The sequence below is a fragment of the Harpia harpyja genome, chromosome 7 (assembly GCF_026419915.1).
Source record: "Harpia harpyja isolate bHarHar1 chromosome 7, bHarHar1 primary haplotype, whole genome shotgun sequence".
Lineage (NCBI taxonomy): Eukaryota > Metazoa > Chordata > Aves > Accipitriformes > Accipitridae > Harpia > Harpia harpyja.
The window spans coordinates 38,837,508-39,076,396 of record NC_068946.1 but is presented as its reverse complement, the minus strand read 5'-3'; the positions used below and the strand labels follow the sequence as shown (position 1 = coordinate 39,076,396).

The window sequence follows — 238,889 nt, the reverse complement described above, 5'->3', positions numbered from 1 at the left end:
TGTCAGTCTAATCCTGTTTGGGCCTTGTTCCTTGGTTGCTGCTTGGGAGCCAGCCAGGTGGAGAAGATTAGTCTAGCAGCCCATCAGCACCCACCCGGAACAGGAGGGGGAGAATGGCTCAAAACTTGTGAGATGTTGGGGAACCCTTGAGGCTGCTGCAAAGCTAGTATGCAAGACCTTACAAAGACATTACAGCAGTGCAAGAGGATGAAACAAGGAAATTGTGACAATTCAATAAATATAAGCTTTTATTACAATAGAAAATAGTAAAACTTATGTTAAAATAGACTCTTGCTTTTGGACTGCTCAGAAAAGCCTAAGCCTCACTTTTACTTACCAGTACCCACCCAGGGTCCTGACCCCTAAGTGATGAACAACACATTTCTGTGCTAAGACCCTCACAGCTCCTCCCTCCCCAGTGACAGTGAAAGACTACAGCAGCAGACTGAGCCATGTCCCGCCAGGCAGGTGGGTAAGGGCTCTCTGTGGGCTTATTAGTACAACATGCCTCATCCCCTTGTGCAATCAGGCTCCTGTTTGAAGCAGGCAGCTTTAGGGAAGCCGTGGACAAGAGGGAGGGGGAGGAAAAGAAAAAAAAGAAATCAGCAGCAGATAATGGCAGCTGTTCTGAGACAGCTATGAAGGCAGCAAATACACCTGCAAGAAAGACCACAGCACCCAACTGCCTCTGGCCTGCTGTTTGCCTAGTACCACTGCATGTCCCACTGAACATGCTCTCGTCTGGTTCCCTTCTTCCTTCAGTGACACTCCATATGACCCTGAAGGATACTAGCAGACACTGCCAAGTTAAAACTCTGTGTAGCTTATGCAGTATTACAGGGAACACCCTCCACCTCCTCCTTCCATGGCCAGCCCAGTGCAAGTGACTGACTGTGCAGTCTGGACCACCGTGTGCTCCCCTCCTCCTCACCAAAAAGGGCCAGGGGCAAGAGTAGAGTAGAAAGCAGAGGCCACAGGACAGCAAGGTCAGATGGGAGTGGGAAACACTTGTGCATCACTGCCAGCACAGCAGCACTCTCGACTCCCAGTTCTGCCTGCCTACAGCCGGCAAGCTCACTCCAGTCCCTCGTACACGGCCTTCCGTAGCTCGATCGAGAACATCTCCTCCCAGGGCCCACGGATCCACTCCACCAGCTCTACCAGGAGCTCAGGGCATTCTGTACGGATGTGCCAAGTGCTCTCCACCTTCAGCACCTGGGAGGGAGGAAAGAGAGGGAGGTGGATGAGCAGAGCCTAGCCCAAAAGGCACTGATCAGCCCTGAGCCGCTATTCCCCAGTGCAGCTGCCAGCTCCTCCCAATTCCTAAGTGCCATCCTCCTCCCTCTCTGCTGCCAGCCGTGGAAGTGTCCCTGCATGACTTTTGTACAGCAGCAATTCACTGTGCTCCCCTGCCTCTGTAGTGCAAGGCCCCAGGTTAGGATGGGAGATGACAGCCCCAAGACACTCTTGGCAGGAACAGGATCTGAGCACAATCCAGCCCCCAGCATCTTGTGTGCCCCATGACCACCTCCTGGTTACCTCATCATAAAGCATCAGCTTGATGTCACAAGGACAGAGGCGATAGGTTATGACATTGCTAATACTGCTGATCGGCTGCTTCTCCTTCAACTGGATGTTGCTCCTAGGAGGCGTTTCTGCCTCATGGTCTGCATCCAAGGAGGGCTGCACCTGCCACTGGTGATTCTCCTCCAGCAGAAACAGCATGCTTCGGGTGCTCAGCAGGGTCACAGGGAAAGCAGATGCCCCTAAAAGGATACGAGGGAATAGGAGAGGCTTTGCTGAGAGCCTGAGTCACCACAGAACCAGCTTTACTTTCCATTCCTCCCCTAGGGAAATCCTTTCCAGCAACAGTAACTGGGTGAACAGCCTTATCCAGCTTCCTGACTGAAGAGGTGGAGCAGGGTAGCTAAATGTGGCTGGGCTTGACCAGTTTATGCAAGTTCACTGCAGGAGCATGCGTATGAAAGACCACCACCCAGCAGGCCTTGTCCAGCCTATGTCCTCATGTGAAGCAGGAAAAGACACTTGAGTCCTTGGACCTCTTAAACAACACTTTACTACTCCTTAGTTAGAAGTCAGCAGCTCCAGCTAAAAGGCTGCCTTTTTTGGCCTCAATTCATCTGGCTGCAGATATCTGATGGTTGGAACAGAGATCACACACATAAAATTTAATACCAAGTTGGGATGTGTCGTAAGTATGGCAGGAAGCAAATTAGGTTTGATAAACTGTAGGGACCATAAATATCATCCAGCTGATTTCAGTGGATGCAAATGAAAAACACTAGAACTTGGGAATAAGTCAGATGCACAGAAATAGGGAACGACTAGCAGAACTGGCTGAGGTCACAGGGGATTGCAAGCTGCTACAGCAACACGTTGCTTTTCTCGTCACATCTCACTCTTGGGAATTAGTAGGAATATCAGAAATGGGATGTTTAATTAGTCCTGTCTACTTGGCAATGAGGCCTCAGCTGGAACTGTGTCCAGTTTTGGGCACCATACTCTAAAAAAGGAGAAAACTGTAGAGTAAGAAAAACTCATCAAAGCTCTCCCTCCCACAGCCTATTTGTTCAGCTCAAGGAGACCAATAAACATACTTCCCACAGATTCCTTCTGATTCTCGTTCTCTCATACCTCCACAATGGCCAGTGGTGAACAAGGGTGCAAAAGCAGTAACAAATTGGTCAGAATTTGATGAACAGCTAGGTTGATTTTTTTCTGTGTCCCAAGCCAAGATGACACTGGAATCATTCACTGAAGACTCAAATCCCAGGTTTAGCACATTTGGCCCTCAGCAAGCCCTGGAACAGAACTTGATGGGCTCCAGCAGGCTGCTCCTGTCCTACTGTCTTGGGTTCCAGACACCTGCTTCTGTTTTCCCAAACCGAGGAGCCTTTCAGCTCCTCACACAAACCAGCTGTGGGTATGACCCCTCAGCTCAGGGCAATGATCCAGCCCTTAGATAATCTCCAGCTTCTCAGAAACTGTTCTGAACTGTCACCAAACTTTGGGTGCAAGACCAACTGCTCCCTAGAGCCTGGACTTCCATGTAGAAAAGAGCTGGGAGACTCACTGGATATACAGGAAGAAGCATGCTGCTATTCTACACATCTCAACGCTAAAAAAAGAGCCCTCACCCATGCCCCTGGATGGACCAATGGCCCAGCTCTTCTCCCACAGACTGTATGCTAAAAACGCCAGCACGTAAGCAGACAGCACAAGGTGTGGGACACCTGGCCACTGAGATCTCCTGTACCTTGGATCAGGTAGGCCAGCAGGTAGAAGAAACAAGTGTCATCTGCAGCTGCAGAATCTGTGGTCTTGGAGTCCAGCAGAGGCCTGGAGGAGATACAACAGTGGGCTGATCAAGGAAGCACTCTGCAGTCTAGGTTTGCTGTGAGCTAGCTACTGTTCACTGTCCTCTTGGGGAAGGGAGGGACCCATCTCTTCCAGATGTTGCAAAATTCCTCTCTCTCCTGTTACTCTACCTACCACCTTGCCAGTTAGGAACCAAATGCTTCTTGCAAGGGAGGAGGCTGCCCTATGCCTCCCCCTTTTCCTCCCTCCATTATACTCTGCTCAGTCTCCTCCAGGAGAGCTGGAGTTGCCCTGCCTGGCTCAGTCCATGACACCCCTTTGCCTGCTCGCCCCCTGTGCACCAGGCACCTGAGCCAGCTGCCTTAAACTTGTAGTGTAGGCCTGGCTGCTGCTCCAATAGTGCCGCCTCTTGTGCTGCCCTGTTTTGAGCACTATGCTTCCCAGGCACTGCTGGACAAGCACACATCCTCTTCTATCTGAAACCCCAACGTCTCAGAAGCTGTTCTTACCATAGCCAATGTTGTGGATTCATTTCCACAGTGGGGATTTCCTTCACCTTACTCCTGTGCTTAGCAGGTAGCTCTTGCATGAGATCTAAAGAGGGGGAGAAGGTAGACATCTTTTATTACAAGCCCAAGGGCAGTACGTTCTCTAGTCTACAGAGAGGCACTGGAAGTTATGATGCCAGTGGGGTTCTACCCCAACTTGTTTCTGAGTGGCAAGAAGAGAATTTCCAACACACATCCAACTACAGCTCTCCTGGTAGCTCTCCAAGAACTAATCTTCCAAAATCCTCTTCCCCCTGGCCCCCGCCACAGCTCTACTCTTACATGTCAGGGTCTGCAGGAACTGGTCACAGCAGCTTTGGTTCCGGATCAGCAGATTGTAGGAGGCTTTTGGGTTCTCAAACTCCATTCGCAAGCTCTGGTGGCAGAGTCCCACTTCCAGATGGGAAATATCAGACAGGTAGTGAGAGTCATTCTTCTTCAGCCAGTCTGCAGGTTGTCCCCTAATCACAGAGCACAGCCCTCAGCTGCAGCAGGCTGCCCCATCTCCTCTCCCACATCAGACTGCAGCAGGGGGGTTTGCCAGAAGAGCCTTTGCATGTCACCACACCTCCAGTGTAAGGCTAGCACAGGCTGGCACTACCCAGCGCTCACAGCCTTGATGCAGGGTCTCACTTGCCACCGTTCTCCTCACCTGATAGCCCCAGTGACTTCCAGCACATAAATCTTGAGATCAGAGGCAACCAGGATTGAGAGGAACTCTCCTTGACGGCCAAACTTCACCATGACCACCTAGAGCACAGAGAGGGTGGGTCATAGCACTGGCCTGCCCCTTGCCAGCCCACCCATGGAAAGGACTGACTCAAACACGCTTCAGCTCCCTTCACACCCCACAGTCTCTGGGATGCCACCCCAGAGCAGAACTTGAAGGGTGGCAAGAAGGATAGTCAAGGAGCTGTAGGAGTGGTGTTGCGGGACCTCACCTTGAGGAAGCACTGGAATTCCTCAGCATTCTCCTCAAAAACCTCCATATCCAGATACAGCTTCAGGCGATGATCCACGGAACGGAAGTCCCTCATGTTCAGGATGCTGTTTACAGCTGAGGGGGGCCAAGGGTGGGATTAGCACTCTGCCCACTGACCAGATGCTGCCTAAGCATGCAGACTGGCACCAGCGCAGCAGTGTCACCCCCTCTGCACACCTGCTTCCATCAAGTCTCTCCTCAAGAAAAAGGGCCAAAGTCAGGGCTTTCCAGGCCACAGGTCAATGTGGAGACTCCATGAGGGGACTCCATCACTCCAACACTTGCTTCTTCAGATATACAAAGCTTTGGTCTAACCCATTTTCAACTTATGCTCAGCTGTTTAGTCACAGGAGGACACTGCTTTGCTGCCAGATTTGGCAGGAGGGCAGTTCTTTATCACAAAGCCAGAAATACATTTCTCATTTCAGCTGGTGTCAGCTCAGGTCAACTTTTTAAACTCTTGACTTCGACTGTGGTGGGGCTAAAGGGGACTGAGGAAGACACCAATAAAACTGCTTAAGAACATAATTAGGTTTGTCATGCAATTATATGACTAAGTAATTTATACAGTAGCCATGATACTGCCCGAGAGTACACACTCCCCAGCGGAGCCTGTTTTCCACCAGAAACACTACACTAGTCAACTTCTTAGCAGGAACTTTTTCATGGGCTCAGTTTTAAATTGGGACCTTGCGATATAACCCAAAAGAACAGATGGCTTTATTTCTCACACTTCAAGTGTACAAGACTGAACATGGCAATCCTAAACACTGGTCCTATACCAACTCCTCTTCAGAGGCACAGCAGTATCAAAAGTCTAGGGGAGATCTCTGTAGATTGAGAAGCTGATGGGTTTGCAAATCAGGACTAGACTGCAGTTGCAGTAGAGTCACTTGGTGGGCTGGACCAGATAACCTCTGTAGCTCCTGTCCAACTTCAGTTATTCTGTAAATCACAAGCTGATGCCCAAGAAAAGGCAGTCTGCTACATCAGAAATCCAAGGCCCTTCACAAAAAGCATTTCTGGACATCCTAGTAACTGCTGTCTTGCACAATAGCCCTCACAGCCAGCACACAGTCTCTTCTTTTGGACTGGCTTTGTCATCTGAAGCTCACAAAGACCACTGAGGAAAGCACAAGTAACTGTAGATCCAATAACCACAGCCTCCTACAAACACACCAGCCTCACACTGCACTTAAGCCAGAGAATAAATACAGAGAAATTGTGCATGCTATTCTCCAAAGGCAACACTCCGGCTGGCAGCTCACTGGTGCCACAGGAACCCAGTGTGCCTGTAACTGAGCAGTGCAGCTCCCAGAACAAGACCCTATTACTCAGAATCTGAGCAATACGAGGCATTAGGAGCTGACTCAGTTTTTCCCTACCTTCAGGCATGAGGACTGAACAGAGAGGGGAATGAAAAAACTCTGCTCACAAGAACAGTGGTCACTGCTGCTCGTGCTTGATGACCCCCTCCCTCCCCATTAAACAGGAGGCAGTGCACCCTGCAAGCACCAGTGATAAAGCCCAACACCAAGCTGTGCAGACCCCTAAACCCTGCACAGCTCCTACATACTCACAGGGACTGAGATTCCATGTTTCCTCAGACTCAGAGTTCAGAGAGAGCTGGGAAGGAGTGGGCCCACGAGAAACACTGTAACGGTAGCTCCCCGTCAAGCTGCCCCCATTGGTGTCTGTGTGGCTGAGGGACAAGTACTGGCTCTTCATGCCCAGCTCCTTCTTCCCGCAGCCCCCATCTGAACTGCGGGAGCTGGAATGGAGAGTGCCGTCGTGCTCGCCACTCAGCTCCGGGGTCCTGGTGCTGTTGCTGGTATCCATCTCCGAGCTGTCCTCCCCGCCAATGTAAAACTTCCCACTCTCACTGGCCAGGGCAGGTGGTTCCTCTGGGCCCTCCTGCTGGCTGCCTCCCTCCAGGACAGAGTCTGACAGGTCCTCACTCGTGCTGTCGGGGCCAGGTGGCAAAGGTGTGCTGGAGCACACCTCTGAAGGCAAGATGACCACGTGGTCACTGGAACAACTGGGACAGGCTATGGGCTCACCATCTGCTGCAGCATCTGTGGAAGATTTCGTTAGGGATAAAGAAAAACTAGAACAGCTCTCCCCCAACAAGATTCTACTTCTGTTTTTTTCCCCCCTCTGCAAACCACAAACCATCCCTTTCAAAGTAGACAATATTTATAGTCCGACTCGAGCAGCTTGCTGAGCAACTCTGTTCAGAATCATATCCTACACACCTCCTCTCACGAATCAATGAGAAATTCTGGATCAGTGCCAACATCCACCCTAAATAGCTCTGCTCAGATTTAGGGTGACCAGTGTGTGCTGTAGTTGCAACCAAAACTACATCAGGGCTTTGGCTCACGACTTCCCTCCACTTTGTGTCCACGAGTGTTCACCTAACCTTTGAAGCCTAAGCTCATGACCTGTCTATCCAACCTTCCTTAGCCACCTCCATCCCCAGCTTGGTTTATCCTCCAGCCAGCCAAACCACAAGCATGCCGTGTTCCTTCTCCAGCTGTCCTCATCCCTCCTGACCCCAATTCCTGATGCTCCACCCACACCACAGCAGACTCCCAGCTGGATCTTGGGACTCCCACTACCCTGGCAGGGGGGAGAAAGTGTCTCGGGGTGGAAAAAAATGCTGCAGCCAGGACAGCACCTCTGCCCTCACTATAGGACTTCAATCCCACTATAGTACTTCATCAAATGAGCAGCATCTTCCGAACTAAGGCTGGGCAGTCCCCACTTCAAATATAAACTGAGCTTTGAAAAACTTAGGAATCATAAGACACCTATTCAGCACTAGCCATGTCTCAGCCAAAATACCACATCTAGTTTCAGACACCCAAAGAAAAATGTGGACAAATGGGAAAGAGTACAAAGGAGACCAGCAAGAATAACTGCATTGTATGAGATATGACTGACAAGCAAATTATCTAGGGAGTTGAGCTTATTTAGTCTAGAGGACAGAAGACAGGACTAGTCATGGGGGGACAACAATGGCCCTCAAGTACAAAGAAAGGAATAAATCATTCCCCAAAAGGGAAGCAAGAGTGGGCTTAAGATGACAGCAAGTGAGACTTAGGTTAGGGTTCTGGTGGTTTTTCTGGTGTCTAACAGCCCAAGTTTTACCTGAAATACTGGAGAAGATTCCCCAGACGCCTCTGTTAGCAAAAGCCCTTTAGAACAAATCAGTCTCTGTGGCAGAACTGACCACAGTTTCAACTACATGACCTTTAATGCCTCTCCCAGACTTCAGATTTCTGTGGACGATCTGCAGTTTTCAACACCCCTATGTTTTCCTAGACCCCAGGCCACCCACAACAGGGGTGCCGTTTGCTTAACCTTGAAACAGTGGCTTATTCCTGCCAGGGAACAAGGCAGGTTCTTCCCAGTCCAAGTGGGCCAAGTGAGAGTACATACCACAACAGGTTTAAATTCCAGTACAGCCAAGGCATCACCCTCTCCTATACATTCCACACTCTGCACCACAGTTGCCATTCTGGCAGTCTGCCTGGGGCATTAGAAAGCATCCTTTTTCTGGGCACTACATCCTACCTTGACTTGAGGCAACCAAGGTCTCCAGGATTTTGGCATCTCCAACCTCTGAAGGATAGGGAACTTGATGCCAGGGAGCCAGGGACTGCAAAAACTCCTGCTTGCATTTCAGGCACTGGAGCTTTGTGGATCCCTTTTCCTGGTGCTGATTTCGCCGATTCTCCTCAACAGCTGGGGACAACACTTCAAGGACACACTAGAAGTAGCAACACAGGGAAAAGAATGCTAGCAGGCAGCTATAACCATCCTAATTAAAAGCAAGCCTCTGACATCAGCAAGTCTCCTCACATGCCTCATTACAGCATTTCAGAGTGCAAGGGGTGCAGGGCCACTTCCCAGCTAACAGAGTACCACAGCCAGTCTGTGCAAGACTTGCCAAGGGCACGGAGCTTCACTGCAGAAGACCAAGAGAACCTGTTTTGGCAGGTTTGTGCCTTGTATCTACATATTGACTGGCTCTCCCTGGAACTCTGGTCTCAAAGGTCCCATCTATATGTGCCTTCTCTGTAACACAACCTGTTTAAATGTACTTAAACAACAGTACCTCAAGAAAAATACTTGGATTTGAGACTAGAGTCACTACAGCAGCTGCGCAGACCAGAGTTGCCATGCTCTCACTGTCCAGAGGCTAAGTACAGGCTAGGGCATCACTCGGCACCCAGGAAACATTATGTTGCACATGCACAACAAGTAAGGATTGCTAACTTGGCTACTAACTTTTCTTCCCAAGAGGGAGAAAACCGCAGGACTTTCTCCTTGAGAGCACCCTTTATGCTCCAGGAGCTTCACTGCCCATGGACATGCTCACAGGGCCCTCCACAGGTCATCTCTGGAGCAGCATAAATCCTGAGCTTACAAGCCAGACATGGGCTGCCACAGAGCAGCAGATGGGCATGTGCTCCCAGAACAGGGGCCCAGTGCCGGCTGGAAGAATTCAATGTCTTCCAGTAACACTGCCCCCCTCCCCAGGCTTCCCCCTCTAGCCTCCCCTACCTGTAGACACTGCTCCGGGCAGTCGTCAAGCACCACATATTTGCGCTTCTGCCGGTCCTTGCGAATGTAGCTGAAGTGCAATGTGAGGACAGGGAAAACTCGCACCAAGTCCTACAGGAGAGAGAAAACACCAGTTCTAGAAAGAAGGTGCAGCATCAGTATACAGACTGCATTTGTTTGCAACTGGCTGAAACATGGACATACAAGCACCTAATTTAGTAAGCCCTGAGTAGCCCTCCATAGCTGATAGCATTTGGGAGCCTGGTAAAATGGGCATAAACAAATAAATAAATAAAAATAAGCTCATAAGTGCTGAGGACAACAGTAAGTTTCGAGGCCCAGAACAAAGCATTTCAAACAAAACACCTTTTCATGAAGGTATTACAGAAGAATATCAAGCCACAAACATTCAAGAGGTACAAGGGCAGGAAGAAAAAAATTAATTGGAGCTTTTGGGGAAAACAGTATTAGAGAAGCCAGTGAACATGTCCATCCACACACTGAATGTTAAAATCCTACCATGAAGAAAAAGAGATTTCCAAACTCCCTTTCTAAAGAACCACAAAAGCAAAATAGGGCTGGGAGTGCTAAAGCATGCACCTAGAGCAGATGGAAAACCACCCACTGAGCTACCAGTAGCTTTCTAAACATCACACTAGGCTCAGTGCTGCACCGCCTAAGAAAAAGTGCAATCCACAAACAGTCCTCCAAGGCCAGGGCAATATCCCAGTAAGGAATGGATGGGAAGGAGGTCTCCGTTTCATTTAGGCTCCTCTTGAGAAGTCTCTCATTTCTGTGCACTGGAACGAGTGCAGTCACTGTCTTTTTTACTCCAGCTTTGGAACAGAATTGGTGCTGGCTTCTGCTGCAGTATCACAGGTACTCTAAGCAATACAGATGCTGTTAGATACACATGCATCGGGTGGAAGAGATGCTCAATCAATCAGGCTTTGCAGGAGGTAGTAAAAGACCTGCAGGGTACTCTGACAGAAGCCCAAATCCAGAATGCTGGCCCACACAGTGAGTAAGATGCCAAAGGCTCACACAGCGGCATAACTCACCATCCTCTTCCAGTTCATCTCGGAGGTCTCCACCTTCTGCAGGCACTTCAGCTCCAGCTTGTGGAGGACTCTGGCAGCCTTCAGTTCCACCTCAATCACATGCTTAGCTGTGACTCGCAGGAAGATCCAGTCTGGCTCTGGGTCCCCTTCATCTTCTATTTGGCTCACCAGCACTGGCTGGCAAAGGTCCACTGCCAAACAAGACACAGTACAGGTCAGTACACACAGCAGGCCTTCAGGCCTGCTTGGCCCAAGTCCTTAGAATTCCCACAATACTGGGCAGCATGATAAAGCTTCAGGGATATCACATTTGATCCACCTATTCTATCATCACCCAAGCCCTCAAACATAACAGTGAAAGGACCTGTTTACCTTCTGGCTTCTCCTCTTCTTCCTCCCCCAGCATTAGCTCATCTGCCTGCTCTTCTCCTCTCTGTTCTCCTTCCACAGGCTCATGCAGCTGCACTTCAGGCTCTTCCTCCTTCTCAGTAGCATCCAAAGGAGGAGAGGACTCCTTCTGGCATACTTGGGGTTTTACTTGCTCTGGGTCAGAGCTCTCACTCTGCAAGTCCATTGCAGCAGGTCTGCCTGCTATGTCATCTGCAGAACGGCTACGGCAGATGACAGGCACTTGGTCATGCTCCTCCAGGTGTCTCTTGTACTGCAGCCAGTCAACACCAAAGCGATCTCTGAAGTTGTCCAAGCGCTTCATCTCCTTCTGATGCTGTAGGACCAGACCTGCAGAGAGAAAACTTGGGAAGTATGAAAATAGTCACCATGCCAGAGCACTCCTCTGACTGTGGGCAGTTCAGCTGCTGTGTTACTGAGGAAGAAGACAAGCCTCACCAGCAGAGAGAGGTAAAGTCTGTGGCTCACGTTCTGTGTCACTGGGCTCTGAAATGCTCGCTCTGCGCACTTTGACTTTTCCCTGGAACAAATATGATAAGAATAGTTGGGAGGCACCAGAACAACCAAAACAGCATCTGATGAGAGGCTCTGCCAAGCTGAAGGGTTCATAGCTGTTACAGCACAGAAGCACGCTATGAAACATTTGTCACCATGTATCAAGACTGACATTAAGCCCAGCTCCTTCCCAACACACAGCAGCATAGAGGCTCACTACCACACAGTCAGTACAAGACCACGTCCCGCTGCACGAGGCTTTCACATCAAGGCAGCCCCTTCACCCAACATGCCAGCTATGTGGTTAAGAAGCTATCTCAGTCGCAGACCTTGCTTTTCTTCCGAGGGAGCCTGACAGCCACGTTCTCCGCTGGTGACTGACTATCGCTGAAGTCTGCAGCACAGGAACTGTCCAGAGCACTGCGGTCCAGTGCAGTCTTCTCTGAGGTAGAAGTGTGGATGGACTGTGACACACTTTGCACAAGTCTTGGCAGGTGCTAAAGCCAGAAGAAGAGAATGCTGCCAGCTGAGTGCAAAGGGGAGACAAGGTAACCAAGCCACAACTCAGGCTGACAACCTCCCTGCCCCTCACCCCAAACTTTCACCATTTCAGTCGAAGTGGTGACAACAAGAACCTGCCTGGTTGACTAGTTTATCATGACCACTCCAATTTAACTCAACCTCTGCCTTTCTTAAAAACAGCTAATGGGAAACTGATAACTGTTTTGCTGAGATGTAATGCAAGCGTCAAATACCAGATAGTACCTGAAGAGGAAACAGGCAAGGCTCCAAGTTCTGCAAGGCTGCACAGGACAGAATAAGTTACACTGGCCAGTCCCAACAATTACTAGGAATCAGCATGGACTGAGCCAAAATGAACTGTATCAAAGAGTCAAGGCAGTCCACACAGATTTAATGGGACACATGACAATGCAAAAACCTGTCATAGTTCCCACTCCCAAAGCCAGTAAGATCAGTTTACAGCAATTGTACTTACCATTAGGTCCGAGGAAGAGAGTGGCTCCCCATCCAAGAGGAACTGTAATTAGAGACCCATTTGCAATCAAACTGCATTTGGCTGGCACATACTCAGGACAATATCTGCTGACTCCTATTCCCCTTCAGGCCACCCTAGGGTTGGGATCCCTGGCACAAAACTGCAAAGACTACCAGAAACAACTCTGTTCCTGCCTATCCATCACTCCTTTAGTTGTAGCTACCTGACCTAATAGCATACAAGGCCAGAAGGGACCATTGTGGTTTTCCTGTTTACAGACTTTATGACTGCCAGAAACGTATCCAAGACAGTTCACGGAAGAGATACAATAGATTATTCTGCAACAACCCATGAATTGTTTTGAGAGGTCCTTACTTTCACCTCAAAGCTTGTACCCTACTTTTAGCTTGAGTCTACCTAGCTTCCAGTAACTTGAGCTCAGTGAAAGCTTGTTCCAAGATGCAGTTTGAAGACAACGAATCTAGCCATTTGCCACTAATACGAAGGGCAGACCAGCTCCGGAACACCTCTGACCCTCAGCAAGCAAATTTACTTTGCTAAATTGCCAGAACGCTGTCTTTGCTGTCTTCTTTATTTAAAATCAGATTACCAAGAATTGACCTAAGAGTGCAAGGAAAACAGTGATGACACCTAGCTGAGAGCAGAGTCATGGGGAGAAAGAGGTGGCCATGGCTGCCAAAGAAGTATGCAATTAGGCAAGGTGGGCCAAGACAGTGAGTTCCTTCTTTGCAAAGTCCAGCTACATAGTCACTATCTAGCAGGAACAAAGTAAGGTTTTGGGACCATCACTGAGCAAAACTGACGAAGTAGACGGTGAAGACATATTAAGATCTGAGGTCTTGCAAACCTGTGACCAGTATTCAACTCTCTCTGCCCTGGCCAGCACACCACATAAAAATTTAAGGATAAACTACTCTACCTGAAAAAAAAAACCAACCCACAAAACAATCACCACTTATACCACTGGAATAAATGTTTAGGCTTATGAAATTCTTTCCCCACATTTGCCCGAGTGTCAGAACACCTTACGCCTTCGACAGCAGGGGCAGAAGGCACATGGCTAATACTCACATTGGAGGAGGCTGCCCTGGGAGACAGATGCACAAGGGTTGCAGATCGGTGGTTTTGGTGGAACCATAATGGGTTTCCCTCTAAATGCAGCTGGGTGGCGGAAATAGAGAAATTGTTATTAGAAGCAATATTCTATACCCCGACCTAATCTGCCTGCAGGCTCAAGGCTTTCTTCTTGCCTCAGGAAATTTCCTTGCAGTGGAACAGTGATCAAGCCAGGAGAGGACTAAGCTTTTACAATGCTTCCTGAAATTTGTTCAGCAAATAGAGAAGGAAATTAAAGTACTTCCTACTCATGCCCCTAAATCATTAGGAGCTTTTTCAGTACTGACTCTGAGAAGTGTTGAGAGAACAGTCCTTTGCAGGCTACCTTCCTTCACAAGCACTATAGTGACTGTGGTTATCCTCCTTCAGACGTCGCTGAACACACAAATCCACAACAGGATCAGGGGAGGATCTTTACTGAACTTGGCAGTGTTAAAATTGGAAAGGGGGAGCAAGGAGGTGGGGATGAATATATGGAACAAGGTTAGCTTGAGCAGGGGTCACTGAAAATGAAGGCTGAAATACAGGTGTCTCTCCAAGGCTCCCCCATCAGCTTCCCGCATTAAAATTAAAGGCTCAAGAGTTGAGCTGATCTTTCAAAACTCTCTTCTTACCACACAGTCTCCACCTTGCACTGCTGACCATGAGATCTCTAACCTACCAACCCATCAGCCTTTGTGCTTACTTTTTTTACACAGTGCAGAGTGGACAATGGTGCCAACTGGGTATGTTCCAGCAGGAGGTTATAGGCCACATCCAGGTGTTGCAGATTCACTAGCTGTTCAACCCCTGCAAACAAAGCAACAAGCCATCAGCACACTAGAAGACATAACTTAGGAACCTCCCACCTACCCCTCTACCCCAAAATTGAACCCTAGTAAAAATAGCTGTGTCCAAGATTTCAAGTTCTGTTCTTCCTTGAGGAAGAGAGAAAGGCCTCAAACTCAGAAACGGTCCTCCCTTGCGGGCTCACCATTAATGCTGTCAAGCTCATTGCTGCGCAGGATCAGAGTCACCAGCTTGGATCGGCTGAAGATGCCAAGGTTTGGCACCTTGGACAGGAAGTTATAAGCCAGATTGAGGTACTCTAGTTCTGTAAGGGTCTGTTCAGAGAGAAGAGCAGCACTGGATCAATTGGGACCTTAGCTCAAACCCTGACCCTGAACTCAAGACAGGGCACTAGCCCCTACCATTTTTTCCAACCCACCAAGGTCAACCAACAAGTGAGTTTAAGACTATTTCTGCAGCAAGACTTTGATGTTCACATTTGGCGTGGTTTGTCTAGGGGCACTCAGCATGACCTAACTGCTTCACAAAATTTGCTAGGAGCAGCTTTCTCCTTCCTCATCAACTTCAACGCAACACAGGAAGGGACTGGATCTCCTGCCTCAGCAAAAGGACTGAATTACCAAAAGAAGCCCTTTCTTACTTTTGCAAAGATGATGGTGAATGATACATTGTGAGCCCCACCAAATCCATGAAAAGCTGTTTCACAGCTTCTCTTAAAAGAAGCAGATCCAGCCCAGCAGAGCATGGATTTTATTGCCATTCCCCAGAGACCCACACGCCACTGTGATGGACTACCACCTTCCTAAAATAACTGGCAGGGGATTTCTAAGAGTGAGAAAGAAATGCTACTGGCAGTCTGAACAAACGGAACAGCAAGTCTCTACAGCCCCATGCCTGGCTACATAATGCCCACCTGTTACACAGATTACAGCGAAGTTTTGGCCACAATGGAATGCATACTGCATGAGCGACTACATGTACAGTGTACACTCTACGTATCACTGTATTTATCACTTGGCCACACTGGAGTGCCATACAGTGCTCTGTGATACATACAGTGACACATACAGCTAACTTTCCTGTCTTAGAGTGGATGAGGAACACTGCCTTCTCTGCCTCAGTGGCACAGGGACTGCACGTACAGGACAACAGTTTCAAGGCTGCAAGCACTAGCTCTAAATCACATGCCTGCTGGGCTATGTCTCCAATTTCTTTTGTTATACTTCATCTAGCAGGCACATGGTCAATGAAAACAGCACTTTAGCAGGGTCCTCTCCATACAAGGAAACTCCGGAGCTCAGCCCAAGATACTCACCGTTAAATAGTGCTCACAATCCTGGATCTTGTTGTGACTCAAATCCAAGATTCTCAGAGCATTCAGTAATTGCTGAAGGACAAAAATATACTAGATCAGGTCCTACAAATGTCTCCACCGCAGCATGGAAACCCTGTCCTGTTGGGAGAGGCCAGCAAAATTAACACTGCCTACTCCCTCCCACCCAGACCTAGCAGCATCAGTAAAGGAGTGCCCAGTTCCTGGCCGTGACCATCTCCTCTCTTCCCCTCAGTCACACAGGAAGGATGCCCAACTCACCAGTGAGTCATCCAAGGCAGTGATCGAGTTATAGCTGAAGTTCACAGTCTGCAATTCCAACCACGGGAGAGCACAGCTCAGATCTCCACCACATGCTGAAATGATTTCCTAGGAAGAAGTGAGGAACCATTCCTTGATGAGTACTAGCTGTTACAGTAACAGCAGATGAACACAGGAGAACAGCTAGTCTAGAACAATGTTGGCATATTGTGCCTTACAGACCCTGCCTTGCCTAGACTGCCAATGACTTTCAGGTCACTGATTCAAGTATTTGGAGGTGGTGGGAATTCCACAGCTAGATATTTAGAAAGAAGGGGAGATGCTTTTGCTTCCTACACTCAAGTGGCAATAGTTAACCTAACATGTTACAATTCGTAGGCTCTGAACACTAAGCACAAAGATTCATGCTAACAAAACCTTTTTCAAACCTCTATCAAACCAGAAGATACACATGCCCTGGCCAAACCACCTGTGCTCTGGCAGACAAAAGCAGCTTCAAAGCACTCCCTACCATCAGCCCATTCCCCAGCAGGCAGTTGCTTCTGTGCCACAGACAAAAGCGCAGAGCCCCATGCCTAGCACAGCCCACGCTACTCAGTTCTCCGCAGCTGGAGCTTGCCTCATGTCTCAGAAACCCGCTGGGCACCAGTGCAGGTAAGACACTGGGGCACAGCATTCCCTCTGACAGTCAGTTCTAATTTAAGGCTGCTGAGGTATGATGAAATAAACCTTGATCAGCTGCAGGTCTTTGAACATGGAAACAGCCAGCCACACAGAACAGTCAGACCTAGCTGGTACAAATATTGGCTGGAGCCAGAATTTCTCAAGCAACTAAAAACGAGACTACAGAGCACATGCGTGTCCAGCCAGGGAATACTTCAACACTGTTTGAGTCAGTAGTAGGATCCCAGAACAGGGAAGGGAGAAAATGCCATATAAAATATGGATTGATAAGATGGTTAATGCTGTCTCCTACATCTTCCCTGTGTGAAGGGCTGTAGTATCAAGACAACCTTTCTCCTGCAATTTTCCCCACAAGCTGTGTAGAGACACTCACCTCCAGTGTACTGATACATTTACAACAGGTTAGAGATTCCAGCTGAGAATAGACAAATCGCAGTCCCCGGAGGCAGTGTGGAGGGACAGACCTCAACTGCAGCAGTGAGGAGAAAGTAAGGACAACATACATCAAAATATTACAGTGTAAGAGCAGCTGCCATCCCAAGCCCATCTCTGCAAGGGATCTCCCATTTCCCTGCTGGAGCCTGCCTCCCTCCCTAACACTCCAGCCTTTGCTCATATCCAAGCTTCACCTCAAGCAAGCGTTGCAGGAGTTTAGACTTAGCATTCTAGGGAAGCCACAAGACCCTACCCAGGTTTTAGGAGAAGAGGCATTCTGCAACCACAAAACTAAGTCAAGAAAAGCCAAACAGCAAGACTCAAAGTCAGTTCTGCCTCCTATACTTACTTCCAGATGCCGGAGGGACTTGAAAGGGAAGATCTTCACAGCAGATTGCAAAACACAGTTTGGAACATGAATGAGCTAGAGAAATCAGAAAAGAAGTCTCACGTCAAGCTCAATTTGTGCTGCAATACTGCCCTCCCGATGCACCAACCGCAGCACCTTGAACAGGCCCGCCCCTCCAGCTTGGGTGTTCACTAACAAGCTCTTCCCTGATGCTGGTATCAGCACCATCTCCTCGCCCCGTAGTTCAATAAAGGTCAAACAGAAAAGCATGTTAGCTAGCACAAGACCACGGTCTGCCAGACCATAGAGCTCCTTTTCTTCTCCCCTGCCGACGTGGCTTCACCACTTTCAGAACCACAGTGAGGTCTGACAGCTGGATTCCTCATCAGCCACCACTAACAAATCTACTAAATAAAGACAAATCTAACTGCTGGAGCTATGTTTATCGAGCAACTGAGCTGAACTAGCACACTGGTGGGAGGTGTGCATGTGCATTTCACTAGAACAGGCCAAATAAGGCAAATCACAAGCAGATACAATGGAAAACAGAGTTGGTCTCCAAGACACTGTCAGCATTAGACTGAGGTACCTGCAAACCTCCTCTTTGCATTCTGTAGTTCAGCCACAGGCTCTTTCGCCACAGGGTAGTTAGGCTGTGTTCATGTACCACAAAGCAGCTTATTAAACCCAGCTTCTTATGCTATGGACAGTGCATAAACAGTATTTCAGCCAAAGTGAGTAATGAAGTAGTTAACGTTTCCACTGCAGACATCGGAGTACAACTGCAGAGACCATCTCTGCCAGCTACATCCACGTTCACGCAGAAGTGACTCATCAGGTGCAGAACAGACATCCCAAGGCCTCATCACCACTACCACTTCCACAGTTACAGCCCTGGCAGTGATGAATCACTGCCCACTGCCTGCCAGCACTAATGCAGCATGTTGAACAGGACCATTTGTAGGGGAAGCTTGCACTGGGAAGCTCTGATGATCAGTTTTAGCAAAGTTTCAGATGCCATCCTTGCTCTGTGCCCTGACTGTCTCCTCTCTCTCCACTGTCTTAAGTATCTCATCGGGCTGATATAAATTATTAGTTTCTCCAAGCAAACCAGTTACCGCACCACAGTGGGTAGCTTCTCCTTCTTTACAGGCTTGTTACAGAAAGAGCCCATTTTTTGGGTAACACAAGCACTCACCACAACATCCTCCTGACAGCGGCATCCCTCCCCAGCTCCTCCTGCCAGGGGACCCATGTTTCTCCACAGGCTCTGGGCCCCACTCCAGTCTCCACCTTCAGCACACTGCTACGAGACCCTCCCAACAACATTCAGATGATCTCTCCAATCAGTCTCATACAGAAAACACTTTATAAGGCATTGCAGGCTGTAGTGCTCAGCCACAACACCTCCTGAGCACCACTGTGGAACCTAAGAACAGCTTGCTAATTCCCCTTCCCCTTTCAGGCCCATTTCACCTCTACCACCCCCCCAGCAGTGCCAAGTATAATCACTTGCAGCCTTGTAACACATGCAACCTTTCAAAAAGCCCTCTGATGAATCCCTAGCTCTGTACTTTATTACAGCCTCCTTGAAATTAACGAGGACATGTTACTAGCAGTATCCCATGCTGTGAAACAGATCAGCCAGAACCACTGCCCAGGCAGGAGCATGTAAAACTCAGAAATAAGAAGCAGAAGGGCTCAGAGTAGTGGGTGTAAATACCCCGGCTCTGCTGCCTTGTGCAGATCAATCATCATTACTCAGGGAGCACTCAGCTGCGCTCAGCTGCCAGATACTGCCTGAATTGCTCAAGCATTTCAGGAAATAATCATTTTCCCAGCAATGTCAACACCTTACCAAGGTCAGAACATAATTAACCCCTGCTGCCCCTGTTTTTAGCTCTGAAAAACTTTCCACTGAGTTGCATGACTGATCCTAGATCAAGTAGCTACACAGTATTGTGCTGAACTACGACTCCATGCGACAGCCCCGTGAGAGCTATCCGACCCACGGAGCATGCACACAAGCCAGGGTCAATGGGCACCACAGGAGGCCACTCTGGAGCAGGGAGCGGCGCCTGCCACCTCCACTGGCCGGCCTTGCAGTACCCCCGGCCTCTCACCCCCCCGGCCACGGCAGGTACGGACCTTCAGGGAGTGTGTCTTCTGCAGGACGTCGAAGAGGAACTGTGCCTGGAGGATAGCGGCGGTCTCGGCGGGGTGCGAGGGCAGGGCCACGAAACCCCGGTTCTGGTTGCGGGAGCCCAGGTGCTGCTCGAAGACCTGCGTGAGGTGCTGCAGGGTGGGGGTGAGCAGCGTCAGCGTGCTGGAGCCGTCCAGGACGAGGTCCCCTGCAGACAAGGGGAAGGACGGGACGGGCCGTGAGCGCTGCTCCCCCCTCCGCCGGAGCCTTCAGCCCGGCCCGGCCCGGCCCGGCCCGGCCCAGCGGGGCCCGCCACTCACCCGCGTCCTGCAGCAGCCGCGCCAGGCCGCGCACCAGCGTCTCCGCCGCCGCCATCTGCAGGGGGGGAAGGCCGAGGCGGCGGAGGCCGAGGTGACCGCGGCCCGGGCCGGCTCGGCTGGTCCGGTCCGGTCCGGTCCGGTCCGGTCCCGTCCCGTCCCGTCCCACACTGCTGCCGGCCCCGCGCACTTCCGCGTTACCACAGAGACGCGCCCTTACGCCGCACCAGCGAGGCGGCCGCCGCGGCTAGAGCGCCACCGCTTACATCCGGTTGCCATGGAGCCCGCCCCAGCGTCCCCCTCCCGCCCGGCGGGGCCCGCGCCCCCTGCCCCGCCGCCGCCCCGCGCCGCCGCCCCGCAGCCCCACCGGTAAGCGGGGGCGGCCCGGGAGGGGCGGCGGGCCCGCGACGCGCCCTGCGCAGGGCCGGCGGGAGGCCGGGCCCGCAGCGCCGCCCGCCGCCGGCGCGACGCGACGCGGCACGGCACGGCACGGCACGTGTCGGGCGGAGCGCGGTGGCGGGGCCGGGGCGCGGCGCGGCGGCGGGCGGCTCTTCTTCTCCGGCGGTGCGAGGTACGGGCCGGGCGGGGGCCGGGCGGGGGCCGGGCGGGGGCCGGGGGCGCGGTGGCGGGTCCCGGTGCTTGCCTCCTCCGCTGCCCCGGCTGCAGCAGCCCGCGGACACGCGTGGCGGGCGCCGCTACCCCGTAGAGCCTGGGCAGCCCGCCTGGCCGCCCTCCCCCGGGCCGCCGTGTGCGGGGCGCGGCGTGCGGAGGGCGCTCCGGTGCTGCGCGGTGCAGGGCGCTGCATGGTGCGTGGCACGGCATGGTGCATGGCACGGCATGGTGCATGCAGGGCGGTGCATGGCACGGGGCACGGGGCACGGCACGGCACGCAGCAGGGTGCCGGGCACGGCGCAGTGCCCGGTGCTGGATGCTGCACGGCGTGGTGTGGTCCCGCGCACCGCACCGTACCGTACCGTACCGTACCGTAGGGGTTGCACGGCACGGCACGGCACGGTAAGGTGGTGCAGCGCATCCCCTGTGCCTGCCTGCGTCCCTTCGCTCCCCCGGCTGTACGTGTGTCTGTCTGTCAGAGCCGTCTGTACGTCCAGTGGGGGGGTGTCTCCTTGTCACTGGTGCTGGTACTTCGTTCTGGAGTGGGTTTTGTTCCCGTGTGTCCGTGTATGTGTCTGTCGGCCGTGGGAGCTCCGTCCCGTCCGGTACCTCCGTGGGGGGCCTGGGAAGGGAGAGTCGGGGAATGGAGCAGGTGCTTCAGAAGTGAATGGCTACGGTGGTTTGTCCAGGCTAGTTCAGCAGGGTGTAGGATTCATTGACATATTTAAGCCTTACCAAATCCTTCTGTCTTCTTAGTTTCAGCATAGCCATGTGGCAGAGAGATCCACAGGTTAAGCCCTTCATGCCTGAAAACTTTGTGTGTTTACTGTCTTGTGTGTTGCCTTTTCATTCTGGCGTGTGTCCCCCTTCCTCCACCGTGGCAGGGCAGAAGTAGGGGCCGCGCAGCCCACTCCCGTTTCATTCGGCTCGGAGGCTGTGACTGTCGCAGCAGCATTCGAGTGCTTTGGTGTACGCAGCAGCACTCCTCCTGCTCCTGTCCTACATGGACAGGCTCATCAGTATGTCTTCCCGGGAAAATCTTCCCAGGCCTCTAATCCTTCTCCTTTTCGAGCTCTTCCCGTCTGTGTCTATCAGCCAGAGTCTCTTCTCCTCCTCTATCCCCAAACCAGCTTTGCCCCTCTGGCTTTATCCCTATCTTAACATCCACTCCTTGTCTAGACACTCCACGGCTAAATTATTCTCAGCCCGATGGCCGGGGGATTAGGGAAGAGCTGAGGAGATGGATGCGGGGCCTGATGGCTGTCTCCATGCAGCCCCTTGCCCACAGAGCTGGGGCAGCCTGCTGTAGCCCTCCCGGCTCATCTTTATGGCAAAGGGGCAGTGTGAACTGCTCGCCTCTGCCCCTCGAAGACAAGCCAGATGCGTTTTTCTCAGCAAAGCAGGAAAGCTCCTGCACTGGCACTGTGAAGCAGCCTTTGGGGGTTGGGGGAAGCCCTGTTAGCAACATGTGGGAGATGCCATAGCTGCCAGCATCGCAGGAGCACACCTGGTCGCTTTCCTTCAGCATTCATTTAGCCTGGGCGGTTGGTACAAGGTACGGTGATTTGGGTGAGCCAGTTCTGTTTACTCATGCGCTTGCGGAGGGAGCAGGGAGGTGTGAGTGCGCACAGGTCGGCAGGCTGTGGATTTTTCTGGCCTCCCTTTGAATCTGGCCTGCTGGCATGATGCTTCTATTACTGAAAATTACTTCTAGTGGGAATGCTGAATCACGTACTCCCGACAACCAGGAGGTACAGTAGGATGAAGGTATAATTCATTCAGTTTTCTATACTGGGCTTTTTTTTTTTTTCTTTCCCCTTTTGTCTTGTGGTCTTCTTACAGCAGCCCAGGCACTGATGCCAGCAGCCTGGGTACTTCAGTCTGATGCTCATTAGCAGAATTCTCCCTGATACTCATTTTAAGTTTCTCTTTTAAATTTTAACCCATTTCTAAGGCCCTTTGTGCAGAGCCACCTGAAAAAAAAATCTTTAATCGTGTTTTACACCCTTGAGATCTTTCCAGACTGCTGGCTTGTCCCCTCCCCATCTTAGTCATCCCATATTGCGCTAGACAAATTTAGCTCCTAACCTTTCCTTATAAATCAATCCCTCTGGCCTAGTGGCAATTTTTTGTTGCTTTTCTCTGAACTCCGTCTGTTGTGGGTACTAGAAAAGCCAGGCCAGATCCAAGTAGGTGTCCATCCAGCCTTTCTCCCAGAGGTTGCACAGACTAAGGGGTAAGTCGCCTCTAGTGGCCAGCCATCAATTAATGCACCGAAAAGGCGCACCAGTGCTCCCAGGCCACTAGCTCTCCCTTCTCGAGAAGGCAGGAGAGCTGGTAGGGTTAGGTTCGGAGAACGTGCCTCCCATCCTCGCTCCTCTCTTGGCCCCAAAGCGGCAGACCCCTGCGGCAGCTCTGCCCCCAAGCCCCACCAGCTCGCAGAGCATCGCATCCTGCTTTCACAGGGTGATGAGCAGGGGATTGACGGAAACCCTGTGGGCACCTTGCAATCCCTCTGAAATTTCAAAGCACGTCCCAAGGGCTTTCTTGCTTTACTGCTAGTACAACTGTCTTGCTTTTAGCTGTTCAGCAGTGTCATTAGAGTGACATATTTTCAGCATATTTCAGAATACGCTGCTTCAGTGGGTAAAGAAAGACTAAGTGCTGGATTTTCCCTCCCTTTTAACTTCATTTAGGCAGTCAGGCTGTAGTTTTAGACTCAGTGTAACATCTTGCAAAGCTGGAGCCAGCAGAGTTCATTTCATCCAGCAGTTCTCCCGGCCCTGGGTTTCCTCCTGCCCGGAGCACGAATGCCCCTGCGAGCCTCTGCCCAGCTCCAGACAAACCTGAGCTTGACCTGCAACAAAGCACATTGTTTCACAACGTTGCTGATAGTTTGCAGTTTCCTCCGGAGGCCCCACAAGGCACATTAGTGGCACAGAGGTGGAGCTGAGCATTGGCTTTTTTTTTTTGTTAAATTACCTTTACCATTTTGCTAGTTTTCAGTGATTCTGCCACTACAGGAGCTGCTGTCCAAAGACCCGTTGTCATTATATTCACTGAAGTAGTAGTGCTTGCAACACATTTTTGCTGGCAGTGTGTATCTGTGGATGTTATGTTCCTTACAAATACCCAATCCTTAACAGTTGTGATGCTGTGGCCCTGCAGGACTGCAGAGCCAGGTTCCCCTGCTCACTTTTCCCGCTGGAATAAAGCATTCCCTGCCTTCAGTTTCAAATGTACTGCAGTTTGCTTTCATGGAATGATATCCATGATATAACTCTTCTCGAGTTAAACGCGAAAGGAAATAAAAGCCGTGTATTACCCTGTTCTCTATCATGTCTCCTACTAAAAAGCAGCTCAGTCTCTGCTTACAGATGATTTCCAGACCTTTCTCCTTTTTTCTGCTTTTTCTCTTAGAACTGTTTTGCTTTATCTTTCTTGGAAAACAGGGTGTCAAGTTGTAGATCTTAAGCTGTAATCTTCAGAGTGGAGTGGGTATTTTCATTCTTTTCTATCCTGTTCGTTATGGCCTGGACTTTGCATTTGCTTATTAGATGTCTGTCTTGGCAGCATATTTCTCTTGAGCTGTTCAGATTTCATCGAGGGATTCAATTACTGAAGAGTCCAATGAGGTGTGTTTGAGGAGTTTCCTCCATTAAGTTTTGCCTTGTTCCTGATAATTAGAAGGGTGGACCAAGGGAGCGTGCTTCATCCATCAGTGGTCAGATTAGCTCCTCAAAAACTTGCCTTATGGATGGCCTTGGGATTTTTGGTTTGAATAAGCTAATTTTTTGGTTTGAATAAGCCCTTCAGGTAGGCAGGGTAAGGAGAGACTGGAGCAGCACTTTTTGGAGATCTTCAAAGATAGAAGAAGGGATGATGAAGTGGCCTTACTGGTGTCACCTTTAGACCATCTGTTTTAGTGGCCTGTCTTGAGCAGTGGCCCATACTAAGTGCTTCAGATGAGATAGTAAGAAACCCCTCAGCAGATCACCAGGGTAGAACCTATAATACTCCTTCCAAAGCTTTCATAGCTGGAGAATAACTTGTTCTGAAAGATGGGCTTAACTTCTTGTAATTTTCTTTGTCACAAATATGACAACTTGTTACCTGGAGAGATGGCCAAGCTATCCTCTGACTTTGCAGTTTTTTCCTCCTCCATGATATCACTGAAAAAAATGTTTTATTTTGCCAGTTTTGAATTAATTTGTATTCTACCCTTGTAGTTTTAACAAATGTCCCTTTTCTTGTGCTGTGAGATGAGAACACTTTGTTTATCCCTGTGTCCAAAGCACTGTGCATGTGCATGTGCTTACACCTTCTCTCCTTCTCTGTATGAGTTCAGATGAGTTTTTGGAGGTCGGTATCTTCCCGGTGCCAGTCTCTGTGCCATCTCCAGTTCTTCCTGGGGTGCAGCCCATGCTGAGATCAGCCTGCGCTGTTGCTGTAGATGATATGACTACAGCTGTTTCTGTGTTAGTCTCCATCCCACTCCTTGTCAACCGTGGCACCTCATTGCCTTCTTCACTTGCAGTCGCATATTGAGCAGAGTGCTCCCTCGGGCTGCCCGCAGGGTCTTCTGCATCCCTCAGCCATGCCGGTGCAGACAGGGCACAGTTCTGCAGTGTGAAGGTTGGCCTCTTTCCCTGTAACGTGTTGTTTTGTGTTTGGTGTTTGAATGCTGAACTGTTTGTCCTTGTGCCATCTCTCTGAGCTGCACAGATCTCTCTGAGGTTCCTTCTGGCCATTTTGGGATCTGCCCAATTAAAGCTAGGTGGCAGAGGACCACTCTGCTGCCTGCTCCTGGCATGCCTTCCCAGCACCCGATCTCTCCAACTTTATCCTTCCCCGGCGGTCAGTCGCGCCCTGGCTTTGCACAGATGTGCTGGTGGAGAGGTGGCTGAGCAGGAAGCCTTTCCTTCTCTCGCACAGCCCGTGCAGGAGCTATGCGTAGCTGCTGTCTCGGTCGGTCCCTGCACCCTCCACGCAGCAGGTCGTTCGGAGGAGGACAGGGTCCCACCTGCCCTTGAATGGTGGGAGCCGGTGCACAAAGCAGCGCAGGCTGGGCCATCCTCTCCCCCTCGCTGCAGTGTGCCAGGGGACAGGCCTGTCCTAGTGATGCTGGGGACATTCCCCGAGGGCTGGTGAGGTGACCTCTCTGGGTTAGGAGCCAGGGGGGTTGAGGGCAGTGGCCAGCAGTCTCCCACGACATTCCCTTGTCCTGCCCTCTCTCCACAGGTTATGCCACTCTCCAGGTTTGCTGGGTGCCTGCCGGTGAAAGAGAAGGGTTGATATTTTGCCCAGGCCCTTAGGTCCTGAACCAAAATGGCAGCTGGAGAGTCCCCTCCCATAGGAGATGTCTTCATCGACCTGCAGCAGGTGAGGTGGGAATCCAGCAGCAGCGGGGCCATCTCTTCCCCGGGGACCGTGCTCCTGCCGGGCTGAGTGCGGGACCCGCGTCCTGGCAGCCTGCTGCAATAGGAGACACAGCCTCCGTTCACTAGGGACAGGTCTGTGCGAAGGGTGCCCCAAGGCTGCCCATGAGCCCACATCCACTCTCTGTGCAGACAGCAAACTGTGGTCCAGAAAAGGCCGAGGTTGCTCTGTGGGGTCCCTGTGCCTTCATGTGCCTTTGGGTGGGGTAGGCAAGCGCAGGAGGAGCTGGGCAGCTTGCAATTAGACTCTCCCCATTTAGACTGGGCTTGGGACACCCATGCTAAGGTGAGAGGAGAAGCGGTCTCACCCACAGATAAAGCCGTTCCCAGGGCATGGCTGGGAACAGCTGGGGGATGCGAGGAGAGGCACAACTCGGCTAAAGGCACCTTGCTCCCTCTTTCCGCCCAGCACAGACAGATTTGTCACAGTTGGGCCTCCTCCTGTTTCCATGGAAACACGGGAGTCCACAACAGCTCCGCACTGGCATTTCGGCTATATTGACGGAAAATTTTACCAGCTGCAGCTGCTTGGAAGGCAGAAAGGACAGGAGTCACCTGGTGATGCTCTTCTCGGAGCGTCTCCACCAGCAAAAGGCAGAGAAGCGCCCATAGCCTGAGACGGGAGGAAAATGGGCAGAAAAGCCTGAAGAAAGCATGCCAAGGGGAACAGGAGGCCCCTAGGGGTGCGGAGGGGAGGTGGGAAGGCACAGGGTGGTCACTGACCCAAGGGCACCTCACCAGAGCAGGGATGCTGTTTCCCAGGGGAAAATACAGAGGAGGTCTAAGAAAGGGAGGGATGGCAGACTGGGCAAAGGAAGGGCCAGAGGGCAGCAGTTAGATGTGAGGAGAGAGAAATTCCAGCTAAACAAAAGCTATGTATCTCCTCTAGTAGGAAAGACAGGCACTGACATAGTCCCTTGATACCTGCCACTCACGGGAGATGTGGAGGACTGCTAAGGTATCTCTGCAGAGTGTGGCTTGGAGGCTTGCTGATCTGTTCTGGCTATTGGTTTTGTGCCTCTAAGTGAGAAACTATGCCCAGCCCTGTTGTGTGGAGCCTGCTGCTCCTCAGCAAGCCCAGCACCGTTTGCAGGGCAGGAAGATCCAGAGGGCTGTAGAGGTCTGCAGTGTTTGATTCTTGTCTGGCGATTTCTGTGCAGGGCAGAGATCGCGCAGAGAAAGCCTCTCCTGGTGCCGAGGACGATGAGGACTTGGATAAGACTTTGTCAATCGAGAGATTTGGGGACCTGATAAGCAAGTCAGCATCAAGCAATCTGGAGAAGCAAAGACGCAGCTACAGTGAGAGAGATTTTGAATGTATGTAGGTTTGAACCGTTGTACCCACTTCCACCCTCGCCGCCAACCCTCGCTCAGCCCCACGTGCTCTGCAGCCTTGTGCCAGGACCCTGCAGATCGTGTTAGCCTACTATTCACTTCCTCCCTTCAGAGCATTCCCAAAGTGCTACGTACACCCAGTTTAGCAGCAATGCCCATGGCCTCTTCCCAGTCTGTTACCTGTTTTCCCTGTCCCCGGAGGCATAGCTACTGCCCAGCCCATGCGGCAGCATAGCTCAGCCCAGGGTGTTCACTCACCTCCTCACCCAGCGTCGGGGACCTCTGCAGCCACTTCCCCCATGTTGAAATTTCCAGTTTGAAACTATTTTTCTTCCATATGGCTGCAAAGAAACATCCAAATATGGACAGAAGCCAGGCTGTCCTCCCCAGTTTGAAAGCAGATGGCTCCAGTCAGACATGCCTGTGTATTTCTAAATAGCAACCACGAAACTATCAGGCCTATCTGCTCAAAGAAAGGACTGCAAAATAAAAATGGGGTGTGAATTTAAAATGCTGTAGCTATATCACCTGAACTCCTCTGATTAGCATATTTATTCCTCTAATTGCCCTTCCATGATGAAGGCAACCAGTCTGCCCAAACTCACTTTGGCTGTAAAATAAGAGTGTGCCCACAAGAGTGGCCATAAGCTATTGCCTGGACTAGGTGGGTCACGTTAGCTTGTAGTAACAACAGCGAAGGGCAGGAAGAAGAGGCCCCCACCCAGCAGCCTGCTTGTGTGGCAGACAAGTAGCAATGGCTGGGAGAGTTTCCCACTCCGTGGCTCTCCACAGTCAGATACTGCTTATTTTCCAGTTTTGCTTTGATGGGATACAACCTCAGGAACATTATGTTCCAAGTACATCACCAGGCTGTTTTCTGCTTGGCCACTCATTTCCAATGGCTGTTGTAAAAGTTTGCTGGTAAAAGTCTATTATTGTAGTGCACCCCAGCTGCTACTTTCTGCTTGTGTCATTTCTCTACAGAGGCTCCATGCAAATAACACTTTCCACCTGAGCACACAGTCACTCGCGCACATGGCTGCAAGGTGCTAATAGCTTTGCTGTGGATTGAATACCTGTCCTGTGCCCGTAGGACTTACCTGCTCAGAAGCTCTGCCTGTGTGCACAGGTGTGCGGGTTGGCTTGGAGGACATGGATAATCTGCTTGAGCATGCATGGCAGAAGCTTCTTTGAAAATTTGACTAGAGATTTGTACTGTTCGGGGGTTTTTTCTTCTTGATAGGAGAGTCCTTCTTTCTTTGTCAGAATCAAGCTTGTTTTCCTCTGACCTCCTGATGTACCCTTGTTATCTAGGACTACATCAACCCTGGTTATCGGAAGTTCTATGCAGTTTGTATTCATAAAGCTGGAAGATCTGGTTAGGTCATTAGACTTTGAAAGATAACGTACCAGCCCATGGAGGTGAATGCTCTCTGGGTTTAGAAAAGTTTCTTGCCCTATTCAAAGCCAGAAATTCCTAATATGTAGGCTCTTCCTTCTGGGCTCCCTATGCAAATTACTTTTTCATATCTCTTGCATCAGGTTCACTGAGAAGTGTAATCAAACATCTAGGACACTGGTTTGGCAATAACTTTCCATACAGGCAGGCAGTGCAAGGAAGGGAGCAGGGAAAGAGGGCAGGGGCTGGACACACAGGATTTGCAGGAGGACAGGGAGGAAGAAGAGGGAGGCATGAAGACTTTTGTGTTTGGGAGAGGTATGTTTTTCCCACCTCCAGGCCACCTCTGTGGAGATGTGATCAGTTGACACGAGGAGGGCTGAGTGCAGGGGTGAAGAGCAGTGCTCCCCTCTTCTGTGCCAGATCAGTCACTTACCATCACTGCCCTTTCCTGCAGCCCAAGGCTTCGGTTTCCTTCTGATCCAAAATGTAAATGTTTCTGTCTTGGGTTGATGTGAACGAGCCAGGAGGGAAAGATGGGCTGTGTCCTCACCAGCAGCTTTGTGCTGTAGAAGGAGCAATGTTGGCCCCAAGGTTGGGGCCTTCCTTGCTTCTTCTTACATTAGAAATTCATGCCTGACCTATCTGTGGCATGCAGAGCAGTCCTACAGGAGTGCAGCAGTGGGACAGGAGGGTCTTTCTGCCAAAACCTGTGAGTGGAATAGGGTACATCTAGTCAAGTCAAAGAAAAGAACACTTTGGAGGAAAAGGTGTTTATAAAGAGCCCAAACTCTTCCCGATTTGCAGATATCTGACCATTTCCAATCTGCTCTAATCTTGCCACAAGCCTCTCCTGCTGAACCGGGGGGTGTGTGAAATATCCCTGCTGTTCCCAAGGGGGGAAACAAGGGAGAAAAGACTTGAGAAACCAAAGGAAAGGAAACATGACAGCAGAACAATGAACCTGCCTGGCTCTCCCAGGGAGAAGGTTACAGCTTCCATTGAAAATGTCCTTTGAAGGTAGTTTTCACTATAAACAGATTTTGCTGCCATGTCACAGGAAAGCTGGGAAGGAACCAAGTCAAAACAGACTGGAAACAATTCCTCAGGAAGGGCTGCTGAGCAAAGCCCCCTTGCGAAGTGGCTGGTGCCCCCGTGATTTCAGCTGCTCCGGGTGCAGCCCCAGGATCTGTGCATCCTGCAGACTGTCTATGAAAGGCTTTGTGCCTGCAGATAGACCTGGCAGAAATGGCTTTCCTCTCTCTCGCAGGGAGATGCTGAACTTACCCCATTCCCTGCCTAGTGCATTATCATTGTTTTTGAGTGAAGGCTCAGAAATGCCATTAATTTCTTCTCACTCTGTAATTCCCACGGCACCCAGGTCAAGCCTGTATGAATTTCTCTTTGTAGATTAGTTTAAAGAAAAGTCCTTCTGCCCTGTTTTTTACCCTGGTTTTTAAAAGACAGCCTCCTAATTGAACCTGCATTTCAGAGGCTGGTAGACACAAGCCCTCACAGTACCTGGGATGTGGACTTAGATTGCATCTGCACTAAAAGGCTTGGTCTGTGGTTTCTGTGGGTATGCAGGAAGGACTTTCTGTCAAAGCCTGGGGGATAAATAAGGTGCATCTATTTAACTCAAAGTATGCAGGAAAGAAAATCATAGAATCATTTACGTTGGAAAAGACCTTTAAGATCATCAAGTCCAACTGTAAACCTAACACTAAGTCCACCATTAAGCCGTGTCTCTAGAACGTTTGTAAAGGGCCCAAATCATGCTTGTTTGAGAATGTGAGGAATGTTTCCCCATGTATAGGAAGGGGATGGTGCCTCTGGCAGGTCACCACAGCTCTGCATAGCCGTGCAAATGGCTTTTGGCGACACTGGGAGAGGAGTCCTGCCTTCCACAGGGCAGTGGAGCTGCGTTGGGGTGGTTTGGCACTGCATGAGGGCTGCCTCCCCAGCCACCCCAGGCTGGACACAGCCTGCCGCATCACTGAAAGAGCTTTGCTATGTCCCTGCGGGCTGGTGGCTCTCCTTGCCCTTCCTGGCCCTTGATCTCCAGACCATGCTGTTTCCTGGAGGGGCGCCTGGCAGGTTCCTCCCAGCCTCTTCCTGCCCCTGACTCTCTTTTTCTCTCTCAGTCCACCGCCAAACCTCGCACCACATCCATCATCCCCTTTCCACTCACCTCCCTTCTGCCCTCAAGTTCCAAAAGAGGCCACCCCGTGCCAGCAGGAGGAAAAAAAGGAGGAGGAAAAAGAAGAAAACCTCGGTACCCCCCCTCGGAGGTCACCCCCACCATCCAGGAAGAGGACGAGGAGGGGGGAGAAGAGGAGGAAGAAGAGGAAGAAGAAGAAGAGGAAGAAGGAGAATCTGAGGCAGAGGAGGCCCAGGAGAAAGAGATCTCTGCAGAGTCTGAGGGTGAAGCTCGTGGGAAGGACACGTCCCCTAAGCTGGAGCCCCCAAGCAAACCAAAGGCAAGGCTAGGGCATCCCTACCTGGATGGGGCTCGGAGGCTGGGGGGAGGTGGAGGGAGGGTCAATGCCGGGAGGGTGCCAGGGTGCATGGTCAAGGGAGTGCGCTGCTCAGGGGGAAGAGGTTGTAGGAAGAGTGGTTTTGTCCCTGCCTAGCAGAGATGGGCGCTAGAGGACAGTGATAGATAAACCATTGCTTGGGGTCGATGCTGGGGAGGGTGTGCATGACCATTTTGGGGGTGTAAGACCCACAGGAGAAGATCAATGTGTCTGTTCTTAGGGTGTAGAGGATATGGGGGGGCTCAATATGGCCAGTCCCAGGATATGGGGCATGTGGGGGAAGTCGGTGTGGCCCATTCTAGGAGATGCGGACATGGGGAGGATCCGCGTGCCAGGGATTGGGGCAAAGGCTGCCTGCCCCGGCTCTTGCTGTCAGGACTGTCATCTCTGCAGTTCACCATCGGCAGTGATGAGGAGGAGTCCAGCAGTGCTCTGGCCCCCGCGCAGTTCCATGTGGAGGAGGAGTGTGGCATCCTGTCCCCCGTGCCACGCTTCGCCGACCTGCTGCAGGACAAGGGCCCTGCCTCCCTCCGCAGGTAGGCGAGCGGTGCCGAGCTGCCTGCCGCTCTCCCTGGCTCGGGGTCGCCGCACAGACCTTGTCCCCAGGGGCAGTGGCTGTGCCCAACCTGAACTTGCCTGCTGAGCCAGAGGGGACATGGGGCCCAGAGGGAGAGCGGCTGTGAGCAACACGGCTGCTCTCCAGTGGGACAGTTGCTCCCTGGGACTCCTGCGACCTCCTTGGGTCTGTGGGATCCCCAGGGTGTGGGTTTGGGGGCACTGGGCTGCACACCTGGAGTACTCTTCCTCCCAGCTAACTTGCGCTGTCGTGCTGACCTACAGGCTGGGAAGCCCCAGGAGGCTTGGCCGAGTCAGGGGACCGTGAGGCCATTGACTCAGAGGTGGGTCCCCAACACTGACCGCAGGCTGATCCCACTCTGTGGTGGGGGAGAGGAGGAGCAGAAGGGGCAACCTTTAGGTTTGGGGATAGGTGACTCCTGGCTCTGCTCCTTCTCAGGGACTTATTGGTCAGGGCTGGGCCGAGGGACCTCAGCCCCTGAGGGGCCAGTGCCCGTCCTCATTCACTCCATTTGCTACCATCAGCCTCTTTGGTTCCTACAGCCTCCCTGCGCCTCGGGAACGTCTGTCTCGCGGGTGGGAGAAGCGCAAGCCCTGGGGCCAGGTGGCGAGCGGACAGCGGGTTACCTATGACTTGAAGGAGAGGATGTGCATCGGCAGCATGACCACGCTGGAGAGCGCGGCGTACCAGCGCGTCCCCACGGACGAGGCTGAGGCCCAGATGCTGGCGTCTGCTGACTTGGATGGCATGAAAAGTGAGGCTTTGCGACACTACCTACGTTACTAGTGCGCGTGTCCCTTGCTTCTCCCTGCTTTGCCCTCTTCCCTAGCAGCTCCAGGCATGGTCTTCAGCCTGCCGCAGGACCTGGTCCTCACCTCCCTGTCCCCCAGCCCCTGCTATTCCAGCCCTGGCTCCTCTCTGTCAGCTTTGCAATGTCCACAGCGCCGGCCCCCATGTTTCCAGCACCTCTACTCACACCCACTCCACGTACGCTTGCTCTTCCACCCGCCCCACTGCCTTGTCTGGTTCAGGGCTTCCTGCATTTCTCTGAGACCCAGCTCTCTCCTTTCCTGACACACTTTCCCAGCGATCAGCCTTCTGTGCGGCACGCCAGCTCTGGCATTGCAGAAAACCTGAGGTGAGGAGCCTCCCCTCTTCTCTGCTCTCCTGGTGGAGAGGCAGCTGCCCCCTCCAGAGCGCCTCGGAGGGGGACTGCCCCTGTGCGTGGCGTGAGGGCAGACAGAAGAGACGTCATGGAAATGCACGCTCTGGGCCCGAGGACATGGAGAATTCAATAGGTTGCTCTGCAGGCTGGAGAGGGAGGGAGACACCAGAGGGGAGCGAGGGAGAGAAGCGGTGCTGCACGCACAGCCTGGCTGTCCCTGGGCCACGGGTGCTGCGTCCCCGGGCATCTGGCACGAGACCCCACGGCAGAGCGAGGACCCTGCTTCTGAGGAGCTGGTGGGGCAGCCCCCCACGAAAACAACCCTGGGTGGAGCCAGCCTTCCCAGGACCTCATCAGTCCCAGGGGCTGCTGCAGCCGGCACCTTCATGCCCCGTGAGGAGGGGAGCGAGTCAACGGGGCTGGCCCCAGGGCTTCGGTGAAGCCCCCCCAGGGGGGTAGCTTGCTTTCCACACATCAGTCTGGCTACCCCAGCCCCTCCTCTGAAGGCGAGTGGCTCATGGCACCTGACCCCTGACCTTCACAAGGACAAAATGACAACCCTTCGAGAGAGAGCAGAGGCAGCGAAGGAATCGGAAGGGGGCAGCAGCCCGGAGGTAGCGATAAGCACCTGTATTCGCAACTCGCTCAGCTATGAAGACTTTGATGAATTTGCCTTCAATTTTGAAGACTATGATTTATGGGAGGCCATCAGAAACCATCTGGGCTACCCAGGCGGGGAGCCCACCTGTAAGTACCGGAGCAGTGACCCCACAGTTGCAGCTGTAGATCAGAGCCCCCAGCTAAAGTGCGTATCCCCCCACCCTGTGTTTGCTGTCTGCCACCCTCTCTGTGTCAGGTTGGTCTCCTGGTTTAGAGGAGGTACGGTGTGCCCCACCGTGTGCCTGGGGACACTGGAGGAGCTTCCTGGTGTCTGTGTGTCCGTCTGAGGTCTTTGTACAGATCTGTGTTGTAGTGCTGAGGTGCTTCCCTGTGTGCGTCCCGCTCGAGCAGCTCCGGAGGCAGCTGCATCTTGCTGTTTGTGCTTATCAGGATGTGGCCCATGCCGTGGCCAGAGAAAAAGCAGCTGCTCCGAGGTGTGTATAAGGACAGAGACATTTCCCCTTCCATCTGTGGCACAAGGTGACAGTGTGCTGCTGCTCTGTTTGCTGGAATTTGAGCCGAGCTGCGGATCCGACAGCAGAGGTGGGTATCAGGTTCTTGGCTCTGCACCGTAGCCTAATGCCCAGAGGAGAAAATAACCTAGTCCCTGTGTCTGCAGGCTTGAGTGTGGCTGTGATAGTAGTTAATGGCAGGCTGGCTGGGATGCCTGGAAGGGGGAAGAGAGGAAGGAAGCAAGAGTGGGAAAAGCAGGGAAGGAGAGAACAGGAATGCCGAGAGCGAAGAACGCCTTTCTGTTCTCCACATCTGTTTCTGTACCCGTGCATCCCTTGCGGAGAGCTGGATCTCTGAGCCGTCCCGGGAACTGCGCAGAAACCGGAGCCTCGCTCCCACCTCGCGCAGGTGGTTCTTCCTGGGCAGATGGTGGTAACTCACAGTTAAAAGGTGGCTTTGCGTGTCACCTTGGGAGTGACACTGTTCATAGCCGTAGCTCTGTGGTGGTTGCCCTCATCCAGATCGTGTGTTAATTTTTCAAGGGATTTTAGGAGTGCACACAGGAGGGTGATGTGGTCCCAGAACTAGCCCGCTTGCTGGCTTTGCATGCAGGAGTGGGGAGGCAGAGTGCTTGCAACAGGGACTCAGGATGCCTTGGTTCAGCTGACGCTGCCATAGCCTCTGTGCAATCTCAGGCAAAACACTTAAATTCCTCTGCCTCCCAGTCCCAGCATCATGTTCTCTTTCTCAGCTGGCCCATCTTTACAAGCATTCGGGGAAGAGATGTCTGCCTATGTGCTTCTGTAGGGACCAGCAAGAGGGGGTTTGCTTCTAGCTGGGTCTGCTACTTGTTACTGTAAATTGGTAGACAGTATAATAACAGCAAAGTTTGAAATAGAATCCTGGAGCAAACTGGCTCCATCAGCTGTCTTGAGCTGAGCAAACTATACATTAAAAGTGTGAGAAATTGCCCCAAGTTCACCCGTGAAAGGATGGCTATTCTTGGGAAGGTAGAAGGGGCAGATCACTTCTGCAAGGTGTGATATCCATCACTTATAAAGTGGGGAAGTTTGACTTGCTAGCAGTTAACTCATTCATTGATTGCTACAGCTAATACTGCAGGTGCTTGAAATAGGATGTGCTGTACAGTCAACTCTTAATTATTTCTGCACAATGAATGCACACTGTGGATTAATCCTGCAGAGAGATACGGTGGAGGCAGAGATGCCAGAGTCAGTTCTGTGCAGAGCCAGCTCATGTCCAGCCAGTGCCACTTGCCCAGCTATTTACTCCATGGCAGTACCTCTTCAGGACCCACTCAGATCCAGGAGGAATTTAATAGCTTTTGAGCAGAGTAGAGTCCTTGTTGGACCCGAGCTGGTCTCCTTGCACTGCTTTTAGTGTTCAGAGCATGGGGAGTGCTGTGCAGGGACACCTGGATGGCAGCAGGGATGAGCTGGGGTCCAGCTGTCCCTATCACATTGAACTCAGCATCAGCCAGGAGAGACTTGGGTTCTGCGCAGGGCAGGGCAGGGCAGTAGCTTTTTCCAGAAGCCAGCATGGGGTTGTGACTTGCTGTATGTTGATTAGCATTTTATTTAGTCTAATTTTAAATATTCCAACAGATGGGGTTTCAATCTCTTTTTTCTTGCTGTAACTTAACCTCTGGGGTACATGGGAAGTGTGCACCATCCCTGTGATGCCAGCCTAGCAAGCTGCTCTCTAGTACTGATAGAAATACTCTGATGCCTCTTTCTGGGCTTTGTGCTTGTGGATAGAGGGTAACAAAAGGAGGGAAGCAGGAGCTAACACACGAAGGCAATTGCCCGCTGAGTTGGACTGACTAGCACAGGCACTCTGGGGGAAGACTTTAACCAGTGCAAAGTCATATTTGTCATCTTCAGATTTAAGCTGGTGGAAGAGGAACTTGGTCATCCCAAGAAATCTGACTGTGGAAGCCAATACAGAAGGTCTTCTGGAGGAGGCTGTAGGAGATGCTGTGTGGGAGGGTGACATCCCAGTTTGTTGTAGTGGAGCCACCATAGGAATCACTCTCTGTCCTCATACATTGTCACTGTCTCATGCTCTGCTCCTGGGGAGCACTGGAGAGAAGGTACAGCAAGAGCTGTCCTTGGCTGCTTCATCTCACCCTGGGGAGTTTGGCTTCAAGCAAGGAGGGCAGAGCTATGCCTTGGGCTCATCACCCTTTGGTCTCAGTCCAAGATCCTGTCCTGAGTAAGGACCCCGGACTTAGGTGCTCATTTGAGCTTGACTTTCATTTGGGGAAGCACCAATCTGATGGGACACAGAAAGGCTCTCTGTAGAGCAGCCTGGAGCACCTCAGCTGGGCTCTGCATGGGACTCCCAAAGCGAGTGGCCTCTTCCTAAATTAAACCCATGTGTCCACCCTGCTCCTATGAGTTGTCTCCCCCATCTGGCATCTCAGTGACCACAAGCACTGCCAGGGGAGAGCAGCAAAGTGGATTGCTCCTTAGTCTTCTGTAGGACTCTGGAGGTGTGCCTTCACCAGCTCGCTCTGAGCCTGCAGCACTCCGGCTCCTGTCCCTGTCAGTGAGCGTGGGAGTCACTGAAGATGCTGGCAGGAAACTTGGCTCCTTTCATTTTATCTGTCCTCCAGCCATTTGGTGGCTGAGACTGAACGCCTGTGTGTGCTTTCTAGGGCTGTTGCTGAAGAGCACTGCGTAGCAGGTTGTCATTGCCATGGGAGAGGCTTGCCGTGCTCTGGGTGAGCGCTCTGTCTTGCTGGGCAGAGCATCCTCCGGCCCTGGTCTTCCAGGGACATAGTGAGAATCAGAAGCTGCAGGGATTGGAGCAAAGCTGCCATATACCAAGATCCTGTGCCTGGTGGACTGTTTGTTTTATGCACGAACACACACTGAGTGCAATGAAGTGGCTGCCATGCACGCAGGAACTGAGAAATCCATGCAAAAGTCCAAGGAAGCCCCACATGTGCCCAGCTCTCAGAAACGTTTGTAGTGGTGGGCAGTTATTGGCTCCTATCAACATTGCAGTGCAGTAAGTGAAGCAGGGAGGAGTCCAGCCATCAGTGGAACATGCATCAGCAGGGCAGCCAATGGGGAAAAATGCCCTGAGGCCCAGTATTGATTCATTTTATATTTAATTTAGCGACCCAGATTTCCAAGGAGCAAGGCCATGGTATGCCTGGCTGGATGCTGGGTGTGTCTTTCCATGCCAGAGATGCACAGATATTTTCCTGCAACATCAAAGAGGCCACTTGGCCTTCAAACCCAGTGCTTTTTGCTATGCCTCATGCACTGAGAGCTGCAGGTCTTGAAGCTAAGTGCAGAAAAGTACATGGAGACTGAACGTTCATCCCAGCCAACCGAGAGCTGCCCTCGGTCCCCCAGGGAGAAGACCTTGACTTTGCCTTACAAGCAGGGTCAGCAAGCCTTGATGGACCAAAGCTGAGCAAAACCCCTGACTCGGTGACCTACCTGGGGGAGCCTGCCCATCCTGGAGCTGGGCTGTGAGGCTTTCCCCATCCCCACGGGTTGTCTGTGCTGAGGATACACTTGCTGTCTCTAGGTAGCGTCCAGGGAAGCTGCCCTCCACGGCAGGCTGTTGTCCAGGTGCTGTTTCTCTAGCATTGCGAAAGGGGCTGGCACGGTTGTGGCCATGTTTTGGTGGGCGCTGGCTAGCCAACAGCACTGGTAGCTTGGTGGTGGGTCTTTATTGCAGCTTCAACAGCCCCTCTGGAGGCTTCAGGAGGCTTTGATTCAGCCAGCCAAACTCTGTAACGCAGACCTTTCAGAGGGCATTACAGAGGCACTGCGGATCATCTAGAAACAGCGATAGCTGGAGTTAACTGCCGAGCCTCCATGCCAGCCCCGGTCTGCACTGTTACCCTACAGTCTCATCGCACAATTAAATAAAACTGTCATTGATATTTCCATGTGTCTCCCAGACCAGCAGCTAAATATTCTTACCCTTCACTGCCCTTTATGCTTGCTGAGCACCAGGCCTTCCTCCAGTGGGAGAAATGAGCCCCAGCCAGGTGCCTGCCTGTGCTATCCGGGTACAGACAAGGCTTCAGGTTGCTTTTCATTGAGGGAGTATGGGAAGGGTTCATGCACCACTTATTCGGGTACCTGGAATAAAAGCTTTTGCAATGGTGCTCCAGCGTCTGCACAGCCTTGGAGGAAGCCACCGCCTTGAAGGAATTCGCATCCTCGCAGATGTCTGGAAGAGCTGAAAGTAGGCAGGTGAGGCAGGAAGGACCTTCAGAGGTCTGGAGGATGGTGGTAAGTGCTCCAGCTGCCAGGGCTTTGCTAGCGTAAGCTAATGAGAGAAGGGTGGGCTTGGATGTGTTTCCCTGCCAGATAGTGTGTTTCCACTAGACAGACTGGTGGTCTTTTTTCCTTTCCCATGTCTTCAGGCCACCGTTTTGAAGATAACCCTGGTGTGAGGAGGCATCTGATGAAAAAACCATCTCGGAGTCAGATCACCAGGACAAGCAAAAAATTAGCATCAACTCCATCTGTCAAGAAAAAGAAGAAGAAGAAGAAGTTGGATAGAAAGCCCCATGAGGTATCTATGTGCTGTCCTCCCTCACTTGTTCAGAAGCCATAAATCAGGACTAGAAACAGGCACTCTATAAAGTGATAAATGTGGTTTCAATATAATTAATTCTTTACATGACCTTGGGGGTGAAATTTCAAGCTCTTATCCATTATCATGAGGGTTGAAAATATACTTTTCTCAATAAAAGCAGAGATTTCTCTGAAATGACAAAGCTTTGACCTTAGGAAAGACGTTAAAGTCATAGAAATGGGAGTGTTGTTGTGGAAGTTGACAGCACAGTAATGTCACCATCTCTGGTAAGTGTGGGCAATTTTGGGGGAAACCAAGAAGCAGGCAGAGGACAAAATTGTCACAGCTTGGTAGAAAGGGATGCAGCATTGCATCATTCTCTCTCCCCTGCCCACGCCATCTGACTTGGAGCTTTCTGGTGCTTCATGTGCTGATGGAAGCTCCTGCCACGCTGCCAGTGATATTTGTCCTGGCTGCTTCTGTTCACTAAACCTCTGGTTAACTAAGGCAGGCTTGCTCAGGCAGCACTTTAGACCAAGCGGTACCTTGAGAACAAACCTGAGGCTTTCCACATACTGCTGATAGAGCTGTATGCATCAGGGGAAGTCTCATGTCCTCGGTCTAATTTGCACTAGGTGTTTGTGGAGCTGAATGAGCTGGTCGTGGATAAGAACCAGGAGATGCACTGGAGGGAGACGGCCCGCTGGATCAAGTTTGAGGAGGATGTAGAGGAGGACACAGCAAGGTGGGGGAAACCCCACGTGGCTTCACTGTCCTTCCGCAGCCTGTTGGAGCTCAGGAAGACGATTGCCCATGGTGAGTCAGGAACTGCAGGCCAGGGCTTGTGTCTTGCTCTGGGAGAGGTTTTGCTGGACAGCTTCTGTTGTGGTTTAGCCCCTCACTGGAGACACGCCAACAGCGTCTGTGTCCAGGCTCCACGTAGGGTCTGTGGAGACAGACCATCCTGCAGCCTGTTTGCCAGGGTTTGCATTAGCCCAAGGGTGTCTGTATTGGTTCCTTGCTCTGTGTTGCTGCTCTCAGGCACGTGGCAACTGCAACACCCACCTGTGCCTGGGCCAGCAGGTCTTGGACCCATCTTTGGTTTGAAAAAGCAAGTTTGGTCAGAGTGGGAGACCAAAATGAGAGGGAGACACCAGAGCTACCAGTGCATCTTGGAGCTTCTGGGTTCTCTTGGGACAAGGGTTTACACAGCGGACATGGGACACCTGGATTTGGGGCATTTCTCAGCTGAGAGTGTCTGTACCCCAACCAAAGCCTGGCTCCTGGTGGGACAGCTATGTCCCCAGAGTATGTGTGTGACAGGGAGCGTTGCACACTAGGAGCAGGGCTCTTCCCCTCCTGCTGGCAGGTGCCGTCCTCCTTGACCTGGAGCAGACCACTCTGCCTGGCATTGCTCACCTCATGGTGGAGACCATGATCATCTCTGACCAGATCAGAGCAGAAGACCGAGCCAACGTGCTGCGTGCCCTGCTGCTGAAGCACAGGTGGGTGGCACGTGGCCGAGGGCTGCCAGGGCTCAGGGGTTATCTGCGAGCCCCAGGTGGCAAGGGAGGCGGGTCCCCTCATGGCCACCACTCTCCCCTTCAGCCACCCCAATGATGAGAAAGAGGGCTTCTTCCCGAGGAACCACTCCAGCTCCAGCATGAACTCCATCGTGGGGAACCACCACCACAACCACACCACTGACACTTGTGTGCCCCTCATGGGGGAAGAGCGCATTGAGATGGCCGACCCCAAGGCCAATGAGACTGACTGCAAGGAGGTGAGGGTGACATGGGGGGTTACTGCTTCTTTTTCCACACCCTGGGGACAACTGTTGGCTGGTGGCAGCCCTTGGCACCAACCTCTGGGCCCCTTCATGGGGGGCCTTGTACTTGCAAGGGCTGAGCTCCCCTGGATCACCTGGAGCACTGGAAATCAGGTCGCTGCATTATGATTTCGGGACCTAATTTTAGCCTCACACTGCATGCAAACGTCTCCTTGAGTGTGCAATGGCAGCAATAGCCGTGGCGCTTGCAGGGTGGCCTTTGCTGTGAGGGTGCCTTGCCTGCGAAGCAGGGTGTCGGGCGTGCAGCTGAGGCAAGCCCAGCTGCAGATATGTCGGTGGCAAGGCTGTGTAGGGAGACCAAGGCATGGGGACTTCGTCCTTACTTGTTTGTATTCTTCCCTGGCAGAAAAACCCTCATCTCCATAACTCTGAGGGCCACCGTAAATACCTGAAGCTGATGGAGAAGATCCCTGAAGACGCAGAGGCCACGGTGGTCCTTGTGGGTAAGAGGCAGCATGTAGAGTCCCCCAGCGCCCAAAGAGACTAGTGCAGATCCTGGTCTGGCCTCAGCAGTCTGTGCCCTCCCTCCTGAGGTGTATTTGGTCATCTTGTACACGTTCCCAAAGTTCAACAGGGAAGGCAGCCTTTGTACGCTCTCTGGTGACGCTGCACATTTTGTTTGTGGTAAACATATGGGGTGCCAGGATAGTTCTTTTCCTAAATTAAGAAAGAGGTTGATAGACACTGCTGCTGGGAGCTGGGGCCCAACTTAGAGGAGAAAGTCCTGCCAGGCTCACCAGAACATCCCATTTTGCAGCTCAGAAGTGGGTAAGTGGTGCCTGAGGTTCTGATGGCCAGGCACTGACTGCTCTTGAGCCTCACGCTGTCCTCTGACCATCGCTGCCCTCCATCTGGCCTCTTCACGCCTTGCCAGCAGCTGGGCCCTGCCCTGGCCAGTGTTGGTTGCTGGTTATATGTGCCAGGGAGCTTTGATTTCATAGAAGCAGGGCCTGGCTGGTGGCAAGGTCTTGGGTATTGGCTGTAGCACTGCCAGGAGATAATTCTCTGTACAAGAGGGCTGTGAGCAGACAGGCTCAAGCATCGGTGGGCTTGGTGCCTTCTGACCACAAGAGTAGTCCTCAGCACTTTGCTGGCATTAACACCTCGGCAAACGTAGCTATGCTACAAGCAAAGTAAATGTCATTGCCTATCCAGTAGATGAAAAGCTCAGGCAAAGAGGCTTGGCAGCTCAACCAAGCTGATACTTCACCACGATGAGGCCAAATCAGCTTCACAAACGCACTTTGAATACTCAGATAACTAAACACTGGCCATTTCTGAGGTAAGGCTATGTCTTGGGATTTGCTTGGACAAAGATGGCCCAGATTTGCCAGTCTAACACACAACACAGCTCTTTGCTGGACGCAGATGGCAGAAGGATCAGTAATAATGCCAGAGAAATACAAGTATCCAATAAACATTTGTGTTCAGTATGGGAAGGAAGCGGCTGGCGTGCCGGAGAACGCAGGAGTACTTCCCAATCTGTTAGGAACCGAGGAGGCTGCCAAGCATTGATGAGATGCGGACATTGTAAAACAAACTGTGCAGTTTGCACCTATGAGTCTTTAGAGAACTGGCTCATTTTCATCTGAAAAAAAAAAGTCTAGGAATACAGGGAACATACAAGAAAAACAAGAAAGCTTATAGCATCAGTGCCTAAGAAGGGAAGGACAGTGATCCAGTACCTATAGGTTGTTTAACCTGACATCCTTCCTGGCCAACATAATGGCAGAACTAATATGGGATTCAATTAATGAAGAGCTAAAGGATAAGAATGTAATTACTGCCAAGCAGTGAAGTTTATGGGAAATAGGTCATGTCCAGCAAACCTGATTTCATTCTTTGATGAGATTAGAATTTTGATAAAAGTAACATGTAAGAGACTTCCTTTCATAAGGCAGTGGCTTAGTGGGAAACAACCTTCTGATTTAAAATTAGACCCTTATAGTGTAAATAGAGCCCGTCTGTAAGAGATTAAGAATGGGCTAACTGGGAAGCTAAAGAAAGTAGCACTGCTTGGGAATGATCAGTGAACAGGGGACTTGGAGCAGTCCTCGGCATGAAGCTCAATGCTGTCTTAGTGGTCTGGAGACCAGTACAGGACTGCAGGGCTCGTGGGAACCCCCAAAGTCTTTGTTTCCACTGTTAAAGGCAGCCCAGTACAGCTTACCCCAATGATTAACTCTGCTCAAAACATTGCCTCCTGGTAGGTTGTGTGCAGTTCCTGGAGCAGCCAACTATGGCCTTTGTCCGACTAAATGAGGCCGTCTTCCTGGAATCTGTCTTGGAGGTCCCGATTCCTGTCAGATTCATCTTTGTGCTCCTGGGACCAAGCCAGGCCAACATGGACTACCATGAAATTGGCCGCTCAATCTCCACCCTCATGTCCGACAAGGTGAGGAGCTGATGAGCGGTGATGCTGGCACACTCAAGGGAGCTTCAGTAGCTCCTCAGAAGTCAGTCCTGGGATGAGAGTGCTGAAAGATGCTGTGCAAAGGCCCAGGTGGGGCAGGCAGGCGTGAGCACCTGGGATTTTTAAGAGCAGCCTGCCCCAACCAAGGTAGGATGCTCCAGTACGGAGGGAAGAATAGGACAGACACTTGGCTGGGACAGAGAGTGCTAGGCTGAGTGAAGAAAGGGGCTGTATGTAAAAGCAGGAGCAAAAGACTGCCCAAGGTTAGAAGAGTTGTGTTCAGTTGATGTCTCACAAACAGAGAGTAGGGGAGGCTGAGCGGCGTTTGTGACCATGACACCTAGCCCAGGCCACACTAGCAAAAAGACCCAGCAATGCCTGGGGACTGTTGTCAGGTGTTTGGATGAAGCTTTCTAGCTGAGCATCCATGCAGAGGAGCACATCCATGCAAGACGAGAGATGAGGAGTCAGGAAGGTTTTTCTGCCAAGCGTGTGCACTGCTAGAAGTCCCCCATCTGGTTAGATGGCAGGAGAGTGAGGTTCATTATCCTGGTAAGGAATTGAAGGCAAAGAAAAGACAATCTGAGCATCTGCCACATACATCCAGGACAGGAGAATCAGAGGTTCACAGTGTCCTCCTGGCTGGTGCCATGTAGCTATAGCCGAGTAACAAACCTGCCCATCCTGCCACCAGTATACAACTCTTCCTGAATTGAGGACTAAAAGGTCAACTCGGAGCAGGTGGGTTGTGGGCAACAATGGCTCCCAGCTGAAAGATCCCTTCCCAGGAGTTGCACGGGGCTCAGCTGAGGCCGTGTTTTTAGCCAGAAGATGTGAGGTGCCATATTCCAGGTTCAGCGCTGTGTTTGTAGGCTGATCTCACTCAATTGAGCCTCTGCTCCTCTGTTGCTGGAAGAGGGGAGCCAGCTCCCTCAGCCAGGGCTGGCCGTAGCAAGGTTACACAGTGGCTGGCGCCATGAAGAGAATACGGTATCATTTACAGTTTGAAGCTGTGGCTCCAGGGAGTCTGTGTGCTGCAGGGACCTTAGCTGTCTCCTACCTGGTTTACAGGCTATTCACTTCTTTGTCTTCCTCCAGCCCTTTCTCTGCAGGCATGTTCCAGAGGCAATGCAGTACTTCTGCCCGTTTGCCAGCACCTCCCTACCTATCTGCAGTTGTGCTGTACCCTCATGGTCTCCTTGGAGTCCTTCCTTGTCATCTTGCCCTTGCTGTCAGGACCATCTTCCTTTTTCTGCCTGGTTTCCCTTGCATGGCTTCCCTCATGCTGTAGACTCCTATTTTCCCTCCCTCTCCCATGTGGAGATTCCCAAGAGTCTCTTATGCTCCCTGCTCAGGTCCTGGTTCTTGTGCTTTATCTATGGTACTTCAGGGCTCCACCAGCTTCTCCCTCAAAACAAACCCAAGACCAGACTAGAAGGACTTCGGTCTATTGCAGAGTCCTAATTTTGAGCTGCAGGGTCTGGGAAAGTCTTTCATCTCTGTGGTGCCCGGCTTCTGGTACATCCCTGAGCTGGGCTCTGAATGAGAGCCCTGCAGGACCGAACAATGTCATGCAGAGCTTGTAAGGAGAAGGATCTTGGCCTGATGCAGCCACAGCGATCTGGTGTGAACAGAGGCATGGGCTGGCCAGGTGTAGCATCTAGCCTAGGGAATGAGAGGCACCAGGCTAGCTGGGAAGCACAGATCTGATTTTGATTTATGGAGAGGTCCCATGAGAGGCACCCTGTGGTCTGGCAGAGCATGCAGCTGGCAGAGATGCTGCATGATCTTGGGCAAGAGCAGTGGGGCTTGGGGGAGTAAAGCAGGAGCAAGGAGGTCACTGGAAAGGATGGATAGGGAAGGGAGGAGAGACATGGGATTATGTGAGGGGCGTTGGGTAGAAGGACAGGGAGGAGGGATTCAGGAGTGTGGGTCATGGAGTGGCAGTAGTGAGACAAGTAGTGGGTCGAGGGAGCAGGATGTTACTGTGTGGTCGCAGCAAGTGTTGTGTTTCCAGGCTATAGGTAGCTGGGTGCAATCTTGGTCTGAGCCTTCTCCCTCTTTCATTTTCCCTGCCCCTCCCAGCACTTCCATGAGGCTGCATACATGGCAGATGACCGTCAAGACCTCCTCAACGCAATCAATGAGTTCTTGGACTGCAGCATTGTCATCCCCCCGTCGGAGGTGGAGGGGAAAGACTTGCTCAAATCCATTGCCACCTTCCAGAAGTTGCTGCTGAGGAAGAGGAAGGAGAGGGAGCAGAAGTCCATGAAGGAGGGGGCTGTCCAGGAAGCCAAAGGTCTCTCCACTCACATTTGGGCAAAAGAGTTTGTGCCTAGTGCCCTGGGTGCCCCAGTGAGCCCTTCCCTCACAGAGCCTGGCAGAGGGGTGAGCGGGGCCTGGCTCCCGCCATGGGCAGCAGGGAGGGTGGCAAGGGGAGGCAGGACAGTGGCTGTGGGCAGCTCCGGCAGCTGGGGGCAGCTGGAGGCAGTGGGATGTGCAGTCGCAGGGGGCCCACCGGGTTAGTGCTGCTGGAGGAAGGTCTTCACGGGGTATGGGGGGGAGGGACAGCCCAAGGGCGGACTTGCATTCCCCTGCTCAAGCCCTGTCCTCCATGTACCTCCAGAGCTGTGTGAAGTGAAAGCTGAGGAAGAAGAGGAGGAAGCTGAGGACGACCCTTTGAAGCGGACCGGGATATTTTTTGGAGGTCTGGTTCGGGACATAAAGCGCAGGTACCCCAAATACCTCAGTGACATCAGAGACGCCTTGCACAGCCAGTGTCTCGCGGCCGTTCTCTTCATCTACTTTGCTGCTCTCTCTCCTGCCATCACCTTCGGGGGACTCCTAGGTAATGGGCCTGCTTTCTGGTCTGCTCTTTGCACGCTGGGACACTGGCTGTGTCTGTGTGATGCTGTGCTGGGGTGGGCTTTGGTGCTGCTCGCTCGGGGAGAGCAGCAGCGCTGCACCTCGGCTGCTGCCTTGTCCCCTCCCTGCCGCTTGGCCTCTCCAGCCTCGGCTCCCTGGGCTCCCTCTGTGCTCCCTGCCCAACGCAGGGAACATCTGGCTGATGGGATGGGGACCTGCCTCCTCCGTCTGGAGCTGTGTCTGCAGCCTGCCTGCCTGTGGTGACAGTGCCTGTGTCTGGGCTATAACACTCACACATTATTCTCTTTCCCAGGCGAGAAAACTGAGGGTCTCATGGGGGTCTCCGAGCTGATAATCTCCACCTCGGTTTTAGGGATCCTCTTCTCCCTGCTCGGAGCCCAGCCGCTCCTGGTCATTGGCTTCTCAGGGCCTCTGCTGGTGTTTGAAGAGGCTTTTTACAAGGTACATGTGAGGCAGTGTCCATGTTTGGCACCTGCTCGCTCTGCCCTTGCGCTGGAGAGGGCAGCTGGCATTTCTCAGCTCTCCAAACGATCTTTGGTAGTGTAGACTCCTTGGGTCTTGCCAGGCTGCCCTCAGCTCGTCTGGGGCTGGCCCTGGCTCTGCTGACCCTTTGCAGGTCACGCCATAGGGACTGCTGCCTCCTGTTGCTGTATCCCATGGGCTGACCCCCTTGAGGTGTGACAGTGGTAACAGCACTCCTCTACCTGCTGACTGCGAGGGGAGCATCGTCCCCCAGCCCTGTGCTGCAGCCCATCCTGGCACAATGAGCATTTGTAGCTGCATCCTAAAATGCTGGTCCATAATACTTTCTTGTTCTTGGGGCTTCCCTTGAAGACCATTTCACAACTTTTACCTGTGGCCAGGTTTCCTTGTATGGGAACCCAACAATGTTCAGTGTACCACCCATTTGGGATGTCTCACGTACATTACTCCCACCTCTCAGGATGAGCCCAAGGGTGTGTGCAGAGATACCCTGGCCAGCCAGGATGGACATGTTTCTTTCTCGAGTAGCATGACCTCTTCACTGTTAAAAGCATCCATGTCACTGTACTCCCAAGCAGTGGGTCTAATCCTTCTCCTTTTTTCTGACTCCTAGCATGTCTGGGCTTTTAAAGCATGGTTTTTCCTACAGCTAGATTTTCACCTTGGTGTGTCAAGAGTTTGGAGCTGGTGATGCCACTGCACAGTGGGAATTTCTCTGCTCTCCTGTGCCCGCACTTCTCACTGACTGCTTTTGCTTTGCCCAGTCATTGTGTACAAAGGTGTACCTCTGCCCTGTGTGAGGGCACTGTCTGTAGTGGTACCGAGGAAGGCTGCAAAGGGAGGGATGTGATTTGTGTGGGAAGTGGTTGGTGGTGCTGTGTGTGGATGAGCAGAGGCAGTGGAGATGGTCTGGTCTGTGGTGACAGCCTGGGGGCTTTTCATCACACCCATACAACTGTGTGGGTATGCAGGGCGCCGTCTGGGATCATGCCCTAGCTAACGTAGCCTTTATGAAGTGGGACATAGCAGGCTGCTCAGGCTCTCCTTGGTGGGGAACAGGCTTGTGCTGTTGAGTGCATGGAGCAGTGGAGAGCTGTGTTTGAGTAGCGGCATCTCCATATGGGTGGGATGGGGAGCATCACGCAGGGGATGGTTTCAGCAGAAAGTGAAGGAGATACTGTTACAAAGACTGGAGCGGTGAACACCTGCTTGGTGTGAGCTGGCTGGTGTTAATGCAAACTCTGCAACTTTACCTGTGACTCCGGTCCTGAATTCACTATCTCTGTGCTGGATGCCCAAGCAGATGTAGATGCTTTTTTCCAGGAGAGTCTTTGATCTTAACGGGGAGCAGATGCAGGAGGCAGCCTGAGGAGCCATGAATAACTCCTGCCCCTTTCCATTTCAGTTCTGCCAGACACAAGGCATTGAATATCTGACAGGCAGAGTGTGGATTGGTTTGTGGCTCATCGTCTTCATCTTCATTATTGTGGCAGCTGAGGGAAGCTTCTTGGTGCGCTACATCTCGCCCTTCACCCAGGAGATCTTTGCTTTCCTCATCTCTCTCATCTTTATCTACGAGACCTTCTACAAACTGTACAAGGTGAACCTTCCCCAGGGAGATGGGCTGCTGCATCTCTCGATCCCCCAGGAACCTGCTACTTTAGCGTACAGGAGGCAGGGGAACAGGGCCAGCTCAGCCACAGCTTTCCTAGGTGTTCTGCAGAGCAGTTCTTTGCTGGCCTCTCATGCCCCAGCCCAGCCGGCCCCTGTGCCACCACAGAGGCTGGCAGGATGAGCCCTAATGTCTGTCTCCCCTTCTCTTCCTGCAGGAGGCATTAAAGAGGGGCCACTTTTCTCTCCCCGGCCCTCTCCAGCTGGGTAGGTTGCGAGGCGAGGTGATGGATGCTGGGGTTGTCCGCGCCCACCATCTACCGCCCTCACCTCTCCACAGAGCAGGACACCTCCGCTTCCCCCTGCCCCCAGTAGTGACAGTGCCCCCTGCCCCTCCTTGTGGTGACAGTGCCCGCTGCTTCTCTCACCTGCCCAGGTGTTTGCAGAACATCCTCTGCTGAAGTTCTACCCACCAGACGTGCAGAGCGGCCTGAATGCCAGCATGCTCCCCGCAGATGCGATGTCGCTGGGAATCAGGATGCAGCCCAACACTGCTCTCCTCTCCCTCATCCTCATGCTAGGCACCTTCTTCATTGCCTTCTTTATGCGCAAGTTCAAGAACAGCCGTTTCTTAGGAGGAAAGGTGAGAAGTTTGTGGGACCCAGATGTTAAGAACAAGAGCTGTGCCAAACAAATAATGCTTCTTGCTTCAGACCTTTGTTCTCCAGAGTATTTGGACCATCCCCCAAAGAAACACCAGCAATCCCTTAAATACCATGCAGAAGGGATGGTAGCCTGGCCTAGGCTGCAGACCAGAGCGGGCTGTTGATGATGGTATATCTGCACTGTCCTGCTCCAGTGAGCTTTGCTGGAAAGAGAGGACCCTCTGGACCAGAGGACTCTCTGAGCCCAGAGGACTCTCTGGACCTTGAGAAAGCTCCTTTGGCTGGATACAAGTCTGTTAAGCTAGAATGTAGGAGGAAGAGCTTACAACTTGTTGCCTTTGGACAGCTCTCTACATGCAGGGCATCTGTGTAATAGCTGGAGCACCATCTGAATAGGCCAGTAGAAGCAATTAGCCAGTCACTTAAGAGTCGCTGGAGGACTGTGTGTTATTTGGACAGTGGGATGCACAGCCCCATGAGTCCAGGCTGGGTTCCCTTGCCCTGCTCATCAACAGTGCTCAGGTTTGCCACGGTGCTTGGCCCCATCTGGGGCTTTGCTTTGCCGCAGGCTCCCTGTAGCAGGGTGGGTGCACAGAGCTGGCCCGTTCCCTTTGCCAGCGAGTGTGTTTGTTCTGCAGGCTCGGCGGATCATTGGAGACTTCGGGATCCCCATCTCCATCCTGGTCATGGTGCTGGTGGATTACACCATCACTGACACATACACACAGGTAGGTGCCAGCGCTGCCCTCAGAGCCCCTCCGGCAGCCCAGCAGCAGTCTCTGTGGCACCGTGGCCTGCTCTTGTGTAATGGGGGATTTGTATTTCCTGCCTCTTTAGTCATAACAGCACAAAGCAAACAGAGACGCTCCCCTCCTCCTTACTCCCACACTGAAGGGAAGCTCCAAGGGTCTTGCTGAGACTGAAACCAGAGCTACAGAGACTTGAGTGCCCTGGTATCCCTCTGGTATTCCAGCTGTTAGTAGGGGAGGCTTTAGGGGAGCAGAGAGATTCGGTGCAGTTAATTCCTTGTTTGTAACTCTAAAAACTTGCAATCAACAAGACATAAACTGGTTATGCACACTGAAGAGGGTGGCATACAGAGTGGTTTCAGTGGGGTAGTTGTCATGGGTTTAGTACTTAACATATTTATACTCTCCTTGATCATAGGCTACTGAATATTTTGATCACTTTATCTCAAACACAATGATCTCTTTCCCAGTTTATGCACAAACTTAAATGTTATCAAACAAACCCATCTCACAGGTTTCCTTTTTTCCCTCCTTTTTTAGTAGATGTGTAGTTATATCATCTTGGTATGGTATTTTTTCCAGCTAACATCGGGGAGAGGGTGAAAAGTAGTTCCTGTTCAGCAAGCTTTTTGTCAAGACAGCCCAAGGCTTAACGGAATCCAAATGCATTTTTATTCATTTAAATTTCAATGAAAAATCTGGTTTTATCAGACGTTAGTAAAATCATGCTCTTTGTTACATTCTTTTCATACCTTCTACAATTAATATCAAAAGCATTATCGTTTCAGTATTAAGTCAGCATATGTACAAAGCTTTCCGAGAAAACGGTAGTTAGTTACACAGCTTAGCTCAAGTACAAGCATTCCAGGAATATTATTCATACTTACGCTGATTAACATAAATGCAAATCATAAACTCTTCCTGCAGTGCTCACACAGGCAGATAGCAAGAACTGCTGTAGAGCAGCGCAGAGCTGAAAGTTCAAATGCGGGTGAACGCAGGGTCAAGGCAATGTACAGCTAGGAGTCTGTGTGGTCTCTGATGGGAGCACAAACATGTATTCCCTCTGAACATGATCAGGGTGAGGTCATTTTGAGAGAATGTGGCCACTTCTGGGGTCCACACTGCAAAAACAATACTGAAAAATGTCTCAGAAAAGGCTTGGAAAGTCTGGAAAGCCACCTCAGAGAAGGGTAGGCAGTTCAGGACACTCGATTTGTCCAAGCAGAGGTCAAGGAGCATTTTAACCATGGTCTGCAAGCACTGACATGGGGGTGAGGTTCCTGAAAGAAGGTATTTCCTTGGTCTCTTGGACAAAAAACAAGGGAATTCCAATAGCTGAAAGGAAATGAGACAGGCCCATGTTAGGGGACATGGGATTTTTTGCACCGAAGGGGACTATCCATGAGAAAGTCCTGCTCGAGTCAGGATGGCTGTCCCATCACCTGAGGCGTTCAGACCAGGGAGACCAGGAGGATCAAGCAAGGCTAGTCCTGTGTGAGGCTGTGGGCACGTGCGTATTGATGAGTAACTGCTGGGTTTTGTGGCTACACCACCAGAAGCTGAATGTCCCCTCTGGCCTGTCGGTCACATCTCCTCACAAGCGTGGCTGGTTCATTCACCCCATGGGCAGCAGTGGGACCTTTCCGATGTGGATGATGTTTGCCTCTGCCATCCCTGCCCTCCTGGTCTTCATTCTTATATTCATGGAGACACAGATCACTACGTGAGTACCTCCCCTGCCAACACCAACCACCACTAACCCCTGGGCAGGCAAGGCTGGGACGGGTGCTGGTGCCATTCATGTGGAGATGCGCCTGGCATCCCAGCGGGACGGCAAGGGCAGGATCCTGGTTATTTCAGACTGTACCTTCTTGGGTTCTCCCATCGTCTCTTGGCTCCCCTCCTGGCATACGGTGTGGTGGAGACCTGCCTCAGCCCAGCACAAGAGGAAACCTCTAGCCTGAGGTTGACAGCCACCGCCCCTCTCTCTCCAGGGAGTGAACGTTGTCTCCAGCCACAGTGCTGTCCCTGGGCACGAGGCTGGGCCTGGCACTGACCTGGACTCTTTTTCCTTCCAGGCTGATTGTGAGCAAGAAGGAGAGGAAGCTGCTGAAAGGCTCCGGCTTCCACCTGGACCTGCTGCTCATTGGCACTATGGGGGGGCTTTGTGCACTCTTTGGGCTGCCCTGGCTGACCGCGGCGACAGTGCGCTCCGTCACCCACGTCAATGCCCTGACGGTCATGAGCAAGGCCATCGCACCAGGAGAGAAGCCCAAGATTGAGGAGGTGAAGGAGCAGCGTGTGACCGGAGTGCTTATTGCTGCCCTCGTTGGTGAGCCTCTGCTCGGGTGAAGGAGTGAGGGGGGAGGTCAGGGCTGACCACTTGAATCTCCTGGCAGTGTCCCTGCCCCACGGCCCAGCCTGCGCTCTGCCTGCTAGCTGCAGGACTGCCCCCACCTACACTCAGCTCTCCTCTGGCAGCCTTCAGTACCCCCCCATGGTCAGTCCATCTTTGCAAACCTTCCAGCTAGACCCCTCTTGAGCTTCCTTTCCCTTGCACCCCAGGACAGACAGAGAGGAGGGGGGAGAGGGACGGAGGCCCGAGGTGCCTTGCAGAGGGGCTGGCATGGGACACACCATGCCCTGAGCTCTGTCTGTGCAGGTCTGTCTATTGTGATGGGGAACATGCTGCGGCAGATCCCGCTGGCTGTGCTCTTCGGCATCTTCCTCTACATGGGGGTTACGTCGCTCACTGGCATCCAGCTCTACGAGCGGCTGCTCCTGATCTTCATGCCATCCAAGCACCACCCTGACCACATCTATGTTGTCAAGGTGAGGAAGGCAGGTTGCGGGGAACCAGGTAATGAGGAGCAGAGGAAGAAGAGGCAGGTGAGGGGAGATGGTGCTTTGCTAGGATGACGCTTGGCTTGGTGACCCGCCCTTGGCTGCAAGTTTGTGCCGAGAAGTAAGTGCAAGCCATGCACAGAGATGATACAACGCTAGGATAGCATGCTGATAGGCTGCATACAGGAGTGAAATGCCAGGATATAGTATGGATGGACTATAGTTGATAGGAGTGATGCATTGCTTGAGTGTGTGTAGGGACACTGCACTGCCAGGTGGGTATGCTGCTAGGTTGCACAGAGGCTGATGGGTTACGGAGTTCTGCCTTGCTGTAGAGTACAGGCAGGTAGAGCATGCAGCAGTGTTGTGTTACTGTATTATGCTATGCAGAAGGATTATGTTTTGCCAGTTGGGTCTTCGTTAATCTGTGTGGAAGGATAATGTGTTCTTAGACTGGATTTACCTCCCTAGGTGAAGACCTGGAGAATGAATCTCTTCACCTGCATTCAACTGGCCTGCATTGTGCTGCTCTGGGTGGTGAAATCTACGGTGGCATCCCTGGCCTTCCCCTTTGTCCTGATCATGACAGTGCCATTGCGACGCTTCGTGCTGCCCCGCTTCTTCCATGACAGGGAGCTCAAAGCGGTAAGCAGATAACTGTCCTCACAGTGTAGCTTGCAACACTGGGGTGAGGTTGAGGAGATTTGGCAGACTGAAAGGCTGGGAGATCCTGGGCTGGCAAAGCCTTGGCTTTCCCTGCTGTTGTCTGGGGATCTTTGTTCAACAGCAGTAGGTGGGTGGATGGCTTCCTCAAAGCTTGTAGCCCTGGGAGTGCAGTATGGGATGGATGGGCACCCTAGGGCAAGGAGACAGAGGATTCTACGACGCAGAGGCCTGGAATAAGGGTTTTCTTTTCCATCCTCCGCCCCATTTGTGGCTCATTCGTCAAGAGACACCCCATTTCCCCACTGAGACAGCAGCAAGGACAGCCCAGCAGCACAGCAGAGCCTGTGGCTGCTTGGCATAGGAGCATTTAACCACAGTGCTAGGGTGCTGGCAGCTCCTCGACTGCTGGCAGCTCCTCTGCTGCTGCCAACATCCTGAGCTCCTGTTGGAAAGCAACCTGGAGCAGCACCCAGAAGTGGGTGCTGCCAGCAGCGGGGGAGGGAGGAACTGCTGTGCTCAACCAAAGCCCCAGTGATGGGGCACTGTCAAACAAGAACACTTACAGGAAAGGGCATCAGACTGGTGACACGTGGATGGGCATGAGGGGCAAAAAAAGGAGCCCATTGGCAGGGGAATGAGCAAGAGCTTTGCTTCCAAGTGCAGCCCAGGTGCCTGGCTTGCTGTGCACTGATCCCTCTATGCCAGGCTTGACCCCGTGCTGGGGGTGGCTGTGGCCTTCAGAGCCCGGTCTCTGCCTCTCCCCAGTTGGACTCGGAGGATGCGGAGCCGAACTTCGACGAGGATGGCCGGGACGAGTACAATGAGCTACACATGCCTGTGTGAGCTGGGAGCTGCCCTCCCCGCTCATGGGACAGGCCGCTTGCACCTGCTCATCCCTCCCAAGGACTAACTGGAGACTTGACGTGAGTCACGCAATCTCTTGCCTGGACCAACGAATGGCTGTTCCATAGCCCCGCAGTAGGCAGCCCCGGCTCCTGCTGCCCCATCGCTCGCTCAGCAGAGGCTGTGAGTCTCTCTCCTCTTGGACCTGGTGGGCTGAGAGATGCCTCTCACATCCTGAAGCTGCGTGGGTCCTGAGTGCCCGTGGGTCAGGGGTCTGCCTTCTCCCTGTTGGAGGAAGCCTGTGCCTGGTCTCCAGGTGGTGAAGGGGAGCCATGCCAGCTGGTGCCACTGTGTCCCCCTCTGCTACCATGAAGCTTGGGTGTCTCAGCACCATGTGCCACTGAGCAGTCACAGGGACGGGCTGTATGCTGCCTGCGGACAGCCAGTGGGCTTCTTCCAGGCCAGCAGCCTCCTTGCTTGGCTGGTGGATGCCTTGCTCCTGCTCCCTCTGGCCCCTTCCAGGAGTGCTCATGCTGGGCCTGTGCCACAGCCCCTGGCCCAAGGGGCTGCTGCAGCCTGGCGGATGGGCCAGAAGGGACCAGCACCCTGACCCTGTCCTCCAGACCATCGTCTGTCCAGTCACCCTCCCACAGGACTGTTTTCAGCTCTTGCTTGGCATAGGGGAGGCTGTTTGCTTTGTCCCAATTTTCCCAACCCTCTTCCAGAAGCAAAACTGCACAGGGAGGGGAGGCTGGGGACAAGCAGGTATCCTGAAGCCTCAAGTGCCTGCCCTCTTGCAGAGACTAAGAGGAGTCCTGTGCCATTCTGCACCTCCACAAAGGTTGCAGGGGTAAAAACTCATCACAGGGCTGTATCCCAGTTCCGGATCCCCAGGGCCCTGTCCCTGAGAACAAACCATATTTAAGAAACTATACAAGAGATGTGGTGCTGGAGCACAAAACAGTCCTTTGGGTCCCCTCCCTTTCCCTGTGCAGTGGTCCACTGGGTCTGGCCCCTGCAGCCCTACAAGGAAGTCACTGAGACTCCCCAGCCCCAATTCTGCCGTACCAGCGTGACCTTTCACGTCCAGGGGTGCCCTCCAAGTGGGAAGGAGCAGCATTCAGCATGCCCAGCACTCAGCCCCCGTCACCTCTGGGCAGCTCCGAACACCTTTCTGCCTGGCAGGGCTGTCCCCTGGGGTATCCCCAGGCTGGCAGCCCCCCATTCAGAGCTGCCTCAGAAACTGCTGACAGTGCCATTGCTGCCCATGGCAGCTCTGAGGGCAGTGCCAGAGGAGACGGGCACCCCAGCCTCTCCCTGATGGTCAGAGCTGGAGCAGCCTTGTGGAGGAGGCTGGGATGCTCGCTTCACCATTGGATTTGGGACAGGCTGCTGCCCCGGTTCCCACTTATCAGCCTGGCTCCTGCGAGAGATGGTGGGTGCTTCATTACTGGGACAGCCCGATGCCTTCCCCGGGAGGCTGCAGAAATATCCCACCAGAGAAAGAAACCTCCCCCCGTGGCAGGTTCCTGCCCCACAGCCTGGCCCCCTCCGCAGGGCCCGGGGTGGAGAGACAAGTGTCTCTGTGTGTCTGTGGCCATGTGTGTCCTGTCCTCCCCATGTAGTGTAGGAGGCCTGTTGTCGCTGTGCATTGTGACTCCTCTGACTGTAGTGGAAACAGCTACACCAATAAACTCTTCACAGGAACCACGTCTGGCTCTCCGCTTTTGTTTATTAATTGGCAATAAATTAGATTAATTTAAATTCCCCAACACAAAACTGTTTCTTGCCCACAGCAGCAGCCAGCAAGGGAGCAAGCCCCAGCTGGAGTGGGGACTGTCACCATGTCACCTACTAGCAGCACAGAGCTGGGCTCTCCACCACCATCACCAAGCAGGCTGGTTACTGTGGGCCCAGCTGAAGCCCCCATGCTGGCTGCTGAAAACAGGAGGCCGAGCCCCATATTTAACCAGAAACACGTACTCATGCCTGCTTGCATCCATACACGTGCGCATGAGTGTGCCTGCGTGCTCAGCAGCACTTGGTGCCCATCTCTTTACCCAGCCTGTAGCCACATGCCAAACAGCAGGGCCATGTGCCAAGCATGGAGGAGACATCTCATTAAACACACGTTCCCTCCATGCTTTCTTCACAGGCAGGAGCCAAGCCAGGTCCCCCTGCGCTGCTGGCTGCCCACAGCCCACATGGTGATGGGTTGGATGTCCTCCAGTCATGCTCTCCTGGGTGCTGCTGCTGGGAGTAGGTGGTGGTCCTACCTCCTGTGGTCAGGGTCGCTGGCTGCTCCTGGGGCTGGCTGCTGCCATGGGGCATGTGGCAGAGGGCTAAGCCTGCCTGGGCGCAGGGGTGGTGGCTGTCTCGCTTGTGAGGTGGGCCCGTTGTGGGGTGGGCAGTGCCTGGCCTCGCAGCATCCTCTCCAGGTGCTGGCAGCGCTGCTGAACCTGTGGGAGAGGAGGTGACGTGGGTGCCCAGTTCCTGAGCATCCGGGTGGGCTGGATGGAAGTATCCACGAATGTTTCCCGCAGGCTGCTCTGCCACATTAGGAAACACTCCCTCTCCCATTCTCCACTCCACGGCTCTCCTTCCTCACACCTGAATGCCCAGGGCTGCCCAGCGGGCCATCAGTTTGGACTGGAGAGGTTATGGCTCTACCCAGTCCCACCTGGATGTCCAACCCTTTCCATGCAGCTCCCCTGCCCACAGCAGTGCCCCCGCTCTCACCCTGGGACGCAAGGCAGGGAGCACAAGCAGAGCCAGCGTGCTCCCCTTACCGCATCGATCCTCCGGATGAGGATGGGTCTGACCTCCAGCTCCAACAGCCAGTCGGCCTCCAGGATGCTGTGGTGGTACTCCTCCAGCTCCAGGCTCTTCTGCAGCTCCTCGGCCAGGGCAGCCTGGCACCAGCGACCTCCCGCACTCGTACCTGGGCTCTGCCGGGGCCCGGCCAGTTCCGTCCCCTCGCCCCACTGCTGCAGGCGCAGGACGCGGATGCGCCGGGCGACGTGACGGACCTGGGCGCGCAGGGCGGCCGCCCGCTCCCCACGGTGCAGCAGGGCCAGCAGCTCCTCCCGGCTCTCCCGCAGCCGGGCTCGCAGCACCCCAACGCTGCCACCTGCGCCCAAGGGCTGCAGTGGGACCAAGAGGTCGGGCAAGCCCAGGTGAGAGCCGGGCTGCTGCAGGGTCCTGCCATGCGGTGGGGGCTGCAGAGTGTTGGGAGCCAGCCCTGCTCCACCCCACACTGGTGGCTGCTGTGGCATTGGTGGTGATGGTGGCAGGGAGAGGCCGTACCTGCTGCGGTGGAGATGGACCCATTGCTGGGCAAGATCTGCTGTGGCCAAGCTCTGGTGAAAGACATCAGGGACCAGACGCAAGACCTTCACAAAGGGCCCCACGTCGGCAAAGCCACGCAGGTCACGCAGGCTCCGGGGGCTGAAGACCCATTCGCTGAGGGGTCCCCCCTGCAGCAGCAGCCCCCAGTTACGCCGGTGGGCGAAAAGCTGTGCGGCCAGGCGTGGGATGGATGTCGGGAGAGACCGCCGGGTGAGGTGGGCAGCCGGCTCCTCGTGCATATACAAGTTCTCGCAGAGTGGGACCACCACCCTGGTGTCGAACCTCTCCTTCAGCATGCTCAGGTGCTGCAGGTAGGAGGCCAGCCAGCCCACGTAGCTGGCCACATCGTGGCTGGCCGAGCCAGGCCAGCGCTGGGCAAGCCTCTGCAGGTGCTGCCAGCTCTCCACCTCCCCCGAGGGGCTCTGCGGCAGCACCAGCAGCAGCACATGGTAGAGGCTGCGCAGGTCGAAGCCCTGCCGGCACTGCTGCACGTGCCTCACGAAGTCGCTGATCTCCCCTTCGAGGGCAGAGTAGAGGGCCTCCATGAGCAGCCACAGTGATGGAGAGGAGGCAGCCAGGATCGCAGCTCACCCACACGGTCCTGGGCCCTGGATGCGCTGGAAAACACACTGCACCAGGATGCAATGCACAGGCCGGTGCAGGCAGGATTACTGCGGGGGCTCTGGTTTGGGTCACGTGCGTAGGCTCATCCAGCAGACGGTGCTACCAAAGGCTGGCATGCTGCTTCAAAGGATGGGACATCTGGCCAGTTTGGATGAGTCGGTCCTGGCTGCTCTGCCGGAGAGGAGACAACGGGTGGGTGGGGAGGAGGGCAACAGGGATGGGCTGGGGTGGGAGGAGTGAGGGAGCTGCAAGGGGTGAGCTCAGTGGGGTACCCCCACTTTTGTGGGACCAGAGGAGAGAGGGGCCGCTGGGTGCTGCCACACTAGGGGCGTGCTGCACCACAAAATGCCGGTCCAGTGCTGGGAGAGGAGCGAAGAGGCTGCCTGCAGCCCCAGGGGATGCTGCTGCGGGTGGGGGGAGAATACCCTGGGTGCTCCCAGCCCTCCAGCTGCCTGGGGGGATGCTTTGGGATGGGGTGAGTGTCCTCCTGCTCCCTGAAATGGGTCTCGGTCGTGCCAGACCAGGACTGCGCTCTGACCAGCAGTTTCTCCCACCTCTTTGCTGGTAGAGAAGAGGTTTAGCTTTACAAAAGTAAGCAGCCACCCTTGCCTGTCTGGACAACTAAAAATAGGAGGTCTGTTGCCAAAACTATCAACTGTATTATTTTAAACCATTGTGTGTTTAGGCAAACTATTTGGGTTTCTGTTTCTGCCACCCGGGTTCAAGTACACTCAAGCTATCTTCTCCAGCTATTTTTGTTCTCTGCAGCCAGGAGGGGCTGGCACATCTCTGTTGTGAGATACCACTGGCACCCATTCACACGGCTGTATGGCTGGGAAGTTACGGAAATTGCTGGCTAAGACCAGTGCCACTGGCAAATTTTCCCCTTTTCCCTGTATATCTGGAAGTCCTTGCCTGGGCTTTGGTGTCTGCTTTTCAGGCACTCAAACTTCATTAAAATAAATTAAAAAATCCTTTTTCCTCTTCCCTGTGAGGAGGGGTTTGTGAGCCTTGCACCTGGGGGTTGGGGCAGGTAAAAATGGCAGGAGGTGGCGGCACGGAGTGTTCCTCACACTGCAGGCTGGCAGGGGTGAGAGCAGCTTCGGTTGCATTCACCTTCCCCAACAAGCATCTGCAAGTGGGTTTGTTTAAATGTGAGTTGCACCAGTTTGGGGAGAGCAGAGCTGATGCTGAGTGGGACGATGCCTGCGTGTGAAGCCTCAGAGACCAGCTAAAGAGCAGCCCCAGCTCATGGGTGCCAGGGTCTGGCTTGCTGTTGCAGATGCTGAGGACTGCCAGCAAGTACTGCCGAGCACTGGTGACCCCGCACATCCCTGCCGTGGCTCCAGCCCCATGCTCTCTGCCCGCTTCTGCCCTCCATCCACCTCCCCTCTGTGTCACTCGAAAGAAGAGACTCACCAGCCCCAGGAGAGGCACCGGGGAGAGGAGAAAGGGCTGAGCTGGGCCCTGCTGCCTGCCAGGGGAGGAACCTGCCCTCCTTGGGCACAGACACAAACCTTCCTCCCCATGGGAACGGCAGGTTCGGACGTGTCCCTCGAGCCGGAGCCAGCTTTTCCCGGAGCCGGTTGCCAGCCCCACGGGCATTGCCATGGAGCTACAGGGCAGAGATGCATCTCCCTCCAGTCCCTCTCCCTCGCACAGGTCTTTGCAAAGGACACTTCTCTCACAAGGATATCTGAATCCTGGGCACGGGCTTGGTTAGCACGTTTCTTCGATACAAGTGAGTACTCCTGGGCATGGCCCTGAATTTGTCCCAAAGGCTTGTCTGGCCTTGGCAAGAGAGAGGCTCCTTAGTTTGGGCAGTTTGCTGCCTGCCTGCTGCCTTGTGCCCCCGGCCTGTCCCTCCTAGTGTATCGTCCTTGCAGGGCTCTTCAGTGCTCCAGCTCTCTGAGGTGCCTGTGCTGGGACTGCTCCCCAAAGGGACTCTTAGGAGAAGTAAATTGTCTCTCGAGGGAGTCAGAAGGGGAAATGGGAGCAAATCCTCTGTTAGAAACCTCTGACAGGGACGGCATCCCTGGAACAGCAGTCTGACCCCAACAGTTCCCCTTCCACCTCCACTTGGCTGCCCATGGGAGCGGGACCCTTGACCACATTGTTTCAGCCTGCTCAGCAAGCAAGTCCTGCCTGCTCAGTGAGCTGGCCGGGGCTGTGCCCAGCCCTCCTGCCTGGTGCCAGGACCCTGTGTGGAGGGAGCCAGGGGCACCCAGCTGGGAGCGATTCAGTGAGGACAGAGCTGGGACACTTCTCCTGTGCCTGCGCAAGGTTCCTCTGTCCGGGTGCACTCTTTTGGCTGGGGTGCACCTACCCACAAGCCGCTGTGTCTTGCTGTGCAGAGATGGCTCACATGAGCTCCCCTGCAGAGAAGGGCCACGCTGCTGTAAGGTCAGGACAGGGAAGGCTCAGCCTGAGCTCTGAAACGTGGCTGCCGAAGCTTCTTCCCTGCAGGGAGCAGTAGGGAGGTGGGCTGGCACCCGTGGGTGTCCTGCCTCACTCAGAGGGGGCCACGCAGGAGCCGGAGCAAGAAGTGTTAAGCACCAGTGCTGCACAGCATCCCCCATCGCTCCTGCCACGTTGCTTTGCGACATCCTGGGCCACGGGCTGCCAGATGTGACCTTGCTGCTGAGCAGGACGGAAGGGTAATCCTCCTCTTGTGCCTTCTGCCGAGAGGGGGGACCTTGTGGTCTCTGCTGCAGGAACCCAGCTGGATGATTGCCTTCATCTATCAGCCCAGTGTCCCTGGAGGCTGTTCCCCCCTCCAGCACACAGGGTACAGCAACGTCACTGGGGGTAGAAAAGGCTGGGGAGCAGACAGCTCCTGCTGTGACAGGCTCTCGTCCTCAGCAAGGACAGATGGCCAGATGCTGGGGCCGGTTCCTGGTGCTCTGAACCGGGGCTGCACTCACTTTTCAGCCCTGAAACAGACCTCGAAACCGGGCGCTCTGGCAGACAGGAGGTGTTAGCACAGCCTCGCCTGCTCCTTGGGTTTGCTAACCCAGTAGCCCAGCACTGCAGGTTGCCTCCTGGGGACTTATAAGGGACACGTGCACCAAAACAGGGTAGGGATTGGCATTGGTTTGGCTGCAGGTGCACAGCGAGGAGAAGAGCTCTCCCTTTAGCACAGAAATGATTTTGCAGGCTGAAGCTGCACAGGCGAGATCAGGAAGAGGAAACGTCCTGGGCTCCGGCTACCAGCACCCGTCAGCAGACCTTGGCCACGGCCAGGGGTAATGATATGACACCATTTAACCTCCCCGCTTGCTTGCCTGGGTTTATTGTGCAGCCGGAGACAAAGACGGAGAGCTACTCATGCCTGGTAAAACAGCCCAGTCTGGGAAATGGCTGCACCACAGCTGGCTGACACACTTTCTACAGCATGAATCCTGCAGTAATGGTATCTGTGAGCAAAGCCCTGCTTATACACTCAGTTGAGCAGAATCCACAAGGCTGTTTGTAACAGAGCCATCCCTGACCTCCACAGCATCACGCCATTAATAGCAAGGCTTGGTCTGGGTCAAACAAAAGCAGGGCAGGCTTAATAGGAGAGGAAATTAGGTGGATGCGCTTGGCTGGCCTCATCCCCACATGTTCCTACTGTAATTATAGCCTTGTGCAGCTCAGCTCTCTTACTCAGCGATCTCGCCGCCGGGACTGCATTTCTCATGACCGAGGTGTAAAAGCCGCACACGGATATGTTTTGGCCCCCAGCAAACCTGCAGCAGCACAAAGGGACCAGTGGCAGAGAAGCTCCGCTTGTCACTGCCAGGAACTGGACTTGTGGCCAGGGATGTGGCAAGGGAAGGGAGGGAAGGGTTGGGCTGGGGGAACAAGACCAGGACCCCTCTCTGCAGAGAAAGCTGGAGATACCTGCTTATGAGTTCGGTCCATCCAGCATGGCCAAGTGCAGATGGGGCTGGTAGAAAGTCACAGCTAGCACTGGCCCCAGTGACCCAGCTCCAGAGGATGCTTCAAAGGCCAAGGGGTGGCACACAGTGACAGTGGGGTGGATGTTCCCAGCATCCACCCTCTGGGCCCATCTGGTCCAGCTCTCTGCTCTTGTGCTCAGGCTGAAAATGAAGAAGACATCCTGTTTTCCTGACCTACAGAGAAAGGGCAGCCCTGGGGGGTGTTCCTGCACCTGGATGGGATAAAAAGCTTTTCCCGCTGCGGTCAGACCAAGCAGGGGTGCAGCCACCCTTGGCCTGGGCTCTGTAGTGTGCAAAGGCAGCGCTCTGTGTTGCAGTGAGATGGGCTCGCTGCTGGTGGTGGCTGAAGTGAGATGGGAGCCAGTGGGGTGCCCAGGACAGATAAACACCCCCCACCCTGCGTAGTCCCCCCTTGCAAGGAGGGCTCCGCCTCACGCTCCCGCTGTCCGGAGGAGCAGGTGCCGCAGTGCTTGGTGTGACCCTGTGAAAGCCTCTCCAGGCGGCCTTAATCACATTCCTCTGGAGCAGGGACACATCTGGTACAAACATGATCCTGTCCCCAAGGAGCCTGGGCTAATTCCTGCCGCAGAGCCCCAAAGCAGCCCCAGGCAGGGAGAGCTTTGGCGTGGCTTTGATTGCCACCATCCTCAACTTGCAGGGGACAGAGCTGGCTTGCGAGCAGCGGAGCAGGAGGAGAGGTCCACAGCTTCGTGCTGAGTACTGGCAGTCCGAGCCTGAGCTGGCCTGGGTGGACCCTGCCTGGGTCTGAGCCGTGGCTGAGCTCCCCACAGGCTGGGAATGGGAGAAGGGAGGAACTGCCCTTTTCAAGAGTGGATTTTTAAGTTGATTTCAAGCAATTGTGAAACTGGAGCAGGGCGGGGGCCAGAGCTGTGGGGTCAGCGCGTGCCCTGCTATGTGTCCCCTTTCCCTTGCATGCGTGCAGCCTGCGTCGGGAGAGCATCTCAGTGTCTGGTGCTCTGCCAGGGTCAGGCCACTCCTGCAAGGGGACACACTTCATTTTTGGCCGCTGCTTCTCTGTAGTTCTCTCCTTTTGGAGAACTGTCTCCTGGCTGCCCTGTGCTTTGGGCAAGGGGGGATTTGGTGGCCCTGGCAAAGCAGCAGGGCCTGGTGGCGGGGGCTGCGATGGTGGCAATGCACAGCAGAGCACGGGTGCCCTCCTCCTGCATCTGTGCCTCCCTGTGCCACTGGCTGGGTCCAAGGTATCCTGCCTCAGCCGCTGGCTTTCCTGAGTGAGATCATCCCAGTGACGACAGCGGAGGAGTCCAGTTCCTCACCCTACGAGCATGGCTCCGATGAGCCATTGGGGAGGTGGCACCGTGGCCGAGGTGTCACAGCTCGTTCCCTCGCAGGCGATGGGAGAGCAAGCCTGGCAGATGCTCGCTGCCCGCGGCGGGGGCATGCTGGCCTGCCCGCCTCCCAGCCGTGTGCCAGACCCGTGGCAGAGGAGGAAATTAGGATATTGCCTGCTGTCCAGGAGGAATTCCTGCCTCGGCTTGTTCCTGCCAGTCTTTCGCAGACCTTCTCTCGGTGTGGAAAGCCCAGCAGGAAGCTGACTCACTGTCTGCTGCCGCCACGGCTGGGTGCGGGGCCCTGCTGCCTGCAGCACCGGAGGGCTGCTCCTTTCATGGATGAAGGAATAGCTCATCGCCCAGACCGCCGTGGCACCCTGGTTTCTGTGCCATCTGCAGCTGGGCTGGCGGGAGGGCTGGGAGCTTGCCGGATTGCCGGCAGCGCTGCTGAACATGTGGGCAGCGCTGCTGCACCAGGCTCAGGGCAGGAGGCAGCCTTGAGGAGGGGAGGGGAGGTGATGGGCTAGAGAGGGGTCCCAGGCTTGTCCTGGGCAGTGGGGTCCATGCCAGCCCCGGTTGCCTGCTTTGTGTTCATCGCATTGCTGATGTGGCAGCCAGCCCCGGAGCTGGTGGGGTGCAGAGGTGAGGAGCCAGACACGTGGTGGTGGCAGTATCCAGGCAGCCAGCGATGGCAAGTCAGCACTCGCCTGCTTACCAAAGCTCTGTGAAGAAGCAGATGGTGGTAGCCACTCCTTCCTGTTGAGCAGCACCTAAATAGATTTAGGTGACAGTTCAGACATCCCTGTTTCCAGCTGGGCTGTATGAATGTGGGACTAGTGATTTAATCCTGTAACAGAAAGGAACAAATACCAGGCATGAGTTTCTTATCAAGATTCTTGCCACCTTTCCTACCAGGCTGATGGGGCACAGGGCTTACAGCATCCGTCACTGCTGCTGCATTTGGGTAATCCAACGTTTACTGCCTGGATAGTTTGGAAAGCTACTTTGTTCTAAGGATGGGGTCAAGCCACCTTCTTCTTCCCTTTTAGAAGGTGTCACTCAACAGTAGTTTAATACTAAAACCCTTGTCTTTTGAAAGGTTGGTTCCTTACCTCGCCCTGGGCTTTCCAAGCCCTGTTAGCCCCCTGGCTCAGAGCTGCGGGGAGGTCTGTCAGGCTGGAGCAGCGACTGCTCACTTACAGCCCAGCAATACATGTGCTGCACCACTGTCACCATGCTGAAAACTGCAGCAGTTATGGGCTTGGAAATTTTTTCCACGGTGTGTGTCTGGGAGCTGATGAATGGGAAAGGGAAAGGGAGCTCACAAGGACCCTGGCCTGGGAAACAAGGGTAGGGCCCCAAATTTATGATAAGTACATTTGGATCACTTGGTGTGTTTGCTGGTAATAGGTTTGCTGCTGGTTTACCACTTAATTGTCAGATCTGCCTTGACATACAGCTGTGAGGGTCATGCCTTGACAAGCCACCCAACCCTGGATGACAGGAACCATGGCCAAAGTTTCTCCACTGGAGAAGTCTGGGAGGGGACATCTGGTGCTGGAGATGCCTGCTGGTGGAGACCGCTGGCAGGCAGGCAGAAGAGGTAAAGGAGAGGTGTGCTCCTCAACTTTCCCATGGCCGTGAGGAGCTCCCTGGCCCCCTGGTGACCACCCAGAAGGGAGAAGCTGAACAGCCAAAATGGTCTGCAGAAGCAGCAATAGCGGAGGAGGAACTGTCCTCCCTCAGGGAGAAGGCTGGCTGTGGCAGAAACAGCCTGATGACAAATGTGTGGCTGCAGGGAGGACTGTCAAGGACACATCGCTGTTGAGTTGATCTAATCCCCTTCACTAACAAGGTAATTGGCCTTGCGGATAGAAGTATTAGATGTGAGATAAGGAGTGTAGTTAGGCTTCTGGCGCTGTCTCGCACGATGTTTTCATAAGACAGGGAAAGTGGTGTAGATTAAGGTAATCCAGCACAAGTACAAAAGAGGCTGGATAGTGATGCCCAGGGTAGCTCTCAGTGACTCGCTATCAAAATGGAAGGACACACTGACAGCGACTCATATATTGGCAAACCTTACCAAAAGGCCCAGATAGTGAAGGCGGCAGGGGCTGGTGGGGGTGGTCATTGCACGTCAGACAGTGGCCTAGGTGTGACTCTGTCTTGTGGCAGAGGTTGGACAAGATACTGCCATCTCCCTCAGAACCTTCTCTGTTTTAAGTAGTTAAAAAAGCACATTACTGACAAAAATAACAAAACCCCAAAACCTGTGTGGTTATCGTCCCACCCCGGTTAGATCTCATATGTTTCAGAGTAACGAAATGATTTCTTACTGCAAGAAACACACAGTGTGGGCACTCGTGGACTATGACCTGGCCACACAATTTTTGACAAACTTCACCCAGCCTCTTGCTCCGCGCCAGCTGTTCCAGATCTGAGAGACGTAACTTTGAAGCTCTATCAGGATTCCTGTTAACGGTCTCTCTCACTGTATCATGCTATGACGACCTGCTGAAGGGACCCCAAACCCGAAATGTTTGCTATTCCAGATGACACCAGTTGTCCTTCCAAAGCCAGCACTTGGCTGCTATGGGTGTATAGAGGCGGTCCCCGCCGCCTGTCTGTGGGTGGCACCGGCGGCTCGGGCTCAGCCGGCGCCTCCCGCACCCCAAACCCTTTCCAGCCCCCCCCCTCCCCGCTCCGAGACGCTGCCTGCTCCCCACCCAGCGTGCCCGGCTCCCCCGCTCCTCAACGCTCAAGCACACGCCGAGCCAGCCAGCCCCGCCGCCGCCGCCGCAGCGGCCGCGCTCCCCGCGCCCCGGGGGCGGGGCGGAGCCGGGCGGGGCGGGGCGGGGCGGGCGCTCCCCGCCGCCGGCGAGGCGGAGCCAGCGCGGCGCGGGGCCGGCGAGTTGCGCCTGCCCGGCCGCGGCGATGCGGCGCTGAGAGCCGGCCGGCAGCGCTCCGTGCGGGGCGAGACCGCCGATGGACGCCTCTCTTCGCCAGGTGGGCAGCGGCGGGGACGGGCGGCGGCGGCGGCGGCGGCGGCGGCGGCGCGCGCGCGCGCGCGCTGCCTGCCCGCCCGCTCGTCCCTTCCCGGCCCGGGGGGGGAGCCGGGCGGAGGGCGGGCGGCAGGGTCAGGTCCCGGGGTGGGACGAGCATCGGGATGCCGTGTCCAGGCTCGGGGCCTCCGGGCGCTGCCCCGGGAGCGGCGGGGCGCTGCGCTCCGCGCGGGGCTCGCCGCGGCCCCGCGGCCCCCGCTGCCCTCTCGCCTGGGCAGTGCCGGCTGCACTTTTTGTCGAGCGCTGAGATGCGGCGCCGGGCATTCCTCGCGAGGAGCGGAACGGGTTACGGGAGCCAGAGCCGGAGCGATGTGCGGTTCCAGCAGTGCAGGTTGAGGGCTGCTTGCGGGAGGAGAGGATTTGTCGCATGATAGTCATGGCTGCCCAGAGACGGCTCGCATGCTGCTTTAATCCCCTGGAGCGACTTAAGGGTCCGGAGCCTGCTCCTGCCTGTGTGTGCATGTCACGGCTCGGCTCGCCGCACGTGGCACCGGGCCAGAGCCGAGCCGGTGAGGAGCCGGGAGGCGTGCAACCGGAGAGAGCGTCCGCCTCGGCCCTCTGCCTCCTCGGTGCCCTGCCCAGTCACCTTCACGCTGGCGGGCAGAACGGGCTCCTCCAGAGCCAGGCTCGTACCTGTTAGACGTGGGTTTACAACAGCCGTGTGGGGCATTGCGCTGCCCGGGGCGGGGAAAGTGATGCGCAGCCTTAACGCGCGTGGCCCGGTGCCGTGCACACGCCAGACCCCCCCAAATTCTCTCTGCCTCGCAGGTTTCCAGCCCGGCCTGATGCTGCCTTTGGTCGTGAGGGGCAGGTGGGCGCAAGGCCGGGGCAGCCCTTGCTGGCCCCATGGGCGACAGTGGGTGCCCGTGGCACTGGCAGTGGGCATGGCAGGTGCTGTGGGGTGACGGGGCCATCCTGAGGTCTGCCGCTGAGCTCTGAAGGCCTCCTGTTCAGGGCCAGGGGCATCAGAAATCCGCCCCCCTCCGACCCCCTGTTGGTTTCCAGGCCATTAAACCCAGTGTCTGGCCCTTGCTGTGTCCTGGGTGCGGCGGGGGAACCGGCACCCCCCCCGGAGCAGCCCATTTTCTGTGCGCTGGAGCAGCTGGTGGGCTCGGGCCTGCCCCCTCCCTGGTGAAGCACTTTCTTTATCAGAACAGATGTTTTCCCAGATCCGGCCCTGGCGAGGAAGGAGTGGCTGTCCCCGGGGCTGTGCGGCTCGGGCTGCCCCGCGGCATGCGCAGCACATCGCCCAGGATCCCTTCAACCATTAACTGATTAACCTGCTGCTCCTGGAAGCCTGGGCCGCCTGTATCTAATCAGATAGAGGGCAGGGTTTCCCAAAGGGCCATTTCACCAGAAGCCTTTATGCCCACGCCTCTGTCACGAGGCACCTCCTGGCCTCTTGCAACAGGAGTAGCCACCAAGGAGCTTGAAGCGCCTGATGGGAATGGGAGGCTGGAGAGGGGATGCCCAGAGGTGCATGTCTCGGCAAGTAGCGCCCAACAGAGAACTGCCTGCTTTGTCCAGCTCCGCTTGTCCAGGCGTGATTCTGCTGTCATATGGGGAAACAAAGATTTCCAGGGAAGGGCTGAGGGGCAGCCCTGAAGCCAGGGGCTCTGTAGGAGTCTTACATCTCTTGTAAATCACAGGCTTAAACCCTGGTGAAGCAAGGTGGCCAAGGCTGGAGAGCTGGGACGAGCACACATGGAAAAGCATCAAGCTTTGCTTTGCAGGAAAGGCAGTGGGGGTGGGAACAGGGGACTTCCCTGGAGCAGGAATGTTTGGCATTTGCTGCACCCTGGCCACTCTTCCTCCTTCTCCATGGGGGGTTCTTGGTGGGAAGGCAATGCCTGAGCAGAAGGGAGTTGCTCCACCTCTTGCTGCTGCAGCAGAAGCCAAGCTCGTCCCAGGGGATGCATGTCATCCCTTACAATGAATAGCTTAAACCCCAGCGTGTTGTTGGTCTTGCCTTAGCTGACTCCAATGCTGCGCTTGCAGAATTCAGATGCTACACTCAGCGATGTGGTCAGTGTCTGGGGTTAGGTGGGGATGCCGTGGGTCTTCTCAGCTTCCCTGGTGCCTCCCTCTGCATGCTGGAGACCAAAGGAATTCCTATTCTTTGAAGTTCATCTATGATAAGTGGCTTAGTGATGGGTTCAACCTACTTATCGCCCTGGCTCTGCCAAGGGGGAACAGTTTTGGCCAGTTGTGTCCGCTTGATGCTGCTGAAGGGCTTCCCATATGCCATGCCCTCCTCTGACTGCTGACCCTGGGGACGGTGAGCTGGCGGGTTGCGTGCTGCCACTGCTCTTCCCCTGCAGCATCCCAAGCAGGCCAGATTAGAAAGCCTTCATCCTCCGCAAGTGGTACAGCACGAAGATGTGTGCCTCTGCCATCTGAGGTCTGGTGTGCAGCATGGCTCAGGGATGTGACGGATGACGCCTTTGCTCCAGCCGGGTATGAGCAGAGGAGCTGAGATGGTGTGTGTGCTCCGCTGTCTCCTTTCTTGGCTGCTGCAGCGAGTCCTGTGCCCAGACAGGGAGGAGGGGCCCTGGAGGCCAGGGCTGTGGTGCCGTGACGGATGATAGTTTCCCTTCGTGTCTGGAGTGTGGGCAGGATGTGGGGTGACACAGAGGATGTGACTCGCTCTCCCAATTCCCCCCGAGGAGCAGGAATGTCATGGCCAGGGTTAAAGGAGACACTTCTCCCATCCCGTCCCTCTCTGTTCTGCAGTTGGAGTGACCAGCCGGCATGGCCCCACGGTCAGCCTGCACTGAGCAGCAGCATCCAGTGGAGTCACAGATGCTGTTCTCCTTCTGCTCGTGTGCCACTGGCCTAGAAATGCTGGCATTTTAAGTGTTAAACAGTTTTTCTCATTGCTCTTTTGGTGAAACGTGATGCTTTTAATCTGTGTGGTAAAATAAATCCCCCAAAGTCCTTAAGCTTTCTGACATAGGAAGAGAAGGGCGGGGGGGTCCTGTGCTCATGTCCTGCATGGCTGTGGTGGTCTGAGCTGTCGTCCTGACAGCTCGGCCTGGTCTTCACTTACTGTCCCCCATCCTCCCCTGGCTACAGCCCATCTCTTCTTTGTGGCCTGGGACATCTGCCATGGAGGTGGGGAGAGGAGCCACTTCCCCCATGGACACGTGCAGACCAGCAGGGAGTCTCAGGGTCAAGTCCATGGAGGAGTACAAGGGCTACCCGAGTTGCCACCATACATGCATCCGAGCTGCTTGCTTGGTCCCGAACTGAGGTGGGGAGCAAGCAGCTCTGCCAGGTCTCTTCTGCTCTGGCAGCTTTGTCCTGGCTGCTGCGCGCGTGTGCTGACTGCTTGGTGCAACTGGGAAGTGTCTGACTACTCCACAAAGCCATCAGCTAGTTTGCAGATTGTGGCCCTTTGCCGGCCACGTGATACTTAGCTGTACATGCTGTCCTCCAGTGTGGCTCCTTAGTCCTGGTGTAAACTTATGTGTGTAAGCATTCGCAGAGTCCATGGGTGAGGAGAAGAGCTCAAGGGACTTGTTTGCGAATGTGTCTTTGCAGTGTGGAGCCTGCTTCCTGCAGCAGATACAGAACTGGTCTGACTTTTGGTTGCACATGCAATTCTCCCCAGCTTTGAGCTCTTGGTTGAAACTGCCTGGCTGCATCATTCCGAAATCAGTGTCCCCGGGGAGCCCAGCTTGTGCTGGGTGGGGAGGGCTCGTACATGGCATCCTGGATTGGATTTCTCAACAGCTTGGTTTGCCCTCCCCACACTCACTGCAGTGGAGAGAAGGTGGAGTTCCTGTGAGAGAGGAGCGTGGCTGGATGTCCTGGAGAATCCTTCCAGAGACTACTGTCTGAGATGAAGGAAATGGTTCAGCTGACTTGGATGACGCTGACCATGAGTGATGTGCTGTCTTTTCAGATAACAGTGAGCTGAGTGCCCGTGTGTTAACAACCCTTGGCTTAGGAAAATGCCGTCTTGGAAAGAAACGGTAGATAGAGCGTCATCTTCAGCAGTGGGGCTGCTCCATGAAGCACCAGGCCTCTCACCTCCCCTGAGGACCATGTGCTTCACTGACTTTCCCTGATGATCTCCTCTCAGTTTACCAAGAATATTGTGACCTCTTAGAAAAGAGGATCTGGAGATATTGGGAAGAGAAAGAGAAATGCTGACTATTACATCCATGCTGCGTATATAATGCTCATTGAGTCAATACCAACCAGAGCAAGCCCTCTCTGTTTAAGTAGTCTGTGTAGTTCAGCTAAAGAGAAGTACCACTGTCCTTGAATGTATGCATGGGGCTGAAGTAGCATGGATGTTCCTACGTGCAGGATCCTCCATCCCAGCTGCATCTCCCCAAAGCCATTCAGAGCAATAGAGAGGCAGATGTAGGGCAAAAGGGCTCGGCTGCCCTGGTCTGGAGCAGCAATTGCAGGGAAGAAAGCTCTTCTGCCAAAGGTGCCATGAAGAAGTGTCTGGTGGAAGAGAGGGAGTCCTGTTAGCTCCCTCCTTAGGGCATTCATCTGGAGCCAGGCTGTGTGAGCTGCGACCTTGTCAGATCCTATCAGGGGAGCGAGGGTGGGCTGGCGCAGGCGCTGGATGGGAGCCCCCACGTGAAGGGGAGCCGGGTCTCCCTGGGCCAGCCTGCAGCTGCCCCATCGCTGCCTCCAAAACCACCTCGTATTGCTCTGGTTTCACTTCTTGCCTCACTTTTTTTAACATAATAATCGCAAATGTTTCGCAATTTCTTATTTCCCATTTTGCTTTAAGGAAAATGTGCGAGCTATTTAAATGTCATCATTAAGACCGAAACTTCTGTGAGTCTGGGTTTCCTGGTTATCCTCCAGTTACCCTAAGCTCTGTGGTTCTGTCTCCGCGTTTCCATCTGAGCTTACACACGGTTCAGCAGTGCTGTAGAGCCGAGTCCCAGGAAAGACACCTACGGAGGGCCTGTCTGCCATGCACCGCTTGGCACAGCGTCCGGGGGACTTTTGGGTCCGGTCATTATAAACACAATAATTATTGTAATAAGTGAACCAGTGGCATGGCCTCTCATAGATAGTGATCCGGGTATTTGATGAGAAGGGAGAAATTCGGGTTAGGACCAGGGCTGTGTATTAGTCCTGTTTATTCCTGCTACCTGCGTCTTGAGCCAATGATTAAGATTTGGCTGAATCACACTTTCTGGAAAAGCTTCTTATTTCTGGAGGATCCCCCGCTTTTTGCAGTTTCTTCAAGTGCTTACACAACCTTGCTTTAAAATAAATCCTGCTTCATTTCTCAAGTGTCTGGCAGCTCCATCCATCTTTGGGTCCTACTTTTCTTCTGCTTCATGAAACTTGTTTCATCCCAAATAACTTCTCTGTCTGCAAGAAACTATTCTCTGGCACTGGGTTTCCTCTGGGTTCCTGACAAAGGTGACACAGCAGGTAGCAGAGCAGTGGTCTTGGTACTGCTGGCAGCGGCGTCCTCACAGCAGGGTGTAGTTAGTTGGGCATGCAGGGACCAAGGCGAGGTTTGCAGCCCATGCTGGGCCACATGCTGCTGTGATCCCCCTGCTATCAGTGTCTAGCCTAGATAGGGCAGCCCTAGCTCTGGCAAATCTACATAATGACATTAACACTTTCACAAGTACTTTTGCATTAAAAGCGATCTTTCTGAATAGCAAAAATGACTGAGTTTTTTCAATTTTCTCTGAAAGGCTTCTTTCTCACACCTCAAAGCATAAGTAGGCAGTAAACTTCCTTACTCTTGTTTATACATCCCAGACATGCATCAGCTTTTGTTGCAACCAAATGTCCTGGGAGTTCCTGTTCAGCGGTTTGCAATCCTCTTTAGGTCTGTGACTTTCCAGAAGACATTCTTCCGTTTGAAGTGCTCCTTGCATTCCTCCTCCCCTGAAGCTGACCTTTCAGTTTGGCTGTATTTTAATCCCATTTTGTTCAAACAAGTGGGCTGTGGAATCCACATTGCTCTGATGGTCTCATCCTTGTGGGTACATACTGATCTACCAGATGTTGGCATCTGCTAGTACTGTCAGCACTACTTTTGATTTTAGGTCCTTGATGAGAATACAAAATAGTACTCACCCTGTCTCTCCAGAGTTTTGTTAGAAACTCCCTCAATTAGTCATGATTTTCCCGATTCATAACAACTATTTTGAGATCCTTTTGCTGCTGTTTGCTCCTCAAGGGCTGACTTTTATCAGAATACTGTGTTCTATATGATCAATGCCATGAGAATCTATTACTGTCCTATTTATCTCTTATGCCTGGATGCAAAGAATGAAGAAGTCTTTTTGACTAGACTTCTTTCCACATGTTGACTGGCACGGGACAATGATTAAAGCTAGAGTATCTTTAAGTTGAAAAGCTGAAGGCAAAAACTCTGTATTTTCCATGGGGTTGTCAGACTAAGCAACCTATGGTTACTTGGGATAATCCTGCTATCACCCTCGTTTAGGCTCTGACCCTTCCAGTCTTTTGGAATTTCCTCAATGTTTCCAGGCTTATTAAAAATGAGTATCAGCTGGTGAGAAACTTTATTGGACAGATCTCTGGGTGGGAACTCTTGGACCTGTTGATTTTTAAAATGTTTTACGTCTTTTCCATTTACTAATATAGGGGAAAGCATTTCAGCATCTCAGTGTAATGCAAGAGGGGTGCTTTCCAGGAATGTTTATTAAAAACTTCTGCATGTCTCCGTTGTTATTCACAATGCTGCTGTCCCCATCTAGAAATTGGATGCTGCTACTAGCGCACGTCTTTGTCCCCAGTGATTTTAGAAAAGAACACAGTGAAACATGGACTCTACCATCTTTACCGTTCCCCAACTTCTTACTTGCGTGGGCTGTTTCCCCCTTTTCTCCACTTTCACTCTTATTTCAGATTGGCTGACAGTGCATCCCAGCTCAGAGGCACTCCACTTGCTTTCTGTGTGGTGTTTGAGGGAAGGACACTGAGGATGATCAAACACCAGGGAAATGTCTCACGTGAGGAGTTTAAAAACCTGAGAATACTTTATTAGTGAAATGACAACTCTGAGAATACTTTATCAGTGAAATGACAAATAGGGGGAGACATGGCAAAAGAGCAGAAAATAATGGATGAGACAGAGAAGGTGGATTGGATTCTGCTGTTCCTCCGCCTCTGACTGTGAGAAAAAGGGATTTTCTGCTTCACAGCCATGGGACAGATTGATTAAAAAGTGTACGTTTCCATATAACGTGTGAGTAGATGGTAGAACTCCACATGGCAGGGAATTATTGAAGTCAAGGATGTGGCAAGATGGCAAGTCCAGGATAAGAAGGGGATCAGGCCCAGTCAGCATGGGTTTACGAAAGGCTGGTCCTGCTTGACCAACCTGATCTCCTTCTATGGCCAGGTGACCCGCCTAGTGGATGAGGGAAAGGCTGTGGATGTTATCTTCCTTGATTTCAGCAAGGCCTTTGACACTGTATCTTGTGGCATACTCCTGGAGAAACTGGCGTCTCGTGGCCTGGATAAGTGCACTATTCACTGGGTGAAAAACTGGCTGGCTGGCCGAGCCCAGAGGGTAGTGGTGAATGGGGTGAAATCCAGTTGGCGGCGGGTCACAAGTGGTGTTCCCCAGGGCTCGGTGTTGGGCCCTGTTCTGTTTAATATCTTTATTGATGATTTGGATGAGGGGATCGAGTGCACCCTCAGCAAGTTTGCAGACGACACCAAGTTGGGAGGCAGGGTCGGTCTGCTTGAGGGTAGGGAGGCTCTACAAAGAGATCTGGACAGGCTGGACCAGTGGGCCAAGGCCAATTGTATGAGGTTCAACAAGGCCAAGTGCCGGGTCCTGCACTTCAGTCACGGCAACCCCATGCAGCGCTACAGGCTTGGGGAAGAGTGGCTGGAAAGCTGCCCGGCAGAGAAAGACCTGGGGGTGCTGGTTGACAGCCGGCTGAATATGAGCCAGCAGTGTGCCCAGGTGGCCAAGAAGGCCAACGGCATCCTGGCCTGTATCAGAAATAGTGTGGCCAGCAGGAACAGGGAAGTGATTGTCCCCCCTGTACTTGGCACTGGTGAGGCCGCACCTCGAGTGCTGTGTTCAGTTTTGGGCCCCTCACTACAGGAAAGACATTGAGTTGCTGGAGCGTGTCCAGAGAAGGGCAACCAAGTTGGTGAGGGGCCTGGAGCACAAGTCTTGTGAGGAGCGGCTGAGGGAGCTGGGGCTGTTTAGTCTGGAGAAAAGGAGGCTGAGGGGAGACCTTATCGCTCTCTACAACTACCTGAAGGGGGGTTGTAGTGAGGTGGGTGCTGGTCTCTTCTGTCAGGTGGCTGGAGATAGGACAAGAGGAAATGGCCTCAAGTTGAGGCAAGGGAGATTTAGGTTAGATATTAGGAAAAATTATTTTACTGAGAGGGTTGTCAGACATTGGAATAGGCTGCCCAGGGAAGTGGTTGAGTCACCATCCCTGGAGGTATTCAAAAAGCGAGTAGACGGGGTGCTTCAGAACATGGTTTAGGGGGCATGGTTGATGGTTGAACTCGATGATCTTGAAGGTCTTTTCCAACCTAAATGATTCTATGATTCTATAATTCTAAAAAGGTATTGGACGTAATCCCAAATTATGCATAATAAACACTGCAAAAGAAATACTGTTTCAGGGCTCTCATCTGAAATTTTTACAAAATGCATGGCATTGTGTCTGCTTGGAGGCAGGATGCTGGAGCTGGCATCTGTGTGATAGACTGCTGTATCCTCGTGGCTTCCTGAGGCCCTGAGCTCTCTTCTGTGGACCTTGAATGCCACTCAGCTGTCCATCAGCCCAGCTTCAGCCTTGAAGCCATCAGCCAAATTTGAGAGAGGGAAGGAGCTGCAAGGAAGCTGCCTCACTGTATATTTGGTGGCAAGAGGGAGAGGAGACCCAAAGCAATAACCAAGTTGAGGGCAGGGCAGGGATAGCTCTTCACTTACTCAGTTTGGAGCTGCTAGCTTGTCAGTGAAAGTTTTGCTAGGGCCAGTCTGGGTTTTTGCACGGGCCATGTTGCCTCCTTCCTTTCAGCTACAGAGAAGATGTGGGAAAGCCAGCGTTGCTGTGATATATCAGGAATGTTAAGAGGCAGGGAACATAGATCTGAAGATATCCATGTGAGTAATGTGCTCTAGGGAATGATTCGTTTTAATTCAAGTTTTAGGTGGGGAAGAGCTTATAGAGAAGGCATGGAAGCGGTGCTGGCTTTTATGAACTGAACTTTAGTATGCATTTTTGGGGCTGGTGAGAAGTTCCCAGGTGGTTGCAAACTCTGTAGGATTGTTGCTTCACCTGAGGGAGGGCAGTGACTCCACTGCCCATGGTGGAATCACAGGGGGCAGCTCATCTTAAACTGAGCCCAGAGAGAGCTTGCAGTGAAGTCTGGAAGGACGCACACTCGCCTCCTCTCTGTGCACCTTGTGCTTATGGCAAAGGGCAGCCTTGAGGCATGGGAAAACAGTTGGGGGTTCACTCCCTCCACTCTCATGGTGAAGAGCTGGTGTGGTTGCTGTAGTGGGCAGTTGCTCCTTTGAGAAAAGCAAGAATTACCTTCAAGGACCAGGCATTTCCTGGGGGATATCTGAAGGTGGGACATGTGCAGGAGAGTGGGGAGAAGAGAAGCTGTACAGCAGCCAAGCTGGGGGAGGAGAGAGGAACAGAGCAGATGGGAGGGGGAGGTGAAAGAGGGGTGGGAAGCAGTGCACCAGTGACCAGAAGTGACAAACTGCTCTTAGATTAGATGATTTAAAATGCACAAACCTTTTCCTGATATTGCTATTCTGCAGAGCTGCTGGCAGACTGAGGGTTCTGCTCCTTAATTAGTAAGGAATGGGGCTGCTAATTGGCAGAACTAGTCTGAGTCATGGGCTCAGCCTGGGCTGCAGCTCTGGAGCAGCAGGACCCACGACTGTAGCTTTGTGTTCAGCTCCGTGAGCTGTGCTGGCTTGCGGAGGCTGCCTAGGCTCAGTGGGCTACTGTTGGGAACCATGGGACCTTCCCAGGTGCAATCCAGTCCCTTTCTGCCCTGCAGTGTGTCATCCTTGTGCCTTACAAGAAGTAGACTTTTGTTTCTGTTATCCCTGCCAGTGCTGTTGCAGGTATTGTCCCTCTTCCCAGCTGCTCCATGTTGGCTGCTGCCAGCTCAGCTGTTGTCTCTCCATTACCTGTGGCCTTCTGGGCTCCCTCCTCCCTTGCAGCAGCTGGTCCAGGTTTTGCTGATCAAATATAACCCAGAGACTGGCTGTATGACTTTATTCCAGCCTGACATCAGAAAAACAGCAAGGTTGCATTCCTTCCCCTATGGGTCTAGGATGTCAGGGACTCCCCCACCCCACCAATCTTGTATCCATTAGCTAAGTCTCTTTATATATGTCCTATCACTTATTCATGATCATCTAGATCAATCTCTTGAAAAGTGCTTTTATCGAAACCCGATCCTGGCTTTGTCTGGGTTGCAAGGGCCTTTCTAGCCCAATCTCTGCTGCATGGTTTACAACCACAAAGCCCATTGAGGCTGGGAAGAGAGCTGTCTTAGCGCAATGCTGCTTCCATGCCTAGGAGCATATGGATCCATCGCCACAAAAAACACGAGGCTTGGATGCCCAATACCCACTGAACAGCCTCAATGTGCCAGGAGGACAAAGGTACGTATATGCACAATACTTGGAGCTGAAAAACTTATAGCACCCACAGAGATTTTTGGCTTGGCCTTAGTGCGTGGGTGTACATTTTTGAGACATCCCTGCCCCTTGCAGAATGACTGCAGCAGTAATGGGGGAGAGTTACCCAAACCAAGGCACTGCCAAAAGCCTTTTGCAATACTGTGTTTGCAGGTAGATCTGGACGCTGAGAGCCATATTCACTCACAAAGAAAACAGTACAAAAACATCCCTTAATGGAACTAGTGGACAATTGTGTGCATGTTTCATACACTGGAAGGTGTCTTCCAACGAAAAGCACTTTTCTCTCTGAATAACTCCTGGAAAATTGATGCACCCATCCTGGTTGTGGCCTCTGCCGAGCGTGTTACTCCTGGGAGTTATGGAGGTTTGTGCACAAGGAGGAATGGGGCATGTGAGTGCTGTTGGAGAGAGGCAGCACTGCTAACTGTCTCCTCAAATCCTGTACAGCTGGGGCAGCTCGTTCTCGCTTGTGCCTGGGAAGAAGCAGTTTCCAGAAGAGAGAGGACATCCTGGGGGAACATGAAGATTCAAGGGCAGTCCAGACTACACAAATAAGAGAACAGGATATGATGACTTGTTTCTGAGTTGTGGTACAGTTGCAGAGCAGTGGCTTGCTCATGTCAGTCCCCAAATGTGTCTCCTGCTGGGCTGGGATGCTCTGGAGAGGCAAAGACACCTGCAGGTACAGAGTTCTCTCTTGTACTCTGGAGCTTACTTTGCCTTCAGTAGCTGGATAGCTGATGAGGAGGGTGCGCCCGCTGGTAGCTACGCGCTCTGCTTTAATGCCTGGGTGCTTGCTTCTGCAGTCAGGGTTGTGCGCTCCTTGTCTGCCTCTACGCCCTTTCCCTGGGGTACAGCGTACAAGATCTCCTTTATCCTTTCCCTGCCGACACAGCATACTGCATCTGCTGAGATGCAGGTACAGGTGTGTGAATGCAAGAGATAACTCCCTGGTAGCAGTCGCTCTAAAAAAGGCACCGAAGGCCAAAGAAATCTGTAGCTTCAATTGATTTCTCGCTATCGTGGATACCAGGAAATGTTATTTTTTTCCAAGTCTAGGACCCCAAAGTGCCAGGTGTTATGTGAACAGAGAAAAATGACATCTTAGAGTTTACTGTCCACAGTGGAAGACATCATGGTGTGGGAGTGAGGCAGTACTGATGAAACACTGCTTTTGGTATGCAAGCAACTTTATTTTCTAAATTATAACCCCATGTCATGGAATCAGTTTTCAGGATTGTGCTTTGCTATGTGCTTTGTGGCAAGGCCAGTTCCTGGACAGATGTCACTGAGGCCATAGGAATGAGGATGCTGGTCTCTCAGAGTTCGTTTAACATCCAAGTGACCTACCCTTGATACAGGAACTCTGGTACATTACTACTTTAGTCTTTCTTTCAGTACCTGCTGTTGCTCCACTTAAAAACAAAATACCCCCTCTAATAAACTCCTAGTTAAAAGAAGAATTGGGAGGGGATGAGCTATTCTCACTATATAAGGGGCTCAAGTTAACTGTATCATCAGTATTCAGCCAGCTTTATTAGGTGGAAAGCAGTTACACAAAGTCATTGTTCTGCTGTCCCTTAGCTGTCTTTTAGGGTGTTCTTTTCAAAGCAGTGATTGCTTGTTGCTTCATTTTGTTAAACGGTTTTGTCTCTGGATGCAGGTGAGCACTTCTATATCCGAGTTTCAAAACTGAGTGGGTTTTTTTACTCTTGTGCTAGGAGAGCAGGGGTTTTTCCATCATCTGTGTGCCTGCGGGAGCTGGGACCCCCCAGAGCTGGCAGGTCGCTGCTCTGCAGCGCTGGGCTGTGCTCTGTTTTGCTGGCCTTGCTTTTCCCATGGAAGTTCAGCCTTGCTGCCTGGCAGTTCTTGGAAGTTTTCTGCTCAATTTAATCCTTTCAACTGATCAATGAAATGCATGGTATTGGGGGAGAGGGGAGTGATGTGAGGGCAGTCTCTCTGGTGTCACCATCTGTTTCTGTATTTAGTCAAGGCTCCTTGGGGAATTTCATGTTTAGAAAAAAGGGCTGATGGAAGGAGATGCACTAAAACAAACTCAGCCTTTCAGGAAATGGGGGCTATGCTGGGCAGAAGTTACAATAATTATTTGCTCTCTGGTTCCTATTCTGGCTGTCTCAGCATGATGTTCTGTTTTGGAAACAACATAAATGGGTGCAGTTATTCTACTGGGCAGAGGCAATTGCTGTTGTAAAAACAGCTACAACATCAAAGTAAACTGAAGTAAGTAGTTCTGTGCAGCTGAAATGCCACAGTGCCTGGGAGTTTTATTGTGTTGCCTTCTACTCCTTAGCAGCACACAGAAGGATCTGCCATAAGTTTGTAGGAAATGGCGCAATATTGTACAAAAGAACTAGGTCTCCTTTTGGAACTATTTGCTACTACTTTTGCATGTGGACTTCTGCTGGGAAAGGGGTCTGGGTCAGTCTGGACTTTCTGATAATTTCTAGGTGTTGAAGATACCAGACGGGTCTTATTGTCCGTCTCCCCTCTTCTTTTCCTTTAAATGGTACCTAATAAATAACAGTGTTCATGCCCATGAGGTGTCTCTTGAGTGTCAGATTATTGACTGTCTCTATCTCCAAACTAATTTCTGAGCTCAGGGAGTGGAAAGTGTGCGTAACCTGGTCCCCACAGACAGACCATGTAGGGTTCTGTGAGCGTGGCACACTGCTAATGCTGGGGTGGGTGTGTGCTTGTGTGCGTGGGAGTGTGCAGGCCTGGCTCCTGATTAAACTGCGCTTGCGTGCAAGCTCTCATCTATGTGCTTCTGGGTTACTGGTGTGTGAATGCATTGAAATGCACTGTTGGGAATGAGTGTTTACAAGTATATTAGAAAAGGCTTTCCTTCAGCCCACTGTTGGGAACTCCAGACACAACTTTGCTGTTTTCTGACTCTTTGCTCTATACCGTGATGGTAGTAGGAGCCTTTGGTGAAAACAGCATAAAGATGATCTACTAACACATGTTGCTGTTCATATGTTTATGCAGAATAGTCAGAATGTGGTCTGGGAAATGGATGGTTTCTCAACAGCAATGTCTTGCCCAGGTGCCTCAGGATACTTTGTCTCAAGCATCAAGAGTTTCAGAAAATGTAAGAGGATGTCATGAAGACCTCTTTATAGTTCCTCAAAATCTGTATTCAATGCATTGCTTACCAGCTCTCTGGGATCTTGAAACTTGAATCTGTAACATAAGAAAACATTTCTTTCTGTTGCTATTGCTCACTGGCCGTGAAGGTGATCTTCACACACCACACTTGGGTTTAGGTACTGATCAGATGCACTGGTGCTTTTCATTCACTCGGTGAGGGGAAATTAATCTGCCTGCTGTGGAAACTCTAGAGCAGAACACAACAGCAAAACTAGAATTATGTAGGCCCTTTTTAATGTCATTAAAACCAGTTCCTTTATTGGAAGGGCTGGAGGTTGGGCCATAGACCTATCTTCTACAAAAAGGAAAATCCAGGGTACTAAAGTGTTTAAAGTGACTAAAGCAGTTTAAAAAACCCCACCTAAACTAAAATAAATCATTAAAAATAGAATTAGTGTTCCACATTCTGTATAATGTAATATAGAAATACTATTGCATCTCTTCAAACATAATAAGCCTATAAGCAAAGAGCTAATGGTGCTGACAGGTTTAAGAGGCTAGGAAGGGCTTTTATAATCAATAATTTAGGGGCAGAAAACAAATTAGGAAGAAAGTAGGTCTGCGAATCGATGAAAAGCAGTATGGCCTTAACGTTACTCAACAGTTCAGCACTTTGGCTTTTTCTCAATACTTATCTAAGCAGAGTTTATGTGATTTCTATGGGAAGACATGGAACAGATTAGTTTGCAATAACTGAAATGCGGCGTGACGTTATGCCTGATTCTGCGTAATTGCAGGTCACGCTCTCCCTGATTTGCCTTTGTGCTCCTGCTCTTTCCCTTGTACCAGGTCCCACAGTCTCAGGCAGGGCGGAAGAGGCCAATCCAGCAAACTGATTTCCCCTGCGCTTTTTTGGTAGGCAAGCTATGAGATCTGCTTGCCCTGCAGATCTCCACATATGTGTTACCAGAAATCTGCCTTTGTGCTCAGGATTGTCCTGAGAGAGACTGAGCAATTTAAAATGTTGTAGTGTGTGTGAAACTATATATACATCAGGGCCATCATATATACATCAGAGAAACACGCAAGTTATGTCATTTACTGAAGGAAACTCTTGCAAGAGAGGCAAACAAAGCTCTGTGAGGTCTACTTAGCTGTTGCTGATAATTTCTGGAAGCATTTTGAATTACAATGATGTGTGGGTGTATGAAATTGTAAACATGCTTTATTTACATTTTCTGTTGTTATTATAGCATGACTTTTAATGACCGGCTATTCTAAGTTTGAAAATATTTAGACAGTCGAACCCACTATTCTGCGTGTTGGTATCTTTCATTAAAAACTGATGTTTCCTTACTTCGGTTTCCACATGAAGCTGATTAAAACTGCTTTTTCTTCCTCTCATGTTACGTTAGAAAAATCAAAACCAGTTTCTCTGAAAATATAAGTAGGACTTGCTTAAAAATTTTAAGCAGCTGTAGCTTGGAAGTAGCCTCTGAATACAGCAGCTTTCCCCAGCTTTCCTTGGGTGTTTGCACCCCATGTGCAGATCTCACAGGCTCCAGTTCTTTCTAATGGGAGGTCTTCTGCTTTTTGCAGGGTGCCAGGGTATGGCTGCGGGAGCAGGACCAGCTGCAGCCATGCACTGTTGGCTCATGTGCCGATGGAAATGTGCTCTTCACCTCAGATTATGGCACGGTAAGTGAAGTTTGAATGAGGCTGTAGCCTATGCCAAGTTGCAAGTTGGACTTCTTGGTCTTGTGTGACCTTCACGTTAAAAGGAAACGTATCAATTGAAATGCTGCAATTCTGTCTGAAAAGTGACCCGGCTCTGTTACAAACCATGCCAAAGGTCTAACAAAGGTTAAAAGGAGAAGATTGTTGTCTGTCTTCTGTTCATTTGTCTGCCCACCTCACTTTGCTTGTTTTTTCTCGTGCCATCTTTGAAGGAATTGCATTAACAACCTAGCACAACCACTATATTGGCAAAATGCACCTAGGAAGGAGGCAGCTTCACCAACTAAGCAGCCCTTTCTGCCAGGATGTGCTTCTTGCAAGCCATGCTGCTGTAAGGGCTGTCGTGCTCACCACTGTCTGCTTCAGCAGCTTTTGCCATCAGCCCTTTGTGCCAGGGGCACGTAGAAGTGAGCTCCCCGTGTCAGTCAGCAGTGTAAGTGCAGCAGCTATGCGTAGGACAGGTCAACAAGTCGGCTGAGTTCCTCTGAGAGCAGAGCCCTCTGCCAGCAATAGGAACAAGCCTCTTTCCTGCCCTATTTCCAGCCCTGTGCTCCTTGTGGTTCTCTGGCATGCCTGCCACAGTGCTCATGGATTAATATTGGTAGGAAGGGACCTCTGGGGATCATCCAAGTCCTCAATGAGTCAGCTCTGCTCCCTAACCCTGGGAAAACTATTCACTGCCTTCACTGAGGTTCTTGGTGACTCAAACTGGTGCCTGCGCTGGGAGGAGGATGGGGAAATGGGCAGGGCTGTGCCCTCCAGCAGTGAGCAGTTAGATCTGCTCAGCCGTTTTGGTGACCGGTGCTCTGCAGGCAGCTTCTTTGTTACAGAAAATTGACAGGTTTTTTCAGCCTCTTACCTGGCAAACAAAGGAGGGCACAAGGGGAAAGGGGATTTAGGACTCCAGCTTGTGGAGTCAGTGGTAGGACTGTCATATTTTTCAGTCTTGCTTTGAAAGGGCTAGATTTCAAACCATCATCCCTTTTCAAAGAGCCTGATTTGTTTCTCAGAGACAGAAACACCTAGCAGACACATAGGTTTTCCATCTGGTTACTCGAGTCTCTCAAATATTTTCTTGAGGAGTTGCCTCCTTGGGGAGTGTTGGATAGTCACTAACTCATTTTAAGAGATCACAGGGGCATTCATCACAAGTAATGCAGCAGCCTGTGGAGGATCAACAAATGGTGAGTACTTCTGTGACTCTCCCAGACTTGCTCCTGTCTCTTCTGATACGCTGCTGTGGCCTTGGAAAATCCTCCAAACCCACCTGGCACCTCTGAAAGGACACCAGAAATCCCACCATAGAGCCAGCCGAGTGGGTGCACCCACTGCCAGCCTGTGTCCATGCTAGAAAAGGTACACAGGATAATGTTGGGTGGAGTCACAGGTCTAAAATAAGCTGAATTTGGGTTTTTTCCTCCATGAAAGAAGAAACTGCTAGGCTGAAGGAGCATGTGCTTTATGGCTTATGCAGAAAAAGCACATGGTGATCATTAAAGGGCTTGCTTTATTCAGTGCCCTCCACAATAGCTGCCCTGTGTGCTTCCCATGCCTGCTGCCTTCATTGCTTCATAACTGTAGGAGGGACTGGCTGTCTTACCCCGGGTGAAAACTTGGATGAGAACATCTTCACTTTACTTTGGGTTGGATGGGCCAGTTGAGCCCTCTGATTTTAGGATCCCTAAATCTAGTGTTCTCATGTTTGCTGTGGCCCAGCATCCCTGCAGCTCTGAGGTAAGAAGTCCAGTCATGCTTCAGAGCTCTCGCCATTTGTTTCCACTTCCTTAAAAACACCTCAAGCAACAAATCCATCAGAAATGTGACTTCCTAGGAGGAAAGGAGGAGCCGACACTTATGAAACACAAGATTGGAAACCACAGTCCAGACAGACCAGCCAAATGCTTTATGGAGAAACATAACTTAGATGCCAGGTGGGAGCTTTGCTCATGTGCTCAGGGTTGTGCTAATGGATGGATTTGTGGTTGAGAAGGAATCATTTCCCCCTTGCTCAGCCTGGTGAGCAGGGTTGGCAATCCTCATCTTGGCCTGTGTGCTGGCCAGGTTTTGGTTTATTCCTGACCATTGCAGGGGCTTGGAGAAAGTCCTGGTCATTTTGTTCTGTCTGTGGGCTAAATCTGAGACAAAATCAGTTTATCACTGGGGAGAAAGTAGAAATCTTTGACTGCCTTGTGAGGTGCCTGTGTGGTATTTGATGGCTTGTTTGTAATTAGACTGAAAGCTGATGGTTTTCCTTCCCAAATAATAAAGATCTGCTTATTAGCACCTGTAACTTTCTGTTTAAGTGTTAACTTGTTGGGAAAGGGATATTCCAGAGGCAGCTCTGCTGAGAGATCAGTTTGTCTGTGTTCTCATTTGCTTCAGGCAAAATCAGCCATCATATTCAGCTCAGTAGTGCAAGCTGCTGAAGCCAGCCTGGCTTACCTTACCTGGAACAGGATGATGGGGAGGATGTTCCTCCAAACTGTTCTCCTGGCAGATTGCTGGAGGGGTCCAGAGGTGGGGAGTGGGGTAACCAGAGCCTTTTTACTGGGGTGGCTGGAGGTGGGAAAGGGTGGAGGGTCATCATGTTTGCGTCATGTTTGTGTCTCAAACCTCAGAGCTCATTGGGGAAAACCCCTCTGATACAATCTTGGGAACAAAAAACCACCACATGTCTGTCTCCAGGACCCCGGATGATCCCTGCAGCCTGTTGGTGATACAAAGACTGGAAACTTGTCTCTACCCTGAAGGGCAGAGGACAGATTAAAAGTCGACTCTCTCCCAGTGCCAGGGAAGGCCTGAAACCTCTCCTGCATGCCACAAGTGCCTTCCAGAGGCACAGAGACCTCACCTCCCAAATCTCAGTGGGGCTGGAGGCCCCAGTCTCTGCCTGAGGAAGGGTGAGCTGCTAGGGGTGCAGTGGTGGGCAAGGGTATTTGGTGAACCCCCCCAGCCTCAGGGACAGACAGGTGACATCTTGGGCTCCCCTAGGGTGTCAGTGTGGCATCAGACCACTCCTCCAGGGAGTATATTTCACCTCTGCAGTGTTTCTGTCCAGAGGGTACCAGAGCCAATGCTCCTAACTGACCTTTGCTGCCGTCCTGCAGGAACACCTGCTTAATTCTTTGAGAAACCTGGATCAGATTTTTTTTGAGAGAGGGATGACTGAATAACCCCAATCAGGCAGCTCAAGACAGGTTTAACAGGTGATGATCTAATCCCTACTAATCATTCACTTGTGTATTTAGGGCCCCTGTTGCTCTTCAGGGTCTTTCTCCTGTGTTGTCTACGAGAGCAAGTAAACAAGCTCTGACCCATCACACAGTTATTTTTCATGCATAGCAGCCTCTTGGCAGAGGTGCTGCCAACCACCCAGTATCTTTTGGGACACTTGTCCACTCAGCTTTTTCCCTAGATGTTTTCTTAATGTTCTGGCCCAAATGGCCACAAGTGCTGACAATGCATTGGTAAATGAGTAAGTGTCAGGCAAATGTAAGGAAAGATCATGTCATACTGTTTTGGTCTTGTCCCCTTCCAAAATTTGTCCAAGTCAGCAGAGAAGAGATAGCCAGGGTGGTTTGCTGCCTCATGGTTTGAAAGTGCTGTAGTGGTTTTGCTCCTGACAGAGGCCAGTTCATATTGTGCATCTGCAGCTTGTACTCTCCCCTGAATTTAGTTGTCGCATTCTCCCATCCTGCTCCCTCAGTTCTTTTGTGGAAGTGCCTGAGGCCTCTGCTCTGAAGAAGAGAAAAAAAAAATTGATGTGTTTTCTTTGGGCCATGCTTGCAGAGTGGGGGTCCTGCTGCTGGCAGAGTCACACCTCTCTGATACCCAGGTGCAGAAGTGGTGCAGAGAAGACCAGAGAGGTCTGGAGAGGGCCTGTATGCTTGAGTGGGCTTTATTCTATGCTGTTCATGAACATGAACTATGTATTTTTGAAAGCCTCCTGGCTGGTGAGAAAATTGGGCTGTGGGGCAGTCTCCTAGTGGAAGAGACCGAGTCCATGTCACATTAGGTGTTACTGGGCAGACCCGGGGTGAATCCATCTGGGGAAGTGAGCCTGCTTCTCCTCCCCAGCTCCCTCCAGGAACAGAGCTGCTGTTTCGATTGTGCAGGCTTTCGCAGGCATTGTGGGGCTCTCATGAAGGGATCCTGTGCCAGGTTATTCCTTCCCTGCACTGGCAAGCGTGCAGGCTTAGAGCTGAGAAGGGATGATCGCCGGGCACCTGCAATGCGCTGCAGCAGCGAGTGCCCTGCAAGGGACTTGCAAGGGTGGATCGCTGGAGGGGGCAGGGTGACCTCATTCTGTCTTCAGCCTGCAGCTGCGTGGCTGGCCTCTCCCTAGCATCTACGGCAGCCCGAGGACTCCAAGAAAGCAGTCAGGAGAAACCAGTTAGATCAACACTATAGATCATGGTTCATTCTCTACGGAGTCCACCAGTTTCTTGCTGGCACCTGGGAGGGCTGACAAGCAGGGTTGGAAATGAGGTAGACGCTAGAGCCCCAGAAGGGAAGGAAAAGCCCAAGTTTGTTTGGAAGGATTACTGTGGGCCAGTTTGGTTCTCCATGCCGCCTGTATGAACTCTCCCATCTGTCTATCTTGGGTCTTACCATCCAGTGCAGCTTGGGATGCTGGGTGGGAGATGGCACATGGTTGAATCCAAGAGTGGGAAGCAACTGAAATAACTTTTGTGAAATGCCAGCATCGTGCTTGAGGAGGAGGAAAGGAAGGCTGGGATGTGGCTGTGGTGGAGGGGAACAGTCACATAATCTCAGCTGTGTTGAAAGGGGGTGAAGAAAATGACCCGATAGCTGAAGAGTGGGTTATTGAGGAGGAGGAAGCTCTAGCAGGAAGAAGGATGCAGCAATTGAGGCAAGAAGAGTGCGATTGCATAGAGAAGAAAGAAGTAGGTACTTCCCAGAGCAGTGATAGAAGTTAATAGCTGTCACTGTACAAACACTTTAAAGCTGCATCATACACATACATGCCAGCATGCACACGGGATGTCACTACTTTATTTGCCTTCTCATCTGCTTTGCTCTCCTTTGCTCTTGACATGACAACCTCTCCCAGACACTCTCTGGCTGCTCCTATGGAGAGTGCAGGGCCAAACATGGAATGTGAATATGCTTTGCCTCAACCTTTCCACAGTCAGAGACATGATCCCACCTGTGTTTTTGTGAAAGACTGTTCCTGGTCTCTTGGGAGCAGCTGCTGTCATTATTCACAGCCATGAGTGCAGTGTGTAATACCTGTCCAGCCTAGCGCAGCTGGAAGCTGGTGCCCTGCTCCTGCTAAGTTGATTTCAGTAAAAATCGAGTAACCTTGCATTGATCTGTCCCTGACAGTAGTGAAGGTGAGGGATTGACTCTGTAGCAAAAGAAGGGAGTGTGCTGTGTGGTTTCTGGCCAGAGACCTCAAATAGGAAGGAACAGGAATGGAATAATGACTATAAAAATAGGGAGCAGATCTGTGCCTTATTAATTTCCTTTTCCAGTGCTGAAGTACAAAGCTGTGGAAGGGGGCATGTTTCTGGTAGGAAATCAGGCCATGTGCCCAGGTGTCATGAGCTTGTTCGTCCTTCTCCCCATTCTTCCAGGTGTTCCAGTACCCTAAGGCCTCCCTTTCCAGAGAAAAGGTTTTGCCAATGCACCAGACCAGCATTGATGGAGTAGAAGACATGTCCATTCTGGGAGATCTGCATGAAGCTGCCATCCTGCTTAACCTGCACCAGCGCTACCAACAGGGTAACATCTATGTAAGTGCTCAAGCTGGGCCGCAGCCCTTCTGGCTAATGATTTTTGTTTAGCTTCGGGGCTGCCACTTTGCATGTGAGAGACTAAGTTTAGCATTGTTTCCTGAGAATAGAAATGGAGTTTTTTTCTGCCTTGCCAGCTTTATCAGCCCTGTGAGATGCTACCCCTACCAGAGGGGCCTCTTTACATCTATAGAAGAACTTCTAAAACATGAACGTTCACCTCTAGGTTTTGTGGTAGTTGTGCAGCTCTGTATCCTCCATCAACATCCGTGTTTTACAGGCTGGCAGTCACGTTCCCCAGATTCCCCATTATTGCTGTTTAGAGGTTTATATGGCCGAGCAGACTGGAAAGTGCAGAGTACACAGGTGGTTGCTGAGTGTCCCTCCTGATCTGGATGAAGCTACTGCTCAACAAAACTAGGAAAGCAAACCTGTTGCCTAATTCTTCTGCTTTTATATGCAGTTCTGGCTTTTTTGAGTTGCTCTGCTCTCCTTGCACAGACGAATACTCAAAGCATCTCTGGATTTCTCTCTTGGGACCCTTGGGAGTGATGCAAGTGTCAGGAAAGGGACTTGTGAGGGAAAGCACACCTGGGATGAGGCATCCCTGGAGTGCTGGGATGGCAGCATGCTCTGCTGAAACTTGGAGAGGACAAGGAAGATATATTACAAAGACTGCCTTACCTTGCTTTACTCTTACCTTGCTTGTCCATGCTTATGTGCACCTGTCGTGGTTTAACCACAGCCAGCAACTAAACACCACGCAGCCGCTCACTCACTCCCCCTCCACCCAGTGGGATGGGGGAGAAAATCGGGAAAAGAAGCAAAACCCGTGGGTTGAGATAAGAACGGTTTAATAGAACAGAAAAGAAGAAACTAATAATGATAATGATAACACTAATAAAATGACAACAGCAATAATGAAAGGATTGGAATGTACAAATGATGCGCAGTGCAATTGCTCACCACCCGCCGACTGACACCCAGCTAGTCCCCTGAGCGGTGAATCCCTGCCCCCACTTCCCCGTTCCTATACTAGATGGGACGTCCCATGGTATGGAATACACCGTTGGCCAGTTTGCATCAGCTGTCCTGGCTCTGTCCTGTGCCAACTTCTTGTGCCCCTCCAGCTTTCTCGCTGGCTGGGCATGAGAAGCTGAAAAATCCTTGACTTTAGTCTAAATGCTACTGAGCAACAACTGAAAACATCAGTGTTATCAACATTCTTCGCATACTGAACTCAAAACATAGCACTGTACCAGCTACTAGGAAGACAGTTAACTCTATCCCAGCTGAAACCAGGACAGCACCCAGAGTTTTTCAGATTATGACAGGAAAAATGTAAATCTCTGTGTTGCATAGCAACTGTTACCAAGGCAACCAAACCATATGCACCTGTATTCCAGGAAATGATCAATAAAGTGACCCTGTTTCTGAACCATCTACTGCACTGGCATGCAGAGGATACTGCAGATTCTCTTTTTTGTTGCTGTAGACTCCCTTGCCTGTTGTCTGTCAACACAGCCTTGTGATCCTGTGGCAGTACCCACATGCACGCACTCTTTTGATGGCCCTTGTCTTTGCTGCTCTTCCTGACCTGTGTTTGACATGTGCTATGTGTTTGTGCAGCTCTTTGCCCATTTGGGTATATTCCTCCTGTTTCTTCTTCCTCACGCTTTGCAATGTGAGGCAGGATCCTCTCCCTTTTCAGTCTGTGCCTTGCACCAGAATTGCCACAGCACCAGCACCGTTACAGTGTCACAGCAGCCATATCTCCTTAAGCCCTTCCTCTAGCTCTCATATGCCATTCCTTCTTCTATTCAGCATTAGTTCTGTGCCTTCTCCATCCAGGTGTAAACATGTTAAAGTTTAAACATGATGTCATTTTTTGCCTGTGCATAATGCATGAGTGTCAGTTGTGCATCTCAGACCTGAATTTTTTTGAGATTTATGAAGGGGCCTGACTTCTGTAACATGCTCAGCACTGGGAAGAACCCCTCAGTGAAGGGTTGTAAGCCCCTCCTTGAGTGGGTGTATTGGGTTTGCACGGCAAGGTTTTGGTAGCGGGGGGGCTGCAGGGGGGTGGCTTCCATGAGAAGCTGCTAGAAGCTTCCCCCATGTCTGATAGAGCCAATGGCAGCTGGCTCCAAGACAGATCCACCACTGGCCAAGGCCGAGCCTGTCAGCGACGGTGGTAGTGCCTCTGTGATAACATATTTAAGAAGGGGAAAAAAAACCCTGCACAACAGCAACTGCAGCTGGAGAGAGGAGTGAGAATATGTGAGAGAAACAACCCTGCAGACCCCCAGGTCTGTGAAGGAGGAGGGGGAGGAGATGTTCCAGGCGCCGGAGCAGAGATTCCCCTGCAGCCCGTGGTGAAGACCATGGTGAGGCAGGCTGTACCCCTGCAGCCCAGGGAGGTCCACGGTGGAGCAGATATCCACCTGCAGCCCGGGGAGAGAGGACCCCATGCTGGAGCAGGTGGGTGCCCGAAGGAGGCTGTGACCCCGTGGGAAGCCCACGCGGGAGAAGGCTCCTGGCAGGACCTGCGGATCCATGGAGAGAGGAGCCCACGCTGGACCAGGTTTTCTGGCAGGACTTATGACCCTGCAGGAGGCCCACGCTGGAGAAGTTCATGACGAACTGCAGCCTGTGGGAATGACCCATGTTGGAGAAGTTCATGAGAACTGTCTCCCATGGGAGGGACCCCACGCTGGAGCAGGGGAAGAGTGAGGAGTCCTCCCCCTGAGGAGGAAGGAGCGGCAGAGACAAGGTGTGATGAACTGACCGCAACCCCCATTCCCTGTCTCCCTGCACCGCTGGGTGGGAGGAGGTAGAGAAAATCAGAGGTAAAGTTAAACCTAGGAAGAAGGGGGTGGGGGGGGAAAGGTGGTGTAAGATTTGATTTTATTTCTCATTATTCTACTCTGATTTCACTGGTAAGAAATTAAATTAATTTTTTCCCCCAAATCTTGGGGAAAAAATGAGTCTTTGCCTGTGACAGTAATTGCTGAGTGATCTCCCTGTTCTTATCCTCACCTGTGAGCCTTTCGTTATGTTTTCCCTCCCCTGTACAGTTTAGGAGGGAGAGTGATAGAGTGGCTTTGGTGGGCACCTGGTGTCCAGCCAGGGTCAACCCACCACAGTGGGACTGTATCTGGGAATATGTTTAAGCAGTGTCTGACCTGGAGGACATCAAACCGTACAAGTGCTGTTTTACATTTCTGCACTGCAGACATTAATATTGCAGTTACCTTATCACTATTAGTTTATGCCATAGCCCAGCTGCATATAGTTTTCAGTTAAGCAGAAATTGGGAATGTCAGCTGTAGTGCCACCTAATGACTTGCAGTGATCTGTGAATACCATGAATGTTACAGGGCTTGAGTTCATTTAATATCATCCTCAATGGTCTCCACAAATAGAACATAGTAGGCTAGGGTTGCAGATGAAGCTGCACTGAGAGGAGTTATGCCTATCACTCAGGGCCAAATATATTTGGAAGGAAATCAGAGAGATCAGAAACAGGTGAGAAATACCATCATTTTCTGGAAAACAAATTCACCTGAAGGAATGGGTAACCTGGAATACTGGTAACTAGTGTTAAAAATAATAATAAATAATAATAAAAATTAATGAGAGGATGGAAAGCTGAGAATGTGAAGTGGACAACTGCTGTGAAAAAGGGCAGTGCAGTTCTGAGCTGTATGCCTGGGGCATCCTACCACGAGCTCCTAAAGGGGATCCTTTCTGGTCGGGGAGTGCAGGTAACAGTATATCTAGACTGGTGTGGTACCCATAATTAATTTGCTACAGGAATACTGACAATCTCAATAGTATCTTTTGATTTCCAAAGAAATACTATTCAAGTTCTACCAAACTGTTTAAGGAAATTATGTAAGCACAGCAACAGCCTGCAGCTTTTAGGAGTGCATCTTCCCCCTTCATTCCTGCAATTCCTGTATCCCTTAGTAAAAGTAGACCCAACATAATGTGAGTGATGTATAAATGAGCCAGGGGCTATACTGATACATTTTGTGCTGTCCCTAGCTCTGCTGTGCCTAACCACCCAAGTAGGTTCTATTGTCTTGAGAAGTAGACATGCCACGCATGGCTTGTCCTGCTCTACAGAGTTCTCTGGGGACGATCACTCCTTGCTAATAGAGTGGCTGGTACGTACATGGTTGATGCATGGATGCTACTGCTATTAAAAATTGTGGATAGAAATTGTCTATAAGGGACTGCAGGTGATGAGGAGACTGCAATTGGGAGATCGAAAAATTTCCTAAAAACATCTTTGAAAGAGATGGCTGTAGTGGAAGAAGTTCTGGAAAGGACTGCAGCGCGAGCTCTGTTCCTTGGGAGAGCTGAAACTAGAGTGGGAAACGCAAAATGAAACATCTGAGAGGGAAAAAATGCTGTGAAGGTCTGGGAGAAGTGTTAGGATGGACATCTCTGTCTTGTAGTCTCTGGGCAATGTCTGTTGTTCAACTGCTTGTAGAGTGCTTTTTCCCGATCCATGTTTTCTCTCTCAGTGCTTTCCTATTTCCTCCTACCTGTCTTGCCAAACATCATCTGCTTGCTCATTGCTTTCATCACTGGTGAATTGTATTTCTGCCCACAAAGGTCCATGTCAGAGCGTCCTCAGGACTTGTTCCATGCTAGCCTGTTCATACCGATAATGCAATTAGGCCTAGGTGATTTTTTTTTTCCCCTGATGATCTCTGACTGCTGCTTTAATAAATGAGTCTTAAATATTTTGGTGACTACAACATCTTATCAGTCTGGCTTTGGGCTTCAGAGCTTGGCATTGCAGTATGGCCCCAGATTTCATTTGGCAGGAAGAAAGCAGGCCTCTTTCTTGTCACCAAGTGCTTCATTTACAGCTTCTCAATGGATGCATGCAAATCCTTGCATATGTATGTGCTGACTCGTAGTTCATGGTTTGGAAATAATACTGGATGTTGTCCCTAGCCACAAAGCTTGGCACCTACTGCAGCAATCTAAGAAAGGGTATTTCTGGAGTAGAGCAGCCCAAGATGTCCCTGTGAAGGAGGCCACCACACCAGCAGCAGCATTTAAGCTGGATGTTGATCATATTACAAAGCCATTGTTAGGAAAGAGGTGGCACCATTGCTCTGAACTGCAGCTCTGAGATTAACTGGATTTGAGCTGGTTGGCTGAACTGAAAAAGTAATGCCCCAAAACCCCAAATTAATTTCCTTCTGACTTCACAAAAGAATACATTTGAAATTCAGTATTGGGCTTTGGGTATTTTATTTTAAATCTTACTCTTTTCTTGAACTGTGAGTTTTTCAAAATAAATATTTCAAAATAAAATGTTTAGAAAATGTAGAAATGTTTTGACTTGAAATCCTGAACTTCATCTTCAGCTGTCAATTTTTATTTGGCTTAACAAATGATTGAAGCTGCTCCAAACAGCACTTTTCAGCAGAAGAAAAATAATACATTTTAATGGCTCTTCACGCATATGTGTGTGTGTGTGTGTCTCTGTATCCCACCTCCTTGTTCAGGAGGTGCTTGAACCCTGCCAAGCACCCTCCACTTAAGACTGTGGGTAGGGGCATTGAAGGTATCTCCTGACACTCCTTCAGTCCTGGCTCTGCTTTTCAGCTTCAAGCACAGTGCGCGGTAGCTGGGTATGAAGATGGCTTCATGTTTTTAAATTGTGTAAGCTTAATTTAGCAAAGACAACAGACTAAGAACACTTTATTGTAAAGCAGCGAAATTCAAACTGCCTCATTCATACCCAGTCGTGCAAGCCCCTGCCCTGGGGTTTGACATTCTTTGCCAAATTGGGGAGCTCTGCTGAAGCCCAACTTCCTTATTTAGGCTTTCTCTCTTCACCATGAATTACTTCAGGGTCTGGGTTTGTCGTGATTTTTTTTTTTTTTCAGGAGCTTTATTTCCTTGCTGTGTTTTGTTTTCTCCCCCTAGACAAACATTGGTTCCATCTTGGCATCAGTAAATCCCTACAAACCCATCCCTGGTCTGTATGGTGTGGATGCCATAGACCTGTACAGACAGCACCGCCTGGGTGAGCTGCCTCCCCATATCTTCGCCACCGCTAACGAGTGCTACTGCTGCTTGTGGAAGCGTCATGACAGCCAGTGTGTTCTGATAAGGTTAGAAATGGGAGAACCGGCTACTCCCGGACTGCATTACATGCCTTGCTCCTGCTGCTCCATTTGCAATGACATCTGCCTAAATATCTGCACCATCCTCCCTACCCTTTGCCTGATCCCTGCTTGCCACAGTGGAGATGCCACGTGTTTATTCCTGGAGATCACTTCTCTGCCGCGGGTGGGATGGTCATTAGCTCTGCCTGTCCTGGATTTGTGAATGAAATGCATGTTTTTTCTTAACAGCGGAGAAAGTGGAGCTGGAAAGACTGAGAGCACCAAGTTGCTGCTGAAATTTCTGTCAGCCATGAGCCAGACCTCCCTCGGGGCCCCTGCGTCTGAGAAGAGCACTCATGTGGAAGAAGCCATCCTGGAAAGCAGGTACGGTCCACCCTCACGAGCGTGCGGGGCCCCATCCCTGCAGACGCCAGCGTGCTGGGGCAGCCTGCCTTTGGCAGGGGCACTGCCTTCTGGGCAGCTGGGCTGTGGATGGAGCCAAACCTGGGCAGTGAGGATCATGCAGCTGAACGGTGTCGCGTCAGGGAAATGCGGTCACAGTCTCACTGGGACGCCTCATGCTGGCTGCTCTCCCAGCTGCCCATGGATGAATTAGGCTTCTTTCCAATAGCAGTGCAGGGTGTGCGTGGCAGCCGGAGAATTAATGCTCTAGCCAAGGCTGGGATTTCTCCTTCCTTCAGTAACTCATCCGCTGTGCCTGCCCAGCTGCACCCTTGAGCTCACCTGCACGTCACCGCGCTGTCCCTCTTTCCAACTCTACATCTCTTATGGCAGCGGCTGGAGGGGACGTGGGCAACGTCCCTTCCTGGCTGTCCCAGGTCACCCCCGTCTCCCACAGCTCTCGGCTGTGGCTGTGCTTGTAGTGTCTCTGTCACGCTCTGGCTCCTGGTCTCCTCCTTTAGCCCCTGCTCTCTCCCCCGGCGTCCATTTGTTTCAGGCCACCGGTGTGTCTTGCTCTCAGAGGTCCTTGCAGCTCTCTTGCTGTCCAGACAGGTGATTTCATTGAGAAACTTCCATGGGAGCTGTAAGGGACACGAGCGAGAAGGTTTGCTGGGGGGCTGCAGCAGGGCTTGTGTGGGAGGAGGCCCCGGGCTGGTCAGAGCTGGTCTCAGCTGGACCTGGCACCAGGGAATAACCATCACCCGCCAAAACCTCGCCGAGCCATCGGGCAGGCAGGGAAGCGCCTGGCACCCGGACCAAACGTGTTTGGGAAAGAAACTGGCAGCCATGAGGGGATGGACACGCGGTCTGTGGGCGACCCTTCATGCCAAAGGAGGCCCTGACACTTCTCAGGGACCGTGACCTGTGCCAGGGCAGGGACACCCCTGAGGGACCGTGGCCCACAGGTGACCCACGCTGGAAGAGGGACACCAAGGAAAAAAGTGTCAGGAAAACCTGAAGAAGCAAAGTGCAGCTGAGGAAAACCAGTAAGAGGCAAAGAGCAGCAGAGAAAACAAGGAAGCGAAGAGCAACAATGTGTGTCGCCCCAGCCTCCTGCGCTGCCCGCTGCCTTGTGGGGGGAGTTGCGAGGGACTGGTTGTGACCTAAGGTGAAATTGGAAGCTGAGGCTAAGAAAAGGAGGGCAATAGGTGTTTGACTTTCAGGTAAGCCTTGGGAAGATGAAGGAAAGAAGTTTACTTAAGTGTCTGTTTTATTGTCCTCCTTTTTCTTAACACCTGAATGCTATTTAATAAATTAAATTAAATTAAACAAAAATTCCCCAGCACGAGATTGTCTTGCCAGTGATTGGAGGACCTTGCTGGGGGTCTTGCAGATCAGTACTGGTCAAGGGCGAGGCTGCAGGTTGGTCCCAGTTTGAGCCTGTGATAGTTGCAGAAACCTCCAGAGGAGTAAATCAGATGTCTGCAACAGGATCTAGTTGTGTAATAGGCTGGAATCCTTTGAACCATCTGTGTAAAAGTGACTCTCACGCAAGTGGTGCATTTCAGGGCCCAGAGAGTAGAGAGAAGGAATGTTTCCTGGAAGACGGTGACGCAAAATAGTTACTAGTAACTGTGGTGAAAATAGCCTAAGCAGACATGCGGTGTCTAATGTGGCAGCTGCAAGAGCACTGCGGTTTTTAGGATCCTTATAAGCAGAGCAGCACTGAGCAGAAGCATTGCTGCCTTTGGACCTGGTGCTCAAGAGACCGTTGTTGGATGATTTATCCTTTGGAGATGTGCAGATTTTACCAGGAACGTTGGCAAATTGGAAGAAGCTCTTAAGCGCGATACAGTCATGACTCAAGATCTGCAAAATCTGCTCTAAGGCAAGCGGCTTAGAAGGCTCAAGCCCACTTAGCAGTTAAGTGGTAACTTGACTGTGATCCAGAAACCTTACGATGGTAGGTAGGTGATTCCTGAGTCTGCAAGATCCCCAGCTGTGAGGTGGAGTAAGAGCTTGCAACTCGTTTTGTGTACATTTCTAGTGCTACGTGAGCTATTGCAATGCAAGTGCAGGAGAATTTGATTTGTCACCTTTTCCCTGAAGAAGAGAAGCTGAAGACCTGGCCCAGAGCCAGAAGCTGCTACCACTCCTAACAAGTCTACCTCATGTTTGCAGTTCAGCTTCACTTGCTCTGCCAGTGGCCCTCCTTGGGTTAGCTTATGGCAGATTTTCATCCTTGCGCCCCAGTGCATACCCAGGAACAATGCTGGATTCTCTCTCCATTTCAGACAGCTTTATAAACAAAGCGTTATGTCAGCTTTCTATCATTTGCTTGTGTGTTGTAACATTCGTGTTTGGTGTATTTCTCAGAAATCAGGCTCTGAAAACTTCCTTGGCACTGTTGATTTGGTCTGTTTTCCTTCTTGAAAATATCCATCAGTCCATTAAAAATTCTGCTGACTTTCCTCTCAGCTTATTTTCTTGCTTGTTTCACTCTGAAGCTCCCTTCTCCGTGTTGGGTGACACTGCTGACAGCATAGCCACCTTTCCTGTTACTCATCCCTGTAATTTTCGAATCTGCTTTTTTGTCTTCGGCTATGCCTCTGAGTCCTGAACCTGCATAAGTTGCAGTATTTCTAAAATCCAGGCTTCGCTTTCTGCTGCCCTGCTGAAACTGCTTCCTGTCGTTTCGAGTCCTGCAACACACCCTGCCCACATCCAGCCAAGCAGCCAGCATCACCCTCCTGATGGGCCACTCTGCCTTGTGCAGTTCGCTGCTGCATCAAATGCCGCGTTGGGATGTGCCTGCTGGCGCGGGCAGTTTGGTTGGCCCACGCACCCACCCGCATTGCTGGCTGTACCAGCTCACCCACCGCTCTGCCTTGCAGCTGCCGCCAGCCTCAGACACCCACGTGCCTATTTCCTCCCCCATCCCTGAAAGACTTCCGCAATCATGTGCATGAGCCCGTTGCCAAACTAAACTATAAAGATACTTCCTTGTGCTTTGCTTATCTAATTTAACATGATTTAGAGCCATAAAGATTGGCTGGCTGGTTACTGCACTCTCACTGCAACTGTGGTGGTCATATAACATAACCTTGTTCTCCCTTTTTCTGGTTGTCCCCATTAATTTTTGTTGATTCATGGCGTTGGTGTGCTCAGTGGGACATTCCTGTGCAATGTCCTTATTTACATACTTGTTTCAGAGGTCTGGGTCTTGGAATTCAAATTCTCCACGGCAAGGAACTTTCTTCCGGATCTGTGCACACAGATTTCTATGACTGAGATTTCTATGGTTGTAACATATTATAACAGAGCAATTTCATTTCTATGCTGTTGTTTCTTTAAAGTGATATTTTCAAGAGATAAATTAGGAAAATACTGCCTGAAGTTTCCTGAAGGTTGTTGGGCCCTTCCCACAACCACAGCTCTCACTTGCAAGGCCTCAAGCTTTCAGCAAACTCCAGCGCTATCTGTAGTTGTAATTATTTGTCATGTTAATAATTATTAACTTGTGAATAATCCTGTATCTGCCCCTGCCTCCAGTGGAACCACACAGTAGATCGATGGAGATGTTTAAAAAGCCAGTATTTTTCAGGGTAGTAACGGCAATAATTTTTGTTAAAAACTATGTATGTTTTAAAATTAAACATGACCACATACAGGCTGTTCTTGTAGCAACTCTATGACTCCTTGCTTGTTGGGCCTTCAGATTATTTTAGAATTGGCTACATTGCAAAAATGAATATTTTAATCCTGGATCCAGCGTATCAGTTTGAATGGTTTAGGCTTTTCCCTTGTACTGTTCTGTGGAGCAAGAACCAAGCTGCATTTTAACTCACTATTTTCCGTGTTGAATGAGCCTCCTGAAGACAGGAAGGTGACCAGGAGACAAAAGTCTTCAATTCATCACCCATCTGCAGTTTGGTGATAGATTTTTTTGCAAAATTTTTTTTCCTGAAGGGGATGATGTGGTGCTTTCAGAATGAAGTTTTCAAATCTATAGTGTGTGTACAGTCCCTCTACTTGGAAACCATGTGGCTTGTATCAACCTAAGCAAGATTTAAATAACAAGGGCTTGTGTGTTCCAGTATCAAATTTCAGCACCAAACAAATCAGTTTAGTACTATGTTTGTTTCTTAGTTTGAAAATGTTTGCCCGTAATTTTAAGAGGTGGCTTATACCGTCTTCTCTTTCAAAGGTAGAAGCAGAAACAAAGTATGTGGTTTAAAGCTACAGGGTGTTTGCCCTATACGTCCGATGCTTCTGAAAATCCTGAAAAAAATACAAGCCTGTTTCATGGGATGCTGCTGTGTTAAGCACACAACCTGGCTGGGTCTTGCCACCTTTCATTTCCTGAAGCCACATTGGTGGGGAATGCCCTTGACAGTGTGAACACCAATTGCCCATACTGATTGGGGACTGATTTAATTAACTCCAATCCCAAAGGTTTAAAATTTATCTAGCAGCATGCTAAATTGCTCTTGCCATCCTTCCTTGCCCTTGAGCTCCTCCTGCTTGTCCAGTCTGGTGCACGCTGTACAAGTGGCAAAAGGCTGGGTACATGCTTTGTTTTAATAGTATCCCATCACCAATCATATCTTCATTGCGTTGTTTCTGCAGCCCCATTCTGGAGGCTTTTGGAAATGCCAAGACAGTTTATAACAACAACTCCAGCCGCTTTGGCAAGTTCATCCAGCTGCACTTCTCTCAACATGGACACATCCAGGGAGGCCGAGTAACTGATTGTATCCTTTTCTTCAGTGGACCAGAAATGGAATGGAGCCAGTGAAGATGAGGAAGAGCTCAGAGTGGGTCAGGAAATCCCTCATCACTGTTGCTCAAAGCCAGTTTATAACTGTGGACAAATTTGCAACTTAAAGAGGGAAGAAGTGTTTGTTTTGTGGGCCTGCACCACCTAGTTCTGAAAACCTTTTGTCTAGGTACTACATTAGGTAGGGACATAGTTTGACTTTTCACTTTGGCAGTCACAACATTTGGTACTTAAATCTCTAGAATTTGCTACCTAGGAAGATCCCTCATGTTGATTGCATCCTGTTTTTCCCAGAAGATTGTTCCCTTATGTTAGCTCTGCCAATGAATTAATGATTTAGAAAAGTGAGACCAAGCTAAGAATCAATATATTCTGCACAATATTTGGATGCAGAGTAGAACAGGAATTTAGAGGGCCAATTATGACTCCCTTTTTTGGGCTGCCCATCTCCAGTGGACCTTGGAACCCTAATCATAGAATCATAGAATATCTCAAGTTAGAAGGGACCCGTAAGTATCATCGGCTCCAACTCCCTGCTCCTCACAGGACTACCTAAAACTAAACCATATGACTAAGAGTGTTGTCCAGACACTTCTTGAACTCTGACAGGCTTGGTGCCGTGACCACTTCCCCGGGGAGCCTGTTCCAGTGACAAGGACAGGGAAGGCTAGATATAGTTGAATTATGTTGTGCCATGACCGCTTTCTTCCCTGTATGCCCATGTACCCCTCTCCCAAAGGCTTTGACGTATCTTTTGTCTACATGAGGCAGCTAAGGCTGCCCTGGCTACATTTCTTGATGTTGATGTTCAAAGCTGCTGATGACTGCAGACCACACCAATTTCCACTGGAGTAGCAGCCAGATGAATTTACTACTGTTGTAAATAACAGGCTTGGATTGTTTAGTCTCTGCTCTTTGTGCTGTCAGTAGATTAAAGATAGCAGTCTCTTGCAGAAGCAATGAGAACTGATGCAAGACGTGCTGTGTGCAATACAGACTTTCAGATGAGAGTGGCCTCTCTAATCTTTCTAGGTGTCCCTAATGCGGCTCATCCTTTGTTAGGTTACCTCACCATTGTGCAGGTCCAATGCTCTATCTGACCCTGCCCTTTTAAATATCTCTTTGGCACATAATACCTCCTGAGACAAGGAGTAGAGAGGAAGATTCAAGATGATGTTTGGAACCACTCTTTGTCCACTTTCCAAAGTGTCAGTTATTTAATGATTTGTTGCTTGTTACAGGGTTCATCCCAATGTGTCTAGAAGATCCTTTGCCAGTCGTCAGGAGATCTGTGCATATGTCATTTGAATGTTTTCTCCTTAACATGCTGTTCAGATTTACTGGAAAAGGTAGGTATCGCCTCTACTGACTGCTGGATGAGCCCTCTCCTCATAGTATGGTGTGATAGTGCCAGATCTGCTCCTGGATGATGCTGTCTCTGTCACAGCACATAGACATTAGCTCTTTAGGTGTTACTATGGCAATTGTCTCAACTGAGGAAGAGGATGGTGGAAGAACAATGTTTGTTTTATATCTGTCAGATCCTGTTCCTCCTGTCTTTGATAAACCCTGTGCATTACAGAGAGACTCCAAGAAAAAGCTGTTTACCACGGGGAAAGGGAGAGAGAACAAGTACCTGGAAACTCAGTTCCATAGAGAGGAATATGGGGGTACACCTCCACATGCAGACATCTCTGCTCTGATGTAGTTTACTTTGGACTCAGGAACTCACTGAGGAGCAGGGTCAGAACTGACAAGGTTCAGTTTGTCCATGCGCACACTCTTTAAGTGAGTTCAGAGAAGTCTGTTTGTGCACAGTTGCACAGCCATACGTGATAAGATCTTGATGTAAAGCTTACTTAGACAATGCCATCACTAAACTGGAAGAAGCCCCTCTTCTGCATTGGCCCTGGAGATTTACCTGTATCCTGGTCCTCTCTTTGCCTTTGCAACCACAAGTGCGATCTCTTTCTACTGGCTACTCCTGTATTCTTTGTTTCAGAACAGAGTGGTACACCAGAACCCCGGAGAGAGGAATTACCACATCTTTTATGCTCTGCTGGCTGGTGTGAGTGCGGAGCAGAAAGGTAATTTCATTTTCTGGGATATGGTGCTGTCCTCTTTCCAGTCCAGCATGTGAAGCAGGTATAAGTCAGTTAGAGCACGGATATTTCAGGTACTTCATATATAATTTTTTCTTGAAGGCCATATGGTGATTTCATGGGAGACAGAAAGGGGAGTTGAGAGAAAGAGGCTGAGGATGACAGAAATGCTATATGAGAAAAGACACCTCAGGCATTCTGAGGTGGAGGGAAAAGTCTGTGCAATGAAATGAGGTAATGAAACTGGCTAGAGGCAAAGGAAGGGTAAAGAGTCTTGATTCAGATGCTGATGGGTGCTGTTCAAGGAGTTCAAAGGTTGGACTGACAGACATATTTTACAACAAACCTTCAGTATAGGTAATAGGAAAGATAAGAATTAGAAAGACCAGCGATGTAGTGGCAGGACTAGAGTGAAAACATGTCTAGTATTGGAACAAAGGGTTTATAGCTCTGTACATGGGGAAGGGAGAGGTGGATCTGGAAGAGGGCATGCAGAGAAAGTGGCAGCAGCTGCAGGCTGTGGAAGAATCCTCTTTGTAGTGCAGCACCCCCTTAACAACATTTGTGTGCACCTGCTCTGGGCACTGCTCAGCACTGATGGTCTGTCTTGCTGAAGAGGTCAGATAGGCAGGCAGGAACACGTTACAGTTGCACTCTGGTTTTGAGGGACTGGGGAATTTCTTTATGCCTTTGTTCTGTGTGTGTTAGAATAATCAGATGGAAGAATTAGGCCTGACAGAGAGTGGAAGGGAGTAGGGCTTCAGTTCTGGGGAGTTCATGCAGGAATGGTCACGTAGGTCAATTCAGAGATCCATCTAAAGCAAAGGAAAATAGTGGGGACCATGTTTATCAGCAAGTACTTAGGGAAAGCATACAAACGAGATTATTTTTCTTCAGCAGATCTCTGCTATTCTTCCCAATCTCCCTTTCCAAGCTGGTGTCCCAGGCTGCTTCACTTCTGTAATGCGTTTCTGGCTCTTGATCATCCTTGTCTCCCTTCTCCAGAGATCTTTTAGTTCTCCTCTATCCGTTTTGAAATGGGGGATCAAACCTGCAGATAGTATTTAAGATGTGGTCATGTACAGAGACCTAATTCTGGTTTTATGTTGAGTTCTGTGTTCCTTCTAAAACTGAAGGACCTGAACTGTGTTCAGTTTTTGACTGCTGCTCAGCACTGAGATAATGTCTTCAGAAATATTACTGTGACTCTCTGAACTCTGTCTCAAGTAGTGATACCTAATTTAGAGGTCATTACTGTATGTGTATAGTTAAGAATATTTTTCTGTACACTTTATAAGATTGTATTTCATCATCTTTTTTTTTTTCTGAGTCCGTTCACTATTGAAATATTCTTCTGTGACTCTGCAGCTTGGGATTTGACTGTTCGAAATAATTTTGCATACTCTCTGCAAGCTTTGCTACCGCACACCCTCCTCTTGCCCTTCCCCAGTGCATTCACTGTCTAGGTGTGGCTTTTGAGGCATATGGAATCTGTTCAGATGAACTGTCCCTATGGTAGACACACACACTGTTTGGGGGGACCAAGATCATAGAACGAAAAGGCTGATTGCTAAAGAAATTGTTGTCTTTCTCTTCCCTGCCTCTTTTTCCTCTGTTGCAGAGAGTCTCTCCCTCTCTGAGCCAGAGACTTACCGCTACTTGAACCAGTCTGGTTGTGTGACTGATGAGAACCTGAATGACGTAGAGATGTTCAGTAAGGTCATGGTGAGTCCTGTCCTAACTCCTGCTGAACTTCTGGACACAATCTCATGGACTAAACATGCTGCAGGGTCTAGATCTCACAGGCAGAATTTATTTGCCCTAAGCCAGAATTTGGTGTTCAACAAGTCTGAAGTTCAGCTGTACCAGTTTATGGTAAAAACAAGGCTCGAAAACTGTTTTTAGTGTACAGAAATGGGGGAATTTGGGAAACAGTCAAGGATGAATAATAATTTAGAATGATAGAGACTTTGGGGGGCATGAACCCCACCCCCCACCTCATAATAGTTCCTGGGAGCTCTCTAAGTGGCCTGTTGCAGGAAACCTCACTTGGACCATTAGAAGGGGAACAGTTTGGTCTGAAGGTAGTGTTCTCCAAAAGTGTTCTGGTAAAGTTGTATCACCTGTGCAAATGGCATGCTCTGAAATACCACACAGATATCAATAGACATCTGTAACTTTACCAGAGGTTATGGGTTTAGCAGGATGAATATGCAATTCATGTTTTGTTTGAGAAGTGGTTATTGGCCTGAGGGCTTTAATAATGTAGGTGAAACCAGATAGGCAAGGTGAGAGGAGTCAGTTTAGGATTTCAATAGCTCCTGCTTAGGTGTGATTCAAGGGAAGGAAGTGTCTCCTGTACAACAGAGGTTGCAGTGGCGACATGGCATTTATACTTCAGCTGAGGAGATGCCTGGAGGAAAGAAGAGAACTAGAACCCTGGAGTACCCCACTTACAGGGTGAATGCCTGAAAACTAGGTCCCACCTCTCAAAGTCAACTTATGCCCCAAGAACCCTGCCTCATGTGCATGCACTAAGGCAGAAGGAATGTGCCATACTTCCTCATTATCTGGTAACCTGTTTCCAACCTTCTAGCAGTTAGTGAAAGCCTAGTCTTAAATCTTGCTGCATAAATCTACTATTCTAAGATAAAGTAAATTAAAGGGGTTACATGGATCAGACTAAATTAGGTATATTGTATGAATCTGTCCTTCAGGGAAGACAATAAGGCAGAATGTGGAAGCAGTCCAGTGACATCTGTAACCTGTACTGCCAGTGTTCAGGGAAGGATTTCCTCACACAGGCACAGACAAACATATTCTTCCTGTGACAGACAGGCAACGATAGCAGCAAAGTCCAACTTGAGGATCGGGCAGATGCCCACCTGCCTTAGATGGGGATAGGATAAATGAAGGAGAGAATGGGAGACAGTGAAGATCATTGACAGACGTATAGCTGAGAGAGGGAGTGTGCCATCCTGTTTCACTTTGATTCACAATGATGATAATTCTGAGTTTTACATCTTACATGGGCTGGGCATGAGTGTGGTGGTTGCATTGTACTGTGGCTGTATGTACCAACGTTAGCCAACATTTTGCATAGACTGCCATGAAGGTGGTGGACTTCAGCACTGAAGAAATCAGAGACATCTTCAAACTTCTTTCTGGCACACTTCATTTGGGAAACGTTGAATTCATGACAGCTGGCGGGGCCCAGGTGACAACAAAAGCAGGTAAGTGGGACCCTAGCAACTTGGTAGACCATGCAAAGCCCCATAAGGCCCCCAGTAAAGCTCAGTCCATTGTCCTTTCCCCCTCTGCTGTGCTGGTCTGCAGTGTCTTTGCCAGCAGGTTCCCTAAAGTTTAACCCTGCAAAAGCACTGCCACAGGATGCATGGCTCCAGAGCACTGGTATGATTTAGTTTGGCTGTGGCCCTGTGATCCATTTGTTCTCCTGGATACTCTCAGACTGTGTCCACAGTCTTACAGTTTCTCTTTTGCATTGAAAGAGCAGGAAGAAATAGGAACAGGGGGGAGTTTAAGATAAAAGTAGTCTGTTAACAGACTTTCCCACATCTTCCTTTGAAGCATCTACTAGTGTGCACTCTGTTACAGTTATCCAGTCTGAGCTGGTCTGGTAAAGTGAATCCCTAAACAGACAGAAGCAATAAATACATATTACAAGTGCTTCAAGTCTTAAGTTAATTGCTTCTCTTTTTGACATCCAAGTTTAGCAATCCCACGCTCAGACTGCACTATTGTGCCTTTAGGAAAACATATCTTCTCATTTAATAAATATTTTGCTGGTGCTGAGCTTTACGCAGTGCTTTGCTCTTCCTGTTGTCAGCAGAAAGGCTGACTTACGTGAGTGGCCCATAATGGGTGCTGACCCTGCCTCAGACTGGATATGTGAGCTTACAGCTTTGAGTATGCCAAAGAGAATTAAGTAAAGGGGAGTGTGTTTTGTGGTGAGGTTTAGTCACATGCCTTGTAGGAGTCCCTGGGATTTCCTCACTGAGCTGCAGAATATGGATCTCCCATGAGTGATGGGGATCCATGCAGGAGTAAAAAGTGTGTCCTCCTTTGTTATTAGTGCTGAACATTGCCAGTGACCTCCTGGGTTTAGATGCCTTTCAGCTTTCTGAAGTACTGACGCAGAGGTCAATGATTCTGCGCGGGGAAGAGATCAGCTCCCCCCTCACTGTGGAGCAGGTAAGTGTCCTAGTGTATGCTACTGCTTCTGCCACTTCTGCATTTCCAGGCCCTCTGTCTCCCTCTTGTATCATCCATTCAAGTTTAGTCTTTCCTCTTAACGCACCCTAGGTGCTCACCTGTGTCCTCAAGTATTTTGCCCTTATTGGTAGTTCAGGTCCCAACGTTGACTCTGCTTTTTAGGCTTTACAGGGGAGTTCACTTGCAAATGGCAATGCACAATACTGGTTTTAAGTCAGCTTCATTCACCAGGAATTGGTCATGCTTCCGTCGTGCAGAAGGTACATCAAATGCTTTGTGGTAATTGCATGCGTGCATGCTTTTACCTTGCAGAACTCCCTGGTTACACTGCATTTACTAGAAGATAAAAGCTTGCACACAGTTACCACGAAACATCCGGCAGATGTGGGGTTCTTACCCCACAGTAGCTTCTTTGTGTATCCACACACAACCGTAAAGAAGGACCAAATAAACTGATATGTAGTTCTCATCTTCTGAACTTACACTGCATGCTGGAGCCAGTCCTGCTTATCTATTACATTTCTCTGTGGTTCCTTACAGTGTTGTGCCTACTAACCTTAACTTGTGGTGTTGCTGATCACTTGAGGGCACTCTTGGTGTTTTAGGTCCATGCACAGATAAGTCTAGACAATCTTCTGTCATTAATAAAATGCAAGACACTGGGAAACAAGGAATAATATTACTAGGATGGAAGAAGCATCATGTTATAGCCAAATGAACATCTGTAATGGAAATCTTGTACTGGCATGGACTGCAGAGGGTTATCAATCCAACCCCTACATTGGCAGAGAAACCAGAGTTACTAGGCTCTCTCTGACAGATGTCTGTCTAACTTTTCTTCAGATTTCCCATGGAAGGAATTTCACAGCCTCTTTAGGTATCCTGCCCTAGCTGCAGTGGAGTCTGGAGCTGAAAAGATTTTCCTCATATTTAATTACCTTTGGCATCCCAGCTGTCCACCTTATAAGCTTCCGGTTCTGTGAAGTTTTTCACATGGTGTTCTCTTTTCTAAGCTAAACAATTCAGTTCCTTCAATGTTTCCTTGTAAATAATTTTCTAAATCTCTTCTTCTGTCTCTGTTTTCCCACATCTTTCAAGAAGTGGAGTGCCTATAACTGGACACCGTATTCAAGCTGAAGTCTCAGCAGCGCTCATTACAGCGGAGTAGTTGCTTCTTTTCTTGCTGCGAACATGCCTGCTAATATATCACAAACTAACCTTTGCCTTTAAGAAATGGTATCTTTTTTTCATAGTCTGTGACATTTCTTTGCAATGAAATTGTGTGAAAATTATTTTTCAGCCTATAGTCTGTGGTAGATATCCTCAGTATCCAGTACCACAGTTTCTCTTCTCAGCTGTCTGTCCTAAATAAGCCACATCTTTCTATATCAGCGCACAAGGATGGATAACAAATAATGCCAGAGACACTCCATGCAGTCCAGAGCAACAGTGCGCAGTTGCAGGATTTACAAGAGTCTCCCGGAACAGAGCTTTCCCTGATAGCGTAGCTATTCCTGACATTTGTGCGTGTTGGACCCCACACTTTTGCCTGCAGGCCAGTGAAATATGAAGGCTGCAAGAAAATCATTATAGCAAGCGGATGCTACTACTTAGCTGTCTTCACTAGGTGAGCCTGTTGCACTGAACACTGGGCCTGTAAAGACCATTCCTGCTTAAGCCCTCATGTACTGTGCCCGCCTATTCCCACTTGTTGTTGCGGGAATGCATTGATAGAGCTGCCAGGGATTTCTCATTGTGTAATGGGCTCTTACCCATCTGAGCTTTGACATTTCAGTGGGCTGAATGGATGAACTGGCCTGAAGGCGGGCAAAGCTGGGAGTGTGAAAGCAGCCTTTGAGGATCTCATTTGAGCCATATTGTGGGGAAAGTGGCTTTGCTTACAGCTGGATGGGGAATTCCTGTTCCTGGAAAATGAGTCCAACTTGCTGTGTGGCCAGAGACACTACAGAGATATGGCCTTGAGGGCATTCTCAGTCCCAACTAATAAGACAGACCATCTGATGGTCAGAAGAAATACCCAGGAAAGGCGTGCGTGCCCATGCTTTGAAATGTTCTCTTCTGTGGAGAAGGGAGGTTGTTGTGTGTCCTCGGCCTTGGGATGCTGGAGAGGAGATACTACCCAGGAACAGAAGGGAGAAGAAAAACAGTGAGATTGGGTGAAAAGGAGGATCTTGCAGGCTGAGCCTCAGGAGCTTGCTGAGAGGGGCTGGGAGGATTCAGAGGCAGTCGGCCTGTGCCATTAGCAAAGCAGAACAGGAGAGGTCATGTTATTCAGGCTTGCAAAACTGAAGAGGATGAAGGTGCATTTAGAAGATCTCTGTCATTGCTAGCCCTACTGAAGGAATTACCCTGATGTCACAGGCGAGACAGAGTAAACAACCTGTAATTGATCTAGATACTGAGGTTTATTTATGAAATGACAAGATTATAGCTTTTACCCTACTTGATTATTTCACATATTTTCTCACTCACCCATCAGCATTATGTTCATTAGATGTCAATTTCTTTTCCCAGTCGGGAGATTGCTGCTTGTCCAGGAGAGTTGGGCAGAAAGTTGTGTTGGTTCATGTTGTGTAGCTCCTTGCAGTTACCAGTCTCAGGAACTACCAGCCAAGGTCCTTGGGCATACCCTGACATTTGTCTCCACATGTCTCTGATCTCCAGGATCTTTCCCCACTTCCAGCATCTTTCTTCCAGTCAAGATCTTTGCTGTCTTCTTTCCTGGCCCCTTTTTCTCCTCTCTGGGATCATGTCTTCTTTTTGGGAGCCCTTATTTTTGGCCTTCTCTTCTTTCCAGAACCCTAAGCCCTAGTTTCCCTGTCTAAATAGTGTATGTGCAGAAGGACAGCGTGCGATCAGCTTCTTAATTTGTGGTTCTGTCTCATGTCTCTTTATTAATTGGAGGATTTGGGGCATGCCACTTTTGTTTAGTCCAAGTGTTATCAAAATTTACAGCCAGCCCATTCCTGTTACAGCTATCAGGTAGCACGCTTTTGCTCGAGATTTCAAAAGTTTGATTTTGGACATTCATCCACACACTTACATACACCCAATTATCTACTGCCTGTTAGTGATCACAATTTAAGTTATTTTTTCCACCTATGACACTTAGTTATGATCACTGCATGGGATGTTGGGTCAGCTCCAGAAAGGTCTTTCAACCCATGCTCTTCTGGGGCATGTCGTGGCTGTTGGCCCACCTACCTGGCTTCCAGTAAGATAATGCTGTTTGCAGGAAAGTTTTGGAGAGGGAATTTTTGAGGGTAACTAGGTGACAGAATACTCTATTAAATCCTACCCTACCGGTTTTTGAAAAATTGAGCGGACACCCATTTGACAGCTCTAATAGGAGTAGTGAACTGAAATACCTTGCCTGTCACTGCAAATGTTGGCTCAGGTGATGCAAATGACTGCTGCAGGCTTAGTCACGAGGTATTTTGCCACCTTCCCTGCCCCAGCACTTGTTCCAAAAGATGTCAGTGATTTTGCTACTTCCTTCAGCCTCTCAAGTTCAGTTACCCAAAGGTCATACATGGTATATCTGTGTGTGGCTGGGATATTTGCAAACTTGAATGTTGACTGTACATATAATTACTGCACCGTACACAACCAGTACAGAGGCTGAGACGTCTGAAGAGGAGTGGAGGAACCTAAAGTCCCATAGAGATTCGTGGTGCCTCTTATGCCTTCTCTTCTCCCTGTGACTCATTTTTTCTCTCTGTATTTACAGGCAGCTGACTCCAGGGACTCCCTTTCTATGGCACTCTATTCCCAGTGTTTTTCATGGCTCATTAGCAAGATTAATACGAAGATCAAAGGCAAGGAAAACTTTAAGTCTGTGGGCATCCTGGATATCTTTGGCTTCGAGAACTTTCAGGTCAGGATTTTGTCTTTTGCAGGGTGGGTTGGTTTTGGAGATGTCAGTGCATATAGGAAGGAATTTTGGTTCATTTGTATCCTGTTTAGGTTAGCATAGGCATCCTGGGATTTCTACACTGCCACTTGCCCCTGGAAGCAGCAAGATATATTTAGCTGCCCATTTCTGCCACCTGTATTCATGTAGGCTGATGTTCAAGGTCTGGTTTGTGACACAGACCCTAAGCAGATGTGCTGTGATACATAATATTGAATTTTTGACTTGTATACAAATTAAATGTCCAACTTCTACATGCACGTTGTTTGTTTACATCTGTTTTGCCTTGTGTTGAGAATCCTGTGTGTAATGCTTCTGACTGCCACTGATGAGGGATGTATGTTGAACAGCCATATAGTGACTGCTCAGATATTTCACAGAAGAGAAAGCCTGGTGACCTTACACTTAGGGAATTATATTTCTTTCTTCCTAAGAAGAAGAAATGTGATTGTCTTTAGCATCCTTTACTACCATTTAGGCCTAACGAATTAACCCTGCAAGAGCTACAAAAGCTGTTCTCCTAGTGGACCTCCCCATACTGTCCTCCTCATGTCCATCTGACACCCCTTGCCTCCATGTCGTCTAGCTTTATTCCAGGCCTGGCACCTTCCCCATCGCTATTATAGATTCTTTTAGAGCCCAGGGACAAGAATGTTAAGTTCTATAACCTTTGTTTCTTCTTACAGGTGAATCGTTTTGAGCAGTTTAACATTAACTATGCAAATGAGAAACTCCAGGAATATTTCAACAAACACATCTTCTCCTTGGAGCAGCTGGAGTACAACAGGTGACAGACAGAGGAAGCGAGGCCCCTATTGCTTTCATGGGTGGTAGAATGGAGGACATCATTCCTCCTTTGTGCTGTTCACTCCCTACCGCTAAGGCAGGAGAGGCAGCTGGGCCCTAGTGCAACTCTGACTGTGGATGTGTCTCTGTAAGCACTGTCCACGTGCTTTGCCAGTATAGGTCACTTGTCTCCAAGCAAAAGCTTTCTCCCTTGTAGCATTTAGAAAGTCCACACTCCCTTCTATCTCTCAGCTGAATGGGAAGATCTTGGGCTTTAACCCATTAGAACACACGGTCACTGCCTTATTACTGACTTCAGTAATGATTTACCCAATGTAGTGGTGGTGTTATGCAGGTGGAATCTTGGTGTGCAAAAAGTAAAGTCCCTAAAGATAGATGATTAGATATCTGACAGCTCTTTCTGTCGTAGAGATTCCTATGCTGTGAAAAGGGCTCTTTTCCTCAGCAAGATTTAAATCAGGCTGTTTCCTGAGCATAAAGAGCATGGGGCCTTCTGCACAGCTGTTTCTCTTCTGTGGGCTTCATATTGGATTGTATTTTGTGAAGTACCTGGGATGTTCTAGAGTATTTCTGCTTCTAGAGAAGGCTGCTAGACAAATACTTCAGTCCTTGCTCTGAAACAGAAGCCTTTATGTTTGTGAATGAAGCAATTGAATAGGGTCAGTGAGGGCAAATGAGAGCAGCCTTGTAAAGGGAGACAGCTGAATAGGCAATTCATGAAGTTCTAAAGATTACAAAACTGCAGGGCTATTTATGTACTCACTTCTCAGGCCAATTCCACCATTGCAGGAAGCTTGTGTTAAGAATGGTATCATAGTGACAAAAGATTTTTTCCTGATGATTGCATAGGAGTTTAGGTTCTGTGGTTGAACTTTGGAAAGAACAAGAGCATTTTATTATTGACTACTCATCAAGTTATTCTAGGGTGATGTGCTTAAAGCTTATCTTTCACAGTATCAGCTCTGCTTCCTCCGGTTTAGTAAGTAGCTCCATGTATTTCTTCATTCGACTACACAAGGGGTCTGTGGCACTAGAGACAATTTGATTCATTTGTGATTTGATTTGTTTCAGAAAACGCTGCTCCCTTCAATTCTGGAAGGTCTTCTTGCTCTTAGAAGGAATCCAAGAGGTCTTTTTGTAAAAATATATGGCCTTTCTGACACCCATTGTTGCAAAAATCTGAAACAATGTGAACTGATATTTTTTGTTATTAAGTCGATAAGATATTCCGTTCCCTGTGGGGGATAGATACTACTTTCCATTCTTCAGAAGTTATTCCAGTTTGTTGCTTCCAACTGTTGCCCACAGGTTTCTGAATGCTTTGAACCTGAAAGTATGAAGCCTAGACTGACGGGTTTGTAGACAACAGCTTCACTATCTTCAAAATGCTAGCCTTCACCTGAAAGGTGTCTGTATCAGAATGTCAGTAAGTAGCTTCACACATAGCCTGTAGTCTTCCTTGGATTCCTGAGCAAGAGTTATTCCCAGGCTTCTCTGAATTCTGAAAACAGAAATGGCCAGTATTACGGGAGTGTAAGAAGGTGGTAAGAGTGGGGAAAACACATTCAGCACAGATTTACAGTATTTCATGGATAATTTTCAAAGCATGCTTATCGCACTGCTGTACTTACATCAGCTCCCATTCTGAAAGATGCAGGGCCACCCTGTAGGTCCCCTGCATGTCAGGCCAAAGCTTATCTGTGTCATCCTCTTCAAAACTCTCCCTGAAAAGTTGCTCCTGTCTCTTCTTCTGGTGGACCTATGAATTTGTGGTTCAGTCTTCTGGCAGATGTACTTCAGGCCAGCTTTCCAGATTGGTGAGTCAGCAGTTAACTCTTGAAGCTGTGTAGCAAACTGTCCATCGTCACCACCACTTGGGCTGATAGTTATCATTCCTGAAAGAGCAACTGAGAGCAACTACAATTCTAATGCTCGGTGTGGAATTTGCTCAATGACTACGAGATGAGCATCAGTCCAAATCACTGGGATGGATAAGAAAGGCTGTCTCCTACTTCCATCTCCCTGTGTTAGCAGTGCATTGTGTGTCCTATTCTTTTTCCTCAGCCATGGCAAAGCCTAATTCCTGCAAATCGTCTTGAGTCCTGGGACAGCTGCTGTGCTCAGCTACTTCTGTTCTCCTGCATCTCAGGGCATTGGATCTTGCATTTCACATCTTTCTTCTTTTGTTCTTGACTGTCAGGGAAGGGATAAACTGGGAAGCCATTGACTGGATGGATAATGCAGAGTGCCTGGACCTTATCGAGAAGGTGAGCAGTTATCTATGACAGTTTCCAGGGATCACAGCGGGGACTGCTGATTGTCTTGACCTTCCCTGGGGTTTCCTGGTTTTAAAAACAGGTAGTTGTTGAGATCCTCTTCCCATCGTGACCTGGCAAAAGTATAAGCTGTTCTAGCCACAGTCCCGGCTCAAAGAAAGCAGATCTCTGCTCATTGTTGAGAGTGAGCTTAGGGAGGGTGTCATAGTTTTAGACAGGGAGCAGAGTTTAAGTAAAACCTTAATGTGAATTTTTTATAAATTATCCCCACTTACGTTCTGCTTGCTGAATGCATTGACTGGCCAGAATTCTGCTTTCAGCTCAAGCTTTGCTGGGTATAACTCAGGGGTAATTGCTCAATGTGCTGTCCAGATCTCCAGTTCTTGGCTTGGTGCTATGTAGTTAGAGCTTTTGCTGACTGTAAAAGCCCGTCTCTTGTTTGGCTGTAGAAACTGGGTCTACTGGCTTTGGTGAATGAAGAGAGTCGATTCCCCAAAGGCACAGACAACACCCTTCTGGAAAAACTTCACAGCCAGCATATGGTAAGTAAGAAAATAACCTGGCAGGCAAACGATCAGTATGTTAGCCCCATCAGCATTTCAAAACCGAAAGTGAAGGTTTTGTTGATGTAAAATATGTGCTTTATGCAGGAGGTTTAAAAGGCCTTAGGCCCGAACCTGTAAGTGTTTAATAAAGGTGTACTGAACAAAAGTAATATGTGAAGAAACCTGAAAATGGTCTCTTGTGCACATAGAGAGAGGGAGTGTGCATTCCACAGGCTGTGGGTAGAGGAGATTTGAATTTGTTGCATGGGATGGAGGTCAGGTTCTGTTGGTCTGCGACAGGACGCGAGGCAGCACCCCAGGCACAGGATGCGGCTGCACAGTGTGCATGGGTTTCTCCTGCCAGCTGACTCACAGGAATCTGCTCCAGAGCACGTCAAATCTCTGTCTCCTGGGGCTGAGGATGGCTTTTGCCTCCTGACTTTTAATGAAAGCTCTCTTATTGTTCCTAATTAATTAAATTCTTTCCTCCTCTTTCTTGTATGCTGGACACAGGAGTAGAAGGGCTTTTTCATGCACGTCAGAAAGTTATCCTGGGGACACAGAAACCACAGTGAGATCACTGTAACAATCTCTTACCCTGTCTCTGGTACAGCCAACACTGGTCATCTTAACAGTAAACAGACTGAAAACAAAGCAAATTAAAACCTGTAGCAGGGACTTATGGAATAGTTTACTACTTTAGTAAGAACATTGTCAGCTAATATGTTTCCTAGTCCTCTAATTCAGGCTTCATGCAAGCCTGAAAACATACAAATTTGTATACTTTGTCTGACTTTTTTTTTTAATTAGCATAGATGCAGATATTCTAATTTTTCATATTTGCATCTAACTCTGCTAGTAATACTCATGACTACAAATTGGATACAATAGCAATGACGTCTGGTTGGCTACTTACGCATAGTTTTGGGGAAATATTTCCTTTCTTTAGGCTTAAATTGATGCATTCATTTTAGTCCGCTGTGGCTTTCCCTTGTATTACAGGTCAAGGTATATGAGAATGCTCGATTTACCTTTTTTATTTTTTATTGTTGTTGGTATTTTGTTAACTTTTAATATAGAACTTACGAATATTTTTAATACATAGCTTCTTTTGAATTTTCTTTCTGAACTGTCCCAAACTCTTCAGTTTGTCTCCAAATGGAGAAATTTCAAAGCTCCTCTTTCTTTCTGCTGTTTATCTCTGAATTCCTCTACATCTTTTCTCTATTCTCTTCTGAGATAAATAATCAGACCAGAATGCAGTTCCCTTGGTAAGAAGGTACCTGTGGTTTATTGTACAGCAGCATGAGACTGTCAGCATTATTTTGCATTCCCTTGTGCCCCACAACATTTTGGTTGCTATATTTGGTGATTTCTGTGCATCGAGTAGCCTTTTCATTAAGCTCTTCATAGTGTCACCTGTCTGCTTTGAGGGGATAGCAGTTAACGTGGAACCCTAGGGAACTTACAAAAGATGGAAGAGGCCGAGGACTTGCAGTGGAGGGAGGAATGATGAAGTAGATAGTGCTCTAGGGTTTGCATTTTTTAAAGGTGAAAGCGGTTTTTGTACCAGTTAAAGTCTTTAGTGCTGGCTGGAAGAGCACTGGAAGGCATCCAGCCAGCGTTGCTAGAAAGCCTGAAGGACACGATAAGAGAACAAGCCCTCTTCTCTGTGTTTTCTGTGGATTGCAATAGGCTTAAGGAGGAAAAGCACAGAGCTGGGATTTGAGGGAATATGACCTCAGATACAACTGGGGAGAGGAGCAATAGGGGAGATGGGAGAAGGAACCAGAAGTGTTGTAGGCATGAATGAAATATAAGGGCTTGGTAGAGAGGGAGGGGAGAGGAGGGTCCCAATGCACATGAGAGAGTCGGTAACAGTCATGTTTGGAGTGGAAGAGAGGGAAGTCTGTGGCTGGAAAGAGATGACTGGATTGGGGAAAGGGAAGAGCAAAGAAATGGGGTCAATATGAAAAGGGAAGAAGGCAATGAAAAAGTTCTCAATAGCACTAACAAATTATCAGGATCAGAAGCCATCCACCCAATACCGCTAAGAGAACTTGAAGGTGAAAGAGCTGAATTACTAACAGTATTGTGCAACATCTTTCTTACTTAAAATTTTCTTAGTACTTGTCTCTGAGAAGGCAGGAAATTATTTTAATTTTTAGAAAGTATTCCAGGAAATTATAGGCCTGTAATCCTTATTTCGCTATTGGGGTAAATTCACAGAATGTAAATGGCCCGTTACTTCAGTGGAAGGAGGCCTGTAAGACTCTCATATGAGCACTGAGGTGGCAGTTTTCTGACAATTCACGGGGCAAGGCTGGACTGAGAGGGGCCTTATGAGACTGATTGGGCTGTAAAATGAAGATGAAAAGCAGTGTAGATAAATGTAAAATGGTGTGTCTGAAGAAAACAGTCCCGGTTTCACATCTGAAATGATGGGCCCTGAGCTGATTGCTGCTCTTCAGGAGCAAGACCCAGACAGAGGCTGTGATGGGTAGTTCCATGGAAACATCAGCACAGTGCTCAGTAGTAATAAAAAAACCAGATCGAGTATTAGAAATTCCTAGGAAAGAAACAGAATAAAAGCAGAAAACATTGTTATGGCACTGTATAATGCATGGATCACCTGCACTTTGAGCAGCGTACACCACTGGGCCCCTCCACTCAAGAAGGGGTTTTATCAGATCTGGTAAACAACAGGTCTGGGACAGCTTCCGTGTTGTGGAAAACTATGTTGAAGGGACCCTGCAGCGTGGAGAAAAGATGACTTGGGGGGGATGCGATGGGTTTAAAAGTCACGTATGGCCCATAGAAGACAAATGGCACTAATGGGAGCCAGGCTGAAAACCAACCAGCTGTAGTTCCCTGTGCGGTTGGTTGAGAGCTCCCTGTGAAAGGACAGTCTGGATGCAAGAAGTCTGCATGGGTTCAGGTGTGGAATGGGCAAGTATTTCAAAGAGAAATCCACTTGGGGTTACTAATTAGGCAGACCTCACGAAAGTAATTGGAGTTTGAGAGAGTATTAGGATGAAAGTATCATTTACTTGTCTTGTTCTTATTCTGCCCTACATAGCCACTGCTGGAGGCAGAATGCTCAGCTGGATGGACCATTGGTCTCAAGCAGCATGGCTGTTCTTACATAGTTAATGGTTTTGACAGAACAAAGAAAGGAGGGGAAAAATGAGAGTGTAGAACAGCTAGTAAGAGAAAGGAAAAATGCATATTGAAAAAAGGGGAAGAGAGGTGCAAAAAAGGATGAAATATAAAGGAAGACAGGAGATTGGTATGACATTTCCTTTGACAAAGAAAAGATGCGTGGGTGTTCTGCAAAGCTGCCATCTTCCCTGCATCCTGATCCTGTGTCCTGCACCACGTGGTTTGTGTGGAGCCCAGTCTCCTCAGGTGTCAGACACGCAAGAATTAACATTTCATCCATGGCATGCCTGCCCAACCTTGATTCTGCAAGCCCTTGCTGACATGAGGAATGCCTTGAAGGGCTGGATTTTTCCATCTTACTGGAATAACATATTTGTAATGTAGCTGCAGATAGCTGCTGCAGATGTGGTCGGGCTCTGCAGCAGCTAAGGTCGTTGCCCATCCCAGCATTGTCATAGTCATGGCAGAGTTCCTGACTAAGCCTATTTGTTCGTACACTGGCATTATAAGAAGTCTTCTTTTTCTTTCATTTTAGAGCAACCACTACTATGTGAAGCCTCGGGTAACAGACCATCAGTTTGGCATAAGACATTATGCTGGGGAGGTAGGTGTTCATGGTGTATCTGTGAGTTGCTTGGTGTATCTTGGGCTTGAGGTCCTGGATTTTAGATTCCAAGAATATCAAGAATATCTCTCAGAGCTGTGTGTTTCTGCATAGTTAGTGCCCCGTACCAGAGCACAGGGAGTGTGATGGGCTTAACATACCATGTCATTCTCCATTACTATATTCTCCAGCTTGGACATTTGTTTGAGTTTCTCAGGTAACTTTTGGGTTGGGGGATAAACTCCTCCTTATTTCTGTTATTCATGTTGTCTTTTCTTGGACATTCACAAACAAACCCAAAGTAAAAGTCAGAAGGAAAATTTGACTTTTGGGGAGGAGGAGAAAAGGCAAAATAGCTGTTGCAAAAAGGAAAAGGTCTCCAAGCCTTCAAGGTTAAATGCTGCTCTTTGTTATGGAGAGATACGGAGCAGATGGAGGTGTGTCAACGGAGGGCACTTGCACACTAAAGAAGGGCTAACCTCCTTCTAGAATCATATCTGCTGAGCACTAGTGGTTGGGAGGTCAGGGCACTGGGTAGCATAGTTAGTATTTCCTGAAGTGAATGGAGTACCTCACACCTTGCAGAGGATTTCCCCACACCCCCCCACACCCCAGGCAAATCTCTGCAGCTGTTTCACTTAGCTCCTGTTTTTGAGGGGTTTTTGTAGTTTTGTTTCTGTTTTGTTTTTTTTTTTTTAATTGATGGCTAAAAGCCACTTTCTTGCTGGTAACTGCAGAGCTCTGGAGCTCTTTGACCCCAAAAATTCAAATCTTGGCACATGCCTGCAGTGTTACTGTGTAGCTCTGCTGGATGTCTTGTACATTGGCATGTTAATGTAGACGTGATTAATGATTTGTACAGCACCGTTCTAGTGGCTCTGTCTGCGTTGCAGGTACTATATGATGTGAGAGGCTTTCTGGAGAAGAACAGAGACACCTTTCGAGATGACATTTTAAACATGCTGAAAGACAGCAGGTATGCCCCCCTTATGCTTGTGAGGAGGCCACATCTGTTGGGCCGGACTAAGCCACATTCATGTAATAACCAGACCAAGGAAAGCAATTGCTTCTGTGTGAGCATCAGGCATCATTCTTTATCATTCTTCTCTTTGTGCTTAAGTGTCCTGGCAAAAGAAAGGAGAGCTGGAGATGTCAGATGACGCACACATTTAATCAGTCCTCTTGTTGTCCCAGTTTTGAAAAGAGCTATAAAAGCATGACAGAAATCCCTCCAGGCAATGCTGGTTTTCTCCCTCCTCTCTTCTCCCTTTCCTCTTCTTCCTCTTACCTCCCTGTCCCAACAATGGCAAATTTGCCCCTGAATGAGTCAAGGCTCTTCGCCATGCTGTGAAATGCCAGCCTTTGTACAGAGGCCTCTTATTTTTCAGCCAGCTTGTTAGCGGAGAGCTTCCATCCTTATCCTGAGCCAGACTAGGCCCTTGCTGTAGGACTGGGCATGGCCCCTAATATTATATCCCAGTGCTGCAACATGACCCTAGAGAAATGAGCTGACTTTGACTTTGAGCAAGGTCTGGAAGACAGAGGTGGGGCCTAGTAGGAGGAGAGCAGCATTTAATAACGGCGGACCCTAGAAGTTTTTGAGTAGCAACTCTACCACATGCCTCTTACCACAGTCCACATATTGCCTTTGGGCTCCAGCCTGATAAGACTGTTTCAGAATGGCATCTTCTCTGAAGCCTGCTGCGGAGTTTGCGCTGTGAGCAGCCTTGAAACAACCTGAGGTTGCTGAGAGTATGAGCTGCTTGTAGCTGCCTTACTTGGACAGTGGCATCTGGGGAGTATTTTCCACAGGGCTTGAGGCCAGAATTGTGGTCATCATTGTCCAGCATAATAGAAAGACTCAGGGTTTTTCAACAAGCCAGAAAGGGAAATTCTGCTGGAAGCAGTCATAACAATAAACTGGCAGAAGCAGTGCTGGAGAACTTTGTGCAACTTCGTAAGAACCAGCACCACTGTGTATGTAAGGAGTGGCAAAATGGTGGAAGATTCCCCAGAGCTGACCCACACTGAGGGTAGCTCTAGAAGTCCTCTGGGCACAGAAGAGCTGTGGTTGCAATTGCATGAGCATGTCATGGGAGCTAGGTGGGGAGGGGTGTGACAGCACAGTCTAGCTGGAGTACCTTCAAGGTAGTTTCGCCTGGGGGCATATAGCTCAAGAGAGGTGTCCTAGCCAGTGCAGAATGGAGATCTTCCTTTGTGTAATATCCTGCTTGACAGCGTGAGATGGGGTTTCTGGCTTTGCAGCCGAGTGTGGCATACAGGGCAGCCCACAGAGTCTGGGCAGCCACATGGAAAGTATTAATTTCCTCACTGAAGTGCCCAGCTGAACTGCCTCCTGCAGCTACTCTGTGGCACAGCAGGAATAAAAATGAGGTGTTTCACACTGGGACAGGGCAGTAGCTGAGAATGAGAGCCATCATCTCACAGGTGGTGGGTGTCTTGCATCTTCTTTAATTCTTTTCTTCTCCCTTAGGCTGGACTTCATCTATGACCTTTTTGAAAGAGTCTGCAGCCGCTGCAGTGAAGAGACGCTGAAGATGGGCACTCAGAGGCGCAGACCAACTGTCAGTTCCCAGTTCAGGGTAGGATGTTTTCCAAGAGAGCAGCAGGCTTCTGGGGAGGAGCAGATGGCTAAAGCAAGGCCTGCAGCCAAGAGGAGTCATTCATCCTTGTTTTGTGTCCAGCACTGAAAATGTGCAGGAATTTTGTAGCGCTAAAAAAAGTGTCACTGCCCCAAGGATTTCTGTCTGGTGTAAAATGTGAGATGCTAAGCCTGAGCAGGGTGGCAGAGGAAAAGAATACTTTGCTAAGTATATGAGGTTCTTGAGGTTCTTTGATCTTTCGTGTTGGTTTGGTGTTTTAGCTAAGTGTATGTCCTTTTAGGCCACATCTTTTGCAGGTATAGTGGCAATTCCAATAAAACCTTATTGGGGGGACCTTGCAGGTATGAATCTCACCCCCTTAGATTGTCTGCAAACCTTCTGTAAGTTTCACAGTTTTAGCTTCCTGTATTTAAAGTTTGAGACACTTGTAAAAATAACATCAATTATACAGCTCTGAGAACAAGGATGGTCACGTAAACAGTGTTAGAGTAAACTAACTGTGTGGGTATGTTTTGGACAGGAAGGATCTCCTGCGTTATTGAAGTTTTGGTAGGCAGAGTCAAAGGACATTAGGAATGGGAGGGCTGCATGAAGACCCTATTGCATCAAATGTAGCCTCTTTCCCTCCTGTAGTGACTGATCCTTTGGGTTTTGTCTTGCTGCTTTTTAGGATTCGCTCCATTCCCTGATGGCCACGCTTAGTACTTCTAACCCATTCTTCATCCGCTGCATCAAACCAAATACAGAAAAGGCAAGTCTGTCTTCCAGCAAAATGTATGCATGCGACAGGTCTTCATGAGCACTCACTTGCACAAACACCTGACAGGTGCCTCTATCAGGGTCCAAACTGAGGATAAGAGCAGTTCCTCCTCACCTTCCTTTTTTCCTTCTAGTTTTTTTCATAGTTTAGGAAAAATACACCTTCCTTCTGGTAATGAGATGAAAAGACTGCACGCTGAGTATGATATGATATAGCCATTCCCACCTCTTTCGGTGCTTATGAAGCCTGGAAGATGAACCAGGCTTGTGCAGAGCCCAGAGCTGTGGTAGAAGAAGCAATCACTCCTGTTTGTGGTGCCTGTAGACAATTTGTTCTGGAATGCAGGGCTTGTGCGGTAGGAAGCATCTCCTGCAGATCCCTGGCTCTGAGACAGAGGAGGTGGACGCTTTATGAGCAAGTCACAGTGCTTAGAGACAGGCTGGCTCTCGCTTGTATTGTGAACTGTGACGGGAGGATATGCTGCTAACTAGATTGGGTGGGGAGCTCTGAACTGATCGTTTTCTTCGTGTGTTTTGAAATTGGGTATGATATGGCAAAGGAAAGCCTGCTGGGGGTTTTATGCCAGAAAAGAATTCTGCAGTTTGTCTCCAGTTTGACTGGAGAGAGACTGCAAAGAGAACCGAGTCAACATTCTGCATTTTGTATGTGTTAATGCATTATATCATTGCTTTACTGCCATGATCTGACTATGGCAGCAGTCTGCAGACTGCTTTTTTTCAGGATCTGCCCAAATCCCTTTCGTGCCTTTCTCTGCACCATGCAGTGTTGTGACACTGCTTTCCCCTTGACCCAAACTTCCCCCTTTTCACCTGGCATGCCCAAATATGCAGGGTTGACTTTCTACAGAGAAGCGGATATACAACCTGTGACTGTCTGTGCTCAGAGAAACAGTCGCTGTTCAAGTCAGCAAGGAAGTAACATCAAGATCAGCACTTATTCTGTCTCTCTTATTTGTTTTTTAATCTGGATCATTATTTAGGCGCCGCACCTCTTCAGTCCAGATGTGGTGCTAAATCAGCTCCGCTATTCAGGGATGCTGGAGACAGTGAAGGTTCGGAGAGCAGGTTTCCCTATACGGCGCCTTTTCCAGGACTTTCTCAGCAGGTAATTGCTATCATTGTACCACATGCTGTAACAGCCCCAAGGTATACAATTCTATATATTTGTTTCCTCTATAACTGCTGTTACTGATATGGATCATTTGTGGGATGTTTTTCTAACGGTGCCCTAATTGCCCATATCATAGACTGATTTGGAAGACCTTTTGGAGACTTGCCTTTAGTGTAAAAGTCAGAATGGAAAAATAGCCAGATGGTCCATTTTTAATTTTTTTTTTTTTCTGTAGCTTTGCCATAGATTCGCTTGTGTGATGCTGTGAAACCCAGCTGGTCATAATATGTAAGAAGAAAATATCATACTTGAAACCTTTAATCTGGCAGGCTGAAGCAAACTTTAATGGACAGTATAGTGGATGATTAATATTGGAAAGACTGATTATTTCTTTTAATTAGCTGCATCAAAAGGATTTCTTGACGTTTAAGGCTAGAATGGAGCATTGAACATTGCTTCTTTTGTCTCTTGGAGCATTAAATGCCACCCCTATACTGAACAAAGTAACTTGTGTCTGATGAAAGCACGTTTCAGACAGACAGTTGTTCTTTACTGAAAAATACTGTTGAGTTTGTATTTTATTACTGGGATTGCAACAATAATTGCCAGTGTGGTAGGAACAGATAAAGGTTAGGGGATGGAAATTTCCAAATTGGAAGGCAAACACGAAGAAGGGAGGTCCCAGAGGAAGAAAGACTAATGGGAGGAGGATAATTAGAGTTAAAAGATTGGGGCAGGTTACTGTCATACATAATCTCACGAGATTTTGTTTTGTTCTTAGGTACAAGATGCTTGTGAAGGGGCCAAGTTTCTCAGACAACAGCAAAGCTGTATGTGCAGGCTTTCTTCAGACCTATGACAGCAGCAAGAAAGAATGGCAGTTGGGTAAAACCAAGGTACTTCATCAGTTTGGGGCAGGGGTATGGCTTTGTTCCAGCTGCAAGGTGATGCAATTGCATCTGGTGAGATTCAAGCCACTAGGAAGGGCAAAGTTGTGATGGCCCTTTTAATACATTGGACTATGCCACTGACCTGTAGCATCTCAAATATTTCCCATATTATGTACCTACAGATGTAGAAGGCTTTTTGATTTTGTCTGAACTCCTTCTCGTTGACCAAGCCAGATTGATTTTGTTGTGTCGGATCCAATTTAAGGATCCAAGGAGAACAAGCATGGGTGTCATTGTATGCAATTGCAATGTGTGCCATTAACTCTTGTCTCTTGTGCCAAATACTTCACTCTGCTTGAGTAACCAAAATTCCTGCAGGAGGCAGTGAGCTGCTGCTTGGTATGTATCTAAACTGTGAATACGTAGCTAGATCACCAGATGTGTGACAGCTTTCTGCTCTGGAAGCTCAGCTGATGGTTTGTGCAGTTAGCCCAGATGCTAGCATACATTTTTTAAGAAAAGGTATCCAAATGCTTCTCCCCACTTGCATAATTCAGAATTTGCTTCTGTTTTGGTGAATGTTTAACACTTCTCTCTTGCCTGGTATTGTCAGGATTTTGGGGGTTTTGTTTTGTTTTTTTCCTCCAGACATCCAGCTGGAAATGTACCATTATCTTTCATTTAATGGGGAGGGAGCTGGGTGTTTCAGTCTGAATTTTTTCAAGCTTTGAGACAGCTTCACACAGACATAGATGCGAGTGTTGTGAGGTAAATTGCTATAGAAATCTGGGAGGGGGAAACTGTCTCTTATTACAGCTTTCCACATACTCCAGTAAATTCTTCAAAGAATATTCCAAGATGGATGGTGTCCAGTGCAGACAGCATTTCTAAGTAGTGGGTATGCAGTCCATATCCAGAGCAGATGGTAGTCCATCAAAGCAACTTTTCTTGCTTTTTTGCCCTTAAGCCTTCAAAAAAGTAGTTCAGAATATTTCCAAGGTCACAATGGAACCAAAAGTGATTCTAGGGAATACTCACATTTCATTTGTCCAGGAGATCAGATAATGATATTTGTTGCTTTGAGCAATCATTTCTTAATGAGTGGATAGACTGTAATGTTTCTTAGGAGAGCAAGATCCCTCACTCCCCTTCTTAGAGGAGTGGTGGTAGCCCAGTTGGTAGTCTGGGCTCTGAACTCTGTGTAAGAACCAAGGAAACCACTGGCCATTGCTGTGGAAAGAAGATGTATTCACCTGAAGTTTCTAAGGCCTTCCTTCACATGCCTCCGCTGATGTTCAGGAAAGAAGTTTTTATCACTTTAGCACACTCAGCACATATTTCTGCTCTGTGATTAAAGTGTTCCCCATCTTTGATTTGGGAATCTGGTGTCTCCTCACTGGTCCCTGCAAACCAGGAACCATTTCAGTCATTATTGTCCCTAGATAACCCACACTACTTGGGTGGCTGCCAGTCTCACAGCATTTTAGTATTAAAGCCTGTGTGGAGTGTGTGTGTGTTGCAGAGCTGCTTGTGCCTGGGAAGCTTTAGCAAGTGGTGGTTAGAGCTGGTAAACATGGAGTTTGAACTTTTTTCCTAGCATGACAAGAGATGGAAGATTGCTGGGCTACAGCAAGGGCAGCAGGGAAATGCATGTGAGGACCAAACTCACATGCACATACTCACCTTTTAGAGTATAAAAGGTTATAAGCTATATCGCTGGAGTCCAGGGACTACAACAGACTGACGACAAGCAGGAAATCCAGGCTGCTTTGAGCCCCTGGCAGCAATAGGATCCCTTTCTCTTCAGTCCCCGTTGTGCATACTGAAGGACTGAGTCCATCTGTCTGGTTTCACTCACTCCTTGACCTGCTCAAACAAATTCTTTTTGAAAAACAATATAGGTGGTAAATTGTGGCAAAAAAAATGTGTCATATTTTGCCAAAACACTGGATGTACTCTAATGTAATTTTTTTGAACAATTGTGTCCTATAAACTAAAACTTGGCTGAAGAGCCGTATGTGGCATGTTGGTAAACAGCAGTCTCTCTGCTAGGGCACTGGTTGCTGTTGTGTCTGAAGATTGTGGGAAGAAAGAAATGATTAAGAATGGCAGTCTTTGTATCTCCTTATTTCTTTATGACTGAGAAGGAAAACTGAAAGAAGTTGGGAAGCAGTTGAGCATCTTGTTTGGTTGTAGAAGTTATTTGATATTCGGGAAGGTTTGGATTAGAGATGTGTATCCTGGTAGAGGGCAGCAGTTCTATTTATTCTAGAGAATATATCACTCCAAGGCTGTCCTGGCCTTTTCCACCCTTGCTGCCATCCTGAATGGCTGGCAAGCCCGTGGCTGCTCTAAGGTGCTGTCGCCATTGCCCTGCCATTTCATTCTTCAGATGAGTTGCTTGACGTTCTTTCCCATGCTCAGATGGTGGCAAAGCCATTTTATTGCTCTCTTGGAGACGCCTCTTGCAACTCCACTTTGTGACAGTGCCTCCAGAAAGCCTGCCCCGGGAAAGCAGATGCCAAGGTGAGGCCGTGCAGAGCAGTGGTGCAGCTGTTGTGTCTTGGGTTTGGATTACAGAGTGCTTTGTCTGCGTTCACATTTTAGCTGGTGCTAGGTAACACAGGCCTGTAATACTTGGGCTGATGAAGAAAAGAGCCCTAATTTTTCCAGAGGCTTTCAGGTAAGGATGAAGTAAAGCTACCAGCTAAAGGGCACAGAGTGTAGGTCATTGTCCTGGAGAGGAAGTCCCCTGTGTGCCCTTGCTGCCACTTTTGCTGCTACAGGTGCAGCTCTGGGTACCCAGGTAGCAATTCCCAGAACTAACCTTGGCTTATGGAGTCAGGATTAGCTACTGAAAGAGGTGTGACAGGCCAATGGGGATGTAACCTAGGAAGAAGTATAAGGGGTGGGTGAAGAGCAAGGCTTATAGAAGGGGGAATACTTCCTGCAAAATGAATGGAAGGATAATTATATCCCTAGCAATTGTTTGGAGGAGGAAGGAAAAGAGTCTGTGAATTAGTGCAGTGGATTGTGAAGCTTGGGAAAGGAAATAGAGGAGGAAGGGCAGGATGATCTTTGTGTTTTTCATTAAGAATAGAGCAGCTGCTGTGCAGGCAATTGTCAAACTAATGTTTATAAGAGGTATTAATGTATACAAGGCAGGTTTTATCTGGTGGCATGGCAGAGATGAGGGCTTGAATGCAAACAGGCAGTGCGACGATGGAAGAACTTGTGCTAAGGTGCCGTTGTCTTCACTGAGGATGTGCTGGGATGGAGCAGCAGCTTCTGTGCCCCTTTCTTCAGTGCGCCTGGACCTTCTACCATACTTGCCCATACCCACAACACAGATTTCCTACGGCTGTTGAACATGGTAATCCTTGCTGTTTGAAAGCATTCATTTCCACATTTCAACCTGCTGTTTTGCAGGGCCTGTTTGAAGGAGGAGGTTTCTGTAGACTATTTGGCATCCAGGTCACAGTGACCCACTTCCTGCTTTTCTGTTGTCCCCAAGAATCATATGATCCCACTTAGGTACACATGGGTGCACACACAGTTACATTTGTGTCTGCTGATCTACACATAACCTTAAGGTGTTCACTGTTGCACTGATGGTGCATTGAAGTTGTGTGAGGAACACTGTGGTGCTGCACTGTGGTTTAAAACTTGGCCAGTGCCTAATATGTGCAGATATGGTAGAAGTTACCTCGTATGTTTTGTTCAATCATTCCTTCCTCAGATGAAAGCGATGTCATGTTTTCAGAAAGTGACTATGAATTATGACAAAGAAACAGCCATCTTCCAAGTTATTTCCACAAGGCATCAAAAATATTTGTGGATTTGAATGCATTTTACTCTTCCTTGTCATCTACAGGAGTCTAAAAACCCCCTCAAAATGCTAATATCTTATAACTAGATATTGTTATTTGAGATTAACCTTTCACTCTCAAGCATATATAGAAAACCCTATAGGATTAGGGTTGGGTCTTGTTGAACTCTGCATGCCCTGAAGTTAGGGGTTTTTCCCACTCCTTACTGTGCTTGCTAGGGAAATACTGATGGACTGAATATTTGCAATTTGTTGAAGATAATGGACTGAGACAGTGTTTTGCTGGTTGCATTCTTGAAATGGGTGACTGCTGCTTGGTTCTGGAATGTAATGGAAAGAGCAATCCCTGCCTCAAAAAAGTCTTTAAAAGATTGTTGAGTTGACAGACGGAGTGGATGTACAACTTGCAGGGAAGGATGCCAGCTTCATGGTTGGCAGTACCTTGATAATGAACCTTCTCTTAAGGCTACCCACGGTTACTTAGTCATTCCAAAACAGCTCATTTCTTAAGGCCATCTTAATGGAAATGGCTCCCCAGGAGAAGTTCGAGTCCAGGGAAGCCACTGGCTATGGGTACTAACTCCAGGAGAAGTTTCAGTACATGGTGGTCATTGCAGGGGGAAAAAAGAGCCTGAATAAATGATGAGGCCAAAAGCAGTGATGGAAGGGAAGATATACGGAGACATAAGGGGAGGTAAGTGGGGAGAGGGAGAGTTTGTGCAGAACAGTGGACTAAATGACTGTTCAAATCTCTGAACATCCCTCTGGACTCTCAGCATAGCTGCATGGATCCAATAAATTTGTAAGGAATTTTTACTGATTAATGTAGTTCTGCAGATTGGTGAGTGTCAGCTCACAGCCTGTGTTCATGGCAGTGCTTTAACAAGTAGGGCAGCACTTTCCTAGTGTAGTCCATTCTGCTGCTGGCCCTGGCAGTGATTTAGCCAATGTCAGGCAGCAGGTCACACGAGCACGGCCATATGGCAGTTGCTGCTGGGACTGCAGCTTGTATGGACATACCTTAGCCAACTTACTCTAGGGTGGGTACCGCTAGCCGCGCCGTGGAGCTCCATACATGCTGCAGTCCATCTCAAAAAGCAAAGCATTTATTTCAGCAGTTTGTGCCGAACCCTGTGCTAACATAATGCAAGCCAGCTGACTTAAAGTAGCTCAGATATGTCAGCACAATTCCTGTAAACATGCCCTTATCTTGCTTGTATCTCAGTCCTTTTTCGTCTCTTAAGATAGCACCGTCATCCCTCACACAAGCGTTTAGCACTGAACAGAGGTTTGAAATATAGGTGATGGGAGATGCTTGAGAATTAAAATGCTGGACACTGAAGTGCAACCAGTAATACTTGGAGACCTCTCCCATCGGGGCTCAGTTCCCCCTAGTGCATGCTGCACTACCTGAACCTCTTTAGCACAGCAGCATCTCCACCTCAGAGTTTCTGGAGGTTGGTGGAGGGCTTCAGCTCCGGCGGACTGCAGGTAGGCTCAGCTTTGCACCTCAACAGGGCTTTTAGCTTTCCAACTGTCTTCCATTATTAGGATTGCTGTTAAGATTGCTTCCTGGAGTCTAGAAACGTAAACGCTCCTCCCTTTCCTTGAAACGCGGAGGAGTTTCTTTGCAAAGTATTTAATCACGCCAGCAGGTATCGGTGCCTGCTGCAGGGAGGTACTGGCTTGTGCGGGGAAAGCTGTCGGCTGGGAAAGGGTTAATCACAGGCGCAAGCACAGGCTCTCCTCCTCCTCCCTCCTCTTTCCCTCCTTCCTCTGCTCCCTCCCTCCCTCTCTTTTAAGTCTTGACCACAGAGTGAGGGAGGCGGGGGTTGGGCGCAGAGTTTGGCTCCTGTCGCTGCAAAACTTTTTCCCGGTGCTCCGAGCACGGCCCCCCCGGGGCGAGGCGCCGAGGCCGGCGCGGGCGCCCGGACACCGAGCGCGCTCCGCGCTGGTCACCCGGGGATGAAACCTCCCGGCTCTCCCGGGGACTGACTTCTTTCCTCTCTTTGTGTTTATTGAAACTCCTCCCCGTGGCGTCAGGTTTTCCTGAAGGAGGCTCTTGAGCAGAAGCTGGAGAAGGATCGGGAAGAGGAGTTGAGGAAAGCAGCTATAGTCATCCGGGCCCACGTCTTGGGCTACATGGCAAGGTCAGTGCTGGGGGCTGCCCCACCATCCCTGTGCTCGTGTGCCTGGGTTGCCCCGACCCTCTGCTTCGCTCGCTCGTCCCCTCGCATCCCTCCCTTCTTCCCCTCCTCTGTGCCAAGGAGAAAGAATATATCTGCCCTCCCTGCCGGCATCAGTTCTGCTGATACCTTTCTGCGCCTTTGCCACCTCTTCTTCAATTCTGTGCACGGTTGCACCCTCCCTCAAAGCTGCTCGGCAGGCTTCTGCGGGGACCTCTGTACCCACTGCTTGCCTCCGATGACACCTTTTCCTTGCCTTCAGGGCTCTCCTGGCTGGGCCCCACCTACGCTTTGGGTCCCCTCCTTTTCCTTATGCCTGTCAACTCTGTTCTCTGCTCCCCCTGCAAGTCGCTTCTTTCTCACTTGCAGCTCTGCCTTTGCTCACACTCTTTCCTCGCCCTGCCTGTTTGCCTCGTGATCTCCGTCTCCTTTTAATTAACTCTTCAGAATTGGTTTTTGGCCAGCTTTGCACCAGTAATCTCCTCCTGCCGCTCCCTTCTGCACCTGACCAGAGGAGGGTTGGGAGAACCAACTGCAGACAAACCGCCCCTCGTCTGCCCCTCGCAGTCAGTGTAACAGCTGACTCCTTAATGGCTGTGGCATGCACACTTAATCCCAGTAAGATGCTCTGTCCTGGCTGGTCTCTGCTCCAGACACCTGTCAGTCAGGGGTGTGAGGAGGTGAAATCCCTGGCCAGCAGAGCTGTTCCAGCAGGCACTCTTCTTAGAGCTCCAGTTACACCAGGTAGCTCATTTTGCTTTGGGAAATGTGTGCAAGGGTTGTACCCTGCCTCGCCAACGTGGAATATCAGCAAAATACACATTTGGTCTCAGGGGCTTTTATTCATTTATTTATTTCCCTCTAGGAAGACAAATGAGCTAGCTCTATTGTTTGTACATGAGACTGCAAATTCTTTGTGTCAGGGCCTCTGCTCTATTTTACTTTATGTCTAGCATGTGGAGAGAGGGGTAGGGATTAGCACAGGAAAATTGATTTTTCTGGGAAACATCACTGCAGGCAAACTGGATTACTGCTTTTCTGAGTTCCTGGGAAGGTAGCTGCTGCCCTGCAGGGCTGCGATGGAGACAGTGTTGCAGTAATGTTCCTCTTGGCTAGAAATCTTGTGGTCCTCCAGTCTCCACAGATCTGAATTCTTCCTCCCACGTGTTGCTCTTGTGAGTCTCATCTTTAAGAACAAGCTGTGCTTCTGCAGCCAGAGTGGAAATCCTCACAAGCAGCTGGAGGTAACTGGACTTTGCAGGGGAGGAGAGCAGGGAGCGAGGAAATAGCTAGGGAGGGAGACTGGAAAACTTTTCTGTGAAGAGTTTCCAGTTGCACTGCACCTGTATTGGAGAAGGTCCAGCAAGAGGGAGTTCATCAGGGCAAGTGCTGAAGGGTCTGTGCAGAGTTGGGCAGAGGTCAGGAGAACCAGTGTGTGCTGCCTTAAGCTTGATACCATTTTTGTTAGTTTTGCAAGTACAAGTGTATTTAAATTCATTTGCTCTCATGCAAAGTAGGTTGGCGAAGAAGGGTACATATGCCACAGGAAGGATTTTACTGGTTTCTCCCCCTTTGTGAACTTGTTCTGTGAGCCTGGAGAACCAGTCCTAAGGGTGAGAACGTTTTCTTTGCTCTCATTCCTTGCAGCCTAGTATCTCTGACTGATCACTAAAAGGTGAGACAAGAAAATCAAGCCCATTGAAATGACCCCATTTTTCGTAGCTAATCTGTGGAACTCTGAGCTGCAGGTAGCAGCTTCAGCAGCTAAAATACACGTAACTGTTCCCAGGCTTGCAGGATCCCTGTACAAATTTGGCTGTGTCCCTGGATTCTGCAGGACCTTATTGCTCAGGGAAGAAGACAGTAGGAAATTACTCCATAGCCCTGTGTTCTCTAGTCCTTGGAGGCATGACTGCTAACTACAGCTCATCGACAGGATAATTAACTAAGTTCCAAATGCAGCATTGGAGCCTTGCAGCCACCCCGCCTTCTCTTGTGATATATGGTCGGGATGTCTCCCAACTCCTCGGCATGGCCTGCAGGTTGAGTTTCTTTGGCCGGTGCAAGGGGGTGATCGGAAGGCTGAACAAGGGGAATGAAATTCACGGCCTGTGTGCAGCCATTCCAGCTGAAGGGCGTCTGCAAGCTTGGCTGCGGTCATGAGGAATGAGGGGGCACTTCAGCCTGGCAGATTAGCAGGCAGAGCCAGCCTGTAGCTGGGCAGGGCTTGGCACATGTTGCACTTGAGAGAGTTTCTGGCAGATGCATTTTGTAAAAGTCAGAGTGCCCTTTTTGATGCACTTATATCTGCCTTGGCAGAGAGTGCATGTGCAGCTGTTCACACCCCATGTGCAGGGCACAGGGAGGACAGAGGGAGCAGGGGTGAGGGGACTGCAGCCCAGGAGCAATTCATCTAAAACCTCCCACTTCTTATCACCTCTTCCCTTTCCTCTTCTTTTTCTCTGTGCTTCCTCCCTTTGACTTAATACTTATGGAAAAGAGCGTGACCTCTGCACACTACTGCTACTAGCATCCCTCTCCTGACTTTCTTGACTAGGCTGACGTATTTGATGTGCAGGGAGGTGGCAAGCTGTCAGCATGGGTCCCTGTTGCCATTTGAAGGGGATTTGATTGCCAGGAAGGGGATTTTGAGGTGTGTCTTTTCCTCAGGGGGTTGCAGAAGGTCTGTGGGAAGGATATGTGAGAATACTGTACTATTTCCAGTGTGCTTTCTAGGACTCTAAGACTTCACAGGATTGCTGTAGCCTGCTGGCCCAAGATCCTGTCTAACAGCCCCATAGAATTTCCCTCTGCAAATTCTAGTTTGGACTAAAGAAGTTTTTGATTTGAATAGTACCAATGATCATTTCCCTACAGGAAGATATTAAGGTGTCTAAATATATTTAATTCCTTTAAAAAATGTCCGCTTATTTCCAGCCTGAATAGACTTCAGCTTCAGGTCAATTAAATCTTGTTATGTCCCTGTTGGATAAATAGAAATGCCACCCAAAAATGTGGGTGCTTTGAGTGGGATCAAGCCTTTCCTTAGCCGTTTCTTTCTTATGGTCATGGAGCATGTGCTGTCTTTCTATAAGCCAGAATTTCTGGTTCCAATCCTGCTTCCTTAGAAATCACTTGAGGGTCTAACATTGTTCTTGAAATGGAGAGGCTAACACTGAACACAGGATAAAAGTAGCAGTGCAGTCCCCTTCTACGCAGTATTTCTGCTTGCAAGTATAAGAATCCCAGTAGTATTTTTTTCTATAGCATTGTGATGGGCGTTTGCCTTCACCTGATGATCTGTGGCCCCAAAATCCTTTTTTGACTTGTTCCTTCTTAACAGTCCCACATCAGGTGTGTTTGGCCTTTGATTCTTCAATACAAGACCTTATGTTTGGCTCTTTTGGATTGTTTAATATTTGCTTGAATCTAGCTTACAAATTGATCCAGATTACTCTGTAATAGTAACTCTCTTGTTATTTTCCCAGTTTGTGTATCATGTACAAACTTCTACCGGTTACTTTTTTTTCAGGTCCTTGATAAAAATGGTCTGTAATGCAGATGCAAGAACTGACTTTTCTAGAACTTCACTAGACTACAGAAATACTGAGTGATGATTCTTTTCTTTTGGAGCCCTACCATGTTTTTTGAAGTGCTGCAAAGTTGATTTTGATATCATTACTCTTTAAGCAAAATGTTGTGCAATATATGTATATGTTTATGGCAGCCTGTTACAATGTTACATTCAGCAATCAATATTGTAGTGTCACTGTGTTTTCCCCCAAACAATAGGAGATTAATGTGACCGGATTTATTTTTGCCCCGCTTTTTGCCTTTCCTGGAGCAGTTTGCTTTTGGCCACTTAAAAGATGGGGCAATATGGGACTTTGTTCTCATATGGTAAGGCCGTTTGTATGTTTTTATTATAATAAATCCACACTGAGTGATTATGCTAATTGCACAATGAATGTATGTATGTATGTGCAATGCAAGGAGACTTTGGGCCAGTGGACCTTCTCTTTCCATGTGCCAAACATCTGCCCTTCATCCTCTGAGGGTCTTCACGAAAGTAGGTGCTCACGGAAACACACCAGTGGTAGATAGAGGAGTGAGAACAGTGAGGAGAATATGATTTATGGGTAGTGGCAGTAGAGGAACAGAAATTGTGTCATTTCTGAGCAGTATTTTTCCAAATCCATTTTTCTGTGGCTATGGTAAGGTTGGTCAATATACCAGGGCATGAGAAATGCAAAGCGTGTATTACTCATGGCGCATTAAGTGTCTGGTTCTGTTTTTAGGAAGAAGTATCAAAAGGTGCTAGCCAGTGTTGTTATAATCCAAAAGAACTACCGAGCATACTTCTGGAAGAAGAGCCTGCTGCGACTGAAGGCCTCTGCGATCACCCTGCAGAAGCACTGGCGTGGCCGCCTGGCTCGCAGCCTCTACCAGCACCTGCTGCAGCAGGAACTCAGGCAGAAGCAGGAAGTGGAGGAGAGAAGGAGGCAAGAAGAGGAAGAACAGATCAGAAGAGAGGAAGAGGAAAGACAATGGCAAGAAGAGGAGGAGCGTAGGAGGAAACGGGAAGAGGAAGAGGTGAAGGAAAGGTACAAGATGGTATCTTGCGCTCATAGTTCCCTAGCACTAAAGCTGCTGAGGTGTAAAGTCGGGCCTGGGGCACTGGCATGATGGTAACACTGGCACAGCAATTGCATGAGACAGTGTCCCAATGCCAGGGGCAGAGCTGGGGTGGGCTGTGGGCAGCTTAGAGTAGAAAAGCAGTGTGGAAAAGGAGCGTCCTGTTCCCTTTAGGAAAGCTAATCCTGGTGTATTTTTACCTCCGTTTAGTGTTTTTCTGCTCTGGAATGTACATGAAAGGAGGTTGTTTCACTGATTGGGCAGACATCCATAATTTTCTTGTTGCCTTTGCGACAAGTTTTATGCGGTCTTCCAAAATCTGGAGGGATTAGCAGTGTGAGAAGGTACCAGTATCATGAGTCTCGGTGTCTCCAGTAAGCTGGGTCAGAGAGCAAGATGGGCAGCGCACCTGTGCTGCTACTGCAGTTCTTACACTCATGAGAATACACATGTTCTCCCTGTTCCTGCTGCTGTGTATCTCCCATCAGGGATATGGATGTGTCAAGAGATCAGGAGGGGAAAGGAATAGCTAATGTGACAAAAAGAGGCAGCCTGTGAGCAGTGACAGTACACCTATTGAGAATCCTGCACCTCATGCATCATTTACTGTTCACTCCGTGGTTACCTACATCCTATCCAAACTGGGTGTCTCTCTTGATAATCTTTTGTTTTATGAAGCATAAAACTTCAACTACGAGATTATTATGTAAGTTTGAACAAATAATCCTGTGGCATTTTAAGTTTTTCATAACTAGTTGGTTACGTTTCTTACAGGCTTTTGTTACATACTTGTCCTGAATTTGGATCTTGGTGGACTAAGGTGTGTGACAAGCATCAGAAAATTCTAAGGTTAGAAGTATGTCATAAGGAAAAGAGATGGCCTGCAGTTTCACTAGAGACAGTAGGGTGAGGTATCTGCTGGGACAAGACATGGAGTCAGTGACACCAATAATGGAACAGTTTGGTCAAGGAATTTGTTGAACAACGCTGAAGGCTCCATTTTATCAATGTGTCAATATTCAACAACAGCCTCATCAGCAACATGAAGCTGTGCAAGTTCAGAATGTCAGTAACTAGTTTGCAGTTATCAAATGCTACAGATGCTCTCTCAGGTCTAAAGTCCTCACTGTACTAAGTAGAGCTTGTCCCTGCCTAGTTTTAGATAAAAGGACCTATTTAGCTTATTTGTTGTAGTGTTTTTCTGCCCCTGCCCTTTAGTTCCCAGCCCATGAAAGATGTATTGAACCCAGCATCATTGTAAAGAAGTGTCAGTGTTTCTAGGAATCAGGTCAACTGCTCATTTTGCTTTCATTTTCTACTTGATGTCAAATGGCTTCATTCAGAGTGAGTAGCCAAAAAGGTACTAGCAGACCAACTTGGCTAAATCCTGAACTTCCATTCGACCTCAAAAATGAGGTGGAAGTCCACAGAAATTGCAAAATGGCTAATCTACTGAGAACAAAAAAAAAAAACCCCAACCCCAACACACATGCGGAGACAAAATTAGAAGGACCAAGATGCAACCTGAGCTATAACGAACTAAAAGTTGGCATGCAGTTATTGTGCGTACACTGGTTGTAAAAGGGAGACATGGAGCAATTTGGTCTACTGTTCAACAGGAAGAAAAAATTATAATGTTGAGAAAGCTGAGGTATTTGATGCTATTTTTGTCTTCCCCAAAAGGCTTAACTGTTGGACGCTAAATAAAATTAGCACAGATGTGCAAGAATTCAGAACCTAGCAGGGAAATAAAAGGTTAGAGAATGCTCATATAAATGGGATTACAAAGAGAACGCTCAGATAAATCAGATTACAAAGAAGTCACCTGGACTTGGTGAAATTAATGTTTGAGTACTTCGAGATCTGGCTGAAGCAGTTTGAATCAGTAGCTATTCTTCTTCTCCTCCTTTGTGGATAGCAATAGAGTTTCCATAAAACTGGAAAATTCCAAACATAGTGACCCCCTTTTAAAATGAGAAAAGGAAGAATGAGGGAATTGTGGACCAGTCAGCCTAACCTCAATTTCAGGAAGATACTGAAACAAATAATCAAATAGTTGTAAATGCTTGATAGAGTTAAGAGCCAACGTGGATTTCTGAAGAACAAACAGCATTAAAGTTACCTGTTTCCTTCTGTGATAGCTTATGACATGCCTTGTGGATAGGGAAAAGCCACAGAGGGTAGGTAACTTGACTTTGGATAGGCAGAGGGTAGGTAAGGGCTTTGACGTGTTTTGACAATACTCTTAAGACACCATAAGGAATGTGTTTTGGAAAAAAGTACATGAAGCAAGACTAGGGTTTGTGGTTTTACTGCATTGTATTATTGCATTTTAATTAGTAAACAATAGTAGCTTTTTGTTAAATAGGAGAGAACTCTTAAATGGGATTCTTCCATGGTCTGTGCTGGATATGGTACTAGCGCAATGTTCTCATAATAAGTTGGATGAGGAAATATGAATATCCTTGTTAAATTTGCAGATAAAACCATCTGGTGAGGGGCTGTAAGTATATAGCTAGACAGGATTACAATTCAAATAATTTTGGCAAATTAAAGAAATGGTCTGGAAAACACAGGATAACTTTCAATACAGACATATGCAGATTACAGTTAGGAATAATCAAATGCACAGAGAGAGAAGGAAGAATGCCTACTTCAACAGCAGGAAGAAGGTCTGCAGACTAAGTTGAGTATTAGTCACCAGTGTCATGCTGTGTGAGAGGAGAAAGCAAATGCTGTCTATAAACAGGATTGTTTCTGTTAAGATGTGGGGGTGATTCTTCTGTTCCGCTTGGCACTGGTAAGGCTTCAGTTGGAGTACTGTCCCTAGTTTTGGGTATCACATTTCAGGAAGATGGATGGAAAGCAGCAAGAAATATCAGAGGTCTAAAAAATCTGAAGAACAGTTGCAGGAATTAGTGTGTAGATTGTAGGTGGTATTCCTGATTTGTTTTAAAATGGCTCTGCTTCTTGAACCCTCTTATCATTTAAGGCAGTTGTTTAACTCATGATTACTGTTAGAAATCTTTCAGTAGAGTTGGAACCATCTGGATCTCACTTACATCAGCTTTCATTTGGAAACATTTCCTGGATTTTTTTTTAAGAGAGAGCGAGTGCAAGAGTGAGAGCTTTAAGGACTTTGTGACTTGCAGCTGCAATTTAGAATTTGGCTGGGAAAAGCTGCAGGGCCTGGGAAATAAATAGTGTTGCCCTCCTGTTCTGCTTGGGGTTGAATTACAGACTTGAAAGTTACCACTGCCAGTCTGCATTTTGCTGCGCAGTGGTTGCCACAGGCAGACTCTTCCATCCAGCCACATCCTATCCCTGCTCCCTATGTATGACCCTGGCATTTGTCTGTGTACTAGTTCTGTTGCTTGTAGTGTGCTCACTATGGAGAAACTGGCCATAGTGACAGTTTTCCCTTGGAGTACAACCTTTTTGATCTGGGTGGAGATGCAGCACTGTGAGATTTTTTTTTTCCTCTACTCATGTTTACTAACAAACTCTGACTCTTACAGCCTTTACTAGTAAACTAGGTTTTGCATGCCGCTGAGAAGTTATGCAAGCTGGGGCATCCAGGTCTTCAGAAGAGAAAGTCCGCAGCTTAATCATTTAACAAAGTACAAAAATTTGATAACTTTTGGGGGGCTTTAATACAGTAAAAGCAAAACAAAACACAAATTCAATGCTGGTATTGCAATAATTCTGTTCTGTTTAAAAAAAAACAAACACAGTTTCCTGATTTCTGTCAATTATGTGTGTAAAACCTCATTTAATGTCCATGGATGTATAGTACTTCAGAAGATTCTGTTTACATTTTTCATGAGTCTAACTGATCTGTCTTTCTGTCATTGTTTCCAATGTCCTTCCTAATGTGTTCCAACTAATCCAATTTCCTGATTGATCTGAAAGTTAAGTGCATGCGGAAAATCTGTTGTATCCACAAAGGTCATGCCAATCACAGAAAATTGGATTTTTACTAAATTACAAAAGCTTTTTAATCAGTCTTACAACAGGTACCTTATTTTAACCTTACCAATGGAGAGATGATGTGTCCATGTAATTCTGAAAGCCTCATGTAGGAGAACTTGGTCTATCTCTGACTATCATGTCTTGTTTTTTAACAGAGAAAAGGAGCAACTGAATGCGCTACTCCAGGTGGCTCAGGTAAGTTTAACAGTTATTCTTTTTGTATGTCTTCTCCTGACTATCTGTGAAGGGTCCTTCATTGCCTACGCTTCTCCTGGAGCTAATATTGTTATTGTGGCAACACTATTTAAGAAACAAGCTTTGTTCACTCAAAACCTGCAGGTGTTTGGCTTTGGCAGAGGTGCATAGAGTTAACAAGGTAGGGCTTTTTTCAATGCTCATGTACCAGCTTGCATAGTTCCTATTTGAAAATTTCTGTATTGAACATGCAGCATCCTTTTTTATCTCTACTGCTTGAGCTTATTATATGACCTTGTGATGTGCTACACTGTGACACAGTCTGTCTTGCTGGATTGTTGCCTCTAACAGCCGAAATAAGAGTGCAGCCGGCTGCTACCATGGCTAAAATAAACCCCTTGTAACTGATCTAATTGTTGGTACTTGATATATCAAAGAGCAGACCACCTACCCTGAGGTGTGTGAAAACAGCTGTGTATCTTCTTATTTCTTTCCCAAACCACTTGTTCCCCAGTTACAGGCCAGCTCTGTTTAGGAGAGATGACAGATTAGAGTATAGAAATGCATTCGTCCACAAGTAAGAGTCAAGTAGAGAACAAGCAACAAAAAGGATTGCGGCTTAAATGGGCCAATTCATTGGCTGCACTGTCATACTCCTATCAGGAAGTACATGAAATCCTTTTGGAATTTATTTTTGCTTTTTCTTGTGTGTTCATGTTTTCAACATCCTCTGTGGAGGGGAGGGTGGCTTTATCTTATAGCTAAATGTCAGTGAAAGTTACTAGTATCTTCCATCTTCTAATTATTGTGTACTTGCTAGAAATTTCGTGTTACTTCATTGTGGAGAATAGAGGAAGACAAACTCTTCAGCAACCAGCTGTCATCCATCCATCCAAAGAATGCCAAGAAATTCTGGGTGGAGTTTTGGTGGGGTTGGAGTGGATACATACAGTCCTGCTTCATTGCAAATATCCCTTCCAGACCTAGATTCTGATGGTCAGACCCCCAACTCAAGAAGCAACAAACTCCCCAAATCTTTTAATTAATTTCTGGGAAATCCTCAGCTCTTAAGCAGGCTATGGCTGTATGTATTCATATATAATTACTTTCTCCTATACATGTGTATGTGTGTGAGATAGTTCAAAAAGAGAGGACAGACTTTCAGAATGCTTTTATCCAAATTGTAGTGTACAAAGGGGCTGTAACACGAGCAGCAAAAAGAGAGGCTCTTCTAAAAATTCACTGATCCCAGTGAGCTGCTTTGTATGATTCTTAAAAGAGGTAGGTTGCTCAAAAAAAGGAGGTACCTGAAGGTCCAGTAGTTCTACCTTTAGCTTTTACACCATGGATGATTGCAGGATGCTTAGAGTCATATTTTTGCAGATGGGAAGTACAAGGCAAGCACAGGAGATAGGAAGAATGAAAGGTCCAGGCAAGGAACACATATAGGTTGAAGAAACTGCTTTAACCCTGTTATAAATTCTTTAAGGTGGAAGCAGTAAAGACTGAGGAGGTAGATATTCCCCTGCAAGAAGAAGAGAGACGTCAGATGGAGGAGATCTTAAGACTGGAGAAGGAGATTGAGAAGTTGCAGCAACAGAAAGAGGATCACATGTCTATCATCTGTGAAAACACCAGGAATGAAATCAATCGGCAGCGAGAAGAAGAGATCCAGAGGCTGGAAAAGGAGGCATCTAGGGTTGCCCAGGAGTTCTTGGAGCTGCTGGATTTTGGCAATCTGGATGAAAGTGTGCAGAACTTAGAGCGCTCACTTTCTAGTGAGGGGACACTCAACATTGACTGCAGCCTGGTGGCACCACTGGCTGAAGAAGAAGTGGATGAGGGTTTTCATGCTGATGATGAAGGACGGCCAACTTCCAGTTTGGTGGTCTTGAATCAGCACGGCACAAGAAACAGTGATAACTACTCAGAGGAAGTTGCAGATACAAGCCTTTCACTTCTCCAAAGGGAAGTGGGAGGGCTTGTCCCTGCTCCAGGACAACCTGTGGAAAGAACCACTAGCCCCAAGGAGCAGAGAGCCCTCTCTGAGCCAGCAGAAAGCATTTACAGCACTGTCACAGATAAGCAGAGGAGTAACAGCGGAGAGGTGGGAGAGCCAATTTACACTTCCCCTCCGGATGTGGAGTCTGACTACGACCATGAGGAGTTTGATGGTTGTGGAGATGCAGGTAGTGCCTCAGCTGAGCCTCTGAATGGTGAGGAAGGTCTGAGACACTCCCATGGTACCAGCCTGGACTCCAACCGTGGCAGCCTAGACTCGGTAAGAATCCCTCCCTTCACCTTTCTGGACATTAACCTGACTTTGTTGATATTTATAACATCCTTGCCGCCTCACTGTATGCCTGCTTGCTGTGGGTATTGTTACTAATGTATAACTCTCTCTTACATCAATAATCAGCTTGAAAAAAAGGGAAGAGTCCTAGATAGGCTGAAGGCCAGAGGGCTTGTGACTGTCCAGTCTCTACTGGTACACAAGCTAGCACATGTGTACCTAGGCTATTTTAGATTGTTTCCGTCACCATATATTAACATAACACCCTTTAGGAAGACTGAAAGCAGGCAACTAGTATCTTGTAGGTATATGTTCTACCTTAGAGAGATTTCACAGAAGTAGCCTGAGCTTCCAGTGGACAATCACAAGAGGAAATGGGAAAGCCTGGGGTTTGATTTGTTTCCATCACTAAAACTTCTCTTGTTCTAGTCCTGTTACTGTTCAGAGTCAAGGGTTTATTTTCAGCCGCTGCGCACAAGTTAAACTATTCTAAGGCTAGAAGAAATTACTGTGCTGATCCAGGGTGGGTCCCGGTGCACACAACCAAGACCACTGAACCTTTTCATTCCCACTACAGGGACAATGACAGGGTAGTAAAGCTGGGCTATTAGCCCCGCACTTGAAGCATCTCAGCTTAGATCCCACACTAGGCTCTAGACTTCCTGAGTGCCCTCAGGCTAGTTGCTTAAAAATGCAACGATAAATCCCCTTACAGAACAGGATGTCAGATAAGCCCACATAAGATTGTGAGGAGCTCAGGTGTGAAGCCAATGACAGTCATAAAAATATTTCAGATAAATAATGTCCCTGAGAATAGAGACTTGAACTACAAAATACCTTTTAGAAAACGGATTTTTTTTTTTTTTTTAAGGAATTCAATTTACTTCCTTTGCTATTCTTTTCCAATGGCAGATTGAACTTCTTATAAAGTTGCATGATTTTTCCGGTTTGCATTTCCCTAATGTCAGCTGCCAGCCATCAGAATTTTTTATGATGTGATCTGCTTGAGTAAAGGTACCTTCTCTGTGTGCAGGTACTCACAGATCACTGTCAGGTAATCTTCAAGCCATGAATCATTCTGTCACAGCCTAGGCCAGTTTCTACCATTCGTCTTAAAATGTAAATAGAAGTGGAGGGTTTTATTGGGCTCCTCAGTGAGTAAGACTCATGAAAAATCCAGTTGATACTATGTCATGGCATGAGCCACAAGAAGAGATAACTGCAGCTGGGTCAAGATCCCATCAGTAGCTGCTGATCCAAGAGTACCTGGTTTTTGAAACTTAATGGCAAGAGAGGGAGTATGAATGAGTGGAGCAGGAATGAGACAAAGGAGGAGTACAAAGGGGTCACGGAGAGAGGACAGAAGGGAAAAAATGAAAAGAAGCAACATGCATTTGAGGAAGGAAAAGATCTAAGGAGCTGCTTTCATTAGTATTAAATTAATAAAGCCGATCAAAGGAAGTTGTATTTAAGGCAAAGGAGATGATAGGGTAATTTGGGATTTCGTGTGTGAAGTACTTTCTTATGGCTGAGGGCCATTATCTAGTTGGGAGAACCAGGATGAGTAAATACAGTACTATTATTTCAGTAATTTAGATCTTTGTTTTTAGGGTTCAGTTATCCTGGAATGTGCTTTTTTTCCTAATCAACCCAAAGCAAGGCATTTCCTTGCTGGGGTTAGATCAGTGGTCCATCTTGTCCAGCATCCTGGCCTGTCTGCCAGAAAAATCAGAAAACTTCTCCAAAATGAAAAATTCTCTCTTAATCCCATTAAATTAGATTTTGGACTGTGGGCTCAGCCTTGAAACAGGAAGGTTTGTTACTGCAGGTAAGTGGAGTTTTCTAGCCATGTCCACTGCCAAATGTCACTCTCCTTTCTGGTATGAAAATTCCATGCTCTGGAGACTCTTGCTTTAGGCATTAATGGGTAAGCTGTCAAGCCTCTAGTTTTACTGTATTGCTTTTTTTGTAAAGGTAGTATGTGTAGTTTTGCACCTTCTAATCATGTGACTTCTCTAGCCTTGTTAATTTGCTCCAGTCTTCCTGTGACCAGGAGAACCCAAGTAGCCTGTATTTCTTCTTTTCCTTTTAGTTTCTGGACAGTGAAGAAGAAGTGGATGTTTACATTGATACAGATGAAGAGTTTTGTAATGGACGAGTCACTATCTTCAATGGCTCAGGACCACCCTATTTTCACAGCTATCTCTACATGAAAGGTAAGCAGCTTTAGCCAAAACCATGGAAGGATGGAATCCAGGAAACCCTCTTTCCTCTTCTGTTTCTGCAGAATCGTCATCTTCATCTGCTCTTAGTTCTCTGTTTAGTCTTTTTTTTTTTTTCTTCTTTTATTGAAAACAAGCAAATAAAACAAAGAGCTAGGAGGTAGATGTCAGGGAATTAGACTGGATATCTTTGCCACCGAGACCTAATTGTGCCCACTTGGTACAGGCTTAAATGACTCATTCTGAGCTACAAAAGTGAAGACAGTACAAAAATATTTGACTAGTGCATATATTTGTATATTTGTGTTTCACTAGTTTGTTCTGTTTTTTCTCTGTCCAAACTTAAGCATAACCTTGTTTCTCTCCTTCAGCTCCTTTGTTTCGTGTAGGAACTGAAGTGGTAACCAAGTGCCCATGAAGCAGGATCAGAATGGAAACATGGCCCTTGTTGCATTTCTGATGAAATCTTGCTCCTTTGCTTTGCAGGAGGTCTCATGAACCCATGGAGACGGCGCTGGTGTGTTCTGAAGAACGAGGCCTTCATGTGGTTCCGCACCAAGCAAGAGGCACTGAAGTCAGGCTGGCTCTATAAAAAAGGTGGAGGCATGTCAACACTTTCACGCCGTAACTGGAAACGCCGTTGGTTTGTGCTTCGAGAATCCAAGCTGATGTACTTTGAGAATGATAGCGAGGAAAAGCTGAAGGGGACAATTGATATCAGAAGGGCAAAGTGAGTGAAGAAATAAATCCTTTTGATCCCTAGTATTCACTCTCTAAATCAATAATGCAGTGTCCAGTACTGCCAGTTCATTAGCCTGTGTATATCCTGTAGGGTTAGGAGAATCAGAAACATAAGGGAAGGAAAAGACAATTAGAGCTTCTAGTTTTACTCTGGAGGGAGTCTGGAATGCTTGATAGTTCTTTTTCCAGTCTTGCATTTCATAATCCAGCAGAAACTCTTTCCAAGCCATGGATGGACCCAGACCAGGAGGAGCTAATTAAGTACATACCCCCCATGCATTCTCCCCTACCCTGACTCCATCTGTTCCCTGGCTTCTCCAGGCATTTCACAGAGGTGTTATGAAGCTCACAGCAGGATTTGAATTTGGCAGCATGTACTATGCCTTTTCCTGAGTCCTGAATGCTCTTTTTGCTGCCATAGCCGCCAACTCAGCTCCTGCTGTAGGAAAGGAGAGACTAGTCACCTGCAAAGTGCCAAAAAGAGTGGCACACACCACTTTGTAAACAGCCTTCTATATCAACCTCCCTGTTATCTCTTCTTCCATCTAGTCTGATGGTGTCTTGAAGAAAATCCATTTAATGCCTTAAGCTTTGATTTTGTAGTAGATTAACTGCACAAATCTTTTTAAGGGGACCCTAAAAGTCTTAATGTGTATTGGAGGAATTTTGTATTTCTGTTGGAGTTACAAGCCATCTGAACCAGTGATTTCCCTTCTGTATGGTGAATGGTATGATGTGAAAAAAATTGGCCAGGTGGAATTTATGCCTGTGAAAGGTTTTCAGTTTTGGCTCTTGTGATTTGCTGTATTCCAGGGAGATTGTGGACATTCATGAAAAGGAGAATGCCTTGGACATTGTGACAGAAGACAGAGTTTATCACATTGTCGCAGAGTCACCAGAAGATGCCAGGTATAAGAGGGAGTTCTGTTAGGTTTGTTCATTCAGTGCAGGTCTGACAGAACTACTCATGGGAGAGCCTGGGAAACATAATCACCTCCCTCTTGCTGGAGAAAAGAGGGGAATTGTTCCAGAGTGCCATTTTGTGCTTATTGGGAGGTACCACACCTACTTTGGGGACTCCCTGTTGCAGCTACTGAGATGGTTGTTCAGCCTATCAGTCAGTCACAGGACTGCCACCTTCTTATGTGGCTGTGAGCAAGCTGAATTCAAGGGTTACTTCAGGAGACACACAAAACCTTAATATAAACTGGAACATCTAATAGCTGATTTATTTATTAAATGGAATCTTGAATCAAACAAAAAGTCTATTCATGTTGTCTGTAAATGATTGCGAGAGCAGCTGGGTTTTATCCAGGAGACAGAGAAAAGGCTGCAGCTTATCAGAGTCTGTACTGTCATCTGATAAAGTCTTCCCAGTGCAAAACAAACAAATGACTCATGTCCTTCCTTCGTGGTGTCCTGGCCAGGCAGTGGGAATCAGTTGTTTAAGGGGAGGTTGGACAACCTGTTCTGGCTATGCAAAGCCAGGTTAAGAGGTTACTGTCCCTAGCTGCTTATGTGTTCCCACTTTTCCCATTCTTACCAAGGCTTCTGCTTTCTCAGCCCAGCCAGTGTAAGTGTTTCTCTGATCTACTTTAATCTGATATTGTGAAGTTATTTAGGGTCTGTTATTATTTCATTTGGGTGTAGGGAGAGGAAAGGGGAAGGTGTTTGGACACAAATTGACAGAAATAGACAAATAGACTAAAGAACAGCCACATGAACAAGGAACAGGCAAATTCAAGGAACAGTAGCTGAAGAAACAGTAACCTCTTAACCCAGAACTTCCACAACTGGAATAGGCATGCCCTAAGATAACATTGCAGAATTGCTAGGACAAGTGTAAACCAAATGTTGCCTCTGTCAATGCCATATCAGTCTCTGTTCTGAGGGAGAAGAAAGCACCAACACTTGCACTAGCAAAGGGCAGATTAGCAGATGTCATAGAGTATCCAATCTGAGAATCCTCCATGAAGTCTAGATGTTTGCTGATCTCACTGGAAGCTGCAGATAAGAATCTGCTTGTTCTGCAACAGAGATTAGCCTCCAGATATGTCTGTAATGAGAAGCCCTTTCACAGCCAAATAACTTAACTCCAAATTAACATGTAAAAAACCTCATGATTAATTGACAGCCATATGACTTTCACGTTTATGAGCAGATCAGAGAGACTAGCTAAGAAGGCTCCCAGGTGTCTCTAGGACTCTAGTCCAGGAAGATTCCCAACTGACCCTGTCTTTACAACTGCTGTATGCTCTTCTCAGTTTGCTGACATGTGCTCCCTGGTAAGGCCACTGCCTGCTTACAGTTCCTTGAATAGCAAGTAGAAAACTGGATTTTGCAGGAGCAGCTGTCAGTGGGTTGGAGAACGTGCACAGAATTTTCATGGATAAATAAGTAGGAAGGAAGACATTAGAGTCTGGTATGATCAGCCCAAGAGATATTTTGTGGCATAGTCCTCAGGAAATTGTGAATGAAGAAATTTTCCCACTGGCAGCTTTCCAGGTTCCTTGATCATATTCTAGAGCTAGTTTCACTACCCAAATCTTAACTTTGAGTCTGTTTCGATTGCCAGCGGTTGGTTTAATGTCCTGAGCCGAGTACACAGCGCTACAGCGCAGCAGCTGAGGGAAATGCAAGATGAACAGGCCAATCCAAAGAACGCTGTGGTGAGTTACTGTGCAACCAGTCTGTGGGCATGCTTATAGCCCTCTGTGTTTAACTATTTTGTGCATGTTTTTCCAGCACATGCAGTGCTATAGTTCATGAGCAGTATAAGAAAGTTGGACAATTATTATAAAGAAACAGCAAAGGTGGTAGAAAGAGGGTAAGCAGTGGGGAACATGGTGGTTGTGGTGGGTGGCTCAGCTTAATCGCCAGTAGCTCTCTGGTTTGAGGGGAAGAGGGGGCCTGCCTCATGCAGATAAAATGGCTTTGGATGGGATTATGGGACTAGTCTGGGTCACAGTTATTCCAAACAGAAGATAGGCAGTTGGGAAGAACAGTGTATTTATGTATTTTGCCAGTACTGGGATATTGGCAAAGGTTATTTCAGACCTTCATAATGCCCTCTGGAAATTTGTAGCTCTTTTTCCTCCAGTCCAGTGGAGCCCTTGCACATCTTCTCATGGTGTTTAGGGAGCAAAGATGACTCACTCATGCCTTTCTCATATGTTCATTTCTACTCAAGCTATTGGAATTCAGAAGAATGTTTTCAGTTCCAATCCTATTCACGAAGGAGAATGTCTGTAATTTAAGATGGAAGCAATTTCTGTTATCTGTGTCTTTCTCACTGTACAGGGAACTCTGGATGTTGGGCTTATTGACAATGTCTGTGCTTCAGACAATCCTGATAGGTAGGTACATCTCTTAGATCAGAAACTCTCTAACATATTTTTTTGTGGGTAGGTCCAGGTTTTCTTTGGGGTTTGCATTTGTTTAAACTCATAAGAATTTATCTCCACACAAATAAACATAACTGAAGTCTTCGTTTCAAGCTATGTCACTTCACAGACATGAAGTTGACACGTATTTTCTTTGAGTGAAGGTTTCTCGTTTCCCTGTTAAAAGTGGAAACAGCATAATCTCAATGTCAGATTATAGTCTTACCTATTATTAACACTGAACAAAAATGTCCAGCAAAAGCAGCACTTCCAGTTTTTCAACAGAGTAATTTTGAGTTGTTAATGTAAATTTAGGGGAAAGAAACAGCATTGTGGAAGAATAATGGATGAATGTAGAAATCTGTATTCTTCTTGATATCTTTGCAATGCAACAAAGCACAGACCTTTAGTTCACAGATGGGTTAGTTTCAGAGAAGAGATTACGGGACATTTCATATCACTTTATGTTAACATTTAATTATTTCCCACAGTGTTAACAGGTTCAGCCAGGGCAAAGATTGTTACTACAGTGCTGAAGTAAAATGTTAGCTATTAAGTTATTTAGCTCTGTGGTCTGTTTTTTTTCTCACACAGGTTGCCAGGACTTTGGGGTTACTAGTTTAGAAAATGCGTATCTCGGTAGCAAACTAAGATTTCGTTGATCAAAATGTTTTAGCCAGTTCTCAGCCTGGGCTTCTCATAGTTAATCTGTGTACCAGTAAAAAACTAGGCACAAATAGTAAGCTGAACAGTTAAAATTAGTTCATGCATCTGCTGAGGTACACTATTCTGGAGTATCAATGTTTGAATCAACGTTAAACAAATTCTGAGGAGAATGCTTATTTTTCAACCAAGGTTTTTATGCAGCTTATTTTTATCTTCCATAGGTTTATGCAGTGGCCAGACAGTTGCTTATTTTGCACCTTTACCTTTTGCTTCATACTTGCATTCTGCTTTTCAATTTCTCTGTTTTCTAGTGGAAATCCGTGTTTGCTTTCAAAGCTTTCTGAGTCTGTCCTCTCGGAACTGATCATATTTTTGTTTTTCCATTTTTCTGTAAAGCATCAATTCTGTGCAGAATTGTGACTATTCTTTTGGTAGGATGCATTTGTCTGTTGCAAGAGAAGAACAAAGTAATCTAGGAGCAACATAACAGTTTTTCCTCTGTTTTGTCAGGATGAGCTCATCCTTTTTAAAACCAATCTCAAACCCATTTTAGCTGACCCTGCTGGGACCTGTGTTTGCTACTGCATCATTGGTTTTAATAGCTATGAGGAGAATGGCTGTACTAGCTCAGCCCAGTGGTACTAGCACTAGCTCAGTCCAATCAGAGGGTAGAACAAACTTCTTTGCTTATGAACCCAGGACATTTTACAGCTGGTCATTAGCTAGTTAACATTTTCTAGTCTTTGGAAATAGCTCTTGAAAGATATTTAATTCCATTTATCTGGTTTCTGCATTTATCAGTTTGCAGACCAACTGCACGGGAGATGCTCTTAAGTGTTTCTACACTTCTTTGTAGTTTGTATTCAGAGAATCTTTCTGCATTGTTTATGGGAAGGTAGAGGACGTGGCTTTGGGTGTGCTGTAAGTTGAGATATCTGTATGGTTATGACCAATTTTAATGCTTTTATTTTTTGGCAGACCAAATTCTTTTGTGATCATCACAGCAAATAGAGTGATTCACTGCAACAGCGACACCCCTGAGGAGATGCATCACTGGATCTCCCTGCTGCAGAAACCAAAAGGCGAATCTAAGGTTGATGGCCAGGAATTCCTTGTGAGAGGTAAAAGGAAATGCATGCAGTTATGACTTGTAAAACTCATCTTCCATTTACGATCTGAGAGGGAGCTTTGATTGCAGCTAATTCAATCTAGGGTTTAGCTGCTCCCCAAAACCAATCATTCTCTGCCTCTCTCCACCTTCCTGCCCGCTGCTTGCCACGTCCTGTGTTGTGCTGGCACTGGCTCTTACCTGATTCCCTGTCAGGTGGATTCAGAAAGCTAAAGCTAGAAAAAAAAAAAAAAAGTACTTCTTTATACATTTAGTTTTCTGATGTTAGTTCCATAGCCTATTTCAACATGTCCCACAAATGCCGTCAGGGAATAGGAGGGAGCATGGCTGCTGTTTAGGAGCAGCTGGCTTAGACTGACTATAACATGACACTGCAGCTTTTGTTTTCAGAAAGCTCTGTTCCTTCTGACACCTGTCATGTAGAGAGGGAGGGAGAGAGATCTTTGTGGGATTGCTGCTGTCCTCAGCTAAACAAACTAACCTGATTACGGTAGACACAGTGAGGTGAGAATAATTCTCTGAGGCTGAGCAAAGAATTTATATTATTTCTCTAGTTAGAGCTTAGTTGGAGATGGAGGAGCTGATGCATGAGTAGTGATCACACACATATTACAAAATATTCTCCCATTTGTCTCAGATATTTTTAAATTTCCTTAGCATTTTCAGCTCATCACGTGGTCTTAAATGTATGAAGACACTCCTGATCCAATCTGTGGAAAGCAAGATTATCAGACAATAGTTTGAGTACCTTAAATTCAAAATACTTAATTGCAAGGCAACAGTTCCTTTTATCTCGTATTATTCATAAGTTAAAGAAAAAAAGGAATGCTCCTTTGCAAAGTCAATGTATGATCTGCACTTCACAGTAAGATGTCTGTGTGAGAGTGGTGTAGCCATGAAGGTATATATTCTAGAAGGTCTGTCTCTTTATCTTTTCTTTATATGGAACCTCTGGGCTGAGTCCCACATTCTTTGAACTTTTTGCCTTGTAGTTGGACGTTGCTTTTTACAGCTCTGAATAGAAAATTGTCTTTTTGACAGCTTTAGCAACACAGACTGTCATTTTTTCTTTTATAGTATTGAATTTTCTTTTTTTGTTTTGTTTTGTGAGATATCTAAAATGAGAGAGAAATTATTTTTCCTGACTGTGGGAGTAAGAGATGCATGTAATGCTTACAAATCCTTCTACTAGAAGACATGTATCACCAAACCTCTTCCACTGAGGTTTGGACAGGCATTTGGCATCTCTTTGGAAGAATGAATTGTAAATTATTTATTCAGATGTTCGTGACTTGTGAGGGAAGCATCCTGAATAGAGGATGTCCTGACAGTGATGGCAAACTAAACCACAGATCATTGATAAAAAAAATACATAGGGCTGAAGGATGGAACAGCTCTGTGGGAAATTTTGGGCTAATTTCTTACAGTGACCGTGCAGGGTTCTGCTATAGCCAGTAAAGCAGAGCTGGTAGGTGCCAGCATGAGCCTTTTGCAGAGAGGTGGAGTTCTGGTCTCAGAGTTAGAGAGCCACCAGGCAAGAGACAGGATTGCTGTGGTGGTGAAACCATTGACATGTTTGTGTTCTTGTGCTAGGCTGGCTTCATAAAGAGGTTCAGAGCAGCAACAAGATGTCCTCTCTGAAGATGAAGAAACGCTGGTTTGTTCTGACAAACACTGCCCTTGATTACTACAAGTCATCTGAGCGCACAGCTGCCAAGCTTGGCACGCTTGTGCTCAATAGCCTCTGCTCTGTAGTGCAGCCTGATGAGAGGGTCTTCAAAGACACAGGTAAGAGGAAGAAAGCAGTAATGAGCGGACTTTCCATGTGTGGAGTTGCATTAAGAGGGGATAGTGCAGGAATGTGATGATGTGTCATGTTGAGAAGGTAGTCTTGATGTTATCTGAGGCTCTGTGTCTGGCTGCAAACATCTTTCCCCACAGAAACTGTATGAGACTTGCAAAGGGCCAGAGAGTAGTGTGCAAGTGAGGGTAAGTCCCTCACACCTGATGGAGATACACAGTGCTGATGTTTTTTCACTGAGTAGTGTCACTGTTTATCTAAGTTTTTCCCAAATAGGGAAAGGGCTATGAGTTCTTATAGTTGACACTGTAATTATGAGTACATCTCCATAAATAACTCTCACTTTGTAGCATGACCTACATTTGTCTCTGGGGTCAATGTTATTCTCTTGAATAAAACAGCAATGGCATACACTGTAAGACTTTTTTGTAGTGTCACTCTACTTGTTAGAAACAAACGATGACAAGGGCTTATGTTTGCTTTCTGTGCAGCGTGACACAGTTCTGGGAGGGCAGGATCTGGCGTGATCCTCCATTGCTTGCCTTTTGAGTTTGGGATGGAACTTGGGTTATGGGGCGAAGGGTGAATCCCCCTGACAAAGAAGCTGAACCTTAGAACAAGATTTGAAGTACTGGATGCTTGAGTAGTGGGATATTTTTAAAAAGGGCTGGAAGCTGGAAGCATTTAGTAAAGTGAGATGAGAGGAAATTTATTCTGCTCACTTGGAGAAAACCGTCCACGTTTTTGATCTCAGCAGATGTCTAGGGCTGCCTTTAGCAGAGTGAATTGTCATTGCTCTGATGTGTTCTCTCAGTTTATGTCAAGCACATTTTTAAAAGTTATGAGCATTGATTTGGCAATCTGACTGGGTGCTGTGTGTAGAGTGGTCATTTTCTGAGGGATTAATAGCACAGTGTAGCCCAAATGCTGTCTGTGAAAGTGAGCTGCCTGGTTGGCAGGGAAGCATTCATGTTATACTGCAAGATACTTGTAACTTGGAAGCTGTCTGTGTACCAAAACCTGGATTGGGACCTTCCTGCTGATAAATAAGTTTTGGGCATTGAGGATGTTAATGTTTACCTAGTCAATTTTAACCAGACATGCCATATGTTGCTATCAAAGCAGCAAGGGTTTTCCTCAGCCACACATTACAGACAAAAAGAGAATCATAAAATCATTTAGGTTGGAATGGACCTTTAAGATCAAGTCCAACCATTAACCTAACACTGCCAAGTCCACCACTAAACCATGTCCCTAAGCACCACATCTACACATCTTTTAAATACCTCCAGGGATGGTGACTCCACCACTTCCCTGGGCAGCCTGTTGCAATGCTTGACAACCCTTTTGGTGAAGAAATTTTTCCTAATATCCAGTCTAACCCTCCCCTGGTGCAACTTCAGGCCATTTCCTCTCGTCCTATCTCTTGGTACTTGGGAGAAGAGACTGACACCCACCTCACTACAACCTCCTTTCAGGTAGTTGTGGAGAGCGATAAGGTCTCCCCTCAGCCTCCTTTTTTCCAGGCTCAACAACCCCAGTTCCCTCAGCCGCTCCTCATAAGACTTGTGCTCTAGACCCTTCACCAGTTCTTCTTTGGACGTGCTCCAGCACCTCAATGTCTGTTGTAGTGAGGGGCCCCAAACTGAACACAATTCAGTATCCAAGGTGCGGCCTCACCAGTGCCAAGTACAGGGGGGACAATCACTTCCCTAGTCCTGCTGGCCACACTATTTCTGATATGAGCCAGGATGCCGTTGGCCTTCTTGGCCAGCTGGGCACACTGCTGGCCCATAGTCAGCCAGCTGTCGACCAACACCCTCAGATCCTTTCCCTCCATGCAGCTTTCCAGCCACTCTTCCCCAGGCCTGTAGCGTTGCATGGGGTTGTTGTGACCCAAGTGCGGGACCTGGCACTTGGCCTTGTGCAACCTCATATAATTGGCCTCGGCCCATCGCTCCAGCCTGTCCAGATCCCTCTGTAGAGCCTTCCTACCCTCAAGCAGATCAACACTCCCACCCATCTTGGTGTCATCTGCAAACTTACTGGAGGTGCACTCGATCCCCCTCCTCCAGATTGTTGATAAAGGTATTAAAAGAACTGGCCCCAATACTGAGCCCTGAGGAACACCACTTTTGACCAGCCACCAACTGGATTTAACTCCATTCACCACCGCTCTTTGGGTCTGGCCATCCAGCCAGTTTTTTACCCAGCAAAGAGTACCCCCATCCAAGCCATAAGCAGCCAGTTTCTCCAGGAGAATGCTGTGGGAAACAGTGTCAAAGGCTTTGCTAAAGCCTAGGTAGACAGCACCCACAGCCTTTCCCTCATCCACTGAGCGTGTCACCTTGTCATAGAAGGAGATCAGGTTAGTCAAGCAGGACCTGCCTTTCATAAACCCATGCTGACTGGGCCTGATCCCCTGCTTGTCCTGTACATATCGCATGATGGCACTCAAGATGATCTGCTCCATAACCCTCCCTGGCACTGAGGTCAGACTGACAGGCCTGTAGTGCCCCGGATCCTCCTTCTGGCCCTTCTTGTAGATCAGCGTCACATTTGCTAACCTCCAGTCAACTACCTAACATGGAAGCAAGTTTCACTTTCCAGCTTCTTTGTTTCTCCACAGGCTATTGGAACATCATTGTCCATGGGCGAAAGCACTCCTACAGACTGTACACAAAGCTGTTGAATGAAGCTATGCGCTGGGCCTCTGCCATTCAAGGTGTCATTGACAGCAAAGTTCCCATAGAAACACCTACACAGCAACTCATTCGTGACATCAGGGTAGGTGGCATCATGCTAATTCCCAAGTGAGCTGGAAGCAGCCAGCTCACCACTGGCCTTACCCAGTCATTGCTGAGAATGTGGCAAGAAATGGGGTTGCTGTCTTAGGGGGACAAAAAAAAAAAAAAAAAAAAAGAGAAAAGAAACGTAAATGACTGTACAACTGAATAATCAAATCTTACATGAATTTTTTTTTGAATTAGCATGTTAACTGATCTGCATAAGTCTAGGCTACAACTGTGTGCAATTACAAACTGCATGCAGGATTACACAATCCAGTATTTGCAAAACCCTGCTTCATCCTTTCCTTTACTAAGCATCCTCCAAACTCAAATATAAAAATTTCCTTTCCTACCAGCCATGTGACTTTGCTGTACCCTGGAGTCCTCTTTGTACCTTAGGCTTGTGTGGTTAAATAGCAGAGTAAAGGGTGGAAAGAAAATGTCCTTCTAAAGAGCAGAAATTGTGCCACTCTACCAGGAGTAATTTTTGAAAAGGCTTCTTTCCAGAAACTGTGGCAAATTAAACATAGAATCATATTAGAAGACACACCAAAGCGTATTTCAGAAGAAATGTATATGTAAATATATACATTGTGATGAGCTCTAAACTACATGCAATGAGATTGTAACTATTCAGGAAGAAAGAGCTGGGAGTGATAGTGGAGAATCTCACAAAACTTCAGCTCAGGGTTCAAGGACAAATGGAACGTTAAGTATTGTTAAGGAAGGAGTATAGGACAAAACGTGGAAGAATGTGACGCCGATGTGTATGATAGTGACAGGCCCAGATTTTGAACACCATGTGCATTTTGGTTGTCTGTTCTGTAAACACATGTAGTACAACCAGCCAAATTCAGGAAGGACAGACTTATTATTGCATACTGAACATGGTGCATCTGTGGTCAGAAAGTCCATTAACCGTTTACTGTTGAAAGCTTGAAGGATATACAAGGGAGGAATCATGCCATAAATGCCTGTTACATGCCTGCATTAGGTATCAGCCGCACGCCACATCTGAAGTCAAGATCCTATGCTTGGTGACCTCTGGTATGACCCAGCATGGCTATTCTTATGTTTAATTTTCAGAAATAATGTACAGAGTAATTTTTATATGTGAATTATGCTTTGGTCACCTATTCCCTCCATGGACCTCCAGAAACTTAAAGGTGGCTGAGCTTGAACATAAATGTATAAGGACATCCTGCAAAGAACTATCCCCATTTGATAATAATTCTTTTTCTTCCCCCCCCCCCCCCCCCCCAGGAAAACAGCACAAACTTTGAAGTGGTGGAACAGACATATAGGAGGAACCCAATCTTGCGATACACCCAGCACCCCTTGCATTCCCCATTGCTCCCACTACCGTATGGAGATGTTAGTGTCAACTGTAAGTATTTTATCCATGTGACAGAATCTGCTCACATTTTGAGGATCATTGTGGAGCCTGAGCACTACAAAAGTGGTCTGTAAGCTCTCTCTATGCAGGTGAAGTCCATTTGGGGCAGCGTAGCCCACAGGGCTCAGAGGGAGCAGTCCCTTTCTCTGCCTGGAATGTATTCTGTGTCCACTGCCTTGTATCTTAGGAACACTGAATCTTGAAGTAAATGGGGGCAGATAGTTTATCATCCATCCAGGGGATGTGCAGCCTGTCATCCTTGAGCTGCAACTAGGTTGCAAATGGCTCCAGTGGAAATCCTACGACAGGATTACATCATGCAACTGGCAGTGGGATAGTATTCATACAGAAGCTGCTGTAAAACCATGCTAAATGAATCCTTTCTTCAAATTCTTCAGGAACATGAAAGAGCTAGACTGTTTGATAGGCCATCAGAAAACTGAAGTGATTTTCTGATGATTCCAGACTGTTTGGCATACTAAAACTGAAAGGTGCTGCTGAACACCTATAGAAGAATCTCTAACGCGGAGTGACTGGGCCACAAAGTCTTTTCAGAAATTAATTTCAGTCTGGATATGCAAAGCAATGTATATGGGAAAAACAGTCTGCCACATAGGTAGTGATCTAGTTCTGCTTAGGAAAGTGAAAAAAATTTACATAACCTTATGAAAATGTCAACTCTTGTGCTGAGCTCAGAAACAAAACAGCTAATGCAAGGTTTTGAAAGCTTAGAAAAGGAAAAAGAAAGTCTTTTTGTGGCTGTTTTGATGTATGATGCACCTGCATCTTGAATACGGGATGCAGTATCTTAACAAAGATACAGAAGTAACAACCTACCCAAACATGATCAAAGGCATAGAAAGACTTGCCTACAATTAAGAGACTAAATAGAGCAGGACTCATCAGCCTCAAAAAGAAGTTTTTAGGGCTAGAGGGCTGTCATGGAGAAAATGAAAGGGGAGTAACTGCTCACTGTCTCTCATGATACAAGGATCAAATTAAGTGGCAGATTAAAAGCACAGAAAAAATAAATTCTGAAATACAGAAAAATTACAGAGCAAGTGCTTACACTGTGGAACTTATTGCTACAGGGCTGTGTATTTGTATTGTATAATTGATGCATGGCCACTGAGGAAGCAATGGCTGTATAGGAGATTCAGAAGGACCTACAGCCACAGAAATGTGCAAAGGAGGATGAAAGCCTGCTGCAGTATGGTGGTATCACATACTTCTGAGCAATTCAAAGCAGACGTTCAGGTGCTTAAAAAACTTAACCAGTTTTAGTGTAGGCATTTTAAGTCTAAACGATAGGTAAAAGCTGCATCTGTGGTACAGCAATTTGCCAAAATTCTGTGTTGGGTCAGGGGTCAAAGCTAATACGGGCACAACACAGAATTTTGGAAGTACACAAGCCAGGCTTCGGTGTCTGCATTCAGGCACCTAAAGCCTTAACTGCATTAGTGACCCTCTGCTTTATAGCTGCTCTCAGGTGAGGAGACAGTTTACACAGAGATGACACCCCTTCACCTGTGTGCAGATGAGGTGCCTACAGACACCTTTTGGCACCTCATCTGCAGACACTGAAGCCAGAACTAGATTTCAATGCTAGTTTCCCTTAAAAACATTACTCTGCTTTTCTGCACAGTATATCCAAAAATGGATTTGCAGTGGTGACAAGTTAGATGTTGGCAAATCCTAATTAAAACTGCGTTTGCACATTTAAAGGGGAAGCATTAATGAATTTTGAGTATAAATTTAAGTTCAGGAGATGAGCTAATGCTCAGGTTGCTGTTCTTCTGTGACAGACCAGTACAGTTGCTTGTAGTGTTGCTGGGCCAGTAGAAAATGAGGGAGATGCTCATCTCTTGTCACCTTTGTGATCGTTCCCCAGTGCAACAAGAGAAGGGTTACAGCAGCTTACAGGATGAAGCAGTGAAGATCTTTAACTCCCTTCAGGAAATCGAGACAGTGTCTGACCCCATACCCATTATCCAAGGCATTCTGCAGACCTGCCATGATTTAAAGCCCCTTCGTGATGAAGTGTACTGTCAGCTCATCAAACAAACTAATCACATGCCACATCCCAACAGTACTGGCAACCTGCACCACTGGCAGCTGATGTCATGCATGAGCTGCACTTTCCTGCCCAGTAGAGGGATCCTGCGCTACCTCAAGTTCCACCTTAGAAGGTACAGTCCTTTTCATATGCAGCCTGTTTCATTTCTCTCTGCTTATCTTCTACTGCATGTTGTAGTTAGCTGTCTCGCTCTCCTGTGCAAACATCTTCCTGTGGTGCGCATGCTACCTTTGTGTGGAATTCTTGCTACCAGTTGTTTTGTTGTATTCAAACTCCCGCCTTGACACCCATCTGTTGTGTCGAAAGGATGTGGAAAGTAAGGCTACCCAAACAGAATACTGTGAGATTGTGTTCAAGTGGATTTACAGCTGATGACCTACTGCTTACTAATGTCCACATAAACATTCTCAACTTGCAGGAAAAGTGAGGACCATACTTTCATATACATTGAGATATGTACTACCTTGCAGCTGCCACAGGCAAAACGTATACTGTGGAGTAGTAGATGTACTGTAAATCCAATTTATGATTTTTAAAAATTTGTTTAACTAAGCACGTAATGCTTACAATTTATATTTCTAATCTGCTTTAACTTCCAGTTTTCATGAAGTAAATCGCTTAACGTTTCTTCCCAGTTCATCTTCAGCATCTAATGCAGCTTTCCAAAGCAGTGTGCACTGAGGCTGAGCTGCAGCCATGTAGCCTCACTCCATTCATTAATGATGAGAAAGATCGATAAAATCTATTTGTTTCCTTCCAAGCTAGGAAAGAGTGAGGTGAAATTTGTGCCAATACACCAAACAGCCTGGCTCCAAGAGATGCTGAGGAATACTCCATGTTGCCATTTCATGTTTTTATCACTGGAGTTGCAGATAATGTTATACTTAGAACTGCTGGCCTTGGAGGGAAGAGAACCATGTACAGGCATCTACTTTCTATCTTCTTGATTCTGAAAAATACTGTAAAAGTGGCTCAAGCGCAGCCAGCAAATTAAAAACCAATTAAGAATAAATGAAAAGAAGTTTACATTTGATTTCATAGTTTTTAATCTCAATTTTGCAAATTGATATAGTCAATCCTACTATCTTCAGCTGGTACTAAACTGAAAGTTTGAACTGCTTATTTCATACGTTGCTGAGAAATGTCACTGAAGTGACTTTGGAATGACTAGTAAAAGCAGGTTGTATGGTTTAGGAAATAAGCAGGCTCATTCTTCCTGTGGTCGCACTTGACATCACTATCTCTACTGAACTTTTTACGTACAGTAGTCCAAGTTACATGGTAATGTGCATGCTTTCTGGTTCACTGTGTAATGGTTTTTTTTGCTTCTCTTTACAATTAGGGTAAAAGACCTCTTTCCAGGCTCAGAAATAGACAGGTATGCGCAATTTATAAGTGATTCTCTGAAGAGAACAAAGACGAGGGAGTTTGTGCCCTCACAGGAGGAAATACAGGCTCTTCTCACCCGTGAAGAAATGACGACAACAGTGTACTGCCATGGCGGTGGCTCCTGTAAAATAACCATCAATTCACACACAAGTGCTGGGGAGGTAATGCATTAGTAGCATTAACCAGATGTAAGCACATATCTGTGTCTGGATGCTGGGTGTGTTGAAGGGACTCCTTTTTCCCATTCATCTCCAATTTCTCATTGGGGTTTTTTTTAAATTACAACTTTTTTGCTGTATCCGCAAAGTCTGTAGGGAAAGCTCAGCTTATTCTGCAGGTTTAGAATTATGCAAGGCCTATGCCCAGGTTGTAGAATATCACTTAACGATTGTTTTGCAAAATCTAAACACTTCTGGTGTTCTGCCCATTGGAAAGGTAATAATTCTGAAGACTTGCTAAACAGAGTTTTCTGGACAAGTTGAAATTCCAGTTCATAATGTAATCCTTCTGGAAGGGATATTCTACCAGTAACTTAGTCATTAGCAGGTCAGAAGCAAGATTCCAGGTTATAGTAGGCATATCTGTGAAAACATTAGTGCTAAACAGAGGTAAAAATAGTAGTAAAGAATGGAATTGTTACTAGAGGAACCGAGAATATCATCATGACCTCTAAATCCATTATATGCCTGTATCTTGTGCAGAGTTCTAATTCCCTGTCGTGGTTTAACCCCAGCCAGCAACTAAACACCACGCAGCCGCTCACTCACTCCCCCCCACTCAGTGGGATGGGGGAGAAAATCGGGAAAAGAAGCAAAACCCGTGGGTTGAGATAAGAACGGTTTAATAGAACAGAAAAGAAGAAACTAATAATGATAATGATAACACTAATAAAATGACAACAGCAATAATGAAAGGATTGGAATGTACAAATGATGCGCAGTGCAATTGCTCACCACCCACCGACCGACACCCAGCCAGTCCCCGAGCGGTGAATCCCTGCCCCCCCCCCACTTCCCCGTTCCTAAACTGGATGGGACGTCACATGGTATGGAATACACCGTTGGCCAGTTTGGGTCAGGTGCCCTGGCTGTGTCCTGTGCCAACTTCTTGTGCCCCTCCAGCTTTCTCACTGGCTGGGCATGAGAAGCTGAAAAATCTTTGACATTAGTCTAAACACTACTGAGCAACAACTGAAAACATCAGTGTTATCAACATTCTTCGCATACTGAACTCAAAACATAGCACTGTACCAGCTACTAGGAAGACAGTTAACTCTATCCCAGCTGAAACCAGGACATTCCCCCATCTTCAAAAGGATAGTGGAGGTTGAAAAGGTTCCAAGAAGAACAGTGAGGATGATCAAATATATGTAATGACTTCCTTGCAGGGAATGATCTTTTAGGCTTAGAATTCTTTAATCTGAAAATGAGATAACTAAGGGAGAAATGTGATGGAGGTCTATGAAGTGATGAGTGTCCTGAAAAGGTGCTGATTCTTTGTTGTGAAAGTGTGTGTAATACCTACTATGTGATCTCTCTCTGACTTTGCAGGTGGTTGAAAAGCTGATCCGAGGTTTAGCAATGGAGGACAGCCGTAATATGTTTGCGCTCTTTGAACATAATCAGCAGGTGGACCGTGCTGTTGAGAGTCGGGTGATTGTGGCTGATATCTTGGCCAAGTTTGAGAGGTAGAAGAATGTTTCATAAAACCTTGAACTCCTAGTTGGATGTAACACTGGGTTAAGTGATAGTACAGTCAGGTAGTTTTATCCAAAGCAGCTGCAGTGATTCAACTGTTCATTCTGGTTTGAACTTTGGTAAGGTTTAAGTGCTCTTTCTCACTGTGTGGAAAACCATGTTCACATCTACTTTGGTGACAAAGAAGCATTCTTTATCAGGCTTGTCAGGGCAAAATTAGTAGTGCCTTTATCAAACAGTAATGTTTTACTAGCAGAGCTCAGGGAAGGTTTGTTTAAGTCTGATAATGATCTTGTCAATTTACATCATAATAGCTATATCAGAAGAGAGAGCAAAGATTTGGGCATAGAAATGCAGCTCTAATTTCTTACTATGGACTGATTTTGTGGCCAGACATGCAAAGAAAGCAGTAAATTGTAAAAGAAGCTGGCAATGCCTTTGTCTATTTTATATCTATTCTAAAGATAAAAATAAAATTGTTCCAAATGGATGCAAGGCTGATGCTTTTCACAGTCACAAGGTTACATGGAAACAGTATCCTGAAAATGAGGAATACTTTGTGTCCTGCCCCCAACTCTTGCATTTATCTAGAACCATTGATCTAATTTTTTGATCAAGTATATCTGATAACTTTGGGTCCTTCTGAATCAAAATTTCATGTGACTCAGAGGAAAAAATGGAAGTTACCAGAAAAGTCTGCTGCACCAAGATTGTCCTGGTAAATTAGGTAGTTCTCTATGCTCTCTGTTTCAGAAATCCAGGGGTACCTTCATATTGTGAGTTGCACTGTGGATATCCCAGTACCGTAGTGCTTCTGGTTACTGGTTTTTTCCCCTCTCATTCTCTTTCCTATCTTACAGACTTGCTGGCTCTGAAGAAGAAGAGGAGGAAGGACAGTGGCAGCTGTATTTTAAGCTTTACTGCTTCTTGGATATTGAGAATGTTCCCAAAGATGGGGTGGAGTTTGCCTTCATGTTTGAGCAGGTAAGCTCGCTCTGGGGGAATGATTTGGTTTTCAGGGTGGCAGAAGCACACAAGAGTATACAGAAAGCTGGCTGACCTTTGCATTAGAAGTGGGAATGCTGGTTGGAACAGAAGAATTTAGTGTGTTGGGTTTTTGCCTGGAATCTACCAAGCAGATACACTGCAAAGTTCTCTATGGAATAGAAGTATTAGAAGAAAAGCAAGAAAAATGAACAAGGGCTTCAAAAAACTGGAAGACCAATGATAATAAAATGCTTTTAAAATTTATCTTTAATTTTAAAAGCTATAGAAATTTGGATAATGATTCAAGAAGAATCATTAGAAGTAGTTGCTTGCAGAACATAGGTATAAGGAAAACTAGAAAATCTAGCTATCTGCATATCAGCTTACAAGAACAGCACATCCTTGTGGTGTTATAGGAATTGACTAAAAAAACCTATCTTTTGGGCTATTTCTTTTGATTAACAGAGAGGCACTAGAAGAGTACTACAGAAAAAGGGAAAGAGAATGTAGTTGACAATATTAGTCTGCTGAGTAATCTTTTTTAAAGTCACTATACTCCATAGCACAATGATGCTGGTTAGTCCAGAGGTCACACTGGTATAAAATAACCTTGCAATTAGGGATGCAAAACTAAACTGACTGGAGTACCCAGTTGTGTGATTCGTCCCATCTTTATTACTTCTAATGAACAGTTTGATCTTGCCTCAGAGAATTATAGCTGTTGAAAATTAATTAATATGTGTTAAAGGGGGTCAGTGTCATGAAGACTGAAAATTGCTGATAGTCAAATGGATGGCATATATGTCACAGACAACGGTTCCCTAAGATGGCTCTCTTGAAATGAAGATTAAGTATTGTTAACTACAGAATCTCTAGGAAATGGTCAGGAACAAGACATCGTGGTACTCTGTGGAAACTGAGTTGTACCAAACTCCCTGTTGACAAGGCTTTCAGTCTACACAGCTTTCACTGGCAAAGAGTGGTGGAAGAGAATTAACAGCAGGAGAGTAGATGTTGTTATCCAGATATTAGATGGATGTAGCAAAAAAACCCCCGTAAGTATATTTCACAGAAAAAGGGCCAGAGGGGAAGCAAGAAGACTGAGGGAGACATCAGGTGAAAGAGGAAGAAGTGGGAGGTGCTGGTGTGCAATGAGACTGAGGTTGAGAGTCATGAGTTTATTATACCTAACTCCCTGTTGTTGAATATAATCTCCACACAGGAGCTGTAGCTGGTGCAGCACAAAACAAATTGCCTCAATTCTGGTCTCTCCCATCTGTTCCAGACCTAAAAAGTCCTCATTGTAAGACTTTCAGTAGAGGATAGGACCCCCTCAGAGATCTCTGACCTGTCCAGGCTTGCAGAAAGAGGTGTTCCCCTGACATCAACCAGTTGCAGACTTTGACTTCTTTATTGTAATGTCTGCTCTGACCTCCTGAATTATGTCTTTCCTGCTGGGATTGGTTTTTCTGCTGGGATGGGCAGATGCCATAGGAATCTGTACATGGACCCAGCTGTGAATAAAGTGTGCTTCTGCTTTCTAATGAGTTTGGGGGACTTTTTGTTTGTTTGTAGGCTCATGAAAGCCTCATAGATGGTCATTTTCCTGCACCAGAGGACACTCTGCAGCGCCTAGCAGCTCTACGGCTGCAGTATCTTCATGGAGATTATTCTAAAATAAGTTGGACCCTTGATGGAATCTACCCAGTTAACAGACTAAAATCCAAAATACTGCACTCAACAAAGAGCAGCGGCACTACTAGTCACACTCTGGAGAGGAGACGGACCAGCTTCCTTGAAGGGACATTGAAGCGTAGCTTCAAGACAGGCTCTGTAAAGAAGCAGAAGGTAGAAGAGGAGCAGATGATGGAGATGTGGGTAAAGGAAGAGCTTTCAGCTGCTCGGGCAAGCATAGCACAGAAATGGACCAAGCTGCAGGGACTCTCTCAGCATCAGGCCATGGTGAAATACATGTCCATTGTAAAGGAGTGGCCAGGTTACGGGTCAACCCTCTTTGATGTTGAGGTGAGTAATGTATAAATTCATGTAACTACTGCCAAGGAGAGGCATCAGTCTGGAGAACAGATACCGCTGTGTGTATTACATTGTTCAGCAGCAGAAGGGAATTTCAGGAACTGGCTGCATTTTGCCTTGGCAAGCTTAGGGTAAGCCTGCAGTACCACGTAGCCAAAGAGGTGTGACACAGAGAGCACAGAGCAAGCAAGCTGGTGCGTCCTGGTAAATGGAGGGAGACAATGGATTCCCACTTCCTTAGAAGAGCAATAGAATTGGGGGAAATTTTTGAGGGCTTAAGAAGGTGGTGGCTAGTGAAATCAAAAGTAAAATGAAGCTCTGTTGTTCTTACTGACAAAAAATGCAATCCTGTTCTGCAGCAGTACAACAGAAACTGCTCAGACTGGGTCACTTACTTAGACCACTGTGCTTAGCCTGCTAGAGTAGGAATCCACAGTTCCAGTTTTATCAGTTTTGTTGCTGCCTAGGTGGATTACCATGGGAAGTTGCTTGCACTCACTATATTATCTGTAAAATAGTAAGTGGAATATTGCCTTCCTAAGTCACTTTAAAATCTGACAAAAGCTATCAGGTATTACAATTATTTGTTACTCAACTAGTATTTGACTCACAGCCATGTCATCTCTCAATCTTTGCAGCAGAAGTGCCTACAAGTTTCCTTCTGCAGATATCCTAGTTTTTTTATTAGGGTGAAGAGTTGAAATGTGGTATGGGAGCCAGAAATGGAGGGCTTTTCCTTGAATCAAAGATGATCCTCCACTGCATTTATGCAAAAGTTTATGTTTCTCTTTCTGCAGTGCAAGGAGGGTGGATTTCCAAATGATCTTTGGCTTGGAGTCAGCACAGAGAATGTGTCTGTCTACAAACGAGGGGATCCTAAACCACTAGAAACTTTCCAGTATGAGCACATTGTTTTCTTCGGAGCACCACAGCCTAACACCTTCAAAATTACAGTGGATGAGAGAGAAATGTTCTTTGAAACATCCCAGGTATATGAAAGCGCAAGACTTGTTGTTTGTGCAGTTTTACTGGCACTTCAGTAAAGCTCTAATTTCCAAGGACTAGACAAGTTTATATGCAAGAACTCTTGCTGAATGGACTGGACAGCCAATGAAAAAGATGAAGGGAGCTTAAGCCTAAAGTGCCGTGGTGCCTCTTCTTGAATACAGGGATAAACAGAAAAAAAAAAAGATGCTGGTTAGCAAGTGAAGGAGGTTGAATGGTCTTCCAATGCACTGGGAATTTTGGGTGCTCATGAGTGTGCTTGGTTTTTCATTCCCTTCCAGTATATGAATGGGGAGTTCACAAACTCACAAAAAAAAAAAAAAAAAAGTTGAGTAGCATTAAAGTTGCTTTACTTTGAGCTACAAGCCTTTTAAATGTTGCTACAACAGAGCACAAACTTGTCAAGCATTTCTTTCCTTACTGTCACGTTTACATTTAGTATTACATGCAGTATTACATTATAGTGTCATGACTTTGGACAAGGGGAATCTTTTTCTGCAACGTCTGGTATGCCTCAATGGAATTAGGTTTTTAATGTACTTATCATCTGTTATTGTGTTCTCTCTCTAGGTGGGTGAGATAATAAAGATCATGAAAGCATACATCAACATGATTGTGAAGAAACGCTGCAGCGTCAAATCAGCCACCAGCGTGGACAGTCATGCTAGCATCTGGACTAGGTGATACGAATGAACTGCCACAAGAGAGAGGCAGTTGTTTAATGATTGGTGTTTGCAACTTGCCAGCACAAGTGTAGCAAAGATGTTTTTTAAGAACTCCACTTGACTGACTACTGTATTTAAAAACTGAAGTGACATCCACAGTACCATAGGATTTGCACCTCTGCCCAAAGACATTAAACAGTAACAACTGTTGTTAAATATTAATAACCCAAAACTTTTCCCCTTGCTTGTTTGATGAACAATGTACCTTAAAGAAGCAAAGTCAGAAGCATCCTCCTTCTCCTGATTGTCCTCTCTGCTGCTTTCACCATTACCTGTCATACTGGCAGTAAAATTCACAAGAATCATGTCTGCAGTACAGGAGACAGACTTAAGCTTCCGTATGAATTTCCAACACGCAAGCATCTGGGATCGCAACATGGTCTGCTAAAAGAATACTTGTTTTTTATTTATTTTGCAAGCAACTCTAAAATATAAGTCACGTTGGTTTTTTTCTTCGGGATATACTAATGATCTGATCTGGTTTTAAGAGAAAATGCCTTTGTGTAATTGAAGCCAAGCAGTCCAACTAAGAAGTCAAACCCTACATGAGAGAGCATTAAACAAACAAATAAAAACACCCAAGGTGATTCTTTACCTTCCAATAGAAGTTCACAGGTACACAACTGTAAAAAGCGGCACTTTTAAGTTAAAATTTTAAATACTCCAACACAGGAGAAAATCTTTAGGACTAGCACCACTGAAGTAGATCATCAGGTGCCATTCTGCATACATTCCAAGCAGCACCTGTTGCCTAAAAATTAACAACTGCCTTTCCCCTGTACAGCCCAGGAGGTGAGATTGATTCAGCTGCATTTCCAGAAGAGCTGCTCTTCACAAACTCCAGGTTTTAGATGGAGGTCAGGGGTTTTTACGGCAAGCAGCCTGCTTGTGTTAACTTCCTTCTTTCTCTATAGGGGATTTTAGGATGACTGGGATCTCTGAACTTTAGTTGTAAGTGAACTGTTTCCTACTGTGTGAATAGGTGCCTAGATAAATTGTTACAGGCAAGAATTTCACTTCCTCTGTACTACTGTAAGCAGATGCCAAACCCTTCATCCTCCAAATTCTAATGGGAACTGCTCCCATCACCAAATCCCCAAATCCCCTTCCAGTCTCCTCTAGGTCCGTAGTCATCAGCAAAACTTGAAAACAATGCTGTTTTGCCAAAACAACTGCTTCTTGGAGGTTTTTATAGCTACTTGCAATTTGCAGAAGCAGAATGTTGTTTTTCTTCTCAGTGAAAGGTGAGAGTCATCTTCAGTCTCAACTTCAGAAACTTGACTGCATTGTTTAAAATAATATTCAGTATCAGTCACATCATAAATTGGTTGCATTAGCAATCAAGAAACCTGTTGGCTAGCCATTTTCTATGATCCTTGTCTAGTCTCAGGATCCCAGATTGCAAAGGCCCATTCAGTTTCTTAATGAAGCTGTATGTAATGTGGGCCTTGTTCCACGTTTAAAATCGGGTGTCTCCATTTCTGAAGAAGTAGCAGCTAAGGCCTGTTAGCTATAAAATAGAAATTTCATAGAAAAGAAAACTAGGAGTCAGTATGCAACAGGTTCTGTTCCAATTCATCACCAAATTGTGCCATGTCACCAATACTGTGTCGCAGAACACTGTACATAATGTGTGCTTTTCTCTCATTTCCACTGGACTGCAGCATGTGCGAACACCCTGTCCACTTGCCACACAACCAGCCTAAGAGGATAGCCACTACTGTGTATCATACGTTCAGCTGGAGTTTTGCCTTAAATAGATCCTATAAACGTCCCCTTTTTGTTACAAAGAATAAGATGATGACCAGGTCACAAGTGAGAGAGAACAGGAATGCAGAGGCAACCTGAGAAGCAACACTTTGTATTGGTCCGTACACTGACTAGATCTTTTTATGTATCGGAATAGCCTTGATTATCCCTGTCCTAACTCTGCACTAGCTCTGTGTTCTGGCTCTTGGGTTGCTGCAGGCAGCTTGAACCCACTTGGAAATGTAACTCCCATTACTATTTGTTGTAATTTTGCTTGTTTCTATTACAGAATTCCTTCTGCTGTCTTTTTTAATTTGTAACTGGCTTTACAAGATGAAAGTTTAATAAATTATTGGATTGCACAGGCTGTATTCACGCACAGACGTTGTGTTGCTCATGCTAAGATGTTTACTTGGAGACCTAACACTCAGAATTTATAAGTGAAAAGTAAGCATCAGCAGTGTGAGGAGACAACAGCCCTTCCTCTCAGAAGCAAATTTTGCCTTTGTGGTGAATTATAGAAAATAGTTTGCCGCTACAGTGGGGAAGGTTTGTTTCCAGCTTCTGCTGCTCGCTCTGGGGCTGAGTCGCACCTTTGGTCAATGGGAGGTGTCCCATGTGAGTTCAAGGGTCTGGTTCTGAGACAGTTGCTGTGGTGAAAGCAGAGCAAGGAATGAATCCTCTCCCAAGGCCCAATCTGCAGGATCAGCTCCATCCCTTCTCTTCGGCACCTCTGAAGTCACTAGTGACAGAAAATCACTTCTAGCTCAAATAAGCTGCCAGCTGCATGTCTCATACCACAGCATGACCCAGGCATGGTGTTCACCTAAAAGCATGTGTCACTAAAGTGGTAAATCTGAAGGGGGGGCGCAGCTGAGCTATCAACAACACAGACAGACTATCCACTAGCAGACCAATGTTCCCTCAATCCATGCACAGGTATGGAAACCACGCAGTGATGCATAATCCCCATTAATATGCTCTCATATATCCCTTGGTCAGATGCTCTGAGACCCTGGAGATAAGTCTGTACAACTTCATCTCCAACTGTTCACAGATTTTTAGTTTCTCCACCCTTACCACCTTGCACAGTCTCTCCAGGTCATTTGAGACTGGAGCTGCCTCTGCTTATTGCAGCAGTTGCTTTTCTTTCCTCAGCTGTTCCATTCCCTTCTGTGTACTTCCAAAAACACGCTGTCTCTGCCTCCTTTCTGCTTAGGAAGCCGTAAGTCACACACAGGCAGCTACCGCTTGTTTGGGTGGAGGAGGGTGTCAAAACGAAACACAGGCTGCATCGCCTACACGTCCCCCCCCCCGAACCGCCCTCTTGTGCTAAAGCACCTCTTGGTTCCATCAGGGTCTGGCACAGCGTGTCTCCCCCACTCACTGCCTGCTGGCCGCCGACTAACTGAAGCTGAATTTTTTTCTTGGTGGCAAACACAGAGGCCAACCGCAGTCGCCATGGATTAAAGCAGGAGCTAGCTAGCCGGTCTCCCTTGTTTGCAGCTGTTGAGTTTCAAACTCTGCTTGCTTCAGCTAATACATTGCTATCATGACACCAAACATGCAGCGCCGCAGATCCAGCACGACTACGACAACACGCACGAATTCAGTTATGACGGGTTGCAGTGAAAAACCACCCAAGGCGATGGCCGACTAATGGTGTTCTCTCCCTTCCTTTCTAATTCTGTTTTCTGTTAGTGTGATGTGCAGTCCCTTCTGGCCTCCAACCCAGTATTTCTCTGAAAGTTAAGTCAAGTCAAGTTTCTATGTTCTAATGTTTATTTTATATGAAACAGTTTCATGCCAATGGGTGTTAGGCTTTGGAACAAGGTATAATTTATAATCAGCACCTACACAGTAAACATAAAATGGTTTATACGCAAAATCACAGCCCCATGTAAGTTACATCACAAGCATATGTATCTAGTTATTAAACCAGTTTGACTGTAAACTTATAACTGTTTATTTACACCTTGTTCTAAAACACACAGCCTTTCTCTACGCAGGCTGTACCTATTATTGTTACTCTGTGCATTGACTTCAAAATTACCTCCTCCCCTCAGGCATTTAAGTAAATCCCTCATACATGAATTCCAGCCCCCAATGTAAAATACAAGCTCCTAAATCTGTGGACTGCAAATTTGCTAAGCTCTTCTCCACATTTTGTACCTCAGATTCCTAATGCTACAATTGGATCTACACTTTGGCCCTGTGCCACTGTCAACGCAGAGTTGATTACCAGTAAAATTCACTTACCTCTACCCGCCTGTGAAGTGCTGCTCTTCAAGCATGGCTGCACGCTGGCCAGCCTTTTAAATGCCAGCCGGGAGGACTCCATCTCACGGTGTACCTGGACTCTGCACCAGTGTTTAGGTCTGGATGCAACCAAGAGCAAACGCATCACGTTGGGTGATTCCTGGTTCTTGCCAGACACGCACTACCACCACCCGCTGCCCCGTGGCTCGGGCAGCCCGGCCGGCTGCAGCCTACAGCTGCCGGGTAGGGAGCCAGCTCCATCTCCTGCGAACACTGCGCCCAGGGACATGTCTGCGGCCTCCCACAGCCCTCAGGCACTGCCGCCCGGCATGGCAGTACCCTAGGCCTTCCCCAAAATGCTGGGATGGCTCAGGATTACCAATACAAATGTGTCCTCCCTGTAAAAGCAACCACCTGTAACTCCCGAGTGACCCGTAATGAAATGGTGACAGCCTGTCAGTATAAACTCAACTGGTTCTGTAATGGGTTAGGCATTAGGCACAGTTTTTGCAAGTGCACTAATGAGGCACGCACATTCGTAGCAGCAGCTTACCTGTCTTGCTTCTTTCTCCTGCTGCAGCACGAGGCTAAGTGAGGGCAACTCAGCTGTCCCTGTTGTGCCTTGTCAGGGTGTGCCCATGGGCACAGCAGTATTCAAACCAGGAGCGTTCTCCTCCCAGCTCCAAGACGGCTGCATTTTGGTAAGTCATCCTCTCTGAGCAAAGCAACGTGGAGGAAAGGCCTGTGATTAAGCACTTGGAAACAGAGCTGGTCCTGCAAGGTGAGACTGGTGTGGGGTGTAAAGGCACTGAATCTGTGTCGGTAGCAGAAGCTCTGGCTGAAGGACGGGAGGTGTGGAGGGAGTCCCCGGGGGCTGGAAGAGGGGAGTGTCGGCTGTTGCCCACAGCAAACTCTTCCTTGTTGCGTTGTCAGTGCTTGGGATGAGGCTGAGAGCTGCTCTCTCCCTGACTGCGGTAGGTTTGTCGCTCACAGAGGAGGGGAACAGACCAGCCCCTGCCAAGGCAGTGGTGTCCTGGTGTTACAGGATGTTCCGGCTGTCCGCGCCGCCTGCTCTGGTCCTTTCCCAGCACCCCATGCCGGTGTTGTCGAGCTGGTGGCAGTGCTCATCCCACGCCTTTCAGGCTCGTGGTTGTGCTCGGCTGGCTGCTGCTTATTAGGAAGCGGTGCTTTCTGGTCTCCTTTCCCAGCAAGCAGCTTGCACTGGTGTAAGGCTGTCTGGTTGGCTCTTGTGTCTGTGGTGGCGTATTCATCATTTGGTGGCTTAATTGTCAGTGCTGCAAAGCTGGTATGAGACAGAACAGGTGCAAAGCAGAAGGGTGGCCGCAGGAGACGATACAAGATGAAAATTCCAGGAACCCAGCCCTTTTCCTCAAAGTAGCTCACAATCCACGGCCTGGGTAAATGTGCCCTCCTACTATCCACATACATGTGTAATTCACGCTCTCACTTGACACAACATGCTCTTTAAATACCCAGATCATGTTTATGAAAATAAAGACATTTCAATGAAGCAGAAAGATCGGTTGCTACTGGGGATGACATTCAGTCATGCATATTTGTGAAATCATCTCAACCAACTAATTTGTAAGCTTAATTTGAATATGCATATGAGGCTTGCTTGTTTTACAAAGTATAAGCACCACGTTTTTGTATAATCATCTGTTCTATATCATCTGTTAAAGGGGAACTATAACACATGACACTTGAAAAGAGAAGTTTTATAGAAAGTAGGAGTGGTACTTACTATCCATATGAGTGTCCTGAGATAGAGCATGCAGAAAAAGGTCTTTGTTCTCATTTGTTCCAACAAAAAATGTGCACATAAGGAGCCAGGATAATGAAGAGAGCACATCTTGCAATGATTATTTTGTATCACTGAAATTCTACTTTCTTAAAAGGCACCTTGGAGTAAATTATTCTATTTATGCTGAAAAGGAGCAAAGCTAACAAACAACTGTTGTTCTGTTTATAACTATAGTCCCTTCTGCATTGGCAAATAGAAATCCAGAAGTACTTACAGGCTGTGTTGCATTACTGTGTAATCACAATAAAAACCTCATCTGGTATCCTCCCCTACCCCCTCAAATCTGTTAAAAATCTTAGTTACTGGCAGATATTACAATGGAGTGCACAGGAGTTTTCAATGTGAGAATACCATAAAGGAATAAACACAAGATAACAGCATTTCATAATGGCATTTATGCTACGCATCATTTGCAAGTTAATTTGCTATCAACAGAAAATTACCTTTTCTAGTGCTTTCTAGTCAACTCTCATCTTAAAACTCTTCAGAACTAAATGGGAAAGGTCCATTAGAGTGACAATTGAATTTTTCTCTCCAGTATCTAATCTCCTGCTTTTCCTAAGCTTCGTTCTTCAATATTGCTCATAGTTTTCACTTTACAACTGTGCAAAGTCTGTTTAATTTGGTCAATAAGAACTTTATGTACTTCTTGACAACAGAATGCATTTGACTAACTTTTATTAACCTGGGTGTTACATATCCCACTGTGCTCCATACACACAGCAACAGCAGATGCATAAAGGGTCCAAATTGTAATTCTGACTTTTAGCAACAAAAATTGTAATGTTTGGTCTTTATTTGCAGCCACACACAAAAAAAAAAAAAAAAAAAAAAAATCACTTACAGGCCATGCAATTTACTTCCTCCTTTCAAAAATGTTTAGATGTCTAACATATGTCCAGAGCAATGAGCAGATGGTGCATTTGGTTTAAAGGAAAGAATGGTAAGAAATACAACAAATGCATCAGGCCCAAACAGTGCTCATGCATAAGCACTTGTGGTTGATTTCTGTGTCAAGTTATTGATGCAGAAACAGGGTTAAAATAAAAATGCTGGCTGGTCTAGTGGCAGATGTGGATTAACCTTTCCATGACACAGTCTTCAGAGACTGGGCAAAATTCAGGAAGAGGAACCAAAACCCATGCTGCTCCACTTGCCATGGGAGGAGCTCATTCCCACAGGAGTGAGCTCTGCCCTGACATGAGGGTGGCCAGTGAGACAGAGTCACATGTCAAGTTGTAAGTAAGTGTGCAAAAACCTTTGTGCATTTACCTGAAGCTGTACGCTTTTTGTCTAGAGCTACCACAGTCCAGCAGCCAGTCTGTGCTCTGAGATGAAGGGGTTTCAGGATGTCTTCCCAACACCATTGCTCTGGCACCCAGGAAAAGCACTTCATTGCTGTGCTTTTATTTCCTTGCTCATCATCTTCCATTTTTAGATTAATGTTTCTGAAGCAGATGACCTTGTTTGTTGTCTTGCACAATAGGATGTTTCTCCCAGCAAGCCACTACTGTAGCTAAAAATAACACTGCCCTTTGACCAGCAGTCGCAGATTTTGGAGGTCTGGAATTCAGAGTTCAGATGACACTTAAAATGAATACATCTTATGCTTTAATTGCAAATGCTACATGGCTGGAAGTAATGCAACTTTGCCCATATTTTACGAGGAATTGTGTTGGGAGCCCTTATAAACTGCTTTGGAGTTATTCTGGGCCATGAGGCACTAATGAACTACACCTTGATTAAAAAAAATGAAGGCAGAGAGGAACATTCCCTTTCTGTGTAAGCCCAGAAGCAGTTTGATAAAAGCTAGGTATAACCATGTTCCATGATAAAGCATGTTTTCAACTGCAAAAAGAAAGTTACTGGCATTCTTTTTAAATACATCAAAGTTTTTTTTTACCTCTAAAGTTTTCTTATCATCGTAACACTTAATCTGCTTTAATTGTGATCACAGCCACTGTCCTACGTGCTTTTTTTACCCAGTGATTAATGAGCTGTACCTTAGCTCTGATAACTGCTTCCATGGAAATAAAACCAGTGTAAGCAGTTTAGTGTTTTATTTAACTTTATTCTTTCAATAACAATACTGCTAAATAATCTTTCTGTGTATTTCAAATAAAGTGGGTTATTCACCTGCACTAAGGCAGTTGTGCTTACTCAAGAATTACCAGTGATTAGACAACTTGGGTATGATGAAACAAACATGAGAAAAAGGGCCTTAAAAATTATTTACATCATTCATAAGAATAAAATATACAATTTTTTTATAAAAAGTATATATTCATGTGTGTTGGAGAATTAGGATTTTACTACTAATTTCCATTTTCCATTTCAGATTCACACCTAAAAATGCTCAAAGTATAAACATCCATAAAACTAGTAAATCTCAAAACATGAGAATCTGTAAATATTTTTCCCCACTTATTACTGTTGTTAGGAAAGGACAATAACAAACACTTTTTTTTTTAGTCCATTAAGTTAGAAGTCATTTGGCAAAGCACTTAGGCATATAAGCTAACCCAGAAGATGACAGGAACCAGGCTTTGTTAACACTTCAAACACTTCTCATACCAGGGCAAGTTTAAGAAGCTGGGGGGGGGGGGGGGGAGGGGGGGAGGGTTATTTTCATTACATAGTAACTAGCATTGTAACTACTTTTTCTACAAGTTACCTCAAGAAAGAAGAAAGAAAATGTTCACAATTGTGCCTAAAGTACCAAATAAACAACAAAAGTGCTTACTTTTTTGATCAGCAAACTAACACAATGGCTCCTTGACTGTGCCCCTTCAGGCTGCTGTTTTAACAGGCTCTAAAGCGCTATCTACAAGAAGTTCCCTATTTATCAATACAAATGATAAACACTTGCTTATCAAAATAGTGCAAACAGGAACAAAGAAAAGTGCCATCAACATAAGTAAACTGCGGGGGGGGGGCAGTTGAACATCATGACCTCACACCGTTGCTTCAGAGAAATCAGTAGTACTTTTCTCAGCATGTCAGACCAAACGTATTCCTATTTACTGTATCATACCACCATTACATGGGGAATGGATTTGGTCTTTTACATATCCTCCTTCATAAAAGCAAATGCGCCTGTTCTTTGTATTGTGCATTAGAAAAAGCTAAAGACTTTCTCAAAACATTAAATCATCAAATCATTAGAGTAATTAATATACACAATTATGTCTTCCCTTTTTCCCTTTATAGCTTGCTTTGGAGTGCATAGAAAAGGCCACAGTGACACATCACATACAAAAATCAAGTTTAAAGTCTTATGTAAAATACCCCAGTATTTTTAGCATTTATGTACACAAGTTTATTCACCATACATTCTTTCTTACTCTTTCCTTAGATATACCTTTATCTTGTTTCTTGGACAGATGACATATTTCACCTATAATGTTACGCATTTAATCCCAGTATAAATAAGAGTATTAGGGGAAGTAAGTGTCAGGAGGATCTCATTACAGAACAAGGAACACTGTCACTACAACACTCCTGTCCTTGGGTGTCACAGTGTAACAGATCATAAAACAGAGCATGACTTTTCTGTGTTTTGATCTACAAGAAAATCACTGAAGTCTAACTTCAGAGTAGTTTGAAGATGTATGATAGAATGTGGTACATCATTCTCTAAATACTACTCCAAGTGCAGGTTTTTAAAATCTTGTTTAATTAACGCTTAGGTCCAGATACTGATTTTCACCGTAAACATTCCTGCTATTTGTGCTTTCAAAGCTTTGTGAAAGGAGCTGTGAAAAGAAATTGAACCATTTACTTAAAGAGCAGTTATATCACAGGATAAAACATAACATTCATGCCTTTGCTTTTATAGGGCTAAGGCTTTTATTATATCTTGAGTTCTGCTTGTGTTTGCAGTTAGCCCTTAGTGGGTATTTTTGTTAGCCCCACTACCACCTTCAGGGGATAAGAGTAGTGATCTGCCATCTTGCCAGTCTCAGGCTTCAAATATTCTATGTTTATTTAACTTACTCCTAAATCGCATGGCTTTAGCACAAGGTATTCCCTATAACTCTTTATTCAAAGTGTACATTCTACAGCCTAAGGAAGATTATTCTCTCACCACTATAACATGGTATTTTTTGTCTGTCTTTGTGGGGGGCAAATCACAATATGATCTTCTTCCACTACAACAAGAAAATTTAAATTTTAGTTGGATGGGAATGAACACTTAGTTGTCTGCTAACTCCCTTCTCCCCTGCTATATCAAAATTTATAACTGCTTATTACAAAAGTTGCTTCTACAGGGTAACCCAATGCTAGCAGCAAAACCTTTACAGCATATCAAAATGGTACATCATTTGGCATGAAGTTATTGATGGGTAATTGTACAAACTTACAGAATTCATGTAGCAATTTTAAATACATTTGTTAAGGTGATGTTGCATGAAGTACTGTTGGCATTAATTATTCCATTAAAACGCTTTCCAGGAAAGAGAGAAAATACTAAATTAAAAAATATCACAGAACTCTAGAAACCTTGCACCTTAAATGGCTGAGGCCAAATGTAAATAACTACCATGGACTTGAATAAAAATTGCACTTGTATAAAAGAACAAAATTTAGCCCCCATTAATAACCTTCTTATTACTTTTCCAAAATGAAGTAATAAAACATCAAGTAGTTCATTCCTTATGGCTTCACACAGTGAAATTCATGCTAAATTGCCCAGAAGGAACAGTTTTTCAATAGCTATCCTTTGTCAACACATCATCAGTTTCATCATCGTTCATCCCTCTTTGATAGCGTACTGAAGAGAAGGCACTCCAGTGAAGACGCTTCTTTTTATAGAGATACCATACTAATCCAACAATCAAGACTAAGATAATTAGCAGGGCAAATGCTACAGCCACACCGGTATGATTAGAACCTGTAACAGAACAAACCACAAATAGTTATTCTTTAAGAGTTTTGGTAAGAATATTTTGTCATGGGGTTGATGCTTAGGTAGCTATATGCTAAACTTCAACTAAATGCATGCAGTATAAGGCAAATTGCTTCATCATATTAATAGTCTTCACTTCATCACATGGGAAGTTAGGTTCCCATCTGAATCAGCATCTATTAGCTTATTTTTGATCATTCTGTCGTTAATTTCCTAACCATACTTAGGTTGGAAGGGACCTCTGGAGGTCAAAAAAACCTACTAGTAAATGCTGCACTCATTTCAAGGTTTGCATACGTCAGAAATCTAATGAGATCCTGGACTCTCTTGGAATGGAAGAGAATTATGCTTCCCTTGGACTGTAAAGATCTTGTTGATATCTTCCTTAGCGGCATGAAGTTAAATCTATTCTTGCATTTCAACTTTAATGAAAATGTATACAAAATGAGAAAGATTCCATTGCTTCTCAGGAACTTGCTTGCTTAATGCTCAGGTAACTGCTTTCTTTCCTGTACAGAGCAGAGTATGAGGAAGTAACATGAGGCCTGAGTCTTCTGGAGCTGTGGGGCACCATTTTCAGAAGCCTCATCAAGACTGAAAACAATCTGCAGTACCTGCTTACTCAGCATCTCTTAACAAGCAGAAGTCATTCTGTTCCCACCTACACACTCACCCATGAGAGATACCCTGTGGTAAGAAGCAATAGCAGCTACTCTATGCTCTCTTCTAAGTGGAAATTTCAGTTCTCTCCCTTACCCTTTAGGTGGATAGTGGGAGCCAGGCGAAGTAAATTCCTACAGAATTTGTCCCTGAATGCAATTTTACGGCAAAACAGCAACAGAAGGCTCTTGCTTAGGCAGAGGTACTTGGATAGATTCTTTTGTGAATTGCACTTTCATTATTTCAACACAGACTTTCCCCACCAAAAAAAAGAATATCCTGAATATAGTCACTACAAAATTAAGTCTCTGCTAAAATCAATGCTTCCGTACCTAGAGGAGCTTTACAAACCACTCTGCTTTGACTACGACTGCAGTCAACTTTGGACCATGTGCCAGTTGTGGACAGGATAACACTGCATTTTTCATTGACTGCTGCAGTTTTATTTTCCCAGTTGACATAATTAACTGATGAGCCATCGAGCCAGTTCACGGACTGATCTGTTGGGGAAAAAAGATTGCTTAGTTTAGATCACCAAAACATGCTGTGATGTTACACAGTGTCATTCACAATCTATTGATTTCTTTACATTGCTAAAAGAAACAGGGCTGACTATCTATCCTGTATATTAAAAGCAATAAATATGAACACATCACTTTTAGCCACACCTCTTCTCCAAACCTTCAGCATTTGATGCATTTGCAGTTTAACCATTAGGCACCAATCACAGTGTTGGGGAAAACAAATTTCAGTGACTCCTGATTATCTTAAGTGTGCAACAGGAAGAGACTTAAGCTACAATGAAGTCCAAAGGGCTTTATAATGCTAAATGAGGGATTCCAACCTCAGGGCAGAAGTTACTGTAGGCTATCAACACTACAAAACTGTACTCTTATTTGAGGATTCATGCATTTTTATTTACCAGATGAAACACTCATGCTCATACATGGTTGCTACTTCTTACCCTTAGAGCTCTGAGCCAGGCCAAGCCATACATTCTTGGTGATGAGATCATTTTCCTTTATGTGTGTGCTCACAAATGCATTTTCTTCAGCATCCACTATAGTCAGAAGGGTTGCTGAAGGATCTAAGGGGAAGAGGAAACTAACTGGTCAGAACTGCAACTTCAGAGATTTTTCATGGTGCTTGTACATTGAGTTTTCTGTGGGAACAATTACTACAGGAAAAGATTTGCTGATCTGGGCTTGTAAAATTAGCTTGAAGTAATCTGCAGAATAAAGACATCCCATTCCCTAAAATGCAGCATATTATACAAGACTGCTTCAGATGACTGGTTATTCAAGCAGGTCATACAAAACAAAATGGGAGTAAACTTACTGCAGCTGTGGACTACTACATACATGGAAGATACCAAAAGATAGGCCACGTTCAGAATTAGTAGTCTGGTCCAAGTAATAAGCTCTTTCCAAAAAATTGAACAAAAGCTCAGCATTTTGCTGAGTTGAGTTAATTTCTAAATCAATCCCTCATTGTGCCTCAGGTTTTTATATACAGGGTTATAGCAATTAAGGAATAAGAGGGAGGAAAGGCTATACTGGAGACAGGCTCAAGGTGTACCCTTTCTTTACAAGTATATGCAAATATAAGCCAGAAGCTTAATTTAGAGAAAGATCACTTTTTCTTTCAGCTACCAGGCCAGGTAGGACTCAACAGAAAACTGCATCCAGGATTGGGACTACTTGCACCTTTTCTTTTTCATCCTACATAGTGAGTTCAACTTCACATCATAAGATAATTCAATAAAAGAAAGTTATGACAGTCACTAGCTTCCAAGCTAAGAAAGTGATTAAAAATTCTGTACACAAGACTGCTTAACATCATCTTCAGCAATACAATTCCCCACATAGCTTATCAAAAAGAGAGAAAATCCTTTAATTTGACATAAAATTAAGTTTGTTAGTGATATCTGCCTTAATAATATCTATAAAGTACACACTTTGAAGCATTTGATAGGTTAGCAAGCTCCCTATTAGCAAGCAGCTAATGCAAGGATATAGTAAGAAAACACTGCTAACAGCACTAGCCTAATTTATAATAATGTTAATTGTATGCAAATAAAATGGTTTCCTCCAAACTGTAAGCCTTACATTTCTGAATCCTCTATCAATGTCTATCTGCATTTTACTTGCGGTTATCTGTGTGCCAAACAATCTGTCAGCACATTGCAGCATTTTATCAAGAACCTTTATCAGATGCTCAAAGATAAAGCTTGCTATTACTTTTCCTAAACTAAAGCAGCATAAAAGCTGAAAAGCTGAAGTATAACCAGTGTAGGTTTTTTGGTTGTTGGGTTTTATTTCTTTTCAAATAGTGGACTAATTATAAGTTGTAATGTGGTAAAGAGTCTAAACATACTCAGTTTCTGGCAGACTTTCTTAGCATCTTCCACATTATATACTGAAAAATTGTAGAAAGCCATATCAAATGCATAACAATGATCCTTATACTGTATCCACTTTAGGGTACCACTGATCTGCGGGCATCCCAGGGCTCTGCTCACTTGCTTTGGCTGTAATTGTCTCTCTGCAAAGACAAAGAAATTGACGTTATTTCTTCTGCAGGAGTTTGTGCATAGTCTCTTTGTAGTAACAGGACAGTAAGTATTAACAAGGACTACTGCTACCAACAACCATGAGTCAATTAACTTACATTCCTTCTTCATGTGTCATACATGAATTTATTTGAAAACGAGCATAAGACAAGTCCCAAAGGCTTGGGAACCATTTTCTTTTCTTGCCTTTTAGGGGGTTTTCAAGTTTGTTGTATGTGTTTGATAAGGATTTTTATTCAGAAAAAGATACATACAGTTTGATATTCATATCAACAGGTGATCAAAAAAAGACCAGGATTGTTTTAGATTTTCACCACTGGAATGGAGAGAATTAATCTCACTTAAGTATTATGAAGTGTTTTATCATTCCTAATAGACAACTCTTCTTAAAGAGGGAATCATGTGTAGTATTTCAGCCTTCATTTCTACTTCTAAATACAACATGTAAAGATAGAATACATAAGACAACTACAAAACATTAAAAATAACACTTACTGTTTGGAGGGCTATAGCAAATGGCACCTTCAGCAACATTTGTACATTTTGTACGGTTCCAAGATCCTTTAGTATCCAAGAGAACGCAGTTCTCGGTAGTATTTGAATTTTCTAATTCCCAAGGATAGTAGTCGAAGTCGCTTCCATCTGACCATTCAAAATTAGCTTTACTTCCCTATTTAAAGAAAAAACCCACAACTTTTAAACCACAGCATATGGTTCTGGTTTAAATCTTGTCAGTCATTAGTAAGTCATATAGCAGTATTTATCCCTTGTAGAGTGATAAATTAAAATGCAGGTGGCCTCATTTTCTAAATCCATACTAAATAAACGTACAACGTTGTTCGTGTTTTCCAATCAGTTCTTAACATAGAAATCCTGATTATTCGTGGGAACTGAGAAAGCGCGGCTTATTTGTAAGTTTAAACCTGCAATGTGCCTTGTTTTATCCTACGGTGGACATTTTACTTCATTTCATCCTGCTGTTTCATTTAAGCAGTCTGCCTTCCTTGCTATGAACGTTATTAGATATGCTGTAAACTGCTAAACTGTCAAGATGGCCTCAGTGAGTAAAGCTCGGCAGCTCGGGAATGGTTTGCAGTGGTATCTTCTCCTTCAGAGACACTGCTGGAAACCCATGACAACGAAGAGTCAGTTGTGAGAAGTGGAGGGACCCATTCAGACCAAAGGACAGGCAGAGGTAGCAAAGGCATGCATAGAAATCACACACCTCTGCAGAGGGGTATTCCTCCCAATTAACTACCATGATCAGGTCTGGTGAACAGTGTGGGGAGCAGGGTCGGGGACACGGGCTTTTGGCTCCAAGGATAAGCAGACAGAGGAAGAGGAAGATCTGCAGCTGCTTCTTGCTATGACTCCTGGGAGAAGGGACACCTAAGTTGCTAGAGAGCCAGCAGTTCCTGAACTGCCTTGGAGAGACAGTCCTGACCTGGACTAATCAGGCTCCACACAGCCTTGTCTGAATGTATTTGCTAGCGGAATCTGATCCTACAGAGGCCACAAAATCTGGAGCCTCTAAAGGTACTGTTGCAAACTGCACGTCCTTTTGCTCTAAGGAATTATGTGGGACCATTGAATTATTTTAAAACATCAAGGATTTGGAAAAATATCTGTGGCTACATACACTAAAATTAATACACTTCAACATATGTTACACAGGGTTGAAAAAGTAGGTAACTTACTACATGGAATAGAGATTCCAAGAAACTGGAAAAAAGCATCAGAAATTATTTCATATCCTGAGCAGAAAATTATTTACAAGCTCTGTTACTGATGTCGCCAACAGTATATACTTACATCATGAATTGACAACCCAAGCCACAGAGGATAGCCATCCTGCTTGACAATATCTTCTAGAAATAACTGTTGTGATTCACTGTGTACACTTGCTAAATCATTCCTATTTTGTTTGCATTCTCTCAGTGCCTCATACCATGTTAACTTTTTCTGAAGGATCCTGTATGTTCTGTTTCCATGTGGAATAGACTCAGGCAACGGAGGCTTGAGCTGTTGGGGTCCTGTTTCAAAGAGTAAGATGACAAGTTATGTATACTTCATTCACATTACTAGGAACATACAGAAAGCATTAAAATCCATCTATATCAATGCAACTCAAGCATTAAAGTGTTCAGTACAAGCCACTTACTTGATATAAGTTATCTTTCGCTACTTTGAACACTGTAAGCAGTTGATGGAGGAGTACAGCAAACACATTCCTCCTGCCCAGAACATTACAGCAGTGATGCATGGACTGACTATATGACCCCAGAAGCCCATGACAGCTGTGCCTTATGTTTCACTGGGAGCAAAACCAAAGCCTTATGTAGCAGGTACTGCAGAACTAGCACTGAAATTATGACTCTTATCCAACACTCCAATACTACACAGAAATCTTCTCTGCTACTTACCCCTTTCAATTTTACAGGCTAGTATACTGTACACATTATAGTGATGAGCATGCCAACTTTGAGAATAATTGTAAATATCCCAAAATCCATCAAGATTTACACCAGCAAAAAAACTGTTCTTCTTTATGTTAGGTCTTCCCAGCCTCCAGTTATTGTAAGTCAGATGAGTTTCATCGTACCACTTGAGAACTTTATCTATGGAAAACATAGCATATTTATCAAAACATTGGCATTATGTGTACAAATACCATTTAACTTCGAATATATTAATGACATTAACAGATATTCACTTTGGAAAAAAAGGCAGTGATACTCTAAGTTACTGTAAATCAGTTCCATATACAATGCTAAATATGTTAGCATTACTCATCCAGGCCCTTTTAAGTAAGTCCTGCTTTCCAGGGAAATCAAATCTAGACTAAACAGAACATACTGCATCTAATTATCACTCAAACAGAAAGCATGTCCAGTTATTTTCTTCTGGAAGATAAATATAAAGCATTATTATAGGTTTGCATTCAGTTTGACTTTAGTTGTATACTGAAACATGCAAGAAACATGCACTTAATGCTGCAAACTTTGTCTCTAATCCAGTTATTAAGAAAAAAAAACCTTAAATCTTACCACTGTCATCATAAATCACACCCAGCCAGACCCACATAGCCAGACCGCTGAATGAATGAAGCTGGTCAGTAACAAAGTTATTCTCTTCTTCATCTCGAATGCTCAGAACAAATGCTTCTGGGTCTGTTAAAAATTTTTTTAAAATTACTTTCTTACAAATTCACCTTCCAGTTAGAAAATAAATTAAATATTTTTTTCTAGTATCGTTAATAATTATTACAGCTAGGTCAAGAATGTGTAACAGCTAGACCTTTACAACATAATAACTAAATGAACAGTGCAAAAACAATTTTAAAAGGTATTAAGAGTGCTTCCCCTGGTTTTGTGGGTAAGTGAAAGACATCAGCTCCAGTGATAGTTGTGGGTCCTGCTGTCACTTCAAAGTGTATGTAGTAAAAATTCTCTGCATAGAACAAAAATATCAGCAATCTTTCATGATTTTCTTGAACTGCCTAGTGGAGAAACAGTATTAAGAAAAAGACTGAATTGAAAATAATAACAGTTTCTGGAAAGATCTATGTCTAAGTGCAACGAGCAATGGTTTAATACTAGAGGGAAGCTGTTACTAAGCTTAGACTTTGTTCAGGATGGACAGGAAAAGCCTATGTGCTTTTCTGAATTGGACTATTCTGTTTTGTTCACCCAGGTGTTCCACACAGCAAGGGGTGTTGAAAAAAAACCCATGAAGTAAATGTGAATGTAAAGCTAGAATGTTGCCACGGGGATAACAATTACCCAACCTATTTAAAATTTGCATATTATAAAGAGAAAAAACTCCCAACCTTCCAATTTTTCAGAGATTTCAGACTTCAATAGTTCTTACCCATCTCTCTCTCTCTCAAACTCTCCTACCCGTGCTCTGGCACTTTTTATCAGAGTACTGCAAGGGCAAACAGCATTAGCCAGTGCAACACTAATGCACATTTCCAAATGCTACAACCTTTTCTCAACACTCACTTTGCTGTCATTTTAAGACAGTGACTCAGATCTAAAACTCATCTCCCTCAAGCTGATATTAGTCCATAAATACCTGTAACATGACAAAGTACTTACTCATTTTCTTGCATAAATGATGAGCTTCTTGAGACTTCAGTTCTCTCCATCTATTTTTTGTTATCATAAAAGTGTAACAATTGTTTCTAAATGATATCCAGGGTGTATTTTTAATCTTATGTGGGCACTTAACTTGTGTAACTTGTTCTTTTTCAATCTTCTCTAAGGAAAGGAAAGATGACATTCAGGGCATGACTTATTAGTAACAACACTTAACCTGACATACCACAAACCACTTAAAACATGCAAGACAAATTAAGTGCCATCCTCTAAACGTGTAATACATTGTTGCTTTCAGTTTCCTCATGACAGTGATTTTTTTAAAGTAACAAACCCAGCAGTAAGCATTATCAAAGAATACAGATGCTTACAACTTTTTGCAATTGTTATGTTATATAGGTTTAAGAATACAATCCCTACATAAAAGTGTGAAGTGTGGGCCAATAACTAAAAGCTCTTATTGCCTGTTCTATGAAGGCAGATCACCATAACAAATAAGCTACTTCATAGCTGGCAACACATCTTAGCTCTGTGGCTTTATCTAATACTTGAGGAGTGAGAAGGACTCTTCCTGCAGTTGCTTAGATTGCAAGCACAAAATAGTTAAGGATGTCATAATGCCAAGTACACATTTTACTGTGACTCAGTATGTAAAACAGTGGCTTAACTGTGTCCCCTCACAGAAAAAAACCAAAACAAATTATAATGGTCTCATAGGGAAGAAATCTGTGATGATCTCTCAGAAAGACCTTTTTTGTTTTTCAGAAAAGGGCCGTGCTACATATGTATCCCCCCACAAAAGGCATCCTGCTATATCCGTACCTGTCTTGCTATAATTGGCATATATTTAGAAGGGTTTTGTGAACTGCAGATTACTTTAATTTACACCTTTCAATTCAGTGTCTGCCTGCTATCTTTCTTCTCCATGTAGTCATGTACTTTCTCCCTGTATAGACTTCCCTGTCTGAAGAGATTTCAGGAGGTCCCAATATTAAGATGTAAATAGTACAGAGGTAGCTGAATCTTCTTCCACATGCAAGTGGGAGAGATTAGTATGCAACAACCTTACAGAAACAGTGCAAAGGTAGAATCAGGTGGCAGTACGAAGGGTACAGTCTGGCCCAATGCACCCATGCCAAATTCATTTGTTAGTAACACGTGGATTAAGACCAACAGGTGCATACTCCCCTATCTGAAGTTTGTTTTTTTCCCCGGCATGCAAATCAGCCTGTCTGAGGAAATGTAATTTAAAAAAAGTTGTAATTTTGAAGTTACAATCTGGAATTATCAAATATGCTTCATAATAAAACAAAATTCAGCTTTTATAAATATTATGCTAGGATACATACTTTCTGATGCATAGCAAATAGCACCTCGATTTTCAGAGGAACAGTCAGAAGTTTTCCAGAAGCCATCAGTATCCAAAAACACACATTCTTCACTTGTTTCTTCATCATCTTCAGACCAGCGACTGAAACTAACATGTTTCCCATCCAGCCAGCCATAGTGTTTTCCACCCTAGCATTGTGTAAGTAAAAGGGATGAGCTTACATAGTAAAAAATATTAGGTACAAAAAATGACATGATAATATATTTACATTGGCTAGACATTTACATTGTCTCTGGCAAGAACTATAAGTGTTCCACTGCCCTTGCGATCTGATCTGCTGCTCCAAATATAACAAGCTTTGTTATTTTAAGTTTTGCAGTCGCAAAAATATAAATTAGCTGAAGTGGATCGCAAATTATCAAATAGTGATGTTTAACTACTATGCTTATGGAGGAAGGCAATGAGGTGTCCAAATTGCATCATTTGCACCTGCAAATCAATGGTGGATATAATTATCTGGTCTTGGAAAACTGGTAACATCTGAGAATAAGGCCCAGTCTCGGTTACTCCACACTGAGTTGAAAGTAATTTATTCAATACTTAACTGATTTAATAAATCAGATGTGCTCCTGCCCTGGAGGATGCAGGAGGAATAAGAAAAAACCCACATACAACAAGCACGCCATCCTTTAAGAATCTTACATTTAGAAGTTTTCTTCAGGAAATCCCCCTGCAGCTTTGTAATTGGATTTATCTTCTATCTTTCTTTTGTGTCTATGATTCCAGCACTGGAGTAACAAGTTCTGTTGACCAGTTTCATTATAATTTCCTTTCATGTGACTCTAATTGTGCCCAAATAACAAAGTGTTGCAATAGTGAAAAGCCAGCGCATGCCTGAGTTTCATGCAGCAAAATGAATCATTTGATCTTCACTTACAGATAAAGATTCAAAAGAGAAGGGAAAATAGGTTGTTTTGGTTTCCCCATCTTCACTAAGATTAAATGCCCATTTCCTTTTAAAAATATTCTCTGTAAAGTATATACTCAAATTTCTACTTTTCCCCCCCCTCTACTTTGCCTAGAATACTCAGTAGCCCATTACTGACATAGGAAGATTGTAACACCACAGATGCTGAGTGAACACCATTAACCTTTGTAGGTAAGGCACTTCTGAAATAAATTTTAACCTTTTTCTTGCAATTATCTCAGGAGTCATGTGCTCAACAGAAGAGATAAACCCTGCAACCAAGCCCAAGCCATTTCATGAACAGCTGAGAAAGCTCTCAATCCACAGTAAAGATCTTCAAGAGGTCCTCTGGCTAAAAAAGGCAAAACAGTACCTCCTGCACTGACTTTTGCAAAGACAAAACAAACAGAAGAAAAAAGAAAAACCCACTAACCTGTCTCAGGGATGTCTCCCTCTAACTCAAAACACAGGTGCAAATAACATGAAGTAACAACAGAGTCTAAGTTAAGCTTTAGAAATGTATCTCCAGAAGTGTTCAATGATTCATTTTGGATTTTATTTGCCCTTTCTAGTTTCTCCCTTTTAAAACAGATTTTGGGTTCTTTTTCTGGAGTGGTACTGTAAACAGTGGCAATGATATTAAATGGCAACACTCATTCATTACTCATTCATTAAAAAATGAGGCAAAGATGATTCAGTGATCTATGTTGCTGCCACCCTACAATATATCCCTTCATCCTATAATCACTTAAAACAATTGTCTCTTCATCATCAATCCATCCAGTGGAGTTCAACAACTAGGTAACTTGGAGAACTGAAGATTTAGAACAGTAATCTTGAGACCCTTCAGATGGTTATCCCTAAATGAAAACAGTCACCCCAGAAATTAATTTTTCATTGCATTTCTTTATCTCAGTTTCTATTTCACACAACTCTGAAAATTACCTCAAGACACAGTCTGAAGGGAAAAAAAAAAAACCAAAAAAACCCACACTTACATCTCGGCTGAAGAGTCCAATCCACAGTGGGTAATTACGAAGGGCAGCCTGAACAGCAAGAAAAGCCTGCTGGAACTGATCTGTGATGCTAACCAGCTGCATCTTGTTATTTATACATGCAGCCATTGCATCATCCCAGGAAAAATTCTTCGGAATTACCATGTATTGAACATTTTGATAGCTCAGTGTTTCATTAAGGACTTGCTCTGTCTGGTTATCAGCAGCTCCTATATGTAAGAAAGAAATCCAGTTATTAGGTGGTTAAACGCTGGAATACATTTTAAACTCCCAATTTCTCTGTAACAGTAGATTATGCTAATAATTACAGTTAGAAGCAAGTATCTTTGACACTTTAGATAGAAAATATGTGAAAGAAAAAAATAATAAGGATTATTTTCAGCCAATCTATTTTTATATATCTTTCTCTCAACTTAGGTTCACATCTTTTTATATTTGTTATTTTTAACTAACTGCTAAATAATGTTAAGAATTCTATTTATTGAATTAAAAACAAATTCTATAGCTTTATTTAAATACATGAATGTGAGAGAGTGACTGGTCTCTGCTGCAATATAGCAACAGCTAAACTTGACTCATTCATCTCTGTGGAGCCTGTGGATTTATGCTTAGGTGAATCTAATGGGCTATGAAACTTGTCTATGCAGATCTTAGTACAGCACAGTCCCAGAATTCCTTACTGCCATCCATGGGTATAGTGGGAATTGATTTTGCCTCCACATGTGCTTAACTAATTGCAGAAAATCCACCTTGCATAGGGAGGGGTATAATTCACTGTGCTCTAAGCACTGAGTGTTAGCACAGTTATCAGCATCACACTTGAAGGCATACAGCTCAGTGATGCATAGCAACCGCAGTTAATAAAAGATGCAAACATTCCCATGGATGGTAAATTAAAGCATGCAAACATGGTCACCCCCCAAATTTTATACTTGACCAAAAATAAACTGGCTCTCCAAAAGGGAGAAAACCCCTGACATTTAAAATATCTCAAGCAGAAAAAGGCTTGGGGTTGGGGGGCAGGGGTTTAAAAATCATTCTATAGAATGGCTGATTGACAGGCTGACAGGGCCATTTTCCAAAATGCAAGAAGACAGAAACATAGTATTAATTTGATATTTACAGCTTTCAATAGATGAGAAAAGTGACAAAGCTGAAATAGATTGTTTCAAGTGGTTTGTGTCTGCTGCCAAATGCTTTCACTTAGTAAATGGCTACAAAAAAGAACCACAGAACCAAGGGTGCCATTGCACATCAAGCACTACCAAATTGGAAACAAGGTAGTAAGGAAAGTGTCCATTTCTGAAAGAATTGCCAATGATTAACATCTCAAGAAGTTCTGCAAATCAATCATGCCAAGATTTCCAAGGAACATGAATCATCTTTTTCCCTAGGATAAAGCCCTAGGCAACCTGGACTCTCTCACAGCTGTCCCTGCAACCTGTTGAGGTCCCTTCCAACCTGAATTATCCTTAGATCCCTAATACAATGATGATACAAGACCAGACCACACCAGGACACATTCTCTGGCAGTCCAAAAACCTTTCTCATTACACCTTCTACAGCTGTGGCAAGGAAGAAGTGCTTAGTATTTTAGTCAGCCCAGACTAATAATATATTGATCTACACAGATATATTGTCAACTTCCTATTAATAAAAATCCCCTTTTCGAATGTTTATGACATCTCTTCCATCCAGACTTCTAATCTGGACACTTGGAATGTTTAAAGTATTTGGCACTGAAATAAAGATTTTTTTGTGTTAAATGGGGGTGGGGGGCAGGGAAATCTCTGCCTGTTTGAGAATGAAGAAGGTGGGCATATTCTTGGGTGTTTTGCACACCTGCGTTTTTTGGGGTGGGGTTTGTTGGTGGTTTTTTTTGAAGATAGCATGTTAGTTACTTAAAAGGATTATTTACATAGAGGAACATACTCAGAAGTGGGTATGCTGAACATTAGCCCATAGCAGTAATTAAATGTGTACAATAGCTATATGCATTTGATCTGATTCCAGTAATTGGTATCGACCAACCCACATGGCTACATCAGAATATTATTTTTAGTTCAGATTAAGAAAACCCACTCACGCCAACGGATCTGTACAAAAGCTAGGGAAAGCTGCATCACTCCAGATTATCACTCTTCTTGTATGCCCTCAAGGTTTCCTCTGGGGAGACCAATTTCAACAGTAAGAGTATATGATATCTCATATTCTGATAGTGCTAAAAACCACAGGATATGTTTAAGGAGGATGGAAATACTGTGAGATTCCTTCCCAGGGCTTCTCACTTCCACAGTTCTGAAGAGGAAAAAGGAGTAACTTGTTCCACCCCTTGATTTATCTGACCTCCATACCCACAGAACATTGAAGCCCTGTCTGCTGAAGTTATGGTTCCACTGAAACCATACAGTCTCTCAGGAAAACAGATTCCCTTTGAACTAGGCTATGAAAAACAAAAGGGAAAATTCTGAATGGCTGACAAAATAGGTCCCAGATCATCTTTCACACTCTGCTTTTCCAAAATTTACTTGCTCAGTCTCTACAAGAATCTTGCTCTTCAAGTGCAACAATTTACATGCATTAAAAGGTCTCCTGGCACTCGCATCTTAACTGCAAACTCTGGCTGTAATTTATTTTGACTCTTCAGACTTACCTATAGGCCGCTGGCATATACCCAAGAAGTGCCTGTCAGCACAAGCAGTGAAATTCCATGTTCCAACATACTGTGATTTGGGATCATTAAGGATTACACCGCACTGATTGTTAAATTCTTCATCAAAAAGCTGAAAACCAGAAATACGCTTATTAGACTCAAATGAGGCATAAACATACTTGTGTAGAGAAGGTGAAGTAACACGAGGTTAGGGGAACTCGAGCTGTCTGAACTTGTTTAAGAAGTTTCAAACAGCTTACCTATTTTACAAACACTACCAGGTGCCTGGATTCAAAAAGAATTCATAAGTTAAATACAGGGGAGAATATTAAATTAAGTGATCCAACACTTAAAATAAATTTTGTTTGTAGGTGTGATTCAATTACATTTATTATGCTCCATTTTGGGTAGAGCAGGGAGCAAAATACCAATGTATAATGGTTTGCAGATGCATTCTAAGTGTAACTGAACCAAGAATTATTGACGACATCTTTTTAATGACTGTTTTCATGTAGTCTTTAAATTGCAAACAGAAGTTCCAGAAGAGTCATTAAATAGTTGTTTCAGCTTTTCTCCTTCACCCTTCAGTGTTTCCCATCTCAGTTCAGAAGTTGTCATCCAAATAAAGTAAACAGAACTCCATTACTGTCGGTCACCTTGTTTGACAATTAAAACCACTAACCAGGGGATTTGGACTGTTATGTATTTTTTGGCTTTTTTTTTTTTTTTTGATACAGTCAATATTCCAAGTTTCATTACTCAACGGTCAAGAGAAGTCAAAAGTCAGAACTTACGTCGAGTGGAATTTTCCTTAATCTTCCTGTCAGGAGTGGGTGAAAGTTACTATACAACAGTCTACTCTCATCTATCCATTTGTTTTCCCTTGTGCTGAACAGAAACTGCAAACCAATCCAAATATCTTTTGGCATACCAGGAAGCAAGGATGTTATATAATCTGTTGGGCAGAACAGTAAATGTACATATTGTGGTTCAGAAAACAGTAAAACATCTGAAAAAAACAGTTCACATAGATAATGCAAACCCTGTTTGTATTAACTTAATTTTCCCAGACCTTTATGATTACCAAATCGTTTATCGTCCCTTCCTTCCGTAAGATAACACCTTTCATGTTGATTTTATCTGAAGGAGCAGACTATTGGTATTTGTCCTCCAAATTCTCAGCTGAGGAGCAGGTAGTGGGTTTAACCTGTTTCTCTGCCCACTACTTTGTATTCTTGCACTTATATCCGAATTTCAGAAGCTGCTTTTCCACAGGTCTGCAAGATCTTCTATTGTCTCCCTGCAGAGATAATAGAATAGCTCCCTCCTGCCCTCTCTGAATTGACGGGGGAAGTCTTATCTCCCATCTTTCTCTCCTACTGACGTATACCATAAATCAGAACCATTTCTTGAATTCTGGCAGAGTTTGCCCACTCCACCATCAGAGAAAGCAGGACAGGACGAAGGAAGTGAAGTTACTTGGAAAAAAATTCAGCCAGGAAAACCTTAAATCAGACCCCTCTGGTGAGCATTCTGGCACAAAACAACAGGCTTTGGTAACCCCCCAGGCACCAAAGGCATTCTCTGAGTTTGTCTAGATTAGGAAGACAAATTGAAACTATGTAATTAGCTACTACTGACATGTCTTAATTATTGGCCACATGCCAGACTAGCCACAGCCTATTTTCTGAGCTAGACAAAGTCATTGAAGATTTACATGTCAGAGCTAGCCAGCCACCTAATGCCACTGGGAGGAGTAGAAGCAGCCTACAGAAAGAGGCATGCTGCTTTAAGAGGACTGTGCCTTCTTTCCATACAGGTGGCCTTCACTACAGGGGGGGAAGAAAAAACAAACAAGAAACAGTAACAAACATGAAACAGTAACAAACACTTCCATATGCACCAAACTAGACAACAGATCCTGCTATGTAACACTTCGGAATGGCTATGCTTTTGCGATCTTAAAAGCATCCAAAACCATAGTCTCAGACATGTATATTCCTGTATAGTTATAACCCTATTCCTCCCCAATAACAGCAGTAAAAAAAAAAAATTACCATTCAGCTGCTGCCTGCAGGTACACTAGTGGCCTCCCTAGTCCACTTTTCATATTCCATTTGGCAAGAGGTTAATTGCTTATAAAGAAAATATGCACTGTGCACGCTGCAGAATTCAACTGAGCTACTTCAGATATACCTGCACAGAACCGTTAGTTATCCACAATCTAGATGCAAACACAGCTGTCTTATTCAGCAGTTTATCACTGAACATTACTTGCAGCCAAAGTGAATGCATTTCTTCCTCACTGCATTTACCTCAGTGACTCTAGTTTACATGACAGCTGAGAGGCAGGTCCCAAAGGTGGAACAGCTCTGTTTTGCAGTCCCCCTGCCTTCTATTCTCCTATCAGTGTCCTGGAGAACTTGCAGGTGGTCGGTTTAGGCACACTGCCACATTAAGCTGCTCAGCACACTTAGACACAGAGGGTCCTATGTGCTCCAGTGGGCACTGTTTGCCATCTTGTTCCCATACAGACAGCTGAGCTTGTCTTGGAAGCAGCTCATAGGGTGATTTTCACAATGCCAAGTCTACAGTCTCAGTTATGTTTTAACATGCAAAGCAAACCAGGAGAATTCTTCATTCCGTGGTGACCCTTCTATCCTTAACCCTTAATGCAAGGTTTTGCAATTTTTGCAAACAGGTTAAGATCATACAGAGAAGCTGCTCTTCAAACTGGCTCAAATGTTTGCTGACTGCATTTCCACGTTATGTTTCCAGTGATGCAATCAACAACAGACAACACAATTTTAACTGGTCTTGGATTTTTAGAATGTTCCCAGTATGCCTGTAGATAACCAAGTAATTATGCTCAAGTTCTTAAGCAGAACTATACTGAATTTGGAAGAGAAACTACATACTAAAAGCGCCCCCAGTTCACCATCATACCTTGCTCAGCTTGATTTGAGATAGATGGAAGAGAGCCTCCAAAAGTTACACACTTTTCATTAGCTGCATTAAATGTTAAATATTCAGGTTTCATCTTTAGAAAACACTGCAAAATAAACATAATGAAACTGATTTTCATCACACCATGGCTTCCTAAGAAATAACTCATAAGAAAAGGTTCTTCAACCAACCCTAAAAACTCACTTCTCATTTCCTGCAATAACATATAGTTCTCAGAAAGCAATGGAACTAGCTGCATGCATTTCTTATTAGATTCAATGGAATAGCTAAATATAAAATGATCCCACTGACTAAGTCCTCATTCACTGAGGATTAGAATTCAGCAATTTTTAATTGTCTACATCAGGATCATGTACTGTTTTAAGAATGAGAATTCACACATGATCTCTTAAAGTCAGATAGGGTTGGGCCAGGAGCCTGTGTTGTAATCCGTCACTTCTGGGGAGAAACTACATGGGAACTCAAAAGCTATATTCTGCAATGACGTGTAAGTAAATTTGCAAACCTTGGCACAATGTAATGTGCAGATTTCATGCATGCTCCTTCTCATGTACAGAATAATGGTGGGCCAAATAACAGGAATCAGTCTCACTAAGACTTTAGATGACCGCCTTAAAAATAGTACTGAAACATAATACACTATGGCTTCTGACGTGTTGGTTCATTCTTAAAAGCTGCTTCTAATTAAGTGACTTAAGTCCTTAAGGCAACTTAGGAAGCAAAGTGTCTGCCAGCTTGCTGACTGCCTATGATTACTCAGCGAGGGAATCAAGATGCTTCTGCCACAGAAGTCTCATCCTCTCCCTTTCTAATTCTTCTCTTCCTTCAAAGCAGAGCCCAAGATTAGACAATACAACCAACGTTCTTGGACCTAAACATGTGGTGATGGGAAAGCAAAAAACCTGAAAACTACTGCTTTGAAATTAAGAAACCATCAATCCTGAATAAGGGACAGAGAAGTGGGGGAGATGATTTTAATCACTACACACAGTTTTCAAAAGCCACCTCCTAGTCCATTCCTGAACACAGGTGCTACTTCTTCACCTCTTTCAGTAGGTCACTCCAGCTTACTGGACTATGAAAAATAGGTAAGGATGATTGATTTGTATTATCTCTGTACCTTACTCCGGAACTGATGCCAACCTTTAGGGCAACCTCCTCTGACAGGGCGGTAACTGGGATCATGTTTCTCTAGTAAGGAGGCATTTTTTTTTTCACAGATGAAGGGCAGTTTCACGTTACAGTTCACTGGGTAGTCTGCAGAAATAGAAGTTTTATAAAACAGTTATGGTAATGCCTGTCACACTCCAATTGCCATCCATACTTTATGACATGACAAAGACCAATCTGAAGTGAAGTCCTTTTCAGTGCAACCAGTGAAGTACTATGCAATCTAAAGCATTAAAAATAACAACAGAGCAAAAGACAAAATGTAAATATTTATATCAGACAGTAATATAATATTCCTAAAGATCCAGAATCTGATCCCTTACTTCCAGTAGTAACACTTCATACAAGCAGAGACAACTTAAAAAAAAAAAAAAAATCATGAAATAAGAAGATTTTAAATATGAGGACTAATCCCATATTCTGGCATAGAGGGTGTGTGACCTAAAGGTCATTAAAGTCTGAAGGAATACTTTAACATCCATATGGAGAACATCTGGCCTGTACTGCTTTACATGACTCCTACAGTAACTGGACTGGCTTCCTAGTCAAGAGCAATTTTTGGCTAATAGGGATGAAAACAGCTCAGCAGCATACAACAGAATAACGGGGGAAATGTGCTTTAAAGTGAAATGGTAGTAGCCAGGAGGAACTATTTGTTCTCCAGGGGTTATACATTTCCCTCAATATAAAACAATGTTGAAAAAAGGAAATAAGAAACTTCAAGTACCACCTGGTGACATTTCCATTATTTTGTGTACCTCTTCCAGTATGACTCCACTGCTCAATGAAATTTGCATCTCCAGATGCATATGCAGTTGCAAGTATTCAGTTAAGCTCCTCTAACTAACACAACACTAAGACTTAATTTGCAGAGCTCACAGTATGTAGCATAAACACAGAAAGGTAACCACCAAAACCAGATTTCACCTAATTAATTTATGCTGTAAAAAGAGTGACAATCAATTATAAAAATTTGTCATCTGAATTCAGGTTTGCCTCTGGTCATCAAGAAATATTATCATGGCTTCTACCATGAGGAAGAAATAAATGATTTAAAATTCAATCAGATTATCACCAAGAAGCCATTCACTCCTAATTCAGTATCAATTTGCATTCAATATAAGAGTTTGGGCAGAACAGTAATTACTACTACTTTTTTTTTTTTTTAAATATAATAATGACAGAGAGGAAAAAATAAAAACAGTCTTACCTCTATACCAGTTCTTTCTAGAAACATACCAGCAATCTCTCAGGAATCGATCATGGAAGCGTGAAAATAACTGTAAACTGGAAATAAACATTTCAGAGTTAATCTCCAATCCAATGTGATCTTCAAGTGGAAACTCTGACAGCAACAGAGCCAGTGCAAACAAAAATTTGGGCTGGTAACTGTTTCTAGGAGATGCCCTGCCACACTAGAAAGGACAGAGGGGGAAAAACTAGACTAGGAACAAATATGTGGTAGGTTCAGTAGTTATGTACCATACCCAAATTAACTTTGTTGAAGAGATGTTCAGAATGAGGGTAGGAGGTTATTTATCACCATGCTGCAATTGCAGCACATTGTCAGGACAAGCGAGAAGAATAGGCAATAGCCCCTGTTTTATTTTCACAGTACTATATTACTATAGTATTTTGGAAGGTGAAGAATCTTCCTTCTAAGAAGCCCATGATCCTTTGCTGCAGCCATGAATGGCACGATGCAAGGTTTGTTGTTGAGTCCTGTCAGCTCTACAGGGCTATACTATAAGCCCTCCCATTTCCCATTCCCTGTTCTCAGGTATTTCTCAGATATCCTCAGAGCCAATAGACAGGGTTTTTTTAAGAATTTTTTTTTCCAGTTCCCCAATTATTAACAGAACATAGAACTGGGCTTGAAAATCCAATAAAAGCATTTTAAAGATCAATAGAATACATTAGCTACTAGGATCACAGATTTCAAGGATTCACATGATAAGACTAAGATGTCAAACCCAACAGCCTGAAATCTAGAGGCTCCGATAGACACATAAGAAATGGATTATGAATTCAGTTATTATCAAGTTATTATGAATTAAATTTTTGATGTCAATAATGCTTGTAATGGGAATAGAACTCAGAATTTGGCAGCTAATGGAAATATTTCAACAATATTTTGAAATATTCCCACTTTCTAATTGTACACCCATACTGTCTTAACTACTATTTGCTTTGTCTGAGCACTACACAGTTCTAGTCTCTCTGGTTTAGGTATTCTATGGTCTAAGTTCAGCATGGGAAGAATAGGTGCAGGTACATGTGAACAAAAGTGGAGAACAGTGGTCACTGAATAATGCTATATTTTTATCTAGCTTAGTTCAAATTATTTATTTTGCTTCTTTGGGACGATGAAGAAGTAACCTTTTATAAATTTGAGGATAAAATATTTTCCTTTGGAAACTATTCTAGTTAACTATATTCCTAAAAAGCACATCAAAAAAAGCTTACAGTAAAGTATCCCATAATTATTCTACATACGGTGAATGATAGCTGTAACCATAATCAATAAACTTCAGCCACCACTTCTGTTCGCTGTTTGATAACTGTGGAAACAAAGAACAAAAAACCCAGTATTTTACAACCCACGGAGAAAGAGCTCCAGACTCTACCAACGAGAAATCAATGACAAAACTAATTTTGATTTAAAATGTTTCTAAAATATGCAGGAATTACTATTCTTCAGTGGTTTGAGACTGATATGCCACGTAGATGGACCCCTGCACCCATTAGAAAAAAAAGCCCGTATTTTCCACTGTGCTGGATAAAGCTACAGGAAATCTTGCAGCACTGTCTTAAGTGTGTGCTAGATACGCCATTCCCCAAAAATTCATAGCAGGAACTCTACCAGACAACCAGGACCTAGCTGCAAGCTGCCTAAAGCTGAAGTGGTTCCACAGGACCTTCCTTCCTTCCTCAGAATAATCCTGTTCTTCCAGTAGATAGCCTAAGAACAAATAGTTCATGAAAAGGCTAGAGGTGTAGCAGGTCAAATCCTCGATTTCTCCTGCCTTGTAATTTCTCCTTCCAGGTAACTTCTTGTCAGGAGAAATTTCATGAAAAGAGCTTGTGAGCTGATAATTTCACAAAGTATTGTGTCACAAGCAGTAGCACTGAAGAAAGGTAGTAATAGAGGTGCTGAAACTCGAAATGTTTTGGTAAGATTCCTTAAAAGAATGTACTTTCATGCTATGAGCACCACAAACCCCTTTCAGAAAAGGCTATCTGACCATGCACTTCTGGTTAAACCCTCTCATCAGGTGAAAAATGATGTGCTGTCCCATGCATAAAATGAAGAACTGGCAGAATTGTTAGTGAAGTATTAGCAGGTAATGGGATGCTTACATGGTGGTCCTTTTATGACACTTTCTCTCCGTTTGGAGGTGGTGGGTTTTTTTTTTCATGTTGTTAAGGCTACCTTTAAATTTAAAAATTATTTTACAAACTGACATTAAAGTCATTCTCTTTCAACTCATCTTTTCCTTTAAAGTACAATTAAAAACTATTAAGGCCAACAGGGAAAAGAAAGAAATTAAGGATTAATATTTTCTTATATTGGAAAAACTGGCAAGAAAATTTCCCTATAGTGGAAACTATCTGTTAGACAGATTACACCCCCTTACCTTTTCTATCTGAGACAGTATTGTCCTGAGTTTTGGATAAGACTCCACAGAGGCTAAATCACTATCATTTTTTTGACAGTAGAAAATAGCTTCTTGGAAGGTCAGGTTTTTATCTGGTACAAACCACAGCTCTGCTCCATCAACTACAAGTGGGGCTCCATGAATTCCAATTTCATCTATGCAGAAGAAATACCACATGTGTAAGAAATAAATTCTGAAAAACTAATCCTTTCTTTTTCTGCACGTATTAAGAAATTTTAGTTTGACACTGGGAAGAAGCAACACTCCTTGCATTCTGAGCTCTCTCAGAATCAAATTCTATCAGTCATGACCTTTGCTGGTATCAAACAGGTATTACAGTAGTAATATAACAAAACTAATAAAAGATATAGAGTATTAACAACTATAAACACATAGCAGAAGAATACACAAAAAGTCCATTTACCTGGTATATACCACTCAGGTGTCTTTGGAGTGCTACCTGTCCAGAGGAAAAAAAGGAATAGTTACTTCAAGTTCAACTTCTAACAAGACTGTGGTCACCAATAACGGAAGTGATGGATTGTACTCATGCTTCTCAGTATGCATGATGAAAAAAATAAAAGGAGAAGGAAATCATACACAGGTTTAATAGTTTGAAATAAGCTGGTGTAAAACTAATGGGAGTTTTGCATACCTCAGTTTTAAACATCTGTGGATTTTTTTCTGCCAAGCAGAATATAAGCATCAAAGCAGTATATCTACGCCTATCTCCCCACAAGAAGAAAGTTTCATCCCCTGAAATGCCTTTTAATGAATGACCAAAACGTAAAAGCCTATTGGATTACAGCACTTGTCGTACTGCATGGAAAAACCTGGATCTTGACGTGGCAGATATGCCATGCCATTCTATTGTATTCCCACTCCCCTGTCTCACTACAGTGAGGAGCTAGTTCACCAGTTTTACCAGAAGAATTCACTTCAGGTTGAAGCAAACCGTACACCCAAGATGTCTGTGGTCATATAGTTACAAATATCATTAAGAAAGATTAAGTGAAGTCCACAAATGCTGCAACTCAGTGGCTTATATCACCTCACCTAGTAAGAAGCCACTTCTCGCTTCACGGGACAAGAAAGAATACGGGAGCAGTGATACTGCATCCTCCTCATGGTCATTTTCTGATAGATCTTTGAATATTCTAAGTGCACGGCTGTTTGTATGTGACATAGGTGAGACATCTCATGTACTGTCCCCTTAACAGTTCAGAGAGGAAATGATAAAATACTGTTTGCAAAGTTTCTATTATTGGGCAATAATGACAAGTCAGTGGTAACAAGTAATACAACTCTTTTCTCTGAATAAATGGATATAACTGCAGTTTACCTTTTGTTATCTGGCAGACCCATTCAAGCTTAGCTTCACAATCAAAAGGCTTGAAGTAAAATTCCAGGTCTCTGCCTTCATGGAAATAAAATCTCCAAAATGATCTCCGTGAAAACTGAGAGGTCTGTATAAAAGCAGAAACAGAGAACTGAGTTAGTACGGCATAGGCCTCTGAAATGTGAAATGAAAAAGGTACTTTGGCAAAATCAGCGTATTTTACTGTGGTGCTAGTCTCACAAATTATTTTGCAAAAAATTAGCAGATGTAACTGTAAATCTTCAATTATAACTCTCCCTGCTAGCCGAGCTTGTGAAGCAATTAGGTAAAGGGCTTAAGATAAGTCTACATACAAAAGTTTCTTCTTGCAATGTTCTTTCTTTGGTTTTTTTGTAGCACACAGGATCTCACTGATGCTTATTATTGAATTATTTGTTGCAACTTGTTGCCTTGAAATGATGCTCATTGCTGCTCAAAGAGGAACCCATCTGAACTGGCACAGAAATAGTCTTTCTTATTTAAGATTATTTCTTACAATCAAGCTTAAAATCTGACTTCACTCTTGCTGATCTCTGCAACAAGGATAATTTTTTATCATTTAGTGAAAGAACATGTCTATACGTAGCAGGTAGGGGAGGGAGGTTACTATATTCACAGTGTCCCCTTCAAACTGCTCTCCTCTTGTCTAAAATTTTTAGTAGCTTAATGGTGACAGCTTCTCAGCCTGGGGTCATCAACACAGGAGGAGAGAATGAGGGGAAACGGTTGTGAACAGAAGCAAAGGGATGCAACTATCCTTTCCTTCAGTAAATCCTAAAAGCAGAGGTGGTTCTAATTAGGTTAAAAGAAGGGATCATATTGGAATGATCTTATAAAAAGTCAGGTGATGCTTCAGAAAAGGTAAAGGCCATTTTAAAACTCATGCCATCAAGACTAAATTAAGCAATGAAGAACATAATTAGGAATTAAGCAGAGGCCTAACATTTTGAATTCGAAACCAGGACAGCACTTAGTCTCTTTCACAAGTAAACAAGGTAATACACACAATAAACACAAACATGTGCTCTATCCTGGCTACTGCATTCCCCTACTTTAGGTTTCAAACATTTTCTTAATTTGCAGTTCAGAAAAACTAATCTAGATTTTCATTTCTGTTTGCTTTTTTGTTTTAGACTCCATGTTATATCCTTAAGTGTTATGTGTAATATACTAGAGATACATAGTATGACATTATTCAATAGAGAGTAGCATTGTTACTAAAATATTTTGTAGTTCAAAAGAAGTCTTAATGAAAGGGTATCATTAGCACAGCGCTTTGTTCATAAAAAACTGCTTGAGTAAGGGAAAATTGGTAATAGGTGTAGACTGATAAAGGGAACACTAACAACTTTTTCACTATGCAAAGGAAACATCTCAGCAGTCAAGCTAAATTCAATATATGGCTGGCAAAACTATTTTTTGCAAGTACTTCCATGTAAAATATCCATGCTGTTATTAAAAACCTTAAAACTAACCTTTAATGCAGCACAGTCTCTTGTATCATATTCATCTTCCAGATAATCAAGTGGCATAACAACACTAGTTACCTACAGGATGGACGAGATAAAAGAATCATTATTTTATGACTATATTTGCTATGGTAATCCCCAGAGATAACCATTCAAACCTGGGATCCTATTATGTTTATCACTATTAAAATATGTGTTAAATGGCAATTACTGGAGCAGTTTTGAGTCTGAGTACCTGTTATTATTGGGGGTGGGGAGGAAGAACTCACAATTTCAGGCAAATAAATCAATTACAGTGAGGAAGATATTTTTGGAGAAGTCTGGCATATCAAGGAGATGAACTAATAAACCCTCCTCTCTGTTGTGGCATGAAGACATCTTGTTCTCTCTTAGATGTTTACTACTGTATTTCTGTTAAAATATTATAATGCAACAGAGACAGAAATCAGGTAACCTTATTAAAGATATGCTTTTAATTGGAAATCTGCCTGGATGGCAGCTCTTAAGTGCACAATCTTCTTCTGAATTATTCATCTCTGGAAAGATTTGCCATATTTTAATTAAAATATTTATCAATTTACTTTCAGTCCAGTCCAAGCTGAAACAAACCAGGACATGACATTTCCTGGTTAAAAGTTAACTTACGGGTTTATCATCACTCCATTGCCAGGTTCCCAAAGAATCGGGACTCCTCTTATTCATTCCAATCCATACCCATCTGTCATTGCTGTAAATAAACAAGGTAAAATCTTAAGCCAAGTCTATGGTTCAACTCATTTAATAGAAAGACTGACCTATGTCATGGCATTACTTAGGATCAAGCAGCAAAACCAAAGGTTTACTACTGCAAGTTGTAGCAGTTCAAAGAGAAAATGGGCATAAAGCTAGGACCTCTTCTGCACTTTTCTTTAAGATCTGTAGGTAGTCTTTCCCTGACCACAGAGAAAACTAACTAAATCAGGTAATTTCTTTGTTCACTGCAGTTACAGTCAGAACTGTATTTCTTTCTAGATTTTACTTCTTCATTTTTCATAAGCAGGGGATGCTTAAATTCAAAATTTCAGCTATGCTCCAAGATACAAAGTTGCCAAAAAAAAAAAGGGTTTACAGTGTAAATACTTAAATCTACAGTAACAGTCTTTACCATACTCTTTACTATTGCCTATGAATCTAAAGATACTATAACAAAATGAAATATGTGCTAGTCAAACTGCAAGGTTAGTTTTGTACTGCAACCTCTACTTCTCAAAGTATCAATTTTGTGCTAGGTACTTAATGGTATCAATTGGAAGAAGCAGAGGGGAGAAAGACCATGAGTCTTCTGTGAAATCACAGACTACGTGAAACCCTACTACAACAGAGCTGTGGAAAAGGCACTCTCATCGAGGTGGTCTGACAGCGATAGTGAAGTATTGATGCTGCAGTACAGGGCTCTTGTAAAACTGTATCAGGAGTACTATTCCATAAATTCATGTTGTACCAAATACAGAGAAGGAATATGGGATATTTGAGGAAATGAGAGTTTAGGTTATTAACAAGAATTACAGATTTTCTTGTCTAGCCTTGACAAAGAAAGACAGGGAAAGGATATAATTATTCTTTACAATATATTAGGAGACTAAACCCCCAAAACGAGGATCTATTTGAGCAAAAAGAACATTGCGTCTGAAAGAACCACAACTCAGAAATAAATTTAGGCTCCAAATTGGAAAGAGTTGTCTGACCAGCAGAGGTCAGAGTTTGGAAAAGGATCCCAAAAGAGTAGAGCTGACAAACTTAAAGTAATTTTAAGACAGAACTTGGAAAGTTTATGAAAATAACTTTATTACATGGAGGGATGGACTCAGACCTGGGCTTACCTGCATAAGCAATGTTACGAAACCACAGGGTGATAAATTCTTTGGTAAGACTATACCATTACCTTTCCACACATATCACCATAAAGATGCTAAATTGAGCCTGAAATGGCTGACAGTGCAGCACCAACAAACAACAGCTAGCCCCGAGTATGTGGGCTAAGTACATGAAATACAAGAAGGGCAACAGCATTTTATTTGGTAGTGTTCCCATTAGGAAGAAAAGCATCAGCCACCACCAAATCTCATTTTTGCTTTTTTGCTCAACTCCAGTATTACTTTTCTGACATCGGTGTGATAGTGTGATCACACTAGTGTGATCTTATCATACTGAATAGTCTTTAGGCTTTTAATGATATCACTAAGGAGCCTTTAAAGAGCCTAAATGCCCTGTATCACTCCAGAGGGAAAACTGTGAGCCAAACATTCACAGCTGTCAAGCAGCTAAGTGGCTTTTGGCAATTTGCCTTTAGGATTTTATTTTTCTGTGATTGTTCTTTCCAATTATGAATCAGACATTGCTTAACCCTACCCCCCTAATCGTCACCTACAGGCTTAGTGCAATTTAAGCAATTGATCATCACAGAGGAATATCTACTAAAAAGAAAATTTGAGACACTCACTCCAGAAAGATCTGCAGCAATTACCTGAGGAACTAGAGCAATTTTTCCAAGTCTTTCAACTTGTATTTGGCTTTTATGTAATAAATAAATAAATAAATACATTAAAAAGTGTGCCAGGTCAAGACTTTCTCCAGCTTATCTCCTAATTTACAATTACTGGCCTGCAAACATAACATTTTCCAGCTGATTGGGCACTTACACTTTAATGTACATTTTTTGCTTCTTTTGGAACTGTTCAGACATGACCATGAGTAATTCAGTAACTGCTACACTATCCTTGATAGCACTTTTAAGCTTAAGTAAAGCCTTTTGATAGCCCTCTGAAATTACATTATCATCTCATCACAGAAAAGAATTCCACCAACTATTTAAGACAAATATGAATTAAGACTCTCTATTGCAACTAAGCTTGCAGCAAGGAATTTGTTTGTACTTTAGGTATCTGTCTCCTCATCGCAAAGCATTTAAAATTCATCATAGGGACTGGTATCAAAATGGATTTATCAGTGCCGGAGTATTCTTTGAGCTACATTCCTGGAACCGCCTCTAAAACCTAGATTATCCTGAGTTTCAAGCTAAAAAATAGGTGCAATTTGTGCTTTATAATGGACTCCATGCTGATTAACAATGGAAGACTCTAAATCTCCAGCAATCCCTGCAGAATACCAGTGGCTCTTCTCTCACACAGAGAGAAGTAAAACTTCATAAAAGTCAATGTTGTGCAGGAGTGGATAAATACAGTTTAGACCAATGTGAAGGGAATATAAACCAGTAATTTTTCTACTGTCGTATTCTAACTGCTGAAATTGAAAAAGGATTTTTTCTATCCCTTATGTCAGCTCCAACACAAGATTAGGAGCCTAAGTGAAGTGGCTTGTAGTTCAACCTAGTTCTTGACAAGAGGTAACATGCGTACATCTGGGCCAACTCCCTAACGGTGCAATTTAAGGTACCATCTAATCTTAGGCAGTGCTGGCCTAAAAGTATATATGAAGCCCACCCGACCCCCTGCTCTTCCCTCTGTAACAGGCTACTGCCACTAGCTGAATTCCCACTCTGCTAATCACCTACTCTTTAGCGGAAGAAAAGAGAAGTTGTATTAATGCAATTACTACAACTTCCATCTAAGCTTTATTGCTGTTTTGGTCAGTGCATTGAGAATAAGATCAGTTTTTTCTTGCAAACTCAGGTGTTAGTGAGGCTTTCTAGATTCAGAACAATTACAGCAGCAGAGCTGTGCATATAAAAGGCAACTGATTTCTTTCCAGTAAGGTGTTCTCATTGAAATGTTATTTCTAAGCAATCCAAGCTGTTACTCTCCTTGCATCCAGCGTTGCTGCCAGCTATAAGCCGCAGAATGCTCACAAAAACAATCCTAAAAGAATGGAAGTAACTGAACCGGATCTGTTCTGCCCGTATGATGTCCCTCAAAATGAAAAGAGGTTATCTCCTATTTCTTCCAGACAGGGGAAGGTTGGCAGGCAAATTTAATTTTCCTTTCCAATGGCAATCACCCGACTTGGCTGAAGCAATTCTAGCTCTTATTTGCCTCTAAGGTGGAATCTGAGTAAAGAACAGAATGGACTAGGCAAGCTGCCCTTTTCCTGGTGAACCAAACTGACTTTTGCTAACATTTAAAAACAAACAGTTCTCAATGAGTCACCAGAGAACTGTGCAAGGGGAAAGAGCCTGAAACTAAAAAAACTAAGGTGTGGCTCCTTCCCCAAGCTGAAATGAGTGCACTGAATGAATAGTTTAGGTCAGAGTTTGTACTAAGTAAACGCAGGGAACACAGACAAACTGCATGCCAGCACACTCCAGCAGCTAATCACATCTAACATTATCTTAGGACGATTTCTCCCAGTTAATGAAGAACAAATAATTTAGGTAAGTAATTCACCTGGTTTCTTCTCTCCTTTCTCCGATGAGCTTATTTTCAGACAAGCTACCCTTGACTTTTGATCTCCAAAATACAAGCACCACCTCTGAGTAATTTAAGAGCATAACTAACTTAAACACTTCATTATGTTATCTAAACAAACAAATGTTATTTAAAAGACTTTGGGCAATATCAAGTATGTAGTATTTCTGTTCAGGAAGTTCTGCAATGCTTGAAAAGGGGTTAACCTAGATGGGAATAGTGTGTTTTGCATTATATTTGACACATGCACTTACTGCAACACTGGCTGCAAAGTCAATTTATACTGGGCTCAATATATTGCCCCTTATTTAAGTTCTGCTAGAATAATACTGAAGTACTGGGACTTTCCTTCTTCCAGGCTAAGTTCAAGTTTTCTGAAATATGGGAACTGCAGTAGCATCATGTGTTAGCTGACTTTCTGGAAAGACAGAAAAAGTCTCCACCTTTAAACTCCTAACAAAAATGGCCATTAACTATAATTAATACCTCAGATGGTCTGCAAGCTGAAAAGCAGTTCCAAGTACTTGTAGGAAAATAAAGTTACTTCTCTATTCATGTTTCATAGTAGATTAGGTATACTAAAACAAAATTTGTAATTGCAAAACAGTATAATAAGATGTATAGCTAAAAATAATTTGTGCACTAATTTTTATCTCAGCGACTTTAGTCACTTTAGGAAAGGAATCACAAGTGGCTTTTATACAAGCTAAACCATCTATATATAGAGCATACAAGTTTGTTTTTGTCTCTTACTATATAAACATTGAGTAATTTTCATGACTTGTGCACTTCTAAAAAAAGTTCACTGGGTTTTCAAGAAGGCATCTCTTCAGTCATCAAGTTTTAAAATTTAATCACAGTGTTGTACATTGGCAGCCTCTGAAATAATCCCAATTTAGTTTGTTGATCAAAAAAAAAATTAGAACATTTAACTGGCAGCATTTGAGTTTAAGCTGGCAAAAGTTCTGAAAAACCAGGCTGCCAATCAAAAAAACCATATTACACAAGGATCTGACATCACACCAATGCCTAATAAAGCTTTGCAGTGACAGTTCCTTTCATTAAAAATAGAGCCTTAGACTCATAAATTATGTAGCATTTAATTTGTTGATACCAGAAAACTCAACACACCCATCTAATGCCCATATAGTGTTATTGCAGTTATGCCAAATGGGATCCATGCCAACCAGATTGCTGGACACTACATTATTCACATTTTCAAAAGACAGAACCCAGTTTAGTCAGGAAGCATGTCATGAATAAAGATGAGACCTATCTGAAAAACAGAAATAACTAATCTCTAAAGAATGTATCGGTAAAGAATAGGAACAACTATCATCCTGTTGTCCAAAATTCAACATAAAGAAGGAAACACTTACTGTAACAACACAGGCTTAAATTCATGTAATGGAAGACGCTCAAAGCAAATCTCTCTTTTCCTGTGCTCTCTCTAGCAATGTGAAACATTTGCCCATGCTGTACTCCCTTGACATTTTCCAGGAAGGCAGTGACATGACCAGCAGTTCAAATGCCACATCTAGCCATTTTTACTGTGGGAAACACAGTCACTGCACACTATCTCATACTTGCCATTTGGGGTCAGCAGCAGCATTTGCTATCTGCTGCAGAATGCAACCAAAATCAAACTTCTAGCGCATGGCTAGTTTGTTACCTGATTATTTTTCTCAGGATAGAATGAAGTGCCTTGATTTCTTCTGAGTGACTAAAACTAGGCAGATGGCCTCCAAGTGCTTCACAGAACCTTTCTGCCTCTTCCCAGGTCCTGGTTCGCAGCACTCTTTCACTGTGGAAGAACTTTACAACAGCCAAACATCAGAGTAGAAAATGACACAAGTGACAGCATTTTTGAAACACTCCTGTACTACTCAAATATGGCCACCCTAGGTAGGAATGAATAACTGGTATTTCCACAGGGAGAGAGCTTGACTTCTTGACAATTATTTAATTTTTTTTCACTTTGTTTGACAACAGCCAGACTCTGAAGTTTAGCTGACAAAATTTATTTCAAATGCAACGTACTCCATATGGCAGACTTTCTCTGTTTTTCTTTACCAGAAAGATTTTAGAAAACAACACCCAACTCATTCCAAAACTGCAAGCCAAATTATATGTTTTAGGGGATGTTGTTCTTTCAAATTTATGGTGAAATGCAAAGCCCAATGTTCACTGAAACCAGGCCCATTTGGGTGCTGCAGGGGAAGAAAGTTCTTTGGCACTCCCTTTGCTACCTGTATGTATCAAGAGTTGCATACTTGGCTCATACACCTCAGCTAAAACGTCCACTTGATCCCCTTGACTTCAGTCCAAGCCAACTCCCATCAGCTGGATCTCTCTGCACAGACATGCTGTCCTTGGTCAACAAGAGTTTTGGAGAAACTGCCAGGGCCAGCTGTCACATCCCATCAGCTATGGGACAGCTGTGCTGCACATCAGCTAGACCCATCCCTTCGGGATCCTTGCCCACAGCCTTGTTATTCAAGCTGGGTTTCCCCACTTTGCTACACGAGCTGTTTACAAGACAGTTCATTGCAGAAGTCTAGAAATAATGAATAAACAATCCAATAAACAGCCTCAGTTTTAACTTGATTTGATTGTTAATAGGAGGAGAAAAACCTGCATTTCTAAGTACAAACTTGTTTAAGCCATTCCAGCTAACACCATGGCTGCTCACTTCCACTATTTACTTCAAAACCAGTAAAACACAATTGAGGCTGCACTTTTTTGATTAAGTTTAATATCCATATTTAAACCAGAGAAAATACCACCTCTCCTATCTACACTCTTAGAATATGGAAAGAAAAAGGACAAAGGGAAGGCAATGCAAAGCACTTTCCTTCCCTATTCAGGTGTCTCTGCACGCCACATGATGGCAGGCAGGCTAGGGTACAGACATAACACTCTCCATCAGCATCAGGCTCCCAGGATGGCAGCACAGGGCAAATGCTATTGCCCCACTCAGCTCTGATGTGCAGAAAAAGCAGGGAGATGCACACTGCATCTTTCAGGAATCGGCAGAGGATGATGCATGAGAACATTTGGAGGCAGTCAGCCTGAATCAACATGAATTCCTCCTCCCAGTGTAAAACATCTTTGAAATACCCTTCAGAGCAGCTCTAAGCCACAAAACAGCTTATCACACACTTGCTGCAAGACAGCAATGAACAACATCTAACAGGAATAATATTTTACCTTGTAGCAGGCAAGGCCGGATCCATTGTGCCACCCAGGCGGACAGGGATCAGTTGGCTTTGGGAGCACTTCTGGCTCCTTGGGCAACCCGATGTATTTTTTGCAGACAGAAAATGCTTTAGTGGTTTTACAGTCCTTAGTTTCCCACTTCCCAAGAGAACTTCCACTGGGCATGACCACACATCCTCCTGAAAACGCTAAGATTTAAGCCACCAAAGACATATTTAAAACTATTGGCTAGTTTTCCAAAAAGTCCATAGAATTCTGAATGACTATTTTATTTCATGCTTGGAGTTCTGTAACATGGTACTCCAATGCTTGCTCAACATAAAATGATAATATTTCTACATACTTTTTTGTTAAATTTACCTGGCTGCAAGGAATTCCAGTTAGTGTATGTCACAGCTTCAGTTTTTTCCCCATCCACTGTACCCCAGGAATATATTCCTGATTGGCTAATATCCTGCAAACCAGTCCAGAAGTATTTTTCTTCAACTTTGGTGTGTTTTCTAATTAGACTGTTTATAAATTCTTGCTCAAATCTGAAAATTAACAGATTAATTTGAGTCAATATTTGAGAGATATCTGAAACTACTGAGACAATTTGAAAACCAGGCATATTATTACATGAATTAGTTCAAGTGGTTGTCCAGGTAGTCCCATATTCAATGTGGGGTCAGCAGGCTGTGAATACACATACTTCCAAGAAGGTTGTACACTGTAGGTTTACCATTGTCACACCATGGAAAACATGGTTTGCTAGTTCTCTGCAAAAGCAATTCTAGCTCTATTTTTTCTTTATAAACCACTAATTAGCATACAGGGGTCTTAATCTCTGACTATATCTCCAGGATCATCCTGTAATACATGCCCATAAATTACAGAGATGTGCTTTACCTGTTCATCACTGTAAGATTGCACTGTGCTCCAAATGAAACTTCTGTTTTATAAATCTTGTAACAGTAGTTTCCATGTCTCTCCCATCCCTGGTTAAAGAACGAAAAACATGTTTATACATAACCACCTATTTAGGCATTATCTACAGGACAAAATAAATCATTGCTAACATTGGTTAGTGCCCACAAGCTGGCACATCATATACAAGAAAGAAATGCAGTGCATCACGTACAAGGTGCAGTATCATCAACTCTCACATTCACAGCTCTAAGAAATAAAGCAAGCACGGGAATAAAATACACCACTGGTTTAGCTCGACTGTGCAGAGTCTTCTGACTGCTATGTGCATTTAAAGAGAGAAACACAAGGGCAACAGCTTAGTCCTATTCAAAACCATAGGAGTTTTCATGCTGTTCCACCAATACCAGGATTCAAACAGAGGAATAATAAGAGGGTATTACTAGTGTTTCCTTACTGAAAAAAAATATTTCATACAGAAAATAGAGAATTTTTTTAAGTTCACACATTATTCAAATCTTTTCCCCTATATTTACACTGAAATTTCAAAGAACGTTCATGTGTTACCTCTCTGCTAGCCTACCAATGCCACTAGTGTCCGAACAGCACAGCAAGCTGTAACTCTACATGCTGCCTGTCTCTGAAGAGACAGAGTAAAAATACCCCCAGGTTGTGCAGAAAGACAGACAGGAGGTAAACACGTTTCCTGTTGCAGGCAGTATGCCACACAAAACTGAACCAAAGGACTCCAAAGTAGGTAGTAATACCATCCCAAGATTGTTCAAAACAGAAAAGACTTCTTTTCAAGCCTTATTTATGCTGTAACATGTTATACTGTAAAAAAAAAAAAATAAACCCACAACACAACAAAAAGCTGAAACAACCAAAAAACCACCGCATCTTTATTCAAGTCAAAGAACAAAAATGAGAGCCAAATGAAGTGTAACAGAAACCTAATTTTGATTATCAATTTCTGCATATCTTTATGTTGCAAAGTGCTTATCCTAAATTTTAAAACATACTTAAAGCAAAAACCACAGAACAAATGGCATTAGCAATTACATATCTAGTAAAATAATTTTTTTTTTTTCCCAAACAAACAAATAAATAAAACACATCATCTCCTGGGTCCAAGCTCATAATACTTTCATCAATAGAGTGCTAGTACATCCAAAGCCTGCTTAGGAGAATCTGAAATTTGGCTCATGCTATATAAATATCCTTTTTCAGCTAAAATGTTCCATAGATTTTATTGTATGGGCAAGAAGGAAATGGGAAGTAGAGGAAGTAAGTGATTTTATGCAGGTTTCTGAACCAAGTGAAAGTATAAGAAATAGACTTCCTATTACCTCTTCCAATGAACAACTTCTATCTGATTTTGTTTCATTCAGAATCTCTCCTTTTTTCTTGCACACATATTTCAATTTTTCTTCACAAGATTTGACTCTCCACTGTCCCAACTGTAAGAAGGAAAGGGGAAAAAAAGTATTTAAAATCTAAAATCTCAATTTTCATAGCGTGGGGGCTGAGTTGTCATAAGGGGAAAAGCCAAAATGCCTCTAGCAAAAATACTGTGGGTGGGATGCCCTAGATTATATGCATAGGTGCACGTTTGGAAGGGAGAGAGAAAGCTGACAAATGCGGAGATGGAAGGATTCTGGATCATATCTGAAAAGGGAAGAAAAGGCCAGGGTGGTGCCAACTCTCTCAGATTAGGGAGGGAATGGGTGCACGGGGTGTGCTCAGCTTACTGCAGAGTTGGGGATGAGACAGCTCAGAGGAGCTGGGCACATGAGCTCCACTGCCAGCCTGACAGCACAGCAAGCAGACGCCTGCCCCAGTTTTCTACTCAGTCTGGGAGATGGGATATAGCCTGCTTTCCTCTCCACTCACCTTTGTGATCTCCTTCCCCCACCCACCCCTTGCTTCTTCTGTACTGTATCCCCCCAGTGTCTACCCTCTCTTCTCTTACTGAGGTATCTCACTACCCATCCTCAGAGAGGGTGGCCCAAACTGGTCCTGGAGATGACTGAACCCAGCTTTTCCTTTCAATAGTTCGGCCCACCTCCTTCCTAGCTCTCTGCCCCAGACACGCAAGAATACGGTAACCCAAAATGCAGAGTGACAAGGACAACTGGCTGGTCAACAGCAGTGGCAGTCTCAGAGCTGTGAGCAATTTCTTCCATTCTTTGCAGTACACAGCTACCAAGTGTTGGCTACATAATTTTAAGAAATTTGCTTGTAGAAAAATGATTAACTGTATTTTAAAGATTATTCCAGAAATAAAATCAGTTATCTGCTTGAACCCCCTCCTTGACTTTCACACACATCAATGTTGCCTGTACTATGATGGAAAAAAAACCCCTAAAACACCCAACACTGTATTCCTACCTCGCCTGAATATGACACACAGTTAGGAGTGCTGTTAAAAGGAACTTTTGGTTCATTCTGATCCCAATATGTAAAAACCACAGCTGAGTGATCTGACCATTTGAACGAGGTTGGTACATCTTCATTCCTGAGACCCATCCACATTTCTTCTTTAGCATCTGTAATTTAAAATTAGGAGAACACTGTAGTTTCAAAATAATATTCAAACTAATTGGAAAGGAATGTGAAATCAGCAAAATTAGGTTTTTGTCGCTATACTGCACAGCATAAATGCCACAATTTCTTTTCCTACAGCGAGAAAGGGGATTTGAGACAAGTGCAATGTATTTTCATTATCTTGTTTCTTAACTTGTGTTCATGAATATGAGTAAGTTTCACAGAGAGGTTAACAAACAGAAAAAAAACCCAACCCAGAAATAATGAACACGCAAGCAAAAAAACTCAACAAAGTTTAATTTTTGGAGTGCAGACAAAAACATAAGACCAAAGAGTACAGATAACATTCATTAGTTCAGTGACCCAGTAGTCAAAATACTCACCCAACTATCTACTACTCTCTTTGAATGAGAAAATTAAACACAAGGTACTAGGCAACTAGAAGTAGGTTAGCCCTTATTATAAATAAATAAATAAGTAAAATAGATCAAACCAAAACAAGAGCTAACACAGTGGGCCTGGACCTGAACAGCAACACTCAGCACCAGCCTGTGTACAAGCTCAGCATTAACACCTTCATTTAAAAGCTAGAAGTTATGACAATCATATGCTAGAACATGGAAAGCGGTTTGTAATTTCTGGTGTGCAGCACTTGGTGCTTGACCTTCACAAGTATCTCAACTCACCATTATGAAGCTTTGTAACAACCAGTTCGACATCTGCTAATGAGTGTATGCTGATGAGGTTACTCCTATTTGCTTTGCACAACTCATCTGCTGTACTCCAAGGTGCCTGGTTGTTTATCAGCATGTAGCAAAAACCATTGTGGGGAACCCAGCCTGAATCACAGCGAGTATCCAAGTGTCTCCAAAACTCTAATAGTGAAGAGAAATGGAATTAGAGGCTTTTGTTTTACACTGGCTAGTGTGATGGGTTGGCATTTTCTTCATGTTTTAATCTGGCAGCACCTTGAAAACCAGCCAGAATGCAGCAATCAGAATGTGTTCACATCTCTTCAGGGTTAATGTTTTAAGAAAGGGTCACAGTTTAGTCAAGCAAATAGACTTGACTGAGCAGCATTATGGGGATTCGTAATATTTTGGGGCCATGAAGTTGGCAGAAGGAGAGAGAAGTTAGCGGGAATGGAAGTAAAAAGCTGGAATGCATTGCATTAAGCTGGTCTTAGTGCAAGTGAAAGGTTCAGAAGTAATTGTAAGCAAGATTTCAAAAGCAATTAAAGGCAAATCAAGTTACTTCATTACAGGACAGCAGCTTCAAAAAAAGTTGCTCGTTGTGTTCTAGCAAGGGTTTGCACTTTTATAAGGCATTATTATCTATATGCAGTATCATACATAAGACCAATTTTGAATAACTCGCAATGAAACAAATGCTTAGTTTTAAATATTTTTTCTTCTGAAAACGAAGATATTCAAGAATTCCAACTGTTCTTAATGCATTCTGAAAAAGGTGTATACTAATAGCCTTTCTGGTTTGAAACACACTATAAAATACTTCAATCACAAGAATTTTGTTTTTTAATTAATAAACACTGTATAAATACTGCTAACAACTCCACATACCCCACTAAGGAGCCAGAGAACAGATAAGGATGGTTAATTGACAACTAGTTTTCAAGGAATCATTGAAAAATTTGAACCAGTTTAGTTAAATTTAAATGGGTTATTACTTTTTTTTTCCCTGAAAGGCACACACCCCTCCTGGGGGAGCTGGAGAGAATGGACCTTAGCCAGAGACACTCCATGACACTTTCCGCCTCCACGACACTGCTTCATCCCTCTTATCCCCTAGTCCCCCCCCGCATCCAAGGACAATCACCTTCCAGTAAAAATTTTCCCATGAGAGCCCCACAAGCATGAGCCCTGGAAAGTGGGTAAGGCCAAAGAAGAAGAACATGGAAGAACAGGCCATGGATATGGGAAGGGTGGGATATCCAGGTGTAGGTAAATGGCCAAAAGCATGGAAGCAGTTGTATGTCACAGCTGGACATTTTAAAAACTGAAGGACTGTGTGTGTGTGTGTGTGTGTGTGTTTAGGGAGGAGATAATAAATATCTCATATGAGCTGTTATGGATCCATAAAGATTACACACTGGGCAAGCTACCAATTCTTGCACCCTGATTTCCAGCGCTGGGCCTGGTTTCAAAGGATAGTAAGGTCATTTAACTACTTCTATTTGAATTCAACAAAGTTTGATCCAAGCCCCAGGTAGGTCCCATTTTATGGCAATATACACCAAGAGTGAGAGAAATGGGCTTAAAACAGAGATGGAAAGGTTCGAGGTGCAACTGCCAGTTCCAGACTTTCAGTAAACATGAAAGAAGACACAAGCCATGGAGGAAAACATGATGAAAAGGGCAGGACTGTGCTGGGAAGTGCTTTACATGTGAGTGAGAAAGCTGCAAAAAATGAAAGCTGTTTGTGATGCATCAGCTTAACACTGAAGATACAGAGTTTGCTTCTGCTCTGCTAAAAAAACCCAAAGCTGTTGCAAAAGTGTTTTGGCAGAGATGCCTAAGATGGCGTGGGGAGGGAAAAAAAGACTCCAAAGTGAACATTACACTCATATTAACATATAAAAAAAAATTGCAAGCTGTCCTACCTGGAAGGCTTGAAACTTCATTGAGTGACTTTTTGCAAATGTATGGAAGTGGAGTCCCACAATGGTAACTCTGCCACTGACCTGAGGCAGCATTCATCACCACACAGCTAGTCCCATCCAGTGGGGACAAACTTTGCATATCTATAGACAGGAACAAATAAAAAACAGAAGAGCACAAGTTATCAAACAGTAAGGTAGTGACTCTTCTTTTTTCTATTGGTTTTCAATACAAGAATAATATACTTTGCATAGTACAGCACTTTGTATTTGAAGAACATAACTTGCTTTGAATGAAGGCACCCGTCCTACCATAGGACCCACAGAAAGTTTTTTGTAAGAGAGAAAGTTTCAGAATCAAGGAATCTGGACTTCTCTTCCAATGTTTAATCATAGAACCAGGAGGAATGTTCTATTTACAATACAACAAACCCTTGGCTGAGCACTTTCCCAGACTAGAAACATCTCAGGGGAGAACCCTTTTTGCAGCCCTCAGTTTCCTTTGGCAGCCCCTTTCCAGCCCCACTCCAAACACAGCTTTGCGTTCCTTCTCTCAATGCTAACCATAACCCTTACCTTAACAGAAACCTGAGACAAAGCCCCAATTAAAAATGTCACAGAGGAGAACTCTTTTTTGCAGTTCCCAGCCTCCCTTGGAGCTCCTTTCCACTAACACTTTCTGGCTTTCTCTTTCTTTGAGCCCCAATGCAAACCCAAGCTGTGTCCTACACAGAGCACCCCAGCCCCCCCTGCACTGGGTTTGTTCAGTCTCACATAGAAAAGGCTCAGGGTGGATCTTAGCTCTTCATGGGAGAGTACAACAGAGACAGCGCCAGGCTCTTTTCAGAGGTGTACAGTGAAAGGACAAGAAGTAATGGGTATCAAGTTTTCTGGTATCAACTTGCAGCTAGCAAAATTCCTGTTAGATACCAGTAAGTAAGAGGGGTAGAAATTAGTATGTCTTCCATGACTGCAGACTAAATTATGCCACTGTAACTCAGGATAGTCTAGTCTCCAGCTCTGCATTACAGTGCCACAGTGTCATCACAGTTCCAGAAGAAGGTGCAGCCAGTAGTACAAGCAGCAGAAAGGCCCTTAACCTTTCCAAACGACAGACTACATTTGGAAAATCTCACAGAAATTTCTTAGTAAAGCTTTCAAAGAACTAACAGAAACCACTTATCTTTTCACAGAATTCATGTTGCAGCACTATTCTACAAACGGAAGGAAAAAGAGAATTCCACTTTAAAAAGGTGAAATTCAGCTTGAATGACAGAACATTATTAGCTTCAGTATTGCTGATTATTATTCCTCCAAGATTCTCATATATACACATCCGTGGCATATTTGTGAGAATATTACAAATACATGCTGAAAATTCTAAACAAACAAGACTCTCACCAATTCTACTAGGAACTTGAGAGTAATTAAAAAAGGTTTTTCAAAGGTTTTATACTTCTTTCGTCTTCACCTCAAAACAAGTTTAAGCAACCTTGAAGTTTAAAAACACGAGTTAGGCTTCTAAGTAATGTCAGTCCTTGCACATACATCAATAATCGTAATATTTGAGGGAAGTCAATGTCATTTTGTCAGTGGGAGGAAAAATTTAGCAGCTAGAGAAGCTGTAGATTCTTTACTAAAATGGACCTCAAAGATACTATTTAAGTTTTATCTTTTTAGAGATTTATTAACCTAATCATCCATAAATATAGAACAAGTGCAGAAAGATTCACTGGCTAGGAGGAAAAGATGCTTTCAAACTTTTAACAGAAATGGAACAACAATGATTGTTTTGATGAAGTCTGACAGAGAAGGGTGGTAAAAAAAAAAAGTAAAATACTAGTTAGTGTTGTGAATATCATTAATACCACCAGAAACATCATTACCTGGATGCCAGTTGAGAAAATTCAAAGGTTTGTGATCTGACCACTGCCAACCTCCAGAAACGTCCAGTTGATTTAAGCCAATCCAAAAGATCTCAGCAACGCCATCCTTAGCTTTATTTTTTTTTTTTTAAGAAAACAATTAGTACAAAATGCTCATCTTTTATTGGTCTCCTTTAAGTTAAAAATGTGATCTGAAAGGGCATGCATTTGAGGAGAGAAAGATTGCTACTATCATCAGACATGCAAACTTTCTTGAACTGAGGAGGAATTCACTCACACACGTCTTCCCTCCCAATACCTTCAGATGTTTGTCCTTTGGTTTTATATTCCCAAAGGCACACTGGTAATTCCCCCAGGCCAAGCCTGAACATCAGTGAGGACAATTTCATAACAAGTGGGTAACAGGCTGTTGAAACAACAACATCCACTCTGCCCTGTATTTGAGATTTTGGGGACATTTCTCATTATAAATATGAGCAACAGCTAACCACTACAATGAAATCACACAGATAAACTTAAAAAAAAAATCTCTGAAGTGAGATTAGCATTTTTGCTACACAAATGAAAGCACCAATGTATTTTAAATACAAGCAAGTTTTAACCCACAATTTTAAGACAAACTAAAATGGTGTCTTCACTTTATGTTAATTTGTCAAGATATCCTGATATTCTTATGTGAATAATTACACCTACCTTGTATGTAACTTAATTCAGATGCATCTTGGATGCTAAGTAAATCTCCCCCTTGCCTTTGACATGAAATATAAGCTTCCTTCCAAGAAAGAGCAGACTGTGTACTAAACTGGTAGCAGCTTTCAGACCCCGGATCACGTTCCCAGATATCATGACAACCATCCTCTGTTTAAAGGAAGCAGAACATACTTGTAACTACAACTATACTGCAACATCATGAAAGTTTCAAAAGAAAAGTTGTAATACTGAAGGTCTAGCGATTTTTATATTGGTAATCACATATACTGCAGAATGTGTACTGATTGTCCTGTCAATGCTGCAACAGAAAAGGGACCTGCTTTCACCCAGCTTAACAGCAATGTGCTACACCAAGGTGGAGCTGTACATACATAAAGTGACAGAACACTTTTAGAACAGCTATTTAGAAACCCAACGTGCCTGGTTGTAAGCAGATTCCCCATTTTCCATCGTGAGTATAATCTTCAGATGTGGCACACCATTTCCCACCCGTATGTTTTTCATCCTGAATGCAGTCATGATGCCACGTCTTATTATACAGAAAGGGGAACTCACAGGGTTTTCCATATGAGTTCCCATCTTTGGTATAAACCTCTGCAGAGGGAAAAAAAAAAAATAAAAAAAATAATCAAAGAAGTATATACAAGGTGTCTAGGGGAGGAAAGAACAACAAATCAATGTTACTGCTTGTACAGACATAGTTAACTTAAAAGCATGCAAATCACACTTGTCTTAAAACACGGTTTCTTGTTGATACAGAAAATATACAGCACAGCCAGAACTGAAAAAAAATGAGAGGAAAATATTTTTCTGTACTTTTTCTTCTGAGTGGGGCATAACACAGCATAAACTTGTTTCCCCCCTTCCTGGTAAGTTAGGGATAAATACATTGTCCCGTTGAAATCCAGGTGGTTTGCACAGAGTACTACATAACAAGGCTCTAGGAATCAACACATACAGGAGAGGTAAAACATTTCAAACTCGAGCCTGCTGGGGTCTTCATACTGGCCACTCTGAACAATTCAAATACAAAGAAAATTCTGCTCTTAGATATGGTAAAGCAAGTTTTCACCACTTCTTCCAGCAAGCATGAGACTTCAGATGAGACTGGCTTCCATGACAAGTGGACAGACTACCAGACCAAAGCAAACGGATGGTTCCTGACAGTCCAACAGGCAGCAAGCTAGCAGCATGCACTGAATTTGATTTTACAGCCTACAAGCAAAGAAAATATCCTCAAACCCCTCAAACAGCAAAATTCCCATCACTGTGAAGAGGACAGTGTCAGTTCTGACAAGGTGGTTGATATTTCATAATTAAATAAGCTCTTACTAAAAGATGGGGGGAGGGATTTAAACATGATAAGCAAGCCACTGGATAACACAACTTCTGCAGTTGTGCATATTTATTTTTTTATTAAAAACAGTTAAAGTTTCGTAATTGAATATCAATATCTCTCTACAGCAAAACATTCTATTGCTTTACTGATCAGTCTTTTCATATGATTAATTTTAAGAATTTACTGGCACAGATACACAGCAAAAAGCTCTTAACACAACAACAACAACAACAAAAAAAATCCTCCAGTCCCCTGTGCAAACTTACCATGGTAAGGATACTGACATATATCATTGGAGGAACTGTTGCTTCTCCACTGGTCTGTTGCATTTATGCTTGCAGTTACATAGGTACTCTTGGTAGTCACTTTGTACTGAGATGCACCAAGGATAGAAGCATCAGCACATCGCCACCACAGCATTAGTTCTGAGTTACAATCAACCATTTTCAGGCGAGACAGTGATTTGGTGAATATATCAAGTCCCAGGCACTGCTTGGACCCCAAATGAAAGAGGCGATTCTGGGATACCCATTTCCATAAAGCTTCACTTGTGTCCTTGCAGTCATCTATCACTATCCGTGAGTTTTTAACTTGTATACACTTGCTCAGTGTGTCATGGCGAATGGTAAAAGCATCATTGCCTGTATAAGAACAAACAAATATTCACATACGGATATGATTCGGTATCACTTTCACAGGAAGTTCATTTTTAAAAGTGTAATCACATTCTGAGACATGCTACCAGAAAAGTACAGCAACTGCTGTTTGTACATTATACTATCTCTTTCATATAAGCCATGTTAAGTACATTTTCCTGCTCTTTAGTGAGTATTCTTTACTTTGGGGGGGGGGGGGGGGGGGAAGGGGAGGGAACGAACCTCTCTCAAAGTTATTATAAAATCAGGGGAGATAAAACGAGGCTGTTTTCTAAGTCCAATCCTATGAATAAAAATTCTTCCTTTCATTTTAACACATACTGATTGGATCAACCCCTGATTAATTTGCAAGCTTACTGGGTAGAGAATCTTGTCTTCATGCCTATCTGCGAATGCAGTAACACACAGCAGGTACCATAAAATGTAATTAATAATCATCACTTAGTAACACACAGCATGATAGGCTCATACGTGAACCAGTTTGTGGGTGCAACTGTGGTATTACTGAAATAACTGGCACTGCTTTCGGGAGAGAGTTTTAGAATGAATATCCCACCAAAGATGCCACACAAAGATTAGGAGTATCATTTTCAAAATTATACAGGAACCCTAGTTTCATTTTCAGCTGTGACATAGCTTGTTATTAAAAAGAAAACAAAAGTTGACAAAGCATAGTATGACAAAGCATAGTATACAATTTTAAAAAGATACGGATCACCCTACTGATACAAGCTGACACCTCTGCCAGTACAAGAACATCTCTATGACAAGTGGCAGTAGGTTTAAGCTAAGAAAAAAAATGCCCTAAACCTATTTCTATGCCACAATAATGATGGCCCCACAGTAAAAAACTTTCACTAACCAGGCTGAAATGGACCTTGGCCGTCCCAAACCCACAAGGCTACTACTCTGGTGTTTAAATAAGGAATCTGCTGAGTAGTGTTTTGTATTTAGTAGTAATGCACTGTCAATCACATTCCTACTGCGTTTTTTTAATATGACTTAATAATAGGTTTGGCTGAACAGCAAGGAAAATATTCAGTGATGTTATGCAGTGATTTTTACCACTACTTCCCAGTATACTCATGAATTTTCCACTGTGTAAGTGCCAAATAGTATCTAAATAGTACTGAGCTGGTCAAACTGTGAAGAAAAATCTTTAAGTCAGCCACCTACTGGAGTGACTTTTTCTAAATAGCACATTTCAACCAACTGCCTCTTTCATCCTCTCTATTAACTAAACAAGAGATTTTAACAACCAGTCCTGCTTTTCTGGCATCTTTTTACCCTGTGCTTTTTCAGCACTATATCTGCTTTTTGCATTTTATTCTCCCCTCCAGACTTTCTTCTCCTTTTCAATTCCTTTTCATGTGTTCTCTGACTTTTCTCAGATCTTCCCTCTCCTCATCTTCTTTCACTTCTTCCCCCACAAACCTTGTTCTGACATCAAGAAGAAAACCACTTTTTAAAATTCCCTGAGAAAAATTGCTGATACCGTCTCACCAAATCCCCCCGTAGAGCAATTTATTAATACCGGTGCTCAATTACTCAAGTTCAACACTCTTGCCACGGAGTGTTACCTGACATCTTTAGCTACAAACCCGAGCCGAACTCGTTCCCCAGCAGCTCTCCCCAAGCTAGCGGCTTTGGCTTACAAGAATTTCCTCAACGTCAAACTTTTCCACCTGCTTTCTGAAAGGCTGGGTAAGCCTCCTGCCTCTCCCTCTCTGCGCATAAAGCAGCGAATAAAAACGACGGCTTGACGCCCGGCGGGGGACCTGCCTGAGTTCGGGTTATTTCTCCTCTCCAGGTAAGAGGCCAAAGGCCCGCCTCCCTCCCACCGCTCCGCGCCGCCGGCCCGGCGCTGCCCCGGCTCGGCCCCCGGCACCCCGGGCACCGGGAACCTGGCACCCGGGGGCGGCGGGGCAGCGGCCGACTTTCGCGACGCCCCAGGCGAAGCGCGCGGTCCAGGAGGAAGGTTTGGGGGGGGGGGTTTCCTCCCCTTTTCGCTCCTCCTTCTAAGTTTCCCACGTTGCTTCCACGCAGTTGGACTTTGCCACCCAGCGCAACGCCCGGAGGCGCCGGGAAGCGTCGGGGCGGAAGGCCTGTCACCGCGCCGCCTTCCCCCCCCAGGCGCCCGCCGGGGCAGAAAAGGGCTTTCCGCGCCCCTTGCTCCGCCGCGCACCCGCGCAGCGTTTCCCCCCCCGCCCCGCCGCCCTTCCTCCCTCCCTCCCTGCAAGGTGGGCGCCCGGCTTACCTGAGGGTTGTCGGCGGGCCGCGCAGCAGACGAGGAGCCAGGCGAGGCCGCAGGCGGCCAGGCAGAGCCCCGCCGCCCGCGCCATCCTCCCGCGGCGCGCAGGCTGCGCGGAGCGGGCGCGCTGCCGGGCTCGCTCTGCTGGAGCGTCGCGCCCGCCGCCGGCTGGCCGGGACGGCGAGCAGCCGGCCGGATTGGCCCGCCCCGGGGGAGCGTCACTTGTTGCCAGGAGAAGAGCGGCCCCGGGTTCGCGGCGAGGTGTGGGGCGGGGCCGGGCCTGGGCGGTGGCCGGGTGTGAGGGGTCGAGGCGGCGGGGAAGGGCCGGCCCCGGCGGGAGCGAGGTTACAGCTGAGGGGAGGGCAACACGGGAAAGGGAAGGGGAGTCGCGGGCGAAAAAATGAGAGTAAAGACGAGGAGAACATGGGAAAATTAAGGGAAAATGAGGAGGGAAAGGAAAAAAAAAAACGAGGAAAAGTGAAAGAAAAAAAGGAAGGAGGAAAAAAGGAGGAAAACCCGAGGAAAAATGAAGAAAACCCAGAAAAGCAGACCTAAAAGAAGCGTTTTTAGGAGTTCACTTGGGAAAGAAAGGGAAAGCATAAGTGGTAAAAGCGAAGAAGTGAAGAGACTATAAACCAAAATTAATAAGTAATGGCAGGCGCTTAAGTAAAATACCTAAAAATGGAGCAAATAATACATTTCTAAACGTTTCCCTGCGATCCTCACCCCCCTCTGGCCGCCGGGCCACATGCCGGCCAGGCCCGGCGTGAGGGCCACGACGCCATCACCGAGGCAGGGAGCCCCCGGCCAGGGGCTGTGGGGCGGGTGGCAGTCCCCACAGGGCAGGGGCTGGGGGTCGCCGCCCTGTCGGGAGGCGGCCGAGGCGGCCTGGTGTCACCGTAGGGTCCCTCCGTGCCACAGCAGCGCTTGTGTCGGGGAGCGGCTGGCAGCAGGCGCCCGGTGCGGGGCCACGGCCCTCACCGCCACGGGGAGCGTCGGGGACCCCCGTGGCCAGGCCTCAAAGCCCTCCCCTCCCTCCCCGTTACAGACTTGCCTCTGCATATTTGCCCGTAGGAGCTAACTGGACCTTTGCAAAGCTGAAGAGGGAACAGAAGCGGACCGGGCAGCCTTGCCATACTTTCTAAGAGTTTTCTGGTAGCTAGCAGCTAAAATTGCAATTGTCTGAGCCATTGCTGCCAGGGGAGGGGGGGGGAGGGGATGAGATTGGGAGCTGTTGAAATAACTGTTGCTGAGAAAATTACCATGCTGGCTACAGGAAGTTACATAAACCAAAAATAAAAACATAAAGACACAGAGAAAGGGTTGGCCTGAAGGAGGAAAAGAGAAAGAAGGGGAACTGAATGTAAAATAAAGTCGTGTCTGTTTATAGCTGCGCATTGGGTGATTCGGCACTGACCTGGAAAAGCTGTATAGCTCGAACCCCAGCTGTGCAAGAAAGCGCTTAAAAAGTCACAAGAAAAAAATTTTTGGCTAGGAAAATCTATTTTGATTAGACTTGGAGGAGCAGTCGTTCAGGGAAAGAAATACTAGATTTTCATGAGAAGTGCAATGTGCAGTCTGTTTTACACGTTTCAAGTGTGCCCATCATGTAGGAATCTGGACACCTGGGGAATGCAGGAGTTGAGGGTGTGCTGGGCTGGAAACTGGGTGGAAAGACAGTGAACAAAACCAGGCATCTGTAAGTGAGCAAATGTTCTCTCCTGCTGGAAACAGCAGAGGAACACCTGGCAGCTCCTGCCTTGGCAATTTGAAAAATCAGAAATCAGGTTCAGGCAGAGAGAGGTCCGTAGCTGCAGCAAAATCGAAGCTGTGCTACCAGAAACAGTTCGTTTTCTGGAAGAGCAAAGCTTTAAAGTTTCCATGCAGAGAGCGGGAGGCAGAAATTCCCCACTGGTGAGCCTGATAAAAAAGCAAGCTATTGAAACTAAAATTAAATATGTGGTGGGATGGTGTGTCTCTTTTTAAATAAAACGTCATAACAAGAAGCAGTAGATGTGAACCCTGCATCCCCATGAACCTTTCCGAATGCATGCTATTTTCAGTGTAATAACTGACTCTCCCAGTTTTGGTATGGAGAGTCATAAAGAGCTTAACTTTGAAACTAATAGTGTGCAGTGTGTATTTATTGAACATAGACCAGCAACTCTGAAATTAACAGCATCGTATCTACCAAACATGTATCAGCAAATACGTACATTAATAAGAGGGGAGGTTCTCTTAAGGTATCTTAACATATATAACATATGCTCTCCGACATGCACTTCCAATTTGAGGTCCTTTTTCATACCGTGCTGGATAGCATAGGATCAGACCCTGATCCTGACTCAAAAATTAAAGAATGCCCAAGCGTAGGAAAGATCTCTGTTTGCACTGGTGCCTCTTAGTTTCAGTTTTGCATGCATGTGTGTGCGCTACACTTAAACTCTGTCATACATTAATGTAAAAGGAGATACACAACGTACAGCCCTGGTGAGCCCACCAAAATACATCCCTTCCCTCTGCCCCCAGCCAAGCAGCAGACAGGTTATAGAGTACATAGACTCACACCTGTACAGCTGTTTGGCTAAGGTGCTTTACGCACAAAACAAGAAGTCAGTGTTTTGATGACAGAAGTTTAAAAAACAGGAAGTTACTGAAAATCACATGTAAACAGTAGTTTTACTGTTTTTTTATATCAAGAGCATTTAAAAAAAAAATCCTGAACACAAATACTTATTTTTTGGTTTGTTGTTTCTTTCTTTTTTTTTTTTTGTCTTCTACTAAGATAAAATAAGTTGCGGTACAATGCTTTGTGGTCTGTGGAAATGATCAATTAAAAGCTAATATGCAAATTGTGGTTGTCAGCCCTTCAGTGAGCTTGCACGGTATCTGTGTGGCTAACCAAATTATGTGCACTCTGGTGCCATGCAGTCCCCCGCTAAGGGAAAGGACTGTCAGTCTACCTGGCAGCTTGTGCAGGGCAAAACCCACCGTGGCAACACTGATCTCTGTAGGACACACTGACGCACAGACCAGTGCTACAGGAATTAGAAGGATCTGGGCACTGGAAAATATCCTTTGATAATCTCATATCCCAAGACCTCAACCAGAAATCCACACAACCTACCCAGAAGAGCCAGCCCCCGTGTCCATTACAAGAATACCAGTTGCCACCAGTAACTTCCAGGCTGCCAGCTCCTCACCTGAGTAGAGTCAACGTGCTTCTATTTCCCTAAAGAGCTGGTGCACATCAACATTTATACAACGGGTATCTGTTTCTGGTATTAGTTCTGCATAACACTGCTACACGCAGTTGGAGAGTAGAACTTGGAAAGTCATCTTGTTCCTCTAACCGCCCCCCCACCATGGTACACCATCTTTCTTGTCCCCCAAAAGGTGAAAAGTTCCCATACAGCTCTTCGTAATGGAGCTAGCTTTCAAAGGCAATATCTCAAGCAACCTTTTCTCTGATGAATTTGCTGATCCTCTGACCTAAGCAATCACTCCTGTGGAAGACTCTTGGCCTCCTCTTGTCATTCATGTTTTAATCATGCCAGATTCAAAAAAGGAGGATTCAAATATTTCCTTGAGGTAGATGGCTGTAAAGGGAACAATCACTCTGCAAACAAAAACAAACCAACCAACCAGTATTTCGGAAAGAACAGTGCAGGAAAAAATCAAAATCGGTGTATGTCGTATGATAACCTATGGAACCCTAATACAGTTTTCTGTTAATTGAAAAAGTGGGTTTGTACCAAAGCTTATCAAAATTATAACAATGCCAAAGCCAGCTTCTTGAAGGATTTATCTTAGCTTTATCAATGAGGCCTCTGCTTTTAATGTGAGCTGCTCAGCAGCATTACTCACAGCATAATCAGTGAACAATTTCTGTACTGCAAATCACAAACATTATCACGTCCCCATGAATACCTACAGTTCATTGCAAAGCAGCACTAATAGCAGAGAAAACTCAACCATGCCTACAGAGATAACCAAATGCAGAATTCAGATACAGGAGGGACCCTACCACTGAGCTGACGGTAATGCACAGCAGCCTTCTGGCTTGCTTCCAAGCAGATTACTTTGCCTTTCCAGTCAAAAAAGCCTTTAGAGGTGCCAACATCATGACTAAGAGCCTTGTATTTCTAGCAGGAGTCTTTCTTGCTCATCAACAGATAATTTCTTTGCTTTTATGCCCATATGTTTATAACAATAGCATTACCTGCAGAAAGTGTCAACACCTGTCTATCCATAAATCTCCACCCCATCTCTCTTCTGCTCACCACATGAAATAGACACTTTGCATGAGCAACCTTCCTCCCTCTTTTACAATCAACACATTGTAATCCAGTTTTTCTGGCTAGGTTGAGCGCATCCACATGCCATTGAGCACAAAGGGAATGCTGGAAAAGGATTTGCTACCTCCAGCATCTTCCAAGAGTGGGAAGAGGCTCTGGAGATGGTAATTTCTGCTCATCTCTGCTCCCCCAAGCAGTGACTTTGAAACTGTGACATCTGAACAGGGAACACGAGTTGTTTATTACTTCCTCCACCTTGCAACATTGGTGCTTGCATTACCCAGGCCCTTACAGAAGAAAAACAAACCACACCAAAACCAACCAAACAAACAAATGAAAAAAACAACAACCAAACAAATGAGAGCTTGCAATAGTTGCAGGAGCAGAGTTATTTCCTGAGGCAGAGGACTTTGAGAAAGTCATGGTGCCCACAAAGCAGCCAGCAGACAAAGATTTCAGTCCTACCTAGACTCTGCTGCTAAGTTTAATATTAGAACATGGCTCTGATTTGAGTAAAGAGCCTGCTAACCATTTAAAATATCAGCCCTGGACATATTTAAAGATAGTTTAATGGAAAAGAAAACTGGACCATCACAACTTATGGTAAAAGCAAGGCTAAAAGCCAAATGATTCTTTTTTGACATATAGACAAGTTTGGTTTGATTGAGTTAATCCCACACATGGCCATGAAAAACAATCACTAAAATTCAAAGAGGAGGTGACAAGCATCCAGCAACTGATTTGGATACAGAGAGAGCATATCCAGAAAGGTCTTTAAGCAATAACTTTGGCTTGGTTTTGCATTAACTCCACCTGGATGGTCTTTTCTTCATGGACACTTACTTTATTTGCTGGCATGCTTTTTTAACTGGATGTTGAGGACTTAGTTACTTTTAAACATTAAAGAATATTTCACTTTTAGCAAAAAGGGTACACAAAGGAAAAAGGCTTTTCTCTGTTGTTGCTTTAGATTTCCTGTTTCAGTGGCAGCAGCCTAACCTTTTAGCACATAATGAAACTGTTGTATTGCACAGTAAACTTAAGATGAAATCACACACTCTCTCAGCTGAATATTTAATGTATTTCTTACATCTCTTTAACAATCTCTGTATGAATCTTTGGCATGAGTTCCAAGGTTCTGAGTTTTTCATTGTGTTTGAAGGGATTATTATTGTTAGGGATCCTTGCATTTGACTCTCTCAAAGTGTCATCATTCATAATAAATAGGCTAGATGTTACTACAGCATTTTAGAGACTGTTCGGTTTCTCCCACTGCACAAAAATGTGGTAGGTAACTTCCAGAAATAATAAAAGGAATTACAAACCTTTATTCTAATACCAACCTCCTTTACTCAAATGTGACAGTGCCAACTTCTGTAGTGCTGCCTCCGGCTCTGTCCTGCTGCGTATTCAAACTCAGATTAGACAAGGCCTACTGAAATACTAGAAACAGCTTTGAGAAGTAAGACAAAGAAAGGAGCGTGGACACATCCACTCTGCGTCTTTGTCTGTTGATAGCAGGGAATGTCTTTCTCTGGGTGTTGGTTTGGCTTTGACTCCTGCTGGGATCTCTGCGTGCTCCTGGAACAACAACAAAATAATACAAGCAGTACTTCTAACATTCAGATGACTGCTTAAAATTGTAAAGTGGTAAATTATACTCTTTTGTAGCACTTTAAAAAAGGGTCTCTGACACCTGTACTGTGCAATTTTAATGGAAATTGTGCTTCGGTGTAGTAGCTCTACTGGCAGTGTTAATATGCTCAATCTCCTCAAAAGCTGTTTTCTGTTGTCACTGTGCCAGTATAGGATTATTACTCAAATTATGATTTTGGGAGCTGGCAACTCAGATTATATTTTGTACTACATTACATTTGTTACAAAAAAACATAGTTTGGAGGAATGGTTTAAAGAACACCAGTTACACTTTGGGAAATGTTTTGAAGCAAATAAAAATTAATTCAGGTGGAAGAGCTTTTAAATTTAAATGAAAAAGCTTTTTCTTTTTCTTTTCTTTAAACATGCAAAGCAGAACAGTTCCCTAGCAGTGCTGGGAAAGAGCCTGCGGTTTGGAGTCTCACATGATGTTCTGGAAGCAAAATTCAGCTTGTTGAAGGGAAGATGAAGATGAGTCCCTCTTCAACAGCACTCTTCAAAATGCCCCCGCTGCCTCATGTGTGACCAGAAAGGGGCAAACTTTCAATGTGCAGCAGAGAGGATGGTATAAAGAGCAAAATTCCAGATTGATCTGGACTTGGGAGCACTTTTGAGATAAAAAGAGCCTGTGTAGTAAGGGTGGGCTCATTGGGGCCTAAACTGCTGGCATTTAAAGGTTGTGATTGATTAAGCCATAAACTGAAGAGCAGCAGGGAACACACAGTTTAGTATGCCACCAGCAAAGGCTTAGAAATTGTGCCTTTTTGAGTGCAGGAGAGGCCAGAGAGCAGAAATAAGGAATGGAAAACAAACAGAGTGCCTTTCAAATGGGAGATGAAGAGGGAAACAAACACTGCAACAACACCTACTTTTATACAAATGCTAAAAATTCAATGAATAAATTGAGGGAAATCAATAATTGTCTTATGTGAAGACAATGACATGCTAGACATGTGTAGGACATCGCGGTACCAAAACATAAAATATATAGAAAAGATAAGACTCATCTCTGCTGGTGTTGGGGTAGTGAAATTTATTAGTGAGATCTTATAACCAAATCAGATGAACGAAGTAGGGACCCAGCAGGTGACGCAGAATCCGCATGGACCAAAATGCCAGCTTTAAGCATATGTAGCACTGAGTCTGCAGACTGCCTGCCCGACCAGAAGGACAGAGGGGGTATGCTGAGAGAGATCAGATGAGCAAAGAGGCAGAGCAATAAAACCAAAACTGTACTTCAGGTAACCCCCATGTTGTCTGGACACTGCAGCATTGGAATATAACACAGACTACATTAGACTCCATCAATACTGCTTCACAGAGCGGTTGGACAGGGAAGCCACAGAAGAGATGCAGCCCTTCATTTGGTCCTCATGAATGTGCAAGTTCTTGTCCTACACCTTCAGCTCATGGTTGCTGTTCCTGTGTTTATATTCAAAATTCCCACAGGCTTGACAAAGGCCAAGCATTCACAGCAGTTGTTACACTCACTTTCAAAAGGAACAGAGACATAGAAATGATAAAGTTTGTGAAGAGGAAACAAAAAGGACCAGCTAGGAACAGTAAATTATTACAGGTGGAGCTGAACTTCCTGAAGGATGCACAGCACAGCATCAGTGTATGCCATCTACGAAAGTCCTGAGAACTGGTAAAAGGAAGTGGGCACAGGTAATCTCACCACAGCGTAGATTACTGGAAACAAAAAGTTCAAGTCATCTCCAAACGAAAAATACAGAAAGGATTGTAAACCAATATGTTAAAGGAAGGCACAGTGAAAGAACAATAAAAAAAGTGTGAGAAACAGCTAGCAAAAGGAATCCAAGCTAATATTAAATCTTTCCTTAGATACATCAAGACCAAGAAGCCCACCAGCATCTGACAGATCAAATGACATCTGCAGAGTGAAAAAGAGGAGAGGCCAGAACATTTGCAGAGAAGCTAAATGATATATATTTGCCTGTGTTGACTGGAATAAACAGATGATCCCCATGCTTTGGAAAGGCCGTAATCCAAAATATGCAGAGTAACAAATCCCCAGGACTGTCTGATAGGCACCCAAGCTTTCTAAGGGGGTACAGATAAGAAACAGCAGATCTACTAATGGCCCTAGCTTTCTCTTCAAGCTTTCTCTGTGCCTGGAGACTGGAGGGTAGCAACGTGACACCAATCTCTAAAAAAGATTCCAAGGGGAAAATGAGGGGACAGGATGGACGATACTAAAAGCTGGCAAGCCTAACATCAGTGCCAGGCAAAGCAGCAGAAACTGTGATAAAGTATAGAATTAGTATACACCTGGATAAATATGATCTTTCTGGGCAGTGCCAACACATCTTCTCTAAACATAGTATGTACCACCTAGGCCTCTAGATAGTTTTTTAATGAGGTCAGCAAGCATATGGACAGGAGTGATCTGGCTGATATGGTCCACCGGTGATGTCTTGATCTGGATGAAAGCTCCTACTAGGTGAACAAATCAGCAGGCACTCCTAACTGGAACTTGCTGTTCACATAGTTCTATTGATTTGAGGGGGTTTTTATTGTAAAGAAATTATTTGTACCTTACTTTTACTATTTCTGAGAGTGAGACTGAAATAGCTTTTGTTATTACCCACAGCTTACATGAAGCTGGGACTTGAACAAGAACTACCTGTCTGTGACTCAACACTCACACAACTTGAGATAAAGTTTGTGGGTGGACAGTGCATACAAATGAGTTTATAGAACTCCTCTCTGTACTTGACTATGAGAGTATTGCTATCAGCTTTTCATCACTGCACAAGTACTGCTGGTGAGCTGGTTTTATGTGCTTGATGCAGAATATATGAGGGAGAATGTGGAAGATGAAGATAGTACAGAACAGCATGGATCCCTTGTGACTCAGATCTGCAGTGTTCTGAAATCTGCTTTTGCTCAATCACAAAATTCTAAAAAAAAATGGAGAATAAACAAAAGGTTATAGTAGTGAAGAAACGCAACTGCATGTAGAGCTCTAGTTAGTGATCTATTTAATTCATACTTAATTAAATAGTCCTATTTCTTTTTCTTTTTTGGGGGGCAGTAATATGCCCATAGTACTAAAACATCAGTTGTTACATATATTCTGTTAAACAGCAGCACTTCACTTTATGAAGTCCCTAACTTTCTTAAGGTTTGTGTGTATTTCACAATGCTGAAATAGTTTGGCCATGCAGAATAACCTGGGGCTGGATCTATCATAGACAGTATTTAAATGCCCCAGTAGGAACATGTGGCCCATATTTAGGTCCCATGGGCATGCACAAACTTTGGAAACAACAGAAATCTCTTTACAACCAGTGAACCTGGAAAAAATACTCAGATGCTGTCAAAGTGAGTCCAAAAGTAACCAAGTCAAAGAATCACAGGATCGCTAGAGATCGTCTAGTGCATCCCCCTGCTTAGAGCAGGGTCAGCTAGAACAGGTTGCCCAGGGCTGTGTCCAGTTGCGTTTTGAGTATCTCCACGGATGGAGACTCCACAACCTTGCTGGGCAACCTGCTCCAGTGTTTGACCACTACCACAGTAAAAAACCTTTTTCTTCTGTTTAAAAATAATTTCCTGTATGTCAGTTTGTGCCTGTTGCCTCTTGTCCCTTCATTGAATGCCACTGAGAAGAGTCTGGCTCTATCTTCTTTACTCTCCCCAACTTTAGGTATTTAGATACATTGATAAGATCTCCCTGAGCCTTCTCTCCTCCAGCTCTCAGCCACTTCTCATGTGACAAATGCTCCAGTCCCTTAATCATCTTTGTGGCTCTTTGCTGTATTCACTCCAGTAAATCCATATCTTTCCTGCACTGGGAACTCTGGGACTGGATGCAGCACTCCAGATGTGTCTCACCAGTGCTGAGTAGGGGGAAATGATCACCTGCCTTGACCTGCTGGCAACGCTCCTGCTAATACAGTCCAGGATACTGTTGGCCACCTTTGCTGCAAGGGCACGTTGCTGGCTCATGTTCAAGCTGGTGTTCACCAGGAGTCCCAGGTCCTTTTCCGTAAAGCTACTTCCCAGCCAGTTGGTCCCTAGCCCCTAGTAATGTGTGGGGACATTACTCAACAGGTGCAGGATTTGGCCCTTCCCTTTTTGTTAAACTCCACGAGATTCCTCTTGGCCAAACTCTCCAGCTTGTCGAGATCCCTCTGAATGGCAGCACAACCATCTGGTGTATCACCCACTCCTCTCGGTCTTCAACTCTCTGCAAACTTGCTGAGGGTGCGCTCTGTCCCATCATCCAGGATCATTAATGAGGATGTTAAACAGTGTTGGCCCCAATATTGACCCCAGGAGTACACTATCAGTGACTGGCCTCCAGCTGGACTTTGTGCTACTGATTATAATCTTTTGAGCCTGGCATTTCAGCCAATTTTCAATCCACCCCTCTGCCCACTTGTCTAGTGTCGTGGTTTAACCCCAGCCAGCAACTAAGCACCACGCAGCCGCTCGCTCACTCCCCCCACCTCCCAGTGGGATGGGGGAGAAAATCGGGAAAAGAAGTAAAACTCATGGGTCGAGATAAGAACGGTTTAATAGAACAGAAAAGAAGAAACTAATAATGATAATGATAACACTAATAAAATGACAACAGCAATAATAAAAGGATTGGAATGTACAAATGATGCACAGCGCAATTGCTCACCACCCGCCAATCGACACCCAGCTAGTCCCCGAGTGGCAATCCCCTGCCCCCCTTCCCAGTTCCTATACTAGATGGGATGTCACATGGTATGGAATACCCCTTTGGCCAGTTTGGGTCAGGTGCCCTGGCTGTGTCCTGTGCCAACTTCTTGTGCCCCTCCAGCTTTCTCGCTGGCTGGGGATGGGAAGCTGAAAAATCCTTGACTTTAGTCTAAACACTACTTAGCAACAACTGAAAACATCAGTGTTATCAACATTCTTCGCTTACTGAACTCAAAACATAGCACCGTACCAGCTACTAGGAAGACAATTAACTCTATCCCAGCTGAAACCAGGACATCTAGTCAGCAGTTTGTTAATGAGGTTACTATGACAGCCAGTGATGACAGCCTCGCTGAAGTCAAGATGATTAACATCCTCTGCTCTCTCCTTGTCCACCAAGCTAGTAATTTCATCATAGAAGGCTATCAGGTTGGTCAGGCATGATTTTCCCTTCATAAATCCATACTGATAACTCCCAGTCATCTTCATGTCCTTAATATATTTGGAAATGGTTTCCAGAATTATTTGCTCCATCACCTTCCTCAGTATCAAGGTAAGGCTGACTGGCCTGTAGTTCCCCGCATCCTCCCATCTTTTCTTCTCGAAGCTAGCTATGACATTTGCATTGAAATTTCAGTCCTCCTCTGATCACAGTGACCTTTCAAAGATACTTGAGGCTGGCCTTGCAATGGCATCTGCCAGCTCCCTCAGCACTTGTGGATGTAGCCCATTGGGTCCCATGGACTTGTTTGTGTCCAATTTATTAAAATGTTTTGATCTTCTCTACTGAGGGTATGTCTCCATTGCTCCAGATGCTCCCACTGGTCTCAGGGGCCTGGGATTCCTGAAAACAAATCTTACTAGTAAAGACATAGGTGAAGAAGGCATTGAGTATCTTTGCCTTTTCCATGTCCTGTGTTACCACCACCACACTCAGCAGCAGGCCCACATTTTCTCTAGTCTTCCTTTTACTGCTGATACACTTGCAGAAGTCTTGACAGTGCAGAGGTATTCAGCTCCTCACTTTTCTCTAAATTTTGTCAATGGACTGGTCCTCTAGGTAAGTTCCCAGACAGAGAAAAAGAAGATGCTGTTGTCCCCTTTTTAAGAAATACATGGACATTTGGGGCATCTTTGCTATGAAAGACTCAAACTCAATCCCTTTTTCGAAGAGGAATCTGAACCCACATTGATCCAGATTAATGTAGTAACTACCAGGCTAAAGCAAGTTCTCAGCGTCTCCTTTTGGAGCTGATCCACTTTATTCAAAGCAATGAAATATTTATTAGAGCACAAGGTGGAATTTAGGTCTCCATCTTCCCTTTTGCCACAAATGAGTACTCTTACTGCTGGAGCACAGTCTCACTCATATTTCACTGTGACCTGTTGAATGTTCACTTATTGGTATAAAGTCCAACAGTTAGACTATGTTCCCCTTATGAACCTAGCCCTTGACTTGACAACCTGAAGTCTTCAGAAAGACAAAAAGTAAAGTGCTAAAAGTATGTTGATTTTAACTTTAACTCAGACAAGGATGCAAAATGCAATTGTAATCCTACCTTAAAAATAGAATGATCCAACCACTAACTTCAGAAGTGAATCCTTATGGCAACAATAACCCTATTTGTTAAACCTAGCATTTATCTTTAACCTTTACTCCCACACACTTTTATAGCCACCAGCCCTGCCAGAGGGGACATGACAGACATGGCAAAGTAGGAACAAGCAAAAGGGAAGCCAAGAGTCTTGACTTTAAAAGCAAAAGTTAGTGGAGACTCCAAGTCAGAGTATCTTTTATTCATCTAACAAAACATGTTTAAACACAAACGTTGGACATAAAAAGAAAGCATGAGCAAACACAAACATAGTGCTAGAGATCACTTTAAACAGAAGTTGCCTTCGGTTAGTTTATAAACGGTACCATGGGTTTTGAAAGATTGCGAATGTTGTAATATAACACTGTAACGATGCTGTAATGAAACAAGTTTGGGATGATAATCTCACATTTTTAACCCAATACATAACTGAAAATAAACTTGGTTTATCCATTTCATTACATTGTCATTTTAGTTCCTTCCTGTTACTGCAATTAGCCTGAACTGAGACCAAAAGTTATTTCAAGTTTAGTTGGAAAAAAAGAACTTTGGAAATTGCATTTTACCAACAATTTTCTGGCAAAACATGTATCTGTCTGGCCTCAGAAGCAGTCTGGAAACAGTGATGGAATGAGGTACTTCACACTGTTCCTGCAAGGGGTTTCCCCTTAGTAACAAGGTGGTGTTTTTGCAACTTGCGTGGTACTTGGCAATCATTCACCCTAGAAGACCGCCAAAGAATAATTTTTCTCCCCCCCATTTTATATGTGGAATACTCAAAGCAAAAAACAGGTGAGATGGCCAAGATGACATAGTGATAGTAGTAAAGCCAGGAAACAGAGCCTGGACCTCTCCAAGTCCCAGCATCAGGCAAATCCTTTTGCCTGTACCTGCCACCAAACAGCACAACAGTAAAATGCACAGCTTTTCCTTTCTCTTTGCCCAGTTTTTCTCTGAAATAGAGAAATAAAGACTGGTTAATTCATGGACTCAATGACTGACCATTGCTCTGGTGTCATTTGGCTACTTGTTATTAGTATTGTAACTGCCTAAGTCAAGAAACAGTGGTGCATGCCCACACATCTTGCATATTCCACCTGTTGGATTTGTTTGCTTGGTTGGAGGTTTGTTTTTTTTCTCACAAGGGCAAGATGAAAGCAGCAGGACCCACAGTGTAAGGCATCTCATACAACTGGCACTTCACCAGCAGGAGTCAGGGTGGGTCCCTTTTGCATTAATTCCTGTGCAAATGTGTAGATTTCCCCTCTAATCTTGAAACGTATGGTAACATACACTCTCATTCATGGTCACTCTGGGATGCTTGAGTTTAATGCTTTCTGTCAAAATACTACAAGTGTTCACTTTATATAACCAGCTGCAATTTAAAACAGTCCTGGGAGGGACAGGGGACTGTTGCAGCATTCTGGAAATGGCACACTTTATGATTACTCCAGCTCATCATTTGGAACACCCGTCAGTACACACACACATGGGTTATAGCCAAGCAACTAAAGAGAGTTGCAAATAATCAGAGAATGGACAAGTTCAGAAGGTACTTTGCTAGCTACTGTATTGCTAACTGGATAGGACTTTAGCTAAGCTTGTAAAACCACCTACAGCATTAAAAAGTCAAAAATATGCACATCCCTGATACTAAATTGTCAAGCAATTCAACTTTAAAAAGCTTGCCTAATAATAATAAGATTTTTCTCTAACAATCTGACACCTAAAATGACTACACACTGAATTATGGGGCAGAAAACAAAAATCAGTTCAGCATCCCACATGATCTATTTGTTTTAAACAATAATGCATTCTGCTACATCTATTTTGGCACTTACTTGCTAACAGCAGATGTCTCTGTGCTGCAACCAATGTATCGAGCAGGAAAAGAGCTGCAATGTTAAGCAAATGGTGAAAGTTGTTCCTAAATTTATTTTCTTCTCCCAGCTTTGTTTTTTTTTTGTACCAGGATTCTTCTTTTCCCCTTTAATCTCTTTTTTTCTGTTTCCATTTCATGCTATAATTATAGCTAAGATGGCCACAAGTTAAACACTGAACTGCACTGTAATTTGGTGTAGTGCCCATATCTAACTCTTCCCTTCTTGTATCTCTAAAACACCTGAAATGGGGGAAAAATACCTGCACATACTATATAGTCACCTCTCTGGCCAGGTTACAGAGGAAGGATTAGAGCATCCAGGTAGAGTGAGATGTAAATATGTCACAGCAGAGCCTACTGTCCAAAGACTATTATGCTTTTTTTTTTTTCCTTTTTGTTATTTATATTTTTACATTAGGGATCTGAATATTTATCACAGTAGCTTTTGAATAATATTTTCTAAGGCACAGTATGCAGTTTGAAGCTCCTCTCCTCTTTACAGCTTTGAAAAATCCCCCTTTCCTTATTGCAAAGTGGTCAAGAGGCTGACAACAGTCTTCCTCCCCCCCCCCCCGATTTATATCACAATAAATGTATAACTTCTCTTCATTCCCTAAAGTCATTCCTTAATGTTAGACTTATTTCAACGTCAAGACTGCTGAATTGTACTACAGGGAGAAAACGAGTCTAAGACTGAATTGTTATCCATCTTGAGGAATTCAGTCATATATCACAAATTGTCCTCTCTGTCTGCTAAAAATACAAGCCACAGTACAAATATTTCTTTTCCAAAGAGATCTACATTATTTTTTATATTTTCCCACAAAGTTTTGTATGCACATTTCCAATTCAATCTCTTCCCTAGAGGGTTAATAATTAGCAAACTGACTTCCCCAGCTGGTTTTGTTCAAAGTGCTGTCATCCTCCTGAATTCAGTCAACATCTATCAGAAACAAAGACGTCAAACAAAACATAGTAGGCTTCAGTATTCTCTTGTGAAGTTTTGGCCTCCAGCCAGAATTTTTTGTTATTTTCTATGTAAGCTTTATTTTTCTTTCCCTGTCCAGCAGTTAGAATGGATCAAAAGAACCATTGCTTTAAAATGCAATCATAAAAATAATAAACACTAGCACTGACATAGCACTGTGCACCTTAGGTTAAGTCTTGCATCTGTTTTGGGCGTACTTGTATTTGGGAACACACTCCAGTGCAGGCTTTCTGGGGCTCCAGCTTTTTTCAGCAACCTATGAATGTTCCTCTGTCTCCAGAGGCAGACAGAAAACCTTCTAGCTGTGTTAGGGCTCTGTTTAAATACCATTTCCAGAAACATTGAAGAACATCCATGTCAGAGTTAATTTTCTTCTTTTTGGTGGTGTTATCCAAATGGATTAAACGCATCACATTTCAAAAAGGAAATTTTTAATGATTTTATGATCCTGGCAGAACTGGGGTCAACCATTCCTGCCCTTTCTCACAGCTTATGGCTTTGCTTTGAACGTCATGGGCTTTACAGTCTATCCACCAGCTCTTGAACCAGATTTGGCCACAGATACACTCCAGCAGACCCACAGAGAGCTAGGAACAGATATTTGTAAGTCTGCCAAAAGCTGCCCCGTTAAGTCAGTTGTATCTCAGCACTTTGAACCAGGCAGCTGCTGTGCAGGAAGTTGCTGTTCCCACTAACACCTTACAAAAGAGGAAGAAGGGGGAGCCTGGGACATTGCTGCCTCTTGCACAGAAGTGAGGGCTTGCTGCTTCTCCCAGCACCCGGGGTCCAGCTCCAGACCTGCTGAGGCAACTGGACCACTCAAAGGTACATCACAGAGACATCTTCAAAGTACAACCCAAGTAAACAGATCATCGGGTGTCCTGTCACCTGGGTCTCTGACTTCTCTGGGGGAAAACAAAAACAAAAACAAAGAAAGTAAAAGAAATGAAAGAACAAGCAAAATGCTTGGGGTTTTTTTGCATGTATCCTTTTATTTTTGTGCTCTTCATGTAGTGATTCTGGGCCTTCACTTCCTTTACCGTGGATGTGGATTTGAGGTACCCGGGGCAGGTTGGGTGCCTGTGTCCCGCTGGCTGCTGTAGTAGATGAATTGGATGATTCAGCTTTACTCATTTTGGAACTGTTTCTATCCTGAGGCAGACCACAAATTTAACCAGAGGTGTTTCCCATACCCCAGTTACATGGAATTTGTGTCCACAGAGATCCTAAATTCTGGCTGTTGAACACTTGTGTTGGTCAGAAGGCTAGAAGCTAGGTTTGGGCTAGAAGGCAGTGGGATGATGCATCAGCAGTCCCACAAACACATACACACCAATATTTTTAGGTCAGCCTTACTCATCTTGACCCAGACTGAGCTGAAAGGGCCATCCAGCAGTGTTGTGAATCTGTTCCCCAGCAGTGGTGGTGGATTGATTTATTTCTAAATCACAGTTATCCAATTTAACAGTGCATGCTGCCACTGAAAGTGACCCTACCACTTATGTGGGCTGCTTATTGTTCAGCCCAGCTGTTCCCATGGTTATCTATCATATTTTTGCTGCTGTGGTTTCAGTCGGTTACTTCTTGTTCTAGTCTTCCCACCTAGTAGGAATAACTGATCCCTGTTTTCTTTATACTTTTGCTTTCACCAGTGATCAACTCTTCCTTTCACCTTTCCTTCCATGAGGGTTTGCTTTGTGCTACATCAGAGCCAGTGGGCAAGCAACCTGTAAGAGCAGCTGAGACTCACCCAACTTCCAATCAGGCAAGAATGAAGCAATTTATATGTAAATAGCAAGAGTTAAAATGCAGATCATCAACCCAGATTAGATTCAGGAAGGTCAGGGGAGGATGGATGGTCAAGGACAAGACGGAGAAAGGAGCCCACTGGCTTTCCTTCCTTCCTTCTTCCATAACTTAACTGCACTGGGACACCCAGACACATGGTGCGTACGCTCCAGAGGCGCCGTGTTCAGTGGGGCAAGGCACTCCAGGAGGCTGCAGTGATAAAACCAATGTCAGCTGCGTTCCTGGGTATGGTGTGTGGGGAAGACCCACTCTGCTATTTATACTACAACTATTTTAAAGGGTAAAGTAGCTGCTGTTTCTGTAGGTATTCTATTAATCTGTTCTTTCCAGATGGAAAGCCTCCCAGAGCTGTTCTGATGCATTTCCACATTTAACTGAATGGTACCGTACATTCTTTACAGCCACAATGTGTCCCATACGTACAACTCCGTCTTCAATATTTGCTTTTGAAACAATATTTAAAGTAATTCACTTTGCCTCTCAACATCATTTTCATCCCACAGGACTAGCAGGACACGGTATGCAGCAGCAGAAACATTACCTTCTTACCTTTTCAGAAAGAATCCTTCTGACATTCTCGAATATTAAATACCAGAAAATACAATGTCTAGGTCATGTAAGCATTTAGATAGGTGTCAGATTTCGGATACATAATAGGTAAGCTTGCTAGTATCAGGACAAACTTCCCAAAAGATACCGATAAAGCAGAATTATGCGTAACCTGTGCTAGGATGATAACAAATGAAGCCTTACATGACTTAGAATATTCTTTTACTATATATTAAAAGTTTTTGTACTCCAGCTCATTGGCAATGTCCAATGTTAGGGATTCTGCTTGCATACCTGAATGAACCTGGAAGCATCGAGTTCTGGGATGGAGTCCCAAATCCAGCGTCAGTGAAGCCATGCGGCCCAAAGCTGCTGATGAGGTAGAGTCTGTCTTATATCAGCTCCATGCAAGCTTGCTTTTGGCTTCCAGCAAGGGCTTTCCAGGGACTTCTGAACTACAACGCACATGAAGTTTATGGCAGGAAGATGTGGCAAAGCAGATTAAATCAGGTTATGACTGGGTTCAAAGGCCTAAGATCATGCTTTAGAACAAATGACCTGAATAAATAGCTTCACAAGAGGAATGTACTTGATGGGATAATTTTCAGTATTCACTAAACAACTAAAACAAAAAATACAGAGGATTTTTTGTACAGCATAAATGGAAACTTTTAATTTCTTAAGATGAAAACCCATCTATAAAAATCTGAAAAGATACAGGGATAGTTTTGTTTTTCCAACGTACGGTCTGAGACACTGGCCCAGCTATTGCATTCTACCGGTCAACCCAGCTGCAGTTGATGGCCTTCAAACACCCAGTGACCACCACCATTAGCTGCAGGCTGGCCGCCTCCATGGAAAGCAGATTGTTAGTTAGGCCTTTACGTGCGTGATTCAGAGCAAGAGTCTTCCCTATTTTCCTGTGCTAGCATGCAGAGGAGAGTAACTTTTAGCCTACTATGTATTTCAAGATTAATCTTGTATCTACAAGTTTGACTGTTGTTCTCACTAAAACTATGTTTTGAAGCATTTATTTCTGAGAACTGCATTAGAGATTGAGTCTGTAGGCTAAGGTTAAGAAAAGAGGAGCATTTGTTACAATAGCAACAGCCGATGAACAAAAATAAGCATCCAAAGTAAAGGAAATGGTAGTAGAGGCATTTTCGCTATTACCTAGCTGTGCACTTTTGGAAACGATTGCAGCTGAGAATCACTTTAGTGGTTATAAATTACCATGGTGTTACTTGCAAGCACTGTGGAGGCTGGGTCTAGTACACTTCCTTAGACAACTGCAGTTGCTTTGTCATAGGAGGATCAGGAAAGTCTAGAAGAGCTGCAGTATAAGGAAACAAGATTATAAAAACTAAGACTTTGAAGTGAGGCTTTATTACAAAATTATTCTCAGTGCCCTTTTTTATGGTTAGGTTTCTAAGATCAGAATCCAAATCACAGGCATCCTGCATAAAGATAATGGATGTAGAAAGGGATCAGCAACTCTTACGCTCTGAGCAACTTACAGAATAAATTGAGATAAAGAGAAAATAAATCTGCTTTCAACAGTGCTGTGGAATGATTACTTATGCAATGGATGTCTAAAATGTCTAGCAATTTTCATCTCTATGTCTTAATTTTCCTTTTCCCACGTAAATTAGTAAGTAAATGCCTGCGCTGATACCGTCAAGAAATAAAACATTAAAACAAATCCATTTACAGTAGAGAGACCTGGCTGGAGCATTTTCAGTGAATTACCTTTCCATCAAAGGGATCAAAACCAAAACATACCACACAGATATATTTACTTATTTATTTAATACTCAGGAACCCAAGCGGATTTTCCCTTTACTCACTAAACAAAAAGAAAAACCCACAGACCAACGTAAGGACTTGCATTATCCCATTTTGAGCATTTCAATGCATTCCATTAAAGTTGTTGAGAATGAACACTGAGACTTGGAAAGATGTCTTAACACAGCTTTGTAATGTTGCAGCCATGGCTAAGAACTGACACTGATATTTGCAGTCCTGCAACTTGGGAGTTTTGCTGCTCATTTAATTAAACTTCTAAAGGATCCGGAGCAGATCCCTCTTATTTTTTCTTGCACAGCTCATTTTTGTCAGCTCTGTGTGTACCACTACCATCTACTGGCCAAACTGAGACTGACTGTGTTTCCAAGCTCCAAGATCAACCTTAAGTCCTTAATTCATACCGTCTCAGAACAGCATAATGCCTGTGAATTTGCTTCTGACAGTTACTTACACGAGGGCTGTATCAGACTGTAAGAGATCAGCGCTGGCCTGCAGGGGTTTAAAATCAACATTCCACTGATTACCAAAGGAAATATTATTATAGCTCAAGAAGAGGCCCTTTTTTTTTTTTTTGAGCTGAGGATTTAGAGCCCAGTTGTTGAATGTGTGCAATTTAACTTTTAACCAAAAAATTCTGCTTATATATAAATGCCCTGGAGGAAGGGTATGCCACGGATTTCATTACAGTGGGTTTATTATTACAAGAGACTGAGGATGCCTGTTACTCCGCTAAGGGAGGGGCCAACATGATGAAAGAAAAAAGTAGGGGGCTAAATTAAACGGCAATTTGCGCAACAGTGCCCTGGGAACCAGAGCTGTTCAAATCTCACATAGCGTGCAAAAACCTACTTTTTCCCTACAGTCCCTCTGGACTGTATGGCACAGATTTCAAGGAGCCCCGTGGCTCCTCTCTTGCTGTGACCGAGCCACAAAAGTGTGTGTGTGTGCAAAGGCAGGGGAAGGGAGAAGGAGAGCAGAAGGGAGGAGGACCCCTGCACAAGGAAGGGCAGCACTGCACCCAGGAGAGGCACAGCTGGAAAGGGCTTTGCTTAGGAGTCATGTTGCCCACTTATGGCCTTGTACCACAACCCTTCGCTCTGCCCAGTCATGCTGGACATCTCCAGCATACACGTTCCCATTGCAGACTCCCGTCCAGCTGGGATGTGACAGTTGCATCAGGCATCTCTTTCCCTCAGAGACATGCTGCAAGGACTGCTAATGGGACGAGGAGGTAAATTTTCCCCTGGAATGGAGTCTGCAAAAATAAGCGCATGGATTTTTTCCTAAACCTTAGTATCTGGTAGACAAGGTTTGTCTTATGTTGGCCTGAATGTACCTATCTCTGGTGGGGATACCCTTGCATCCCCCAAGCAAGGGAGTGGTATGAAAACATCTAACACTTTCCTTTCAGTAAACACATTCAAAGAAGTTGGCACAGCAGAGGAAAACACAACATTCATTTGCGTGCTCAGGCTCTGGTGAACGCAGTTCTTGGACATGGGAAGCACTTTGGTGCTACCTGTCGAAACTACTGTGCTGCAGTCCATGTACCTCCACCTTGTTTGCGGCAGAAACGAATGGGCTCCTACACAACACAGCCTCCACAGCTCAGCAGAAAAATCCCTCCAGCCCATCGCTCATCCCTGGTGGCCCCAGCTCCCCGGGCTGCAGGGAACAG

At 45.9% G+C, this 238,889-nt stretch overlaps 4 protein-coding genes across 6 annotated transcripts; 2 read left to right on the top strand and 2 right to left on the bottom strand.

Annotated features, from left to right (window-relative positions):
• Positions 1-230: 230 nt before the first annotated feature.
• On the bottom strand, positions 231-20,105 carry STK11IP (serine/threonine kinase 11 interacting protein). Of its 2 annotated transcripts, XM_052792728.1 has the most exons (24): positions 19,854-20,104; positions 19,539-19,741; positions 17,391-17,465; positions 16,980-17,075; positions 15,923-16,030; positions 15,644-15,715; positions 14,513-14,642; positions 14,225-14,328; positions 13,495-13,584; positions 12,403-12,444; positions 11,735-11,902; positions 11,349-11,430; positions 10,875-11,240; positions 10,503-10,693; positions 9,442-9,552; positions 8,449-8,644; positions 6,450-6,944; positions 4,829-4,944; positions 4,540-4,637; positions 4,170-4,348; positions 3,849-3,933; positions 3,278-3,360; positions 1,540-1,766; positions 231-1,215 (listed from the first exon to the last, which is right to left on the bottom strand). In XM_052792728.1, the coding sequence occupies exons 1-24, from the start codon at positions 19,906-19,908 to the stop codon at positions 1,075-1,077; spliced, it is 3,513 nt and encodes a 1,170-aa protein (XP_052648688.1). In that variant the 5' UTR covers positions 19,909-20,104; the 3' UTR covers positions 231-1,074. The 2 variants fall into 2 exon arrangements, with proteins under 2 accessions (XP_052648688.1, XP_052648689.1); XM_052792729.1 differs by lacking the exon at positions 15,644-15,715 and having other exon boundaries at positions 19,854-20,105.
• A 257-nt stretch (positions 20,106-20,362) lies between these two features.
• SLC4A3 (solute carrier family 4 member 3) lies at positions 20,363-55,320 on the top strand. Its single transcript, XM_052792820.1, is given in 24 exon segments — positions 20,363-20,421; positions 25,704-25,844; positions 27,061-27,217; positions 30,779-30,912; positions 30,914-31,114; positions 31,565-31,707; positions 32,291-32,502; positions 38,444-38,595; positions 39,234-39,414; positions 39,968-40,103; positions 40,207-40,381; positions 40,794-40,890; positions 42,658-42,842; positions 44,946-45,159; positions 45,487-45,708; positions 46,039-46,187; positions 47,635-47,829; positions 48,277-48,483; positions 49,144-49,233; positions 50,814-50,980; positions 51,336-51,589; positions 51,920-52,089; positions 52,573-52,746; positions 53,533-55,320. Coding segments are annotated over 23 exon segments (3,747 nt in total). The 5' UTR covers positions 20,363-20,421; positions 25,704-25,790; the 3' UTR covers positions 53,611-55,320.
• A 10,391-nt stretch (positions 55,321-65,711) lies between these two features.
• LOC128143906 (unconventional myosin-X-like) lies at positions 65,712-163,775 on the top strand. 2 transcript variants are annotated; one of them, XM_052791862.1, is made up of 40 exons: positions 65,712-65,842; positions 81,281-81,379; positions 87,019-87,177; positions 93,136-93,323; positions 93,567-93,701; positions 98,349-98,467; positions 100,482-100,586; positions 102,223-102,326; positions 103,705-103,834; positions 104,695-104,813; positions 108,586-108,732; positions 109,455-109,555; positions 111,776-111,842; positions 112,301-112,393; positions 116,094-116,162; positions 117,056-117,138; positions 118,657-118,765; positions 119,457-119,537; positions 120,547-120,671; positions 121,459-121,573; positions 127,440-127,546; positions 131,881-132,186; positions 136,345-136,384; positions 137,874-138,665; positions 140,770-140,893; positions 141,386-141,629; positions 142,454-142,549; positions 144,216-144,309; positions 144,941-144,996; positions 146,668-146,810; positions 148,412-148,606; positions 151,249-151,406; positions 152,672-152,795; positions 154,696-154,993; positions 156,224-156,431; positions 157,821-157,957; positions 158,828-158,951; positions 160,530-160,979; positions 161,786-161,977; positions 162,564-163,775. In XM_052791862.1, the coding sequence occupies exons 1-40, from the start codon at positions 65,822-65,824 to the stop codon at positions 162,675-162,677; spliced, it is 6,171 nt and encodes a 2,056-aa protein (XP_052647822.1). In that variant the 5' UTR covers positions 65,712-65,821; the 3' UTR covers positions 162,678-163,775. The 2 variants fall into 2 exon arrangements, with proteins under 2 accessions (XP_052647822.1, XP_052647824.1); XM_052791864.1 differs by lacking the exon at positions 93,136-93,323 and having other exon boundaries at positions 65,767-65,842.
• A 6,826-nt stretch (positions 163,776-170,601) lies between these two features.
• Positions 170,602-218,103, bottom strand: LY75 (lymphocyte antigen 75). Its single transcript, XM_052792082.1, has 35 exons — positions 217,940-218,103; positions 215,293-215,667; positions 214,108-214,281; positions 213,670-213,834; positions 212,977-213,087; positions 211,094-211,234; positions 209,160-209,348; positions 208,318-208,475; positions 207,276-207,386; positions 205,909-205,997; positions 205,381-205,553; positions 205,012-205,208; positions 203,474-203,616; positions 198,047-198,128; positions 197,408-197,479; positions 195,897-196,020; positions 194,979-195,014; positions 194,534-194,709; positions 193,392-193,456; positions 192,106-192,182; positions 190,846-190,982; positions 189,705-189,810; positions 187,553-187,713; positions 186,759-186,888; positions 184,088-184,314; positions 182,142-182,310; positions 180,793-180,954; positions 179,740-179,862; positions 179,116-179,310; positions 178,505-178,725; positions 177,188-177,362; positions 176,497-176,664; positions 175,085-175,207; positions 174,453-174,620; positions 170,602-173,445 (listed from the first exon to the last, which is right to left on the bottom strand). Exons 1-35 carry the CDS (start codon positions 218,022-218,024, stop codon positions 173,261-173,263), a joined length of 5,193 nt encoding a protein of 1,730 aa, XP_052648042.1. The 5' UTR covers positions 218,025-218,103; the 3' UTR covers positions 170,602-173,260.
• Positions 218,104-238,889: the final 20,786 nt, after the last annotated feature.

Excerpts from the sequence above, each read along its gene's own strand:
- LY75 (XM_052792082.1), bottom strand. The coding sequence starts at position 218,024 with ATGGCGCGGGCGGCGGGGCTCTGCCTGGCCGCCTGCGGCCTCGCCTGG. Across the intron at positions 203,617-205,011 it reads CCGGCCTTGCCTGCTACAAG|TTCTTCCACAGTGAAAGAGT; the intron begins GTAAAATATTAT and ends GCTGTTGTAAAG. Across the intron at positions 197,480-198,046 it reads AATGGAGTGATGATAAACCC|GTAACTAGTGTTGTTATGCC; the intron begins GTAAGTTAACTT and ends TCCATCCTGTAG.
- LOC128143906 (XM_052791862.1), top strand. The coding sequence starts at position 65,822 with ATGGACGCCTCTCTTCGCCAG. Across the intron at positions 81,380-87,018 it reads TCACCTCAGATTATGGCACG|GTGTTCCAGTACCCTAAGGC; the intron begins GTAAGTGAAGTT and ends CCATTCTTCCAG. Across the intron at positions 112,394-116,093 it reads AACTTCACAGCCAGCATATG|AGCAACCACTACTATGTGAA; the intron begins GTAAGTAAGAAA and ends CTTTCATTTTAG.
- STK11IP (XM_052792728.1), bottom strand. The coding sequence starts at position 19,908 with ATGGCGGCGGCGGAGACGCTGGTGCGCGGCCTGGCGCGGCTGCTGCAG. Across the intron at positions 14,329-14,512 it reads TGAGCTTGACAGCATTAATG|GGGTTGAACAGCTAGTGAAT; the intron begins GTGAGCCCGCAA and ends CTTTGTTTGCAG. Across the intron at positions 4,945-6,449 it reads AACATGGAATCTCAGTCCCT|CTGTAAACAGCATCCTGAAC; the intron begins GTGAGTATGTAG and ends GGCCCCCCTCAG.